This window comes from Rutidosis leptorrhynchoides, chromosome 10 (assembly GCF_046630445.1).
Source record: "Rutidosis leptorrhynchoides isolate AG116_Rl617_1_P2 chromosome 10, CSIRO_AGI_Rlap_v1, whole genome shotgun sequence".
Classification (NCBI taxonomy): domain Eukaryota; kingdom Viridiplantae; phylum Streptophyta; class Magnoliopsida; order Asterales; family Asteraceae; genus Rutidosis; species Rutidosis leptorrhynchoides.
Genome location: NC_092342.1, coordinates 189,697,593 through 189,985,950, shown reverse-complemented (window position 1 = coordinate 189,985,950; position 288,358 = coordinate 189,697,593).

Below are 288,358 nucleotides of genomic sequence, written 5' to 3'. Positions count from 1 at the left end.
AAGAAACTTTCTAAAAATAGAAACTTTATAAAAATAGTAACTTACTAGGAATAGAAACTTAGTAAAACAAACTATACTTAAACACATACTTAAACTTAAACATGGGCAAAACACTTAACTACTCTTAAATGTCAATAGGTTGACTTTCCTGCTCACTCGTTCAACTCTCTATTCCGAGGAATAACTCTCTCTACTTACTAAGGTGAATTTCATAGCCCCACTTTTTACTATTTCATTACTGTTTTGAAACTATGGGGTGAGACACATGCTTGCTTTTAAATTTTTAACATGCAATATTTTAATAACTGTTTTACAATATTTATATACGTGAATTCATAGCCCCACTTTTTACTGTTTCATAACTGTTTTATAACTTTTGTGGTGAGAATACATGCACAACTTTTATAACTGTTTTACACGTATTAACTATTAAACTGTGATATGTTGGGCTATGACCAGCAAGCCCCCAACCAATAAGTATAAACGATAACTTGTTACGGGGTAAACTTGAAAGTCTAGTCTAAATATCAGTACTTACACGTATCAACTATTAAACTGTAATATGTTGGGCTATGACCAGCAAGCCCCCAACCGACAAGTATAAACGATAACTTGACACGGGGTAAACTTGAAAGTCTAGTCTAAATATCAATACCAACTGTTAAAACTATGCTATACCCGGCTATGTCCGACTAAGTCCCTACAGTGATATTTTTAAGTGCTGCGGCATGCTTATTTATTGGGGGTAGCAGACACAACTTGTCATGGGGCAAACTTGAACGTTTAGTCTAAATATCACGCACTGGCATAACTTTTGGATCTGCGAGATCTACTTTTTGATCCTGCGGGAGATCAACTTTACAACTAAATCTTGTGGTCTAAAAACAACGATAACTACTTTTGTTAAACCTATGAACTTCACTCAACCTTTTTGGTTGACACTTTAGCATGTTTTGTCTCAGGTGCTGTTTGATTCAAGCTTTCTTATCTACTACTTATGTGATGCTACTTGGATTTAGGATCAAGAGATATCGCATTTATTACTTCTGCATATGAACAATTACTTTATCGTTATTTCCATTATTGTAACGACATTTCATTTTCCGCTGCGTACTCAATAAAGTTAAATTTTCTCATTTAGTATTGTTCTCGTATTATAATATGTTGGTTTATTTGATATTAGTAACATTTCTTCCAGACCCTATTGGGAGGACGTTACACATTGTATGTCGTCATCATCAATTAACCATGTAATCGGTTTATTAACTGGTGAAATAGATAATTGGTTCCTTAATTTCTCTTAATTTCTTCATCTCTCTTTTCATATCTTTGTACCTGCTTATGGTTTCGATGGTATGTAGGTGGATAGAAGGATATGGTGGTGTTTTGGGTGTAGTTTATAGCTGAAACAGAATTATGACAGTAGCAGTAGCAGATCGTTGCATATAGGATAAACAGGAACAGTGAATAGCAGCAACAACTACGGGGTGTTTGGCTTGATTAATACAGAAGAAACAGAAGAAAATATAACCACGGGTTTTGGGTGATCTTGGACAGAACGAAAAATAGGAGTAGGTTTGTGGTGGTTTAATGGTGATGATTCAGTGGTGATAGAATTCGAGGGTGTTGGTTACATGGTGACGGGTTGTGAAAACACATAGATGACAATTTGGTTGTGGGTTTTTCGAACAATAACAGTAACAAGGTTTGGGTCGAAGGATTGTTCGTAGGGTTTAGTGTTGATGGTATGTATCAAACCAAACAGGAAGAATAGAAACGGAATCGTTAGTAGCAAAGTGAAGGTTGTAATATGGAAATGGGTTTGTTGTGATGATGGCTGTTGATCAAATCAGTGAATCGAATGGTGAATTGTATCTATAGAATACACAGCAACAAAGGACGGTTGTGGTGGATTTTGCAGCTGAACAAACAGAAGAAAGCGTTATAGATTTCGAAGAGAAAGAGAAGAGATAGAGTGGTGATCGGTTGTGAAGAAGGAGGGAGTAAGGTGATGGTTGGTTGTTTGTGATTTTTTATTGGTGTTGGAATAGCACGCTGGTCATGGTGGGGAACCATAACCGAACCAAAGTAATAGCATACTCAGGGTTGCTTGTGGCTTGATTGTAACAGAAAAGAAGAGGGAGGAGGTGGTGTTCCGGTTGGTTGGGTTTCGTTTGAAGTAGAACCCAGAAGATGATTAAAAGGTAATCGTGTGTTGTTTGTTCTCGGTGGTCTTCATGACAATAACCTTAGATTTGAGTGAAGATCATAGAAGAAAAATAAGAATTGATGAGCTTGAAATCTTGTATTCTTGTGTTGATCTTGAAAGCGAATAGGGAGAAGTAACAATTGTATTTGTAAATGGTAGTGAATGCGAGTATAAAGATAGTTTTGGTGATGGGTTTCTATATGACAGAATGCAAAAGATAAAGTAAAATGATTTGGCAATCATAAGTTTGTCAAAGTTGTTTTGTAGCTTCAATTATAAATCGGAGAAAAAAAAATAATAATAAAAGTGACAAGGACATGGAACGGTTTTTAGATTGTAATGTTTAGCTGGAATCAATTTGTACAAAACAGGAGACATAAAGCAAATTATTAAATAGTTAGATATTGATAGGCAACTATTTTTTTTATTCATCCTATTTATAAGAATAATATTTCAAATAAATAATAAATAATAAATAATAATAATACATTTATTAATAATGAAAAAGAAATACTAATATTAATAATATCATATTATAATAATAATACTATTAAAAATCAAAATATATTACTAATAGAACAATACTAGGATTAATAACGATATATTGAAATAATACTAATAATTAGTAAATCTATTAATAATAATAATAATTATATTATTAATAATAAATAATGATACAATAATCATTATAATAATTTCATTATTACTGATAATAATGGATTTTATTGATTTAATAATAGTATCTTTAAATATAATAATAATGATATTAATAATAATAATTATATTAATAAAGGTAATAATAATAATTAATAATAATTACAATTTTAATCTTACTACCAATTATGAATAATAATATTAGTCATAATGAGATAACAAATCAATTGTATCAAATTTCATTTTATGTAACTTACATAATAATAATACTGATAATAATAATAATTATAAATATAATCATCTTAACGGTAAAGATACTAAATTAATAATAATAATGTTATCTAATAATAAGTTACATATTACCTATATCATGACATATAATAAAATATATTATCTTTTACTCTTACCGACAAATCTTATATCGAAACCAATTATGTTTATGTAAAGTATTATATCTAATACACATAAGTGTTCGTGAATCGTCGGGCATGGTCAAAGTGTAACTGATTATCCAAATATAGATTTCAAACTTTCTAGACTCAATATTAGGGTTTTTGCTTATCGTCTCGGAGACATATAGAGTTTAAGGTTTAAATTTGGTCGGAAATTTCCGGGTCGTTACAGTACCCACCTGTTAAAGAAATTTCGTCCCCGAAATTTGATAGAGGTTGTCATGGATAACAATAATAATATTTTCTTGACGAATATGGGGTAATAATGGAGTTTTATCATATTTGAGAAATATAGATAAAACAATTCGATCATGTGAAGCGTACGAGTGAAGCTGTCACAAGAGATTGAGATAGAGATTTAACTTTTGACGTAGTCACAGTGAATTTTCGGAATTTAAGGGATTTAAAAAGGAAATCTTGGAAATCTAAAAGATTTGATTCTTCGTCGAATAAGGAAATTGTAATCTCCTTTGATTTAATGTACCAATCTGTTTCGATTTCTATGTCGGTTATATCACTATAAATCCACCTCCTTTTCAACTAAGCATCTTTTGTTATGGTCCGGAATTCGTAGGTATGTAATTCAAAATGAACATAGCTAATGTTCTTAGAAGGAAATGGTAATGACACGATTCTGATCTGTCAAATTACCAGAATATCCAGGAAGATAGATCTATTAAGATGATTTGTTCTTAATACATTTCAGAATTGGATAGAATGTAAGAGCCGTGTAACATGGCACATGATGATGGTACTGTGAATCATCACATTCCATTAGAAACTCAACATGACTTACTGTAATATAATGAAGTTGATCAAGTTTCATTATATTATACTAATTCATGCATCAGTTCCAACATTGCTTCAGAACATTCCTATTTTAAACTTGAAGGTTTTAGAAGTTAGAAACTAATACAGTTTCTTTTATATTGTATCGCAGACGTTACGGAGAGATAAATGATTTCAGATAAGGATAGTTGTGAAAATATCTCCAGAGATATGGAGAATATGTATAACGGAAGATTTGAAGATATCTTATAATATCTAAGATAAGATGATGTTGAAGAATACCATTTGAGAAGGTTTAGAATAAGGGGTAGGGTTCTTACTAACGGTTTCAGCAGATACTGAATCGTTTGGATTCTTTGAGGGCAGGTTCAGTCCTTGTATTTGTTCTTTGTTTCCTTCACGGTTAGCTCAATCCATTTTTCAGTACCAAATTTTCTATCGAGAGTTCCTAACACTCCCTTCTTTATCATCAAACTTTTGGCCATTTAGGCCATCTACAATTTTACTGTTTCCTCTGCATTCAATGCAGCCATATCTAAATCGTCGATTATCAATCCGAGGTGTTTTCGGACGAATTGTGTTTTTAGATGATTAAACACTGATGCTAATATGATGGGATATAAAAGGTTCTCCAGTAACGACGGCGAAAGGATACGTATATATTGAGATTATAATAAAAGTAGTCTTACTGAGAAGTCGAAGTGGAGCTGTGACTAAATCAGCTTCTTGAAAAGGAATTGTGAGGTTGTTTTTGCTAATAAATGATAAGGAATTCGACGCGGATACATTTTAACTATAACTTTGGTTTTGAGAGTTTTTCAGGTGCATCTCTGTATGCATAAATCTTTCTTCCGTAGACGAGGTGTTGCTGGTTCAACTTCTCGATCGATGTGTTTTTATGAATCATGATAGGTTTGAATATGGATTGCAATTGTCAAGGTACAAATGAGGTTTACGATGAAATCAAGTGGCAAGTTTGAAGAATTGTTTAGCTTCATATGTTATAATCAACATTTTAATTCATTTTAATTGTCCAAAGTTAGCAGTCCAATAGTTCGATAGTCCAATAGTCCAATGAATTCATATATAAATTAAATATATAATATTCGAATTAATTAATACTTATCGTGACCCGTGTACCGGTCTCAGTGTCGATCACAACTCAAACCATATATATATTTTGGAATCAACTCCAACCCTGTATAGCCAACTCCCACCTTCACATATAGAGTGTCCATGGTTGTTCCGAAATATATATATAGATGGGTCGATATGATAAGTCGAAACCTTGTATACGTGTCCCGTTATTTAAAGTGCGTAAAATAAATAAATATATATCATGACCCATTATACAACGTGTTGTCTCAGAATTAATCCGACGTATTGTTGTACATGTGTCCCGACTTAAAAATGCATAAAAGTAAATAACAGAAATTAAATGACGATAAATAAAAGTGCGAGAATGTAAATTGCGATAAATTAAATGTTAATCTGTTAGCTGGGAATAGTTAGCCGGAACAGTTAGCGTGAAATCCTATCACAATTTCAATTAATTAAATCGTTTGTTTCTAACACTTTTTATTTTTGTCCAATGTTTTCTTCGTTTTGCCACTTGTTGGATTCGGATTGGTAAAATCCAAATATGAAATTTAAATGAAAATGGTTAATCTGGGGTGAACGGATACCTTTATTGGTGATTGTAAGTAGAATATTAGATGACCGTTGAATCAGATTTGAAGAATGTACAGTGTAACTTATTAATGTGAATTCTAAATATTCCTCGGGTACTACCCACCCGTTAAAATATTTTCATCATTAACAGTTTGTACGAATGAATTTTTAAATTACAACCTTTTTGAAAATATACTCGCATATATATTTTCGTCGGATGTAATCATGGATTTAATGAGTCAATAAGATATTAAACTCATTTGATTTATCACTAGCACTTGATTACATGATCTCTAAAACATTAGAGATTACATAATCATCATGTCGAACGAATATATATAAGGTAGGACGTTACGTAAAGCGATGATTATTCGATGTCAAGCGATGAAGATCATACTCGAAGTACAAATGGAGATATTGAGATGTGCGATGTTGATATCCGAGGTACAGGTTACGATGTTGAGGTTTACGACACGGTTGTGGTATAGGAGTGATAAGGGTACTATCGGTGTGGATGATGGTGATATGGATTATACTGCTGGTGCTGCTGCCGATGTTTGCAACCTTCGCTCCAGGTTCTCCAAAGCCGTCACACGAACGCGTAGTTTGTTAACTTCTTCTAGTACTACAGGATGATTGACGGTTGAAGCGAGCGAATGAATAAGATTCGAAATATGGGATAGTATGTAATCGTGATGAAATACTCGAAGAAAGGGGAGAGAAAATGGTTTCTCGAACAGGTTCGCCGGTAAGCGCTTCAGGTTGAAAAAGGCAATTTGGTGAATGGAAGAGATCTTCAATGTGAAATGATTTTTCGGATATAGGATGATATTCTAACTTCATAGAATATCTATATATAATACTAAAGATTTCGTAGCCTAAAGAGGAACCTACGGCATATGACAAGCAAGTCTACAGATGCGCTAAGATATGAATTTTTGTCTATACACTATCGATGCACTAAATGCAGTAAGACGTGTCTAGACTAAAGAATGATAGGTAGGCAATTTCCTAAGGATGATAAGCAGATGATTTCCGACTAAAAATGATAAGCAAAACTTTTGACAGGCCGACACGGTCAAAGTCCAGACTCACTAATGTATCCTAACAACTACCAGTTAGACACACTAATACAAGGCCTGGTTCGCTAAGACCAACGCTCTGATACCAACTGAAACGTCCGCGACTAATCCTCCCGGACGGAATCTTCAACAGTTGGTCCCATCGCGATGATCGAATCCAAGTAATGTCTTTAACATGAGTTTATGCACAGCGGAAAAACTTAATTCGTACCTGAGAATAACATGCTTAAAAATGTCAACATAAAGTTGGTGAGATATATAGGTTTGATGCTAGCAGCGTAATAACTATGGACCACAAGATTTCATATATAAAAATGTAATACACTCGCAAGTGTATGAAAAGCATTCCAAGCAATGGGCACCCGGTAACTAGCCTTAACAAGAGTGTGTACCCCTGAGTTATAATAATTTGTGCACCGAATCAAGTGCGTTCCGTTAACCTCGAAGTACTAAACACCCGTTCTTCTAGTTCAGTAGTGACTAGAACAACATCTGGGTGGGGGTGTAAAACCCGATAGATCTATCTTTAGGATTCGCGCCTACCAGTTCATAAACCAATAGTTAAAGTTACCAAGCTAGGGGATTTTTGATTCAAACCCATGTAGAACGTAATTTTAGTCACTTGTGTCCATAACGTAAATCATTTATAAAAATTACGCATGTATTCTCAGCCCAAAAATATTTAGAGTTTAAAAGGGACTATATACTCACCATACTGTATTTTGTAGTAAAAATACATATAACATCATTGATCAAGCATAAGGTTGGCCTCGGATTCACGAACCTATATTATTTATATATTCATTAACACCTTTAATCGTAATCGAACAAATTGATATATTATATCTTAAGTTATATATCTTATATATTTAATTTGTGTATATATTTAAAATGATTAATATTTATATAGTTATGTTATATGTAATGAATATAGTTTTATATAACTAATAGTTATTTGATAAAATAATGTTGATAGTAATAAATAAAAAGTTGTTACATCCTATAATAATAATAATAGTTATAATGATAATTTTTATAAAAATGATGTTTTTAATGATAATGAATACTGATAATAATAACATAAAAATAATGATTTTACTAATAATAATGATACTAATACTTGTATTAATAACTATAATAGTAATAATACTACAAATAATGATATTCATAATAATAATAATAATAATAATAATAATAATAATAATAATAATAATAATAATAATAATAATAATAATAATAATTATTATTATTAATAACAATAATAGAATAAAAGAGTTATACCTCACTAAAATAGGTCTTAAGCAAAAAGATGTCTCAGGCAAGACTCGAACCCGCGACCTCCCAGACACCCACAACATCCCTAACCAGTACGCTACCCACCCATTTCTGATTTAACTAGCTCGACATCAGCTTTTTAACTCGTACCACGGGACCAGAGTTGGGTCAGGCTCACGGCCCAACTATGACCAAACTTAGCCCAATCAGCAAAATAAATTTACGGCCCAAGACAACATGAAATAATTTAAGGAGCCCGTCGGTTAAATAAAAGGGATCTGTTTGTATAGGTTACAGCTGTAACCACACACGTCGACCCGTGTGTTCATCAACAACCCCCAACAACTTTAAACCTCATTTTTTTTTTATTCCTGATGAACCTGATCGTCGGCAGTAGCAGGATCAAGGACACGTTTATCATTTTAACAAATCAAGCAACAGGTTGTTGGTTCACGGCTCAGGTGGTGATGAGAATTCGATGTTTCAGAAGGATTCACGAATAGCAGGTGAGAGGGAACGAAATAAATAATATTAGGGTTTTCAGTTTATCTTCATATTCATTGTATGTCGTCATCATCAATTAATCATGTAATCGGTTTATTAACTGGTGAAATAGATAATTGGTTCCTTAATTTCTCTTAATTTCTTCATCTCTCTTTTCATATCTTTGTACCTGCTTATGGTTTCGATGGTATGTAGGTGGATAGCAGGATATGGTGGTGTTTTGGGTGTAGTTTATAGCTGAAACAGAATTATGACAGTAGCAGTAGCAGATCGTTGCATATAGGATAAACAGGAACAGTGAATAGCAGCAACAACTACGGGGTGTTTGGCTTGATTAATACAGAAGAAACAGAAGAAAATATAACCACGGGTTTTTGGTGATCTTGGACAGAACGAAAAATAGGAGTAGGTTTGTGGTGGTTTAATGGTGATGATTCAGTGGTGATAGAATTCGAGGGTGTTGGTTACATGGTGACGGGTGGTGAAAACACATAGATGACAATTTGGTTGTGGGTTTTTCGAACAATAACAGTAACAAGGTTTGGGTCGAAGGATTGTTCGTAGGGTTTAGTGTTGATGGTATGTATCAAACCAAACAGGAAGAATAGAAACGGAATCGTTAGTAAAGTGAAGGTTGTAATATGGAAATGGGTTTGTTGTGATGATGGCTGTTGATCAAATCAGTGAATCGAATGGTGAATTGTATCTATAGAATACACAGCAACAAAGGACGGTTGTGGTGGATTTTGCAGCTGAACAAACAGAAGAAAGCGTTATAGATTTCGAAGAGAAAGAGAAGAGATAGAGTGGTGATCGGTTGTGAAGAAGGAGGGAGTAAGGTGATGGTTGGTTGTTTGTGATTTTTTATTGGTGTTGGAATAGCACACTGGTCATGGTGGGGAACCATAACCGAACCAAAGTAATAGCATACTCAGGGTTGCTTGTGGCTTGATTGTAACAGAAAAGAAGAGGGAGGAGGTGGTGTTCCGGTTGGTTGGGTTTCGTTTGAAGTAGAACCCAGAAGATGATTAAAAGGTAATCGTGTGTTGTTTGTTCTCGGTGGTCTTCATGACAATAACCTTAGATTTGAGTGAAGATCATAGAAGAAAAATAAGAATTGATGAGCTTGTGATCTTGTATTCTTGTGTTGATCTTGAAAGCGAATAGGGAGAAGTAACAATTGTATTTGTAAATGGTAGTGAATGCGAGTATAAAGATAGTTTTGGTGATGGGTTTCTATATGACAGAATGCAAAAGATAAAGTAAAATGATTTGGCAATCATAAGTTTGTCAAAGTTGTTTTGTAGCTTCAATTATAAATCGGAGAAAAAAAAATAATAATAAAAGTGACAAGGACATGGAACGGTTTTTGGATTGTAATGTTTAGCTGGAATCAATTTGTACAAAACATGAGACATAAAGCAAATTATTAAATAGTTAGATATTGATAGGCAACTATTTTTTTTATTCATCCTATTTATAAGAATAATATTTCAATTAAATAATAAATAATAAATAATAATAATACATTTATTAATAATGAAAAAGAAATACTAATATTAATAATATCATATTATAATAATAATACTATTAAAAATCAAAATATATTACTAATAGAACAATACTAGGATTAATAACGATATATTGAAATAATACTAATAATTAGTAAATCTATTAATAATAATAATAATTATATTATTAATAATAAATAATGATACAATAATCATTATAATAATTTCATTATTACTGATAATAATGGATTTTATTGATTTAATAATAGTATCTATAAATATAATAATAATGATATTAATAATAATAATTATATTAATAAAGGTAATAATAATAATTAATAATAATTACAATTTTAATCTTACTACCAATTATGAATAATAATATTAGTCATAATGAGATAACAAATCAATTGTATCAAATTTCATTTTATGTAACTTACATAATAATAATAGTGATAATAATAATAATTATAAATATAATCATCTTAACGGTAAAGATACTAAATTAATAATAATAATGTTATCTAATAATAAGTTACATATTACATATATCATGACATATAATAAAATATATTATCTTTTACTCTTACCGACAAATCTTATATCGAAACCAATTATGTTTATGTAAAGTATTATATCTAATACACATAAGTGTTCGTGAATCGTCGGGCATGGTCAAAGTGTAACTGATTATCCAAATATAGATTTCAAACTTTCTAGACTCAATATTAGGGTTTTTGCTTATCGTCTCGGAGACATATAGAGTTTAAGGTTTAAATTTGGTCGAAAATTTCCGGGTCGTTACATGCAGACACGGTCGAAGTCCAGACTCACTAATGCATCATAACGACTATCAGTTAGACACACTAATGCAGACCTGGTTCGCTAAGACCACCGCCTGATACCAACTGAAAGGACCTGTTCATATACATTATAAACGATTCACAATAGTTGATTACATAGCGAGGTATTTGACCTCTATATGATACATTTTACAAACATTGCATTTGTTTTTAAAAGACAAACTTTCTTTACAACGAAAATTGACGGTATGCACACCATTTCATAATACATCCAACTATAATTGACTTAATAATAATCTTGATGAACTCAATGACTTGAATACAATGTCTTTCAAAATATGCCATGAATGACTCCAAGTAATATCCTTAAAATGAGCTAATGCACAGCGGAAGATTTCTTTAATACCTGAGAATAAACATGCTTTAAAGTGTCAACCGAAAGGTTGGTGAGTTCATAGGTTTATCATAACAATCATTTCAATATATTAATAGACCACAAGATTTTCGTTTATAAATATATGTACACTCGCAAGTGTATAAAAGTATTCTATAAGTTGTAGGCACCTGGTAACAAGCCTTAACGTTCATGTTTTACCCTCTGAAGTACACCAGATCAGGTGTGTTTAAAATAACCTCGAAGTACTAAAGCATCCCATAGTCAGGATGAGGTTTGTCAGGCCCAATAGATCTATCTTTAGGATTCGCGCCTACCGTACATAGACAAGTAGTTTAATGTTACCAAGCTAAGGGTATATTTCTGGTTTAAACCCACGTAGAATTAGTTTTAGTACGTGTGCCTATTTCGTAAAACATTTATAAAAACAGCGCATGTATTCTCAGTCCCAAAAATATATATAAAAGGGAGCAAATGAAACTCACAATACTGTATTTTGTAGTAAAAATACATATGAGGTCATTGAACAAGTGCAATGTTGGCCTTGGATTCACGAATGTATCAATATTGAGATTCAATATTGCAGGAAAAGTACGTAGACGCAACGGAGATGATAAACACTAGTTTGACTCATGAGCAATACTCCTGAACCATACCCATAACCTTCATAGCTTTAACCCATAATTTCCTTAGCTCTATCCCGCTCGAAAAACAATTTCGAAATCACTCGGACAGCACTCCGTCGTAATATTTTATGTATACTGATAATATCTTGAAATAATACGGAGTAAATATATATATATATATATGTAAATCGATTGAGAGAGTTTAGAGAAAATATTTTCAAGTTTCTATCAAATAATGAAACCTATTGAATTCTATTTATAATAGATTTTTAAATTATTAAAGTGAATTATTAAAGTATGAATTATTAAAGTGAATTATTAAAGTATGAATTATTAAAGTGAATTATTAAAGTATGAATTATTAAAGTGAATTATTAAAGTATGAATTATTAAATTGAATTATTAAAGTATGAATTATTAAAGTGAATTATTAAAGTATGAATTATTAAAGTGAATTATTAAAGTATGAATTATTAAAGTGAATTATTAAAGTATGAATTATTAAAGTGAATTATTAAAGTATAAATTATTAAAGTGAATTATTAAAGTATGAATTATTAAAGTTAAGGTAAAGTAAAAATAAAGTAAATGTAAAGTTTAAGTATAGTAAAAGTATAAAACTATGTACGTATAATACGCGTATAAATATATATAATATTAATTTAAATCGTTATATATATTTAATAAAATAAAATATAAATATCGTTATCTTTATCATACTGGTTAAGTAATGAGTTGTTAAAAGTGGTTCTAGATATTTATAAAAGTTATATACGTTTTAATAATAAAGTTCTTTTTAAACTGAAAACGTTTTTGTACGTTTGAAACTAAATCAAATAAATATGATAATTTTTTTTCCAAAACTAAATATATTTAAGAAACATTTTGTTTAAAGGTTAAAATAATGGAAATCGTTATATCATAAAACGTTTTAGAAAAGTAAAATCATATATTTTCATAATAGGTTTCAAGTTTTTAAATTACAGTCTGTTGGTGAAGCATGCGATAAAGTTCAAAGGTTAAATAAACGTATGAAATAATCTTAATGAAAAATGTCGAGTTATTTACACTCCACGTTCTTACTTATAAATCACTTTACCATTTTCCGAATGTCGTCAAAAATAATAGATTTCTTAAATCACAGTGGACCTTATAACATAGACCCGTAATCATATCACAATGTATCTGATAAATCAATCATTTGATATTATCTTCTAATTCCATCGATATACATATTGAAACAAATACGTTCATGTAAAGTATTATACGTTTAATACTTTATTAATATTTTTAAGTTATAATATATATATATACATATATATACATATTTATTTATATATAACGGTTCGTGAATCGTCAGAATTTGGTCGAGGTTATAATGAATGTATGAACACAATTTAAAATTCTTGAGATTTAACTTAACAAACTTTGCTTATCGTGTCGGAATAATATAAATATAAAGTTTAAATTTGGTCGGAAATTTCCGGATCGTCACAATAAACATACATGATATATAATTACATGTTTTCTATTTCTAATTTGATTAATAAACCCATAAACCATCGACTTACCTTACAACCGAGGACACCATCCACGCTACCGCCATCGCCGGCTGTCACCACCATAACACAACCAACCACCACTAAAAACACCCATCACAACCGGTCACAACCATCATGATCCACCAAGAACCACCACCCTAACTACCATCGATTACCTTCACCTTGGAACCACCTTCGGTCACTAAACAACCCGACCACCACGATCACCATTACATCACCGTAGCAACCATCTCCACCCTTCACCGCGAGCACCGTTTCCTCTCTCTCACTTGTTTTCTCTCTCTAGTTCCATGTTTTCTGGGACACTCACAATCACCATAGTGATGATACACTTGTTGTTTCTGTCTACTATAGCCATGACATTCACCACATCTAACCTTCTCAAATCATCATCCTCACTCGCGTCAATTCATGGCGGCTGCTACAGCAGGTCTTTTTTTTTAAAAACTGTAAATCGCTAACTTTATTCTCTTGCTATCTAGCTGTACGTTCCTGTTAAAAGAATGATGATTCAAATGTACATGTGGCTACTTTATTTCTGCTTCTATCGATTTCAAACAGCCATATAACTTTTAAACGGGCCGAGTTCATTTCTCTTTCCTTTCTTTGTTCCAGCCGTAAACCATCTCAAACCGCCACAATTTAGCTGTTATAAACCGTTATTAGTTGCTACTAATTTTCACTATAAATAACCAGACCCAACCTTCATTGAATCATGATTAATCATACCTGCAACCGTCGGATATCAAACTATTAAACCTTTCTTTTTTCTGTTTGAACTACAATTACAACCTAAGATCATCATCAACCTCAATTAGTCATTTTTTGTTTTGCTGCTCGTTTTCTATTTCACAACCATAATCGATCAGCCTGCAAACATTTTACAGCCTCCCCCACCACCGATTATTACCTCTCTCTCTATCATCTCCTATATTTTTTTCTGTTTCAAACGATTCACAACAAAACCCATATGATAGTGATGATGAACAGTGGAGCATAAAATGGTGAAGATCGAATATGTTGGACGATGACCTCGTATCTTCTGTTTACAATCCTATTGCCGACCGAATCAAAACTCAAATGAATCATGATGCAGCTGTTCTGTTATATATTTTTTTTCCTTTTCCTATCGACACTAAACCTAATACATATAGGCCGATCACTTAATACAACTATGGGTCAATTAATTTTTCAAAGTTGGGCTTTGGATGCTGGGCCGTGATTTTTATCTCAGTTGGGCCGAATATGAAGTTGGGCTGATGGCAAACAAGACATAGAATAAGAATTACGGTGTAAAAGAATTTGCGTATGAGATTTTGTCAGATAAAAAAGGGACGAACGAGTGGTCTAGGGCGCTGGCAGGTTAATGAGGGGTCTCGGGCAAGGACAGTTTTTTGTTGGAGATTAATACTTTAAAGGTAGTATTACTTTTATTATTATTATTATTAATATTAGTTAACTAATTAATTATTATTATATTAATGTTATATTATTAAATTTTAAGATTAAGTATAAGATTTAGAAGATGTTAATGTTATGAAAATAATATAAGAATTATGATCAAGTATGTTACAAATAAATATTATTATTATTATTATCATTTTTACCATTAATATTATCATTATTAATAAAGTTATTATTATTATTATTATTATTATTATTATTATTATTATTATTATTATTATTATTATTATTATTATTATTATTATTATTATTATTATTAGTAAATCATCATTTTCAAAACTATCATTTTAACAAATAAATACTTTGTATATAAATATACTTATTACATATACTATAACTATATTAATAATACATAAACATTATATATTAAACCTAATAACATAGTTTATATAAATAATTACATATAACAAAATTTTGATTTAACAATATAATACTAATTATATAGATATATATGCATTAGTATAACTATATGTATAAATATTAAGATACAAAATAAATATATATATATAACCTTTGAAATAACAAATATATTACTAAATGAAATAAGTAATATACATAAACTAGTTTGATTATTATTACATGTTAATTATATGTGTTAATAAATATACTTGATATAGGTTCGTGAATCCGAGGCCAACCTTGCATTGTTCAATATCGTCATATGTATTTTTACTACAAAATACATTATCGTGAGTTTCATTTGCTCCCTTTTTAAATGCTTTTGCAATATATATTTTTGGGACTGAGAATACATGCGCTGCTTTTAAAAATATATGACGAAATAGACACAAGTACTTAAAACTACATTCTATGGCTGGATTATTAAATCGAATATGCCCCTTTTTATTAAGTCTGGTAATCTAAGAATTAGGGAACAGACACCCTAATTGACGCGAACTCTAAAGATAGATCTATCGGGCCCAACAAGCCCCATCCAAAGTACCGGATACTTTAGTACTTCAAAATTTATATCATGTCCGAAGGAGGATCCCGGAATGATGGGGATATTCTTATATGCATATTGTGAATGTCGGTTACCAGGTGTTCAATCCATATGAATGATATTTTTGTCTCTATGCATGGGACGTATGTTTATGAGAAATGGAAATATGAAATCTTGTGGTCTATTAAAATTATGAAATGATTATTTATGTTAAACTAATGAACTCATCAACCTTTTGGTTGACACTTTAAAGCATGTTTATTCTCAGGTACCAAAGAAATCTTCCGCTGTGCATTTGCTCATCTTAGAGATATTATTTGGAGTCATTCATGACATATTTCAAAAAAAACGTTGCATTTGAGTAGTTGAGTTCATCAAGATTATTATTAAGTCAATTATAGTAAGATATATTACGAAATGGTATGCTTGTTGTCAACTTTCGATGTAATGAAAGATTGTCTTTTCAAAAACGAATGCAATGTTTGTAAAATGTATCATATAGAGGTCAAGTACCTCGCGATGTAATCAACTATTGTGAATCATTTATAATCGATATGGACTTCGTCCGGATGGATTAGGACGGGTTGTTACACAAACTACTTACTTACTTTTCCCGTGTCAACTTAACTACTTAACCACTGTGAGTTATATCATCCCTTTTTTTTTACTTTAACTATTTTGGGAACTGAGAATACATGCACATTTTACGTTTTACATACTAGGCACGAGTACTTAAACTTTATATATGTGTGGGTTATACAATGGCATAAATTTCCCCTTAGCTCAGTAACGTTTATGAAAGGACCCGTCCTAATCCATCTGGACAAAGTCCACATCGATTACAAACGATTCACAATAGTTGGTTACATCGCGAGGTATTTGACCTCTATATGATACATTTTACAAACATTGCATTCGTTTTGAAAAGACAATCTTTCATTACATCGCAAGTTGACGGCATGCATACCATTTCATAATATATCTATCTATAACTGACTTAATAATAATCTTGATGAACTCAACGACTTGAATGCAATGTCTTTTGAAATATGTCACGAATGACTCCAAGTAATATCTCTAAAAATGAACAAATGCACATCGGAAGATTTCTTTCGTACCTGAGAATAAACATGCTTTCAAGTGTCAACCAAAAGGTTGATGAGTTCATTACTTTATCATAAATAATCATTTCATAACTTTTAATAGACCACAAGATTTCATATTTCCATTTCTCATAAACATACGTCCCATACATAGAGACAAAAATATCATTCATATGGATTGAACACCTGATAACCGACATTCACAATTTGTATATAAGAATATCCCCATCATTCCGGGATCCTCCTTCGGACATGATATAAATTTCGAAGTACTAAAGCATCTGGTACTTTGGATGGGGCTTGTTGGGCCCGATAGATCTATCTTTAGAGTTTGCGTTAACTAGTGTGTCTGTTCCCTAATTCTTAGATTATCAGACTTAATAAAAAGGGCATATTCGATTAGATAATCCAACCATAGAATGTAGTTTCGATTACTTGTGTCTATTTCGTAAAGCATTTATAAAAGCAGCGCTTGTATTCTCAGTCCCAAAAATATATATTGTAAAAGCATTTAAAAAGGGATTAATGAAACTCACCTAATGTATTTTGTAGGAAAAATACATAAGACGACATCTAACAATGTAGGGTTGGCCTTGGATTCACAAACCTATATCATTTGTGTACTTATTAATATACTTAATTGAAATCAAACATGTTTATTTATATATTATTAGTTCAATTGCTATATTATATATTATCTAGATAAATTTATTATCCTTAATTTATATATCATATATATTTATTATTTATCATTCATCATAACAACATTTATATCAAGATTTATGTATGATAAAATATATATTTATATATTAGTTTATATATTTTACATATGACTTATTTATAACCATTTTAATAACAAAGATATAATGATATGTATTATTAATTAATGATAAGAATAATAATACTAATGATAGTAATAATAATAACAATAGTAGTGTTAATTTAATAATAATAAAGATAATAACTTTACTAATTTTGATAAAATGATATTTTTACTAAAAAATATAATAACTTTGAAAATTTGTTAATTATAATGATACTTCATTTTTAACCATAAAATGATAATAATAATAATAATAATAACATTGTCAATACTTATAGGTTTTATCATAAATTTCTAGTTGAACTTCAAACCTTATAACTACAGTTTCTATAACTAAGTTTCATAATCATATTCATAATTGTACAGTTATTAATATAATATATAACCAGTTGTCCAAGTTTTTCCTTAACATCTATTATCGCTAATCTCATAATATAGTTGTTTTTAATATGTTCTTAACCATAAGAAAATTGATAATAACAATAGTAATGAAAATAATAGTACTAATAATAATGAAGTTAATAATGTTTATGCTAATAATAATAATAATGATAATAAGTCATAATAATAAACATAATAAACATAATAATTAATAACAATGAAAACAATAATAATAATAATAATAATAATAATAATAATAATAATAATAATAATAATAATAATAATAATAATAATAATAATAATAATAATAATAATAATAATAATAATAATAATAATAAAGATAATAAACTACCTCATAAGCTCCTCATAAAAAGAAATGACCCAAGAAGGGTTTGAACCCGCGACCTCTCACTCGACCCATTGCACCGCATACCATTCATCCAATCTAGTTTTTCTGATTATTATTACGGCCCTTAAATATATAACCCGTCGTTTATAGTGTTCGTAAGCCCAACTAGGAATAAAAAAAATGAAACGGCCCAAGTTGAAACCACAGCCCACGTTTCATCAATTAGAAGGGTTTCTGTATACAGGTTTGTTACAAAGAAAACAGAAAAAAAGAAGAAAAAAAAACGACATCCATTATGACATCATCATTGTCTTGAACTTCATAGTTACCATTTTAATGATCATATAATCGTTATTTCTTCATCCTAATTCTAATCATCATAATCTTACCGCATCATCTCCGTTTCCTTTTTCATCATCATCCATTTTTATTTCGATCACCATTAATTATCATCAAGGTACTATTCATCATCTTCAACCTCCGTTATTTTATGTATCATCATCTATATAACACGTATCATACCATTTAACATCCTAACACAATCATTCGATCATACGGATCAAACATAATTATCCCCATCTTTATTCGTTTAATCACTGTAGCAGGAAGTGGGTTTCGAGTTTTGCATTTTATTGGAGCCAGAACATGAAGCGTAAACAGAAGTTGCAGCAACAACTTCGAATAGCAGAAGTTTTCTTAGCGTTTTTTAAACAGTAAAACAGAAACAAAACAAAAATAAAATCAGATGTGGTTCGTGGGTTTCGTTTGATCAGGAAGAAAAGAATTTAAGGATGATGATGATGGTTTCTTGGTGGTCATGATTTGTACAGTCGATAGATACCGAAAGAGAAGAAGACGAAATAAATAAGGTGATAGGTTGATGCAAGCCGGAGGTGGAGTGGATATGGTGGTGATGGAAGTGATCATGGTGAAGGCGGTTGTGGTTCACAATGGATTGGTTGTGGTGAACCAAGGTGGTAAACAAAAGAGTTTATATCTATATCTATTGTGTGCTTGTATATATTGAAATGTTTAAATGTAAAAAGAGATGGTCGAATGGAAGCAGAGAAACAGAAGCACAATTGTTTTTGTCTTGTGAGTGAAAGTAAGTGTATGCTTTATGTATATAATATCATAAAGTTTAATACTTTAATCAAACACAGTAAATCTAATTCATTCAATCATCTTGCATTATCTGTCTTTGATTTCTTGTGTAATAGTCATAAAGTAGAAAAACAAGTGGACTATGATTTGTGGTGATGTTTGCTATCTAACAGAATACATGTATATATATATATATATATATATATATATATATATATATATATATTACAACAAGTGGTTTGCTAGTGGATTATAAGAAACAAGCATAATAATCTTTAATTAATTATAGTAGATCTTAAACGTGCATCATAATAGAAGTCATTTACTATCGACATTTTAATACGGAATAGTGTATCGTGCTCCGTTGTTCACTCAGTGGCGAATAAAAAGTCTTCAGAAAAATCCCAAACTTTCACAGTAATTATCTTTATTTATTCTAATCATTATGGTATAAAATATGATCATTAACTGTTTAAAGTTATGAACTAAAAATTAACTTAATTATTAGCTCTCAACCCTAAGTAAAATATAAAATTTTTTAAAATTTAACAAATATCTTCTAATACATTTTTAATAAGCCTATAATTTATTTAACTTATTTTCGGATCACCGTTTATTTTAAAATCATATAAGTTTGAATTTAACTTACTTAATATTAATATCAAACGAGTATTACAATCATTTAATATTTATTTTTAATATATATTATTTATATATATAGATATATTTTAAATAATAATTATTATAATATTCTATTTTTATTTTATTAATATTTTTTTAATAACAACAACATATAATACTTCAAATTATTATTTATATACACACATATCTATATACACATAAATGTTCGTGAATCGTTGAGCCTAGTCAAAGGATAATTGATTACATGAATATAGGTTTCAAAACTTTCGAGACTCAACATTACAGATTTTGCTTATCTTGTCGGAAACATATAAAGATTAAAGTTTAAATTTGGTCGGAAATTTCCGGGTCACTACAGTTTAGTCATTGGTCTTTGAACCGGTGAACGCGAATCTTAGATATGGATCCATAAGGTTTGACATCCCCACTCGGGCTAGTAGCGCTAGCATTTAACGGCTGTTTAATACTTCGTAAACATACGCACTCGCCAAGTGTACTTTTAGGGGGTGATAAACGTTAAGTTAGTTACCAAGTGCCCACGATTATACATATACTTTTCATACTGTTTTGAAACGCTGTTGAAGCACTGAAATCTTGTGGCCTACCTTACATTACTGTTATACTTAAACTATAGCTCACCAACCTTTGTGTTGACGTTTTTAAGCATGTTTTTCTCAGGTGCTTAAGGTTTGCTTGCTTTCGCTGTACTAGTCATGCCTTGTAGACTCCGCTGCACTTTATTAGAGATGTCACCGCATGAAACATTTTATCTTGCATTCAAACTTTATTACTTTTGAACAATGATTTGTAACGACCATTGGGTCACGTACTATTATTACTTGCTTCCGTTCATAGAAGCATAATTTTGGTTGTAAAACATTTGACGTTGGTTAAAACGTCACCTTTATTCATGAATGCCAACTTATTTTGAAACAGCATATAGTGTTTGACCTTGTAATGATCCTGTTGTTGATGAATCGTACACGATGGTTTTGTACGGGGCATCACAAACCGTGTTTACCGTTATTGATACAACCTACTTATTTAGGTCAAGACTAGCACTCGTTCTTGCACACGTTACTTGTGAAGTACTTTATTTACTCGTGCACTCAAGGTGAGATCATAGTCCCACTTTTACTCTTTTAAACTTACATTTGGGATGAGAAAACAAAAACGTTTCATTTTACAAAGTGAACACAAGTACGAAAACAAACATTCTACATACGAGTTAGAACAAAATCCTCAATTCGATTATCATTAGTTTACTTGCCGGGTGTAAGCGATAACTTATGTTGTATGGCCATATGGGTTTGACAAACCCTCATTCGGACGGTTCGCTACCGTTATTCGGATGAAATATATTTTCGAGAAACAGTGTATCTTCTAACACTATTGTGATGGGGTTCTTGGTACGTTAAGTCTTGATAATTGGGTGCTCGTGATAACAAATTTTAGAATGGTTTACTATATTTCAATGATACAAATCTTGTGGTTTATTTGTACTTACTTACTTACTTACTTACTTACTTAAACCTATGATTTCACCAACGTTTTCGTTAACAGATTTCTATGTTTTTCTCAGGTCTTTGAACGATATGTGATACATGCTTCCGTTCATTATTTTGATACTTGCATTGGATGTCGAGTATATATGCATACATGGAGCGTCTTTTAGCTACTTTTAAATTGTGTCACATAGGTTTCACTTGTACTTATAACTTTGTAACGTAACTAATGGTTGAACCATTCTTGTAAACTTTAAACAACCTTTACATTTGAAATGAATGCGACATATTTTGGTCAAACGTTATTTTAAAGACTTATGACCACGTAACGTTACCTAAGTAGTCGGCGCCATCAATGACGATCTTGTCGGGTCGCTACAGATGGTATCAGAGCCAGGCCCCGGACCAAACGTGCACAGCGAGGACGCTGTGTCCCATTGGGGGGAGGATTGTAACATCCGTGTTACATCCGTCCCACATCGGTTGGAGAGGGGAACGAAGCATGCCTTATAAGGGTGTGTAGACCTTTCCTAGCATGATGCGTTTTGGGACCACAAGCGCAGCAGATCTCATGAGAACTCTTGTAACGACCCAAACCAAACCACGAACAACCCGCGTAAAAATAACAAATAATTTTTTTTTGCTAGAACAGCATATGTCGCGGCGCGCCATATGGCCGCGCGGCGCGCCAAACTGGTCTGTCCCAAAAGTCATGAAACACGAAAAAGATCGGCCACTTTCCGACATAATTAGACAAAACGCTTTTAACAACATATTCAAACATGTAAAACTAACACAATTCAATCATAAAATAAGTTTTACAAAGCGGGGCCCACTTTGGCCATTTTACGAGTTTAATACATAACGTGAGTTTCGACCACCCAAAAGTTTAAGTACCAAACGACACGATGAGCATGGTGTTTGGGATTAAACTACCCAAGTCATGGTCAAACTCCAAAAGCTAACACATCTAAAAGGCGTCCCCTAACAAGCGGGATCTCTAATCCAACCGTATGCCCTTACCCTTATCCACGCCGGAACCTATAAAATGGTAAACAACGAGAGGGTAAGCTAACGCTTAGTGAGTAGAATAATTATATACATGCATATAAAACTTACCTACTCGCATCCACAATATCATATAATGCATACAAACGCATAACGTCTCAATAAACAAGCTAGTATCGTCAGTTCGTACAACTAGCAACATCAATAGCATAATATTCATAATAATAATTAAATGCTAACGTCAACAACTATAAACCATGGTTAACCAAAATCTTCGCAAGGGAATGACTTCGCGAAACAAGTCATCGATGTTCTTAACAACCGTTAGCTCCCAAAAATGGCTATGGTATGCTAACTCCCGAGGTGTTCTAAAAACGGCTATGGCATCACCACCAAGTGTTCCTAAAAACGGCTATGGAAACACTTAATCAACGTGTGAGTAAAACACGGCTATTACTCACAGTCATGTACATAAACACGGCTATGTGCACAATAACTCGGATAATAACGTGGGAGTAAAACACGGCTATTACTCGCCACTATATGCACAAACACGGCTATGTGCATAAATATAAAACGTGGACAAAACGGCTATGTCTCACAACTATGGTCACAAAATGGCTATGTGACACCATTAATACGGCATATATACATACATATATACATTTTCCACTCACCTCAAAGTCTTGATGAGAGATAATCAAGCTCGGAAATCTTCAATGTAACGTACCTATTACATTATACATAATATCAATCACAAACTAAAGTTGGTCAACCAACTAAAACTCCATTCTAGTGTTATCTTGACCCATGGTGCAATTTCGACCCATTTACACCCTTAACCCTAATATTTGGGTTAACATCTCCAAAACCCTAATCATTAGCCAAGTTAGGTTTAAAACTCATTTCAACACAAGGTCTATGCATTGCACAACAACATTAACTAACTTAGGTCCATTTTGACCCATTTGACCAAATTAAGGTCAACACACCCATTTCGGGTCATCCACTAACCCACACAACGCCCATTTACTTATCTCTAGGTGTGCTAGTAATTTACTAACTAAATTAAGCTCATAAACATCAATTAATACTTTGAAAAACCCTAGTTAATCATCTTTAGGTCTACATGACCCAAATTCACCCAAAACACCCAATTTACTAACAAAGTGGGTTTTAAGTTCACCATTAACCCTAACACTAACCCTTTCACAAAATTAAATTAGGAAATCAAGATTAAAGCATACCACTACAATCAAAACGTAGCTAGAGGATAGATGAACAACTTTAAAGCTCGCACTTAGACCCGAAATCGGTTTCTTCTTCCTTGATTTGAGTTCTTTCACTCTAGAAAACCCTTTCTCTCACTAAATAAATTTAGAAGAGGTGAAGTAGATGAAAATGGAGTTAATGAGGCTCCAAAACTGATCTAGAGCCTTTAATTCGGGCCCCCATGTGTAATTACCAAAAAGCCCTAAAAATATCTAATTAAAAAGGAATCTGTCACAGAACAATGGCGCGGCGCGCCAAACGCCCAGACCAGTTTTCTGCATTATTTTTAATATGTACAACCAAAATCCCACTTCAAGTACATCAACTACACTTATGTACACTATAAATAAACGGGTCTTACAACTCTCCCCCACTTGAATCGGAGCGCGTCCTCGCGATCCACGCCACATGACAAGAAGGAAGATAAACCAACACAAACTCTTCGGGCTCCCAAGTAAACTCGGAACCTTTACTACGACGCCATTGAACTTTAAAAGTTCTCACCTCTTTATTTCTCAACATTTTCACCTTCTCATCAAGTATAGCAATCGGCTCTTCAACATATTCTAACTTATTGTTTAGCTCAATTTCGTCTAATGGCATCCATGAAGTATCATCCGCAAGACACTTACGGAGATGGGAAACATGAAATATATTATGAATCCCCGCAAGCTCTTCGGGCAATTCCAAACGATACGCGACTTCACCAACGCGAGCTAAAACCTTAAACGGTCCAATAAACCGAGGAGCTAACTTTCCCCGTTTTCGAAATCGAATAATACCTTTCCACGGCGAAACCTTAAGCATCACCATGTCACCTTCTTGAAATTTGATCGTTCGTCTACGCTTGTCGGCATACGACTTTTGTCTATCTTGAGCCTTTTTCAAATGCTCCCGAATCATAACAATCTTGCTTTTTTTGTTTCCAAAACCAAATCGGTGCTCCCAATTTCCTTTTGTCCCACTTCACCCCAACAAATCGGAGTTCGACACCTCCGCCCATAAAGCATCTCGTAAGGTGGCATCCCAATACTAGTGTGATAACTATTATTGTACGAGAATTCCACCAAAGGCAAGTGCTCATCCCAACTACCACCAAAATCAATAATACACGCTCATAACATATCCTTCAATGTTTGGTTCGTACGTTCGGTTTGACCGTTCGTTTGAGAATGATACGCCGTGCTCAATTTCAATTGCGTTCCCATATCTTCATGAAACTTTTCCCAAAACCGAGATGTAAAACGGGTATCTCAATCTGAAATAATAGATATAGGAACTCCGTGTCGAGAGACGACTTCCTTTATAAACAACTTAGTCAAAGTCTCTGACGATATCGCTTCCTTAATGGGAAGAAACAAAGCGCTTTTCGTCAATCGGTCAACTATCACCCAAATCGAATCAAATTGGGTTCTCGCCATTTTAGGTAACTTTGTGATGAAATCCATGGTAATGTGCTTCCATTTCCATTTTGGGATTTCTAAAGGTTGTAACTTACCATACGGCTTTTGGTGCTCGGCCTTAACTTGCAAACACGTGACGCATTGCTCACCATACTTCACAACATTACGTTTCATGCCCGGCCACCAATAATCTTTTCTTAAATCTAGATACATTTTCGTCGCGCCCGGATGAATGGAATACTTTGACTTATGTGCTTCATCAAGTAGCACTTGTCGATAATCACCCATCTTAGGCACCCACACTCTTCCTTGAAAAGACAACAAACCACGCGAGCCCATGCTAATGAACTCCGATTGCCCCATGATTTGTTCCGCATGCTTGTTGTGAACATAAGCCTCTATTTGAATCACACCAAGTTTTTCAAGAAAATCGTTAGTAATAATCATACGTAACAATCCCAATCGTAACGCCGGGTGATGACTCTTTCGACTTAACGCATCCGCGACCACATTCGCCTTGCCCGGAAGATAAAGTATTTCGCAATCATAATCTTTCACCACATCCATCCACCTACGTTGGCGATAATTCAAATCTCGTTGATTGAAGAGGTGTTTCAAACTCTTATGATCCGAATAAATCGTACTCTTGACACCATACAAGTAATGGCGCCAAATTTTTAACGCATGCACAACCGCCGCCAACTCAAGATCATGAGTCGGATATCTCGTTTCGTGTTCCTTTAGTTGTCAAGAGGCATAAGCGATGACTTTACCTCTTTGCATTAGAACACACCCGAGCCCATTTAACGAAGCATCACAATAAACCGTCATGTCTTCCACTCCTTCCGACAACACTAACACCGGAGCTTGACACAATTTCTCTTTTAGCAATTGAAAAGAAATTTCTTGCTCGTTCTCCCAAGTAAATCTCGCGTTCTTCCTCGTCAATTTCGTCAACGAAGAAGCGATCTTAGAAAACTCTTGGATAAACCGACGATAATAACCGACCAATCCGAGAAAACTTCGGACCTCCGTAGGCGTAGTCGGTTGTCTTCAACTCTTCACCGTCTCGATCTTCCCCGGATCTACTTGAATACCATCTTTGTTCACAACGTGGCCAAGGAATTGAACCTTCCTTAGCCAAAATTCACATTTGGCGAACTTAGCATACAACTTCTCCTTTCGTAAAGTCTTCAACACCTCACGCAAATGACGTTCATGTTCTTTCATACTTTTCGAGTAAACTAGTATGTCGTCAATGAACACAATCACCGACTTGTCCAACATAGGTTGGCACACTCGATTCATAAGGTCCATGAATGCCGCCGGTGCATTTGTAAGACCGAAAGGCATAAGTACAAACTCAAAATGCCCATAACGCGTTCGAAAAGCCGTTTTCTCGATATCTTTCCTCACGGACACGCATTTGGTGATAGCCGGACCGTAGGTCGATTTTAGAGAAAAACGTTGCACCTTAGAGTTGGTCAAACAAATCGTCAATCCGAGATAATGGATAACGATTCTTGATCGTCACTTTATTTAACTCCCGATAATCGATGCACATCCGCATACTTCCATCCTTCTTTTTCACGAATAACACCGGAGCGCCCCATGGCGAAGCACTCGGTCGAATAAAACCCTTCTCAAGCAACTCTTGGGTTTGATTTAACAACGCTTGCATTTCTGTCGGCACTAAATGATAAGGAGTTTTAGCAATGGGGGTAGCCCCCGGAACCAACTCAATGCGAAATTCAACTTATCTTTCTGCCGGAACACCCGGTAACTCGTCCGGAAAAACGTCTTCGAATTCACTAACCACCGAAATTTCACGAATGGGTGGTGACTCATCACGAGTATCAACAACATGGGCAAGAAAGGCCATGCCACCACTACCGAGGAGACGACGTGCTCGTGCAAAAGTGCATATCGGCACAAGTCTTCTACGCTTATCACCGTGAATAATTAACTCTCCCCCACTTGGGGCCTTTACACGAATAAATTTTTCAAGGCATGCAATATCGGCTCTATTATGATCGAGCCAATCCATACCAACAACGATATCGAAATCGCCCAAAGTCATCGGGATAAGATCAATCTAAAAGTTTTCGGCACCAAAAATGACATCACAATTTTTACACACATCAACCACTAGCACCATCTTGCCTTCCGCTATTTCGACTTCCACCGAGCAACTTAACTTAGCTAACGGTCTATTAAGTCTAGGCACAAATTTTGAAGATACAAACGACAAATTTGCACCGCTATCAAATAGGATCCTTGCCGGATTAGAGTTAACCATAAAAGTTCCTGAAACAATTTCGTTGGATTGCTTGGCCTCCTCATTTGTCATCAAATAGTTGCGACCCCTAGCCGTGCCCGCCGCCTTTTCTAACTTCTTGACATGATCATTATTCAAATCGGGACATTCCGGCCTCTTGTGCCCCTTCTTTCCACAATTAAAACACGTGACCGACTTGGTCAAACAATCACGGGCGTAATGACCCGACTTCCCACAACTATAACAAGTAGGCACAAAAGTATTTGAACCACCCTTCTTCACACTTCCGACGCTTTCGGACCCCTTCTTGTTCTTGTTTTTCTTGTTTGAAAAGTTAGAATGACTAGAACCTTCAAACTTTCTTTTGAAAAAAGCGAAATCACTCTTTCTTGGAACCTCCGGCTCAAAACCCCTAGCCAATTCGTACAAATCTTCAAAAGACTTAGCCATACCTCGGCTAATCTTACCCTTCAACTCGTCACTTAAAGTACGGTAAAAATCTAGCATCAACTTGTGATCATCGCCAACATACTCCGGACAAAAACGAGTCTTTTCCAAGAAGGTAGACTTGAGAGTATCCAAGTCCATTGAACCTTGTTGAAAATTGTGCAACTCGTCCCGGATTTTTTCAAGATCGGAAGAAGTTCGGTATTCTTGGAAAAATTCTTTCTTAAACTCCTCCCATGTCAAGCACATGCATTGCTCTTCACCATATAATTTGATTTTATCGTCCCACCACAACTTACCCTCTTCGCGCAACATGCTAGACCCATACCTCGTCTTCTTCTCGGGAGGACACTCCGCAGTACGGAACGCTCCCTCGATATTGGAAATCCAACAGGTGCTTTTCAATGGATCCCTCACCCCATTAAACATCGGAGGTTGAGTATCCTTGAAATTTTTGTAGTGGAAGTCCCGCCTTCCACCCCCACCATTACCTTCACCCCCTTCGCCTCAAGGATAAATTTTTCTAGCCTCTAAAGCCTCCTCTATTGCGGCTTTCATTCGATCATTGATCATTTCGGTCACTTGTCCATCGACCGACTCTTGGAAGACCTTTCAGACGTCGTCAAGAAAATCCTTCTTTAGCCTTTTAAAGATGGCCTCAACCTTGGCCGTGAGTTCAACGTCCTCACTCGTACTTCTGTCATTGGTGTCGTGTCCATTTCTCATCTTCATTCTATAAAATGAAGTAAATTAAGCAACAAAACGAAAAGGACTTAACACATATGTATATACATATACACCACACTACCCCATCTTGCTCAACAATCATCGTACATCGCTTGTTTGACACGATTTGAACCTGTAACAATTGTAGCTAATAATTGGAAACCGAACACGTCGCATTAACTCGCTAGTACAACGTCCATCTCGCTTGATGATTGCTAAACACAACACAAATAAATTTGAACAATGTTAGTTCACATAAATCAAGACACTAACAATTCCCGATTAGACCCAAAGTCCTACAAGTCCCGCATAAAGCGTACACACAATGAAGTCTAAGTCTAGGCACCTATCTCAAGTCGCCTAAATCCCTTAGACCATGCTCTGATACCACTTGTAACGACCCAAACCAAACCACGAACAACCCGCGTAAAAATAACAAATAATTTTTTTTTGCTGGAACAGGCGCCAAACTGGTCTGTCCCAAAAGTCATGAAACGCGAAAAAGATCGGCCACTTCCCGACATAATTAGACAAAACGCTTTTAGCAACATATTCAAACATGTAAAACTAACACAATTCAATCATAAAATAAGTTTTACAAAGCGGGGCCCACTTTGGCCGTTTTACGAGTTTAATACGTAACGTGAGTTTCGACCACCCAAAAGTTTAAGTACCAAACGACACGATGAGCATGGTGTTTGGGATTAAACTACCCAAGTCATGGTCAAACTCCAAAAGCTAACACATCCAAAAGGCGTCCCCTAACAAGCGGGATCTCTAATCCAACCGTATGCCCTTACCCTTATCCACGCCGGAACCTATAAAATGGTAAACAACGAGAGGGTAAGCTAACGCTTAGTGAGTAGAATAAATATATACATGCATATAAAAATTACCTACTCGCATCCACGATATCATATAATGCATACAAACGCATAACGTCTCAATAAACAAGCTAGTATCGTCAGTTCGTACAACTAGCAACATCAATAGCATAATATTCATAATAATAATTAAATGCTAACGTCAACAACTATAAACCATGGTTAACCAAAATCTTCGCAAGGGAATGACTTCGCGAAACAATTCATCGATGTTCTTAACAACCGTTAGCTCCCAAAAACGGCTATGGTATGCTAACCCCTGAGGTGTTCCAAAAACGGCTATGGCATCACCCACAAGTGTTCCCAAAAACGGCTACAGAATCACTTGATCAACGTGTGAGTAAAACACGGCTATTACTTACAGTCATGTACACAAACACGGCTATGTGCACAATAACTCGGATAATAACGTGGGAGTAAAACACGGCTATTACTCGCCACTATATGCACAAACACAGCTATGTGCATAAATATAAAACGTGGACAAAAGGGCTATGTCTCACAACTATGGTCATAAAATGGCTATGTGACACCATTAATACGGCACGTAAATCATATACATACATATATAGATTTTCCACTCACCTCAAACTCTTGATGAGAGATAATCAAGCTCGGAAATCTTCAATATAACGTACCTATTACATTATACGTAATATCAATCACAAACTCAAGTTGGTCACCCAACTAAACCTCCATTCTAGTGTTATCTTGACCCATGGTGCAATTTCGACCCATTTACACCCTTAACCCTAATATTTGGGTTAACATCCCCAAAACCCTAATCATTAGCCAAGTTAGGTTTAAAACGCATTTCAACACAAGGTCTATGCATTGCACAACAACATTAACTTACTTAGGTCCATTTTGACCCATTTGACCAAATTAAGGTCAACACACCCATTTCGGATCATCCACTAACCCACACAACGCCCATTTACTTATCTCTAGGTGTGCTAGTAATTTACTAACTAAATTAAGCTCATAAACATCAATTAATACTTTGAAAAACCCTAGTTAATCATCTTTAGGTCTACATGACCCAAATTCATCCAAAACACCCAATTTACTAACAAAGTGGGTTTTAATTTCACCATTAACCCTAACACTAACCCTTTCACAAAATTAAATTAGGAAATCAAGATTAGCGCATACCACTACAATCAAAACGTAGCTAGAGGATAGATGAACAACTTTAAAGCTCGCACTTAGACCCGAAATCGGCTTCTTCTTCCTTGATTTGAGTTCTCTCACTCTAGAAAATCCTTTCTCTCACTAAATAAATTTGGAAGAGGTGAAGTAGATGAAAATAGAGTTAATGAGGCTCCAAAACTGATCTAACACCTTTAATTCGGGCCCCCATGTGTAATTACCAAAAAGCCCTAAAAATATCTAATTAAAAAGGAATCTGTCACAGAACAATGGCGCGGCGCGCCAAACGCCCAGACCAGTTTTCTGCATTCTTTTTAATATGTACAACCAAAACCCCACTTCAAGTACAGCAACTACACTTATGTAGACTACAAATAAACGGGTCTTACAACTCTGCAGTTAAGCGTGCTCAGGCGAGAGCACTATCAGGATGGGTGACTTCCTGGGAAAGTGCTCGTCGTGTGTGGTTACCAAGAGAAATTCGTGCGTCTACGGGAAAAGCGGACAATATCATGCTACGGGGAACGTTTACCTGGGATGTTACATGTGATGACCCGGGAATTTCCGACCAAATTTAAACTTTAATCTTTATATGTTTCCGACACGATAAGCAAAGTCTGTATTGTTGAGTCTCGAAAGTTTTGAAATTTATATTCATGTAATCAAATGCCCTTTAACCATGCCTAACGATTCACGAACATTTATGTGTATATTGACATGTATATATAATATATACTTATTAGTTGAAAAGGTTAACAAGTATTAGATATATAATACTTCACATGAACGTATTTTCTTTCGATATAAGTTATTATAGTTATCGACGAGATTAAAGGATAATATCAAATGATTGATTTATCAGATACATTGAACTATGATTACGAGTCTCTGTTATGAGGTCCACATTGATTTGAGATATCGTTTCTTTTTAACGGTATTTGGAATAAGTGTTAAAGTGATTTTCAAATGAGAACAAAGTATCATTTAGCTAGTGTCAGACAAATGTTAACGGAGAATTGAATTTAATACTACCTGATTGATCTATTTTCAAACGTGCGAAAATGATGTTCGATATAAAATAACTTGATTATTGAATTGTCTTGTTTAAATAACATAAATTGATATTGGTTGTTAAAATAATTTGCAACGTGTATTTAAAACATGTTTATATATATATATATATATATATATATATATATATATATATATATATATATATATATATATATATATATATAAATTTATAAATGATAAATATTCAATCAAGGTAATCATATTATATATGAATGTTATTACATAATTAATGATATATATAATACAAGTTAAAATATAGTTGTCATATTAATATTAATAATTTTCATTATCATTATAAATATTAATATTAATATTAATATTAATATCAGTATTATTAATAATATTATGGAAGTTGATGCATTTGATATGTTTCATTATTATTAATATTATTGTTATCATTGCTAATATCTTTATTATTATTATTAATTATTATTATCAATACTAATAATATTATTAACATTGTTAGTATAATCAGTATTATTAAAATCAATAAACTATTATAATTATTGTATTATTATAATATAATTTATTATTATTATCAATAATATTATTAATATCATTATTAACAATATTGTTAATAATTAACATTATACTTGCTGTTAACATTATTATTGTTATTTTTATTATTATTGAAAGTATTATTATTAATAAAAGAACTAATTATAATATATAATTACTAAATTATATAAATACGGTTGTATAAATATACCTATATACATACAGATACGAATACATATTTATATACAGTTACAAATACAGGAGCATAACCAGTTTTCTTATGTCTTCTTTACCGTGTTTAATTGATCCTTTGAATCTATCTAGTACAAATCAAGATCCAAAACAAATGAATAATCCAAATTCTGTTATAAATCAGAATCAAGTTTTGTATTTTCTCTCTTGTTCTGTCCTTCCTTTTCTTATTCGTGATCTCTTTGTTGACTAATATCTTCACAACAATACACAACTTGATAGATTCCTGTTTCAGCAATTATAACCCACCACATACATCTAACTCATGTAAAATTACTGCAAAATTTTCGATCACCAATCACTTTATCTTCTCTCTATTTCTTCTTCGTGAATCACCACTAAATCACCACCCTAACGTCATCTTAGTGATCAACACCTTCAACCATAAATCACCATACGGATTCATAAACCAAGAACAAACCCACTTGCTTGTGGATCGACCACCATCAAACTTATCCAATCCGGTTTCCCTTCCTAAGCACACCACCACCATCATTCAACCATTGCTATCAACTGAAACTTCTATGCTTATTTTTCTGTTTATTGTCGACAAGAATCAAAGTAACACCACCACCTTTGCTAAAACCCATCAAATCACCCAATACTACAACTCCTTGCTAGTACCTTTGTTGCTCTCCTTACGGTGGTTTTAAAATGCCACCAATCAGACTGTGGCCATCGATGTAAACCGTTAATCAAACATCAATCTTCAGCTATCGATCATGGTTGTTAAAATAAGTGAGCAAGGTGTTTCCTTTCGGTTTAATTATATTGCAACATGAATGATTTTAATATTGTAAAGTGAATGGGATGTGGCCATTATTAAAGTGCCACTACTTATCCTTTTGGCCGAAAGTTTCCAAACAATTAACCCCACCATCTGATCTAATTGAAGTAGTACTCGATCAATCTAAAACCTTTTCCTTGCTTAAATATTCGGGCCTAAAGTAAAACCAAACAACCATCTTTTCTTTTGGACTTGTTAATTTCTAATAGACTTGTTTTATTCTGATGAGCTATTATTGGGCCAACTGAGACCCACGTCTGATCATTGTTACTGCCATAAACACTTTCTGTGAAACCGTAATCGACTTCCATATTGCAGCTGTAAATTTCTGTTTCTTTTATGTTCCTATTGTACAACGATGATGAGGATGCTTTGATAATGTTAGGGATGATAGATGATGATAGATGATGATGTTGGACGGTAATAATCATGAAACGATGAAGGTTGGCGATGAATATGATCATGATATATGATATTGTGAAGATGATGATGATGAGTTATATTTTTTTTTTAAAAACGATAATGGTAATATTTTTTTTAAAACCCGAATGATGATGATGTGATACATAAAATAACGAATGATGATGCGTTATTGAAGATGATTATGTGATAATGAAATCATGATAATAGAGTATGATGATGAAGATGTTAATGGGGTTTTGTTGTTAGAAGAAGAAATAGGAATAAATAGAAAACGAGTTATAATGTTTTTGGAAAGGGTATTAATCAGAAAAACACGCAGTAGCGTGATGGCTGGGTGTTGGTGTGGGTGTTCGAGAGGTTATGGGTTCGATTCTCGTCTCGGGCACTTTAATTCTTTTTAATGCTTCTAAGGTATTATTATTATTATTATTATTATTATTATTATTATTACTTATTACTAATATTATTGTTATTGTTATTAGTAATTATTATTATTATTATGTTATTAAAAATATAAATGTTAGTATCATTATTATTGTTGGTAAAATTATTATTTTCATAGTTATTAATATTAGTACTCATTATTATTAAAAATCATTATTTTATTAAATGTATCATTTTTATTTAAGTATCAATTCTAACTCTAGTATCATTATTATTATTTTTACCATTACTAATATTATTTTAATCTTATTATAATTTTAACAAACAAACGATATATATATGTATATACACCAAAATATATTTAATACATGTAACATAACAAAAGTAATATTTTTATATATAAAAAGGATATATGAAACATATAAGTTATTAATATGAAAATGATATAACTAATAAATAAATAAATAAATATATATATATATATATATATATATATATATATATATATATATATATATATATATATATATATATATATATATATATATATATATATATATATATATATTTGTACGATTACAATTATGTGTGTTAATATATACATAAATGATATAGGTTTGTGAATCCGAGGTTAACTCTACACTTGTTAAATGACGTCATATGTATTTTTACTACAAAATACAGTATGGTGAGTTTCATTTGCCCTTTTTACTCTTTACCTTTTTGGGCTGAGAATACATGCAAATGCTTTATTAAATATTTTACAATATTTATATGTGTGAGTTTCATTTGCTCCCTTTTTACTCATTACATTTTTGGGCTGAGAATACATGCAAATGCTTTATTACGGAGTAACTGTTTTATAATATTTATATGTGTGAGTTTCATTAATCCCTTTTTAAATGCTTTTGCAATATATATTTTTGGGACTGAGAATACATGCGCTGCTTTTATAACTGTTTTACGAAATAGACACAAGTAATCGAAACTACATTCTATGGTTGGAGTATTAAACCGAATATGCCCTTTTTATTAAGTCTGGTAATCTAAGAATTAGGGAACAGACACCCTAATTGACGCGAACTCTAAAGATAGATCTATCGGGCCCAACAAGCCCCATCCAAAGTACCGAATGCTTTAGTACTTCGAAATTTATATCATGTCCGAAGGAGGATCCCGGAATGATGGGGATATTCTTATATGCATATTGTGAATGTCGGTTACCAGGTGTTCAATCCATATGAATGATATTTTTGTCTCTATGCATGGGACGTATGTTTATGAGAAATTGAAATATGAAATCTTGTGGTCTATTAAAATTATCAAATGATTATTTATGTTAAACTAATGAACTCACCAACCTTTTGGTTGACACTTTAAAGCATGTTTATTCTCAGGTACGAAAGAAATCTTCCGCTGTGCATTTGTTCATCTTTGATATATTACTTGAAGTCATTCATGACATATTTCAAAAGACGTTGCATTCGAGTCGTTGAGTTCATCAAGAGTATTATTAAATCAATTATAGTTAGATATATTATGAAATGGTATGTATGCCATCAACTTTCGGTGTAATGAAAGATTGTCTTTTCAAAAACAAATGCAATGTTTGTAAAATGTATCATATAGAGGTCAAGTACCTCGCGATGTAATCAACTGTTGTGAATCGTTTATAATCGATATGGACTTCGTCCGGATGGATTAGGACGGGTCCTTTCAGTTGGTATCAGGGCGGTGGTCTTAGCGAACCATGTCTGCATTAGTGTGTCTAACTGATAAGTTGTTAGGATGCATTAGTGAGTCTGGACTTCGACCGTGTCTGCATGTCAAAAGTTTTGCTTATCATTTTTATCGGAAAACATCTTCTTATCATCCTTAGGAAATTACCTACTCATTATTCTTAGTCTAGACACATTTTACTGCATTGACTGCATGAATAGTGTATAGACAAAATTCATATCTTAGCGTATCTGACAATTCATATCTTAGTGTATCTGTTACTGTAGACCTTGCCTGATATCTCGTAAATTTCTCCTTAATTTAAGGGATCCTGGTACTATATATATCTATGCAAATTATGCATTGAGAATACCATCTAACTATCAATTGATGCCACTAAACTCCTCATACCAAAAATCTTTCCTGAGATCGTTTAAGATGGCCTCTACGAATCGACCAAGTTCCTCTGACTCCGAAGACAGCGTGACAGGAGCACACCAACCAATCAACTACCGTGATTACTGGAGAAAATGGGGATGGGTTCGCGACATACTCACCCTATGGAGAAAGGAAGAAGGTACTCCATATCATGAATCAAATCTACCACCTAACCTTGGAGTACTTGACCCGCTCACCGGCGAACCCGTTCGCAATACCGTTTATACCCTATTTGAAAGAATTTTTCGTCTTGAAACTACCATTAATGGAACTAGAGAAGATATCCGACCTCTACCTCACATTGATAAACAACTCGGGTTAGTAGAAGAAGTTAGAGAACTCCGAGCTCGAGTATTAACTTTAGAGAGCACGGTATATAATTTGCAATCATCAACAGTATCACTAACACCAGTAACATCACCAGCCTTAGCACCAATGGCACCAGTACCACCAACAACCCAAGTTTCAACAATCCATGCCTCAACATCTCATTCTGTACCTCGAGTATAATTATCGTTCCACAAATCATTCTACATCATTTATATTCGTTCGACATGATGATTATGTAAACTCTAATGTTTTAGAGATTATGTATCATAGTTATAATCGTAAATCTGATGAGTTTAATATCACATTGACTCATTAAATCCATAATTACATCTGAAGAAAATATATATGTAAATATATTTTCATAAAGATTGTGATTAAAAATTCTTTCGTACAAACTGTTAATGGTAAAAATATTTTAACGGGTAGGTAATACCCGAGAAATATTTAAGATTTCACATTAATAAGTTACATTGTACAGTCTTCGAATCTGATTCAACGGTCGATTACCATCCTACCTACATCTATCGATATACGAATCCGTTCACCACAGAATAACCATTTTCATTCAAATTCAATTTCATATTTGGATTTTTACTTACCAGAATCCAACAAGTGGCATAATGAAGAAATAATGGACACAATAAAAATTGATTAGAAACAGACTAATTAACAATATGGAATTTTGTTAAGAAACCATGCTAACTGTTCCAGATAACTGTTCCTAGCTAACTGATTACATTCTATTTATCGCATTTTATTTATTGCAATTTAATTATCGCAATTTACATTCCCGCAATTTTATTTATTGTCATCTAATTTCTGTTATTTACTTTATGCACTTTAGTTATCGTTATTTAATTCCTGTTATTTATTTTACGCACTTTAAATATCGGGACACGTATACAAGGTTTTGACATATCATATCGATGCATCTATATATATTATTTGGAATCACCATAGACACACTATATGCAGTAATGATCGAGTTCTCTATACAGGGTTGAGGTTGATTCTATAATAATATATATACTTTGAGTTGTGATCGAGTCTGAGACATGTACACGGGTCCCGATACGTATTAATTAATTCGGATATTATATATTAAGCTATATATGTATTATCGGACTGTTAATTGTGGACTATCAAATATGGACTGTCGACATTGGATAATTAAAATGAATTAAAATATTGATTATAACATATGAAACTAAACATATCTTCAAGTTTGCCACTTGATCTCATCTTAAACCTCATCTGTATCTTGACGATTGTAATCTGCGTTCAAACCTTTCATGATTCTTGAAAACACCTCAATTGATAGGATGAACCAACCGCGCTTCATCTACGGAAGAAAAAGATTGATGCATATAGTTATGCACCTGAAAACACTCGGAACCTGAGTAAACATTTAACACGTATCTGTACAAGCTCCTTTGACATTGTTATTACCGAAAATAACTTTGCAATTCTTTTTCAAATTAGACAATTTTGTCACAGCTCCAGCAAATCAACATCGATTTTTCATTCAAATGAGTCTTATTATAACTTTGATATATACGTTTGCCCCTTCGTCATCGTTACTGGAGAACCATTTATATCCCACCACATTAGCAGTAAATTTACCAGCAACTTCATTACTCACTGACTTAAATCTCTCCGAAAAACCATTATATCTGTCCATTAAAACCCTATCATATACTTATCCGCATCTTGTAAAAAAAAAAAATTTGCCATACCAATTATCGAGAATCAACAATCAGTATTTTGACATCTCCCAGTGGTTCTATATCAACAGTTATATGTATACATATAACATCTATCTCTTAGAATTATGATCTTCCATTCTGAAATTATGAAAAGTACCCAGTGAATGAATCAATACTCCAAATTCTGAAAAAGCTAAATGAAGCAACAGAAACTGTAGACAACCGTAAACGACCTTAATAGTCGAAAGTGATGATAAAAAATAGTATGTTGGCAAAGTTCAGAAAAGTTGGAACTGGAAAATGGATTGAGCTAACCACAAAGGAGACCAAGGACAAATACAAGGACCATACCTTATATTCAAAGAATCCAGGTAATTCTGGATCCGTTGAAATCTTTAGAGAATATCTTGTTCCGAAGTCATGTTAAAATCTTGCGGAAAATCTTTCTTCATCGACCATCGAACCTAGAAATTCCAAAATATCATCATAAATATCTTCGATATTTTTGAAGATATTTTCATAAATATTCTCGTCCAAAATTATTTATCTCTTCGTGATATCTACATTACCTCATAAAGGAAACTACTGTAGTGTTTTTTTTTTTTTTTTAAATTTCTTTAAAATTTGAGTTTGAATTATGAATGATTTTGAAGTAGTGTTGGAAATTGATGCATGAGTTAGTATAATATAATGACACTTGATCAACGTGATTATATTACAGTAAGTCATGCTGAGTTTCTAATGAAACATGATGATTCACAGACTATAACGTCATCATGTGCCATGTTATACGACTCTTACATTCTATCTAATTTTCAAACATATCGAGAATATATCTTCCTGATAGTTCTATCCTTTCTTTTGAATTCTGGTAATTCAGCTAATCAAGATCGTGCTATTACAATTTCTATCTTAGAACGTTAACTATGTTCATTCTGAAGTTAATATCTACAAATTCTGGACCATTACTCGATTTACTAGGAGTCGAGAAGAGAGTAAAAAGACAAAGAACTCTGAAACATAAGGAAAGATATAAAACTCGATAACAACACGGAAGTTACAAACCGTGGATATTAATACGAATAGCGATATAGAGACACGGTAGAATTAAGAATAGTATTACCCTAAGGTAATAGTAAAAGTAAACAGATTCTTCTGGTGGAAGATTGAAAAGAAGGATGACAGAAATGATAATTAGGAGAATATCAAGGATTAGAACTGTATTAAGCATTTTCACCATCTCTGGATGTATGAACTAAGAAGGAAAGTATAGGAATGGTGAGAATAATGGAACGGAAGAAGCTTAATTTATAATGAAATTACTTGATAGAGCAATCGAGGCAGATCATCAAATTTAATAAAAGAGATCCTAGTTTCCTCTTTTTCAGAAGAATCATATCTTATTTAGATTTCAAAGAATTTCTTTAAATCCCTTGAATTCCGGAATTCAAACCAGACTACGTCAAAACTTAAGACGCACCTTATTTTCTAAATTCAACCCTGACTCTGTCAAAAGTTAAGATGAATATTTACTTTCCTATTTCACTCTTTTGTAATAACTTCATTCGTACTCTTTGAATAATCGAATTATTTTTATCCATATTACTCAATGATAATAAAACTCAATTTATCAACTCATATTCGTCATGAAAACATTTTTATTGTTAGCCATGACCACCTCACTCAAATTTCGGGACGAAATTTCTTTAACAGGTAGGTACTGTGATGACCCGGGAATTTCCGACCAAATTTAAACTTTAATCTTTATATGTTTTCGACACGATAAGCAAAGTCTGTATTGTTGAGTCTCGAAAGTTTTGAAATTTATATTCATGTAATCAAATGCCCTTTAACCATGCCTAACGATTCACGAACATTTATGTGTATATTGATATGTATATATAATATATACTTATTAGTTGAAAAGGTTAACAAGTATTAGATATATAATACTTCACATGAACGTATTTTCTTTCGATATAAGTTATTATAGTTATCGACGAGATTAAAGGATAATATCAAATGATTGATTTATCAGATACATTGAACTATGATTACGAGTCTCTGTTATGAGGTCCACATTGATTTGAGATATCGTTTCATTTTAACGGTATTCGGAATAAGTGTTAAAGTGATTTTCAAATGAGAACAAAGTATCATTTAGCTAGTGTCAGACAAATGTTAATGGAGAATGGAATTTAATACTACTTGATTGATCTATTTTCAAACGTGCGAAAACGATGTTCGATATAAAATAACTTGATTATTGAATTGTCTTGTTTAAATAACATAAATTGATATTGGTTGTTAAAATAATTTGCAACGTGTATTTAAAACATGTTTATATATATATATATATATATATATATATATATATATATATATATATATATATATATATATATATATATATAAAATTTATAAATGATAAATATTCAATCAAGGTAATCATATTATATATGAATGTTATTACATAATTAATGATATATATAATACAAGTTAAAATATAGTTGTCATATTAATATTAATAATTTTCATTATCATTATAAATATTAATATTAATATTAATATTAATATCAGTATTATTAATAATATTATGGAAGTTGATGCATTTGATATGTTTCATTATTATTAATATTATTGTTATCATTACTAATATCTTTATTATTATTATTAATTATTATTATCAATACTAATAATATTATTAACATTGTTAGTATAATCAGTATTATTAAAATCAATAAACTATTATAATTATTGTATTATTATAATATAATTTATTATTATTATCAATAATATTATTAATATCATTATTAATAATATTGTTAATAATTAACATTATACTTGCAGTTAACATTATTATTGTTATTTTTATTATTATTGAAAGTATTATTATTAATAAAAGAACTAATTATAATATATAATTACTAAATTATATAAATACGGTTGTATAAATATACCTATATACATACAGATACGAATACATATTTATATACAGTTACAAATACAGGAGCGTAACCAGTTTTCTTATGTCTTCTTTACTGTGTTTAATTGATCCTTTGAATCTATCTAGTACAAATCAAGATCCAAAACAAATGAATAATCCAAATTCTGTTATAAATCAGAATGAAGTTTTGTATTTTCTCTCTTGTTCTGTCCTTCCTTTTCTTATTCGTGATCTCTTTGTCGACTAATATCTTCACAACAATACACGACTTGATAGATTCCTGTTTCAGCAATTATAACCCACTACATACATCTAACTCATGTAAAATTACTGCAAAATTTTCGATCACCAATCACTTTATCTTCTCTCTATTTCTTCTTCGTGAATCACCACTAAATCACCACCCTAACGTCATCTTAGTGATCAACACCTTCAACCATAAATCACCATACGAATTCATAAACCAAGAACAAACCCACTTGCTTGTGGATCGACCACCATCAAACTTATCCAATCCGGTTTCCCTTCCTAAGCACACCACCACCATCATTCAACCATTGCTATCAACTGAAACTTCTATGCTTATTTTTCTGTTTATTGTCGACAAGAATCAAAGTAACACCACCACCTTTGCTAAAACCCATCAAATCACCCAATACTACAACTCCTTGCTAGTACCTTTGTTGCTCTCCTTACGGTGGTTTTAAAACGCCACCAATCAGACTGTGGCTGTAGTGACCCGAACTTTTCCATGTTTATATATAATAATTGAGATTGATATTTACATGATTAAATGTTTCCAACATGTTAAGCAATCAAACTTGTTAAGACTTGATTAATTGAAATATGTTTCATATAGACAATTGACCACCCAAGTTGACCGGCGATTCACGAACGTTAAAACTTGTAAAAACGACATGACGATATATATATTGTCATAACCCGTCCTTAATCATAAGAACGAGTTAGATAACGTATGATTTCATTGCGAGGTATTGACCTCTATATGCGACATTTTTAAAAGAACAACTGCATTTATTTACATTACAAACCATAACTCTTATGTTAATACAAGCTTTAGACAATATAAAGATGATTATCGTTTAGCGATAATCTTAGACTTACAAACTTTAGATGTGATGATAACAATACGATTTCTAGCATATTTTACATTACAATTCCTCGGATATGCAGTTTTATTTTTGACACAAATATGCATACTCAAGATCTTGCTTAAATTCAACATGTTGCAGCGGAAGCTTTTAGTTATCACCTGAGAATAAACATGTTTAAAACGTCAACATAAAGTTGGTGAGATATAGGTTTAATGCCGGCAGCGATATAAATATAGACCACAAGATTTCATATGTAAACATTTTAATAAAAATATTCTAAGTGGTTGAGCACTTGGTAACCATACTTAACATTTAATCACGTCGCATATTCCCTTTATTATGAAATCTTACTACACCGTACCAAGTGTAGTCACGAAACGAAGTACTGTGCAACCGTTGAATACTGGTCGTCCAGTCCGGTTGGGGTTGTCAGGCCCGATAGATCTATCAACAGGATTCGCGTTTACAATACCGCTGTAAATAGTAGTTACCAAGCTACAGGGAAGTATGCCAGTGGTACAACTCAACGTAGAATATATTTTTCAGTTACTTGTGTCCATAACGTAAAACATAAAATACATGTATTCTCATCCCGAAATACTTAGAGTTTAAAAGTGGGACTATATACTCACTTTTGCCTTGAAGATATATATATTTTGACTTGGTCTCCGGTTGATATCACGAACCTATCCATATATAGTTTATCAATATATTTCCATTTTAAACAATCGTCACATATATATACTTATTATACTTTTAATAGTTTTAATAATTTCTTAGTCCGTAGTTAGCAGTCCGATGTTAGTAATTCAATTTTAATGGTTCATATTTAGGTGTTTAATAAATAAAACCCCCATCGAAATAAATAAAACCCCATCGTATTTGTATTGGTCGGGATTAATCTTGACCCACGGTACCGGTGTTGTCAAATGACGTGTTGCGTACATAAAGTACCGGTGTTGTCAAATGACGTGTTGCGTACAATCATGGGATCTTATGATTAATATTCTCGTATTGTTTACGGGTGGTCCTGAAATATATAAAATTAAATTATGAGTACATATATATAAAATATCATGTTATTTTAGAAAGATGTGATTCATTTAATTTTTCTCCAATTATTTTCGTGGCTAAACTAGTTTTGGATATCCGATCTTGTTTTGGTCATAGTTTCTTCGTTACAACTCCGTTTTCGTTGGTTCAACTTGCCACTTCCTTGGATCGAGTTCTTCTTTAAGACTATAAACTGTAAATACCTTAGTTTGTATTCAAAATCACAGGTCATAGGTCAAACTTTGGTTAAACTTATGAAGTTAATCATTTTTCATCATGTAAACAACCTTAAATAATTATTTTTCTAAAAATACTTATACTTTGAGTTAAATCATGAAATTTTTATGTGTTATCATATTCATAATAAATATCATTTTTCTAGAAAATAAACCTCCAATTCAAGGTTCAAGATAGTTTTTAATTATCCAACCCAAAACAGCCCCCGGTTGCACTCCGACGTCGTAAAAACAGTTTTTAAGGTGTTCTTTGAAAAACCAAGTTATACCTTGTTAAATTAGAATATATTTATGATATATTACAGGTCTTGAAGTATTTTAAAATTTAAGTTAGAAGGATCTATTTAGTTTGTAAACAAGTTTGAAAACATTCAAACTATGTTCTTGTTGTTAAAGTTTTATACCATAAAATAAGATAGTTATATATATATGAATCAAATAAGGTTATGAACAAAGTTACTACCTCAAGTTACTTGGACAAGATTGCTGTAAAAGAGAAGTAAAAACCTAGAACCAAAAGAGTGATGAAATTGGATGAAAGATTGGAAGCAACTTAAGACATAAACTTGAATTGAAAGTTGTATTTTTGTAGTGTTTTTGTTTGATCTTGTTATGGTGGTGTTTAAGGTGATTCTTGAGAGGATTTTTGCTGGAGTTCTTAGAGAGACATGAGGCTAGTAAGTGTGTGTGTTTAGCTAGAGAAATGATGATAGAAGTTGAACCAAAATGAGGTGAGAATACCCCCATTAAAAACGTGAATGGGGGGGGGGGGAACATGGACAAAATTTTAGGTTGTTCTTTTGTGCAATTTGTCATACTTGCTTCCAAATTCAATTACCTTATACCTAGGGCATGAATAAGGGCTGGTTGGTGGTGATTTGATGTGTATATACCAATAGTAAATACGTATAAAAGCTAGGTATGATACGGGTACATGTACTCTAGATATACGTATAGAAATCTTGTGAAAACGGAACGAGAATTCAAATATAGCTATCTTTTGTGAATACACTTATATTGTTTTATGTATTTAAGTCCTTAAAAAGTGATTAAATACATTACATATACGATATATGTATAAATATTATAGGTCATAAGTATTTATGTCAAATAACGTTACGTATGGTTATCGTTTTGAAAACTTAAGTTAGTAGTTTTAAAATATACTTTTAACTTATTGTTATTAATACAAAATGAGATATTACAACATTCTTAGATCATGTTAAATATGTATATATACATATATATACACAAACGTATAATTATCATATGTTATATAGTTCGTGATATCATCGGTCAACTAGACGGTCAAACGTTGTGTAAGACTCTTTTCAAAACATAATTCTCAACAATTTGGATTGCTTATCATGTTGGTAAGTTTAATTTATGTAAATGTTAATCTTATAAGTATAGAATGATCGGAAAAATGCGGGTCATTACAGTACCTACCCGTTAAATAAATTTCGTCCCGAAATTTTAAAATTGTACCTATTTTGCGTCATCGAGAAACAAGTGTGGATACTTTTGTTTCATCTGATCCTCTCGTTCCCAAGTAAACTCAGGACCTCTTCGAGCATTCCAACGAACCTTAACGATCGGTATGTTGCTCTGCTTGAGCTGTTTAACTTCACGGTCCATGATTTCGATTGGTTCTTCGATGAATTGTAGTTTCTCATCGACATGGATTTCTTCAAGAGGAATGGTGAGATCTTCCTTTGCAAGACACTTCTTAAGGTTCGAGACGTGAAATGTATTATGTACTCCGGCGAGTTGATGTGGTAACTCGAGTCGATAAGCTACCGGTCCAATGCGTTCGATAATCTTGAACGGGCCTACGTATCTTGGGTTCAGTTTACCCCTTTTTCCGAAACGTATTACACCTTTCCAAGGTGACACCTTTAGCATAACCATGTCACCGATCTGAAACTCTAATGGTTTCCTTCGAACATCGGCGTAGCTCTTTTGGCGACTACGGGCTGTTTTCAATCTCTCCTTAATTTGTACTATCTTTTCAGTAGTTTCATGTATGATCTCGGGACCAGTTAATTGTCGATCTCCTACTTCATTCCAACAGATAGGAGATCTACACTTCCTTCCATACAGTGCTTCGAATGGTGCATCTTTAATGCTCGCATGATAACTATTATTATACGAGAATTCTGCTAATGGTAGATATTTATCCCATCCGTTTCCAAAATCGATCACACATGCCCTGAGCATGTCTTCAAGAGTCTGAATTGTTCTTTCACTCTGCCCGTCGGTTTGCGGATGATATGCAGTACTCATATCCAAACGAGTTCCTAGTGCCTCTTGTAGTGATTGCCAGAACTTTGAGGTAAATCTACTATCACGATCAGATATAATGGAAATAGGTATTCCATGCCTTGAAACTATTTCCTTTATATATAATCGTAATAATTTCTCCATTCTATCCGTTTCCTTTATAGGCAAGAAATGTGCAGATTTGGTAAGACGATCAACAATTACCCAAATGGTGTCGTATCCCCAGGCAGTCTTTGGTAACTTCGTGATGAAATCCATGGTAATACCATCCCATTTCCATTCTGGGATTTCTGGTTGTTGAAGTAACCCTGACGGCTTCTGGTGTTCTGCTTTGACTTTGGAACAAGTTAAACACTCCCCAACATATGTTGCAACGTCTGTCTTTAAATTAGGCCACCAATAATGTGTCTTAAGATCTTGGTACATCTTTCCAACTCCAGGATGTATCGAGTATCTTGTCTTATGTGCCTCATTCAATATCAACTTCCTTAATCCACCCAACTTCGGTACCCAAATACGGTTTGCAAAATATCGAATTCCGTCTTCCCGTATAACGAGTTGCTTCTCATACTTCTTCATTATTTCATTTCTTATGTTTTCTTTAGTAAGTGCTTCTCGTTGAACTTCTTTGATTTGTGAGTTGAGATTCATGCGAATTTTTATATTCATTGCTCGTACTCGAATTGGTTCTCGTTCCTTTCTGCTTAGAGCATCGACCACTGATGATGTAGCGTGAGGGTACGAAATAGTATTATTTTTAATACAAAATACTACAAAATATGACACAAGTTTTATTAATTTACGGATGGGATATACCTAAACCTTGCTACAACACTATAGGCAGTGTACCTAATCGTAGAGTAGTGTAGTTTTTAGTAAGTCCGGTTCGTTCCACAGGGAGCTGGTGATACTTACTATATTTTTAACTATATTTATACAAAATATATATAATTATATAAGTAGTAATATTATTATAAAAGGGGGGTTTTACCGTTTAATGACCGGTTTGTCGATTCTATATTTTAAGCGTAAAGATAAATGACGATAATTAAAGTGCGTAAAATAATGACAATAAATAAAATGACAGTAAATAAAATTGCGAGTAATAAAATGACAGTAAATAAAGATACGATGAGAAATATAATAAAAGAATTATGCTTATTTAAACTTCCGTAATCATGATGTTTGACGTGTTGATTTTAATTTATTACCATGGGTTAATTGTCCTTTGTCCTGGTTTATTTGATACGTCTATCTGGTTTTTGTCCATAATAGTCCATCGGTCATAAAAATAAAGTGCGAGTATCCTCGTCAAATTACCCTTATACCCGAAGTCAAATATTCCAACTGATTAAGGATTTAAACTGTGACGCAGTTATCACTTCTGTCAACAATTACACCAGTTATCACTGTATGTAATCCACCCCTGTTTTAATTAGTTTATGAATATTAATTCATCCACTTGATCAGAATGAATAATCAATTACCCAACCCAATTGATTAATTAAATGATTATAACAGATTCCATATGAACATCACTAAATAGGACAACCATAATCATTATTAATTATTAGGTTAATTAATTTGAAGATAGGTTCGACAGACTCCAATGAGTTGTCACTCAATTAGACAATACCCCCCATCTATTAATAGTCAATAGTTCAATTTCCACAAGTGTCGGTCTTTTGCCCAAACCTTAATTATGGTCCAAAGTTCAATAACCCCTTCTTAATATTTTAGCCCAACATCACGATTACTTCGGCTCAAATAAGCATAATAATAACTTAGTTACGATACATTAATGTAAAAAGGTTGAACATAACTTACAATGATTAAAAATAGCGTAGCGTTACACGGACAGAATTTCGACTTACACACTCAAACGATCTCTATCATAAATCTTATTATTATCATAATTTAAAATTAAAATTAAGATTATTGTTATATCTTATTAAGTTAACATTATGATAGAGATATAGAATATAGATATTGATAATTGATATTGATAAATAAGAAAAAGATAGAAAAAGGTGTGTTTTTACATTACGATTACAAAGCCTTTTATAGGCGAATTTAGAAATTGAATTTTCACTTATGACCCCTGAACTATGCTCAATTAACAACTTTTTATTATTTAATATTATTCTTATTATGAATTATTTAAATATTATATTTTATTCTTGTGCATAGTTGACTCGTAATTTTTACACCGTTGCGTCGAGCGTTGAGAGTTGACTCTGGTCCCGGTTCCGGATTTTCGAACGTCCTTGCGTACAATTTTATATTTTGTACTTTGCGTTTTGTAACTTGTACTCTTGTCATTTTTAGACGTTCCTCATCAATAATTTGAACCTTTTTGATTGTATCTTGTACTTTTGAGCTTTTTGGACCTTTGTGTCTTCAATTCGTCGTTTTCGCCTTTTGTCTTCGCACTTATTTAAAATAAACGAATATTACTTGAAAATGGAACAATTGCAACTAAAATCTTGTCTTTCTTGGGGGATTTTGCTATGAAATATATGTTCCTTTTTAGCCTTATCAATATCCCCACACTTGAGCGTTGCTTGTCCTCAAGCAATACAGTCTTGAAATAATATAATACATCACACGAATCACTTCTTTATTCTTCACACTTTGTACATCAGTGATTTTGATAGAGCGGTATAAACAATGATAGTAACGATATGGTTAAAGGTGGGTGTGTCATCCACAGTTGCCTTGGATTTAGGACAACGACACTTGCAATCAAATAGCCGATTTACTTTCGGTTTCCAAAGCAAAGTGCACATTTGAAAGGCGGTTTACAGTCCCACATGACTATAAAAATTTAGATCCTTTAAGGAAATTGGATCTTTATGAAAACATTTGATCTTTTGAAAATTCAAGCTAGATTTTACCCTAGACAAGTTTTCTGATTTGATCCATCATCGGTGTTGCAAAATATATTTGTGGATCAATATTTTGGCTAAAACTTTTAGGTTCGTGTAATCCACTGCTATCCCGGTATCGGAAAGTACACATCCAGTTTACTTCTTCCGTATATTATCTTTCGGTAAACTACCGTCCGGTTGTAAAGGAAAGCGATGAACAAGAAACTGTTAAGGCAATGTCCCGTGACATGCAGATGATTATGGTCTTTTAACGTGTCGGATGCTAGAACTATCCTTGGTAGGAGCGATAGTAAAGATCATCCTATGATTTTTCGGTCTGGCACAAGGTCCTGTCTCCGACCATGCTATGCAACCACCGTTCTTACGGTTGACACCCGATTTGGTTCAGGTGACCTAATGAATTCCAGGTGAATTCCTAGGATTTTACGTTCAATGGTAATGAACGCATTGAAAATGGGTTTTCAGAAAACAAATCGGTTTGTATTTTTGATCAAAATATTTTCTCGTTCAAGCTCGAGTTTAGATATCATTGAATTCCATGAGTTTGAATTCTCAATCTTTAAGGTCAATCTCAAGGATTGAGTAATATCAGTCTTAAAAGCTGATTTTTAATCTTTAAGGAGATTATCCTTTCTGGGGATCTGATTCATTAGTCTTATCAAGCTAATTTGCACGGTGCCTCCCCATTGTACGAGATAAATCCTTCTCATGGTTAGGATAAATCTGACCACTTGGCGACCCTGTTTGATGCTGAGGTCCGTGGATTTCCTGCTGATTTTAGAGATGACTTTTCTAGATTTTTCGTCAACCTACAGCTGGTCTGGACGACAACTTCTTGACCTAAATCAAGAAGCGCGTGTCTTTTTCGGAAGACTTTACTTCCTTTTAATGATGGAATTGATTCATCGTGTAGATCCATCTTTCTTTCAAATATATTACAGTAAACCGGGTAAAATTGATTAGTATCATCCAAAACAAAAGTACCTGCAATAATCTTGTACAAAGATATGTGATAGATAATTTTTAATTGAATAACTTGGTACATTCTCCCCACACTTAGTTTCTTTCTTTGCCTTTTTATTCTCCTTTATTCCATTTTAAATGAATTCAAGCATTTTAGGTTGTTTCTCAATTTATGTCCTTTCCGAGGTAACGATAATTTCGGTATTAACACCTAGTTTTCATCGTTCATAAATATGTATAAACATGATTTTGAGTTCATTTAGTTGAAAATTTTTCAAATTTTCACAAAATTTGGCAAATAAACCAAGTATAAACCTGAGAGAATTTATAACCCTTCCCCACACTTAAGATCATGCAATGCCCTCATTTGCATGAAATCAGACTATAATTTAAATTCATGAGGGTGATTAGCGTAGAAAAGTGATTAAAAATACCGAGTTTGCAAACATATTGTTATTTCACATTTGATTTTTTTGCGTCTTGTCAAAATCAGTAGCTTTTGCTGAACTTCATGACAGTCTTTGAAAGTGCGCTGTTTTACCCTGTTTTGTACATAAGATAAAATACAAACATATATATATATATATATATATATTTTTGAAGTTTGGTTTATAACCCCACTTTTCAAAAATTTATAAAGTATAATATTTTTGGCATACTTTAAATCAATAAAATTAAAAATAATGATAACAAAATTTGTCGCCCCGCCCTCGGGTAAAGTAATTTCGGCTCAACGACCTAGTCTTCAACTCACGACGAATTTTAAAAATCATATTTTTAACTTAATGAAATAAAGTAAATTTTGTTTTTTAAAATCACAATAAAACATAAATTAAAATGCATATTAATTTCAAATAAAACCTAAAAAAAATAAAAATTCAGAATGGAGGGAGAAAACTAGTTCTTTAGTGTCTGCTAGCGGAAAAGACCAATCGGATTCCATTCTCGAAACTACACGAGAACAGAACAAATAACTTTAGACAGCATTATCTTTTTAGAACATTCGAATCTCCCCACACTTAGGTAGCTGTGGTGTTGAAATTGTGATTAACTTCATTGTCAATTTCTCTTGGTCCATAATCAACTTGCCTATCTGTGACTTTTTCTTTAAGCCAGTGCCCGGCTTCTTCCGTAATATCCCATAATTCAACTAGCTTCGCCCTTTCTTTAGGCGACAGATTGGATACTAACCGGTTACATAACTTAAAGTTCCCCTTACTTCTAGCATCGATAGCCCGTTTAAAAAGTTTCTTCATTGAACTGTTAATAACGGGGTCATTTAATTTCGTATCAACAACGGGGTTCTTTATTATCAAGTCATCATTAGGTTTTACTTCATTTTCCCCACACTTAGGCGTTTTATTATTGCTAAGCACTACCGTTGGAGTTGGTAAAACAACATGGTTATTACCAATCGTTTTTACTGGTTCAACGGTTTTAGTTGGTGGAGATTTAGACTTTCGAATCATAAAGGTGATTGATTTGTTACCACTTTTAAGTGTCATTCTTCCATTTCCTACATCAAATAACGCCCCGGTGGACGCAAAGAATGGTCGACCTAAAATTAGAGGAACGTTTGGGTCCTCTTCTATATCAATGACAATAAATTCGACTAGAAAGGTTAAATTACCTACTTGAACGGGTAGGTTGTCAGCAATTCCAACTGGGTGCTTAATGGTTTGATCAAAGAGTCGAACACTCATATCCGTTGGACTTAACTCACCTACACCTAATCTCTTATATAATGAAAGAGGCATAACACTCACACTTGCACCTAAATCTGCTAGTGCATCATACATGACACAATCACTAAGTAGACAAGGAACAATAAATTCACCCGGATCACCTACCCTAGGTGGAGGTTTTGGTGGAACTGTATTCACCGGGTTTATATTTACGGCTTTTGTTTCTTGCACTTTCTTATTCTTTTTCTTCTTCTTCTTTCCAGAGGTATCACAATCTTTATTACCTATCACTTGCTCATACTCAACTCCTTTTCTTGGAAACGGGATGGGTGGTTTATATGGTGCTACCACTGGCTTTACATACTCTGGTGGTGGTGGTGTAACTTCTTCATTTTTATTCTCATCTAAAACCTTCCCATCTTCCGGAGCTGGTTTTTCAGAATTTGTTGAAACCATATTAACATTCTCTTTCCGAGGATTTACTTCAGTATTACTCGGTAGCTTTCCTTGTTCCCTCTCACTCATCATGCTAGCAAGAGTACCTACGTGTTTTTCTAGATTCAAAATGGAAGCTTGTTGAGTTCTTAATGACTGATCAAACCTATCATTTGTTTGGGTTTGAGTTGTAATAAATTGTGTTTGAGATTCCATTAGCTTTGCCATCATTTCTTCTAGATTTGGCTTTTTCTCTTCGATTTGTTGTGGTGGTTTATACAAGCCATGTCTTTGTTGATTGAAAGTGTTGGTTTGAGTTGGTTGGTTATACGAGTTATTGTTGGGTCCATTTGGATTGTAAAGAATGTTTTGATTTCGATTGAAGTTCAGCTTTGGCGGTTGATAATTATTTTGATAATTATTTCCCGGCCTTTGGTTCATATAGGAAACATTCTCTCGTTGTTCCATGGTTGGTTCAATGTGACAATCTTTCAATAAGTGTGGTCCACCGCATAGCTCAAAACTGATTCGTATTGCGTGAATATCTTTATTCATCTTTTCCATTCGTCTTTCGAAAGCATCTGTTTTTGCTGAAACGGAATCAAAGTCACGGCTAGAATCGGCTCTAGCCACTTTAGATGAACGAAAAATATCTTTTTCTTGGTGCCACTCATGCGAGTGGGAGGCTGTGTTATCAATAATTTTGTAAGCTTCAGTTGCGGTTTTCTTCATAATGGAACCACCAGCTGTTATGTCGATGTCTTTTCGTGTAGCAACGTCTACGCCTTGGTAGAATATTTGTACTATTTGAAAAGTATCTAATCCGTGTTGAGGACATCCTCTCAACATCCTTCCGAATCTTGTCCACGCCTCATATAATGTTTCATTTGGCTTTTGCGCGAACGTAACAATTTCTCCTTGAAGTCTCACGGCTTTAGATGCCGGAAAGAATTGTTTAAGAAAATTTTCAACTAAAACATCCCATGTGTCAATCGCCCCTTCAGGTAACGATTCTAACCAATCTTTGGCTTCTCCCTTTAAAGTCCAGGGAAACAACATGAGATAGATCTGCTCATCTTCCACTTCTCGGATTTTGAATAGTGTACAAATTCTTTTAAACGTACGAAGGTGTTCGTTAGGATCTTCATTCGGTGCACCACTGAATTGGCATTGGTTAGTTACCATGTGTAGAATTTGTCCTTTGATTTCATAATCTGGCGCATTAACTTCTGGCTTAATAATGGCGTGACCTTGGCCCGTGCGTTTAGCCCTCATTCGATCTTCCATACTTAGAGGTTCTAGATTTTCCATGATTGGATTTGTTGTATCCGAATCAGTAGAGGATTCTGATTTAACGGTTTGGGGTTCAGGATCTTGGAATTGTCCTTGAATATCTTCCGGGTTCTTAGTTGTGAAATCGGGTTCAAAAGATGGATTATCGAAAATTTGAATTGGAGTACTTGGTCGACTAGATGACGATTCTAAAGAAAAATCAACGGCGGCGATATTTGTTAAACGATGTCTTGATCGAGTTACAGGTGGTGAACGTATGACCGGCGGCGAACGTCTTGCTCGGTGCATTCACTGAATATCCTATTAGTTTTTAAAAATGAAAGAAAAATTATAATAAGTTATCCAATTAATAGACTTTTCTGATTTTGCCCACGTTTCGAATAGCCAAAAGATGCAGCAGAGGGGCAGGATTCGTTTGGTCTCAATATAATTGAGTACTGTTTGGCTCCAATAACCCGGTCCACGTACAAATCCAACTATTACTACGAACCAGAAAATTTTGATGTCTATCAATTTAACCACTTAAAATAAATTTTCGTAATTTTAAGAAATTTAGAGAAGAAGTAGAAAAAAATCTAAATCCTAAAAACTAGAATGACGAGAAATAAGAGAGAAAAAGAGTGCGCGTCGAAAAGTGTCAAAAAATAAAAAGGTCGAAAAATAGGCGTCGAAAAATAAAAATAAGAAAGTAGTGCGAAATACGGCGTCGTAAAATTCTAAAGCACCTAAAACTTAGTCTAAGGAATAAGCACTTAAGGGATTTTACGGCAAAGCCTAAAAATTCTAGAAGTAAAAATAACTATGGCAAAACTAAACTTAATACTAAAAGTTGCGACTATAGTCTAAAAATCTAAAGGTAATAAAACTAAAAAAAACAATTTTTTTTTTATAGACAAAATCTTAAAAAAATATATATATATTTTTTTTTAAATATGTTTTTTTTTTTTACGTTTTTTTTTTTTTTACGTTTTTGATTTTTTTTTTTTTACGTTTTTGTTTTTTTTTTTACGTTTTTTTTTTTTACGTGTTTTTTTTTTTCCTTTTTTTTTTTTTTTAAAAACGATTTTTTTTTACAAATTAATAATTTTTTTATAATTATTATTTTTTTTCAAAACTTTTTTTTTAAGTCATTTACTATTCATGAATAGTAAATGAAAAGAAATTAATTAATTTACTATTCACATGAAAGCGATATGATAGAAATTATTAATTACAAGTTACATAATATACCCCTGAAGTATTTAATAAATACGACTTTTTAAAATTTTACGTATTGATTCTAAAATATTATTATATTATTATATTCTATTTCAATATTATTATATTATTATATTCTATTTCAATATTATTATATTATTATATTTTATTTCAATATTATTATAATTAAAAATATAGCGTTTTAGCGCTCCCCGGCAGCGGCGCCAAAAACTTGATGATGTAGCGTGAGGGTACGAAATAGTATTATTTTTAATACAAAATACTACAAAATATGACACAAGTTTTATTAATTTACGGATGGGATATACCTAAACCTTGCTACAACACTATAGGCAGTGTACCTAATCGTAGAGTAGTGTAGTTTTTAGTAAGTCCGGTTCGTTCCACAGGGAGCTGGTGATACTTACTATATTTTTAACTATATTTATACAAAATATATATAATTATATAAGTAGTAATATTATTATAAAAGGGGGGTTTTACCGTTTAATGACCGGTTTGTCGATTCTATATTTTAAGCGTAAAGATAAATGACGATAATTAAAGTGCGTAAAATAATGACAATAAATAAAATGACAGTAAATAAAATTGCGAGTAATAAAATGACAGTAAATAAAGATACGATGAGAAATATAATAAAAGAATTATGCTTATTTAAACTTCCGTAATCATGATGTTTGACGTGTTGATTTTAATTTATTACCATGGGTTAATTGTCCTTTGTCCTGGTTTATTTGATACGTCTATCTGGTTTTTGTCCATAATAGTCCATCGGTCATAAAAATAAAGTGCGAGTATCCTCGTCAAATTACCCTTATACCCGAAGTCAAATATTCCAACTGATTAAGGATTTAAACTGTGACGCAGTTATCACTTCTGTCAACAATTACACCAGTTATCACTGTATGTAATCCACCCCTGTTTTAATTAGTTTATGAATATTAATTCATCCACTTGATCAGAATGAATAATCAATTACCCAACCCAATTGATTAATTAAATGATTATAACAGATTCCATATGAACATCACTAAATAGGACAACCATAATCATTATTAATTATTAGGTTAATTAATTTGAAGATAGGTTCGACAGACTCCAATGAGTTGTCACTCAATTAGACAATACCCCCCATCTATTAATAGTCAATAGTTCAATTTCCACAAGTGTCGGTCTTTTGCCCAAACCTTAATTATGGTCCAAAGTTCAATAACCCCTTCTTAATATTTTAGCCCAACATCACGATTACTTCGGCTCAAATAAGCATAATAATAACTTAGTTACGATACATTAATATAAAAAGGTTGAACATAACTTACAATGATTAAAAATAGCGTAGCGTTACACGGACAGAATTTCGACTTACACACTCAAACGATCTCTATCATAAATCTTATTATTATCATAATTTAAAATTAAAATTAAGATTATTGTTATATCTTATTAAGTTAACATTATGATAGAGATATAGAATATAGATATTGATAATTGATATTGATAAATAAGAAAAAGATAGAAAAAGGTGTGTTTTTACATTACGATTACAAAGCCTTTTATAGGCGAATTTAGAAATTGAATTTTCACTTATGACCCCTGAACTATGCTCAATTAACAACTTTTTATTATTTAATATTATTCTTATTATGAATTATTTAAATATTATATTTTATTCTTGTGCATAGTTGACTCGTAATTTTTACACCGTTGCGTCGAGCGTTGAGAGTTGACTCTGGTCCCGGTTCCGGATTTTCGAACGTCCTTGCGTACAATTTTATATTTTGTACTTTGCGTTTTGTAACTTGTACTCTTGTCATTTTTAGACGTTCCTCATCAATAATTTGAACCTTTTTGATTGTATCTTGTACTTTTGAGCTTTTTGGACCTTTGTGTCTTCAATTCGTCGTTTTCGCCTTTTGTCTTCGCACTTATTTAAAATAAACGAATATTACTTGAAAATGGAACAATTGCAACTAAAATCTTGTCTTTCTTGGGGGATTTTGCTATGAAATATATGTTCCTTTTTAGCCTTATCAACCACCACGTTCGCCTTCCCGGGATGATAACGAATTTCACAATCATAGTCGTTTATCAGCTCGACCCACCTACGTTGCCTCATGTTCAGCTGTTTCTGATCAAAAATATGTTGAAGACTTTTATGATCAGTGAACACAGTACATTTAACCCCATACAAGTAGTGTCTCCATATCTTCAATGCAAACAGGACTGCTCCCAGTTCTAAATCATGCGTCGTATAATTCCGCTCGTGAATCTTCAATTGTCGGGATGCGTATGCAATAACTTTCTTCCGTTGCATAAGAACGCAACCAAAACCTTGTCGCGAAGCGTCACAATATATTTCAAAATCATCGTTCCCTCCTGGTAACGATAAAATAGGCGCCGTAGTTAACTTCTTCTTTAGTAATTGGAATGCACTCTTCTGCTCAGATGACCATTCATATTTCTTCCCTTTTTGCGTTAACGCTGTCAACGGCTTAGCTATTCGGGAAAAATCTTGAATAAACCTTCTATAATAACCGGCTAAACCCAAAAATTGGCGTATCTGCGTTGGTGTCTTAGGAGTCTCCCATTTTTCAATGGCTTCAATTTTTGCTGGATCAACCTGAATTCCTTTGCTACTAACAACGTGGCCAAGAAATTGCACTTCTTTCAACCAGAAAGCACATTTAGAAAATTTAGCATATAGCTGTTCTTTTCTTAACAACTCTAATATCAACCTTAAATGCTGCTCATGCTCTTGCTCACTCTTGGAATAGATAAGAATATCATCAATGAAAACGATAACAAACTTATCTAGATATGGACTACAAACTCGATTCATGAGGTCCATGAATACAGCTGGCGCATTCGTCAATCCAAACGGCATGACCAAAAATTCGTAATGACCGTAACGTGTCCGAAAAGCAGTTTTCGGTATATCTTCTTCTTTGACGCGTAATTGATGATAGCCCGATCTTAGGTCAATTTTCGAGTACACACATGATCCTTGGAGTTGATCAAATAAGTCGTCAATTCTCGGTAGTGGATACCGATTTTTGATAGTTAACTTATTTAATTCACGATAATCTATACACATCCTAAAAGATCCATCTTTCTTCTTAACAAACAAAATTGGAGCTCCCCACGGTGAAGTGCTTGGTCGTATGAATCCACGGTCCAGTAATTCTTTTAACTGACTTTGAAGTTCTTTTAACTCGGACGGTGCAAGTCTATATGGAGCACGAGCCACTGGTGCAGCTCCTGGTACTAAATCTATTTGAATTTCTACAGATCTAAATGGAGGTAATCCCGACAACTCTTCCGGAAAAACTTCAGGAAAATCTCTTGCCACAGGCACGTCGTTGATGCACTTCTCTTTTTCTTTCTTTTCGACTTTATTAACATGTGCTAGAATAGCATAACATCCCTTTTCTAAACACTTCTTGGCTTTCAAACAGCTAATGAGTTTTAGCTTTGAGTTACCCTTCTCTCCATAAATCATCACCGGCATTTTATCCTTACAAGGAATGCGAATTGCCTTCTTGGCACACACAACTTCAGCTCCTACTTTGGACATCCAGTCCATGCCGACTATTACATCAAAACTTCCTAATTCTACGGGTATCAAGTCAATTTTAAACGTTTCTCCGGCTAAATTTATTTTACAATCACGACAAATTTTATCGGCTTTAATTAGTTTACCATTAGCTAACTCAATCATGTACTTAGCATCTAGAGGTAATGATGAACAATTCAATTTAGCGTAAAAGCCTCTACTCACGTAACTTCTATCGGCACCAGTATCAAATATAATAGATGCGGATAAGTTATTAATGGTAAACGTACCCGTAACAAGCTCCGGGTCTTCACACGCCTCTCTAGCATTAATAATAAATGCTCTCCCACGTGCAGGTCCGATATTCTTCTCTGGATTCGGGCACTGGCTCTTATAGTGACCTTGTTTTCCACACCCAAAACAAGTAATGGTAGCCAAAGCAGTTCTATTTGCATTGGTGGCAGGAGTCTTGGTACCATTTGTATTTGTAACGAGAGCCCTACAATCTTCAGCAAGATGACCCTTTCGGTTACATTTGTTGCATACCACATTACAGTAGCCAGAGTGATGTTTGTGGCATCGGTTACATAAAGGATTTTGTCCTTTGTAACCAAAGCTTAAACCACTACCCGCACCTTGCGTGATTTCTTGTTTCTTAAAAGATTGTTGTTGGTTACCTCGATCATAATTTCCATTCCACTTTCTTTTGTTACCTGATACCTTCACATCAGTATTGGATACTTTCTTATCCATGATGACCTGATCCATTAGCTCGTTTGCCATGGTTATAGCTTCATGAATTGTCTTAGGTTTCGATGCTGTAACATTTGCCTTGACCTTTTTGGGCAAACCATCTTTGTACATTTCAATCTTCCGTTCTTCGGTTGGAACCAATTCAGGACATAGCAAAACTAATTCCATGAATCGCTGATTGTATTTGGTGATTTCAGTACCAACAACCTTCAGGCTTCGTAATTCATCTTCCAACTTCCTAACCTCGTTCCTTGGACAATACTCGTTGATTAACATTATTTTGAATTCTTCCCATGGGGTATCATAAGCTACATCTCCTCCTACAGCCTTCACATAATTTTTCCACCACGTGAGTGCACTATCTTGTAAAGTGCACGATGCATACTTGGTCATGTCCTTTTCAACACAACCACTGATTTTAAACACAGTCTCCATCTTTTCTATCTACCGGGTTAAACCGATCGGTCCTTCCGTTCCACTGAATGATGAGGGCTTGCAAGCTTGAAAAGTCTTGTAGGTACATCCTATACGAGGATTTGGGTTAATTGCAGCAGCTCTTGCAGCTTCGACCCATAACATTCTGTCGTTCACTCGCTGGTTGATGAATTCCTCGACTTCTTGTTCCGTCATTCGATTCAATCGCGCCATTTCCTAATGAAAGAAAATAATTATTCACATGGAATAATATAGATGTAGTGTGTATTTATAGTACATTATAGCTTGTTAACAATATGAACCAGGTATTATTATAAAAGCCTTTTCTTCTTATTAGCATTTTATAATTATATCTAGGGTAGTACCTACCCGTTAATGTTCATACTTAATAGCTTAGTACAGAACCAATTACTACAATCTAAATAATACTTAACCATGGAAAATTATTGCATTTCATACTTCACTATTTTACATATGCTTATCTTACATTGAACATTAAGCAAACCACACTAATAATATTATACAAAACATTATATGATCCCATGGTTTAATACGGCAGCGCATCGTTTGGTCTATTTTCTAGGACGTTTAGGTTCAAGGAATGGCCTAACGCTTATCCTAGCTGTCTGCCTATATTTTGGCTGTGGGGCTGAAGAACTAGATGCCGGGATAGAACGAATAGGAATAGCGGGAATAGGGGTGGTAGTGTCTAGTGGAGTTGGTGCCACATCATCCTTACTAAACTCAGGATTTGAATTTTCTAATTCATTAGCCTTTCGTTTCTTTCCTAGTTCGAACTTGTCTTTCGTAATTTCTTGTATTTCTTCCTCGGGTTCACTTTCCTCCTCGGGTTCACTTTCCTCCTCGGGTTCACTTTCCGGGTTCTTTATTGTTAGTTCATCCGGAATTTGTGAGTCTTCCCCAAAGATATTATTTTCGTCATCGGATAGGTTAATGACTGAAACACCATCTGAAGATTCTGATTCGGAGTCGCTGAATGTGATAATAAGTTTTGAGCCCAACATCTATCACACAACAACTAACCCATTAGTACTGCATAATATTTACATATAAATTTTAACCAACAATGATAAGCAGTGGTTGTTAAATCAGATCTGGTCAAAGTCCAGACTTACTAATGTATCCTAACGACTTATCAGTTAGACACACTAATGCAAACCTGGTTCGCTAAGACCGCCGCTCTGATACCACATGACATAACCCGTCCTTAATCATAAGAACGAGTTAGATAACGTATGATTTCATTGCGAGGTATTGACCTCTATATGCGACATTTTTAAAAGAACAACTGCATTTATTTACATTACAAACCATAACTCTTATGTTAATACAAGCTTTAGACAATATAAAGATGATTATCGTTTAGCGATAATCTTAGACTTACAAACTTTACATGTGATGATAACAATACGATTTCTAGCATATTTTACATTACAATTCCTCGGATATGCAGTTTTATTTTTGACACAAATATGCATACTCAAGATCTTGCTTAAATTCAACATGTTGCAGCGGAAGCTTTTAGTTATCACCTGAGAATAAACATGTTTAAAACGTCAACATAAAGTTGGTGAGATATAGGTTTAATGCCAGCAGCGATATAAATATAGACCACAAGATTTCATATGTAAACATTTTAATAAAAATATTCTAAGTGGTTGAGCACTTGGTAACCATACTTAACATTTAATCACGTCGCATATTCCCTTTATTATGAAATCTTACTACACCGTACCAAGTGTAGTCACGAAACGAAGTACTGTGCAACCGTTGAATACTGGTCGTCCAGTCCGGTTGGGGTTGTCAGGCCCGATAGATCTATCAACAGGATTCGCGTTTACAATACCGCTGTAAATAGTAGTTACCAAGCTACAGGGAAGTATGCCAGTGGTACAACTCAACGTAGAATATATTTTTCAGTTACTTGTGTCCATAACGTAAAACATAAAATACATGTATTCTCATCCCGAAATACTTAGAGTTTAAAAGTGGGACTATATACTCACTTTTGCCTTGAAGATATATATATTTTGACTTGGTCTCCAGTTGATATCACGAACCTATCCATATATAGTTTATCAATATATTTCCATTTTAAATAATCGTCACATATATATACTTATTATACTTTTAATAGTTTTAATAATTTCTTAGTCCGTAGTTAGCAGTCCGATGTTAGTAATTCAATTTTAATGGTTCATATTTAGGTGTTTAATAAATAAAACCCCCATCGAAATAAATAAAACCCCATCGTATTTGTATTGGTCGGGATTAATCTTGACCCACGGTACCGGTGTTGTCAAATGACGTGTTGCGTACATAAAGTACCGGTGTTGTCAAATGACGTGTTGCGTACAATCATGGGATCTTATGATTAATCTTCTCGTATTGTTTACGGGTGGTCCTGAAATATATAAAATTAAATTATGAGTACATATATATAAAATATCATGTTATTTTAGAAAGATGTGATTCATTTAATTTTTCTCCAATTATTTTCGTGGCTAAAGTAGTTTTGGATATCCGATCTTGTTTTGGTCATAGTTTCTTCGTTACAACTCCGTTTTCGTTGGTTCAACTTGCCACTTCCTTGGATCGAGTTCTTCTTTAAGACTATGAACTGTAAATACCTTAGTTTGTATTCAAAATCACAGGTCATAGGTCAAACTTTGGTGAAACTTATGAAGTTAATCATTTTCCATCATGTAAACAACCTTAAATAATTATTTTTCTAAAAATACTTATACTTTGAGTTAAATCATGAAATTTTTATGTGTTATCATATTCATAATAAATATCATTTTTCCAGAAAATAAACCTCCAATTCAAGGTTCAAGATAGTTTTTAATTATCCAACCCAAAACAGCCCCCGGTTGCACTCCGACGTCGTAAAAACAGTTTTAAGGTGTTCTTTGAAAAACCAAGTTATACCTTGTTAAATTAGAATATATTTATGATATATTACAGGTCTTGAAGTATTTTAAAAGTTAAGTTAGAAGGATCTATTTAGTTTGCAAACAAGTTTGAAAACATTCAAACTATGTTCTTGTTGTTAAAGTTTTATACCATAAAATAAGATAGCTATATATATATGAATCAAATAAGGTTATGAACAAAGTTACTACCTCAAGTTACTTGGACAAGATTGCTGTAAAAGAGAAGTAAAAACCTAGAACCAAAAGAGTGATGGAATTGGATGAAAGATTGGAAGCAACTTAAGACATAAACTTGAATTGAAAGTTGTATTTTTGTAGTGTTTTTGTTTGATCTTGTTATGGTGGTGTTTAAGGTGATTCTTGAGAGGATTTTTGCTGGAGTTCTTAGAGAGACATGAGGCTAGTAAGTGTGTGTGTTTAGCTAGAGAAATGATGATAGAAGTTGAACCAAAATGAGGTGAGAATACCCCCATTAAAAACGTGAATAGGGGGGGGGAACATGGACAAAATTTTAGGTTGTTCTTTTGTGCAATTTGTCATACTTGCTTCCAAATTCAATTACCTTATACCTAGGGCATGAACAAGGGCTGGTTGGTGGTGATTTGATGTGTATATACCAATAGTAAATACGTATAAAAGCTAGGTATGATACGGGTACATGTACTCTAGATATACGTATAGAAATCTTGTGAAAACGGAACGAGAATTCAAATATAGCTATCTTTTGTGAATACACTTATATTGTTTTATGTATTTAAGTCCTTAAAAAGTGATTAAATACATTACATATACGATATATGTATAAACATTATAGGTCATAAGTATTTATGTCAAATAACGTTACGTATGGTTATCGTTTTGAAAACTTAAGTTAGTAGTTTTAAAATATACTTTTAACTTATTGTTATTAATACAAAATGAGATATTACAACATTCTTAGATCATTTTAAATATGTATATATACATATATATATACAAACGTATAATTATCATATGTTATATAGTTCGTGATATCATCGGTCAACTAGGCGGTCAAACGTTGTGTAAGACTCTTTTCAAAACATAATTCTCAACAATTTGGATTTCTTATCATGTTGGTAAGTTTAATTTATGTAAATGTTAATCTTATAAGTATAGAATGATCGGAAAAATGCGGGTCATTACATATATGGATATACATATGGTTAACATGAGATTATGATAAGTAAGTATCTCCATAAGTATATTAACAATGAGTTATATACATATAAACAAGACTACTAACTTAGGGATTTCGAAACGAGACATATATGTAACGATTATCGTTGTAACGACATTTAAATGTATATATATCATATTAAGATATATTAATATATCATAATATCATGATAATATAATAATTTAACATCTCATTAGATATAATAAACAATGGGTTAACAACATTAATTGAGATCGTTAACTTAAAGGTTTCAAAACAACACTTACATGTAACGACTAACGATGACTTAACGACTCAGTTAAAATGTATATACATGTAGTGTATTTAGATGTATTAAAATACTTTTGGAATACTTCAATACATATATCAAAACACTCATACTTAACGAAAATGGTTACAGTTACTTTCCCATTCTTTTCTTTCATCAAGAATTCTAGTCGTATTCTTACCCGTATTATACACAACTTCAAAATGTACTTACTATGGGTATATACCAATAGGAACTAGCATGGGATTCCACTCTTGATTATGTCATGTATGACTAATCAATTTTAACTTCTACCATGAGCTAGTCAACTAACTAGAACTCCTTTTAACCCCACTCACCACTCACCAATTACCACTCATCATTCACTCCATTTCACTTCCAATTCTCTTTCTAATTCTCTCTCAACACACACACACTATTATGAACGTATTTTTCCAGTAGTTAATCATCATCTTCATCAAAAATCACTTCAAAAATCAAGCTATAATCATCATAGGAAGAACACTTCAAGAACACTTCAAAAATCCCTTCAAGTTTACTAATTTACTTCCAAGCTTTCTAATCCATTCCAAGTAATCATCTAAGATCAAGAAACCTTTGTTATATATAGTAGATTATCTTTCTTATTCAAGGTAATATTCATATTCAAACTTTGATTCAATTTCTATAATTATAAACTATCTTAATTCGAGTAAAAATCTTACTTGAACTTGTTTTTGTGTCATGATCCTACTTCAAGAACTTTCAAGCCATCCTAGATCCTTTGAAGCTAGATCATTTCTTGTCACTTCCAGTAGGTTTACCTACTAAACTTGAGGTAGTAATGATATTCATAACATCATTCGATTCATATATATAAAACTATCTTATTCGAAGGTTTAAACTCGTAATCACTAGAACATAGTTTAGTTAATTCTAAACTTGTTCGCAAACAAAAGTTAATCCTTCTAACTTGACTTTTAAAATCAACTAAACACATGTTCTATATCTATATGATATGCTAACTTAATGATTTAAAACCTGGAAACACGAAAAACACCGTAAAACCGGATTTACGCCGTCGTAGTAACACCGCGGGCTGTTTTGGGTTAGTTAATTAAAAACTATGATAAACTTTGATTTAAAAGTTGTTATTCTGAGAAAATAATTTTTATTATGAACATGAAACTATATCCAAAAATTATGGTTAAACTCAAAGTGAAAGTATGTTTTCTAAAATGGTCATCTAGACGTCGTTCTTTCGACTGAAATGACTACCTTTACAAAAATGACTTGTAACTTATTTTTCCGACTATAAAACTATACTTTTTCTATTTAGATTCATAAAATAGAGTTCAATATGAAACCATAGCAATTTGATTCACTCAAAACGGATTTAAAATGAAGAAGTTATGGGTAAAACAAGATTGGATAATTTTTCTCATTTTACCTACGTGAAAATTGGTAACAAATCTATTCCAACCATAACTTAATCAACTTGTATTGTATATTATGTAATCTTGAGATACCATAGACACGTATACAATGTTTCGACCTATCATGTCGACACATCTATATATATTTCGGAACAACCATAGACACTCTATATGTGAATGTTGGAGTTAGCTATACAGGATTGAGGTTGATCTCAAAATATATATAGTTTGAGTTGTGATCAATACTGAGATACGTATACACTGGGTCGTGGATTGATTCAAGATAATATTTATCGATTTATTTCTGTACATCTAACTGTGGACAACTAGTTGTAGGTTACTAACGAGGACAGCTGACTTAATAAACTTAAAACATCAAAATATATTAAAAGTGTTGTAAATATATTTTGAACATACTTTAATATATATATATATGTATATATTGTTATAGGTTCGTGAATCAATAGTGGCCAAGTCTTACTTCTCGACGAAGTAAAAATCTGTGAAAGTGAGTTATAGTCCCACTTTTAAAATCTAATATTTTTGGGATGAGAATACATGCAGGTTTTATAAATGATTTACAAAATAGACACAAGTACGTGAAACTACATTCTATGGTTGAATTATCGAAATCGAATATGCCCCTTTTTATTAAGTCTGGTAATCTAAGAATTAGGGAACAGACACCCTAATTGACGCGAATCCTAAAGATAGATCTATCGGGCCTAACAAACCCCATCCAAAGTACCGGATGCTTTAGTACTTCGAAATTTATATCATATCCGAAGGGTGTCCCGGAATGATGGGGATATTCTTATATATGCATCTTGTTAATGTCGGTTACCAGGTGTTCACCATATGAATGATTTTTATCTCTATGTATGGGATGTGTATTGAAATATGAAATCTTGTGGTCTATTGTTAAGATTTGATATATATAGGTTAAACCTATAACTCACCAACATTTTTGTTGACGTTTAAAGCATGTTTATTCTCAGGTGAATATTAAGAGCTTCCGCTGTTGCATACTAAAATAAGGACAAGATTTGGAGTCCATGTTTGTATGATATTGTGTAAAAACTGCATTCAAGAAACTGATTTCGATGTATCATATTTGTATTGTAAACCATTATGTAATGGTCGTGTGTAAACAGGATATTTTAGATTATCATTATTTGATAATCTACGTAAAGCTTTTTAAACCTTTATTTATGAAATAAAGGTTATGGTTTGTTTTAAAAATGAATGCAGTCTTTGAAAAACGTCTCATATAGAGGTAAAAACCTCGCAACGAAATCAATTAATATGGAACGTTTTTAATCAATAAGAACGGGACATTTCAGTTGGTATCAGAGCGTTGGTCTTAGAGAACCAGAATTTTGCATTAGTGTGTCTTATCGAGTTTGTTAGGACGCATTAGTGAGTCTGGACTTCGACCGTGTTTACTTGAAAAATGATTGCTTAACAAATTTTGTTGGAAACTATATATTTTTAACATGTGAATATTATGTGATATATTAATATCTTAACGCGTTTGATATTATGTGATAGATGTCTACCTCTAGAACAAGTCTCATTGACTCACCTAATAATAATGAAGAGTCAAATGTAAATTGGAATGATTCACAAGTTCCCGAAGAGGAACCGGAAGAAGAGTCGGTACCAGAAGAAGAATCGAAACCGAAAGAAGAATCGGAACCGGATGAAGAAATAGAACCGGTGGGGGAAATAATAAAACGGTTAAGTAAAAGAAAATCCTCAACCAACCGACCAAGGATAATTATGGTCAATGGTGTTTCCGCTAAGGAAGCAAAATATTGGGAGGATTACCAATTCTCCGATGAATTGGATTCCGACGAGAATTCCGATGATGTTATAGAAATTACCCCAACTGAATTTAAAAAGGCAAAAGAAAATAATAAGGGAAAGGGCATAAAAATAGAGAAATCTAATTCCAACCCCGATGAACTTTATATGTATCGTCAACCCCCGAAGTCCTTAAGTTGTAACAATGACCCGGGAACCTCTAAACCACCAGGTTTTTCTAAACCAATGTGGAAAACGACGGATCGTATTAGGGGAACATCATATATCCCTAGAAACTTGGCAAAACGAACCAAAACCGAAGAAGAAGAAACAAGCGAGTCGGAATAAGATAGTTGTATTCGTGTGGTGTAATATATGTAATATAGTGTGCTTATGCTTTATGATATATGTAAAAATTGCTTGTATTAATAAGTATTTTTTTTTCTAACTCTTGTCTATTTTACAGTATAAAAACACAAAATGGATAGACAACCCAATATTTAAAGAGACCTACCCGGAGACATGATTGATGAAATCTTGTCTAGAGTCGGTCAGAATTCTTCGGCACAACTATTTAAGGCGAGATCAGTTTGTAAGACATTCGAAGAACGTTCCAAGAATGCCTTGGTTTATAAAAGGCTTTCGTTTGAAAGATGGGGGATATCACATTGGGAAATCCATAAGTTACGATGTGTTTACTTTGACGCATATATTGCAGGGAACCCAAATGCTATTTTACGCAATGGGTTAAGAAATTATTTTGACTCAATATATCCGAATATTGGACTTCGTGATTTAGAAAAAGCGGCTAACATGCAACATAAAGAAGCATGTTATGCTTACGGATTAGTAATGTTCGCTTCTCACCAAAGTGAGAACAAGAACATCGGCCTACAACTATTAAACAAAACGTTCCCACAAGTGACGGAGTCGGTAATTGGGGTAAGAAATGAGGTTTTTAGATTGTTACGGGACTGTTGGACATTACGTAACCCTCGTCCCTTTGACGACGTTACAACACGTTGTCTTATCAACGGCCATAACGGTTATGTTCCACAAGACCAAGGATGGGAAGTAGTCCTAGTAAAACCAGAATGCATGACTTGTTTCTGGACGTATGAATTTCGTGTCTTTATTGCCTTTTCTGAACGACTTGTGTACTAGCTAGAATTATCTTCACAACTATCTTGTATCAAAGTTATTGTGTGCTATATTTCATGCTTTATGTAAAATAAGCGGTATTGTAAGTTTGTAAAATATTGTATAAAAGTTTGAACGCGAAATATTCTTATAATCAGTTTTTCATATAGAATTGTAGTAGTTGAATTGTATATTAGCTACTAAGTATGAACTTAACGGGTAGGTACTACCCGAATTTAAACTTATAAAATGCTAATATGAAGAAAAAGCTTTTATAAATGAGTTCATATTATGCTACGAAATACTATTAACTACTCTTAATATTCTGTATGATTAACTTGTTCCATTTGACTATTTTGAAGGAAATGGCACCGACTACTCGACACACCGTGAATATGAATGAAGAGGAATTCCGTACTTTTCTAGCTTCAAACATAGCCGCAGTACAGGCTGCGCTACATACCAACAATAACCTTGGATCTAGCAGTACAGGAAATCGTGTAGGATGCACCTACAAAGAATTCACTGCCTGCAAACCTTTGGAATTTGATGGAACTGAAGGACCAATCGGATTGAAACGGTGGACCGAGAAGGTCGAATCGGTGTTTTCCATAAGTAAGTGTACTGAAGAGGACAAAGTAAAGTACGCTACGCATACCTTCATAGGTTCTGCGTTAACATGGTGGAATACCTATCTAGAGCAAGTGGGACAAGACGATGCGTACGCACTACCGTGATCAGCATTCAAGCACTTGATGAACGAGAAGTACCGTCCCAGAACCGAGGTCAATAAGCTCAAGACAGAACTTAGAGGGTTACGAACCCAAGGATTTGATATTACCATGTACAAAAGACGATTCATAGAATTGTGCCTATTGTGTCCGGGAGCATTCGAAGATGAGGAAGAGAAGATCGACGTGTTTGTGAAAGGATTACCGGAAAGAATCCAAGAAGATATAAGTTCACACGAGCCTGCCTCCATACAACAGGCATGTAGAATGGCTCACAAACTTGTGAACCAAATTAAAGAAAGAATTAAAGAACAGACTGCTGAAGAGGCCAATGTGAAGCAAGTCAAAAGAAAGTGGGAGGAAAACGGTGATAAGAATCACCAATACAACAACAACAGCAATTACAACAATAATCGCAACAATTATCCCAACAATCGCAACATCAATCGCAACTACAACAAACGGCCCAACAACAATAACAACAACAACAACAACAACAACAACAACAACAACAACTACTACAACAATTATCCCAACAACAGTAATAACCGCAACAACAACAACAATCAGAAGCAGCTATGCCAAAGGTGTGAAAAGTATCACTCGGGGTTCTGCACCAAATTTTGAAACAAGTGTAAAAGAAATGGTCATAGCGCGGCGAAGTGTGAGGTCTACGGACCAGGGGTTAATAGAACGAAAGGAACAAATGGTGTCGGAACGAGTAATGGTGGAGCAAGTAGTGTCGGAGCAAGTTATGCCAATGTAGTTTGTTATAAATGTGGAAAACCGGGCCACATTATTAGAAATTGCCCGAACCAGGAGAACACGAATGGACAAGGCCGCGAAAGAGTTTTCAATATTAATGCGGCAGAGGCACAGGAAGACCCGGAGCTTGTTACGGGTACGTTTCTTATTGACAATAAATCTGCTTACGTTTTATTTGATTCGGGTGCGGATAGAAGCTATATGAGTAGAGATTTTTGTGCTAAATTAAGTTGTCCATTGACGCCTTTGGATAGTAAATTTTTACTCGAATTAGCAAATGGTAAATTAATTTCAGCTTATAATATATGTCGGAATCGAGAAATTAAACTGGTTAGCGAAACATTTAAGATTGACTTGATACCAGTAGAGTTAGGGAGTTTTGATGTGATAATCGGTATGGACTGGTTGAAAGAAGTGAAAGCAGAGATCGTTTGTTACAAAAATGCAATTCGCATTATATGAGAAAAAGGAAAACCCTTAATGGTGTACGGAGAAAAGGGCAACACGAAGCTACATCTTATTAGTAATTTGAAGGCACAAAAACTAATAAGAAAAGGTTGCTATGCTGTTCTAGCACACGTCGAGAAAGTACAAACTGAAGAAAAGAGCATCAATGATGTTCCCGTAGCAAAAGAATTTCCCGATGTATTTCCGAAAGAATTACCGGGATTACCCCCACATCGATCCGTTGAATTTCAAAATAGATCTTGTACCAGGAGCTGCACCAATAGCTCGTGCTCCTTACAGACTCGCACCCAGCGAGATGAAAGAACTGCAAAGCCAATTACAAGAACTTGTAGAGCATGGTTTCATTCGACCAAGCACATCACCGTGGGGAGCTCCTGTTTTGTTTGTCAAGAAGAAAGATGGTACATTCAGGTTGTGTATCGACTACCGAGAGTTGAACAAACTTACCATCAAGAACCGCTACCCACTACCGAGAATCGACGACTTATTTGATCAACTACAAGGCTCGTCTGTTTATTCAAAGATTGACTAACGTTACGGGTATCATCAAATGCGGGTGAAAGAAGATGATATTCCAAAGACTGCTTTCAGAACACGTTACGGCCATTACGAGTTTATGGTCATGCCATTTGGTTTAACTAATGCACCAGCTATGTTCATGGACCTTATGAACCGAGTGTGTGGACCATACCTTGACAAGTTTGTCATTGTTTTCATTGATGACATACTTATTTACTCAAAGAATGACCAAGAACACGGTAAACATTTGAGAAAGGTGTTAGAAGTATTGAGGAAGGAAAAATTGTACGCTAAATTTTCAAAGTGTGCATTTTGGTTGGAAGAAGTTCAATTCATCGGTCACATAGTGAACAAAAAAGGTATTAAGGTGGATCCGGCAAAGATAGAAACTGTTGAAAAGTGGGAAACCCCGAAAACTCCGAAACACATACGCCAGTTTTTAGGACTAGCTGGTTACTACAGAAGGTTCATCCAAGACTTTTCCAGAATAGCAAAACCCTTGACTGCATTAACGCATAAAGGGAAGAAATTTGAATGGAAGGATGAACAAGAGAAAGCGTTTCAGTTATTGAAGAAAAAGCTAACTACGGCACCTATATTGTCATTGCCTGAAGGGAATGATGATTTTGTGTGACGACCCGGAAATTTCCGACAAAATTTAAACCTAACCTTTATATGTTTCCGACACGATAAGCAGAATTTGTAATGTTGAATCTTAAAAAGTTTGGAACTACATTCATGTAATCAATTACCCCTGACCGCGTTTGACGATTCACGAACAATTATGTGTATATAGATATGTATATATAATATATAATAACTGAAAACATTAACAAAGTATTTGATATATATGATACTTTACATGAACGTATTTGTTTCGATATATTTATCGACAGAATTAAGAGATAATATCAAATGATTGAATTATCAGATACATTATGATATGATTACGGGCCAATGTTATGAGGTCCACTGTGATTTAAGAAATCTATTCTTTTTAACAATATTCGGAAAATGGTAAAGTGATCTATAAGTAAAAACGTGGAGTGTAAATAACTTAGATGTTGGATATCGACAAGTTAAGTAACTCGACATTTTTCATTAAGATGATTTCATACATTTATTAAACCTTTGGATTTTATCACATGCTTCACCAACAGACTGTAATTTAAAAACTTGAAACCTATTATGAATATATATAATTCTACTTTTCTAAAATGTTTTATGATATAACGATTTAAATTAATATTAAATATATTTATACGCGTATTATACGTACATAGTTTTATACTTTTACTATACTTTAACTTTACCTTTACTTTACTTTTACTTTACTTTTACTTTACTTTAACTTTAATAATTCACTTTAATAATTCACTTTAATAATTTACTTTAATAATTCATACTTTAATAATTCACTTTAATAATTCATACTTTAATAATTCACTTTAATAATTCATACTTTAATAATTCACTTTAATAATTTAAAAATCTATTATAAATAGAATTCAATAGGTTTTATTATTTCATAGAAACTTGAAAATATATTTCTCTAAACTCTATCAATCGAATTACATATATATATATATATATATATTTACTTAGTATTATTTCAAGATATTATTAGTATACATAAAATACTACGACGGAGTTATATTCAGACGATTTCAAAATAAGTTTTCAAACAGGATAGAGCTAAGGAAATTATGGGTTATAGCTATGGAGGTTATGGATATTGTTCGAGGGTATTGCTCGTGAGGTCAACCTAACTTTTATCATTTTCGTTGCGTCTACGTACTTTTCCGCAATATTGAATCACAATATTGATACGTGAGCATTTATATCTTATCTTTTATATATTAATAGTGTATCCCTGACTAGTGCTCGAGTATATATTATTATGCATGTTTGTATGCTTAGTTTCGTCGTTAATTAGTTTATGATAAATCACGAATTTGATACATATGCTACTGAGATAAGGTATATGATATGCATGTCATTGAAAAGCTAAAGAAAAATTAATAACTTTTCATTTAGAAATCGTGTGGGTTCGATGAACGGATTAAAAGATATGGTCAACTAAATTATTATTAATTTTAATATTATTATTAAAACGATTATTATAATTGTTATCAGTTGATGTTATTACTAAAATTATTTTTATTACTAAAAATTAATATTTTTATTGAAACTATCATTTTATTATTTTTATCATTATTATTATTATCAATATTATTTAATCAAATAAATATGCGTACAAAGATATTTTTACCACACGTAATATAATTACATTAATAATACATACCACTATATTTTTATGATATTAAGTGAATTTTATAAATTTTATTACTTGAGATATATAAAAGCATATTTTTATCATATATGAATTTAAATATAAATTTTTATTTATTAATAAATGACTTGTATTATTTAGTATAATAAGATCTGATAAATATATTTAAATATATAAAACGACTATATATAAGTTATATAATAAACATGTATAGATTTTGGAAGTCATTTTGGGTCAAGTTGACTTTTGTTGACTTTTGCATGTCGGTCTCGAGCATTAGGATTGTGATACACTACGACCTGACCTAAATTGTTAGACAGATATTGACCAACATATAAATATATATATACTTAATATAGGTTCATGAATCCGAGACAAACCCTGCACTTGTTCAGTGCCGTCATATACATAATTGCTACGAAATACAGTATTGTGAGTTTCATTTGCTCCCTTTTTAATTGCATTTGCAATATATATTTTTGGGCTGAGAATACATGCGCTGTTTTATAAATGTTTTACGAAATAGACACAAGTACTAAAACTAATTCTACGTGGGTTTAAACCAGAAATATACCCTTAGCTTGGTAACATTAAACTACTTGTCTATGTACGGTAGGCGCGAATCCTAAAGATAGATCTATTGGGCCTGACAAACCCTATCCTGACTATGGGATGCTTTAGTACTTCGAGGTTATTTTAAACACACCTGATCTGGTGTACTTCAGAGGGTAAAACATGAACGTTAAGGCTTGTTACCGGGTGCCTACAACTTATAGAATACTTTTATACACTTGCGAGTGTACATATATTTATAAACAGAAATCTTGTGGTCTATTACTATTACGAAAATGATTGATTATGATAAACTAATGAACTCACCAACCTTTTGGTTGACACTTTAAAGCATGTTTATTCTCAGGTATTAAAGAAATCTTCCGCTGTGCATTAGCTCATTTTAAGGATATTACTTGGAGTCATTCATGACATACTTTGAAAGACGTTGCATTCGATTCATTGAGTTCATCAAGATTAATATTAAGTCAATTATAGTTGGATGTAATATGAAATGGTATGCATGCCGTCAATTTTAGATGTAAAGAAAGTTTGTCTTTTAAAAACGAATGCAATGTTTGTAAAACGTATCTTATAGAGGTCAAATATCTCGCGATGTAATCAACTATTGTGAAACGTTTATAATGTATATGAACGGGTCCTTTCAGTTGGTATCAGAGCTGGTTTAATGCCGTTTATTAGCGGGTTAATCGTAGAGGGGGTTCTCACAGTGTTACCTGTGACGAAGCATTGGCTCTTACTCCTCGCGGTCCCTATTAGGGTTGGCTGTACTGCCGAGAGGCGGGCCGTAAAATCAGTGTCTGAGGTACGCTCAGTGGTCACAGGCGGTTAGCTGAGAAGGCACTGAGTGGGATGCGTCCCCAACTTTCAGTTAGTATCAGAGCGGTGGTCTTAGCGAACCAGGTCTTGCATTAGTGTGTCTAACTGATAGTTGTTAAGATGCATTAGTGAGTCTGGACTTCGACCGTGTCTGCATGTCAAAAGTTTTGTTTATCATTTTTAGTCGGAAATCATCTACTTACCATCCTTAGGAAATTACCTGCTTATCATTCCTAGTCTAGACACGTCTTGCTGCATTGATTGCATGAATAGTGTATAGACAAAATTCATATCTTAGCGTATCTGCTAAATCATATCTTATCGTATCTATTACCGTAAACTTTGCCTGACATATTCCGTAAATTTCTCCGTAATCTATGAAATCTTTTGATATATATATATATATAGATATTCTATGTAGTTAGAATACCATCCGATAGCCGGAAAATCATTTCGTATCCAAAAAATCCTTTATCAAATCGTACGAAATGGAATTCGTCATCAGTTCAAGTTCCTCGGATTCCGAAATGGAATCCCACTCAAGCTCCGAAAGCAGTGTGACTGGAATGGATCAACCAATCAGCCATTATCTATTCTGGATGAATTGGGGATGGGTTCGTAGCCTCCTTAATCATTGGAGACAAGAAGAAGGCGATCCTTTCCATCCACCACATTGCCCTCTTGGCAATGAACCTGAAGCACTTACCGGCGAACCTGTCCAAAACACCATTTTCTCTCTCATTTCCAGAGTATCTCGTCATGATTATATACTACACTAAATTCTAGATCTTATTTATCCGCTCGTCCGAACCGACAACGAGCTTCGCGCTCGGGTAGTGGCTTTGGAGAATATGGTGCAAAGGTTACAAACACCAGCAGCAGCACCAGCAGCATAACCAGTACCACCATCAACAACATCAACAGTACCATTACCACCACCAACAACAACCGCATCGCAAACCTCAACTTCACAATCTGTCCCATGAGCATCGACGTCATACGCCATGTAGATACCAAGGAATACCACAACGATGAAGTACTGATTCATAACTTCATTGGGAAAACATTCTACGACGATTATGCAATTTCTAAAGTTTAGAAATTATCTATGCTAGCCTTAACCATAAATCAAATGAGTTTAATTTAATATTAACTCATTAAATCTATATTATATCTGAAGAAATATACACATATATATTTCCATAAAGACTGTAATAAAATTCTTTTGTACAAAATATTAATTGTGAAATTTTTTTTAACGGGTAGGTAATACCCGAGAGATATATAAATTCACAATTAATATGTTACATTCTTCGAATCTGATTCAGCAAATCATCCATTATACTCCCTACTTTCACAACAATATACATTCTTTTATAGAAATCAAAACAACCATACTCATTCAAAATCTAATTACATATTCTGATTTTGAAATCTCAGAATTCGATTCAAGATATAACCGAAATCATCACTCTTAGATTTCTATGTCTTTCAAAACTATACTTTGACTTCAAAACTGTCCTAGAACCTCATTTCTATTCATGAAACTCACAAAAATATTTGTATCATTCAAAATCTTAGAACATCATATGTATATTAACAATTACAATATGTGTTCAAACACTTCAAAATTCTTAAAGACATGCGAGATGATGATCCAACCACACATTACCCACTGTCATGCACCTGAAAAGCTCTCGAAACCAAAGTTATAGTTTAACACGTACCCGTGTCAGATCCTTTGATATTTATTACCAAATATAATTTTTCAATCTCTTTCCAAAATAGACAATTTTGTCATAGCTTCAACAAATCACCTTCATTTGTTTATACGAATAAACTTTATTATAACAATTACCCCTTCATCATTGTTACCGGGGAACCTTTCATATCTCGCCACATTAGCAGTAAACTTATCAACAACTTCATTAACCTTCCACTTAAGCCTCTCCGAAAAGCCACTATACTTATTCATTAAAACCCCATCATGTACTTACCTACATCCTATAACAATAATTGTCACACCAACTACTGGGAATTAGCAATCAGTATTTTGAATTTCGCTACAATTTTACATCAAAAGTTATATGTATACATATAACGTCTATCTCCTAGACTTACATACTTCGAATGTGAATTTTCTAAAAAACATCCCAAACTATGAACTAATTCTCCGAAATTGGAAAAATGCTGATGAAGCAGCAAAAACTGTAAACGACTTTAACAGTCAAAAGTTTGATGATAAAGAATAGTATGGTGGTAAAGCTGAGAAAAAGAGAAGGTTTGAAACTGGAAAACAGATTGAGCAGACCATGAAGGAGGCTGTGGACAAATCACAAAGACTAAACCTACCTTCAAAGGATCTAAATGATTCAGTGTCTACTGAAATCGTTAGCAAACACCTTACTTCTTATTCTAAACCTTCACAGACAAATCTTCTTCATCATCCATCTATGTTAAGAATTCTAAGATATAATCGTATCTTTTATTATAAATATCTTCAATATTCCTGAAGATATTTTCACAACTATTCTTATCCGAAATCTTCTATCTATTCGCAATATTTGCGTTACAACATAAAAAGAAACTGTGTTAGTTTCTAAATTCTGAAGAAAAAAAATTTCGAATTTAAAATAGGAATGTTTTTGAAGTAGTGTTGGGAACTGAAACATGAGTTAGTATAATATAATGACACTTGATCAATGTGATTATATTACAGTAAGTCATACTGAGTTTCTAATGGAACGTGATGATTCACAGAACATACCGTCATCATGTACTATTTACACGACTCTTACATTCTACCCAATTTCCAAACATATTAAGAACATATCATCTTGATAGCTCTATATTTTCGGATATTCTGGTAATTTGCCAAGTCAAGATCGTGCCATTACGATTTTCTTCTTGGAACATTAACTATGTTCATCTAAAAATTCATATCTACAAATTGTGGACCATTATCCGCTTGGCTTAAGGTCGGGAAGAGAAAACGAAAGCATGAAGCTCCGAAATATAATGGAGAATATAAAGCCCGATAACAACCCCGAAATTATAAACCTTGTATATCAATGCGTATAGCAATATAAAGATACGGGAGAATGAAAAACACAATAACCCCAAGGTAATGGTAGAAGAAAATAACTTCCTCCGGTGGTAGATGAAAAAGAAGAATGACAGATATGAAAGTTAAGAGTATATCAAGAATCAATACTGGATGAAGCATATTAACGAATGCTTTAAAGTATGAATTGGGGAGAAAGACTAGAAGGTGTGAGCTGTGGAAATAAAGAAACGAAGGGGGTGGATTTATAGTAAAATATCAGACAGAGAAATCGAGACAGATTATCGCATTTAATCAAATAAGATCATGATTTCCTTAATCGCCGAAGAACCAAATCTTATAGCAAAGATTTTCCTTAAATTCCATGAATTTCGGAAATCAATCATAACTACGTCATCGGTTAAAACGAATATACGTTTACTCATTTCACTCTCTTGCGATAGCTTCACTTATACTATTCGCGTAATCAAATTGTTTTATCTATATTACTCAATGATGATAAAACTCTATTTATCAACTCATATTCGTCATGAAAACATTTTTAAAGTTAGCCATGACGACCTCGATCAAATTTCGGGACGAAATTTCTTTAAAGGGTAGGTACTGTGACGACCCGGAAATTTCCGACAAAATTTAAACCTAACCTTTATATGTTTCCGACACGATAAGCAGAATTTGTAATGTTGAATCTTAAAAAGTTTGGAACTACATTCATGTAATCAATTACCCTTGACCGTGTTTGACAATTCACGAACAATTATGTGTATATAGATATGTATATATAATATATAATAACTGAAAACATTAACAAAGTATTTGATATATATGATACTTTACATGAACGTATTTGTTTCGATATATTTATCGACAGAATTAAGAGATAATATCAAATGATTGAATTATCAGATACATTATGATATGATTACGGGCCAATGTTATGAGGTCCACTTTGATTTAAGAAATCTATTCTTTTTGACAATATTCGGAAAATGGTAAAGTGATCTATAAGTAAGAACGTGGAGTGTAAATAACTTAGATGTTGGATATCGACAAGTTAAGTAACTCGACATTTTTCATTAAGATGATTTCATACATTTATTAAACCTTTAGATTTTATCACATGCTTCACCAACAGACTGTAATTTAAAAACTTGAAACCTATTATGAATATATATAATTCTACTTTTCTAAAATTTTTTATGATATAATGATTTAAATTAATATTAAATATATTTATACGCGTATTATACGTACATAGTTTTATACTTTTACTATACTTTAACTTTACCTTTACTTTACTTTTACTTTACTTTAACTTTAATAATTCACTTTAATAATTCACTTTAATAATTTACTTTAATAATTCATACTTTAATAATTCACTTTAATAATTCATACTTTAATAATTCACTTTAATAATTCATACTTTAATAATTCACTTTAATAATTTAAAAATCTATTATAAATAGAATTCAATAGGTTTTATTATTTCATAGAAACTTGAAAATATATTTCTCTAAACTCTCTCAATCGAATTACATATATATATATTTACTTAGTATTATTTCAAGATATTATTAGTATACATAAAATACTACGACGGAGTTATATTCAGACGATTTCAAAATATGTTTTCAAACGGGATAGAGCTAAGGAAATTATGGGTTATAGCTATGGAGGTTATGGATATTGTTCGAGGGTATTGCTCGTGAGGTCAACCTAACTTTTATCATTTTCATTGCGTCTACGTACTTTTCTGCAATATTGAATCACAATATTGATACGTGAGCATTTATATCTTATCTTTTATATATTAATAGTGTATCCCTGACTAGTGCTCGAGTATATATGATTATGCATGTTTGTATGCTTAGTTTCGTCGTTAATTAGTTTATGATAAATCACGAATTTGATACATATGCTACTGAGATAAGGTATATGATATGCATGTCATTGAAAAGCTAAAGAAAAATTAATAACTTTTCATTTAGAAATCGTGTGGGTTCGATGAACGGATTAAAAGATATGGTCAACTGAATTATTATTAATTTTAATATTATTATTAAAACGATTATTATAATTGTTATCAGTTGATGTTATTACTAAAATTATTTTTATTACTAAAAATTAATATTTTTATTGAAACTATCATTTTATTATTTTTATCATTATTATTATTATCAATATTATTTAATCAAATAAATATGCGTACAAAGATATTTTTACCACACGTAATATAATTACATTAATAATACATACCACTATATTTTTATGATATTAAGTGAATTTTATAAATTTTATTACTTGAGATATATAAAAGTATATTTTTATCATATATGAATTTAAATATAAATTTTTATTTATTAATAAATGACTTGTATTATTTAGTATAATAAGATCTGATAAATATATTTAAATATATAAAACGACTATATATAAGTTATATAATAAACATGTATAGATTTTGGAAGTCATTTTGGGTCAAGTTGACTTTTGTTGACTTTTGCATGTCGGTCTCGAACATTAGGATTGTGATACACTACGACCTGACCTAAATTGTTAGACAGATATTGACCAACATATAAATATATATTTACTTAATATAGGTTCATGAATCCGAGACAAACCCTGCACTTGTTCAGTGCCGTCATATACATAATTGCTACGAAATACAGTATTGTGAGTTTCATTTGCTCCCTTTTTAATTGCATTTGCAATATATATTTTTGGGCTGAGAATACATGCGCTGTTTTATAAATGTTTTACGAAATAGACACAAGTACTAAAACTAATTCTACGTGGGTTTATGTCATAACCCGTCCTTAACCATAAGAACGTGTTAGATAACGTATGATTTCATTGCGAGGTATTGACCTCTATATGCGACATTTTTAAAAGAAAAACTGCATATATTATACATTACAAACCATGATTCTTATTTTTGATACAAGCTTTGGACGAAATAAAGATGATTATCGTTTAGCGATAATCTTCGACTTACAAACTTTACAAATGATGATAACAACACGATTTCTAGCATATTTTACAACACAAGTTCTTGGATATGCAGTCTTATTTTTGAAACAAATATGCGTACGCAAGATCCTGCTCAAATTCAACATAATGCAGCGGAAGCTTTTAGAAATCACCTGAGAATAGACATGTTTTAAAAGGTCAACATAAAGTTGGTGAGATATAGGTTTAGTGCCGGCAGCAATATATATATAGACCACAAGATTTCGTATATAAACAGTTTAATAAAAATATTCTAAGTGGTTGAGCACTTGGTAACCATACTTAACAATTAATCACGTCGCATATTCCCTTTAATATGAAATCTTACTACACTGTACCAAGTGTAGTCACGAAACGAAGTACTGTGCAACCGTTGAATACTGGTCGTCCAGTCCGGTTGGGGTTATCAGGCCCGATAGATCTATCAACAGGATTCGCGTTTACAATACCGCTGTAAATATTAGTTACCAAGCTACAGGGAAGTATGCCAGTGGTACAACTCAACGTAGAATATATTTTTCAGTTACTTGTGTCCATATTGTAAAACATAAAATACATGTATTCTCATCCCGAAATATTTAGAGTTTAAAAGTGGGACTATATACTCACTTTCGTCTTGAAGATATATATATATAATTTGACTTGGTCTCCGGTTGATATCACGAACCTATCCATATATAATATATCAATGCCTTTTCTTTTTAAACAAACGTCACATATATATACTTGTTATACTTTTAATACTTTGAATAATTCCTTAGTCCGTAGTTAGCAGTTCGTTGTTAGTAATTCAATTTTAATGGTTCATTTTTAGATGTTTAATATACCCGCAATGAAATAAATAAAACCCCCAACGAAATAAATAAAACCCCATCGTATATGTATTGGTCGAGATTAATCTTGACCCACGGTACCGGTGTTGTCAAATGACGTGTTGCGTACATAAAGTACCGGTGTTGTCAAATGACGTGTTGCGTACAATCATGGGATCTTATGGTTAATCTTCTCGTGTTGTTTACGGGTGATCCTGAACCATATAAAACGGATCTTAGAAAGATGTGATTTTATTTAATTTTTCCCAATTAATCCCGAAGTTAAACAAGTCTTGGATAACCAATTTTGTTTCGGTCATAGTTTCTTCGTTACAAATCCGTTTTCGTTGATTCAACTTGCCATCTCCTTGGATCGAGTCCCTCTTTAAGACTATGAACTGAAAATACCTTGGTTTGTATTCAAAATCACACGGCATAGGTGAAACTTTAGTGAAACTTATGAAGTTAAACATTTTCCTTTATGTAAACAACCTTAAATGATTATTTTTCTAAAAATACTTATACTTTGAATTAAATCATGGAATTTTTATGTGTTATCATATCCATAGTAAAAATCATTTTTCCAGAACATAAACCTCCAATTCAAAGTTTAAGATAGTTTTTAATTATCCAACCCAAAACAGTCCCCGGTGGCACTCCGACGTCGTAAAAACAGTTTTTAAGATAATCTTTGAAAAACCAAGTTATACCTTGTTAAATTAGCATATATTTAAGTTATATTACAGGTCTTGGAGTATTTTAAAAGTTAAGTTAGAAGGATCTATTTAGTTTGCAAACAAGTTTGAAAACATTCAAACTATGTTCTTGTTGTTAAAATTTTATACCACAAAATAAGATAGTTATATATACATGAATCAAATAAGGTTATGAACATAGATTCTACCTCAAGTTCCTTGGACAAGGTTGCTGTAAAAGAGGAGTAAGAACCTAGAACCAAAAGGGTGATGGAAGTGGATGAAAGATTGGAAGTAAGTTGGTGTTCTTGGAAGGTTTTCTTGAAGTATTTTTGTAAGGGTTTTCTTATGATGATTAAGTGATGTTTTGAAGCTAAAAACTTATGAGGACCTTGAAGAACACTTGAAGGTTGAAGATAAGAGAGTTTAGAAGATCATTTAACTTGAAAGAAAATTGTTATGAAAGTGTGCATATGTGTATATAGGCGTATATATGTATATGTATATATAGACTTTATTTTTTTGATTTTTAGCTCAAAAGTCCTCATATATGATCCCACATGTATTGACTAATCAAAGGCTGCTAAGATCATATAATTGAAGTCTAATAATTGGTATTTTTCAATAGTAAAACTTCTAGAAACTGCGTATTTATACGGGTACATATACCCTAAGTATACGTATAGAAATCTTGTGAAAACGGAACGAGGATTCAAATATAGCTATCTTTTGTGAATATACTTATATGGTTTTATGTATTTAAGTCCTTAAAAATGATTAAATACATTACTTATACGATATATGTATAAACATTATATGTCATAAGTATTTAAGTCAAATAACGTTACGTATGGTTATCGTTTTGAAAACTTAAGTTAGTAGTTTCAAAATATACTTATAACTTATTGTTATTAATACAAAATGAGGTATTAAAACATCCTTAAATCATGTTAAACATGTATATATACATATATATATACAAACGTATAATTATCATATATTGTATAGTTCGTGATATCATCGGTCAAACTAGACGGTCAAACGTTGTGTAAATCTCTTTTCGAAAAACATAAGTCTTGACAATTTGGATTGCTTATCATGTTGGTAAGGTTTAATTTATGTAAATATTAATCTTATAAGTATAGAATGATCGAAAAAGTGCGGGTCGTTACATTACCTCCCCGTTAAATAAATTTCGTCCCGAAATTTTAAAATTGTACCTATTTTGCGTCATCGGAAAACAAGTGTGGATATTTTTTGTTTCATTTGATCCTCTCGTTCCCAAGTAAACTCGGGACCCCTTCGAGCATTCCAACGAACCTTAACGATCGGTATGTTGCTCTGCTTGAGCCGTTTAACTTCACGATCCATGATTTCGATTGGTTCTTCGATGAATTGTAGTTTCTCGTCGACATGGATTTCTTCAAGAGGAATGGTGAGGTCTTCCTTTGCAAGACACTTCTTAAGGTTTGAGACGTGAAAAGTATTATGTACTCCGGCGAGTTGTTGCGGTAACTCGAGTCGATAAGCTACCGGTCCAATGCGTTCGATGATCTTGAACGGGCCTACATACCTTGGGTTTAGTTTACCCCTTTTTCCAAAATGTATTACACCTTTCCAAGGTGACACCTTTAGCATAACCATGTCACCGATTTGAAACTCTAATGGTTTCCTTCGGACATCGGCGTAGCTCTTTTGGCGACTACGGGCTGTTTTCAATCTCTCCTTAATTTGTACTATCTTCTCAGTCGTTTCGTGTATGATCTCGGGACCAGTTAATTGTCGATCTCCTACTTCATTCCAACAAATAGGAGATCTACACTTCCTTCCGTACAATGCTTCGAATGGCGCAACTTTAATGCTCGCATGATAACTATTATTATACGAGAATTCTGCTAATGGTAGATATTTATCCCATCCGTTTCCAAAATCGATCACACATGCCCTGAGCATGTCTTCAAGAGTCTGAATTGTTCTTTCACTCTGCCCGTCCGTTTGCGGATGATATGCGGTACTCATATCTAAACGAGTTCCTAGTGCCTCCTGTAGTGCTTGCCAGAACTTTGAGGTAAATCTACTATCACGATCAGATATAATGGAAATAGGTATTCCATGCCTTGAAACAACTTCCTTTATATACAATCGTAATAGTTTCTCCATTCTATCCGTTTCCTTTATAGGCAAGAAATGTGCAGACTTGGTGAGACGATCAACAATCACCCAAATGGTGTCGTAACCCCAGGCAGTCTTTGGTAACTTCGTGATGAAATCCATGGTAATACCATCCCATTTCCATTCTGGGATTTCTGGTTGTTGAAGTAACCCTGACGGCTTTTGGTGTTCTGCTTTGACCTTGGAACAAGTTAAACACTCCCCAACATATGTTGCTACGTCTGTCTTTAAATTAGGCCACCAATAACGTGTTTTAAGATCTTGGTACATCTTTCCAACTCCAGGATGTATCGAGTATCTTGTCTTATGTGCCTCATTCAATATCAACTTCCTTAATCCACCCAACTTCGGTACCCAAATACGGTTTGCAAAATATCGAATTCCATCTTCCCGTATAACGAGTTGCTTCTCATACTTCTTCATTATTTCATTTCCTATATTTTCTTTAGTAAGTGCTTCTCGTTGAACTTCTTTGATTTGTGAGTTGAGATTCATACGAATTTTTATGTTCTCGCTCGTACTCGAATTGGTTCTCGTTCCTTTCTGCTTAATGCGTCAGCCACCACATTCGCTTTCCCGGGATGATAACGAATTTCACAATCATAGTCGTTTATTAACTCGACCCACCTACGTTGCCTCATGTTCAGCTGTTTCTGATCAAAAATATGTTGAAGGCTTTTATGATCAGTAAACACAGTGCATTTAACTCCATACAAGTAGTGTCTCCACATCTTCAATGCAAACACGACTGCTCCCAATTCTAGATCATGCGTCGTATAATTTCGCTCGTGAATCTTCAATTGTCGGGATGCGTATGCAATAACTTTCTTCCGTTGCATAAGAACACAACCAAAACCTTGTCGCGAAGCGTCACAATATATTTCAAAATCATCGTTCCCTTCAGGTAACGATAAAATAGGCGCCGTAGTTAACTTCTTCTTCAGTAATTGAAATGCGTTCTCCTGTTCTGAGGTCCATTCGTATTTCTTCCCTTTTTGTGTTAATGCTGTCAATGGTTTAGCTATTCGGGAAAAATCTTGAATAAACCTTCTACAATAACCAGCTAAACCCAAAAATTGGCGTATCTGCATTGGTGTTTTAGGAGTCTCCCATTTTTCAATGGCCTCAATTTTAGCTGGATCAACCTGAATTCCTTTGCTACTAACAACGTGACCAAGAAATTGCACTTCTTTTAACCAGAAAGCACACTTAGAAAATTTAGCGTATAGCTGTTCTTTTCTCAACAACTCTAATATCAACCTTAAATGCTGTTCATGCTCTTGCTCACTCTTGGAATAGATAAGAATATCATCAATGAAAACGATAACAAACTTATCTAAATATGGACTACAAACTCGATTCATGAGGTCCATGAATACAGCTGGCGCATTCGTCAATCCAAACGGCATGACCAAAAATTCGTAATGACCATAACGTGTCCGAAAAGCAGTTTTCGGTATATCTTCTTCTTTGACACGTAATTGATGATAACCCGATCTTAGGTCAATTTTCGAGTACACACATGATCCTTGGAGTTGATCAAATAAGTCGTCAATTCTCGATAGTGGATACCGATTTTTGATAGTTAACTTATTTAATTCACGATAATCTATACACATCCTAAAAGATCCATCTTTCTTCTTAACAAACAAAATTGGAGCTCCCCACGGTGAAGTGCTTGGTCGTATGAATCCACGGTCTAGTAATTCTTTTAACTGACTTTGAAATTCTTTTAATTCGGACGGTGCAAGTCTATATGGAGCACGAGCCACTGGTGCAGCTCCTGGTACTAAATCTATTTGAAATTCTACAGATCTAAATGGAGGTAATCCCGGCAACACTTCCGGAAATACTTCAGGAAAATCTCTTGCCACAGGCACGTCATTGATGCACTTCTCTTTTTCTTTCTTTTCGACTTTATTAACATGTGCTAAAATAGCATAGCACCTTTTCTTCAAGCACTTTTGAGCTTTCAAATAACTAATGAGTTTTAGCTTTGAGTTACCCTTCTCTCCATAAATCATCACCGGCATTTTATCCTTACAAGGAATGCGAATTGCCTTCTTGGCGCACACAACTTCAGCTCCTATTTTGGACATCCAGTCCATGCCGATTATTACATCAAAACTTCCTAATTCTACGGGTATCAAATCAATCTTAAATGTTTCTCCGGCTAAATTTATTTTACAATCACGGCAAATTTTATCGGCTTTAATTAGTTTACCATTAGCTAACTCAATCATGTACTTAGCATCTAGAGGTAATGATGAACAATTCAATTTAGCGTGAAAGTCTCTACACACGTAACTTCTATCAGCACCAGTATCAAATATAATAGATGCGGATAAGTTATTAATGGTAAACGTACCCGTAACAAGCTCCGGGTCTTCACATGCCTCTCTAGCATTAATAACAAATGCTCTCCCACGTGCAGGTCCGATATTCTTCTCTGGATTCGGGCACTGGCTCTTATAGTGACCTTGTTTTCCACACCCAAAATAAGTAATGGTAGCCAAAGCAGTTCTATTTGCATTGGTGGCAGGAGTCTTGGTACCATTTGTATTTGTAACGAGAGCCCTACAATCTTCAGCAAGATGACCCTTTCGATTACATTTGTTACATACCACATTACAGTAACCAGAGTGATGTTTGTAGCATCGGTTGCATAAAGGATTTTGTCCTTTATAACCAAAGCTTAAACCACTACCCGCACCTTGCGTGTTTTCTTGTTTCTTAAAAGATTGATGTTGGTTACCTCGATCATAATTTCCATTCCACTTTCTTTTGTTACCTGATACCTTCACATCAGTATTGGATAATGATGACCTGATCCATTAGCTCGTTTGCCATGGTTATAGCTTCATGAATTGTCTTAGGTTTCGAGGCTGTAACATTTGCCTTGACCTTTTTGGGCAAACCATCTTTGTACATTTCAATCTTCCGTTCTTCGGTTGGATCCAATTCAGGACATAGCAAAACTAATTCCATGAATCGCTGATTGTAGTTGGTGATTTCAGTACCAACAACCTTCAGACTTCGTAATTCATCTTCCAACTTCCTAACCTCGTTCCTTGGACAATACTCGTTGATTAACATCGTTTTGAATTCTTCCCACGGAGTATCATAAGCTACATCTCCTCCTACAGGCTTCACATAATTTTTCCACCACGTGAGTGCACTATCTTGTAAAGTGCACGATGCATACTTGGTCATGTCCTTTTCAACACAACCACTTATTTTAAACACAGTCTCCATCTTTTCTATCCACCAGGTTAAACCGATCGGTCCTTCTGTTCCACTGAATGATGAGGGCTTGCAAGCTTGAAAAGTTTTGTAAGTGCACCCCACACGAGGATTTGGGTTAACTGCAGCACCTCTTGCAGCCTCGAACCATAACATTCTGTCGTTCACTCGCTGATTGATGAGTTCCTGGATTTCTTGTTCCGTCATTCGGTTCAATCGCGCCATATTCTTCTATAAGAATGAAAAGAAAATAATTATTCACATGGAATATTATAGATGTAGCGTATATTTACAGTACATTATAGCTTATTAATAATATGAACCAGGTATTATTATAAAAGCCTTTTCTTCTTATTAGCGTTTTATAATTATATCTAGGGTAGTACCTACCCGTTAATGTCCATACTTAATAGCTTAGTACAGAATCAATTACTACCATCTAAATAATACTTAACCATGGAAAATTATTGCATTTCACACTTCACTATTTTACATATGCTTATCTTACATCGAACATTAAACAAACCACACTAATAATATTATACAAAACATTATATGATCCCATGGTTTAATACGGCAGCGCATTGTTTGGTCTATTTTCTAGGACGTTTAGGTTCAAAGAATCGCTTAACGCTTATCCTGGCTGTCTGCCTATATTTTGGCTGTGGGACTGAAGAACTGGATGCCGGGATAGAACGAATAGGAATAGCGGGAATAGGGGTGGTAGTGTCTAGTGGAATTGGTGCCACATCATCCTTACTAAACTCGGGATTTGAATTTTCTAATTCATTAGCCTTTCGTTTCTTTCCTAGTTCGAACTCGTCTTTTGTAATTTCCTGTATTTCTTCCTCGGGTTCACTTTCCTCCTCGGGTTCACTTTCCTCCTCGGGTTCACTTTCCTCCTCGGGTTCACTTTCCTCCTCGGGTTCACTTTCCGGGTTCTCTATAGTCGGTTCATCCGGAATTTGTGAGTCTTCCCCAAAGATATTATTTTCGTCATCGGATAGGTTAATGACTGGAACACCATCTGAAGATTCTGGTTCGGAGTCGCTGAATGTGATAACAAGTTTTGAGCCCGACATCTATCACACAACAACTAACCCATTAGTACTACATAATATTTACATATAAATTTTAACCAACAATGATAAGCAATGGTTTTTAAATCAGACCCGGTCAAAGTCCAGACTTACTAATGTATCCTAACGACTTATCAGTTAGACACACTAATGCAAACCTGGTTCGCTAAGACCACCGCTCTGATACCACATGTCATAACCCGTCCTTAACCATAAGAACGTGTTAGATAACGTATGATTTCATTGCGAGGTATTGACCTCTATATGCGACATTTTTAAAAGAAAAACTGCATATATTATACATTACAAACCATGATTCTTATTTTTGATTCAAGCTTTGGACGAAATAAAGATGATTATCGTTTAGCGATAATCTTCGACTTACAAACTTTACAAATGATGATAACAACACGATTTCTAGCATATTTTACAACACAAGTTCTTGGATATGCAGTCTTATTTTTGACACAAATATGCGTACGCAAGATCCTGCTCAAATTCAACATAATGCAGCGGAAGCTTTTAGAAATCACCTGAGAATAGACATGTTTTAAAAGGTCAACATAAAGTTGGTGAGATATAGGTTTAGTGCCGGCAGCAATATATATATAGACCACAAGATTTCGTATATAAACAGTTTAATAAAAATATTCTAAGTGGTTGAGCACTTGGTAACCATACTTAACAATTAATCACGTCGCATATTCCCTTTAATATGAAATCTTACTACACTGTACCAAGTGTAGTCTCGAAACGAAGTACTGTGCAACCGTTGAATACTGGTCGTCCAGTCCGGTTGGGGTTGTCAGGCCCGATAGATCTATCAACAGGATTCGCGTTTACAATACCGCTGTAAATATTAGTTACCAAGCTACAGGGAAGTATGCCAGTGGTACAACTCAACGTAGAATATATTTTTCAGTTACTTGTGTCCATATTGTAAAACATAAAATACATGTATTCTCATCCCGAAATATTTAGAGTTTAAAAGTGGGACTATATACTCACTTTCGTCTTGAAGATATATATATATAATTTGACTTGGTCTCCGGTTGATATCACGAACCTATCCATATATAATATATCAATACCTTTTCTTTTTAAACAAACGTCACATATATATACTTGTTATACTTTTAATACTTTGAATAATTCCTTAGTCCGTAGTTAGCAGTTCGTTGTTAGTAATTCAATTTTAATGGTTCATTTTTAGATGTTTAATATACCCGCAATGAAATAAATAAAACCCCCAATGAAATAAATAAAACCCCATCGTATATGTATTGGTCGAGATTAATCTTGACCCACGGTACCGGTGTTGTCAAATGACGTGTTGCGTACATAAAGTACCGGTGTTGTCAAATGACGTGTTGCGTACAATCATGGGATCTTATGGTTAATCTTCTCGTGTTGTTTACGGGTGATCCTGAACCATATAAAATTGAATTATATAAAATATCATCTTATCTTAGAAAGATGTGATTTTATTTAATTTTTCCCAATTAATCCCGAAGTTAAACAAGTCTTGGATAACCAATTTTGTTTCGGTCATAGTTTCTTCGTTACAAATCCGTTTTCGTTGATTCAACTTGCCATCTCCTTGGATCGAGTCCCTCTTTAAGACTATGAACTGAAAATACCTTGGTTTGTATTCAAAATCACACGGCATAGGTGAAACTTTAGTGAAACTTATGAAGTTAAACATTTTCCTTTATGTAAACAACCTTAAATGATTATTTTTCTAAAAATATTTATATTTTGAATTAAATCATGGAATTTTTATGTGTTATCATATCCATAGTAAAAATCATTTTTCCATAACATAAACCTCCAATTCAAAGTTTAAGATAGTTTTTAATTATCCAACCCAAAACAGTCCCCGGTGGCACTCCGACGTCGTAAAAACAGTTTTTAAGATAATCTTTGAAAAACCAAGTTATACCTTGTTAAATTAGCATATATTTAAGTTATATTACAGGTCTTGGAGTATTTTAAAAGTTAAGTTAGAAGGATCTATTTAGTTTGCAAACAAGTTTGAAAACATTCAAACTATGTTCTTGTTGTTAAAATTTTATACCACAAAATAAGATAGTTATATATATATGAATCAAATAAGGTTATGAATATAGATTCTACCTCAAGTTCCTTGGACAAGGTTGCTGTAAAAGAGGAGTAAGAACCTAGAACCAAAAGGGTGATGGAAGTGGATGAAAGATTGGAAGTAAGTTGGTGTTCTTGGAAGGTTTTCTTGAAGTATTTTTGTAAGGGTTTTCTTATGATGATTAAGTGATGTTTTGAAGCTAAAAACTTATGAGGACCTTGAAGAACACTTGAAGGTTGAAGATAAGAGAGTTTAGAAGATCATTTAACTTGAAAGAAAATTGTTATGAAAGTGTGCATATGTGTATATAGGCGTATATATGTATATGTATATGTATATATAGACTTTATTTTTTTGATTTTTAGCTCAAAAGTCCTCATATATGATCCCACATGTATTGACTAATCAAAGGCTGCTAAGATCATATAATTGAAGTCTAATAATTGGTATTTTTCAATAGTAAAACTTCTAGAAACTGCGTATTTATACGGGTACATATACCCTAAGTATACGTATAGAAATCTTGTGAAAACGGAACGAGGATTCAAATATAGCTATCTTTTGTGAATATACTTATATGGTTTTATGTATTTAAGTCCTTAAAAATGATTAAATACATTACTTATACGATATATGTATAAACATTATATGTCATAAGTATTTAAGTCAAATAACGTTACGTATGGTTATCGTTTTGAAAACTTAAGTAAGTAGTTTCAAAATATACTTATAACTTATTGTTATTAATACAAAATGAGGTATTAAAACATCCTTAAATCATGTTAAACATGTATATATACATATATATATATATACAAACGTATAATTATCATATATTGTATAGTTCGTGATATCATCGGTCAAACTAGACGGTCAAACGTTGTGTAAATCTCTTTTCGAAAAACATAAGTCTCGACAATTTGGATTGCTTATCATGTTGGTAAGGTTTAATTTATGTAAATATTAATCTTATAAGTATAGAATGATCGAAAAAGTGCGGGTCGTTACAGTTTAAACCAGAAATATACCCTTAGCTTGGTAACATTAAACTACTTGTCTATGTACGGTAGGCGCGAATCCTAAAGATAGATCTATTGGGCCTGACAAACCCCATCCTGACTATGGGATGCTTTAGTACTTCGAGGTTATTTTAAACACACCTGATCTGGTGTACTTCATAGGGTAAAACATGAACGTTAAGGCTTGTTACCGGGTGCCTACAACTTATAGAATACTTTTATACACTTGCGAGTGTACATATATTTATAAACAGAAATCTTGTGGTCTATTACTATTACGAAAATGATTGATTATGATAAACTAATGAACTCACCAACCTTTTGGTTGACACTTTAAAGCATGTTTATTCTCAGGTATTAAAGAAATCTTCCGCTGTGCATTAGCTCATTTTAAGGATATTACTTGGAGTCATTCATGACATACTTTGAAAGACGTAGCATTCTAGTCATTGAGTTCATCAAGATTAATATTAAGTCAATTATAGTTGGATGTAATATGAAATGGTATGCATGCCGTCAATTTTAGATGTAAATAAAGTTTGTCTTTTAAAAACGAATGCAATGTTTGTAAAACGTATCATATAGAGGTCAAATATCTCGCGATGTAATCAACTATTGTGAATCGTTTATAATGTATATGAACGGGTCCTTTCATTTTGTGATTTATTGTGACGCATCAAAGCAAGGTCTCGGTTTTGTATTAATGCAACGAACTAAGGTGATTGCTTATGCGTCTAGACAATTAAAGATTCACGAGCAAAATTATACGACGCATGATTTGGAATTAGGCGCGGTTGTTTTTGCATTAAAGACTTGGAGGCACTACTTATATGGGGTCAAAAGTATTATATATACCGACCACAAAAGTCTTCAACACATATTTAATCAGAAACAACTGAATATGAGGCAGCGTAGGTGGATTGAATTGTTGAATGATTACGACTTTGAGATTCGTTACCACCCGGGGAAGGCAAATGTGGTAGCCGACGCCTTGAGCAGGAAGGACAGAGAACTCATTCGAGTAAAATCTATGAATATAATGATTCACAATAACCTTACTACTCAAATAAAGGAGGCGCAACAAGGAGTTTTAAAAGAGGGAAATTTAAAGGATGAAATACCCAAAGGATCGGAGCAGCATCTTAATATTCGGGAAGATGGAACCCGGTATAGGGCTGAAAGGATTTGGGTACCAAAATTTGGAGATATGAGAGAAATGGTACTTAGAGAAGCTCATAAAACCATATACTCAATACATCCTGGAACGGGGAAGATGTACAAGGATCTCAAGAAACATTTTTGGTGGCCGGGTATGAAAGCCGATGTTGCTAAATACGTAGGAGAATGTTTGACGTGTTCTAAGGTCAAAGCTGAGCATCAGAAACCATCAGGTCTACTTCAACAACCCGAAATCCCAGAATGGAAATGGGAAAACATTACCATGGATTTCATTACTAAATTGCCAAGGACTGCAAGTGGTTTTGATACTATTTGAGTAATAGTTGATCGTCTCACCAAATCAGCACACTTCCTGCCAATAAGAGAAGATGACAAGATGGAGAAGTTAGCAGGACTGTATTTGAAGGAATTCGTCTCCAGACATGGAATACCAATCTCTATTATCTCTGATAGGGATGGCAGATTTATTTCAAGATTCTGGCAGACATTACAGCAAGCATTAGGAACTCGTCTAGACATGAGTACTGCCTATCATCCACAAACTGATGGGCAGAGCGAAAGGATGATACAAACGCTTGAAGACATGCTACGAGCATGTGTTATTGATTTCGGAAACAGTTGGGATCGACATCTACCGTTAGCAGAATTTTCCTACAACAACAGCTACCATTCAAGCATTGAGATGGCGCCGTTTGAAGCACTTTATGGTAGAAAGTGCAGGTCTCCGATTTGTTGGAGTGAAGTGGGGGATAGACAGATTACGAGTCCGGAGATTATACAAGATACTACCGAGAAGATCATCCAAATTCAACAACGGTTGAAAACTGCCCAAAGTCGACAAAAGAGCTACGCTGACATTAAAAGAAAAGATATAGAATTTGAAATTGGAGAGATGGTCATGCTTAAAGTTGCACCTTGGAAAGGCGTTGTTCGATTTGGTAAATGAGGGAAATTAAATCCAAGGTATATTGGACCATTCAAGATTATTGATCGTGTCGGACCACTAGCTTACCGACTTGAGTTACCTCAACAACTCGCGGCTATACATAACACTTTCCACGTCTTGAATTTGAAGAAATGTTTTGCTAAAGAAGATCTCACTATTCCGTTAGATGAAATCCAAATCAACGAAAAACTCCAATTCATTGAAGAACCCGTCGAAATAATGGATTGTGAGGTTAAAAGACTTAAGCAAAACAAGATACCAATTGTTAAGGTTCGATGGAATGCTCGTACAGGACCCGAGTTCACCTGGGAGCGTGAAGATCAGATGAAGAAGAAATACCCGCATCTATTTCCAGAAGATTCGTCAACACCTTCAACAGCTTAAAATTTCGGGACGAAATTTATTTAACGGGTAGGTACTGTAGTGACCCGAACTTTTCCATGTTTATATATAATAATTGAGATTGATATTTACATAATTAAATGTTTCCAACATGTTAAGCGATCAAACTTGTTAAGACTTGATTAATTGAAATATGTTTCATATAGACAATTAACCACCCAAGTTGACCGGCGATTCACGAACGTTAAAACTTGTAAAAACGACATGACGATATATATATATATATGGATATACATATGGTTAACATGAGATTATGATAAGTAAGTATCTCCATAAGTATATTAATAATGAGTTATATACATATAAACAAGACTACTAACTTAGGGATTTCGAAACGAGACATATATGTAACGATTATCGTTGTAACGACATTTAAATGTATATATATCATATTAAGATATATTGATATATCATAATATCATGATAATATAATAATTTAACATCTCATTAGATATAATAAACAATGGGTTAACAACATTAATTGAGATCGTTAACTTAAAGGTTTCAAAACAACACTTACATGTAACGACTAACGATGACTTAACGACTCAGTTAAAATGTATATACATGTAGTGTATTTAGATGTATTAAAATACTTTTGGAAGACTTCAAGACATATATCAAAACACTCATACTTAACGAAAATGGTTACATTTACTTTCCCATTCTTTTCTTTCATCAAGAATTCTAGTCGTATTCTTACCCGTATTATACACAACTTCATAACGTACTTACTATGGGTATATACCAATAGGAACTAGCATGGGATTCCACTCTTGATTATGTCATGTATGACTAATCAATTTTAACTTCTACCATGAGCTAGTCAACTAACTAGAACTCCTTTTAACCCCACTCACCACTCACCAATTACCACTCATTATTCACTCCATTTTACTTCCAATTCTCTTTCTAATTCTCTCTCAACACACACACACTATTATGAATGTATTTTTCCAGTAGTTAATCATCATCTTCATCAAAAATCACTTCAAGAATCAAGCTATAATCATCATAGGAAGAACACTTCAAGAACACTTCAAAAATCCCTTCAAGTTTACTAATTTACTTCCAAGCTTTCTAATCCATTCCAAGTAATCATCTAAGATCAAGAAACCTTTGTTATATACAGTAGGTTATCTTTCTTATTCAAGGTAATATTCATATTCAAACTTTGATTCAATTTCTATAACTATAAACTATCTTAATTCGAGTAAAAATCTTACTTGAACTTGTTTTTGTGTCATGATCCTACTTCAAGAACTTTCAAGCCATCCAAGATCCTTTGAAGCTAGATCATTTCTTGTCACTTCCAGTAGATTTACCTACTAAACTTGAGGTAGTAATGATATTCATAACATCATTCGATTCATATATATAAAACTATCTTATTCGAAGGTTTAAACTCGTAATCACTAGAACATAGTTTAGTTAATTCTAAACTTGTTCGCAAACAAAAGTTAATCCTTCTAACTTGACTTTTAAAATCAAATAAACACATGTTCTATATCTATATGATATGCTAACTTAATGATTTAAAACCTGGAAACACGAAAAACACCGTAAAACCGGATTTACGCCGTCGTAGTAACACCGCGGGCTGTTTTGGGTTAGTTAATTAAAAACTATGATAAACTTTGATTTAAAAGTTGTTATTCTGAGAAAATGATTTTTATTATGAACATGAAACTATATCCAAAAATTATGGTTAAACTCAAAGTGGAAGTATGTTTTCTAAAATTGTCATCTAGACGTCGTTCTTTCGACTGAAATGACTACCTTTACAAAAATGACTTGTAACTTATTTTTCCGACTATAAACCTATACTTTTTCTATTTTGATTCATAAAATAGAGTTCAATATGAAACTATAGCAATTTGATTCACTCAAAACGGATTTAAAATGAAGAAGTTATGGGTAAAACAAGATTGGATAATTTTTCTCATTTTAGCTACGTGAAAATTGGTAACAAATCTATTCCAACCATAACTTAATCAACTTGTATTGTATATTATGTAATCTTGAGATACCATAGACACGTATACAATGTTTCGACCTATCATGTCGACACATCTATATATATTTCGGAACAACCATAGACACTCTATATGTGAATGTTGGAGTTAGCTATACAGGGTTGAGGTTGATTTCAAAATATATATAGTTTGAGTTGTGATCAATACTGAGATACGTATACACTGTGTCGTGGATTGATTCAAGATAATATTTATCGATTTATTTCTGTACATCTAACTGTGGACAACTAGTTGTAGGTTACTAACGAGGACAGCTGACTTAATAAACTTAAAACATCAAAATATATTAAAAGTGTTGTAAATATATTTTGAACATACTTTAATATATATATATATATGTATATATTGTTATAGGTTCGTGAATCAACAGTTGCCAAGTCTTACTTCTCGACGAAGTAAAAATCTGTGAAAGTGAGTTATAGTCCCACTTTTAAAATCTAATATTTTTGGGATGAGAATACATGCAGGTTTTATAAATGATTTACAAAATAGACACAAGTACGTGAAACTACATTCTATGGTTGAATTATCGAAATCGAATATGCCCCTTTTTATTAAGTCTGGTAATCTAAGAATTAGGGAACAGACACCCTAATTGACGCGAATCCTAAAGATAGATCTATTGGGCCTAACAAACCCCATCCAAAGTACCGGATGCTTTAGTACTTCGAAATTTATATCATATCCGAAGGGTGTCCCGGAATGATGGGGATATTCTTATATATGCATCTTGTTAATGTCGGTTACTAGGTGTTCACCATATGAATGATTTTTATCTCTATGTATGGGATGTATATTGAAATATGAAATCTTGTGGTCTATTGTTACGATTTGATATATATAGGTTAAACCTATAACTCACCAACATTTTTGTTGACGTTTAAAGCATGTTTATTCTCAGGTGAATATTAAGAGCTTCCGCTGTTGCATAATAAAATAAGGACAAGATTTGGAGTCCATGTTTGTATGATATTGTGTAAAAACTGCATTCAAGAAACTGATTTCGATGTATCATATTTGTATTGTAAACCATTATGTAATGGTCGTGTGTAAACAGGATATTTTAGATTATCATTATTTGATAATCTACGTAAAGCTTTTTAAACCTTTATTTATGAAATAAAGGTTATGGTTTATTTTAAAAATGAATGCAGTCTTTGAAAAACGTCTCATATAGAGGTCAAAACCTCGCAACGAAATCAATTAATATGGAACGTTTTTAATCAATAAGAACGGGACATTTCAGTGGCCATCGATGTAAACCGTCAATCAAACATCAATCTTCAGCTATCGATCATGGTTTTTAAAATAAGTGAGCAAGGTGTTTCCTTTCGGTTTAATTATATTGCAACATGAATGATTTTAATATTGTAAAGTGAATGGGATGTGGCCATTATTAAAGTGCCACTACTTATCCTTTTGGCCGAAAGTTTCCAAACAATTAACCCCACCATCTGATCTAATTGAAGTAGTACTCGATCAATCTAAAACCTTTTCCTTGCTTAAATATTCGGGCCTAAAGTAAAACCAAACAACCATCTTTTCTTTTGGACTTGTTAATTTCTAATAGACTTGTTTTATTCTGATGAGCTGTTATTGGGCCAACTGAGACCCACGTGTGATCATTGTTACTGCCATAAACCCTTTCTGTGAAACCGTAATCGACTTCCATATTGCAGCTGTAAATTTCTGTTTCTTTTATGTTCCTATTGTACAACGATGATGAGGATGCTTTGATAATGTTAGGGATGATAGATGATGATAGATGATGATGTTGGACGGTAATAATTATGAAACGATGAAGGTTGGCGATGAATATGATCATGATATATGATATTGTGAAGATGATGATGATAAGTTATATTTTTTTTTTAAAAACGATAATGGTAATATTTTTTTTAAAACCCGAATGATGATGATGTGATACATAAAATAACGAATGATGATGCGTTATTGAAGATGATTATGTAATAATGAAATCATGATAATAGAGTATGATGATGAAGATGTTAATGGGGTTTTGTTGTTAGAAGAAGAAATAGGAAGAAATAGAAAACGAGTTATAATGTTTTTGGAAAGGGTATTAATCAGAAAAACACGCAGTAGCGTGATGGCTGGGTGTTGGTGTGGGTGTTCGAGAGGTTATAGGTTCGATTCTCGTCTCGGGCAATTTAATTCTTTTTAATGCTTCTAAGGTATTATTATTATTATTATTATTACTTATTATTAATATTATTGTTATTGTTATTAGTAATTATTATTATTATGTTATTAAAAATATAAATGTTAGTATCATTATTATTATTGGTAAAATTATTATTTTCATAGTTATTAATATTAGTACTCATTATTATTAAAAATCATTATTTTATTAAATGTATCATTTTTATTTAAGTATCAATTCTAACTCTAGTATCATTATTATTATTTTTACCATTACTAATATTATTTTAATCTTATTATAATTTTAACAAACAAACGATATATATATGTATATACACCAAAATATATTTAATACATGTAACATAACAAAAGTAATATTTTTATATATAAAAAGGATATATGAAACATATAGGTTATTAATATGAAAATGATATAACTAATAAATATATATATATATATATATATATATATATATATATATATATATATATATATATATATATATATATATATATATATATATATATATATATATATATATATATATATATATATAAATTTGTACGATTACAATTATGTGTGTTAATATATACATAAATGATATAGGTTTGTGAATCCGAGGTTAACTCTACACTTGTTAAATGACGTCATATGTATTTTTACTACAAAATACAGTATGGTGAGTTTCATTTGCCCTTTTTACTCTTTACCTTTTTGGGCTGAGAATACATGCAAATGCTTTATTAAATATTTTACAATATTTATATGTGTGAGTTTCATTTGCTCCCTTTTTACTCATTACATTTTTGGGCTGAGAATACATGCAAATGCTTTATTACGGAGTAACTGTTTTATAATATTTATATGTGTGAGTTTCATTAATCCCTTTTTAAATGCTTTTGCAATATATATTTTTGGGACTGAGAATACTTGCGCTGCTTTTATAACTGTTTTACGAAATAGACACAAGTAATCGAAACTACATTCTATGGTTGGATTATTAAACCGAATATGCCCTTTTTATTAAGTCTGGTAATCTAAGAATTAGGGAACAGACACCCTAATTGACGCGAACTCTAAAGATAGATCTATCGGGACCAACAAGCCCCATCCAAAGTACCGGATGCTTTAGTACTTCGAAATTTATATCATGTCCGAAGGAGGATCCCGGAATGATGGGGATTTTCTTATATGCATATTGTGAATGTCGGTTACCAGGTGTTCAATCCATATGAATGATATTTTTGTCTCTATGCATGGGACGTATGTTTATGAGAAATTGAAATATGAAATCTTGTTGTCTATTAAAATTATCAAATGATTATTTATGTTAAACTAATGAACTCACCAACCTTTTGGTTGACACTTTAAAGCATGTTTATTCTCAGGTACGAAAGAAATCTTCCGCTGTGCATTTGTTCATCTTTGATATATTACTTGAAGTCATTCATGACATATTTCAAAAGACGTTGCATTCGAGTCATTGAGTTCATCAAAATTATTATTAAATCAATTATAGTTAGATATATTATGAAATGGTATGCATGCCGTCAACTTTCAGTGTAATGAAAGATTGTCTTTTCAAAAAGGAATGCAATGTTTGTAAAATGTATCATATAGAGGTCAAGTACCTCGCGATGTAATCAACTGTTGTGAATCGTTTATAATCGATATGGACTTCGTCCGGATAGATTAGGACGGGTCCTTTCATTACAGATGGTATCAGAGCGTTGGTTGTAGAGATTTAGAGTTAATTGGTGTCAACCCCGAATCATAGGGTACATTAGTGAGTTTAGACTACAACCGGCATATAGACTTGAAGTATGAATTACTTGACTACTTGTACATTTATACTCGAACGTTTCTACTCATATCTACTTTTATTTCATCTTAATCTCACGTTATTTAATTTGATTGACACGCCACCTTGACTATATGAAATAATGTCGAATGCACATATGAATCAGGGTAATATAATTTCCGGGATTATATTACGGTGACTCATATGAACGTTCCAAAATTATGACATAAAGAATTTAAGGCGAGTCAAGGAAAATTTTCTCTCTATCCTTATTCCATATCATGATTAGTATTATTGAAAATACTAATCAACGGTATTCTTGTGTTTTGAAGGAACAATTCCTCCTCGCCGTGTACCACGCCATGAAACACCCGAACAAGCTCTACAACGAATGATAGCCACCGCCGTGGATGCGGCCATGGCCGGTCACTCATCCAACAACAATACCAATAACAACAACCACAACAACAACAACAACAATGGAGCTGGAAATTCAAACGAGGGATGCTCCTATAAAGCTTTCATGGGGTGCAAACCTCACACTTTCGATGGAACCGGGGGACCGGTTGTGCTCACCCGATGGTTTGAGCAAACAAAAGCCGTCTTTAGCATAAGCAGTTGTCGGGACCAAGACAAGGTCAAATACTCCACTCACACTTTCGCCGGTGTCGCTCTCACTTGGTGGAACACTTATGTGCAATCGGTGGGTACCGATGAAGCTCACGCCCTCTCTTAGGCCGATTTAAGGGAAAAGATGATCGTCGTATATTTTCCTCGCGAAGAAACCCGAAGGCTTGAACAAAAGCTAAGAACTTTAAAAGCGGTCGAAAACGATCTCAAGGCCTATAATCAACGATTTTCCGAACTAGCCTTGATGTGCCCAAACCTTGTGAACCCCGAGTCTTTAAGGGTTGAACTTTACATGGATGGTCTTCCAAAGAGCATCAAACACAGAGTAATGTCATCCAAACCCACTAATCATCAATAAGCTTTGAATATGGCCCGTAAATTGATTGAAACGGTGGACGAAATTGTAGTGCCGGCACCTAAAGCCGAGGATAAGTCGGGTAACAACAAAAGAAAATGGGAAGCTCCCCAATCAAGCAACAAAAACTTTGCCAAGAAGCCTTTCACCTCCGACGGCAAGAAAGGTTATGCCGGAAACTTACCTCTTTGTAACAAATGCAACAAGCATCACTTTGGTGAATGTGGCAAGCTAATTTTCCATCGGTGCCAATGCATTGGTCATAAGGCCAACGAATGTAAAAGTGCCACCCCCGTCGCTCGAAAGGGGCCCAATGCACCAAAGACGGTCACTTGTTACGAATGTGGCCAAACGGGTCATTATAGAAATGCATGCCCAAAGAAGAAAGATAACCCCAATACGCGCGGCCGAGATTTCAACATTAACACCGAGGAAGCCCGAGATGACAATGAACTAGTCACGGGTACGTTTCTTCTCAACAACACTTATGTTACTTGTTTATTCGATTCGGGTGCCGATAAGAGTTTTGTATCCAAGACTTTGACTCATGGTTTTCACGCTCCACCACTTCCCCTAGATACTACTTATACTATTGAGGTGGCCAATGGGAAACTATTAAGTGCCGACACATATTATCGGGGGTGTACGTTAAACTTATTGGGTAAGGAAATTGAAATTGACTTGATACCTATGGAACTAGGGAGCTTCGATGTAATAATTGGTATGAATTGGTTAGCAAAAACAAAATCTCACATCTTTTATGATCTTAACGCAATCCGAATTCCTATCGAGAATGGTGAACCTTTGATTGTTTATGGCGATAAGAGTTGCACCGGACTCAACCTCGTTTCGTGCCTTAAAGTTAGAAAACTACTTCATAAGGGTTGTTCACGATCCTAGCTCACGTTATGAAAGTCGAGTCCGATGAGAAGCATATCGATGATGTGTCAATTGTTAGTGACTTTTTTGATGTATTTCCCGACGAATTGCCGGGCCTTCGACCTCATCGACCGATTGAATTCCAAATCTATTTATTCCGGGAGCCGCACTCGTAGCACGTGCACCGTATAGACTTGCTCCGTCCGAGATGCAAGAATTACAAAGTCAAATCCAAGAACTACTTGACCGTGGTTTTATCCAACCTAGCCATTCACCATGGGGCGCTCCGATTTTATTCGTTAAGAAGAAAGATGGATCCCTACAAAAGTGCATTGATTATCGTGAACTAAATAAATTGACGGTTAAGAACCGATATCCTCTTCCACGCATCGATGACCTCTTTGATCAACTACAAGGGTCTTGTGTATATTCGAAAATCGATCTCCGTTCGGGTTATCATCAACTAAGGGTTAAGGGGGAAGATGTCTCCAAAACCGCTTTTCGGACTCGTTATGGTAGTTATGAATTCCTTGTAATGCCATTTGGTCTCACTAACGCACCGGCGGTGTTCATGGATCTTATGAACCGCGTGTGCAAACCGTATCTCGATAAATTCATTATTGTGTTCATCGATGACATCTTGGTCTATTCTAAAAGTGAAGAAGAACACGAACAACACCTTCGACTTGTGCTCGAACTCTTGAGACAAGAACGACTCTATGCCAAATTCTCCAAGTGCGAATTTTGGTTGAAGGAAGTTCAATTTCTTGGTCATGTTGTAAGTTATCAAGGTATTTGAAATGTCCCGTTCTTATTGATTAAAAAAGTTCCATATTAATTGATTTCGTTGCGAGGTTTTGACCTCTATATGAGACGTTTTTCAAAGACTGCATTCATTTTTAAAACAAACCATAACCTTTATTTCATAAATAAAGGTTTAAAAAGCTTTACGTAGATTATCAAATAATGATAATCCAAAACATCTTGTTAACACACGACCATTACATAATGGTTTACAATACAAATATGTTACATCGAAATCAGTTTCTTGAATGCAGTTTTTACACAATATCATACAAACATAGACTCCAAATCTTGTCCTTATTTTAGTATGCAATAGCGGAAGCTCTTAGTATTCACCTGAGAATAAACATGCTTTAAACGTCAACAAAAAATGTCGGTGAGTCATAGGTTTAACCTATATATATCAAATCGTAACAATAGACCACAAGATTTCATATTTCAATACACATCCCATACATAGAGATAAAAATCATTCATATGGTGAACACCTGGTAACCGACATTAACAAGATGCATATATAAGAATATCCCCATCATTCCGGGACACCCTTCGGATATGATATAAATTTTGAAGTACTAAATCATTCGGTACTTTGGATGGGGTTTGTTAGGCCCAATAGATCTATCTTTAGGATTCGCGTCAATTAGGGTGTCTGTTCCCTAATTCTTAGATTACCAGACTTAATAAAAAAGGGCATATTCGATTTCGATAATTCAACCATAGAATGTAGTTTCATGTACTTGTGTCTATTTTGTAAATCATTTATAAAACCTGCATGTATTCTCATCCCAAAAATATTAGATTTTAAAAGTGGGACTATAACTCACTTTCACAGATTTTTACTTCGTCGGAAAGTAAGACTTGGCCACTGGTTGATTCACGAACCTATAACAATATATACATATATATCAAAGTATGTTCAAAATATATTTACAACACTTTTAATATATTTTGATATTTTAAGTTTATTAAGTCAGTTGTCCTCCTTAGTAACCTACAACTAGTTGTCCACAGTTAGATGTACAGAAATAAATCGATAAATATTATCTTGAATCAATCCACGACCCAGTGTATACGTATCTCAGTATTGATCACAACTCAAACTATATATATTTTGGAATCAACCTCAACCCTGTATAGCTAACTCCTACATTCACATATAGAGTGTCTATGGTTGTTCCGAAATATATATAGATGTGTCGACATGATAGGTCAAAACATTGTATACGTGTCTATGGTATCTCAAGATTACTTAATATACAATACAACTTGATTAAGTTATGGTTGGAATAGATTTGTTACCAATTTTCACGTAGCTAAAATGAGAAAAATTATCCAATCTTGTTTTACCCATAACTTCTTCATTTTAAATCCGTTTTGAGTGAATCAAATTGCTATGGTTTCATATTGAACTCTATTTTATGAATATAAATAGAAAAAGTATAGGTTTATAGTCGGAAAAATAAGTTACAAGTCGTTTTTGTAAAGGTAGTCATTTCAGTCGAAAGAACGACGTCTAGATGACCATTTTAGAAAACATACTTCCACTTTGAGTTTAACCATAATTTTTGGATATAATTTCATGTTCATAATAAAAATAATTTTCCCAGAATAACAACTTTTAAATCAAAGTTTATCATAGTTTTTAATTAACTAACCCAAAACAGCCCGCGGTGTTACTACGACGGCGTAAATCCGATTTTATGGTGTTTTTCGTGTTTCCAGGTTTTAAATCATTAAGTTAGCATATCATATAGATATAGAACATGTGTTTAGTTGATTTTAAAAGTCAAGTTAGAAGGATTAACTTTTATTTGCGAACAAGTTTAGAATTAACTAAACTATGTTCTAGTGATTACAAGTTTAAACCTTCGAATAAGATAGCTTTATATGTATGAATTGAATGATGTTATGAACATCATTACTACCTCAAGTTCCTTGGATAAACCTACTGGAAATGAGAAAAATAGATCTAGCTTCAAAGGATCCTTGGATGGCTTGAAAGTTCTTGAAGCAGAATCATGACACGAAAACAGTTCAAGTAAGATTTTCACTCGAAATAAGATTGTTATAGTTATAGAAATTGAATTAAAGTTTGAATATGATTATTACCTTGTATTATAAAGATAACCTACTGTAAGTAACAAAGGTTTCTTGATTTTGGATGATTACTTGGAATGGATTTAGAAAACTTGGAAGTAAACTTGCAATGTTGGAAGTATTCTTGATTTTATGAAACTAGAACTTTTGGAATTTATGAAGAACACTTAGAACTTGAAGATAGAACTTGAGAGAGATCAATTAGATGAAGAAAATTGAAGAATGAAAGTTTTTGTAGGTGTTTTTGGTCGTTGGTGTATGGATTAGATATAAAGGATATGTAATTTTGTTTTCATGTAAATAAGTCATGAATGATTACTCATATTTTTGTAATTTTTTGAGATATTTCATGCTAGTTGCCAAATGATGGTTCCCACATGTGTTAGGTGACTCACATAGGCTGCTAAGAGCTGATCATTGGAGTGTATATACCAATAGTACATACATCTAAAAGCTGTGTATTGTACGAGTACGAATACAGGTGCATACGAGTAGAATTGTTGATGAAACTGAACGAGGATGTAATTGTAAGCATTTTTGTTAAGTAGAAGTATTTTGATAAGTGTCTTGAAGTCTTTCAAAAGTGTGTGAATACATATTAAAACACTACATGTATATACATTTTAACTGAGTGGTTAAGTCATCGTTAGTCGTTACATGTAAGTGTTGTTTTGAAACCTTTAGGTTAACGATCTTGTTAAATGTTGTTAACCCAATGTATATAATATCAAATGAAATTTTAAATTATTATATTATCATGATATTATGATGCATGAATATCTCTTAATATGATATATATACATTAAATGTCGTTACAACGATAATCGTTACATATATGTCTCGTTTCAAAATCATTAAGTTAGTAGTCTTGTTTTTACATATGTAGTTCATTGTTAATATACTTAATGATATGTTTAATTATCATAATATCATGTTAATTATATATGTATCCATATATATGTCATCATATAGTTTTTACAAGTTTTAACGTTCGTGAATCACCGGTCAACTTGGGTGGTCAATTGTCTATATGAAACCTATTTCAATTAATCAAGTCTTAACAAGTTTGATTGCTTAACATGTTGGAAACACTTAATCATGTAAATAACAATTTCATTTAATATATGAAAGGACCCGTTCATATACATTATAAACGATTCACAATAGTTGATTACATCGCGAGGTATTTGACCTCTATATGATACATTTTACAAACATTGCATTCGTTTTTAAAAGACAAACTTTCTTTACAATGAAAGTTGACGGCATGCACACCATTTCATAATACATCCAACTATAATTGGCTTAATAATAATCTTGATGAACTCAATAACTCGAATGCAACGTCTTTCAAAATATGCCATGAATGACTCCAAGTAATATCCTTAAAATGAGCTAATGTACAGTGGAAGATTTCTTTAATACCTGAGAATAAACATGCTTTAAAGTGTCAACCAAAAGGTTGGTGGGTTCATAGGTTTATCATAACAATCATTTCAATATATTAATAGACCACAAGATTTCCGTTTATAAATATATGTACACTCGCAAGTGTATAAAAATATTCTATAAGTTGTAGGCACCTAGTAACAAGCCTTAACGTTCATGTTTTACCCTCTGAAGTACACCAGATCAGGTGTGTTTAAAATAACCTCGAAGTACTAAAGTATCCCATAGTCAGGATGGGGTTTGTCAGGCCCAATTGATCTATCTTTAGGATTCGCGCCTACCGTACATAGACAAGTAGTTTAATGTTACCAAGCTAAGGGTATATTTCTGGTTTAAACCCACGTAGAATTAGTTTTAGTACTTGTGCCTATTTCGTAAAACATTTATAAAAACAGCGCATGTATTCTCAGTCCCAAAAATATATATAAAATGGAGCAAATGAAACTCACAATACTGTATTTCGTAGTAAAAATACATATAACGTCATTTAACAAGTGCAAGGTTGGCCTCGGATTCACGAACGTATCAATATTGAGATTCAATATTGCAGGAAAGTACGTAGACGCAACGGAGATGATAAACACTAGATTGACCTCACGAGCATACCCATGAACCATACCCATTACCTCCATAGCTATAACCCATAATTTCCTTAGCTTAAACTCATTCAAAAAAACTATTTTGAAATCACTCGGACAGCACTCCGTCATAATATTTTATGTATACTAATAATATCTTGAAATAATACAGAGCATATATATATATATATATATATATATATATATATATATATATATATATATATATATACATAAATCGATTGATAGAGTTTAGAGAAATATATTTTCAAGTTTCTATGAAATAATGAAACCTATTGAATTCTATTTATAATAGATTTTTGAATTATTAAAGTATGAATTATTAATGTGAATTATTAAAGTATGAATTATTAAAGTGAATTATTAAAGTTAAAGTAAAGTAAAAGTAAAAATAAAGTAAAGGTATAGTTAAAGTATAGTAAAAGTATAAAAACTATGTATGTATAATACGCGTATAAATATATATAATATTAATTTAAATCGTTATATATATTTAATGAAATAAAATATAAATATCGTTATATTTATTATACTGGTTAAGTAATGAGTTGTCAAAAGTGATTCTAGATATTTATAAAAGTTATATACATTTTAATAATAAAGTTCTTTTTAAACTGAAAATGTCTTTGTACGTTTGAAAATAGATTAATAGAATATTATGGAAACCAATTCTCCACTAACTTTTGTCTAACTTTCGTAAATGACACTTTTTGTTTTTATTTATAAATAGCTTTACAAATTATTCTGAATATCGTTAAGAGGAATAGATTTTCTCAAATCATAGTGGACCTCTCAACAGAGACTTGTAATCATAATTCAATGTTGCTGATAATTCAATCATTTAATATATATTTTTTTTAATTTCGTGGAATATCATATTGAAACAAATATGTTCGTGTAAAGTATTATACGTTTAATACTTTATTAATATTCTCAAGTTATAATATATATATACATAACATATCTATTTATATATAACGGTTCGTGAATCGTCGAAATTTGGTCGAGGTTATAATGAATGTATGAACACAGTTTAAAATTCTTGAGATTTAACTTAACAAACTTTGCTTATCGTGTCGGAATAATATAAAGATTAAAGTTTAAATTTGGTCGGAAATTTCCGGGTCGTCACAGTACCTACCCGTTAAAGAAATTTCGTCCCCAAAATTTGATAGAGGTCGTCATGACTAACAATGAGAATGTTATTATAACGATTATAGAGTTTTATCATGTTCAAGAAGAATGGATAAAATAATTCGATTACTCGAAGCGTGTGAGTGAAGTTATCGTAAATGAATGAAATAAGATAATAGTGATTCGTTGTATCTTTTAACGTCATCACGATTGATCTCCGAAAAGAAAATCTTTGTAATCTATATTGGATTTGATTATTCGGCGATTAAGGAAATTATGATCCTCTTCGAATTAATGCGATAATCTATTTTGATTTCTCTGTCGGATATTTCACTATAAATCCACCTCATTTGTTTTCTTACAACTCACACCTTCTCAACTTATATTTTAAAGTATTTGTCAATATGCTTCATCCAGTGCGGATTCTTGATATACTCCTCACTTTCATATCTGTCGCTCTTCTTTTTCATCTGCCTCCGGAAGAATCTATTTACTTCTACTATACTCTTGGTTTTATAGTGTTTTTAGTTCTCCCGTGTCTTTATATTACTATATGCATTGATATATACGGTTTGTGATTTCTGGGTTGTTGTTGGGTTTTATATCTTCCCTTATATTTCAAAGTCCTTGCTTCTTCTATAATCATTGTCATCCACAGTTAATGCTCTCTTCTATTTGCTATGATTTATACTCCCATTTCTAGTTCGGAGCTTTGTCCTTTCGTTTCTTCTTCTTGCGATTAAGCATCGCTTGTAATGGTCCAGAATTCGCAGATATAAATTTCGGAATGAACATTGTTAATGTTCTAGGAAGGAAATTGTAATGACACGATCTTGACTTGTCAAATTACCAGAATACCTCAGAAAAGGCCGAATCATCAAGAAATATTCTCTTGATATTTAGAGATCAAAGAGAATACAAGAGTCGTGTAACATAGCACATGATGACGTTATGATCTGTGAATCATCATGTTTCAATTAGAAACTCATCATGAATTACTGTAATATAATCACGTTGATCAAGTGTCATTATATTATACTAACTCATGCTTCAGCTCCCAACACTTCTTCAAGAATATTCCTATTTTAAACTCGAATGTTTCAGAATTTAGAAACTAAAATAGTTTCTTTTATGATATAATACAGATAGCGCGAAGAGGTAAATGATTTCAGATAAGAATAATTATAAAAATATCTTCAAAAGTATGGATGATATTTATAATGAAAGATACGATGATATCTTAGAATGTCTAATATCAGAGGATGATAAAGGATATTGTTCGCAGGGATTTAGAGTCAGGAGCAAGGTATTCGTTAATGACTTCAGCAAGTACTGAATCATTTGGATTCTTTGAAGGCAGGTTCAGCCTTTGTGATTTGTCCACAGCCTCCTTCATACTTTGCTCAATCCGTTTTCCAGTTCCAAAGCTTCTCTTTTTCTGAGCTTTGCCAATATACTATCCTTTATCATCCAACTTTTTACTGTTAAGGTCGTTTACAGTTTTTGCTGCTTCATCATCATTTTTCAAAATTTCGAGAACTGGTTCGCAGTTTAGGGTCTTTTTCAGAAATTTCTCATTCAAAGAATGTAAGTCTTGGAGGTAGACGTTGTGTGTATATGTAATTGTTGATGTAGACATGCTGCGTGGTTTCAAAATACTGATTGCTGATTCTCAATAATTGGTATGGAAATTCTTGTTATAAGGTACGAATGAGTATATGATAGAGTTTCGATAATTATAATGATTTTTTTTTAAAGTCAAAGATCAGTGAAGTTGTTGGTAAGTTTATTGCTAAGTGGTGAATATAAACGATTCCCCGGTAACGTTGGCGAAAGGGCAACATATCTATTGAGGTTATAATAAGACTGTTTTGATTGAGAAGTCGAAGTTGACTTGCTGGAGATGTGACAAAACTGTCTATTTTGAAACGGAATTGAAAAGTTATTTTAGCTAGTAAATGCCAAAGGGTCTAACACGGATACGTGTCGAACTATGACTTGGGTTTTGAGAGTTTTTCATGTGTATAACTGTGGGTAACATGTGGTTGGATCATCATCTCGATTGTTCCTTAGTTGAAGTGTCTTCAGGAATTTCGAAGGGTTTGAGCACATATTGTAATCGTTAATACATATGATGTTCTAACACAGTTTTGAAGTCAAAGTATAGCTTTGAAAGATATAGGAATCTAAGAGTGATGATACTGGTTATATTTCGAATTGAATTATGCGATTTCAAAATCAGAATATGTAATTGAATTTGAATGAGTATGATTGTTTTGATTTATATGAAAGAATGGATATTGTTGTGAAAGTAGGGAGTATAGTTGATGATTGCTGAATCAGTTTCAAAAAATGTAATATATTAATTGTGAATTTATATATCTCTCGGGTATTACCTACCCGTTAAAAATTTTTCACAATTAATATTTTGTACAAAAGAAGTTTATTACAGTCTTTATGAAAATATATGTGTATATTTTCTTTAGATGTAATATAGATTTAATGAGTTAATATTAAATTAAACTCATTTGTTTTATGGTTGGAACTAGAATTGAGTAATCCCTAAAACTTTATAAATTTCATAAGTATTTCTTTAATAATATTGAAATTATGAATCATTAATTTGTTATTTGTTGGTTTTCGTGAAATTCTTGTGAACTTCGCAAGGTACGAATGATGTTATTTGAAAAGTTTCGAGTACATCGATGATGAAAGTGTAAAATCAAACATATATTCGAATAATACACTTGATTTATTATGAATTGGATTTTTATTGAATTGAGACAGAGATTGTAATTAACGATGGTTAAGTTGCGAACGAAGGACGTACATCATTGCATATTTGTAATATGAATTAACTGAGTAGTTAAGATTCACATATAATAGCTTAGTATGGGAAGATTTATTATGGTTTAAAAATTTATACATATAAAATATACATATAAATCTTTCGATTGGAAATGAGTTAATACTTCATAATGTAGTGACCCGAACTTTTTCATGTTTATATATATTAATTGAGATTGATATTTACATGATTAAATATTTCCAACATGTTAAGCAATCAAACTTGTTAAGACTTGATTAATTGAAATATGTTTCATATAGACAATTGACCACCCAAGTTGACCGGTGATTCACGAACGTTAAAACTTGTAAAAACTATACGATGACATATATATGGTTATATATATAGTTAACATGTTTTTATTATAAGTATGTATCTCATTAGGTATTTTAACAATGAGTTATATACATAAAAATGAGACTATTAATTTAAGAAACACAAAAACGATATATATAACGATTATCGTTATAACAACGTCTTACTAGGTACATATGAATCATATTAAGATATTGATACATTTGGTTAATTATTTTAAATGATAAGTAAATATATTATTAAGTGTATTAACAATGAAATACATATGTAAAAATAAGACTACTAACTTAATGATTTCGAAACGAGACATATATGTAACGATTATCGTTGTAACGACATTTAACTGTATATACATCATACTAAGATATATTATATATCATAATATCATAATAATATAACAATTTAACATCTCATTTGTTATAATAAACAATGGGTTAACAACATTCAACAAGATCGTTAACCTAAAGGTTTCAAAACAACATTTACATGTAACGACTAACTATGACTTAACGACTCAGTTAAAATGTATATACATGTAGTGTTTTAATATGTATTCATACCCTTTTGAAAGACTTCAATACACTTATCAAAATACTTCTACTTAACAAAAATGCTTACAATTACATCCTCGTTCAGTTTCAATAACAATTCTACTCGTATGCACCCGTATTCGTACTCGTACAATACACAGCTTTTAGATGTATGTACTATTGGTATATACACTCCAATGATCAGGTCTTAGCAGCCCATGTGAGTCACCTAACACATGTGGGAACCATCATTTGGAAACTAGCATGAAATATCTCATAAAATTACAAAAATATGAGTAATCATTCATGACTTATTTACATGAAAACAAAATTACATATCCTTTATATCTAATCCATACACCAACGACCAAAAACACCTACAAATACTTACATTCTTCAATTTTCTTCATCTAATTGATCTCTCTCAAGTTCTATCTTCAAGTTCTAAGTGTTCTTCATATATTCTATAAGTTCTAGTTACATAAAATCAAGAATACTTTCAAGTTTGCTAGCTCACTTCCAATCTTGTAAGGTGATCATCCAACCTCAAGAAATCTTTGTTTCTTACAGTAGGTTATTATTCTAATACAAGGTAATAATCATATTCAAACTTTGGTTCAATTTCTATAACTATAACAATCTTATTTCAAGTGATGATCTTACTTGAACTTGTTTTCATGTCATGATTCTACTTCAAGAACTTCGAGCCATCCAAGGATCCTTTGAAGCTAGATCCATTTTTCTCTTTTCTAGTAGGTTTATCCAAGGAACTTAAGGTAGTAATGATGTTCATAACATCATTCAATTCATACATATAAAGCTATCTTATTCGAAGGTTTAAACTTGTAATCACTAGAACATAGTTTAGTTAATTCTAAACTTTTTCACAAACAAAAGTTAATCCTTCTAACTTGACTTTTAAAATCAACTAAACACATGTTCTATATCTATATGATATGCTAACTTAATGATTTAAAACATGGAAACACGAAAAACACCGTAAAACTGGATTTACACCGTCATAGTAACACCGCGGGCTGTTTTGGGTTAGTTAATTAAAAACTATGATAAACTTTGATTTAAAAGTTGTTATTCTGAGAAAATGATTGTTATTATGAACATGAAACTATATCCAAAAATTATGGTTAAACTCAAAGTGGAAGTATGTTTTCTAAAATGGTCATCTAGACGTCGTTCTTTCGACTGAAATGACTACCTGTACAAAAACGACTTGTAACTTATTTTCCGACTATAAACCTATAACTTTTCTGTTTAGATTCATAAAATAGAGTTCAATATGAAACCATAGCAATCTGATTCACTCAAAACGGATTTAAAATGAAGAAGTTATGGGTAAAACAAGATTGGATAATTTTTCTCATTTTAGCTACGTGAAAATTGGTAACAAATCTATTCCAACCATAACTTAATCAACTTGTATTGTATATTATGTAATCTTGAGATACCATAGACACGTATACAATGTTTCGACCTATCACGTCGACACATCTATATATATTTCGGAACAACCATAGACACTCTATATGTGAATGTAGGAGTTAGCTATACAGGGTTGAGGTTGATTCCAAAATATATATAGTTTGAGTTGTGATCAATACTGAGATACGTATACACTGGGTCGTGGATTGATTCAAGATAATATTTATCGATTTATTTATGTACATCTAACTGTGGACAACTAGTTGTAGGTTACTAACGAGGACAGCTGACTTAATAAACTTAAAACATCAAAATATATTAAAAGTGTTGTAAATATATTTTGAACATACTTTGATATATATGTATATATTGTTATAGGTTCGTGAATCAACCAGTGGCCAAGTCTTACTTCCCGACGAAGTAAAAATCTGTGAAAGTGAGTTATAGTCCCACTTTTAAAATCTAATATTTTTGGGATGAGAATACATGCAGGTTTTATAAATGATTTACAAAATAGACACAAGTACGTGAAACTACATTCTATGGTTGAATTATCGAAATCGAATATGCCCCTTTTTATTAAGTCTGGTAATCTAAGAATTAGGAAACAGACACCCTAATTGACGCGAATCCTAAAGATAGATCTATTGGGCCTAACAAACCCCATCCAAAGTACCGGATGCTTTAGTACTTCGAAATTTATATCATATCCGAAGGGTGTCCCGGAATGATGGGGATATTCTTATATATGCATCTTGTTAATGTCAGTTACCAGATGTTCACCATATGAATGATTTTTATCTCTATGTATGGGATGTGTATTGAAATATGAAATCTTGTGGTCTATTATTATGATTTGATATATATAGGTTAAACCTATAACTCACCAAGATTTTTGTTGACGTTTTAAGCATGTTTATTCTCAGGTGATTATTAAGAGCTTCCGCTGTTGCATACTAAAATAAGGACAAGATTTGGAGTCCATGTTTGTATGATATTGTGTAAAAACTGCATTCAAGAAACTGATTTCGATGTAACATATTTGTATTGAAAACCATTATGTAATGGTCGTGTGTAAACAGGATATTTTAGATTATCATTATTTGATAATCTAGGTAAAGCTTTTTAAACCTTTATTTATGAAACAAAGGTTATGGTTTGTTTTAAAATGAATGCAGTCTTTGAAAAACGTCTCATATAGAGGTCAAAACCTCACAACGAAATCAATTAATATGGAACGTTTTTAATCAATAAGAACGGGACATTTCAGTTGGTATCCGAGCGTTGGTCTTAGAGAACCAGAATTTTGCATTAGTGTGTCTTATCGAGTTTGTTAGGATGCATTAGTGAGTCTGGACTTCGACCGTGTTTACTTGAAAAATTATTGCTTAACAAATTTTGTTGGAAACTATATATTTTTAACATGTGAATATTATGTGATATATTAATCTCTTAACATGTTTGATATTATGTGATAGATGTCTACCTCTAGAACAAGTCCCATTGACTCACCTAATAATAATGAAAAGTCAAATGTAAATTGGAATGATTCGTGGACTGATTCACAAGTTCCCGAAGAGGAACCGGAAGAAGAGTCGGAACCGGAAGAAGAATCAGAACCGGAAGAGGAGGAACCGGATGAAGAAATAGAACCGGTGGGGGAAATAATAAAACGGTTAAGTAAAAGAAAATCCTCAACCAACCGACCAAGGTTAATTATGGTCCATGGTGTTTCCGCCAAGGAAGCAAAATATTGGGAGGATTACCAATTCTCCGATGAATCGGATTCCGACGAGAATTCCGATGATGATATAGAAATTACCCCAACTGAATTTAAAAAGGCAAAAGAAAATAATAAGGGAAAGGGCATAAAAATAGAGAAATCTAATTCCAACCCCGATGAACTTTATATGTATCGTCAACCCCCGAAGTCCTTAAGTTGTAACAATGACCCGGGAACCTCTAAACCACCTGGTTTTTCTAAACCAATGTGGAAAATTACGGCTCGTATTAGGGGAACATCATATATCCCTAGAAACCTGGCAAAACGAACCAAAACCGAAGAAGAAGAAACAAGCGAGTCGGAATAAGATAGTTGTATTCGTGTGGTGTAATATATGTAATATAGTGTGCTTATGCTTTATGATATATGTAAAAATTGCTTGTATTAATAAGTATTTTTTTGTGAATCTAACTCTTGTCTATTTTACAGTTTAAAAACACAAAATGGATAGACAACCCAATATTTTAAGAGACCTACCCGGAGACATGATTGATGAAATCTTGTCTAGAGTCGGTCAGAATTCTTCGGCACAACTACTTAAGGCGAGATCAGTTTGTAAGACATTCGAAGAACGTTCCAAGAATGCCTTGGTTTATAAAAGGCTTTTGTTCGAAAGATGGGGGATTTCACATTGGGAAACCCATAAGTTACGATGTGTTTACTTTGACGCATATATTGCGGGGAACCCAAATGCTATTTTACGCAACGGGTTAAGAAATTATTTTGACTCAATATATCCGAATATTGGACTTCGTGATTTAGAAAAAGCGCCTAACATGCAACATAAAGAAGCATGTTATGCTTACGGATTAGTAATGTTCGCTTCTCACCAATGTGAGAACAAGAACATCGGGCTACAACTATTAAACAAAACGTTCCCACAAGTGACGGAGTCGGTAATTGGGGTAAGAAATGAGGTTTTTATATTGTTACGGGACTGTTGGACATTACGTAACCCTCGTCCCTTTGACGACGTTACAACACGCTGTCTTATCAACGGCCATAAAGGTTATGTTCCACAAGACCAAGGATGGGAAGTAATCCTAGTAAAACCAGAATGCATGACGTGTTTCTGGACGTATGAATTACGTGTCTTTATTGCCTTTGCTGAACGACTTGTGTACTAGCTAGAATTATCTTCACAACCATCTTGTATCAAATTTATTGTGTGCTATATTTCATGCTATATGTAAAATAAGCAGTATTGTAAGTTTGTAAAATATTGTGTAAAAGTTTGAATGCAAAATATTATTATAATCAGTTTTTCATATAGAATTGTAGTAGTTGAATTGTATATTAGCTACTAAGTATGAACTTTACGGGTAGGTACTACCCGAATTTAAACTTATAAAACGCTAATATGAAGAAAAAGCTTTTATAAATGAGTTCATATTATGCTACGAAATACTATTAACTACTCTTAATATTCTGTATGATTAACTTGTTCCATTTGACTATTTTGAAGGAATTGGCACCGACTACTCGACACACCGTGAATATGAATGAAGAGGAATTCCGTACTTTTCTAGCTTCAAACATAGCCGCAGTACATGCTGCGCTACATACCAACAATAATCTTGGATCTAGCAGTACAGGAAATCGTGTAGGATGCACCTACAAAGAATTCACTGCCTGCAAACCTTTGGAATTTGATGTAACCGAAGGACCGATCGGATTGAAACGGTGGACCGAGAAGGTCGAATCGGTGTTTGCCATAAGTAAGTGTACTGAAGAGGAGAAAGTGAAGTACGCTACGCATACCTTCACAGGTTCTGCGTTAACATGGTGGAATACCTATCTAGAGCAAGTGGGACAAGACGATGCGTACGCACTACCGTGGTCAGCATTCAAGCACTTGATGAACGAGAAGTACCGTCCCAAAACCGAGGTCAATAAACTCAAGACAGAACTTAGAGGGTTACGAACCCAAGGATTTGATATTACCACGTACGAAAGACGATTCACAGAATTGTGCCTATTGTGTCCGGGAGCATTCGAAGATGAGGAAGAGAAGATCGACGCGTTTGTGAAAGGATTACCGGAAAGAATCCAAGAAGATATAAGTTCACACGAGCCCGCCTCCATACAACAGGCATGTACAATGGCTCACAAACTAGTGAACCAGATTGAAGAAAGAATTAAAGAACAGACTACTGAAGAGGCCAATGTGAAGCAAGTCAAAAGAAAGTGGGAGGAAAATGGTGATAAGAATCACCAATACAACAACAACAGCAATTACAACAAAAATCGCAACAATTATCCCAACAATTTCAACATCAATCGCAACTATAATAAACGGCCCAACAACAACAACAACAACAACAACAACAGCAACTACAACAATCATCCCAACAACAATAATAACTGCAACAACAACAACAATCAGAAGCAGCTATGCCAAAGGTGTGAAAAGTATCACTCGGGGTTCTGCACTAAATTTTGCAACAAGTGTAAAAGAAATGGTCATAGCGCGGCGAAGTGTGAGGTCTACGGACCAGGGGTTAATAGAACGAAAGGAACAAATGGTGTCGGAACGAGTAATGGCGGAGCAAGTAGTGTCGGAGCAAGTTATGCCAATGTAGTTTGTTATAAATGTGGAAAACCGGGCCACATTATAAGAAATTGCCCGAACCAGGAGAACACGAATGGACAAGGCCGCGGAAGAGTTTTCAATATTAATGCGGCAGAGTCACAGGAAGACCCGGAGCTTGTTACGGGTACGTTTCTTATTGACAATAAATCTGCTTACGTTTTATTTGATTCGGGTGCGGATAGAAGCTATATGAATAGAGATTTTTGTGCTAAATTAAGTTGTCCATTGACGCCTTTGGATAGTAAATTTTTACTCGAATTAGCAAATGGTAAATTAATTTCAGCAGATAATATATGTCGGAATCGAGAAAATTAAACTGGCTAGCGAAACATTTAAGATTGATTTGATACCAGTAGAGTTAGGGAGTTTTGATGTGATAATCGGTATGGACTGGTTGAAAGAAGTGAAAGCAGAGATCGTTTGTTACAAAAATGCAATTCGCATTATACGAGAAAAAGGAAAACCCTTAATGGTGTACGGAGAAAAGGGCAACACGAAGCTACATATTATTAGTAATTTGAAGGCACAAAAACTAATAAGAAAAGGTTGCAATGCTGTTCTAGCACACGTCGAGAAAGTACAAACTGAAGAAAAGAGCATCAATGATGTTCCCATTGCAAAAGAATTTCCCGATGTATTTCCGAAAGAATTACTGGGATTACCCCCACAGCGATCCGTTGAATTTCAAATAGATCTTGTACCAGGAGCTGCACCAATAGCTCGTACTCCTTAGAGACTCGCACCCAGCGAGATGAAAGAACTGCAAAGCCAATTACAAGAACTTTTAGAGCGTGGTTTCATTCGACCAGGCACATCACCGTGGGGAGCTCCTGTTTTGTTTGTCAAGAAGAAAGATGGTACATTCAGGTTGTGTATCGACTACCGAGAGTTGAACAAACTTACCATCAAGAACCGCTACCCACTACCGAGAATCGATGACTTATTTGATCAACTACAAGGCTCGTCTGTTTATTCAAAGATTGACTTACGTTCCGGGTATCATCAAATGCGGGTGAAAGAAGATGATATTCCAAAGACTGCTTTCAGAACACGTTACGGTCATTACGAGTTTATGGTCATGCCGTTTGGTTTAACTAATGCACCAGCTGTGTTCATGGACCTTATGAACAGAGTGTGTGGACCATACCTTGACAAGTTTGTCATTGTTTTCATTGATGACATACTTATTTACTCAAAGAATGACCAAGAACACGGTGAACATTTGAGAAAGGTGTTAGAAGTATTGAGGAAGGAAGAATTGTACGCTAAGTTTTCAAAGTGTGCATTTTGGTTGGAAGAAGTTCAATTCCTCGGTCACATAGTGAACAAAGAAGGTATTAAGGTGGATCCGGCAAAGATAGAAACTGTTGAAAAGTGGGAAACCCCGAAAACTCCGCAACACATACGCCAGTTTTTAGGACTAGCTGGTTACTACAGAAGGTTCATCCAAGACTTTTCCAGAATAGCAAAACCCTTGACTGCATTAACGCATAAAGGGAAGAAATTTGAATGGAATGATGAACAAGAGAAAGCGTTTCAGTTATTGAAGAAAAAGCTAACTACGGCACCTATATTGTCATTGCCTGAAGGGAATGATGATTTTGTGATTTATTGTGACGCAATCAAAGCAAGGTCTCGGTTGTGTATTAATGCAACGAACGAAGGTGATTGCTTATGCGTCTAGACAATTGAAGATTCACGAACAAAATTATACGACACATGATTTGGAATTAGGCGCGGTTGTTTTTGCATTAAAGACTTGGAGGCACTACTTATATGGGGTCAAAAGTATTATCTATACCGACCACAAAAGTCTTCAACACATATTTAATCAGAAACAACTGAATATGAGGCAGCGTAGGTGGATTGAATTATTGAATGATTACGACTTTGAGATTCGTTACCACCCGGGGAAGGCAAATGTGGTAGCCGATGCCTTGAGCAGGAAGGACAGAGAACCCATTCGAGTAAAATCTATGAATATAATGATTCATAATAACCTTACTACTCAAATAAAGGAGGCGCAACAAGGAGTTTTAAAAGAGGGAAATTTAAAGGATGAAATACCCAAAGGATCGGAGAAGCATCTTAATATTCGGGAAGACGGAACCCGGTATAGGGATGAAAGGATTTGGGTACCAAAATTTGGAGATATGAGAGAAATAGTACTTAGAGAAGCTCATAAAACTAGATACTCAATACATCCTGGAACGGGGAAGATGTACAAGGATCTCAAGAAACATTTTTGGTGGCCGGGTATGAAAGCCGATGTTGCTAAATACGTAGGAGAATGTTTGACGTATTCTAAGGTCAAAGCTGAGCATCAGAAACCATCAGGTCTACTTCAACAACCCGAAATCCCAGAATGGAAATGGGAAAACATTACCATGGATTTCATCACTAAATTGCCAAGGACTGCAAGTGGTTTTAATACTATTTGGGTAATAGTTGATCGTCTCACCAAATCAGCACACTTCCTGCCAATAAGAGAAGATGACAAGATGGAGAAGTTAGCACGACTGTATTTGAAGGAAGTCGTCTCCAGACATGGAATACCAATCTCTATTATCTCAGATAGGGATGGCAGATTTATTTCAAGATTCTGGCAGACATTACAGCAAGCATTAGGAACTCGTATAGACATGAGTACTGCCTATCATCCGCAAACTGATGGGCAGAGCGAAAGGACGATACAAACGCTTGAAGACATGCTACGAGCATGTGTTATTGATTTCGGAAACAGTTGGGATCGACATCTACCATTAGCAGAATTTTTCTACAACAACAGCTACCATTCAAGCATTGAGATGGCGCCGTTTGAAGCACTTTATGGTAGAAAGTGCAGGTCTCCGATTTGTTGGAGTGAAGTGGGGGATAGACAGATTACGGGTCCGGAGATTATACAAGAAACTACAGAGAAGATCATCCAAATTCAACAACGGTTGAAAACCGCCCAAAGTCGACAAAAGAGCTACGCTGACATTAAAAGAACAGATATAGAATTTGAAATTGGAGAGATGGTCATGCTTAAAGTTGCACCTTGGAAAGGCGTTGTTCGATTTGGTAAACGAGGGAAATTAAATCCAAGGTATATTGGACCATTCAAGATTATTGATCGTGTCGGACCAGTAGCTTACCGACTTGAGTTACCTCAACAACCCGCGGCTGTACATAACACTTTCCACGTCTCGAATTTGAAGAAATGTTTTGCTAAAGAAGATCTCACTATTCCGTTAGATGAAATCGAAATCAATGAAAAACTTCAATTCATCGAAGAACCCGTTGAAATAATGGATCGTGAGGTTAAAAGACTTAAGCAAAACAAGATACCAATTGTTAAGGTTCGATGGAATGCTCGTAGAGGACCCGAGTTCACCTGGGAGCGTGAAGATCAGATGAAGAAGAAATACCCACATCTATTTCCAGAAGATTCGTCAACACCTTCAACAGCTTAAAATTTCGGGACGAAATTTATTTAACGGGTAGGTACTGTAGTGACCCGAAATTTTCCATGTTTATATATATTAATTGAGATTGATATTTACATGATTAAATGTTTCCAACATGTTAAGCAATGAAACTTGTTAAGACTTGATTAATTGAAATATGTTTCATATAGACAATTGACCACCCAAGTTGACCGGTGATTCACGAACGTTAAAACTTGTAAAAACTATATGATGACATATATATGGATATATATATATAGTTAACATGATACTATGATAAGTAAACATATCATTAAGTATATTAACAATGAACTACATATGTAAAAACAAGACTACTAACTTAATGATTTTTAAACGAGACATATATGTAACGATTATCGTTGTAAAGACATTTAATGTATATATATCATATTAAGAGATATTCATACATGATAATATCATGATAATATAATAATTTAAAATCTCATTTGATATTATAAACATTGAGTTAACAACATTTAACAAGATCGTTAACCTAAAGGTTTCAAAACAACACTTACATGTAACGACTAACGATGACTTAACGACTCAGTTAAAATGTATATACATGTAGTGTTTTAATATGTATTTATACACTTTTGAAAGACTTCAATACACTTATCAAAATACTTCTACTTAACAAAAATGCTTACAATTACATCCTCATTCAGTTTCATCAACAATTCTACTCGTATGCACCCGTATTCGTACTCGTACAATACACAGCTTTTAGATGTATGTACTATTGGTATATACACTCCAATGATCAGCTTTTAGCAGCCCATGTGAGTCACCTAACACATGTGGGAACCATCATTTGGCAACTAGCATGAAATATCTCATAAAATTACAAAAATATGAGTAATCATTCATGACTTATTTACATGAAAACAAAATTACATATCCTTTATATCTAATCCATACACTAACGACCAAAAACACCTACAAACACTTTCATTCTTCAATTTTCTTCATCTAATTGATCTCTCTCAAGTTCTATTTTCAAGTTCTAAGTGTTCTTCATAAATTCCAAAAGTTCTAGTTTCATAAAATCAAGAATACTTTCAAGTTTGCTAGCTCACTTCCAATCTTGTAAGGTGATCATCCAACCTCAAGAAATCTTTGTTTCTTACAGTAGGTTATCATTCTAATACAAGGTAATAATCATATTCAAACTTTGGTTCAATTTCTATAACTATAACAATCTTATTTCAAGTGATGATCTTACTTGAACTTGTTTTCGTGTCATGATTCTACTTCAAGAACTTCGAGCCATCCAAAGATCCATTGAAGCTAGATCCATTTTTCTCTTTTCCAGTAGGTTTATCCAAGGAACTTAAGGTAGTAATGATGTTCATAACATCATTCGATTCATACATATAAAGCTATCTTATTCGAAGGTTTAAACTTGTAATCACTAGAACATAGTTTAGTTAATTCTAAACTTGTTCGCAAACAAAAGTTAATCCTTCTAAATTGACTTTTAAAATCAACTAAACACATGTTCTATATCTATATTATATGCTAACTTAATGATTTAAAACCTGGAAACACGAAAAACACCGTAAAACCGGATTTACGCCGTCGTAGTAACACCGCGGGCTGTTTTGGGTTAGTTAATTAAAAACTATGATAAACTTTGATTTAAAAGTTGTTATCCTGAGAAAATGATTTTTATTATGAACATGAAACTATATCCAAAAATTATGGTTAAACTCAAAGTAGAAGTATGTTTTCTAAAATGGTCATCTAGACGTCGTTCTTTCGACTGAAATGACTACCTTTACAAAAACGACTTATAACTTATTTTTCCGACTATAAACCTATACTTTTCTGTTTAGATTCATAAAATAGAGTTCAATGTGAAACCATAGCAATTTGATTCACTCAAAACGGATTTAAAATGAAGAAGTTATGGGTAAAACAAGATTGGATAATTTTTCTCATTTTAGCTACGTGAAAATTGGTAACAAATCTATTCCAGCCATAACTTAATCAACTTGTATTGTATATTATGTAATATTGAGATACCATAGACACGTATACAATGTTTCGACCTATCATGTCGACACATCTATATATATTTCGGAACAACCATAGACACTCTATATGTGAATGTTGGAGTTAGCTATACAGGGTTGAGGTTGATTCCAAAATATATATAGTTTGAGTTGTGATCAATACTGAGATACGTATACACTGGGTCGTGGATTGATTCAAGATAATATTTATCGATTTATTTCTGTACATCTAACTGTGGACAACTAGTTGTAGGTTACTAACGAGGACAGCTGACTTAATAAACTTAAAACATCAAAATATATTAAAAGTGTTGTAAATATATTTTGAACATACTTTGATATATATGTATATATTGTTATAGGTTCGTGAATCAACCAGTGGCCAAGTCTTACTTCCCGACGAAGTAAAAATCTGTGAAAGTGAGTTATAGTCCCACTTTTAAAATCTAATATTTTTGGGATGAGAATACATGCAGGTTTTATAAATGATTTACAAAATAGACACAAGTACGTGAAACTACATTCTATGGTTGAATTATCGAAATCGAATATGCCCCTTTTTATTAAGTCTGGTAATCTAAGAATTAGGGAACAGACACCCTAATTGACGCGAATCCTAAAGATAGATCTATCGGGCCCAACAAGCCCCATCCAAAGTACCGGATGCTTTAGTACTTCGAAATTTATATCATATCCGAAGGGTGTCCCGGAATGATGGGGATATTCTTATATATGCATCTTGTTAATGTCGGTTACCAGGTGTTCACCATATGAATGATTTTTATCTCTATGTATGGGATGTATATTGAAATATGAAATCTTGTGGTCTATTATTATGATTTGATATATATAGGTTAAACCTATAACTCACCAACATTTTTATTGACGTTTTAAGCATGTTTATTCTCAGGTGATTATTAAGAGCTTCCGCTGTTGCATACTTAAATAAGGACGAGATTTGGAGTCCATGCTTGTATGATATTGTGTAAAAACTGCATTCAAGAAACTTATTTTATTGTAACATATTTGTATTGTAAACCATTATGTAATGGTTGTGTGTAAACAGGATATTTTAGATTATCATTCTTTGATAATCTACGTAAAGTTTTTTTTAAAACCTTTATTGATGAAATAAAGGTTATGTTTTGTTTTAAAATGAATGCAGTCTTTGAAAAACGTCTCATATAGAGGTCAAAACCTCTCAACGAAATCAATTAATATGGAACGTTTTTAATCAATAAGAACGGGACATTTCAAAGTGGGGGATAGACAGATTACGGGTCCGGAGATTATACAAGAAACTACCGAGAAGATCATCCAAATTCAACAACGGTTTAAAACCGCCCAAAGTCGACAAAAGAGCTACGCTGACATTAAAAGAAAAGATATAGAATTTGAAATTGGAGAGATGGTCATGCTTAAAGTTGCACCTTGGAAAGGTGTTGTTCGATTTGGTAAACGAGGGAAATTAAATCCAAGGTATATTGGACCATTCAAGATTATTGATCGTGTCGGACCAGTAGCTTACCGACTTGAGTTACCTCAACAACTCGCGGCTGTACATAACACTTTCCATGTCTCGAATTTGAAGAAATGTTTTGCTAAAGAAGATCTCACTATTCCGTTAGATGAAATCCAAATCAACAAAAAACTTCAATTCATCGAAGAACCCGTCGAAATAATGGATCGTGAGGTTAAAAGACTTAAGCAAAACAAGATACCAATTGTTAAGGTTCGATGGAATGCTCGTAGAGGACCCGAGTTCACCTGGGAGCGTGAAGATCAGATGAAGAAGAAATACCCGCATCTATTTCTAGAAGATTCGTCAACACCTTCAACAGCTTAAAATTTAGGGACGAAATTTATTTAACGGGTAGGTACTGTAGTGACCCGAACTTTTCCATGTTTATATATATTAATTGAGATTGATATTTACATGATTAAATGTTTCCAACATGTTAAGCAATCAAACTTGTTAAGACTTGATTAATTGAAATATGTTTCATATAGACAATTGACCACCCAAGTTGACCGGTGATTCACGAACGTTAAAACTTGTAAAAACTATACGATGACATATATATGGTTATATATATAGTTAACATGTTTTTATTATAAGTATGTATCTCATTAGTTATTTTAACAATGAGTTATATACATAAAAATGAGACTATTAATTTAAGAAACTCAAAAACGATATATATAACGATTATCGTTATAACAACGTCTTACTAGGTACATATGAATCATATTAAGATATTGATACACTTGGTTAATTATGTTAAATGATAAGTAAATATATTAGGAAGTGTATTAACAATGAAATACATATGTAAAAATAAGACTACTAACTTAATGATTTCGAAACGAGACATATATGTAACGATTATCGTTGTAACGACATTTAACTGTATATACATCATACTAAGATATATTATATATCATAATATCATGATAATATAACAATTTAACATCTCATTTTTTATAATAAACAATGGGTTAACAACATTCAACAAGATCGTTAACCTAAATGTTTCAAAACAACATTTACATGTAACGACTAACGATGACTTAACGACTCAGTTAAAATGTATATACATGTAGTGTTTTAATATGTATTCATACACTTTTGAAAGAATTCAATACACTTATCAAAATACTTCTACTTAACAAAAATGCTTACAATTACATCCTCGTTCAGTTTCAATAACAATTCTACTCGTATGCACCCGTATTCGTACTCGTACAATACACAGCTTTTAGATGTATGTACTATTGGTATATACACTCCAATGATCAGCTCTTAGCAGCCCATGTGAGTCACCTAACACATGTGGGAACCATCATTTGGCAACTAGCATGAAATATCTCATAAAATTACAAAAATATGAGTAATCATTCATGACTTATTTACATGAAAACAAAATTACATATCCTTTATATCTAATCCATACACCAACGACCAAAAACACCTAAAAACACTTTCATTCTTCAATTTTCTTCATCTAATTGATCTCTCTCAAGTTCTATCTTCAAGTTCTAAGTGTTCTTCATATATTCTACAAGTTCTAGTTACATAAAATCAAGAATACTTTCAAGTTTGCTAGCTCACTTCCAATCTTGTAAGGTGATCATCCAACTTCAAGAAATCTTTGTTTCTTATAGTAGGTTATCATTCTAATACAATGTAATAGTCATATTCAAACTTTGGTTCAATTTCTATAACTATAACAATCTGATTTCAAGTGATGATCTTACTTGAACTTGTTTTCGTGTCATGATTCTGCTTCAAGAACTTCGAGCCATCCAAGGATCCTTTTGATGATGTAGCGTGAGGATACGAAATAGTATTATTTTTACTAGGAAATACTACAAAATATGACACAAGTTTTATTAATTTACGGATGGGATATACCTAAACATTGCTACAACACTATAGGCAGTGTACCTAATCGTAGAGTAGTGTAGTTTTTAGTAAGTCCGGTTCGTTCCACAAGGAGCTAGTGATTACGTACTATATTTTTATAAAACTATATTTATATAAATATATATATATATAAGTAGTAATATTATTATAAAAGGGGGGGTTTTTACCGTTTAATGACCGGTTTGTCGATTTTATATTTTTAAGCGTAAAGATAAATGACAATAATTAAAGTGCGTAAAATAAATAAATGACGATAAATAAAATAACAATAAATAAAATTGCGATAGAATATGAAATAAAAGGATTATGCTTATTTAAACTTCCGTAATCATGATGTTTGACGTTTTGATTTTAATTAATTGTTACTCGGGTTAATTGTCCTTTGTCATGGTTTATTTGATACCTATCTGGTTTTTATCCATAATAGTCCATCGGTCATAAATATAAAGTGCGAGTGTCCTTGTCAAATTACCCTTATACCCGAAGTCAAATATTCCAACTAATTAAGGATTTAAACTGTGACGCAGTTATCACTTCTGTCAACAATTACACCAGTTATCACTGTATGTAATCTACCCCTATTTTGATTAGATATGAATATTAATTTACCCACTTGATCAGTTTGAATAATCAATTACCCAACCCGAATAATTAATTAAATGATTATAATAGATTCCATATGAACGTCACTAAATAGGACAACCATAATCATTATTAATTATTAGGATAATTAATTTGAAGATAGGTTCGACAGACTCCAATGAGTTGTCACTCAATTAGACAATACCCCCCATCTATTAATAGTCAATAGTCCAATTTCCACAAGTGTCGGTCTTTTGCCCAAACCTTAATTATGGTACAAAGCCCAATTACCCAATTTTAGTAATTAGCCCAACATCATGATTACTTCGTTTTAAATAAGCATAATAATAACTTAGCTACGAGACATTAATATAAAAAGGTTGAACATAACTTACAATGATTAAAAATAGCGTAGCGTTACACGGACAGAATTTCGACTTACACACTCAAACGATCTCTATCATAAATCTTATTATTATCATAATTTAAAATTAAAATTAAGATTATTGTTATATCTTATTACATTAACATTATGATAGAGAATTCTAAATATAGATATTGATATTTGATATAGAAAAGATAGATGGATCGATATATAGATCCCAATATGATATAAAAAGAGTGTCCTCCAATCTACGAACTACATTGCCTTATATATGCAAAAGTTGAAATTGAATTTTCATTTACGATCCCTGAACTATGCTCAATTAACAACTTTTTATTATTTAATATTATTCTTATTATGAATTATTTAAATATTATATTTTATTCTTGTGCATAGTTGACTCGTAATTTTTACACCGTTGCGTCGAGCGCTGAAAGTTGGTTCATGCCTCGGTTCCGGATTTTCGAACGCCCTTTCGTACAATTTTATATCGTGTACTTTGCGTTTTGTAACTTGTACTCTTGTCATTTTTAGACGTTTCTCATCAATAATTTGAACCTTTTTGATTGTATCTTGTACATTTGAGCTTTTTGGACCTTTTTGTCTTCAATTTGTCGAATCTGCCTTTTGTCTTCGCACTTATTTAATATAAACGAATATCACTTGAAAATGGAACAATTGCAACTAAAATCTTGTCTTTCTTAGGGGATAATGCTATGAAATATATGTTCCTTTTTAGCCTTATCAATATCCCCACACTTGAGCGTTGCTTGTCCTCAAGCAATATAGTCTTGAAATACTAGAATCACTTCTTTATTCTTCACACTTTGTACATCAGTGATTTTGATATGGCGGTATAAACAATGGTAGTAATGATATGGTTTACAGTCCCACATGACTATAAAAATTTAGATCCTATTAAGGAAATTGGATCTTTATGAAAACATTTGATCTTTTGAAAATTCATTCTAGCTTTTACCCTAGATAAGTTTTCTGATTTGATCCACCATTGGTGTTGCAAAATATATTTGTGGATCAATATTTTGGCTAAAAACATTTAGGTTCGTGTAATCCACTGCTATCCCGGTATCGGAAAGCACACATCCAGTTTACTTGTTCCGTATATTACCTTTCGGTAAACTACCGTCCGGTTGTAAAGGAAAGCGATGAACAAGAAACTGTTAAGGCAATGTCCCGTGACATGCAGATGATTATGGTCTTTTAACGTGTCGGATGCTAGAACTATCCTTGGTAGGAGCGATAGTAAAGATCATCCTATGATTTTTCGGTCTGGCACAAGGTCCTGTCTCTGACCATGCTATGCAACCACCGTTCTTACGGTTGACACCCGATTTGCTTCAGGTGACCTAATGAATTCCAGGTGAATTCCTAGGATTTTACGTTCAATGGTAATGAACGCATTGAAAATGGATTTTCAGAAAACAAATCGGTTTGCAATTTTGATCAAAATATTTTCTCGTTCAAGCTCGAGTTTAGATATCATTGAATTCCATGAGTTTGAATTCTCAATCTTTAAGGTCAATCTCTAGGATTGAGTATTATCAGTCTTAAAAGCTGATTTTTAATCTTTAAGGAGATTATCCTTTTCTGGGGATCTGATTCATTAGTCTTATCAAGCTAATTTGTACGGTGCCTCCCCATTGTACGAGATAAATCCTTCTCATGGTTAGGATAAATCTGACCACTTGGCGACCCTGTTTGATGCTGAGGTCCGTGGATTTCCTGCTGATTTTAGTGATGACTTTTCTAGATTTTTCGTCAACCTACAGCTGGTCTGGACGACAACTTCATGACCTAAATCAAGAAGCGCGTGTCTTTTTCGGAAGACTTTACTTCCGTTTAATGATAGAATTGATTCATCGTGTAGATCCATCTTTCTTTCAAATGTATTACAGTAAACCGGGTAAAACTGATTAGTATCGTCCAAAGCAAAAGTACCTGCAATAATCTTGTACAAAAATATGTGATATATGTTTTAAATTGAATAACTTGGTACATTCTTCCCACAATTAGTTTCTTTCTTTGCCTTTTTATTTTCTTCTATTCCATTTTAAATGAATTCAAGCATTTTAGGTTGTTTCTCAATTTATGTCCTTTCCGAGGTAACGATAATTTCGGTATTATCACCTAGTTTTCACCGTTCATAAATATGTATAAACATGATTTTCAGTTCATTTAATTGAAAAATTTTCAAATTTTCACAAAATTTGGCAAATAAACTAAGTGTAAACCCGAGAGAATTTATAACCCTTCCCCACACTTGAGATCATGCAATGCCCTCATTTGCATGAAATCAGACTATAATTATAAATTCATGAGGGTGATTAGTGTAGAAAAGTGATTAAAAATACCCAGTTTGTAAGCATATTATTTTACATCACATTTGATATTTTGCGCCTTGTCATCAAAATTAGTAGCTTTTTGTTGAACTTAATGACAGTCTTTGAAAGTGCACTGTTTTACCCTGTTGTGTACATAACATAAAATACAAACATATATACATATTTTTGAAGTTTGGTATATAACCCCTACGTTCAAAAATTAATATAATATTTTTATTTTTTTTTTGCATACTTTAGATCAACAAAATTAAATGATAACAAAATTTGTCGCCCCGCCCTCGCGTAAAGCAATTTCGGCTCAACGACCTAGTCTTTAACTCACGACGAATTTTAGAAATCATTTTTAAAACTTAATGAATTAAAGTAAATTTTGTTTTTAAAAACTTAAATTAAAATGCATATTAATTTCATAAAAAAACCTACAAAACAAAAATTCAGAATGGAGGGAGAAAACTAGTTCTTTAGTGTCTGCTAGCGGAAAAGACCAATCGGGTTCCATTCTCGGAACTACACGAGAACAAAACAACTAACTCTAGATAGCATTTTCTTTTTAGAACATTTGAATCTCCCCACACTTAGGTAGCCGTGGTGTCAAAATTGTGATTAACTTCATCGTTAATTTCTCTTGGTCCATAATCAACTTGCATATCCGTGACTTTTTCTTTAAGCCATTGGTCGGATTCCTGTGTAATATCCACAATTTCAACTAGTTTCTCCTTTTCTTTAGGTGATAGATTGGATACTAACCGGTTACATAACTTAAAGTTCCCCTTGGTTCTAGCATCGCGAATCCGTTTAATAAGTTTCTTCATTGAACTATTAATAACGGGATCATTTAATTTCGTATCAACAACAGGGTTCTTTGTTATCATGTCATCATTAGGTGTTACTTCATTTTCCCCACACTTAGGCGTTTCATTATTGCTAAGTATTACCGTTGGAGTTGGTAAAACAACATGGTTCTTACCAATCGTTTTTGCTGGTTCAGCGGTTTTGGTTGGTGGAGATTTAGTCTTTCGAATCATAAAGGTGATCGATTTGTCACCACTACTAAGTGTCATTCTACCGTTTCTTACATCAAAGAACGCCCCGGTGGACGCTAAGAATGGTCGACCTAAAATTAGAGGAATGTTTGGGTCCTCTTCTATGTCAATGACAATAAATTCGACTAGAAAGGTTAAATTACCTACTTGAACGGGTAGGTTGTCAGCAATTCCAACTGGGTGCTTAATGGTTTGATCAAAGAGTCGAACACTCATATCCGTTGGACTTAACTCACCTACACCTAATCTCTTATATAATGAAAGAGGCATAACACTCACACTTGCACCTAAATCTGCTAGTGCATCATACATGACACAATCGCTAAGTAGACAAGGAACAATAAATTCACCCGGATCACCTACTCTAGGTGGAGGTTTTGGTGGAACTGTATTCACCGGGTTTACTTCTACGGTTTTTGTTTCTTGTACTTTCTTATTCTTTTTCTTCTTCTTCTTTCCAGAGGTATCACAATCTTTATTACCTATTACTTGCTCATACTCAACTCCTTTTCTTGGAAACGAGATGGGTGGTTTGTATGGTGCCACCACTGGCTTTACATACTCGGGTGGTGGTGGTGTAACTTCTTCATTGTTACTCTCATCTAAAACCTTCCCATCTTCTGGTGCTGGTTTTTCAGAATTCGTTGAAACCATATTAACATTCTCATTCCGAAGATTTACTTCAGTATTACTCGGTAGCTTTCCTTGTTTCCTTTCACTCATCATGCTAGCAAGAGTACCTACGTGTTTTTCTAGATTCAAAATGGAAGCTTGTTGAGTTCTTAATGACTGATCAAACCTCTCATTCGTTTGGGTTTGAGATGTAATAAATTGTGTTTGAGATTCCATTAGCTTTGCCATCATTTCTTCTAGATTTGGCTTTTTCTCTTCGGTTTGATGTGGCGGTTTATACAAGCTAGGTCTTTGTTGATTGAAAGTGTTGTTTTGAGTTGGTTGGTTATTCGGACCTTGTTGGTTATACCAGTTATTTTCGGGTCCTTTTGGATTGTAAAGAATGTTTTGATTTCGATTGAAGTTTAGATTTGGCGGTTGATAATTATTTTGATAATTATTTCCAGGCCTTTGGTTCATATAGGAAACATTCTCTCGTTGTTCCAATGTTGGTTCAATGTGACAATCTTTCAATAAGTGTGGTCCACCGCATTGCTCACAACTGATTCGTATTGCGTGAATATCTTTATTCATCTTTTCCATTCGTCTTTCGAAAGCATCTATTTTTGCGAAAACGGAATCAAAGTCATGGCTAGAATCGGCACTAGCCACTTTAGATGAACGAAAAATATCTTTTTCTTGGTGCCACTCATGTGAGTGGGAAGCAGTGTTATCAATAATTTGTAAGCTTCGGTTGCGGTTTTCTTCATAATGGAACCACCGGCTGTTATGTCGATGTCTTTTCGTGTAGCAACGTTGACACCTTGGTAGAATATTTGTACTATTTGATAAGTGTCTAAACCGTGTTGAGGACATCCTCTCAACATCCTTCCGAATCTTGTCCACGCCTCATATAATGTTTCATTTGGCTTTTGCGCGAACGTAACAATTTCTCCTTGAAGTCTCACGGCTTTAGATGCTGGAAAGAATTGTTTAAGAAATTTTTCAACTAAAACATCCCATGTGTCAATCGCCCCTTCAGGTAACGATTCTAACCAATCTTTGGCTTCTCCCTTTAAAGTCCAGGGAAACAACATGAGATAGATCTGCTCATCTTCCACTTCTCGAATTTTGAATAGTGTACAAATTCTTTTAAACGTACGAAGGTGTTCGTTAGGATCTTCATTCGGTGCACCACTGAATTGGCATTGGTTAGTTACCATGTGTAGAATTTGTCCTTTGATTTCATAATCTGGCGCATTAACTTCTGGCTTAATAATGGCTTGACCTTGGCCCGTGCGTGTGGCTCTCATTCGATCTTCCATACTTAGAGGTTCCGTTACTTCCATAATTGAATTTGTTGAATACGAATCACTAGAGGATTCTGATTTAATGGTTTGTGGCTCAGGAGGAATAATTAGTGGTTCTGGATCTTGGAATTGTCCCTGAATATTCTCCGGATTCTCAATTGTGAGGTCGGGTTCAAAAGATGGATTATCGGAAATTTGAGTTGGAGTTCTTGGTCGACTAGATGATGATTCTAAAGAAAAATCAACGGCGACAATATTGGCTAGATGTCTTGATCGAATTATAGGTGGTGAACGTATGAAAGGTGGTGAACGTTTTACTCGGTGCATTCACTGAATATCCTATTAGTTTTTAAAAGGAAAGAAAAATTATATAAGTTATCCAATTAATAGACTTTTCTGATTTTGCCCACGTTTCGAATAGCCAAAAGATGCAGCAGAGGGGCAGGATTCGTTTGGTCTCAATATAATTGAGTACTGTTTGGCTCCAATAACCCGGTCCACGTACAAATCCAACTATTACTACGAACCAGAAAATTTTGATGTCTATCAATTTAACCACTTAAAATAAATTTTCGTAATTTTAAGAAATTTAGATAAGAAGTAGAATAAAAATCTTATCCTAAAACTAGAATAGCGAGAAATAAGAAAGAAAAAGATTGCGCGTCGAAAAAGGTCGAAAAATAAAAGGTCGAAAAATAGGCGTCGAAAAATAAAAATAAGAAAGTAGCGCGAAAAACGGCGTCGCAAAATTCTAAAGCACATAAATCTTAGTCTAAGGAATAAGCACTTAAGAGATTTTACGGCAAACCTAAAAATTCTAGAAATAAAAATAACTATGGCAAAACTAAACTTAATACTAAAAATTGTAACTAGAGTCTAAAAATCTAAAGGTAATAAAAAAAATAAATTTTTTTTTATTTCGTTTTTTAAGGATTTTAAATTTTTTTTTTTATTTTAAAAATTTTTTTTTTATATAAATTTTTTTTTTAAATTTTTTTTTTTTTTTTAAAAAACATTTTTTTTTAAAAAAACGATTTTTTTTTTTACAATTTTTTTTTAAACGAATTTTTTTTTTTAAAAAAAAACGATTTTTTTTTACACAAATTTTTTTTTTTTTTTAAAAAAACGAAATTTTTTTTTTCTTAAAAAAAAACGATTTTTTTTTTTTTTAAAACGATTTTTTTTTACAAATTAATAATTTTTTTATAATTATAATTTTTTTTTTCAAAACTTTTTTTTTAATTCATTTACTATTCATGAATAGTAAATGAAAAGAAATTAATTAATTTACTATTCACATGAAAGCAATATGATAGAAATTATTAATTACAAGTTACATAATATACCCCTGAAGTATTTAATAAATACGACTTTTTAAAACTTTACGTATCAAATTTTGATTCTAAAATATTATTATATTATTATATTCTATTTCAATATTATTATATTATTATATTCTATTTCAATATTATTATATTATTATATTTTATTTCAATATTATTATAATTAAAAATATAGCGTTTTAGCGCTCCCCGGCAGCGGCGCCAAAAACTTGATGATGTAGCGTGAGGGTACGAAATAGTATTATTTTTACTAGGAAATACTACAAAATATGACACAAGTTTTATTAATTTACGGATGGGATATACCTAAACCTTGCTACAACACTATAGGCAGTGTACCTAATCGTAGAGTAGTGTAGTTTTTAGTAAGTCCGGTTCGTTCCACAGGGAGCTAGTGATTACGTACTATATTTTTATAAAACTATATTTATATAAATATATATATATATATATAAGTAGTAATATTATTATAAAAGGGGGGTTTTTACCGTTTAATGACCGGTTTGTCGATTTTATATTTTTAAGCGTAAAGATAAATGACAATAATTAAAGTGCGTAAAATAAATAAATGACGATAAATAAAATAACAATAAATAAAATTGCGATAGAATATGAAATAAAAGGATTATGCTTATTTAAACTTCCGTAATCATGATGTTTGACGTTTTGATTTTAATTAATTGTTACTCGGGTTAATTGTCCTTTGTCATGGTTTATTTGATACCTATCTGGTTTTTATCCATAATAGTCCATCGGTCATAAATATAAAGTGCGAGTGTCCTTGTCAAATTACCCTTATACCCGAAGTCAAATATTCCAACTAATTAAGGATTTAAACTGTGACGCAGTTATCACTTCTGTCAACAATTACACCAGTTATCACTGTATGTAATCTACCCCTGTTTTGATTAGATATGAATATTAATTTACCCACTTGATCAGTTTGAATAATCAATTACCCAACCCGAATAATTAATTAAATGATTATAATAGATTCCATATGAACGTCACTAAATAGGACAACCATAATCATTATTAATTATTAGGATAATTAATTTGAAGATAGGTTCGACAGACTCCAATGAGTTGTCACTCAATTAGACAATACCCCCCATCTATTAATAGTCAATAGTCCAATTTCCACAAGTGTCGGTCTTTTGCCCAAACCTTAATTATGGTACAAAGCCCAATTACCCAATTTTAGTAATTAGCCCAACATCATGATTACTTCGTTTTAAATAAGCATAATAATAACTTAGCTACGAGACATTAATATAAAAAGGTTGAACATAACTTACAATGATTAAAAATAGCGTAGCGTTACACGGACAGAATTTCGACTTACACACTCAAACGATCTCTATCATAAATCTTATTATTATCATAATTTAAAATTAAAATTAAGATTATTGTTATATCTTATTACATTAACATTATGATAGAGAATTATAAATATAGATATTGATATTTGATATAGAAAAGATAGATGGATCGATATATAGATCCCAATATGATATAAAAAGAGTGTCCTCCAATCTACGAACTACATTGCCTTATATATGCAAAAGTTGAAATTGAATTTTCATTTACGATCCCTGAACTATGCTCAATTAACAACTTTTTATTATTTAATATTATTCTTATTATGAATTATTTAAATATTATATTTTATTCTTGTGCATAGTTGACTCGTAATTTTTACACCGTTGCGTCGAGCGCTGAAAGTTGGTTCATGCCTCGGTTCCGAATTTTCGAACGCCCTTTCGTACAATTTTATATCGTGTACTTTGCGTTTTGTAACTTGTACTCTTGTCATTTTTAGACGTTTCTCATCAATAATTTGAACCTTTTTGATTGTATCTTGCACATTTGAGCTTTTTGGACCTTTTTGTCTTCAATTTGTCGAATCTGCCTTTTGTCTTCGCACTTATTTAATATAAACGAATATCACTTGAAAATGGAACAATTGCAACTAAAATCTTGTCTTTCTTAGGGGATAATGCTATGAAATATATGTTCCTTTTTAGCCTTATCACCTTTGAAGCTAGATCCATTTTTCTCTTTTCCAGTAGGTTATCCAAGGAACTTAAGGTAGTAATGATGTTCATAACCTCATTCGATTCATACATATAAAACTATCTTATTCGAAGGTTTAAACTTGTAATCACTAGAACATAGTTTAGTTAATTCTAAACTTGTTCACAAACAAAAGTTAATCCTTCTAACTTGACTTTTAAAATCAACTAAACACATGTTCTATATCTATATGATATGCTAACTTAATGATTTAAAACCTGGAAACACGAAAAACACCGTAAAACCGGATTTACGCCGTCATAGTAACACCGCGGGCTGTTTTGGGTTAGTTAATTAAAAACTATGATAAACTTTGATTTAAAAGTTGTTATTCTGAGAAAATGATTGTTATTATGAACATGAAACTATATCCAAAAATTATGGTTAAACTCAAAGTGGAAGTATGTTTTCTAAAATGGTCATCTAGACGTCGTTCTTTCGACTGAAATGACTACCTTTACAAAAACGACTTGTAACTTATTTTCCGACTATAAACCTATACTTTTTCTGTTTAGATTCATAAAATAGAGTTCAATATGAAACCATAGCAATTTGATTCACTCAAAACGGATTTAAAATGAAGAAGTTATGGGTAAAACAAGATTGGATAATTTTTCTCATTTTAGCTACGTGAAAATTGGTAACAAATCTATTCCAACCATAACTTAATCAACTTGTATTGTATATTATGTAATCTTGAGATACCGTAGACACGTATACAATGTTTCGACCTATCACGTTGACACATCTATATATATTTCGGAACAACCATAGACACTCTATATGTGAATGTTGGAGTTAGCTATACAGGGTTGAGGTTGATTCCAAAATATATATAGTTTGAGTTGTGATCAATACTGAGATACGTATACACTGGGTCGTGGATTGATTCAAGATAATATTTATCGATTTATTTTCTGTACATCTAACTGTGGACAACTAGTTATAGGTTACTAACGAGGACAGCTGACTTAATAAACTTAAAACATCAAAATATATTAAAAGTGTTGTAAATATATTTTGAACATACTTTGATATATATGTATATATTGTTATAGGTTCGTGAATCAACCAGTGGCCAAGTCTTACTTCCCGACGAAGTAAAAATCTGTGAAAGTGAGTTATAGTCCCACTTTTAAAATCTAATATTTTTGGGATGAGAATACATGCAGGTTTTATAAATGATTTACAAAATAGACACAAGTACGTGAAACTACATTCTATGGTTGAATTATCGAAATCGAATATACACCTTTTTATTAAGTCTGGTAATCTAAGAATTAGGGAACAGACACCCTAATTGACGCGAATCCTAAAGATAGATCTATTGGGCCTAACAAACCCCATCCAAAGTACCGGATGCTTTAGTACTTCAAAATTTATATCATATCCAAAGGGTGTCCCGGAATGATGGGGATATTCTTATATATGCATCTTGTTAATGTCGGTTACCAGGTGTTCACCATATGAATGATTTTTATCTCTATGTATGGGATGTGTATTGAAATATGAAATCTTGTGGTCTATTATTATGATTTGATATATATAGGTTAAACCTATAACTCACCAACATTTTTGTTGACGTTTTAGGCATGTTTATTCTCAGGTGATTATTAAGAGCTTCCGCTGTTGCATACTAAAATAAGGACAAGATTTGGAGTCCATGTTTGTATGATATTGTGTAAAAACTGCATTCAAGAAACTGATTTCGATGTAACATATTTGTATTGAAAACCATTATGTAATGGTCGTGTGTAAACATGATATTTTAGATTATCATTATTTGATAATCTACGTAAAGCTTTTTAAACCTTTATTTATGAAATAAAGGTTATGGTTTGTTTTAAAATGAATGCAGTCTTTAAAAAACGTCTCATATAGAGGTCAAAACCTCGCAACGAAATCAATTAATATGGAACATTTTTAATCAATAAGAACGGGACATTTCACATAACTCGTTGATACAATATATTTGTTATTGATTCGTAATGATGTCCACAATGATTCTTGAACTGACAGAGTTTGTGATGTTACAGGTGCTGTTGATTCTGACGATACTGACGGCACTGACTGTGTTGATGATGCTACAGTCCTGTTGATGCTGTTGGTAAAAAAAATCTAGCTTGTAAGTCGTACACCATTTTCGATCAAAGTTTCTACTCTACAATCTCTGTTCACTCATCCGATTTACGGTCAGAATTAAATAATCTCTAAGATTTTGGAGATTACATAACTGCTGCAGAGATATCTCTTCAATGAAGTTTATGAATTAATACTTCATCGTTTGTTGTTGTTGATATTCCTGGATATTTACAGGGGGTATGATGTTGATGTTTGAGATACAGATTGTGATGTTGCGGTGTGGGATGTGGATGTTGTTATTGGTGGTGGTGATGGTACTGTTGGTGTTGCTGATGGTGGTACTATTTATGCTGCTGGTGTTTGTAACCTTTGCACCATATTGTCTAAAGCCACTACCCGAGCGCGAAGCTCGTTCACTTCTTCTATTACACCGGGGTGATAGTCGGTTCGGATGAGCGGATAAATAAAATCTAGAATTTGGTGTAGTATGTAATCGTGACGAGATACTCTAGAAATAAGAGAGAAAATGGTGTTTCGGATAGGTTCGCCGGTAAGTACTTCAGGTTCTTCGCCAAGAGGGCAATGTGGTGGATGGAAGGGATCACCTTCTTCTTGTCTCCAATGATTAAGGAGGCTACGAACCCATCCTTAATTCATCCAGAATAGATGATGACTAATTGGTTGATCCATTCCGGTCACACTGCTTTCGGAACTTGAGTGGGATTCCATTTCGGAATCCGAGGGAATTGAACTAATGACGAATTCCATTTCGTACGATTGAATAAAGAATTTTTTGATATGAAATGATTTTCCGGCTATCGGGTAGTATTCTAATTATAGAGAGCAAAAGGTTTCGTAGATTACGGAGGAATTTACGGAATATGTCAGGCAAAGTTTACAGTAACAGATACGCTAAGATATGAATTAGCAGATATGCTAAGATATGAATTTTATCTATACACTATTCATGCAATCAATGCAATAAGATGTGTCTAGACTAAGAATGATAAGCAGGTAATTTTCGACAAGAATGATGAGCAAAACTTTTGAAATGCAGACACGGTCGAAGTCCAGACTCACTAATGCATCCTAACGACTATTAGTTAGACACACTAATGCAGACCTGGTTCGCTAAGACCACCGCTCTGATACCAACTGAAAGGACCCGTTCATATACATTATAAACGATTCACAATAGTTGATTACATTGCGAGGTATTTGACCTCTATATGATACATTTTACAAACATTGCATTCGTTTTTAAAAGACAAACTTTCTTTACAACGAAAGTTGACGGCATGCACACCATTTCATAATACATCCAACTATAATTGGCTTAATAATAATCTTGATGAACTCAATAACTCGAATGCAACGTCTTTCAAAATATGCCATGAATGACTCCAAGTAATATCCTTAAAATGAGCTAATGCACAGCGGAAGATTTCTTTAATACCTGAGAATAAACATGCTTTAAAGTGTCAACCAAAAGGTTGGTGAGTTCATAGGTTTATCATAACAATCATTTCAATATATTAATAGACCACAAGATTTCCGTTTATAAATATATGTACACTCGCAAGTGTATAAAAGTATTCTATAAGTTGTAGGCACCCGGTAACAAGCCTTAACGTTCATGTTTTACCCTCTGAAGTACACCAGATCAGGTGTGTTTAAAATAACCTCGAAGTACTAAAGCATCCCATAGTCAGGATGGGGTTTGTTAGGCCCAATAGATCTATCTTTAGGATTCGCGCCTACCGTACATAGACAAGTAGTTTAATGTTACCAAGCTAAGGGTATATTTCTGGTTTAAACCAACGTAGAATTAGTTTTAGTACTTGTGCCTATTTCGTAAAACATTTATAAAAACAGCGCATGTATTCTCAGTCCCAAAAATATATATAAAAGGGAGCAAATGAAACTCACAATACTGTATTTCGTAGTAAAAATACATATAACGTCATTTAACAAGTGCAAGGTTGGCCTCGGATTCACGAACGTATCAATATTGAGATTCAATATTACAGGAAAGTACGTAGACGCAACGGAGATGATAAACACTAGATTGACCTCACGAGCATACCCATGAACCATACCCATCACCTCCATAGCTATAACCCATAATTTCCTTAGCTTCGACTCATTCAAAAAAACTATTTTGAAATCACTCGGACAGGACTCCGTCGTAATATTTTATGTATACTAATAATATCTTGAAATAATACAGAGCAAATATATATATATATATATATATATATATATATATATATATATATATATATATATATATATATATATATATATATATATATATATATATATATATATATATATATATATATATATATATACATAAATCGATTGATACAGTTTAGAGAAATATATTTTCAAGTTTCTATAAAATAATGAAACCTATTGAATTCTATTTATAATAGATTTTTGAATTATTAAAGTATGAATTATTAAAGTGAATTATTAAAGTATGAATTATTAAAGTGAATTATTAAAGTTAAAGTAAAGTAAAAGTAAAAGTAAAGTAAAGGTATAGTTAAAGTATAGTAAAAGTATAAAAACTATGTATGTATAATACGCGTATAAATATATATAATATTAATTTAAATCGTTATATATATTTAATGAAATAAAATATAAATATCGTTATATTTATTATACTGGTTAAGTAATGAGTTGTCAAAAGTGATTCTAGATATTTATAAAAGTTATATATGTTTTAATAATAAAGTTCTTTTTAAACTGAAAACGTCTTTGTACGTTTGAAAATAGATTAATAGAATATTATGGAAACCAATTCTCCACTAACTTTTGTCCAACTTTCGTAAATGACACTTTTGTTTTTATTTATAAATAGCTTTACAAATTATTCTGAATATCGTTAAGAGGAATAGATTTTCTCAAATCATAGTGGACCTCTCAACAGAGACTTGTAATCATAATTCAATGTTTCTGATAATTCAATCATTTAATATATATTTTTTAATTTCGTGGAAAATCATATTGAAACAAATACGTTCGTGTAAAGTATTATACATTTAATACTTTATTAATATTCTCAAGTTATAATATATATATATATATATAACATATCTATTTATATATAACGGTTCGTGAATCGTCGGAATTTGGTCGAGGTTATAATGAATATATGAACACAGTTTAAAATTCTTGAGATTTAACTTAACAAACTTTGCTTATCGTGTCGGAATAATATAAAGATTAAAGTTTAAATTTGGTCGGAAATTTCCGGGTCGTCACAATATATATATAAACATGGAAAAGTTCGGGTCACTACAGTACCTACCCGTTAAATAAATTTCGTCCCGAAATTTTAAGCAGTTGGAGGTGTTGACGTATCTTCTGGAAATAAATGCGGGTATTTCTTCTTCATCTGATCTTCTCGCTCCCAGGTGAACTCGGGTCCTCTACGAGCATTCCATCAAACCTTAACAATAGGTATCTTGTTTTGTTTAAGTCTCTTAACCTCACGATCCATTATTTCGACAGGTTCTTCAATGAATTGAAGTTTTTCATTGATTTGGAATTCGTCCAACGGAATAGTGAGATCTTCTTTAGCAAAACATTTCTTCAAATTTGAGACGTGGAAAGTGTTATGTACTGCCGCGAGTTGTTGAGGTAGCTCCAGTTGGTAAGCTACTGGTCCGACACGATCTATAATCTTGAATGGTCCAATGTACCTTGGATTTAGTTTCCCCCGTTTACCAAATCGAACAACGCCTTTCCAAGGTGAAACCTTAAGCATGACCATTTCTCCAATTTCAAACTCTATATCTTTTCTTTTACTGTCGGCGTAGCTCTTTTGTCGACTTTGGGCGGTTTTCAACCGTTGTTGAATTTGGATGATCTTCTCGGTAGTTTCTTGTATTATCTCCGAAACCCGTAATCTGTCTATCCCCCACTTCACTCTAACAAATCGGAGACCTGCACTTTCTACCATAAAGTGCTTCAAACGGCGCCATCTCAATGCTTGAATGATAGCTGTTGTTGTAGGAAAATTCTGCTAACGGTAGATGTCGATCCCAACTGTTTCCGAAATCAATAACACATGCTCGTAGCATGTCTTCAAGCGTTTGTATCGTCCTTTCGCTCTACCCATCAGTTTGTGGATGATAGGCAGTACTCATGTCTAGACGAGTTCCTAATGCTTGCTGTAATGTCTGCCAGAATCTTGAAATAAATCTGCCATTCCTATCAGAGATAATAGAGATTATTATTCCATGTCTGGAGACGACTTCCTTCAAATACAGTCGTGCTAACTTCTCCATCTTGTCATCTTCTCTTATTGGTAGGAAGTGTGCTGACATAGTGAGACGATCAACTATTACCCAAATAGTATCATAACCACTTGCAGTCCTTGGCAATTTAGTAATGAAATCCATGGTAATATTTTCCCATTTCCATTCCGGGATTTCAGGTTGTTGTAGTAGACCTGATGGTTTCTGATGTTCAGCTTTGACCTTAGAATATGTCAAACATTCTCCTACATATTTAGCAATATCGGCTTTCATACCTGGCCACCAAAAATGTTTCTTAAGATCCTTGTACATCTTCCCCGTTCCAGGATGTATTGAGTATCTGGTTTTATGAGCTTCTCTAAGTACCATTTCTCTCATATCTCCAAATTTTGGTACCCAAATTCTTTCAGCCCTATACCGGGTTCCGTCTTCCCGAATATTAAGATGCTTCTCCGATCCTTTGGGTATTTCATCCTTTAAATTTCCCTATTTTAAAACTCCTTGTTGCGCCTCCTTTATTTGAGTAGTAAGGTTAGTGTGAATCATTATATTCATAGATTTTACTCGAATGGGTTCTCTGTCCTTTCTGCTCAAGGCTTCGGCTACCACATTTGCCTTCCCCGGGTGGTAACGAATCTCAAAGTCATAATCATTCAACAATTCAATCCACCTACGCTGCCTCATATTCAGTTGTTTCTGATTAAATATGTGTTGAAGACTTTTGTGGTCGGTATATATAATACTTTTGACCCCATATAAGTAGTGCCTCCAAGTCTTTAATGCAAAAACAACCGCGCCTAATTCCAAATCATGCGTCGTATAATTTTGCTCGTGAATCTTCAATTGTCTAGATGCATAAGCAATCACCTTCGTCCGTTGCATTAATACACAACCGAGACCTTGCTTTGAGGCGTCACAATATATCACAAAATCATCATTCCCTTTAGGTAATGACAATATAGGTGCCGTAGTTAACTTTTTCTTCAATAACTGAAACGCTTTCTCTTGTTCATCCTTCCATTCAAATTTCTTCCCTTTATGCGTTAATGCATTCAAGGGTTTTGCTATTCTGGAAAAGACTTGGATGAACCTTCTGTAGTAACCAGCTAGTCCTAAAAATTGATGTATATGCTTCGGAGTTTTTGGGGTTTCTCACTTTTCAACGGTTTCGATCTTTGCCGGGTCCACCTGGATACCTTCTTCGTTCACTATGTGACCGAGGAATTGAACTTCTTCCAACCAAAATGCACACTTTGAAAACTTCGCGTACAGTTTTTCTTTCCTCAATACTTCTAGCACTTTTCTCAAATGTTCTTCGTGCTCTTGATCATTCTTTGAGTAAATAAGTATGTCATCGATGAAAACAATGACAAACTTGTCAAGATATGGCCCACACACTCGGTTCATAAGGTCCATGAACACAGCTGGTGCGTTAGTCAATCCAAACGGCATAACCATAAACTCGTAATGACCATAACGTGTCCTAAAAGTAGTTTTTGGAATATCATCCTCCTTTACTCGCATTTGAGGATATCCAGAACGTAAATCGATCTTCGAATAAACTGGCGAGCCTTGTAGTTGATCAAATAAGTCGTCAATTCTCGGCAGTGGATAATGGTTTTTGATGGTAAGTTTGTTCAACTCTCTGTAGTCAATACACAACCTAAATGTACCATCCTTCTTCTTGACAAACAAAACAAGAGCTCCCCATAGTGATGTGCTTGGTCGAATGAAACCACGTTCTAATAGTTCTTGCAGTTGGCTTTGCAGTTCTTTCATCTTGCTGGGTGAGAGTCTATAAGGAGCACGAGCTATTGGTGCAGCTCCTGGTACAAGATCTATTTGAAATTCAACAGATCGATGTGGAGGTAATCCGGGTAATTCTTTCGGAAATACATCGGGAAATTCTTTTGCGACGGGAACATCATTGATGCTATTTTCTTCAGTTTGTACTTTCTCGACGTGTGCTAGAACAGCATAGCAACCTTTTCTTATTAATTTTTGTGCCTTCAAATTACTAATAAGATGTAGCTTCGTGTTGCCCTTTTCTCCGTACACCATTAAGGGTTTTCCTTTTTCTCGTATAATGCGAATTGCACTTTTGTAACAAACGATCTCTGCTTTCACTTCTTTCAAGCAGTCCATACCGATTATCACATCAAAACTCCCTAATTCTACTGGTATCAAGTCAATCTTAAATGTTTCGCTAACCAGTTTAATTTCTCGATTTCGACATATATTATCTGCTTAAATTAATTTACTGTTTGCTAATTCGAGTAAAAATTTACTATCCAACGGCGTCAATGGACAACTTAATTTAGCACAAAAATCTCTACTCATATAGCTTCTATCCGCACCCGAATCAAATAAAACGTAAGCAGATTTATTGTCAATAAGAAACGTACCCGTAACAAGCTCCGGGTCTTCCTGTGCCTCTGCCGCATTAATATTGAAAACTCTTCCGCGGCCTTGTCCATTCGTGTTCTCCTGGTTCGGGAAATTTCTAATAATGTGGCCCGGTTTTCCACATTTATAACAAACTACATTGGCATAACTTGCTCCGACACTACTTGCTCCGCCATTACTCGTTCCGTCACCATTTTTTCCTTTCGTTCTATTAACCCCTGGTCCGTAGACCTCACACTTCGCCGCGCTATGACCATCTATTTTACACTTGTTGCAAAATTTGGTGCAGAACCCCGAGTGATACTTTTCACACCTTTGGCATAGCTGCTTCTGATTGTTGTTGTTGTTGCGGTTGTTATTGTTGTTGGGATGATTGGTGTAGTTGCTGCTATTGTTGTTGTTGTTGTTGTTGTTGTTGTTGTTATTGTTGGGCCGTTTGTTGTAGTTATGATTGATGTTGCGATTGTTGGGATAATTGTTGCGATTATTGTTGTAATTGCTATTGTTGTTGTATTGGTGATTCTTATCACCGTTTTCCTCCCACTTTCTTTTGACTTGCTTCACATTGGCCTCTTCAGCCGTCTGTTCTTTAATTCTTTCCTCAATCTGGTTCACTAGTTTGTGAGCCATTCTACATGCCTGTTGTATGGAGGCGGGTTCGTGTGCACTTATATCTTCTTGGATTCTTTCCGGTAATCCTTTCACAAACGCGTCGATCTTCTCTTCCTCATCTTCGAACGCTCCCGGACACAATAGGCATAATTCTGTGAATCGTCTTTCGTATGTGGTAATATCAAATCCTTTGGTTCGTAATCCTCTAAGTTCTGTCTTGAGCTTATTGACCTCGGTTCTGGGACGGTACTTCTCGTTCATCAAGTGCTTGAATTCTGACCACGGTAGTGCGTAAGCATCATCTTGTCCCACTTGCTCTAGATAGGTATTCCACCATGTTAACGCAGAACCTGTGAAGGTATGCATAGCGTACTTCACTTTGTCCTCTTCAGTACACTTACTTATGGCAAACACCGATTCGACCTTCTCGGTCCACCATTTCAATCCGATCGGTCCCTCGGTTCCATCAAATTCCAAAGGTTTGCAGGCAATGAATTATTTGTAGGTGCATCCTACACGATTTCCTGTACTGCTAGATCCAAGGTTATTTTTGGTATGTAGCGCAGCCTGTACTGCGGCTATGTTTGAAGCTAGAAAAGTACGGGATTCCTCTTCATTCATATTCACGGTGTGTCGAGTAGTCGGTGCCATTTCCTTCAAAATAGTCAAATGGAACAAGTTAATCAAACAGAATATTAAGAGTAGTTAATAGTATTTCGTAGCATAATATGAACTCATTTATAAAAGCTTTTTCTTCATATTAGCGTTTTATAAGTTTAAATTCGGGTAGTACCTACCCGTTAAGTTCATACTTAATAGCTAATATACAATTCAACTACTACAATTCTATATGAAAAACTGATTATAATAATATTTCGCGTTCAAACTTTTATACAATATTTTACAAAATTACAATACCGCTTATTTTACATAAAGCATGAAATATAGGACACAATAACTTTGATACAAGATAGTTGTGAAGATAATTCTAGCTATTACACAAGTCGTTCAGCAAAGGCAATAAAGACACGTAATTCATACGTCCAGAAACAAGTCATGCATTCTGGTTTTACTAGGACTACTTCCCATCCTTGGTCTTGTGGAACATAACCGTTATGGCCGTTGATAAGACAGCGTGTTGTAACGTCGTCAAAGGGACGAGGGTTACGTAATGACCAACAGTCTCGTAATAACCTAAAAACCTCATTTCTTACCCCAATTACCGACTCCGTCACTTGTGGAAACGTTTTGTTTAATAGTTGTAGCCCGATGTTCTTTTTCTCACTTTGGTGAGAAGCGAACATTACTAACCCGTAAGCATAGCATGCTTCTTTATGTTGCATGTTAGCCGCTTTTTCTAAATCATGAAGTCCTATATTCGGATACATTGAGTCAAAATAATTTCTTAACCCGTTGCGTAAAATAGCATTTGGGTTCCCCGCAATATATGCGTCAAAGTAAACACATCGTAACTTATGGGTTTTTCAATGTGATATCCCCTATCTTTCAAACGAAAGTCTCTTATAAACCAAGACATTCTTGGAACGTTCTTCGAATGTCTTACAAACTGATTTCGCCGTAAATAGTTGTGCCAAAGAATTCTGACCGACTCTAGACAAGATTTCATCAATCATGTCTCCGGGTAGGTCTCTTAAAATATTGGGTTGTCTATCCATTTTGTGTTTTTATACTGTAAAATAGACAAGAGTTAGATTCATAAAAAAAAAATTACTTATTAATACAAGCAATTTTTACATATATATTATATATCATAATATCATGATAATATAACAATTTAACATCTCATTTGTTATAATAAAAAATGGGTTAACAACATTCAACAAGATCGTTAACCTAAAGGTTTCAAAACAACATTTACATGTAACGACTAACGATGACTTAACGACTCAGTTAAAATGTATATACATGTAGTGTTTTAATATGTATTCATACACTTTTGAAAGACTTCAAAACACTTATCAAAATACTTCTACTTAACAAAAATGCTTACAATTACATCCTCGTTCAGTTTCATCAACAATTCTACTCGTATGCACCCGTATTCGTACTCGTACAATACACAGCTTTTAGATGTATGTACTATTGGTATATACACTCCAATGATCAGCTCTTAGTAGCCCATGTGAGTCATCTAACACATGTGGGAACCATCATTTGGCAACTAGCATGAAATATCTCATAAAATTACAAAAATATGAGTAATCATTCATGACTTATTTACATGAAAACAAAATTACATATCCTTTATATCTAATCCATACACCAACGACCAAAAACACCTACAAACACTTTCATTCTTCAATTTTCTTCATCTAATTGATCTCTCTCAAGTTCTATCTTCAAGTTCTAAGTGTTCTTCATAAATTCCAAAAGTTCTAGTTTCATAAAATCAAGAATACTTCCAAGATTGCAAGTTTACTTCCAAGTTTTCTAAATCCATTCCAAGTAATCATCCAAGATCAAGAAACCTTTGTTACTTACAGTAGGTTATCTTTCTAATACAAGGTAATAATCATATTCAAACTTTAATTCAATTTCTATAACTATAACAATCTTATTTCGAGTGGAAATCTTACTTGAAATTGTTTTCGTGTCATGATACTGCTTCAAGAACTTTCAAGCCATCCAAGGATCCTTTGAAGCTAGATCTATTTTTCTCATTTCCAGTACGTTTATCCAAGGAACTTGAGGAAGTAATTATGTTCATAACATCATTCGATTCATACATATAAAGCTATCTTATTCGAAGGTTTAAACTTGTAATCACTAGAACATAGTTTAGTTAATTCTAAACTTGTTCGCAAATAAAAGTTAATCCTTCTAACTTGACTTTTAAAATCAGATAAACACATGTTCTATATCTATATGATATGCTAACTTAATGATTTAAAACCTGGAAACACGAAAAACACCGTAAAACCGGATTTACGCCGTCGTAGTAACACCGCGGGCTGTTTTGGGTTAGTTAATTAAAAACTATGATAAACTTTGATTTAAAAGTTTTTATTCTGGGAAAATGATTTTTATTATGAACATGAAACTATATCCAAAAATTATGGTTAAACTCAAAGTGGAAGTATGTTTTCTAAAATGGTCATTTAGACGTCGTTCTTTCGACTGAAATGACTAACTTTACAAAAAATGACTTGTAACTTATTTTTCCGACTATAAACCTATACTTTTTCTGTTTAGATTCATAAAATAGACTTCAATATGAAACCATAGCAATTTGATTCACTCAAAACGGATTTAAAATGAAGAAGTTATGGGTAAAACAAGATTGGATAATTTTTCTCATTTTAGCTACGTGAAAATTGGTAACAAATCTATTCCAACCATAACTTAATCAACTTGTATTGTATATTATGTAATCTTGAGATACCATAGACACGTATACAACGTTTTGACCTATCATGTCGACACATCTATATATATTTCGGAACAACCATAGACACTCTATATGTGAATGTTGGAGTTAGCTATACAGGGTTGAGGTTGATTCCAAAATATATATAGTTTGAGTTGTGATCAATAATGAGATACGTATACACTGAGTCGTGGATTGATTCAAGATAATATTTATCGATTTATTTCTGTACATCTAACTGTGGACAACTAGTTGTAGGTTACTAACGAGGACAGCTAACTTAATAAACTTAAAACATCAAAATATATTAAAAGTGTTGTAAATATATTTTGAACATACTTTGATATATATGTATATATTGGTATAGGTTCGTGAATCAACCAGTGGCCAAGTCTTACTTCTCGACGAAGGAAAAATCTGTGAAAGTGAGTTATAGTCCCACTTTTAAAATCTAATATTTTTGGGATGAGAATACATGCAGGTTTTATAAATGATTTACAAAGTAGACACAAGTACGTGAAACTACATTCTATGGTTGAATTATCGAAATCGAATATGTCCCTTTTTATTAAGTCTGGTAATCTAAGAATTAGGGAACAGACACCCTAATTGACGCGAATCCTAAAGATAGATCTATTGGACCTAACAAACCCCATCCAAAGTACCAGATGTTTTAGTACTTCAAAATTTATATCATATCCGAAGGGTGTCCCGGAATGGTGGGGATATTCTTATATATGCATCTTGTTAATGTCGGTTACCAAGTGTTCACCATATGAATGATTTTTATCTTTATGTATGGGATGTGTATTGAAATATGAAATCTTGTGGTCTATTGTTACGATTTGATATATATAGGTTAAACCTATAACTCACCAACATTTTTGTTAACGTTTAAAGCATGTTTATTCTCAGGTGAATACTAAGAGCTTCCGCTGTTGCATACTAAAATAAGGACAAGATTTGGAGTCCATGTTTGTATGATATTGTGTAAAAACTGCATTCAAGAAACTGATTTCGATGTAACATATTTGTATTGTAAACCATTATGTAATGGTCGTGTGTAAACAGGATATTTTAGATTATCATTATTTGATAATCTACGTAAAGCTTTTTAAACCTTTATTTATGAAATAAAGGTTATGGTTTGTTTTAAAAATGAATGCAGTCTTTGAAAAACGTCTCATATAGAGGTCAAAACCTCTCAACAAAATCAATTAATATGGAACGTTTTTAATCAATTAGAACGGGACATTTCAGTTGGTATCCGAGCGTTGGTCTTAGAGAACCAGAAATTTGCATTAGTGTATCTTATCGAGTTTGTTAGGATACATTAGTGAGTCTGGACTTCGACCGTGTTTTCTTTAAAAATGATTGCTTAACATTTTTGTTGGAAACTATATATTATTAACATGTGTATATTATGTGATATATTAATCTCTTAACATGTTTGATATTGTGTGATAGATGTCTACCTCTAGCACAAATCCCATTGACTCACCTAATAATAACGAAGAGTCGAATATATATTGGACTGATTCACAAGTTCCCGAAGAAGAACCGGAAGAAGAATCAGAACCGGAAGAGGAGGAACCGGAGGAGGAAATAGAACCGGTGGGGAAAATAATAAAACGGTTAAGTAAAAGAAAATTCTCAACCAACCGACCAAGGTTAATTATGGTCAATGGTGTTTACGCCAAGGAAGCAAAATATTGGGAGGATTACCAATTCTCCGATGAATCGGATTCCGACGAGAATTCCGATGATGTTATAGAAATTACCCCAACTGAATTTAAAAAGGCAAAAGAAAATAATAAGGGAAAGGGCATAAAAATAGAGAAATCTAATTCTAACCCCGATGAACTTTATATGTATCGTCAACCCCCGAAGCCCTTAAATTGTAATAATGACCTGGGAACCTCTAAACCACCAGGTTTTTCTAAACCATTGTGGAAAACGACAGCTCGTATTAGGGGAACATCATATATCCTTAGAAACTTGGCAAAATGAACCAAAACCAAAGAAGAAGAAACGAGCGAGTCAGAATAAGATAGTTGTATTCGTGTGGTGTAATATTTGTAATATAGTGTGCTTATGCTTTATGATATATGTAAAAATTGCTTGTATTAATAAGTATTTTTTTTATGAATCTAACTCTTGTCTATTTTACAGTATAAAAACACAAAATGGATAGACAACCCAATATTTTAAGAGACCTACCCGGAGACATGATTGATGAAATCTTGTCTAGAGTCGGTCAGAATTCTTCGGCACAACTATTTACGGCGAAATCAGTTTGTAAGACATTTGAAGAACGTTCCAAGAATGTCTTGGTTTATAAGAGACTTTCGTTTGAAAGATGGGGGATATCACATTGGGAAACCCATAAGTTACGTTGTGTTTACTTTGACGCATATATTGCGGGGAACCCAAATGCTATTTTACGCAACGGGTTAAGAAATTATTTCGACTCAATGTATCCGAATATAGGACTTCATGATTTAGAAAAAGCGGCTAACATGCAACATAAAGAAGCATGCTATGCTTACGGGTTAGTAATGTTCGCTTCTCACCAAAGTGAGAAAAAGAATATCGGGCTACAACTATTAAACAAAACGTTCCCACAAGTGACGGAGTCGGTAATTGGTGTAAGAAATGAGGTTTTTAGGTTATTACGAGACTGTTGGTCATTACGTAACCCTCGTCCCTTTGATGACATTACAACACGCTGTCTTATCAAAGACCATAACGGTTATGTTCCACAAGACCAAGGATGGGAAGTAGTCCTAGTAAAACCAGAATGCATGACTTGTTTCTGGACGTATGAATTACGTGTCTTTATTGCCTTTGCTGAATGACTTGTGTACTAGCTAGAATTATCTTCACAACTATCTTGTATCAAAGTTATTGTGTGCTATATTTCATGCTTTATGTAAAATAAGCGGTATTGTAAGTTTGTAAAATATTGTATAAAAGTTTGAACGTGAAATATTATTATAATCAGTTTTTCATATAGAATTGTAGTAGTTGAATTGTATATTAGCTACTAAGTATGAACTTAACGGGTAGGTACTACCCGAATTTAAACTTATAAAATGCTAATATGAAGAAACAGCTTTTATAAATGAGTTCATATTATGCTACGAAATACTATTAACTACTCTTAATATTCTGTATGATTAACTTGTTCCATTTGACTATTTTGAAGGAAATGGCACCGACTACTCGACACACCGTGAATATGAATGAAGAGGAATTCCGTACTTTTCTAGCTTCAAACATAGCCGCAGTACAGGCTGCACTACATACCAACAATAACCTTGGATCTAGCAGTACAGGAAATCGTGTAGGATGCACCTACAGAGAATTCACTGCCTGCAAAGCTTTGGAATTTGATGGAACCGAAGGACCGATCGGATTGAAACGGTGGACCGAGAACGTCGAATCGGTGTTTGCCATAAGTAAGTGTACTGAAGAGGACAAAGTGAAGTACGCTACGCATACCTTCACAGGTTCTGCGTTAACATGGTGGAATACCTATCTAGAGCAAGTGGGACAAGATGATGCGTACGCACTACCGTGGTCAGCATTCAAGCACTTGATGAACGAGAAGTACCGTCCCAGAACCGAGGTCAATAAGCTCAAGACAGAACTTAGAGGGTTACGAACCCAAGGATTTGATATTACCACGTACGAAAGACGATTCACAGAATTGTGCCTATTGTGTCCGGGAGCATTCGAAGATGAGGAAGAGAAGATCGACGCGTTTGTGAAAGGATTACCGGAAAGAATCCAAGAAGATATTAGTTCACACGAGCCTGCCTCCATACAACAGGCATGTAGAATGGCTCACAAACTAGTGAACCAGATTGAGGAAAGAATTAAAGAACAGACGGCTGAAGAGGCCAATGTGAAGCAAGTCAAAAGAAAGTGGGAGGAAAACGGTGATAAGAATCACCAATACAACAACAACAGCAATTACAATAATAATCGCAACAATTATCCCAACAATCGCAACATCAATCGCAACTACAACAAACGGTCCAACAACAACAACAACAACAACAACAACAACAGCAACTACAACAATCTTCCCAACAACAATAACAACCGCAACAACAACAACAACAACAATCAGAAGCAGCTATGCCAAAGGTGTGAAAAGTATCACTCGGGGTTCTGCACCAAATTTTGCAACAAGTGTAAAAGAAATGGTCATAGTGCGGCGAAGTGTGAGGTCTACGGACCAGGGGTTAACAGAACGAAAGGAACAAATGGTGTCGGAACGAGTAATGGCGGAGCAAGTAGTGTCGGAGCAAGTTATGCCAATGTAGTTTGTTATAAATGTGGAAAACCGGGCCACATTATTAGAAATTGCCCGAACCAGGAGAACACGAATGGACAAGGCCGCGGAAGAGTTTTCAATATTAATGCGGCAGAGGCACAGGAAGACCCGGAGCTTGTTACAGGTACGTTTCTTATTGACAATAAATCTGCTTACGTTTTATTTGATTCGGGTACAGATAGAAGCTATATGAGTAGAGATTTTTGTGCTAAATTAAGTTGTCCATTGACGCCGTTGGATAGTAAATTTTTACTCGAATTAGCAAACAGTAAATTAATTTCAGCAGATAATATATGCCAGAATCGAGAAATTAAACTGGGTAGCGAAATATTTAAGATTGATTTGATACCAGTAGAGTTAGGGAGTTTTGATGTAATAGTTGGCATGGACTGGCTGAAGAAGGTGAAAGCAGAGATCATATGTTATAAAAATGCAATTCAGATTGTACGAGAAGAAGGAGAACCATTAATGGTGTACGAAGAAAAGGGCAACATGAAGCTACATCTTATTAGTAATTTGAAGGCACAAAAACTAATAAGAAAAGGTTGCTATGCTGTTCTAGCACACGTCGAGAAAGTACAAACTGAAGAAAAGAGCATCAATGATGTTCTCGTCACAAAAGAATTTCCCGATGTATTTCCGAAAGAATTACCGGGACTACCTCCACATCGATCTGTTGAATTTCAAATAGATCTTGTACCAGGAGCTGAACCAATAGCTCGTGCTCCTTATAGACTCGTACCCAGCGAGATGAAAGAACTGCAAAGCCAACTGCAAGAACTATTAGAACGTGGTTTCATTCGACCAAGCACATCACCATGGGGAGCTCCTGTTTTGTTTTTCAAGAAGAAGGATGGTACATTTTGGTTGTGTATTGACTACAGAGAGTTGAACAAACTTACCATCAAAAACCGTTATCCACTGCCGAGAATTGACGACTTATTTGATCAACTACAAGGCTCGTCGATTTATTTGAAGATCGATTTAGGTTCTGGATATCATCAAATGCAAGTAAAGGAGGATGATATTCTAAAAATTGCTTTTAGGACGCGTTATGGTCATTACGAGTTTATGGTTATGCCATTTGGATTGACAAACGCACCAGCCGTGTTCATGGACCTTATGAACTAAGTGTGTGGGCCATATCTTGACAAGTTTGTCATTGTTTTCATCGATGACATACTTATCTACTCAAAGAATGATCAAGAGCACGAAGAACATTTGAGAAAAGTGCTAGAAGTATTGAGGAAAGAAAAATTGTACGCTAAGTTTTCAAAGTGTGCATTTTGGTTGGAAGAAGTTCAATTCCTCGGTCACATAGTGAACAAAGAAGGTATCCAGGTGGACCCGACAAAGATCAAAACCGTTGAAAAGTGGGAAACCCCAAAAACTCCGAAGCATATACGTCAATTTTTAGGATTGGCTGGTTACTACAGAAGATTCATCCAAGATTTCTCCAAAATAGCAAAACCCTTGACTGCATTAACGCATAAAGGGAAGAAATTTGAATGGAAGGATGAACAAGAGAAGGCATTTCAATTATTGAAGAAAAAGCTAACTACGGCACCTATATTGTCATTCCTGAAGGGAATGATGATTTTTTGATTTATTGTGACGCATCAAAGCAAGGTCTCGGTTGTGTATTAATGCAACGGACGAAGGTGATTGCTTATGCGACTAGACAATTGAAGAGTCATGAGAAAAATTATACGACGCATGATTTGGAATTAGGCGCGGTTGTTTTTGCATTAAAGACTTGGAGGCACTACTTATATGGGGTCAAAAGTATTATATATACCGACCACAAAAGTCTTCAACACATATTTAATTAGAAACAACTGAATATGAGGCAGCGTAGGTGGATTGAATTGTTGAATGATTACGACTTTGAGATTCGTTACCACCCGGGGAAGGCAAATGTGGTAGCCGACGCCTTGAGTAGAAAGGACAGAGAACCCATTCGAGTAAAATCTATGAATATAATGATTCACACTAACCTTACTACTCAAATAAAGAAGGCGCAACAAGGAGTTTTAAAAGAGGGATATTCAAAGGATGAAATACCAAAGGATCGGAGAAGCATCTTAATATTCTGGAAGACGGAACCCGGTATAGGGCTGAAAGAATTTGGGTACCAAAATTTGGAGATATGAGAGAAATGGTACTTAGAGAAGCTCATAAAACCAGATACTCAATACATCCTGGAATGGGGAAGATGTACAAGGATCTTAAGAAACATTTTTGGTGGCCAGGTATGAAAGCCGATATTGCTAAATATGTAGGAGAATGTTTGACGTGTTCTAAGGTCAAAGCTGAACATCAGAAACCATCAAGTCTACTACAACAACCTGAAATCCCGGAATGGAAATGGGAAAACATTACCATGGATTTCATTACTAAATTGCCAAGGAGTGCAAGTGGTTATGATACTATTTGGGTAATAGTTGATCGTCTCACCAAGTCAGCACACTTCCTGCCAATAAGAGAAGATGACAAGATGGAGAAGTTAGCACGACTGTATTTGAAGGAAGTCGTCTCCAGACATGGAATACCAATCTCTATTATCTCTGATAGGGATGGCAGATTTATTTCAAGATTCTGGCAGACATTACAGAAAGCATTGGGAACTCGTCTAGACATGAGTACTGCCTATCATCCACAAACTGATGGGCAGAGCGAAAGGACGATACAAACACTTGAAGACATGCTACGAGTTTGTGTTATTGATTTCAGAAACAGTTGGGATCGACATCTACCGTTAGCAGAATTTTCCTACAACAACAGCTACCATTGAAGCATTGAGATGGCGCCGTTTGAAGCACTTTATGGTAGAAAGTGCAGGTCTCCAATTTGTTGGAGTGAAGTGGGGGATAGACAGATTACGGGTCCAGAGATAATACAAGAAACTACCGAGAAAATCATCCAAATTCAACAAAGATTGAAAACCGCCAGAGTCGACAAAAGAGCTACGCGGACAGTAAAAGAAAAGATATAGAGTTTGAAATTGGAGAAATGGTCATGCTTAAGGTTTCACCATGGAAAGGTGTTGTTCGATTTGGTAAACGGGGGAAACTAAATCCAAGGTACATTGGACCATTCAAGATTATAGATCGTGTCGGACCAGTAGCTTACCAACTGGAGCTACCTCAACAACTCGCGGCTGTACATAACACTTTCCGCGTCTCGAATTTGAAGAAATGTTTTGCTAAAGAAGATCTCACTATTCCGTTGGACGAAATCCAAATCAATGAAAAACTTCAATTCATTAAAGAACCCGTCGAAATAATGGATCGTGAGGTTAAGAGACTTAAACAAAACAAGATACCGATTGTTAAGGTTTGATGGAATGCTCGTAGAGGACCCGAGTTCACCTGGGAGCGTGAAGATCAGATGAAGAAGAAATACCCGCATTTATTTCCAGAAGATACGTCAACACCTCCAACTGCTTAAAATTTCGGGACGAAATTTATTTAACGGGTAGGTACTGTAGTGACCTGAACTTTTCCATGTTTATATATATATATTAAATGAAATTGTTATTTACATGATTAAGTGTTTCCAACATGTTAAGCAATCAAACTTGTTTAGACTTGATTAATTGAAATAGGTTTCATATAGACAATTGACCACCCAAGTTGACCGGTGATTCACGAACGTTAAAACTTGTAAAAACTATACGATGACATATATATGGTTATATATATAGTTAACATGATTTTATTATAATTATGTATCTCATTAGGTATTTTAACAATGAGTTATATACATAAAAATGAGACTATTAATTTAAGAAACTCGAAAACGATATATATAACGATTATCGTTATAACAACGTCTTACTAGGTACATATGAATCATATTAAGATATTGATATTCTTGGTTAATTATGTTAAATGGTAAGTAAATATATTATTAAGTGTATTAACAATGAAATACATATGTAAAAATAAGACTACTAACTTAATGATTTCGAAACGAGACATATATGTAACGATTATCGTTGTAACGACATTTAACTGTATATATATCATACTAAGATATATTATATATCATAATATAATGATAATATAACAATTTAACATCTCATTTGTTATAATAAACAATGGGTTAACAACATTCAACAAGATCGTTAACCTAAAGGTTTCAAAACAACATTTACATGTAACGACTAACGATGACTTAACGACTCAGTTAAAATGTATATACATGTAGTGTTTTAATATGTATTCATACACTTTTGAAAGACTTCAAAACACTTATCAAAATACTTCTACTTAACAAAAATGCTTACAATTACATCCTCGTTCAGTTTCATCAACAATTCTACTCGTATGCACCCGTATTCATACTCGTACAATACACAGCTTTTAGATGTATGTACTATTGGTATATACACTCCAATGATCAGCTCTTATCAGCCCATGTGAGTCACCTAATACATGTGGGAACCATCATTTGGCAACTAGCATGAAATATCTCATAAAATTACAAAAATATGAGTAATCATTCATGACTTATTTACATGAAAACAAAATTACATATCCTTTATATCTAATCCATACACCAACGACCAAAAACATATACAAACACTTTCATTCTTCAATTTTATTCATCTAATTGATCTCTCTCAAGTTCTATCTTCAAGTTCTAAGTGTTCTTCATAAATTCCAAAAGTTCTAGTTTCATAAAATCAAGAATACTTCCAAGATTGCAAGTTTACTTCCAAGTTTTCTAAATCCATTCCAAGTAATCATCCAAGATCAAGAAACCTTTGTTACTTACAGTAGGTTATCTTTCTAATACAAGGTAATAATCATATTCAAACTTTAATTCAATTTCTATAACTATAACAATCTTATTTCGAGTGGAAATCTTACTTGAAATTCTTTTCGTGTCATGATACTGCTTCAAGAACTTTCAAGCCATCCAAGGATCCTTTGAAGCTAGATCTATTTTTCTCATTTCTAGTAGGTTTATCCAAGGAACTTGAGGTAGTAATGATGTTCATAACATCATTCGATTCATACATATAAAGCTATCTTATTCGAAGGTTTAAACTTGTAATCACTAGAACATAGTTTAGTTAATTCTAAACTTGTTCGCAAATAAAAGTTAATCCTTCTAACTTAACTTTTAAAATCAACTAAACACATGTTCTATATCTATATGATATGCTAACTTAATGATTTAAAACCTGGAAACACGAAAAACACCGTAAAACCGGATTTACGCCGTCGTAGTAACACCGCGGGTTGTTTTGGGTTAGTTAATTAAAAACTATGATAAACTTTGATTTAAAAGTTGTTCTGGGAAAATGATTTTTATTATGAACATGAAACTATATCCAAAAATTATTGTTAAACTCAAAGTGGAAGTATGTTTTCTAAAATGGTCATCTAGACGTCGTTCTTTCGACTGAAATGACTACCTTTACAAAAAATTACTTGTAACTTATTTTTACGACTATAAACCTATACTTTTTCTGTTTAGATTCATAAAATAGAGTTCAATATGAAACCATAGCAATTTGATTCACTCAAAACGGATTTAAAATGAAGAAGTTATGGGTAAAACAAGATTGGATAATTTTTCTCATTTTAGCTACGTGAAAATTGGTATCAAATCTATTCCAACCATAACTTAATCAACTTGTATTGTATATTATGTAATCTTGAGATACCATAGACACGTATACAATGTTTCGACCTATCATTTCGACACATCTATATATATTTTGGAACAACCATAGACACTCTATATGTGAATGTTGGAGTTAGTTATACAGGGTTGAGGTTGATTCCAAAATATATATAGTTTGAGTTGTGATCAATACTGAGATACGTATACACTGGGTCGTGGATTGATTCAAGATAATATTTATCGATTTATTTCTGTACATCTAACTGTGGACAACTAGTTGTAGGTTACTAACGAGGACAGCTGACTTAATAAACTTAAAACATCAAAATGTATTAAAAGTATTGTAAATATATTTTGAACATACTTTGATATATATGTATATATTGTTATAGGTTCGTGAATCAACCAGTGGCCAAGTCTTACTTTCTGACGAAGTAAAAATCTGTGAAAGTGAGTTATAGTCCCACTTTTAAAATCTAATATTTTTGGGATGAGAATACATGCAGGTTTTATAAATGATTTACAAAATAGACACAAGTACGTGAAACTACATTCTATGGTTGAATTATTGAAATCGAATTTGCCCTTTTTTATTAAGTCTGGTAATCTAAGAATTAGGGAACAGACACCCTAATTGACGCGAATCCTAAAGATAGATCTATTGGGCCTAACAAACCCCATCCAAAGTACCGGATGCTTTAGTACTTCGAAATTTATATCATATCCGAAGGGTGTCCCGGAATGATGGGGATATTCTTATATATGCATCTTGTTAATGTCGGTTACCAGGTGTTCACCATATGAATGATTTTTATCTCTATGTATGTGTATTGAAATATGAAATTTTGTGGTCTATTGTTACGATTTGATATATATAGGTTAAACCTATAACTCACCAACATTTTTGTTGACGTTTAAAGCATGTTTATTCTCAGGTGAATACTAAGAGCTTCCGCTGTTGCATACTAAAATAAGGACAAGATTTGGAGTCCATGTTTGTATGATATTGTGTAAAAACTGCATTCAAGAAACTGATTTCGATGTAACATATTTGTATTGTAAACCATTATGTAATGGTCGTGTGTAAACAGGATATTTTAGATTATCATTATTTGATAATCTACGTAAAGCTTTTTAAACCTTTATTTATAAAATAAAGGTTATGGTTTGTTTTAAAAATGAATGCAGTCTTTGAAAAACGTCTCATATAGAGGTCAAAACCTCGTAACGAAATCAATTAATATGGAACGTTTTTAATCAATAAGAACGGGACATTTCATCGGCAATCATTATTATGTACCCTCTTGACGATCACGCCAATGGGTAGAGACATCACTCTCAATAGGCCTACTCACAATAATTAAGTTTGCAAAATTTTAATTCCAGCAATTAATGATATTATGGCGGGGATTTGCATGTAATAATAAATACATGTTTAATAAAAGTCTCACGAAATTGCATATCAAATAGTTTAGGTACTTGTGTCTAAATTGTAAATCATTTAAAAGCAAGCATGTGTCTCACCCCAAAAGTTCAAAATAAGTAATAGAAACAGTTAAAAAGTGGGGCTATGAAGTTCACCTTAATAGCAAGCAAGAAATTTCACGCAAGTAGTATGAACGGAGTGTGTAAACGGAGATCTCAACCTAGAGATATAATGTTTAATTAGTTAATGTCTAATAGACATAAAGTTTGTTTATTAATATAGCAAACTATATTAACAGTGACGGTTTTCGAGAAAAGTTCCTATTTCTCAAAAGTTTCTATATTTGGAAACCTACTATTTATGGAAAGCTTCCACTTATAGTAAGCTTCTAGTTTAAGACGTCCGAGTTATAATTCTTAACAAAGATGTTGTACAATCTCGCCCAAACTTCGTTGCTAACATGCAAGTCACTCGAATGATCTATTGTTACCGAGCGGCCCAGGATCTCTTGACCAGAATCTAAGTCTTGGCATCCGAGATCTACAAGCATCCCATAATGGTAACAAGGATCACCCTTATAACGACCCACATTTTCCCATTCTATATTTTTCCAATATTAAATGCCCAAACAATATAATTAAACATAGCGATTAAACTTTAATCAATAATTGTTAAGTATTAAAAATTATAAAACATATTAATTAACTTTGTGCAAAAATTGACAAGTTAATAAAAGATGAAAAATAAAAGCTAATTAACTTTCGTGAACAAAATATAATACTCTAAAACTTGTAGCATTTAAAAAAGTTAAATTAAACCTTTAATGAGCTATTTAAGCAAATCTAAAGTACAAGGTTTAAAACGAAAAATTTCCAAACTCCTCCCATGAAAACCCTAGCCGAATTTTTAATAAAAAAAGGGGGAAAAGACCATCCTACCCCTCAAAATTTCGGCCAAGATCACCTCCTCCCTAAACCCTAACTTATTTTCTAAGGAAACCTAACTAAACCCTAATTCTAGATCCTTCCTAGCTCAAGTATAAAAGGTGGTGCAAGGGTTTAGTTTTTCTCATCTCATTCATCACACAAAAACCCTAAATCTCTCCCCTTTCTCTCTTGGTTTCGGCCAAAACACCCCAACACCACCACCATCAAAATCTTCATCATCATCATCATCAAGATCTTCAAGTGATCTTCAAGTTTGTTCATCGCATTCTTCGTGTTCATCAAGATCTTCAAGGTATTCTTCGTTATTCAAGGGTTTTGATCTTCATCTTCAAGTCATCATCTTCAACTTTTCTTGTTAATCTTCATCACTGTTCATCAAGGTAAAAACCCTAGATCCAACTCTTTTAAATCCTACTTTCAATTCATGTTTTCATAATTGCATTCATGCATGATCTTAACATTTATATTATTCATGTAAAAAAAATATATAACATATACATACATAAACACCTACGGTTTTTATAATAATAAAAAAAGATTTTTGTTTGATCTTTAAGAACTCTAAAGATTTGTTAGAGATTTGTTAGTATTTAAAAAAAGGAAACAAATATATACTATATATATATGTACAAAAAAATATATTTTATATATATACATATATATATATGGTATATATAAAAAAAATAAATAAATTAAAAACTATATATATATATATATACATATACGATATACATACATATACATAAACATTAAATAAATAAAAACCTAATATTACTTAAACCCTAATTCATTAAACCCTAATTTATTACTTAACCCTAAACATTTATTATTAAACCCTAATAATCATTACCTAATCATTACTTCACTAAACCCTAAACCTAATAATACTATTAAACATTTATTACTTAAACCCTACTCATTAATTAATTAATAAACCCTAACTATTAATACTATTTAACTAATAAACCCTAATACTACTTATACTATATTACTAATATTACTTAACACCTATACACTTATACTACCACTAACACTTATAATATACTACTTATAGTATAACACACGATTACAATAGTCATTCACGATAACGTGAGGATTACTCGAACATCAACGTTACTTAAGGCCTAGGGTGATCCTTGGTACCACTATGGGACGCTTGTGGATTATGAATGCCAAACTTAAATTTTGGTCAAGAAATCCTGGGCCAATCGGTATCAACTGGTCATTCTGGTGACTCGGCGGTGGAATAGATGTTTGGGTATGATGCACAATGTCAAACCCGACTATAGTTATCATACACTTAGTTACTTTCATACTTAATAAGTGGTAGACTTATTAAAGACAACTCACTAGTGTTCAACACTAACTTACTAAAAATGGAAACTTACTATAAATGGAAACTTTCTAAAAATAGAAACCTACTAAAAGTAGAAACTTACTAAGAATAGAAACTTAGCAAGACGAACTACACTTAAGTACATACATACTTAAACTTAACTTAAACTTGGGCAAACATTTAACTACTCTTAAATGTCATTAGATTGACATTCGGCTCACGATCATCCAACTGATTTATCTTTCTCTTCCAAGGAATAACTCTCTCATCTACTTACTAAGGTGAACTCATAGCCCCACTCTTTATTGCATAAAACTTATTTAACTTTTTGGGGTGAGACACATGCTGCTTTTATTATTTACAATTTAGACACAAGTACCAACTGTTAAACTATGCTATACCCGGCTATGTCCGACTAAGTCCCTACAGTGATATTTTTAATTGCTCGTTGAACGCATTCTTAATTATTGGGGGTAGGACTATCGGGAGTAACGTCCCCGATACATTTGACCAAGTCATTGTATTACTTAATAATGAAATTAAACCGACAAGGACAGACACAACTTGTCATTGGGGCAAACTTTGAACGTTTAGTCTAAATATCACGAACTGGCATAACTTTTTTTGATCCCTGCGAGATCAACTTTTAAGATCTTTGTGATCTTCTTTGACAACTAAAGATCTGTGTGATCTACTTTTGAAAACAAAATCTTGTGATCTAAAAACAACGATAACTACTTTTGTTAAACCTATGATTTCACTCAACCTTTTTGGTTGACACTTTAGCATGTTTGTCTCAGGTGCTGATTGTTCAAACTTACTTACTTACTGCTTATGTGATACTACTTGGACTTAGGATCAAGAATTATCGCATTTATTATTGTTGCATTTAAAACAATTACATTATTGTAATTCTCATTATTGTTACGACATTTAATTTTCCGCTGCGTACTCAATAAAGTCTGTTCTTATCATTTAGTATTGTTCTCGTATATTATAATATGTTGGTTTAATTGATATTAGTGTTTCTTCCAGACCCTATCTGAAGGTCGTCACAGATTGGTATCAGAACAAAACCAGGCTGTTATAGAGAACCAGGATTGCATCTTTATGTGTGCCTTACTTGCTAGCTAGGGTGCCTTATCAATCTAGGAAACTATAACCTTTCATGCCTTAGACTTTAAAGCACTTAGGATTGCCTTGTAATCTTAAAACATATGCTTTACTATCTTATCTTAAAACTGATCGAAATCTCTTTCCTAAAGTTAGGATGCCTAACTCTCATCAAGCGAACAAAATAAATCTTTTCAAGCCAACCGAAAAAGGAGCTGAAAGGTCTTCCACTGAAAGACCAGTCCAAAGTCCACCTTATGGGATTGGTAGTCCTCCCTCACCAAATTATAGCTCGGATACTCTACCTACTTCTCCTGATTTTCTCCCGACTCAAGGATCTGAAAGCAAAGGAGAAAGCCCTGCTAATTCTGCTGACTCTGGCTCTTATCACTCACTGGTATATAATCCGATGAGTACTCCCGAATGGGATGCTCTTCAAGATCTCCCTAACTATGACAGTGACTTCTCAAATTATGAGCCGAAAGAAGAGCCTATTGAAGAATCATCTGAAAACTCAACTCTAAAGAGAAAGCAACCCGAACCCGCTACTACTGGTGGAACCAGTCCATCATTTTGCAATAACATGGAGCACGTAATGGTGAAGCGTGATATCATCAACCTTCAGAGTAGTTGTGAGAAGAATAGAGAGTATAGCAAATGCCATGTTGCTCGGATAGAAGTGCGTCTAAACAACCTAGAAAAAGAAAACAAAATCTTGAAGGAAATCATCAAAGAGTCCTTCGACTCTCAAACTGAAAGGCTAGAGAAACTTGTGAAGAATAACATGGACAAAGTGATGGAGAAAGTGACGGCTGAGAAAGATAACGAATGAAGCGTATCTTGTTCTTTGTTTTCCTATTTATTTATTTTCCATTTTCCCATCTATGTAAAGGCTATGCCTTAAATTATTGCCATTTCCAACTCGTGTAATAAAGGCTTATTTAATGCCTCATTCTTAATAATATAAAGTGTTTTGTTTATATCCTATTCATCTTCATCCCGCTTAAATTTTTTCAAACTTATGACCTATCGGATTTATCAAACTTCCATACACCCTTATGTATTGAAGAATCATGGTTCGTCCAACCGCACCAACTCTTACCACGACGTTACATAACTTTCTCGTTTGACCACGTCCATTTCATAACTTTCACAACTTCCATAACTTTCAAAGATATGAAAGTTGACCAAGTCAATAGAGACTGCAACTTAAAACTAGTCAACCATGACTCGACAAGTATGTAACTGTTTTCATGGATGACATTTCGATCTTCTCCAAGAGTAAGAAAGAACATGAGCAACATTTGCAAATTCATTCTTGAACTCTTAAGAAAAAGAACAACTCTACGTAAACTTCTCCAAGTACAAATCTTGGCTTAAAACCGACATGTTGTCGATCCAGCTAAGATTACTACTATCCTTAAGACACTATATTAGAATTCATCATTGATCACATATCCTGACCTTATGGAGTGACCTTAGAATGGAAATATAAGTTAGTGAAATATAATGACGGTGGCCAATGTGATTATATTACGGTAATTTATAGAAAAATTCCAATATCATGACGTATGGAATAGAAAATGAATCAAAGAAAACTCTCAAGTTATCTGTTCAAAAACCCAAATGCAAGGGCATGAAAGGAGATCAATGATCATCTTGATATTTTGTAGATACGAAGAACTCATTCTAATCAAACTATATATCTATCTCATACTCATTTAACAAACTTTCATGTACCATAAAGGTTGTAAACAATCGAATCTTGAAATTTTATGTTCGTTTATCCTAAATCATTGATACTTAATCTTCACTTGTTATATCCAAATCCTCTCTGTTATTACATTTTCGGTGTAAATTTTCATATGACTTACAAAAACCCATGTCATTTGAACCCTCGAACGTCAGTATTACAAATACCATGTCCAATATCACATTATCTATGTCGAGATGATAAATATCTCATATGCATAATCTTTTGAAGAATGGAACCTCCATACGTGCATCGTTTTGACTATCATAGTCAAGAAACTTCTGTACTCGTACATCTACTTATAATAGACTACTTGGCACTATGCAAGTAATGGTGTCATACTCAAACAGTAATCGATCGTTGTCAACTCGAAAATCAAAGGTGAAATACACTATCTCAAGTTGTGGCTTGAGCTAAACTCATCACATCTAAAAAATTGCTGTTGAAATGATTTCATTATACTTTAACGTATCCTCCTCTCAGACCAACTAAGGCTGAATTCAAACGATCATTACATAGTTGAAAGTCACTGCTTTAGCATTTACTTATACTTGTCTATACGACTGCCAGATTATTCATGCCGAGTTCTCGAACTCTCACTATCACTTGAATGATTCAAAGTTGCAAATCTTATTTGAAGTTCTTTCATACATAACTCTAAATCCGAGGGATTTACTCATTTGATGATAATCACATTATCTTCCTTCTTACTTTAATGTTAAACATTTTGAGTCCAAGAACTCATGCCCTGATAAAAGTCAATTCATTAGTTACACAATTATCCTAGGGAATTTTTAAAATCTTAAATCAATTTTTCCCAAACAAATAAACTCTTAAATACAAGTACCCCATTTTCCAAAGATTTCTTACACGAGTCTTTATTTTCAAACTATCTCGGAATTTATAAAAATGATTTTTCACTTATGCCATTTATAAAATCTTATACATAAATTTAACTTTACGTACTTTGACTAGTACATATCAAATTATATTTTCGCTTCTACAAATTTCCACTTTGATTAAATCGAAATTACTTTACAAATTTTACGTAACCCTAGTTTTACTATGAACATCATTTTTTCACCTCCTCTAAAATTACTTTCATTAATTATATAAATAATTTCGCATTTTTATCAATTTTCCTTTGTATTGTTCAAATTATTTCAAGTAAAATAATACGTGTTGTACGTAACTCAAGTTTTACTAATAGCTCCGCTTCGTTTATATTGTTATATCAAATGTCACAACTTTTCAAGAATTACTTTGGCCTATTATTAAAACTTTCGCATTGCTCTACAATGTGTTTGGATCACCTTTATTCTCATTCTCCGTGCAAGAACGAGACTTACCTCTTTACGTACATCATCTCTTCCTTGCTATGCTAATCGTTAAGAAGTTTCTACTTCCGGTATTTCACAGCTAAACCACAACGCTCTCGTAAACATCAATACTACGATCTTTCGAACAAGGAAGCAAAGGTTCCTTCATGGTAGAAACAATACCTTATAGACAATGATTCACATTTTCCTCATCCACATTTAAACTCGTAAGTAAATATTAGATCGACCCGCCATTTATGCAAAAATGACTTTCTTACTCTGAAGGAGTTACCTTTATGAAGATACTCTAAACATTTCTTCTTCAGGAATTGCAACTAGATGTTATTCTAGTCAAGTTTTAATCTATGATTCGACATGAAACTGAAATCATAAATCTTGAAGCTACATTCTGAAACTATTTCTAAAGATAAGTTCTCATGTATACTGAACGATGTCTTTCATTTAATCACTCATATTATCCCGAGGTCAATGAATCCTCAACTAACATCTCATTTTTCTATTAGACATCTCTTGAAAACTAAATGTATTATGGTTACCTTTCGCAACTTGAAGCTGGTACTATCCCTAACAAACACCAGCCATACATCAAACTACGTAACTAAAACCTTTACGTACTCTACTCTATTTTATCTGTCCTACTATTGTGGCATGAACACAAGACTTTAATGAGCTCAACGACACATTTAATGCTGGTATAGCATCATCTTTCCTTTTAAAGGAAAACTAGTCAAGCGACACTCTTGTTATTCCTTGGAAAATCTCCTCATTTAATGCACTTTGCAAATGACCTATTAAGGTTAAGGATCATGAGATCAAACGTGTAAACAAAATAATATACTTATTGTTAGCACTCATTGGAATTCACGTAAGGGCCCGATTGTACCAGGGAATGTGAAAATCAAACTCTATTGTTAAAATCCGTTGGGATTCGTGTAGGAGTCCCTAATATACATGGGAACGCGAAGACCAAATGATACGAAAATATTTCAATCTGTTCTCAACTGCTGAGGCAAACGAGAAATCTACCTAAAACTTCGGGACAAAGTTTCTAATAACGGGGAGGTACTATAACGACCTACATTTTCCCATTCAATATTTTTCCAATATTAAATGCCCAAACAATATAATTAAACTTAACGATTAAACTTTAATCAATAATTGTTAAGTATTAAAAATTATAAAACATATCAATTAACTTTGTGCAATAATTGACAAGTTAATAAAAGATGAAAAATAAAAGCTAATTAACTTTCTTGAACAAAATATAATACTCTAAAACTTGTAGCATTTAAAAAAATTAAATTAAACCGTTAATGAGCTATTTAAGCTAATCTAAAGTACAAGGTTTAAAACAAAAAATTTCCAAACTCCTCCCATGAACGTTTAGTCTAAATATCACGAACTGGCATAACTTTTTTTGATCCCTGCGAGTTCAACTTTTAAGATCTTTGTGATCTTCTTTGACAATTAAAGATCTGGGTGATCTACTTTTGAAAACAAAATTTTGTGATCTAAAAACAACGATAACTACTTCTGTTAAACCTATGATTTCACTCAACCTTTTTGGTTGACACTTTAGCATGTTTGTCTCAGGTGCTGATTGTTCAAGCTTACTTACTTACTGCTTATGTGATGCTACTTGGACTTAGGATCAAGAATTATCGCATTTATTATTCTTGCATTTGAAATAATTACATTATTGTAATTCTCATTATTGTAATGACATTTCATTTTTTGCTGCGTATACAATAAAGTTAGTGTAATTAAGTGTTACTATATAGTTAAGTGTATAAGTTATACTAATAATATTATTATTATTTAATTAATCAACTATTATGTTACATGTATGAATATACCTATACGATACATACATATATATTCTTTACTACTATCATACATGTTCATAACTTATATATTTATATATATATATATATATATATATATATATATATATATATTAGGTATATGTGTTACATTTATATAAGTGTAAGATGATACATATATATATATATATATATATATATATATATATATATATATATATATATATATATATACACTTATTACTTTTATTATTATATTTACTAACCTTATATAATACTTTCATAATACACATTCATACATACATACACACGTACATATACATACATATGTACACATACATCTACACGTATGTATATATACACATATATACATAAGCATATACTTACAATATATACATGTACATATGTACGTATGCATGCATGCATGCATATCTTTTTCATTATACGTTACTAATTATAATATCATAACCTATTTATCATATTCAAGACCTATTAACATTAACATAAAATCATAACTTTTTATCATAATAACTAATCATCTTATTAGCCATAATCAATTCATATTCATAATCTTTATCTATCCCATTAACCTTATTCATAACCTTTTTTTACATCATCATTAACTTTATTACTAATAATCATAATCATACAACTATTATTATTAACTAACTTATTAATCAATAACCCTAATCTTTCATAATCTATTCTCATTCATAATCTTTTCTAACCATCATCCTTATTACAAATTATTAATATGTCATAACCCTACTTAACCTTATTGTGACGATCCGGGAATTTACGACCAAATTTAAACTTAATCTTAATATGAAATCGACACGATAAGCAAAGTCTGTAATGTTGAGTCTCAATGACTTTGGAATTATATTCATGTAATCAATTACCCATTGACTATTTCTGACGATTCACGAACCTTTAATCGTAAATAGAAATATTTATATATAAATAACTATACATGTAAATAATAATGATATAAATTAAAATAGATTAATAAACTATTATGTGATTAGATATTATGAAAGAAAACTTAAAACACAATTAAATATGTAGTAGTTGAAATATATATATATATATGATTCTATGTATAAGTAAATATATATTGTAATATATAAAGTGTGTAAATATTCAATTATATATTATATAATTAGTAAACATTACATAAATAATAAATTGTAACATTAACATATTAGAAGTAGTTACAAGAAATAATATAGTTATTAATATTATTACTTTCATTATGATTAAAGATAAATGTTACCATTATTAGTATCATTATAAATTTAATTATTATTAGGGTTATTAAAAGTATTATTTAACTTGATTACTAAAATTGTCATTTTATTATAGTCATTATTCTTATTAGTATTATTATGATCTTAATATCATTAATATTATTATTTTCTCTAATTAATTATTATTATTACTAGTTTTGTTATTATTATTATTATTATTATTATTATTATTATTAATATTAATATTATATATTAAAGTTTGTATTATAAATAATAATATAGTTCCTGTAAAATACTGATTTAATTTAACTAAACAGATATATAGATATGTCATACATGTATATACAGATTTCATATATATAAATATATAAAACAAATATATTAATTATATAAATATATACGGGTATATAACAAATACTGTAAATACTAAATTTATACACAAAGAAAAACGCATTCTGTTTTAAATCCCTATCAACCTGTAGATGATTTCTTTTCTGTTCAAGTTAGTACAAATCATGACTATATGATCACAATAACAGCCAAAGTTTGTTAGCCATCTCCATCCCTTTTTATTTTATTTTTATATATTTTCTGTACCCGATGATTTTCCTATCGACCCCATCCAGCTACAAATCAAACGAGTACTACCCATTAATATCACACACATCCAATCTTTAATCTTCATTATCAGTCACAACAAACCAATTACTGAAATCAATTAAATTAATAATTTTTTTTAAGTTTGGCGATACCTCTGTTCTTGGATGATTTAGCCAAAATCTGAATTTGAGTTTTACTTCAAAATATATTAATGCAATTTTGTTAGTTTTCCTTTCCTCAAACTACCTGCAAAACTTCAAGTGCCAATTCTCAATATCAAGTTCCAATTACGAAGTCAAAGTTTTATTTTCAAAAAGTTAAACGAATGTTCTTTGATCAAATTCGAGATATCTTTTACAATTTAAGTTCAATTCATGATTGTTAAAGTTTCCATGAATGATTTCTAACCTAATTCATGTTGTAACATTTGTGTAAAACGTTCTACAACTCAAAATCAACAATTTTTTTTTTCAAACACCACGTCGAACAGCAACAGCTTCTTTCTTTCTGTTTTCTTTATTTTTTTTATGTTAACTTCTGTTAATCATCAATAGTTGTTTACGTGTTAGTTATTAAAACCAAAAATCAACTTGTAAATACTTTTAAGATTAAAAGGAGTAAAGAATCGATTGAGAATCTGCGAAGAAGAAGAGAGGGTTATTTAAATACGGGTTATAAATAAATGAGAGGGTTTTAAAATAGAAAAATGGGCAACAGACCCATGATTCAAGGTGTTAAGGGGTATTCGAGAGGTCGGGGGTTCGATCCCAGCTCGGGGCAGTTTATTTTTTTTAATGGCTTTAAAGGTAGTTCTTCAAATCATTATTATTATTATTATTATTATTATTATTATTATTATTATTATTATTATTATTATTATTATTATTATTATTATTATTATTATTATTATTATTATTATTATTATTATTATTATTATTATTATATTTATATTATTATTGTTGATACTAATTGTTATTATTATTATTGTTAATGTAATGATGAGTAGTGTTATTATTAACATTAATATTATGATTATCATTAACATAATTATTATTATCATTATCATTATTATTAGTATTATATTATTAGTATTATTATTACTAGGCTTATAAATATTATCATCATTAATAAAATTATCATTTTAGTATTGTCCTTAAGTATTATTGTTATTATCGTTATTAACATTATTATTAACTTTATCATATTATTATTATAAGTATTATTAATAATATTACTAAATTTACCAATTTAAGTATTATTATCACTATTATGATTATGATTATTATTATTATTATCATTTTATAAATATTAAAACTTTTATTATTAACATCAGTATATTATTAGTATTAGTATCATTTTATAATTAGTATTATTAATATTGACAGAAGTATTATTATTAATATTATCACTTTTATTAAAATGATTATCATTAACGAGTACTGTCATTAATAAAAGTAAATATAATCACTACTAAAAAGTATCATTACTTTAAATATGTATATTTTTTTTATTTAAAACTATTATTAATACTACCATTATTATTATTAATAAAATTATTATTTCTATCATTATACTTATTCTAGTATTATTATAACTATAATATGTAAACAAAAGATTGTTTATATAAAAAGATATATAATATAACACTTAACTATATTAAAATTATTATTTATTTAAATAGATAAAATAACATATAATTTATTAAAATAAAAATTATATCATTAATAATAATATATATAAATTTGTTTGATTACGATTATATGTTTTAATATAAATATGAATAATATAGGTTCGTGAATCCGAGGCCAACCTTGCATTGTTCAGTTGTTCAATGCCGTCATATGTATTTTTACTACAAAATACAGTATTGTGAGTTTCATTTGCTCCCTTTTTAAATGCTTTTGCAATATATGTTTTTGGGACTGAGAATACATGTGATGCTTTTATAAATGTTTTACGAAATAGACACAAGTAATCGAAACTATATTCTATGGTTGGATTATGAATACTGAATATCACCCTTTTAGCTTGGTAACCTAAGAATTAGGGAACAGACACCCTAATTGACGCGAATCCTAAAGGTAGATCTACGAGCACTAACTCCCCCCATACCTGAAAATGGTATGCTTTAGTACTTCAAGTTTATATTATACAGATGGATTTCTGTTTTAGGGATATTCTATATGCATTATGTTAACGTCGGTTACCAGGTGTTCAATCCATATGAATGATTTTTAAACACTTAAGAGTGTATGATTATTGAATAAAGGAAATCTTGTGGTCTATTAAAATAATGGAAATGCTTGTTATGATAAACTAATGAACTCACCAACCTTTTGGTTAACACTTGAAAGCATGTTTATTCTCAGGTACGAAAGAAATCTTCCGCTGTGCATTTGCTCATCTTAGAGATATTATTTGGAGTCATTCATGACATATTTCAAAAGACGTTGCATTCGAGTCATTGAGTTCATCAAGAATATTATCAAGTCATTTATAGTTTAGATATATTATGAAATGGTATGCATGTCTGTCAACTTACGATGAAATGAAAGTTTGTCTTTTAAAAACGAATGCAATGTTTGTAAAATGTTTCATATAGAGGTTAAGTACCCCGCGATGTAATCAACTATTGTGAATCGTTTATAATCGATATGAACGGGTCCTTTCAGTTGGTATCAGAGCGGTGGTCTTAGCGAACCAGGTCTTACATTAGTGTGTCTAACTGATAGTTGTTTAGATGCATTAGTGGGTCTGGACTTCGACCGTGTCTTCATGTCAAAAGTTTTGCTTATCATTTAGTGTCAAAAATTATTTGCTTATCATCCTTAAAGTCTAGACACGTCTTACTGCCTCTATTGCATAGACAGTGTATAGATAAATTCATATCTTAGCGTATCTGTTATTGTTACCTTTGCCTGACAGCTTCCGTAGATTCCTACGTAACTTATGGGATTTTAGTATTATATATGCATATGTAAATTATGTAATGTAGGGTACTAATCTACATCCTATAATCTATTTCTTATCAAAAATCCTTCATCTGATCGTACGAGATGAATCCCTCAACCAGTTCGAATTCCGACAGCTATTCCGATATGGAATTTCACCTAAGCTCCGAAAGTAGTGTCACCATAATGAATCAACTAATTCATCTGATGGGTTCATAGTCTACTTAATCATTGGAGACAAAAAGAAGGCGATCATTTCTATCAACCAAATTCACCTCTTGACGAAGAACCTGAAGCACTTACCGGTGAACCATTCCGAAATACTATTCTCACCCTCATTTCCCGAATATCTCGTCATGATTACATACTATCTCAGATTCTAAACCTTATTCATTCGCTCGTTCCGATCGACAATCATCTCAGAATAATACAAGAAGTCAACGAACTTCACGCTCGAGTAATCAATCTGGAGAATGTGGTGCAAAATTTACCAGCTTCAGTAACATCACTGACACCAACAGTACCATCAATAGCAGCACCAGTACCATCAACAATCCATGCCTCAACATCACATACTATACCTCGAGTATAATCATCGTTCTACATATTGTTCTACCTCATTTATCTTCATTCGACATAGCGATTAGGTAATCTCTAATGTTTTAGAGATTATGTATTCTAGTTCTAACGATAAATCAAATGAGATTAATATCATTTTGACTCATTAAATCCATAGTTACATCTGAAGAAAATATATATATATTTTCATAAAGATTGTAATTAAAAGTTCTTTCGTACAAACTGTTAATGGTAAAAATATTTTAACGGGTAGGTAATACCCGAGGAATATTTAGGTTTCACACTAATAAGTTACACTGTACATTCTTCAAATCTAATTCAACAGTCATTTACTATCCTACTTACATCCACGAGATATATGAATCCGTTCACCACAAAATAACCATTCTCATTCAATTTCATATTTGGATTTTGACTTACCAAAATCCAACGAGTGGCATAATGAAGAAAACATTTGGACAAAATAAAATTTGTTAGAAACTAAAAAATTAACTATGAGAAATTCTGTTAAGAATCCACGCTAACAAAGTCCTAGCGAACTGTTCCTAGCTAACTTATAATTCCTTATTACATTTATTTATCGCAATTTAAATTCTCGCAATTTTATTTATTGTCATTTAATTTCTGTTATTTATTTTCCGCACTTTAAATATCAGGACACGTATATAAGGTTTTGACATATCATATCGACGCATCTATATATATTATTTGGAATAACCATAGACACTCTATATGCAGTAATGTTCGAGTTAGCTATACAGGGTTGAGGTTGATTCTACAATAATATATATACTTTGAGTTGTGATCGAGTCTGAGACATGTATACAATGGGTCACGAATACGTATTAATTAATTCGAATATTATATATTAAACTATATATGAATTATTGGATTACTAATTGTGGACTACTAACTCTGGACTGTCAACATTGGACAATTAAAATGAATTAAAATATTGATTATAACATATGAAACTAAACAATTCTTTAAGTTTGCCACTTGATTTTATCTTAAACCTCATTTGTATCTTGACGATTACAATCTGCGATTCAAACCTTTTATAATTCTTGAAAACACTTCAATCGATAGGATGAACCAACCGCACTTCATCTACGGAAGAAGAGATTGATGCATATAGTTATGCACCTGAAAACACTCGGAACCTGAGTAAACGTTTAACACGTATCTGTGCTAGCTCCTTTGGCATTGTTACTACCGAAAATAACATTGCAACTCTTTTTCAAATTAGATAATTTTGTCACAGCTTCAGTAAATCAACTTCAAATTCCATTCGAATTAGCCTTATTATAACCTCGATATATAAGTTTTCCTGTCATCATCGTTACCGGAAAACCGTTTATATTCCACCACATTAGCAGCGAACTTACCAGCAACTTTATTATCATTGGCTTAAGTCTCTTTGAAGAACCATTATATTTGTTCGTTAAAATCTATTCATATGCTCATCCACATCTTATAACGAGAATTACCACATCAATTACCGAGAATTAGCAATCAGTATTTCGAACCTCGCAGCATGTCTACATTAACAGTTATATGTATACATATAACATTTATCTCTTAGAATTATGATCTTCCCTTCTAAAATTCTGAAAAGCACCTAGTCTACGAAACAATACACTGAATGTTGAAAAAGCTGAATGAAGCAGTAGAAACTGTAGACAACGGTAAACGACCTTAACAGTAAAAAGTTTCATGATAAGGAATAGTGTATGGGCAAGGCTCAGAAAAAGAGAAGTTTTAGAACTGGAAAACGGATTGTGCAAAGTATGAAGGAGGCTGTGGACAAATCACAAAGACTGAACCTACCTTCTCAAGAATCCAAATGATTCAGTATCTGCTGAAGTCATTAACGAATACCTTGCTTCTAACTCTAAACCTTTATGAACAAATCTTCTTCATCATCCATCGATATTAGAAATTCTAAGATATCATCGTATCTTTCATTATAAATATCCTCGATATTTCTGAAGATATTTTCATAACTATTCTTATCTGAAATCATTTATCTCTTCGTGATATCAGTGATACACCAGAGAGGAAACAATTTAGTTTCTAAATTCTGAAAAATTCGAATTTAAAATTTGAATGTTTTTGAAGTAATGTTAGGAACTGAAGCATGAGTTAGTATAATATAATGACACATGATCAACGTGATTATATTACAGTAAGTCATGCTGAGTTTCTAATGGAACGTGATAATTCACAGATCATAACGTCATCATGTGCCATGTTACATAACTCTTTCATTCTGCTTAACTTCTGAACATATCAAGAAAGTATATTCTTGATAGTTCTATTCTCAGATATTCTTGTAATTTGACAAATCAAATCGTGCTATTACAATTTCTTTCTTAGAACATTAACTATGTTCATTCCAAATTTCATATCTACAAATTCTGGGCCATTATTCCTTGATTTGAAGTCGGGAAGAGAAAACAAGAGCATGGAGCTCCGAAATATAAAAAGAATTATAAAGCTAAAAAAAATATACATAAATTACAAACCGTGTATATCAATGTTTATTGCAACATAAAGACACGGGAGAATTAAAAACACTATAACCCCAAGGGCGAAGTAGAAGATAACAGATTCCTCCGGTGGAAGTTGGAAAAGGAGAATGATTATGGCGATAGTCAGGATAAGGACAAGGATCAGAACTGGATTAAGCATTTTCACAATCTTTTGAATTTGGGAATTGAGTATAGGAATGGTAAAGGTAATGGAATGGAAGAAGTGAATTTATAGTGAAATATCCGGCAGAGAAATCAAGACAGATCATCGCAGTTAACCAAAGAGGATCTTAATTTCCTTATTTATCGATGAATCAAATCTTATTACGAAGATTTTCTCCAAATCCCTTGAACTCTGGAAATCAATACTATCTACATCAAAAGATATGACGAATCTACTTTTACTCATTTTACTCTATTCTTATAACTTCAGTCGTACTCTTCACATAAATGAATTGTTTTATCTATATTACTCAATGATGATAAAACTCTATTTATCAGCTCATATGAGTCATGAAAACATACTTATTGTCAGCCATGACCATCCCAATAAAATTTCGGGACGAAATTTCTTTAACGGGTAGGTACTGTGACGACCCGGGAATTTACGACCAAATTTAAACTTAATCTTAATATGAAATCGACACGATAAGCAAAGTCTGTAATGTTGAGTCTTAAAGACTTTGGAATTATATTCATGTAATCAATTACCCATTGACTATTTCCGACGATTCACGAACCTTTAATCGTAAATAGAAATGTTTATATATAAATAACTATACATGTAAATAATTATGATATAAATTAAAATAGATTATTAAACTATTTTGTGATTAGATAATATGAAAGAAAACTTAAAACACAATTAAATATGTAGTAGTTAAAATATATATATATATATATATATATATATATATATATATATATATATATATATATATATATATATATATATATATATATGATTCTTTGTATAAGTAAATATATATTGTAATATATAAAGTGTGTAAATATTCAATTATATATTATATAATTAGTAAACATTACATAAATAATAAATTGTAACATTAACATATTAGAAGTAGTTACAAGAAATAATATAGTTATTAATATTATTACTTTCATTATGATTAAAGATAAATGTTACCATTATTAGTATCATTATAAATTTAATTATTATTAGGGTTATTAAAAGTATTATTTAACTTGATTACTAAAATATTCATTTTATTATAGTCATTATTCTTATTAGTATTATTATGATCTTAATATCATAAATATATTTATTTTCTCTAATTAATTATTATTATTACTAGTTTTGCTATTAATATTAATATTAATATTAATATTATCTATTAAAGTTTGTATTATAAATAATAATATAGTTCCTGTAAAATACTGATTTAATTTAACTAAACAGATATATAGATATGTCATATAGGTATATACAGATTTCATATATATAAATATATAAAACAAATATATAAATTATATAAATATATACGGGTATATATATACAAATACTGTAAATACTAAATTTATACTAAAAGAAAAACGCATTCTGTTTTAAATCCCTATCAACCTGTAGATGATTTCTTTTCTGTTCAAGTTAGTACAAATCACGACTATATGATCACAATAACAGCCAAAGTTTGTTAGCCATCTCCATCCCTTTTTATTTTTTTATATATTTTCTGTACCCGATGATATTCCTGTCGACACCATCCAGCTACAAATCAAACGAGTACTACCCATTAATCTCACACACATCCAGTATTTAATCTTCATTATCAATCACAACAAACCAATTACTGAAATCAATTAAATTAATAATTTTTTTTAAGTTTGGCGATACCTCTGTTCTTGGATAATTTAGCCAAAATCCGAATTTGAGTTTTACTTCAAAATCTATTAATGCAATTTTGTTAGTTTTCCTTTCCTCAAACTACCTGCAAAACTTCAAGTGCCAATTCTCAATATCAAGTTCCAATTACGAAGTCAAAGTTTTATTTTCAAAAAGTCAAACGAATGTTCTTTGATCAAATTCGAGATATCTGTTACAATTTAAGTTCAATTCATGATTGTTAAAGTTTCCATGAATGATTTCTAACCTAATTCATGTTGTAACATTTGTGTAAAACATTCTACAACTCAAAATCAACATTTTTTTTCAAACACAACGTCGAACAGCAACAGCTTCTTTCTTTCTGTTTTATTTATTTTTTTTATGTTAACTTCTGTTAATCATAAATAGTTGTTTACATGTTAGTTATTAAAACCAAAAATCAACCTGTAAATACTTATAAGATTAAAAGGAGTAAAGAATCGATTAAGAATCTGCGAAGAAGAAGATGATGTTATTTAAATACGGGTTATAAATAAATGAGAGGGTTTTAAAATAGAAAAACGGGCAACAGCCCCATGGTTCAAGGGGTTAAGGGGTATTCGAGAGGTCGGGGGTTCAATCCCGGCTCGGGGCAGTTTATTTTTTTTATTGGCTTTAAAGGTAGTTCTTCAAATCATTTTTATTATTATTATTATTATTATTATTATTATTATTATTATTATTATTATTATTATTATTATTATTATTATTATTATTATTATTATTATTATTATTATTATTATTAATATTATTATTGTTGATACTAATTGTTATTATTATTATTGTTAATGTAATGATAAGTAGTGTTATTATTAACATTAATATTATGATTATCATTAACATAATTATTATTATCATTATCATTATTATTAGTATTATATTATTAGTATTATTTTTACTAGGCTTATAAATATTATCATCATTAATAAAATTATCATTTTAGTATTGTCCTTAAGTATTATTGTTATTATCGTTATTAACATTATTATTAACTTTATCATATTATTATTATAATTATTATTAATAATATTACCAAATTTACCAATTTAAGTATTATTATCACTATTATGATTATGATTATTATTATTATTATCATTTTATAAATATTAAAACTTTTATTATTAACATAAGTATATTATTAGTATTAGTATCATTTTATAATTAGTATTATTAACATTGACAGAAGTATTATTATTAATATTATCACTTTTATTAAAATGATTATCATTAACGAGTACTGTTATTAATAAAAGTTAATATAATCATTACTAAAAAGTATCATTAATTTAAATATGTATATTTTTTTATTTAAAACTATTATTAATACTACCATTATTATTATTAATAAAATTATTATTTCTATCATTATATGATGTTAAAGCAGAGGGGTACGAAATAGTTATATATTTACTACGAAATACTATTAAATACGATACAATTTTACACAAGTTATATATTTATTATTAGAGTGGATATACATAAACCTTGCTACAACACTATAGGCAGTGTAACTAATCGTAAAGTAGTGTAGTTTTTAGTAAGTCCGGTTCGTCTACAGGGAACTAGCCAAGTTTAACGCTATATTTTTAAAACTATATTTGTATACATATATATATATATATATATATATATATATATATATATATGTATATATGTATATATATATGTATATATATATATATATATATATATATATATATATATATATACATATATACATATATATATACATATATACATATATATATATATATATACATATATATATATATATATACATATATATATATATATATACATATATATATATATATATATATATATATATATATATATATATATATATATATACATATATACATATATATATACATATATATATATATATATATATACATATATATATATATATATATATACATATATATATATATATATATATATATATATATATATATATATATATATATATATATATATATATATATATAAGTAGTAATATTATTATAAAAGGGGGGTTTACCTTTTAATGACCGGTTTGTCGATTTTAAATAAAGCGTAAAGATAAATAACGATAATTAAAATGCGTAAAATAAATAACAATGACAAAATTTAAAATTGCGAATAATAAAATGACAGTAATTAAAAGTACGATGAGAAATACAATGAAAGAATTATGCTTATTTAAACTTCCGTAATCATGATGTTTGGCGTTTTGATTTTAATTAATTGTTACCCGGGTTAATTGTCCTTTATCCTGGTTTATTTGATACCTTATTATTATTAATCTTAAATTAAACTATATATATATATATATATATATATATATATATATATATATATATATATATATATATATATATATATATATATATATATATATATATATACAAATATATATGTTTCTTACAGAGAAGGAAAAGAAAAAAAGATGTGTTTCATTCGACAAAAAACATCGCCTTTTATAGCACTTGGCCAACTTTTCAGGGCCATGCGATCGCATGGATTTGATGCATTGTTACCATGCGATTTCATGGAAGGCAAATCCAGCTCACATTGCAATTAAAACATGGGCGGCTGCTGAATTATTATATAATTATATATATATTATATTATATTCTTGTGCATAGTAGACTTGTAATTTTAGGTCCGTCGTCTCGCGCGTTGATGCTCGGTTTATGTCTCTGTTCTGGATTTTCGAACGTCCTTTTGTATGCGTAAATATCTTGTACTTTGCATTTCGCAATTTGTAATTTGCATAAAAAATTATTTTCCTTAACTCCCAAAATCCGCGCAAGTATTTTAACTCAATTTTTAGGACTCTTTTGAGTGCACTATGGCTTTAAGGACCCTTTTCCAGTTTTAGTGGCACTTTTTCTTCAATTCTTTAATCTTCGTGCTTCGTCTTCACATTTATTTATTTAAACGATTACAACTTAAAAATAGAACAATTACAACTAAAAACTTTACATAATGGGATGATATTGCGACTAAATATATGTTCATTTAGAGAACTATCAAATATCCCCACACTTGAACGTTGCTTGTCCTCAAGCAATACAGAACTTGAAATTAAATCACACTTCACTCGAATCACTTTTTATTATCACACTTTATACATCAGTGATTTTGGTACGGCGGTATAAACAATGGTAGTAACGATGTGGCTTACAGTCTCACATGACTATAAAAATTTAGATCCTTTAAGGAAATTGGATCTTTATAAAAACATTTGATCTTTTGAAAATTCAATCTAGCTTTTACCCTAGATAAGTTTTCCGGAATAACCCTTCACCGGTGTTTGCAAAATGTTTTTATGGGTTGCGTGGGTTTCAGATTTGAAAATTTTAGTTCAAAACTTGCGATTTTGTGTCACCCACTTGCTAACCTTGTATTAGGAAAGCACACGTCTAGTATACTTTCTCCGTATATTACCTTTCGGTAAACTACCGTCCGGTTGTAAAGGAAAGCATTGAACAAGCAACTGTTAAGGCAATGTCCCGTGACATGCTGATAATTCTGGTCTATATCGTGTCGGATGCAATTACTATCCTTTGTAGGAGCAATAGTAACGATCACCCTATAGTTTGTCGGTCTGGCACAAGGTTCTGTCTTCGACCATGCTATGCAACCACCGTTCTTACGGTTGACACCCGATTTGGTTCAGGTGACCTAATGAAATTTGGTGAATTCTTAGGATTTTACGTTCAATGATAATGAACGCATTGAAAATGGGTTTTCAGAAAACAAATTGGCTTGTAATTTAATCAAAATATTTTCTCGTTCAAGCTCGAGTTTAGATATCATCGAATTCCATGAGTTTGTAATTCTCAATGTTTAATGTCAATCTCAGGGATTGAGTAATATCAGGCTTAAAAGCTGATTTTTGATCTTTAAGGATATTATCCTTTTCTGGGGGTCTGATTATTAGTCTTATCAAGCTAATTTGCACGGCGCCCTCCCTATTTTACGAGACAGATCCTCTCATGGTTAGGATAAGTCTGACAACTTGGCGACTCTGTTTGATGTTGAGGTCCGTGGATTTCCTGCTGATTTTAGAGATAACTTTTCTAGATTTTTCGTCAACCTACAGCTGGTCTGGACGACAACTTCCTAACCTAAATCAAGAAGCGCGTGTCTTTTTCGGAAGACTTTACTTCCTTTTAATGATAGAATTGATTCATCGTGCAGATCCATCTTTCTTTCAAATATATATTACAGTAAATTAGGTAAAACTGATTAAAATCGTCCAAAACAAAAGTACCTGTAATAATCTTGTACAAACATATGTGATATGTGTTTTAAATAACTTGGTAAATTCTTCCCACACTTAGCTTTTTTTTTTTTTTTCTTTGCCTTTTTATTCTCCTCTATTCCATTTTAAATGAATTCTAACATTTTGGGTTGTTTCTCCATTTATGTTCTCTCCGAGGTAACAATAATTTCGGTATTACAACCTAGTTTTGTCGTTCATAAATATGTATAAACATGATTTTGAATTCATTTAGTTGAAAATTTTTCAAATTTTCACAAAATTTGGCAATTAAACTAAGTGTAAACCCGAGAAAATTTATAACCCTTCCCCACACTTCAGATCATGCAATGCCCTAATTTGCATGAAATCAGACTATAATTATAAATTCATGAGGGTGATTAGTGTAGAAAAGTGATTAAAAATACCGAGTTTGCAAACATATTGTTTTATATCACATTTGATATTTTGCGTCTTGTCGTCAAAATTAGTAGCTTTTGCTGAACTTAATGTCAGTATTTGAAAGTGCGCTGTTTTACCCTGTTTTGTACATAAACTACAAACATAATATATATATATATATATATATATATATATATATATATATATATATATATATATATATATATATATATATATATATATATATATATATATATATATATATATATATATATATATATAGTGGACCAATCCATGGATAAGCACTAAATGGGCACAAACTGGATAAGTAAAATTTCATATTTAAAAAAAAAAAAAAAAGCGATTCTTTAATATGCAAATAGAAGAAAACGAAAAAATTTTAAAAAGTTTTTGAACAAAATCGTTCGAAAATCGATGATGAATGGTAAACATCGATGATGAATGGTAAAAATGGATGATGAATGGTAAAAATGGATGATGAATGGTAAAATTAACCATTCATCTGGTTAATTTATCATTCATTTTTTGTTCGCGATGAATGATAAAATTAATCAATGCTAAAAAAAGCAGATGAATGGTTAATTTAACCATTCATCTGTTTATGATGAATGATAAAAAAACAGATGAATGGTTAATTTAACCATTCATCTAGTTTTTTTTAGCATTGATTAATTTTATCATTAATCGTAAACAAGATGAATGATAAATTAACCCGATGAATGGTTAATTTTACAATTCATCATCGATTTTTGAAAGATTTTGGACTTTTTTTTTATAAAAAAATTGATTAGAGGTGCATTTTAATGCAGATTTATGAATGTAAAAAAAAATTTTATTTTGCTTATCCGGTTTGTACTCCTTTTAAGCTTATCCATGGATCATGACCCTATATATATATATATATATATATATATATATATATATATATATATATATTTATAAAACCTTTATTTATTAAAACAATTTAAATGAATAATTTTTTAAAATTTTGTTTACTTTTACTTTAGGTAGTTTCGGTATGTTTACCTAGTCCGTCCCTCGACAAAATTTAAAATTTTCCGTTAAAGCGATTGTTTTAAAAGCAAAGATTTTTGGGGTTTTTAAGTTTTTTTGGTATACTTTAGATCAATAAAATTAAAAATAATGATAACAAAATTTTTCGCCCCGCCCTCGGGTAAACAATTTTGGTTCCATGACCTAGTCTTCAACTTACGACAAATTTTAGAAATCATTTTTTTAAAAACTTAATGAAATAAAGTAATTTTTGTTTTTAAATTCACACAAAACTTAAATTTGAAAATGCAAATAAAATTCATATAAAACCTATAAAACAAAAAAAAAAATTAGAATGGGGGAAGAAAACTAGTTCTTTAGTGTCTGCTAGTGGAAAAGACCAATCGGATTCCATTCTCGGAACTACACAAGAACAGAACAACTAACTCTAGTCAGCATTTTCTTTTTAGAACATTTGAATCTCCCCACACTTAGGTAACTGTGGTGTCGAAATTGTGATTAACTTCATTGTCAATTTCTTTTGGACCATAATCAACTTGCATATCTGTGACTTTTGCTTTAAGCCATTGGTCGGATTCCTGTGTAATATCCACAAATTCAACTAGTTTCGCCTTTTCTTTAGGCGATAGATTGAATACTAACCGGTTATGTAACTTAAAGTTCCCCTTGGTTCTAGCATCGCGAATCCATTTAATAAGTTTCTTCATTGAACTATTAATAACGGGATCGTTTAATTCAGTATCAACAACGGGGTTCTTTGTTATCAGGTCATCATTAGGTATTACTTCATTTCCCCACACTTAGGCGTTTTATTATTGCTAAGCACAACCGTTGGAGTTGGTAAAACAATATGCTTTTCATCGATCATTTTTATCGGTTCAACGGTTTTGGTTGGTGAAGATTTAGACTTTTGAATCACAAAGGTGATCGATTTGTCACCATCACCAAGTGTCATTCTACCCTCTCTTACATCAAATAATGTCTCGGTGGATGCTAAGAATGGTCGACCTAAAATTAGAGGAATGTTTGGGTCCTCTTCCATGTCAATGACAATAAATTCAACTAGAAAGGTTAAATTACCTACTTGAACGGGTAGGTTGTCAGAAATTCTAACTGGGTGCCTAATGATTTGATCAAAGAGTCGAACACTCATTTCCGTTGGACTTAACTCACCTACTCCTAATCTCTTATATAATGAAAGAGGCATAACACTCACATTCGCACCTAAATCTGCTAGTGCATCATACATGACATAATCACTAAGTAGACAAGGAATAATAAATTCACCCGGATCACCCAACCTGGGTGGAGGTTTTGGTGGAACTGTCTTCACCAGGTTTACTTTTACGGTTTTTGTTTCTTGCACTTTCTTATTCTTCTTCTTCTTTCCAGAGGTATCACAAACTTTATTACCTATTACTTGCTCATACTCAACTCCTTTTCTTGGAAACGGGATGAGTGGTCTGTATGGTGCCACCACTGGCTTTACATAATCGGGTAGTGGTGGTGGCGTAACTTCTTCATTGTTACTCACTTATAAAACCTTCCCATCTTCTGATGCTAGTTTTTCAGGATTCGTTGATACCATATTAACATTCTCTTTTCGAGGATTTACTTCAGTATCACTCGGTAGCTTTCCTTGTTCCCTCTCACTCATCATGCTAGCAAGAGTACCTATATGTTTTTCTAAATTCAAAATGGAAGCTTGTTGAATTCTTAATGACAGATCAAACCTCTCATTCGTTTGGGTTTGAGATGTAATAAATTGTGTTTGAGATTCCATTATCTTTGCCATCATTTCTTCCAGATTTGGCTTTTTCTCTTCAGTTTATTGTGGTGGTTTATACAAGCCAGGTCTTTGTTGATTGAAAGTGTTTTTTTGAGTTGGTTGGTTATTCGGACCTTGTTGGTTGTACGAGTTATTGTTGGGTCCATTTGGATTGTAAAGAATGTTTTGATTTCGATTGAAGTTTAGCCTTGGCGGTTGATAATTATTTTGATAATTATTTCCCGGCCTTTGGTTCATGTAGGAAACATTCTCACGTTGTTCCATCGTTTGTTCAATGTGACAATCTTTCGTTAAATGTGGTCTACTGCATTGCTCACAACTGATTCGTATTGCGTGAATATCTTTATTCATCTTTTCCATTCGTCTCTCGAAAGCATCTATTTTTGCGGAATCGGAATCAAAGTCATGGCTAGAATCGGCTCTAGCCACTTTAGATGAACGAAAAATATCTTTTTCCTGGTGCCACTCATGAGAGTGGGAGGCTGTGTTATCAATAATTTTGTAAGCTTCTGTTGCGGTTTTCTTCATAATAGAACCACCAGCTGTTATTTCGATGTCTTTTCGTGTAGCAACGTCGCATCCTTGGTAGAATATTTGTACAATTTGATAAGTATCTAAACCATGTTGAGGACATCCTCTCAACAATTTTCCGAATCTTGTCCACGCCTCATATAGAGTTTCATTTGGCTTCTGCGTGAATGTAACAATTTCTCCTTGAAGTCTCACAGCTTTAGATGCCGAAAAGAATCTTTTAAGAAATTTCTCAATTAAAACATCCTAAGTGTCAATCGACCCTTCAGGTAACGATTCTAACCAATCTTTGGCTTCTCCCTTTAAAGTCCAGGGAAATAACATGAGATAGATCTGTTCATCCTCAACTTCTCTGATTTTAAATAGAGTACAAATCCTATTAAAGGTTCGAAGATGTTCGTTTGGATCTTCTTTTGGCATACCACTATATTGGCATTGATTAGTTACCATGTGTAGGATTTGTCCTTTGATTTCATAATCCGGTGCATTAATATCTGGCTTAATAATGGCGTGACCTTGGCCAGTGCGTGTGGCTCTCATTCGATCTTCCATACTTAGAGGTTCCGTTACTTCCATTTTTGAATTTGTTGAATACGAATCACTAGAGGATTCTGATTTAACAGTTTGTAATTCAGGAGGAATGATTAGTGGTTCAGGATCTTGGAATTCACCTTGAATATCCTCCGGGTTTTCAATTTTGAAGTCGGGTTCAAAAAATGGATTATCAGGATTTTGATTTGGAGTATTTGTTTGACTAGATAATGATTCTAAAGAAAAATCAATGGCGATAATATTGGCTAGATGTCTTGATCTGGTTACAGGTGGTGAACGTATGAAAGGTAGTGAACGTTTTGCTCGGTGCATTCACAGAATATCCTATTGGTTATAAAAGATAAAAATTATATAAGTTATCAAATTAATAGACTTTTCAGATTTTGCCCACGTTTCGAATAGCCAATAGATGCAGCAGGTAGCCAGGACCCTTTAAATCGGAAGCCCACAACTCGCCACTAACAAATCCAACTACTACTACGAACCAAAAAATTTTGGATGTCTATCAATTTAACCGCTTAAAATAATTTTTCGTTGTGAAATTTTAGATAAAAAATAGAAAATTCTATGTCCTAAAAACTAGAGCGTCGAGAAATAAGAAAGAAAAAGAGTGCGTCGTAAAACGTTGAAAAATAAAAATCGAAAATAAAAATAAGAAAGAAAAACGTCGAAACTTAAAAGTCTAAAAACTAAATCTAAAAAGTTGCACCTAAAGATATTGAAGCTTAAAAGGAATTCTATATCCAAAATGGCAATAACTTAATTACGCACTAAAATCTATTAAATACTAAAGCGATAAGCGACGTCGTAGAATTCTACATCACCTAAATCTTAGTCTAAAGAAAAAACACTTAAGGGATTTTACGGCAAAACTTAAAAACTAGAAATACTACGGCAAAATACTAAACTTAAAACTAATTACGAACGATAAATATTATGAATTACGAATTTAACGATAAATAAGAAAAATACAAAATACAAAAATAAACTAAGTTGATAAAAATACAATTTTACAAAAATATTATTTTTATATTATTATTTTATAAAAGTATTATTTTATATAGTTAATAAGAATATTAAAACTTAATAATACTAATTATAAATTAAAATTAAAATTAAAATAAAAAAAAAACTAATTAATTACCTAAACCCTAATTAGGGTTAAACAATAGTAATAATTAATAATACTCCGTAATTAATGCTGTACTACGATCAGACCAGGCATGTCAGAATAAGCCATGCGGTCGCATGGATTTATGCCTTCACTCTCATGCGATTGCATGGAGTGCAGGTTCAGATCAGGTGCAAGTCAAAAAATTACAGGTTCAGTTTTCTTTTTTATTTTTTTCTTTTACGTTTTACTTTTTTTTCTGTTTTATATTTTTGTAAAATATTTATATAAAACTTATAAATAAGAAAAATTTACTTATTAGTTTTTATAACTTTTCACAATAAATAGAAATATAAACTTTTTAAATTTAACTAAACTTAAAAATATAGATATATATTTTTCCTTTTCTTTTATATTTTTGATTATTATATAAAACATATTTTTATAAAAATGAATTAAAGCTTAATAAAAATCTTTTTTTATAGCGTTTCGCTTCGATGTTTAAGATGTTCCCCGGCAGCGGCACCAAAAATACTTGATGTTAAAGCAGAGGGGTACGAAATAGTTATATATTTACTACGAAATACTATTAAATACGATACAATTTTACACAAGTTATTTATTTATTATTAGAGTGGATATACATAAATCTTGCTACAACACTATATGCAGTGTACCTAATCGTAAAGTAGTGTAGTTTTTAGTAAGTCCAGTTCGTCCACAGGGAACTAGCCAAGTTTAACGCTATATTTTTAAAACTATATTTGTATATATATATATATATATATATATGTATGTATATATATATATATGTATGTATATATATATATATATATATATATATATATATATATATATATATATATATATATATATAAGTAGTAATATTATTATAAAAGGGGGGTTTACCGTTTAATGACCGGTTTGTCGATTTTAAATAAAGAGTAAAGATAAATAACGATAATTAAAATGCGTAAAATAAATAACAATGAAGAAATTTGAAATTGCGAATAATAAAATGACAGTAATTAAAAGTACGATGAGAAATACAATAAAAGAATTATGCTTATTTAAACTTCTGTAATCATGATGTTTGACGTTTTGATTTTAATTAATTGTTACCCGGGTTAATTGTCCTTTGTCCTGGTTTATTTGATACCTATCTGGTTTTTGTCCATGATAGTCCATCGGTCATAATTATAAAATGCTCGTCAAATTAATCCAAGGTTTTAATACTTTGTTAACAATTACACCAATTATCCTTGTATGTAATCCACCCATGTTTTAATGAGATATGAATATTAATTTACCCACTTGATCAGATGAATAATCAATTACCCAACCCGAATAATTAATTAAATGATGGTAAAAGATGTCGTATAAACGTCACTAAATAGAACATACATAATCATTTTAATAATTATTAGATTAACTAATTTGAAGATAGGTTCGGCGGGTTCCAATGAGTTGTCATTCGATTAGACAATACCCCCTATCTATTAATAGTCAATAGTCCAATGTCCATAAGTGTCGGTGTTTTGTCCAAACCTTAATTATGGTACAAAATCTAATAACCCCGTCATAATATTTAGTCTAACATCGTGATTACTTCGGCTCAAATAAGCATAATATTAACTTAGTTACGAGACATTAATTTAAAAAGGAAGAACATAGCTTACAGTGGTGATTAATCGCGTAGCGTTACACGGACAGAGTTCCGACTTACAAACTTACAACATTCGCTACCATAACCTTATTATTATTAAACTTAAATTAGACTTTAAATTATATATATATATATATATATATATATATATATATATATATATATATATATATATATATATATATATATATATATATATATATATATGTTTCTTACAGAGAAGGAAAAGAAAAAAAGATGTGTTTCATTCAACAGAAAATGTCGCCTTTTATAGCACTTGGCCAACTTTTCAGGGCCATACGATCGCATGGCTTTGATGCCTTGTTACCATGCAATCACATGGAAGGCAAATCCAGCTCACATTTTAATTAAAACATGGGCGACTGCTGAAATATTATATAATTATATATATATTATATTATATTCTTGTGCATAGTAGACTTGTAATTTTAGGTCCGTTGTCTTGCGCGTTGATGCTCGGTTTATGTCTCGGTTCCGGATTTTCGAACATCCTTTTGTATTAGTAAATATCTTGTACTTTGCGTTTCGCAATTTTTTAATTTGCACAAAAAATTATTTTCCTTAACTCCCAAAATCCGCGCAAGTCTTTTAACTCAATTTTTGAGACGCTTTTGAGTGCACTATGGCTTTTAGGACCCTTTTCCGGTTTTAGTGGCACTTTTTCTTCAATTCTTTAAACTTCGTGCTTCATCTTCGCATTTATTTATTTCAACGATTACAACTTAAAAATAGAACAATTACAACTAAAAACTTTACATATTGGGATGATATTGCGACTAAATATATGTTCATTTAGAGAACTATCATTATACTTATTCTAGTATTATTATAACTATAATATGTAAACAAAAGATTGCTTATATAAAAAGATATATAATATAACACTTAACTATATTAAAATTATTATTTATTTAAATAGATAAAATAACATATAATTATTAATATAAAAATTATATCATTAATAATAATATATATAAATTTGTTTGATTACGATTATATGTTTTAATATAAATATGAATAATATAGGTTCGTGAATCCGAGGCCAACCCAGCATTGTTCAGTTGTTCAATGCCGTCATATGTATTTTTACTACAAAATACAGTATTGTGAGTTTCATTTGCTCCCTTTTTAAATGCTTTTGCAATATATATTTTTGGGAGTGAGAATACATGCGCTGCTTTTATAAATGTTTTACGAAATAGACACAAATAATTGAAACTATATATTCTATGGTTGGATTATGAATACCGAATATCACCCTTTTAGCTTGGTAACCTAAGAATTAGGGAACAGACAACCTAATTGACACGAATCCTAAAGGTAGATCTACGGGCACTAACTCCCCCCATACTGGAAAATGGTATGCTTTAGTACTTCGAGTTTATATTATACAGATGGATTTCTGTTTTGGGGATATTCTATATGCATTATGTTAACGTCGGTTACCAGGTGTTCAATCCATATGAATGATTTTTAAACACTTGTGAGTGTATAATTATTGAATAAAGGAAATCTTGTGGTCTATTAAAATATTGGAAATGATTGTTATGATAAACTAATGAACTCACCAACCTTTTGGTTGACACTTGAAAGCATGTTTATTCTCAGGTACGAAAGAAATCTTCCGCTGTGCATTTGCTCATCTTAGAGATATTATTTGGAGTCATTCATGACATATTTCAAAAGACGTTGCATTCGAGTCATTGAGTTCATCAAGAATATTATCAAGTCATTTATAGTTTAGATATATTATGAAATGGTATGCATGCCTGTCAACTTACGATGAAATGAAAGTTTGTCTTTTAAAATTGAATGCAATGTTTGTAAAATGTTTCATATAGAGGTCAAGTACCTCGCGATGTAATCAACTATTGTGAATCGTTTATAATCGATATGAACGGGTCCTTTCACTTATTACTTTTAACTTAACAATTTTATTAATCCAACCATAACCATACATCTTTTATCATAATCATAATCTTATAATTATACTTTTAACTTTGATCATAACCATTATCATTATTCATTATCAACTTTAAACATAATTATTATTCATACCTACAACCTAATATGTTAAATCTTTTTAATCATAATCTTACGTACAATAATTCATAATATATACTTAGATACATATATATCATGTTTTTATACATATATAACGTATGCATGCATACATGCACACGTATACACATATATATATAATTTTTATATAAAACTCGCGTGTAAATGAAAGCCTGAGTAAGTAAGGATCGAGGGTTACCTTAGGGATGTTAAGAGCAAGATTAGGAGTAGGTTGTTGATGGAGATCGAACAGACCAGTAGCAGTAACGAATCGAAGCAAGAAAGTGGCAATATGGATCAGTTTTGGTGGGGTTTTGGGTCACGATCACAGCAGCAGCAACAGGGGCTGTTATCCTAGGGTTTTGCAGCAAATCGGAGGTGTTTTGTGGTGGTGTAGGTGTGATGCCCCGTACAAAACCATCGTGTACGAATCATCAACAACAGGATCATTACAAGGTTAAGTACTATATGCATTTTCAAAAAGAGTTTGCATTCAATAATAAAGTGATGTCTAAACCAACTTCGAATGTTTTATAATCCCAAAGTATGCTTCACTAAGTAGAAGCAAATAATAAGTGTATGTGACCACAATGGTCGTTACAAGTCAAAATTCAAAAGTACAAAGTTTGAATGCAAGTTAAAGTAGTTCATGCGATGAAAACTCTAAGCAGTTGGTGTCTACAGCACGACTAGTACACAGCGGAAGCTAACCTCAAGCACCTGAGAAAAACATGCTTAAAAATGTCAACACAAAGGTTGGTGAGCTATAGTTTAAGTATAACAGTATGTAAGGTAGGCCACGAGATTTCAGTGCTACAAAGAGCGTTTCAAAATAGTAAGATAAAGTATATATTAACCGTGGGCACTTGGTAACTAACTTAACGTTTATACCCCCTGAAAGTACACTTGGCAAGTGCGTATGTTTACGAAGTATTAAACACTCGTTAAATGCTAGCGCGACTAGCCCGAGTGGGGATGTCAAACCCTATGGATCCATATCTAAGATTCGCGTTCACGGTTCAAAAACCAATGATTAAACGTTACCGAGCTAAAGGGAATGTTTCTGCCGTTATATAACCCACACATATATAATTTTAAGTACTCGTGCCTAGTATGTAAAACGTAAAATCCGCATGTATTCTCAGTTCCCAAAATAAGTTAAAGTAAAAGGGGAATGCTATAACTCACAATGATAATGTAGTCGTAAAGTCGGTTCGGAAAAGGTGTGCAAGTAATCGGTCCGAAGGTCCTCAACCTAAGGCAAATAGTACTAAGTTAGTAAATCATCTTAATAGGTTTAAAAGTATGTAAATAAGGTCTTAAAGGTCATCATCATTCATCATTTAACAAAAAGGTGTAAAGAAGGTATCGTTCATGAAAGTAGTTTAAAACAAAAGCTGACTTCGATCAGTCACCACGGCCTCTACCCTTACTGAATTAAGGTTAGACCAGTGGCCTTGGCTCCATATATGAGTCCTTTAAGTGTGGTAAAATTTACAGAAGCAAACTCGTCTTTGTTTAACCGTGGTGACGGTTTAAGTGCGAGTAGGTCTGAAATTTCTGCACAACGTTAAAAGGACCTAGTGACGATCGGAGGGCCATAAATCCTAAACCGTAACTTGGATGAAGACGAGTATTAAATGAAAAGTTATCTACTCGAAAAGAGATATTTGAAAATCATAACCACAACAGCCCAGGTCTACTGGTATGTTATAGAATCACCAAAACCGTAGGTATAAGACAGAAAGCAGTAAAATAATGGGTTCGAGTGCTCGATGCTTATCACGGTTCTCATCCTTGATGCATATAGCTTCAAGTGTACAACTCGTTGATGTGTTTGCATCATCTTGACCAAGATTTGACCATCATAACCCAAGTGCAAGTCTAAGACATGAAGTACAACTCACTTAAGTGTTGCAAGTGTTTTGATGAACCAAAGTTACATCAAAGTCTTAGATCTAACACATACATGAACTTTAAGACTAATACTAAGTTACAAACTTGAAAGTAAACTAACTAATCAAGATCTTAAGATGTAGAACATAGTTCTTAGTTATATCTTGAAGATCCAAGACCCAAAAGTCTAGATCAAGCATAAGTATACGAAGTTATATTTAAAGAAAACTTATTTACATGTTCTTGAACTTTTAAGTTAACTTTTAGTTCCAAGAGAGCTGAGATCAAGACTAACTTGTAGTACTTGACCAACAACAACCAAAATCATAAAATTAAAGTGCAAGTAAAACTAAATAACAAGTAATTAGTTCATGGTTTGTTCATACTTTAAAGATTCAAACCAAAGTTTGATCTTTAAGAAAGTAAACTTGAAGTTTGCTTTATGAATCACAAGTATGATTTTAATCAACGCATGAACTTGCAATCTTTAAAGAAAGTATATGTAGAACCTAAACTAGAGAGTTTAGTTCTTGAATGTTCTTGTTAATACAAGATAAAGTGATGAACAAACTAGTGAGTTTGATTCATAATAACATGTAAGTAACTAACTAACAAAGACAAGTAACTAACAACAATGAACAACAAGTATCAAACAACAAATGATGATGATGATTAGAGGTGAATATAATTCGGTTTTCATTAAGTAAAAAGAGGAAGAACAAGTTGTTTAAACACTTACAAGAAGAGAGAAAAGTGAGAGAGAATGAGAGAAAAGAAGTTGCAAGAATGAGAGTGTTTGAAATTGTGAGAGAATGAGTGAATGAATGTAATGAAAAATGAATCAAGCAACCTCCTAAACACCCCTATAGGGCCACGGTTTCAGCTGCACAAAAGGGGGAAGGGAAAGGTTCCATGGTCAGTAGTATGTAAAGCTCATTAAAGTTGGATAATAAGGTGGTATGTGCATGGGGATGATGTTAACTAGATTCCTTCATGTATTAACTAACTAGTTACACTCCTAAGTGATACTTACACATGAAAGAGTGGGCTAGTCAAGTCCATTTAAAAGGTAGGGTGGGCTTGGAAGCCCAATAACATAAGTCCATTTACTTTAAACAAGCCCAAGTTCAATAATTCACAAGTTAAACCAATTAAAGCCCAAGTAACTAACTAGTCACCATAGTTAATTAAAATGATTAATAAAATTAATCATGAATGTAAATAATACTCTAAAAATATTATTCGTGAAAGTTCCGGGTGTCACAAAGACGTTTCGGGCAATTAAAGTCAAGTACGTTTAGTCATGGCAACATGTAAATGTAATAACATACATTCGTTTAAACAGGCGTATTAATAATAACAATTATTAATAAATAACGTTGGAAAATCCAGGGTCGTTACATTACCCACCTGTTAAAGAAAATTTCGTCCCGAAATTTAAGCTGAGGTAGATGGAGGAGTCGGGAAAAGGTGAGGATACTTCCGCATCATTTGATCCTCTCATTCCCAAGTAAACTCAGGTCCTCGTTTGGCAATCCATCACACTCGGACGATCGGAATCTTGTTGCGTTTCAATGTTTTGATCTCACGATCCATAATCTCAACAGGCTCTTCCACGAAGTGGAGTTTGTCATCAATCGTAAGTTCTTCAAGTGGTATGATAAGTTCAGGTGCAGCAAAACACTTCTTCAAGTTTGACACGTGGAAGGTAGGATGAACTGAGCTCAATTGTGCTGGTAGATCCAAACGATATGCAACGGGTCCAACACGTTCCAAGATTTCAAAAGGACCAATATATCGTGGGTTTAACTTTCCACGTTTTCCAAAGCGAATCACACCCTTCCAAGGTGCAACCTTCAACATAACACGATCACCAACGTTGAATTCAAAGTCTTTACATTTAAGATCAGCATAACTCTTTTGGCGATCACGGGCAGTCTTAATTCTAGCTTGAATCTGAGCAATCTTCTCCGTCATTTCGTGGACTACCTCGGGTCCGGTGATTTTCTTTTCGCCTACTTCAGCCCAACAAATAGGAGATCGGCACTTACGGCCATACAATGCTTCAAAAGGTGCAACATTAATGCTTGAGTGATAACTGTTGTTGTACGAAAATTCGGCTAATGGAAAATGTCTTTCCCAGGCCTTTCCAAAGTCGATGACACATGCACACAACATGTCCTCCAAGGTCTGAATCGTTCGTTCACTTTGTCCGTCAGTCTGTGGATGATAAGCAGTACTCATGTCAAGACGAGTTCCCATGGCTTCTTGCAAAGAACGCCAAAATCTAGAAGCAAAATGGGGATCGCGATCGGAGATGATCGATAAAGGTACACCATGACGAGATACAACCTATTTGATGTATAGATGAGCAAGTCTTTCCATTGTATCCGTTTCCTTCATCGCTAGAAAGTGTGCAGATTTGGTAAGGCGGTCAACAATAACCCAAATAGTATCATATCCGCCCACAGTCTTTGGTAGCATGGTAATGAAATCCATTGTGATCCTTTCCCACTTCCATTGTGGGATCTCCGGCTATTGAAGTAACCCAGAAGGACTCTGATGCTCGGCTTTAACCTTCGAGCAAGTCAAACACTTACCAACATAAGTCGCAACGTCCTTCTTAAGATTCGGCCACCAATACTGTTCTTTAAGATCGTGGTACCTCTTGCCTGCTCCAGGGTGAATTGAATATCTCGATTTGTGTGCTTCATCAAGTATGAGGTTCCGTAGATCTCCATATAGAGGTACCCAAATTCTTCCGGCATAACATCGGAGTCCAGATTCCCTAACTACGAATCGAGAGACAAGTATGTTCAAATGTTCGTGAGATATGTTCTCCTCCTTGAGAGCCTCATCTTGGGCTACTCTGATCTAACTGTTGAGATTCGAATGGATGGTGATGTTCAGAGCCCTAACACGAACAGGTGCCGTCCTCTCCTTTCGGCTTAAAGCGTCAGCTACAACATTGGCCTTGCCAGGGTGATAACGGAGTTCACAATCGTAGTCGTTGAGCATCTCGATCCATTGACGCTGTCTCATATTCAGTTGCTTCTGATTGAAGATGTGCTGGAGACTCTTGTGATCGGTGAAGATAGTGCTCTTAGTTCCATACAAATAGTGTCTCCACAATTTGAGCGCAAAGACAACGGCTCCAAGTTCAATATTGTGAGTAGTGTAGTTCCGCTCATGAATCTTCAATTGGCGGGAGGCATAGGCAATAACTTTTGATCGTTACATCAGTACACAACCAAAACCACTTTTCAACGCATTGCAATAAACAACGAAATCGTCACTGCCTTCGGGAAGCGATAGAATAGGTGCGGTGGTTAACTTCTTCTTCAAAGTTTGGAATGCTGATTCGTGTACGGGTTCCCAAATGAACTTCTTGCCCTTGTGAGTCAGCGCGGTCAAAGGACGCGCAATCAGAGAAAATCCTTCGATGAATCTTCGGTAATAACCGGCATGACCTAGGAATTGGCGAATATGCGTTAGAGTAGTGGGGGTCTCCCACTTGCTGATGGATTCAATCTTGGCGGGATCAACTTTGATACCCTGGTCGCTCACAACATGACCCAGAAACTGAACTTCCTTCAACCAAAATTCACACTTGGAGAATTTGGGGTAAAGTTGCTCTTATCTCAAGAGTTCAAGTACTAGTCGGAGGTGTTGCTCATGTTCTTCTTCGCTCTTAGAGTAGATGAGGATATCATCTATGAAGACGATAACAAACTTATCCAAGTACGGTTTGCAGACACGATTCATGAGGTCCATGAACACGGCAGGTGCATTTGTCAAACCGAATGGCATCACGAGAAACTCATAATGACCATAACGGGTTCTGAATGCAGTTTTCATTACGTCACTTTCCTTCACCCTCAACTGGTGATAACTGGATCGCAAATCAATCTTTGAGTAAACGCTCGATCCTTGTAGTTGGTCAAAAAGATCGTCAATTCGTGGAAGAGGATACCGATTATTGATAGTCAATTTGTTGAGTTCACAGTAGTCCCTACACATACGGAAGGATCCATCCTTCTTCTTCACAAACAACACAGGTGCGCCCCAAGGCGAGAAACTTGGTTGGATAAACCCTCGGTCTAGTAGTTCTTGTAGTTAACTCTGTAATTCTTGCATCTCGGAAGGTGCGAGTCTATAAGGTGCGCGAGCTACAGGTGCAGATCCTGGCACTAAATCAATCTGAAACTCTACGGCTCTCTGCGGCGGCAATCCAGGCAATTACTCTGGGAAGACATCGGAAAATTCGTTCACGATTCGAACGTCGTTCACTCTCTTCAACTCAGTTTCTACCGCTTTCACATGCACTAGGACAGCAAAGCATCCCTTCTTCATAATCTTTTGCGCTTTCACGCAACTAATGAGGTTCAACTTCGAGGTACATCTCTCTCCATAGATAACCAGTGGTTCGCCATCTCCTCGTGGTATGCGAAGTGCTTTATCTCCACAGATAATATCGGCCCTTATCTTGCTCAACCAATCCATACCGACGATCACGTAAAAACTTCCCAGTTTGATAGGTATCAAATCAATTTCGAAATCTGCACCAGCTATGTTGATAATAGCTCCACGACTAATATGGTCAACTTTCTCAAGTTTACCGTTGGCGACCTCGACAAGCATACTCTCTTTTAATGGGACTAATGACCAATTAATCTTATCGCAAAAATGTCTACATACATAACTTCTATCCGCACCAGTATCAAACAAGACAAAAGCTAAAAGATTGTTGATTTTGAATATACCTGTCACCAAGTCGAGGTTTTCGCGTGCGTCCCTTGCATTAACATTGAAAGCTCTAGCGCGAGGTGGTCCGCCATCTTTTCGCTTATTTAGGCACACATTTCTGAAATGGCCCGTCTGCCCGCATTCGTAGCACTTTTTAGGTCCATTGGTATTCAGCTTCCCATTCAAAGTGGTGACCTTGTAGTCTTTCCCGATATGCCCAGCCCGTTGACACTTCTCACAAACAACATTGCAATACCCAGTGTGGTGTTTGTAACACCTCTTGCATTGTGGTAAGGTTCCCTTGTAGTTCGGGTTGGAGTTGGTGTTGTTGTTGGGGTTGGGGTTTCCACCATTGTTGTGCCTCTTGGCGGGGGTCTGGTCATAGGTTCTCCCCCTGTTGTTGTGGTGGTTGTTGTTGTTGTTGTTGCTGTTATTATCCCACTTTCACTTTTCGCTACTACCAGCTTCAAACTTAGCCTTCTCCGGCTCATCAATAAGAATCTGATTCATGAGGGTGTGCGCCATGTGCATTACTTCGGGAACATTTGGTGGTTTGGACGATGTGACGTTTCCTTTGATAGACTTAGGGAGTCCCCAGAAGTATCTCTCCATACGCTTGAATTCCGGGGTGACCATTGTCGGACACATAAGAGCTAGTTCTAAAAATCTCCTGTTGTAACCATCAAGGTCGTTCCCAACGGCCTTTAGCTGCATGAATTCCATCTCCATCTTTTGTATTTCGGTTCTCGGACAATACTCATCAATCATTGCCGCTTTGAATTCCTCTCATGGCGTAGCATACGCCTCATCAATGCCTTTCGCTTGAGCTAACGTGTTCCACCACGTTAGCGCGCCGTCAGATAGCGTGCACGAAGCAAACTTGGTCTTGTTGTCCTCCGAACGGTTGCTAAGTCTGAATACTGATTCAAGTTTCTCGAACCATCTGGTGAGACCAACCGGTCCCTCGATTCCACTGAAGTTATGCGGTTTGCAGCTCTGGAATTCCTTGTAAGTACACCCATTTCGAACGGGTGGGATAACCAGTGGTGGTGGCGGTGGAGCTTGGAGGTTTCTTTCAGCTAGGGCTGCAGCTACGCGTTCTTGGATCATCTCTTCAATTTGAGCAGCAGTAGGCATGGATCGATCGTTAGCCATGTTGTTCTAAACAAAATTTTTGACTCAAGTCAAAATCCAGTATGCAAGTAGTAATAATACAGTATATAGTAACTAACATGGAATCAAAAACCTCACATGTTATTAAATAACGCATCTAGGTACAAATACCACAGAATCATCGTACAGTAATGTAAATAGAACGTCGTGCAAGAATTAAATAACGCAAAGTTCCATTAATAATAATAAGTGACATACATCTGAATAAGTCCGTACAATACATAAATAATACAAGAAGCTACAACTAGATTACATCATGAAATCTAATACAAAAGTCCTACGGTGAAGGTGGGTGAAGGATGTCTAAAACCTGAGCCAACTGCTCCCCGAGCTCAGTAACCCGAGCTCAGAGGGTTCCCACCTTCCTTGTCAATTCCTCGACAGTGGGAGATGGTGGGGCAGGTGGTGCTGGTGGGGCCGGTGGAGCGGATGGTGCTGGTGCTGCAGATGGTGCGGGTGGAGCAGCCCTCACGAAACGAGGTTCAGATGTCTCGGCTCTAGAAATAGTCAGCACGTAACGAGGTGCCTTACGTATCTGTGGGTCGGTAGGGTACGGCACAAGCCGGTTACTGGCAGTAACCCTCCGACGCCGACCAAAAGTGTCAGTGAAAGCACGACCTCCATTCACCCCTGGAATGACGATGCCGTCAGGACGGTACCGCTTCTTCGGCGGGGTGGAGGGTGCCTATATAGGTACGTCATCAAGGTTCTCTTCGTCGAAGTCACTGGAGTCATCTATAGAGGATTCATCAGATGAAGGATCATCAGAATCATGTGGTGGTGACACGGGTGGCTGAACTGGTAGTCCGAAGGCGGCCAACATCTCTTTGTGTCTGCCTGGCGGAATTGGCACTAAACGTCCATCGGGAGTGCGTCGGCAAGGCGTGCACATATGGTTACGAAATGGCCCTTCCCCGAACTCCGCAGGAATCTCAATCCCACCGATACGGGGCTGTGACCCCGAGGGTCCGGGAGCAGACGGAGCTGGAATCTCCGTAGGGCCTATGTGTCCATCGAAAGCAGCCACTGGGGCAGGTGTACTACTACTGGCTCCGGAAGTAGAAGCGCCGGGATCACTAATGGGTAGCGGGACCGGTGGATCGGCAACGATGGTAAGTGGAGTAGCTGAAGAGTCTAAACTGCCCAAAATGCTAGCAGGTGGTACATCCGACATCTGAACAAGGAAAATAAATTTTCCATGTCAGTAAGACATAAAGCAAGCACGTATTAGGCCAACAGTTTAAATCGTGTCAACAATAAGTAGCATGGCAATAACAGCAAATCGTACGAAGGTAGCATGCAATCAAAAGCAAGTAATAGCATGCAGTAGTGAAATCATGTAGTAGCATACGGCATATAGCAGTAACAGTAAGCAGCAGCATGCAGTAAGTTCAGCAGAAACAAGTAAACTAGCAAGTTGTAGATTAGTCCTATTAGTGAATCCTACTCGGGTCGGTCTTAGACTCACTAATGCAACCTAATTCCCTACAACCAATGCTCTGATACCAAATGTGATGCCCCATACAAAACCATCGTGTACGAATCATCAACAACAGGATCATTACAAGGTTAAGTACTATATGCATTTTCAAAAAGAGTTTGCATTCAATAATAAAGTGATGTCTAAACCAACATCGAATGTTTTATAATCCCAAAGCATGCTTCACTAAGTAGAAGCAAATAATAAGTGTATGTGACCACAATGGTCGTTACAAGTCAAAATTCAAAAGTATAAAAGTTTGAATGCAAGGTAAAGTAGTTCATACGATGACAACTCTAAGCAGCGGGTGTCTACAGCACGACTAGTACACAGCAGAAGCTAACCTCAAGCACCTGAGAAAAACATGCTTAAAAACGTCAACACAAAGGTTGGTGAGCTATAGTTTAAGTATAACAGTATGTAAGGTAGGCCACGAGATTTCAGTGCTACAAAGAGCGTTTCAAAATAGTAAGATAAAGTATATATTAACCGTGGGCACTTGGTAACTAACTTAACGTTTATACCCCCTGAAAGTACACTTGGAAAGTGCATATGTTTACGAAGTATTAAACACTCGTTAAATGCTAGCGCGACTAGCCCGAGTGGGGATGTCAAACCCTATGGATCCATATCTAAGATTCGCGTTCGCGGTTCAAAAACCAATGATTAAACGTTACCGAGCTAAAGGGAATGTTTCTGCCGTTATATAACCCACACATATATAAGTTTAAGTACTCGTGCCTAGTATGTAAAACGTAAAATCCGCATGTATTCTCAGTTCCCAAAATAAGTTAAAGTAAAAAGGGAATGCTATAACCCACAATGATAATGTAGTCGTAAAGTCGGTTCGGAAAAGGTGTGCAAGTAATCGGTCCGAAGGTCCTCAACCTAAGGCAAATAGTACTAAGTCAGTAAATCGTCTTAATAGGTTTAAAAGTATGTAAATAAGGTCTTAAGGGTCATCATCATTCATCATTTAACAAAAAGGTGTAAAGTAGGTATCGTTCATGAAAGTAGTTTAAAACAAAAGCTGACTTCGATCAGTCACCACAGCCTCTACCCTTACTGAATTAAGGTGAGACCAGTGGCCATGGCTCCGTATATGAGTCCTTTAAGTGTGGTAAAATTTACAGAAGCAAACTCATCTTTGTTTAACCGTGGTGACAGTTTAAGTGCGAGTAGGTCTGAAATTTCTGCACAACGTTAAAAGGACCTAGTGACGATCGGAGGGCCATAAATCCTAAACCGTAACTCGGATGAAGACGAGTCTTAAATGAAAAGTTATCTACTCAAAAATAGATATTTGAAAATAATAACCACAACAGCCCAGGTCTACTGGTCTGTTACAGAATAAACACAACAGTAGGTATAAGACAGAAAGCAGTAAAATAATGGGTTCCGGTGCTCGATGCTTATCACGGTTCTCATCCTTGATGCATATAGCTTCAAGTGTACAACTCGTTGACGTGTTTCCATCATCTTGACCAAGATTTGACCATCATAACCCAAGTTCAAGTCTAAGACATGAAGCACAACTCACTTAAGTGTTGCAAGTGTTTTGATGAACCAAAGTTACATCAAAGTATTAGATCTAACACATACATGAACTTTAAGACTAATAATAAGTTACAAACTTGAAAGTAAACTAACTAATCAAGATCTTAAGATGTAGAACATAGTTCTTAGTTAGATCTTGAAGATCCAAGACCCAAAAGTCTAGATCAAGCATAAGTATACAAAGTTATATTTAAAGAAAACTTATTTACATGTTCTTGAACTTTTAAGTTAACTTTTAGTTCCAAGAGATATGAGATCATGACTAACTTGTAGTGCTTGACCAACAACAACCAAAATCATAAAATTAAAGTGCAAGTAAAACTAAATAACCAGTAATTAGTTCATGGTTTGTTCATACTTTAAAGATTCAAACCAAAGTTTGATCTTTAAGAAAGTAAACTTGAAGTTTGCTTTATGAATCACAAGTATGATTTTAATCAACACATGAACTTGCAATCTTTAAAGAAAGTATATGTAGAACCTAAACTAGAGAGTTTATTTCTTGAATGTTCTTGTTAATACAAGATAAAGTGATGAACAAACTAGTGAGTTTGATTCATAATAACATGTAAGTAACTAACTAACAAAGACAAGTAACTAACAACAATGAACAACAAGTATCAAACAACAAATGATGATGATGATTAGAGGTGAATATAATTCGGTTTTCATTAAGTAAAAAGAGGAAGAACAAGTTGTTTAAACACTTACAAGAAGAGAGAAAAGTGAGAGAGAATGAGAGAAAAGAAGTTGCAAGAATGAGAGTGTTTGAAATTGTGAGAGAATGAGTGAATGAATGTAATGAAAAATGAATCAAGCAACCTCCTAAACACCCCTATAGGGCCACGGTTTCAGCTGCACAAAAGGGGGAAGGGAAAGGTTCCATGGTCACTAGTATGTAAAGCTCATTAAAGTTGGATAATAAGGTGGTATGTGCATGGGGATGATGTTAACTAGATTCCTTCATGTATTAACTAACTAGTTACACTCCTAAGTGATACTTACACATGAAAGAGTGGGCTAGTCATGTAGTGACCCGAACTTTTCCATGTTTATATATATTAATTGAGATTGATATTTACATGATTAAATGTTTCCAACATGTTAAGCAATCAAACTTGTTAAGACTTGATTAATTGAAATAGGTTTCATATAGACAATTGACCACCCAAGTTGACCGGTGATTCACGAACGTTAAAACTTGTAAAAACTATATGATGACATATATATGGTTATATATATAGTTAACATGATATTATGATAAGTAAACATATCATTAAGTATATTAACAATGAACTACATATGTAAAAACAAGACTACTAACTTAATGATTTTGAAACGAGACATATATGTAACGATTATCGTTGTAACGACATTTAATGTATATATATCATATTAAGAGATATTCGTACATCATAATATCATGATAATATAATAATTTAAAATCTCTTTTGATATTATAAACATTGGGTTAACAACATTTAACAAGATCGTTAACCTAAAGGTTTCAAAACAACATTTACATGTAACGACTAACGATGACTTAACGACTCAGTTAAAATGTATATACATGTAGTGTTTTAATATGTATTCATACACTTTTGAAAGACTTCAAGACACTTATCAAAATACTTCTACTTAACAAAAATGCTTACAATTACATCCTCGTTCAGTTTCATCAACAATTCTACTCGTATGCACCCGTATTCGTACTCGTACAATACACAGCTTTTAGATGTATGTACTATTGGTATATACACTTCAATGATCAGCTCTTAGCAGCCCATGTGAGTCACCTAACACATGTGGGAACCATCATTTGGCAACTAGCATGAAATATCTCATAAAATTACAAAAATATGAGTAATCATTCATGACTTATTTACATGAAAACAAAATTACATATCCTTTATATCTAATCCATACACCAACGACCAAAAACACCTACAAACACTTTCATTCTTCAATTTTCTTCATCTAATTGATCTCTCTCAAGTTCTATCTTCAAGTTCTAAGTGTTCTTCATAAATTTCAAAAGTTCTAGTTTCATAAAATCAAGAATACTTTCAAGTTTGCTAGCTCACTTCCAATCTTGTAAGGTGATCATCCAACCTCAAGAAATCTTTGTTTCTTACAGTAGGTTATCATTCTAATACAAGGTAATAATCATATTCAAACTTTGGTTCAATTTCTATAACTATAACAATCTTATTTCAAGTGATGATCTTACTTGAACTTGTTTTCGTGTCATGATTTTGCTTCAAGAACTTCGAGCCATCCAAGGATCCATTGAAGCTAGATCCATTTTTCTATTTTCCAGTAGGTTTATCCAAGGAACTTAAAGTAGTAATGATGTTCATAACATCATTCGATTCATACATATAAAGCTATCTTATTCGAAAGTTTAAACTTATAATCACTAGAACATAGTTTAGTTAATTCTAAACTTGTTCGCAAACAAAAGTTAATCCTTCTAACTTGACTTTTAAACTCAACTAAACACATGTTCTATATCTATATGATATGCTAACTTAATGATTTAAAACCTGGAAACACGAAAAACACCGTAAAACCGGATTTACGCCGTCGTAGTAACACCGCGGGCTGTTTTGGGTTAGTTAATTAAAAACTATGATAAACTTTGATTTAAAAGTTGTTATTCTGAGAAAATGATTTTTATTATGAACATGAAACTATATCCAAAAATTATGGTTAAACTCAAAGTGAAAGTATGTTTTCTAAAATGGTCATCTAGACGTCGTTCTTTCGACTGAAATGACTACCTTTACAAAAACGACTTGTAAGTTATTTTTCCGACTATAAACCTATACTTTTTCTGTTTAGATTCATAAAATAGAGTTAAATATGAAACCATAGCAAATTGATTCACTCAAAACGGATTTAAAATGAAGAAGTTATGGGTAAAACAAGATTGGATAATTTTTCTCATTTTAGCTACGTGAAAATTGGTAACAAATCTATTCCAACCAAAACTTAATCAACTTGTATTGTATATTATGTAATCTTGAGATACCATAGACACGTATACAATGTTTCGACCTATCATGTCGACACATCTATATATATTTCGGAACAACCATAGACACTCTATATGTGAATGTTGGAGTTAGCTATACAGGGTTGAGGTTGATTCCAAAATATATATAGTTTGAGTTGTGATCAATACTGAGATACGTATACACTGGGTCGTGGATTGATTCAAGATAATATTTATAGATTTATTTCTGTACATCTAACTGTGGACAACTAGTTGTAGGTTACTAACGAGGACAGCTGACTTAATAAACTTAAAACATCAAAATATATTAAAAGTGTTGTAAATATATTTTGAACATACTTTGATATTTATGTATATATTGTTATAGGTTCGTAAATCAACCAGTGGCCAAGTCTTACTTCCCGACGAAGTAAAAATCTGTGAAAGTGAGTTATAGTCCCACTTTTAAAATCTAATATTTTTGGGATGAGAATACATGCAGGTTTTATAAATGATTTACAAAATAGACACAAGTACGTGAAACTACATTCTATGGTTGAATTATCGAAATCGAATATGCCCCTTTTTATTAAGTCTGGTAATCTAAGAATTAGGGAACAGACACCCTAATTGACGCGAATCCTAAAGATAGATCTATTGGGCCTAACAAACCCCATCCAAAGTACCGGATGCTTTAGTACTTCGAAATTTATATCATATCCGAAGGGTGTCCCGGAATGATGGGGATATTCTTATATATGCATCTTGTTATTGTCGGTTACCAGGTGTTCACCATATGAATGATTTTTATCTCTATGTATGGGATGTGTATTGAAATATGAAATCTTGTGGTCTATTGTTACGATTTGATATATATAGGTTAAACCTATAACTCTCCAACATTTTTGTTGACGTTTAAAGCATGTTTATTCTCAGGTGAATATTAAGAGCTTCCGCTGTTGCATACTAAAATAAGGACAAGATTTGGAGTCCATGTTTGTATGATATTGTGTAAAAACTGCATTCAAGAAACTGATTTCGATGTAACATATTTGTATTGTAAACCATTATGTAATGGTCGTGTGTAAACAGGATATTTTAGATTATCATTATTTGATAATCTACGTAAAGCTTTTTAAACCTTTATTTATGAAATAAAGGTTATGGTTTGTTTTAAAAATGAATGCAGTCTTTGAAAAACGTCTCATATAGAGGTCAAAACCTCGCAACGAAATCAATTAATATGGAACGTTTTTAATCAATAAGAACGGGACATTTCAGTTGGTATCCGAGCGTTGGTCTTAGAGAATCAGAAAATTTGCATTAGTGTGTCTTATCGAGTTTGTTAGGATGCATTATGAAATGTCCTGTTCTTATTGATTAAAAACGTTCCATATTAATTGATTTCGTTGCGAGGTTTTGACCTCTATATGAGACGTTTTTCAAAGACTGCATTCATTTTAAAACAAACCATAACCTTTATTTCATCAATAAAGGTTTAAAAGTTTTACGTAGATTATCAAATAATGATAATCTAAAATATCCTGTTTACACACGACCATTACATAATGGTTTACAATACAAATATGTTACAACAAAATAAGTTTCTTGAATGCAGTTTTTACACAATATCATACAAGCATGGACTCCAAATCTCGTCCTTATTTAAGTATGCGACAGCGGAAGCTCTTAATAATCACCTGAGAATAAACATGCTTTAAAATGTCAACAAAAATGTTGGTGAGTTATAGGTTTAACCTATATATATCAAATCATAATAATAGACCACAAGATTTCATATTTCAATACATATCCCATACATAGAGATAAAAATCATTCATATGGTGAACACCTGGTAATCGACATTAACAAGATGCATATATAAGAATATCCCCATCATTCCGGGACACCCTTCGGATATGATATAAATTTCGAAGTACTAAAGCATCCGGTACTTTGGATGGGGTTTGTTAAGCCCAATAGATCTATCTTTAGGATTCGCGTCAATTAGGGTGTCTGTTCCCTAATTCTTAGATTACCAGACTTAATAAAAAGGGGCATATTCGATTTCGATAATTCAACCATAGAATGTAGTTTCACGTACTTGTGTCTATTTTGTAAATCATTTATAAAACCTGCATGTATTCTCATCCCAAAAATATTAGATTTTAAAAGTGGGACTATAACTCACTTTCACAGATTTTTACTTCGTCGAGAAGTAAGACTTGGCCACTGTTGATTCACGAACCTATAACAATATATACATATATATTAAAGTATGTTCAAAATATATTTACAACACTTTTAATATATTTTGATGTTTTAAGTTTATTAAGTCAGCTGTCCTCGTTAGTAACCTACAACTAGTTGTCCACAGTTAGATGTACAGAAATAAATCAATAAATATTATCTTGAATCAATCCACGACCCAGTGTATACGTATCTCAGTATTGATCACAACTCAAACTATATATATTTTGGAATCAACCTCAACCCTGTATAGCTAACTCCAACATTCACATATAGAGTGTCTATGGTTGTTCCGAAATATATATAGATGTGTCGACATGATAGGTCGAAACATTGTATACGTGTCTATGGTATCTCAAGATTACATAATATACAATACAAGTTGATTAAGTTATGGTTGGAATAGATTTGTTACCAATTTTCACGTAGCTAAAATGAGAAAAATTATCCAATCTTGTTTTACCCATAACTTCTTCATTTTAAATCCGTTTTGAATGAATCAAATTGCTATGGTTTCATATTGAACTGTATTTTATGAATCTAAACAGAAAAAGTATAGGTTTATAGTCGGAAAAATAAGTTACAAGTCGTTTTTGTAAAGGTAGTCATTTCAGTCGAAAGAACGACGTCTAGATGACCATTTTAGAAAACATACTTCCACTTTGAGTTTAACCATAATTTTTGGATATAGTTTCATGTTCATAATAAAAACCATTTTCTCAGAATAACAACTTTTAAATCAAAGTTTATCATAGTTTTTAATTAACTAACCCAAAACAGCCCGCGGTGTTACTACGACGGCGTAAATCCGGTTTTACGGTGTTTTTCGTGTTTCCAGGTTTTAAATCATTAAGTTAGCATATCATATAGATATAGAACATGTGTTTAGTTAATTTTAAAAGTCAAGTTAGAAGGATTAACTTTTGTTTGCGAACAAGTTTAGAATTAACTAAACTATGTTCTAGTGATTACGAGTTTAAACCTTCGAATAAGATAGTTTTATATATATGAATCGAATGATGTTATGAACATCATTACTACCTCAAGTTTAGTAGGTAAACCTACTGGAAGTGACAAGAAATGATCTAGCTTCAAAGGATCTTGGATGGCTTGAAAGTTCATGAAGTAGGATCATGACACAAAAACAAGTTCAAGTAAGATTTTTGCTCGAATTAAGATAGTTTATAGTTATAGAAATTGAATCAAAGTTTGAATATGAATATTACCTTGAATAAGAAAGATAACCTACTGTATATAACAAAGGTTTCTTGATCTTAGATGATTACTTGGAATGGATTAGAAAGCTTGGAAGTAAATTAGTAAACTTGAAGGGATTTTTGAAGTATTCTTGAAGTGTTCTTCCTATGATGATTATAGCTTGATTCTTGAAGTGATTTTTGATGAAGATGATGATTAACTACTGGAAAAATACGTTCATAATAGTGTGGGTGTGTTGAGAGAGAATTAGAAAGAGATTTGGAAGTGAAATGGAGTGAATGATGAGTGTTAATTGGTGAGTGGTGAGTGGGGTTAAAAGGAGTTCTAGTTAGTTGACTAGCTCATGGTAGAAGTTAAAATTGATTAGTCATACATGACATAATCAAGAGTGGAATCCCATGCTAGTTCCTATTGGTATATACCCATAGTAAGTACGTTTTGAAGCTGTGTATAATACGGGTAAGAATACGACTAGAATTCTTGATGAAAGAAAAGAATGGGAAAGTAACTGTAACCATTTTCGTTAAGTATGAGTGTTTTGATATATGTCTTGAAGTCTTCCAAAAGTATTTTAATACATCTAAATACACTACATGTATATACATTTTAACGGAGTCGTTAAGTCATCGTTAGTCGTTACATGTAAGTGTTGTTTTGAAACCTTTAAGTTAACGATCTCAATTAATGTTGTTAACCCATTGTTTATTATATCTAATGAGATGTTAAATTATTATATTATCATGATATTATGATATATTAATATATCTTAATATGATATATATACATTTAAATGTGGTTACAACGATAATCGTTACATATATGTCTCGTTTCGAAATCCTTAAGTTAGTAGTCTTGTTTATATGTATATAACTCATTGTTAATATACTTATGGAGATACTTACTTATCATAATCTCATGTTAACCATATGTATATCCATATATATATCGTCAAGTCGTTTTTACAAGTTTTAATGTTCGTGAATCGCCGGTCAACTTGGGTGGTCAATTGTCTATATGAAACATATTTCAATTAATCAAGTCTTAACAAGTTTGATTGCTTAACATGTTGGAAACATTTAATCATGTAAATATCAATCTCAATTAATATATATAAACATGGAAAAGTTCGGGTCACTACACATTAGTGAGTCTGGACTTCGACCGTGTTTTCTTTAAAAATGATTGCTTAACATTTTTGTTGGAAACTATATATTTTTAACATATGAATATTATGTGATATATTAATCTCTTAACGTGTTTGATATTATGTGATAGATGTCTACCTCTAGAACAAGTCCCATTGACTCACCTAATAATAATGAAGAGTCAAATGTAAATTGGAATGATTTGTGGACTGATTCACAAGTTCCCGAAGAGGAACCGGAAGAAGAGTCGGAACCGGAAGAAGAATCGGAACCGGAAGAAGAATCGGAACCGGATGAAGAAATAGAACCGGTGGAGGAAATAATAAAACGGTTAAGTAAAAGAAAATCCTCAACCAACCGACCAAAGTTAATTATGGTCAATGGTGTTTCCGCCAAGGAAGCAAAATATTGGGAGGATTACCAATTCTCCGATGAATCGGATTCCGACGAGAATTCCGATGATGTTATAGAAATTACCCCAACTGAATTTAAAAAGGCAAAAGAAAATAATAAGGGAAAGGGCATAAAAATAGAGAAATCTAATTCCAACCCCGATGAACTTTATATGTATCGTCAACCCCCGAAGTCCTTAAGTTGTAACAATGACCCGGGAACCTCTAAACCACCAGGTTTTTCTAAACCAATGTGGAAAATTACGGCTCGTATTAGGGGAACATCATATATCCCTAGAAACTTGGCAAAACGAACCAAAACCGAAGAAGAAGAAACAAGCGAGTCGGAATAAGATAGTTGTATTCGTGTGGTGTAATATATGTAATATAGTGTGCTTATGCTTTATGATATATGTAAAAATTGCTTGTATTAATAAGTATTTTTTTTTATGAATCTAACTCTTGTCTATTTTTCAGTTTAAAAATACAAAATGGATAGACAACCCAATATTTTAAGAGACCTACCCGGAGACATGATTGATGAAATCTTGTCTAGAGTCGGCCAGAATTCCTGGGCACAACTATTTAAGGCGAGATCAGTTTGTAAGACATTCGAAGAACGTTCCAAGAATGTCTTGGTTTATAAGAGACTTTCGTTTGAAAGATGGGGGATATCACATTGGGAAACCCATAAGTTACGATGTGTTTACTTTGACGCATATATTGCAGGGAACCCAAATGCTATTTTACGAAACGGGTTAAGAAATTATTTTGACTCAATATATCCGAATATTGGACTTCGTGATTTAGAAAAAGCGGCTAACATGCAACATAAAGAAGCATGTTATGCTTACGGATTAGTAATGTTCGCTTCTCACCAAAGTGAGAACAAGAACATCGGGCTACAACTATTAAACAAAACGTTTCCACAAGTGACGGAGTCGGTAATTGGGGTAAGAAATGAGGTTTTTAGATTATTACGGGACTGTTGGACATTACGTAACCCTCGTCCCTTTGACGACGCTACAACACGCTGTCTTATCAACGGCCATAACGGTTATGTTGCACAATACCAAGGATGGGAAGTAGTCCTAGTAAAACCAGAATGCATGACTTGTTTCTGGACGTATGAATTACGTGTCTTTATTGCCTTTGCTGAACGACTTGTGTACTAGCTAGAATTATCTTCACAACTATCTTGTATCAAAGTTATAGTGTGCTATATTTCATGCTTTATGTAAAATAAGCGGTATTGTAAGTTTGTAAAATATTGTATAAAAGTTTGAACGCGAAATATTATTATAATCAGTTTTTCATATAGAATTGTAGTAGTTGAATTGTATATTAGCTACTAAGTATGAACTTAACGGGTAGGTACTACCCGAATTTAAACTTATAAAACGCTAATATGAAGAAAAAGCTTTTATAAATGAGTTCATATTATGCTACGAAATACTATTAACTACTCTTAATATTCTGTATGATTAACTTGTTCCATTTAACTATTTTGAAGGAAATGGCACCGACTACTCGACACACCGTGAATATGAATGAAGAGGAATTCCGTACTTTTCTAGCTTCAAACATAGCCGCAGTACAGGCTGCGCTACATACCAACAATAACCTTGGATCTAGCAGTACAGGAAATCGTGTAGGATGCACCTACAAAGAATTCACTGCCTGCAAACCTTTGGAATTTGATGGAACCGAAGGACCGATCGGATTGAAACGGTGGACCGAGAAGGTTGAATCGGTGTTTGCCATAAGTAAGTGTACTGAAGAGGACAAAGTGAAGTACGCTACGCATACCTTCACAGGTTCTGCGTTAACATGGTGGAATACCTATCTAGAGCAAGTGGGACAAGATGATGCGTACGCACTACCGTGGTCAGCATTCAAGCACTTGATGAACGAGAAGTACCGTCCCAGAACCGAGGTCAATAAGCTCAAGACATAACTTAGAGGGTTACGAACCCAAGGATTTGATATTACCACGTACGAAAGACGATTCACAGAATTGTGCCTATTGTGTCCGGGAGCATTCGAAGATGAGGAAGAGAAGATCGACGCGTTTGTGAAAGGATTACCGGAAAGAATCCAAGAAGATATAAGTTCACACGAGCCCGCCTCCATACAACAGGCATGTAGAATGGCTCACAAACTAGTGAACCAGATTGAAGAAAGAATTAAAGAACAGACTGCTGAAGAGGCCAATGTGAAGCAAGTCAAAAGAAAGTGGGAGGAAAACGGTGATAAGAATCACCAATACAACAACAACAGCAATTACAACAATAATCGCAATAATTATCCCAACAATCGCAACATCAATCGCAACTACAACAAACGGCCCAACAACAACAACAACAACAACAACAACAACAACAACAGCAACTACAACAATCATCCCAACAACAATAATAACCGCAACAATAACAACAATCAGAAGCAACTATGCCAAAGGTGTGAAAAGAATCACTCGGGGTTCTGCACCAAATTTTGCAACAAGTGTAAAAGAAATGGTCATAGCGCGGCGAAGTGTGAGGTCTACGGACCAGGGGTTAATAGAACAAAAGGAACAAATGGTGTCGGAACGAGTAATGGCGGAGCAAGTAGTGTCGGAGCAAGTTATGCCAATGTAGTTTGTTATAAATGTGGAAAACCGGGCCACATTATTAGAAATTGCCCGAACCAGGAGAACACGAATGGACAAGGCCGTGGAAGAGTTTTCAATATTAATGCGGTAGAGGCACAGGAAGACCCGGAGCTTGTTACGGGTACGTTTCTTATTGACAATAAATCTGCTTACGTTTTATTTGATTCGGGTGCGGATAGAAGCTATATGAGTAGAGATTTTTGTGCTAAATTAAGTTGTCCATTGACGCCTTTGGATAGTAAATTTTTACTCGAATTAGCAAATGGTAAATTAATTTCAGCAGATAATATATGTCGGAATCGAGAAATTAAACTGGTTAGCGAAACATTTAAGATTGATTTGATACCAGTAGAGTTAGGGAGTTTTGATGTGATAATCGGTATGGACTGGTTGAAAGAAGTGAAAGCGGAGATCGTTTGTTACAAAAATGCAATTCGCATTATACGAGAAAAAGGAAAACCCTTAATGGTGTACGGAGAAAAGGGCAACACGAAGCTACATCTTATTAGTAATTTGAAGGCACAAAAACTAATAAGAAAAGGTTGCTATGCTGTTCTAGCACACGTCGAGAAAGTACAAACTGAAGAAAAGAGCATCAATGATGTTCCCATTGCAAAAGAATTTCCCGATGTATTTCCGAAAGAATTACCGGGATTACCCCCACATCGATCCGTTGAATTTCAAATAGATCTTGTACCAGGAGCTGCACCAATAGCTCGTGCTCCTTACAGACTCGCACCCAGCGAGATGAAAGAACTGCAAAGCCAATTACAAGAACTTTTAGAGCGTGGTTTCATTCGACCAAGCACATCACCGTGGGGAGCTCCTGTTTTGTTTGTCAAGAAGAAAGATGGTACATTCAGGTTGTGTATCGACTACCGAGAGTTGAACAAACTTACCATCAAGAACCGCTACCCACTACCGAGAATCGACGACTTATTTGATCAACTACAAGGCTCGTCTGTTTATTCAAAGATTGACTTACGTTCCGGGTATCATCAAATGCGGGTGAAAGAAGATGATATTCCAAAGACTGCTTTCAGAACACGTTACGGTCATTACGAGTTTATGGTCATGCCGTTTGGTTTAACTAATGCACCAGCTGTGTTCATGGACCTTATGAACCGAGTGTGTGGACCATACCTTGACAAGTTTGTCATTGTTTTCATTGATGACATACTTATTTACTCAAAGAATGACCAAGAACACGGTGAACATTTGAGAAAGGTGTTAGAAGTATTGAGGAAGGAAGAATTGTACGCTAAGTTTTCAAAGTGTGCATTTTGGTTGGAAGAAGTTCAATTCCTCGGTCACATAGTGAACAAAGAAGGTATTAAGGTGGATCCGGCAAAGATAGAAACTGTTGAAAAGTGGGAAACCCCGAAAACTCCAAAACACATACGCCAGTTTTTAGGACTAGCTGGTTACTACAGAAGGTTCATCCAAGACTTTTCCAGAATAGCAAAACCCTTGACTGCATTAACGCATAAAGGGAAGAAATTTGAATGGAATGATGAACAAGAGAAAGCGTTTCAGTTATTGAAGAAAAAGCTAACTACGGCACCTATATTGTCATTGCCTGAAGGGAATGATGATTTTGTGATTTATTGTGATGCATCAAAGCAAGGTCTCGGTTGTGTATTAATGCAACGAACGAAGGTGATTGCTTATGCGTCTAGACAATTGAAGATTCACGAACAAAATTATACGACGCATGATTTGGAATTAGGCGCGGTTGTTTTTGCATTAAAGACTTGGAGGCACTACTTATATGGGGTCAAAAGTATTATATATACCGACCACAAAAGTCTTCAACACATATTTAATCAGAAACAACTGAATATGAGGCAGCGTAGGTGGATTGAATTATTGAATGATTACGACTTTGAGATTCGTTACCACCCGGGGAAGGCAAATGTGGTAGCCGATGCCTTGAGCAGGAAGGACAGAGAACCCATTCGAGTAAAATCTATGAATATAATGATTCATAATAACATTACTACTCAAATAAAGGAGGCGCAACAAGGAGTTTTAAAAGAGGGAAATTTAAAGGATGAAATACCCAAAGGATCGGAGAAGCATCTTAATATTCAGGAACACGGAACCCGGTATAGGGCTGAAAGGATTTGGGTACCAAAATTTGGAGATATGAGAGAAATGGTACTTAGAGAAGCTCATAAAACCAGATACTCAATACATCCTGGAACGGGGAAGATGTACAAGGATCTCAAGAAACATTTTTGGTGGCCGGGTATGAAAGCCGATGTTGCTAAATACGTAGGAGAATGTTTGACGTGTTCTAAGGTCAAAGCTGGGCATCAGAAACCATCAGGTCTACTTCAACAACCCGAAATCCCGGAATGGAAATGGGAAAACATTACCATGGATTTCATCACTAAATTGCCAAGGACTGCAAGTGGTTTTGATACTATTTGGGTAATAGTTGATCGTCTCACCAAATCAGCACACTTCCTGCCAATAAGAGAAGATGACAAGATGGAGAAGTTAGCACGACTGTATTTGAAGGAAGTCATCTCCAGACATGGAATACCAATCTCTATTATCTCTGATAGGGATGGCAGATTTATTTCAAGATTCTGGCAGACATTACAGCAAGCATTAGGAACTCGTCTAGACATGAGTACTGCCTATCATCCACAAACTGATGGGCAGAGTGAAAGGACAATACAAACACTTGAAGACATGCTACGAGCATGTGTTATTGATTTCGGAAACAGTTGGGATCGACATCTACCGTTAGCAGAATTTTCCTACAACAACAGCTACCATTCAAGCATTGAGATGGCGCCGTTTGAAGCACTTTATGGTAGAAAGTGCAGGTCTCCGATTTGTTGGAGTGAAGTGGGGGATAGACAGATTACGGGTCCGGAGATTATACAAGAAACTACCGAGAAGATCATCCAAATTCAACAACGGTTGAAAACCGCCCAAAGTCGACAAAAGAGCTACGCTGACATTAAAAGAAAAGATATAGAATTTGAAATTGGAGAGATGGTCATGCTTAAAGTTGCACCTTGGAAAGGCGTTGTTCGATTTGGTAAACGAGGGAAATTAAATCCAAGGTATATTGGACCATTCAAGATTATTGATCGTGTCGGACCAGTAGCTTACCGACTAGAGTTACCTCAACAACTCGCGGCTGTACATAACACTTTCCACGTCTCGAATTTGAAGAAATGTTTTGCTAAAGAAGATCTCACTATTCCGTTAGATGAAATCCAAATCAACGAAAAACTTCAATTCATCGAAGAACCCGTCGAAATAATGGATCGTGAGGTTAAAAGACTTAAGCAAAATAAGATACCAATTGTTAAGGTTCGATGGAATGCTCGTAGAGGACCCGAGTTCACCTGGGAGCGTGAAGATCAGATGAAGAAGAAATACCCGCATCTATTTCCAGAAGATTCGTCAACACCTTCAACAGCTTAAAATTTCGGGACGAAATTTATTTAACGGGTAGGTACTGTAGTGACCCGAACTTTTCCATGTTTATATATATTAATTGAGATTGATATTTACATGACTAAATGTTTCCAACATGTTAAGCAATCAAACTTGTTAAGACTTGATTAATTGAAATAGGTTTCATATAGACAATTGACCACCCAAGTTGACCGGTGATTCACGAACGTTAAAACTTGTAAAAACTATATGATGACATATATATGGTTATATATATAGTTAACATGATATTATGATAAGTAAACATATCATTAAGTATATTAACAATGAACTACATATGTAAAAACAAGACTACTAACTTAATGATTTTGAAACGAGACATATATGTAACGATTATCGTTGTAACGACATTTAATGTATATATATCATATTAAGAGATATTCGTACATCATAATATCATGATAATATAATAATTTAAAATCTCTTTTGATATTATAAACATTGGGTTAACAACATTTAACAAGATCGTTAACCTAAAGGTTTCAAAACAACATTTACATGTAACGACTAACGATGACTTAGCGACTCAGTTAAAATGTATATACATGTAGTGTTTTAATATGTATTCATACACTTTTGAAAGACTTCAAGACACTTATCAAAATACTTCTACTTAACAAAAATGCTTACAATTACATCCTCATTCAGTTTCATCAACAATTCTACTCGTATGCACCCGTATTCGTACTCGTACAATACACAGCTTTTAGATGTATGTACTTTTGGTATATACACTTCAATGATCAGCTCTTAGCAGCCCATGTGAGTCACCTAACACATGTGGGAACCATCATTTGGCAACTAGCATGAAATATCTCATAAAATTACAAAAATATGAGTAATCATTCATGACTTATTTACATGAAAACAAAATTACATATCCTTTATATCTAATCCATACACCAACGACCAAAAACACCTACAAACACTTTCATTCTTCAATTTTCTTCATCTAATTGATCTCTCTCAAGTTCTATCTTCAAGTTCTAAGTGTTCTTCATAAATTTCAAAAGTTCTAGTTTCATAAAATCAAGAATACTTTCAAGTTTGCTAGCTCACTTCCAATCTTGTAAGGTGATCATCCAACCTCAAGAAATCTTTGTTTCTTACAGTAGGTTATCATTCTAATACAAGGTAATAATCATATTCAAACTTTGGTTCAATTTCTATAACTATAACAATCTTATTTCAAGTGATGATCTTACTTGAACTTGTTTTCGTGTCATGATTTTGCTTCAAGAACTTCGAGCCATCCAAGGATCCATTGAAGCTAGATCCATTTTTCTATTTTCCAGTAGGTTTATCCAAGGAACTTAAGGTAGTAATGATGTTCATAACATCATTCGATTCATACATATAAAGCTATCTTATTCGAAAGTTTAAACTTATAATCACTAGAACATAGTTTAGTTAATTCTAAACTTGTTCGCAAACAAAAGTTAATCCTTCTAACTTGACTTTTAAAATCAACTAAACACATGTTCTATATCTATATGATATGCTAACTTAATGATTTAAAACCTGGAAACACGAAAAACACCGTAAAACCGGATTTACGCCGTCGTAGTAACACCGCGGGCTGTTTTGGGTTAGTTAATTAAAAACTATGATAAACTTTGATTTAAAAGTTGTTATTCTGAGAAAATGATTTTTATTATGAACATGAAACTATATCCAATAATTATGGTTAAACTCAAAGTGAAAGTATGTTTTCTAAAATGGTCATCTAGACGTCGTTCTTTCGACTGAAATGACTACCTTTACAAAAACGACTTGTAAGTTATTTTTCCGACTATAAACCTATACTTTTTCTGTTTAGATTCATAAAATAGAGTTAAATATGAAACCATAGCAATTTGATTCACTCAAAACGGATTTAAAATGAAGAAGTTATGGGTAAAACAAGATTGGATAATTTTTCTCATTTTAGCTACGTGAAAATTGGTAACAAATCTATTCCAACCAAAACTTAATCAACTTGTATTGTATATTATGTAATCTTGAGATACCATAGACACGTATACAATGTTTTGACCTATCATGTCGACACATCTATATATATTTCGGAACAACCATAGATACTCTATATGTGAATGTTGGAGTTAGCTATACAGGGTTGAGGTTGATTCCAAAATATATATAGTTTGAGTTATGATCAATACTGAGATACGTATACACTGGGTCGTGGATTGATTCAAGATAATATTTATCGATTTATTTCTGTACATCTAACTGTGGACAACTAGTTGTAGGTTACTAACGAGGACAGCTGACTTAATAAACTTAAAACATCAAAATATATTAAAAGTGTTGTAAATATATTTTGAACATACTTTGATATTTATGTATATATTGTTATAGGTTCGTGAATCAACCAGTGGCCAAGTCTTACTTCCCGACGAAGTAAAAATCTGTGAAAGTGAGTTATAGTCCCACTTTTAAAATCTAATATTTTTGGGATGAGAATACATGCAGGTTTTATAAATGATTTACAAAATAGACACAAGTACGTGAAACTACATTCTATGGTTGAATTATCGAAATCGAATATGCCCCTTTTTATTAAGTCTGGTAATCTAAGAATTAGGGAACAGACACCCTAATTGACGCGAATCTTAAAGATAGATCTATTGGGCCTAACAAACCCCATCCAAAGTACCGGATGCTTTAGTACTTCGAAATTTATATCATATCCGAAGGGTGTCCCAGAATGATGGGGATATTCTTATATATGCATCTTGTTATTGTCGGTTACCAGGTGTTCACCATATGAATGATTTTTATCTCTATGTATGGGATGTGTATTGAAATATGAAATCTTGTGGTCTATTGTTACGATTTGATATATATAGGTTAAACCTATAACTCTCCAACATTTTTGTTGACGTTTAAAGCATGTTTATTCTCAGGTGAATATTAAGAGCTTCCGATGTTGCATACTAAAATAAGGACAAGATTTGGAGTCCATGTTTGTATGATATTGTGTAAAAACTGCATTCAAGAAACTGATTTCGATGTAACATATTTGTATTGTAAACCATTATGTAATGGTCGTGTGTAAACAGGATATTTTAGATTATCATTATTTGATAATCTACGTAAAGCTTTTTAAACCTTTATTTATGAAATAAAGGTTATGGTTTGTTTTAAAAATGAATGCAGTCTTTGAAAAACGTCTCATATAGAGGTCAAAACCTCGCAACGAAATCAATTAATATGGAACGTTTTTAATCAATAAGAACGGGACATTTCAAGTCAAGTCCATTTAAAAGGTAGGGTGGGCTTGGAAGCCTAATAACATAAGTCCATTTACTTTAAACAAGCCCAAGTTCAATAATTAACAAGTTAAACCAATTAAAGCCCAAGTAACTAACTAGTCACCATAGTTAATTAAAATGATTAATAAAATTAATCATGAATGTAAATAATAGTCTAAAAATATTATTCGTGAAAGTTCCGGGTGTCACAAAGACGTTTCGGGCAATTAAAGTCAAGTACGTTTAGTCATGGCAACATGTAAATGTAATAACATACATTCGTTTAAACACGCGTATTAATAATAACAATTATTAATAAATAACGTTGGAAAATCCAGGGTCGTTACAGTAGGGCTAAGATCATTGCAGCAAGTGGTGGTGATGTGGTTCGGTTGCCAAAAACCAAAAGTGGGAAGGGTGGTAGTGATGGGTTTCACGTAAAAGCAAGAGAGGGAGGGAGAGGATTTGATGTTTGATTTGTGAATGAAAGAACGAGCCTAGGGGGTTCTATTTATACTTGTATTTAGGAATCATTAACATATTAAGATTGCTAGATGATAGACTTGAAGATTAAGATTAACATGGAGAAAAAGATTAACTTGAGGATTAAGATGAAAGAATTTAGATTTAGTTTAGGAGTAGGAGATGAACTAGTCTTAGTCTTGATCTATCCCCTTTCCTTTTTTTTTTTTTTAAATTGGGCCGATTTTCTTTTAATCTATATATCTATTAATTTTTTTTTACGAATTATATATATATATTATATATACTTTATATATTTTTTACTATTAGGTTTACATTTTATTACATTTTATTTAATTATAATAATAACATTAATAATAATAATAGTTATTCGGGTTTGGGTTTAATATTTAATATTAAATGGTATTAGGGTTTAGTATTTAATGTATAGGGTTGGGTTTAGGGTTTTAATTAATATTAGGGTTTTAGTATTAATTACTCCATTTACTATATCAGGATAACAACCTTAGTGCTAATACTTAGAACATGACAATGAGTCCCTAAGGGCAATTTAGTAAATTCAGAATGAAAATGTGAGGGTTATTATACAAACTGAAAAGATTCGCGGCCAGTGGCCAAGGCTCCATATATGAGTCCTCTTTCTGCTGTCAAATTTTCAGATCCTAACTAGATGTCGTTTGACCGTGGCGACGGTTCAAGCGCTAGTAGGTTAGAAATTTCAGCACGTCGTTATAAAGGTGTAGTGATTTTCGAAAGGCTATAAATCCTAAACCGTATATCGGATTTAGCGAGTCTTAAACTAAAAGTCATCTACACGAACCGAACTATCCAGAAATCAACTTTCCAGAAGCCCCAGGAGTCTGATCAGGCGCTGAAAAACAGAAAACAAGTGCTCCAGAGGGTTTCTTGGGGCTTGATGCTTATCACGGTTCTCATCCTTGACGCGTATAAGCCTCAAGTGTACATCTCTTTGATGTTTTAGCATCACTTTGACCAAGTTTCAACCATCAACACACCATGCCAAGACTAAGGAGAAATACTGTAACGACCCGACAAAATCGTCATTGACGGCGCCGTTAACTTAGGTCCCGTTACGTGGTCATAGTCCCTAAATGAGACGCGTTTGACCAAAATTATGTCGCATTCATTTGAAAAGTGCGTGACTTGCAAAGTTTTAAGTTACCAAACGGTTCGACAACAAGTTCAGGTTTACAAAAGTTGTAAAGTATAAATGAAATAACTTGCGACATAATAAGTTGAAAATCACGGTTGCTATAAATAGCGTAAGTATGTAAACAATATGCTTGAATCCGAAGGTGCTATCACTAGGATATGCATGTTTGCTTGACCCCAAGAAAGTATTCAAAGTATGCGGAAGCATGTATCAAGTAGCCAAGTATGAACCTGAGAAAACATATAGAAAACTGTCAACGAAAAATGTTGGTGAAATCATAGGTGTATTTGTAAAGTATGTTTTTGAACCACATAGATGTTGTTTGTATCACGAGCACCCAATTACCAAAGCTTAATTGAATCTTACCTCTGCATAATAGTTTTAGAACCTACACTATATACCGAAAATATGTTTCATTCATCCGAATGAGGGTTCATCAAACCCGTATGGCCACACAACATAAGTTCTCGTTTACCCCCTACAAGTGTAAATAATGATAATTGGACTTGAGGATTTTTGTTCTAACTAGTATGTATCTTTGCTTTCGTATTTGTAATCAAAGTATAAAAGTATAAACCGTATATGTTTCTCATCCCATGTTTTAAAAGCATAAAAGTTGTAGAAAAGATGGGACTATGATCTCACCGTAGTTGCATGCAAAAGCACTTGTAATTAAACGCTGTGCAATGAAAGTTGCTTAGCCTTGACCTAAACAAATAAGTTGTATTAATTATGGGTTACGACAAAATGTCAGGAGAAATGTGTTCAATTAGTCCTATGGCTCGTTACGACTCGATTAATATAGCATTTAAATCAAGTTATCAAGTTTCATGCAAGATATAAGTGTAAAAGCACGTTAAAACGATTGTATAAGTGTTTGGTCAAGTTTGACTAAAAGTCAAACTTGGTCAAAGTCAAAGTCAACGGGGTCGGGTCGGGTATCCGACAATTTGTTTTCGATTAGTAATCATATATAAACATGTTGGCAAAGTTTCATGTTAATCGGAAGTGCGTATCATAGTTAGAATAAACGGTAAACGACCAATCAAAGTAGAAATCTGTAGTTCATTTGGACGGCATCCAAAATGGCTGGACAGCATCCAGCAATGAAGGCCTGGACGGCGTCCAAGGATTGGGATAGCGTCCAGATACAACTGATCTGCTGAAAGCTAAAATTTTGACAAGTCTCGAACCAAAACTCAAACAAACACACATTGTGAACCGAAAACATTTAAAACATGTATCTTATATCGTTGGAAAGGTAATTTGACAAGGAATATGAAGGTATTTCGTATGCCCGAGAGACATATTAAATTAACGTGGCTGACGTGTTATGATCCAAGTCGGGTCATACCCAATAACAAACTTACCGACACCTTATTCGTCTTCGATTTTAACGATTGGTTCGTTGATCAAATACGCGACACTTGAACTTTAAGAAAAATGGTTTTCTGAAATATTACTTGATGTGTATATATATATATAAATTATGGATTAATTTATATATATAACAAGAGTTTAAATTATTTATAGGTTAAATAATTTATTTTGTTATGTTACATTTTATAAAGTTTTGGTTTTATAAAAATAAATGTACATGACAATTATATATATATGGAAGTATTATAAAGAGTTTTATAAAATCTAATACTTTTATAAAACTTATTTTATAATATGAAAGAGAAGTGGCATAGGGAATGAGATGCACATGCTAGAGATTCCAATCTTTAGTTGCCCATGCTTTTCCATATATCTATAAACATGTTCCTTGACTCAAGGTTACACACACATGCAAGTACACATCAAAATAACAAGCAAAAAAACTGCATTTTTCTCTCTTCTTGTTGCTGTTAGGCCGTGGCCTTTGGAGGTCAAAATTTGGTTCATTTTCTTCCTTGCAAGCTTGTTATCAAGTGTCAATAAAATCCTAATCAAAGCTAAGGTGTTGGTGCATAAGTTTGGGGTATAATCTCTTGAGGTTTCATACATTTGAAGCTCCATTCAACATCATCATCTTCATCACTTTCAACTAGCTTGGAATAGGTATAACATCTTATTCTTGCTTGTAGTTTGTAAGCTTATTTCACAACTTGATCCTAATTGGGATTTAACTTTAAAAGGTTAAAGATTAACAAGTTCAATCGGTAATATTTTCATGCTTCCGCTTTAATTTGATTCTTAAAAGGTTTTAAGTATTATGCAACTTGTTAAATCCCAACAATGGTATCTAGAGCCGAAGTTGTTGAAATATGCTTCGAGATGGTTTTTGAACTCACCATAACTTTGCATTTTATGTACATGCATGATTGTAAAATGCAAAAATTTATGGTTTTGGGTGGGTGTGTATTTTGGGCCGAATTATAGGAGTCCCAAAATGGGTTTTGGGCTCTTTATTTGGTTCAAATTTTGGTTGCATGTTGTTCACAATCCTAGCCTTGACCTTGTGTATGGTTGCATGTATGTTTGGTTGATTTAATTCATTCTTATGGTTTGTAATAATATTTATTCAATTGGTTTGTAATAATATTCATTTGGTTATGTAATTTATTTTATATTTGGTATGTAAAATAGATTAGGTTGTATTTTCATTTTCTAGACAAAATGTATTAGGATATTTTTTGTAAAATGATGAAGATGATGAAGACTTGAAGAACACATGAAGAAGCATTTGGATGCAAGATTGAGTGGGAGATTTTGAAATCTCTTACTTTGTGTTATAACCCCTTAACCGGTGGCATTTGTTTTCGGCTAAACAAATGCCTACCAAAATGGCTAGATTGTGAACATCTTTGTTTTGCATGCGTGGTTGTTTTGTATGATTATGTGGATTGTATGTTTGTATGCTACAAGTTAATCACACAAGTTAACAACAAAATAAAATGGCAATTTAAATTGGTTAAAATTGACATTATTAACGACATGCAAAACGTCAATTTAAATGGTTAAATTAAAAACGGGTAAAAGCACATTAATAATCGGTTATTAAGAACATGATAAGGATCATACATATAAAATGGTTTATATCAAAGTAATAAAATTGGCTTTAACATGAAAATGGATTTTCAAATAAACCATACACTAAATGCATGTTGGTGTATGGTGCAAAAGTTTTCTCAAACTAGAATTAATGAAAACTTAAAATCCCTTATTAACAAGGCAAACAAGTTAAACGCCATCCTTTTGTGGAAACACTTAGACGTATTAGGAAACTCTTGATGGGATAAAGGTCACCTAACCATCATGAGCGAACTAATATGAATAAGGTACACTTCGCATACATGTGGGATAAAGGTCACCTAACCACTTGTATGTTAAGTCTACATGTTTACACAAGTAGGACGACTTGATTTGGGAATCATGAACTTAGGGTCACCGAAGCATGATGAACAAATAGGCGTTGATGGGATAAATATGCCATGCAAAAGGATTGCATGATCCCATAACTTAGAAGTTGCAAAAGGATTGCAATTGTCATATAATGACTACCTAGCTAAATCAAATAACGGGATAAAGGTCACCTAACCGAAATTTGATTTACCGTTGGATTCTAATATTTAATAAGTCAATTAAAATTTAAAAGGGTATTGAATGTTAAATTAAAATCGATACTTAAACGAACTTTGTTAATTTTGTAGATGGCCGCCAATAACAACAACAACATTCCAAACGCACCACTTAACCTAAACCACCTATCATTAAGGTCTCTCTTAGAGAAAGACAAACTCAACCATACCAACTTTATGGATTGGTTCCGCAATCTTCGGATTGTCCTCAAACAAGAGGATAAAATGTATGTGCTTGAGGACCCCATTCCCGATCAACCGGATGAGAATGATGTGGAGGCAATGGCCTCTTACGATAAGTATTGCCACGACTCCCTTCAAGTCTCATGCTTAATGCTTGGGACTATGATACCCGAACTCCAAAAGGATTTCGAGCACCATAGTGCATACGACATGATAACGCAATTGAAGGAGATGTTTCTCCAACAAGCGCGTGTCGAGCGCTTCGAAACGGTTCGGGCGCTACATGCTTGTCGTATGGACGATACCCAATCGGTTTCATCTTATGTACTCAAGATGAAAAGCCTTATCGATCGTGCTAACCGACTTAACCTAAACATATCCAATGAGTTAGCCACCGATCTTATCCTTAACTCCCTATCAAAAAGGTTTGATCAATTTGTAATTAATTACAATATGAATGGGATGGATAAGAGCATAGGTGAGCTTCACGGTATGCTTAGAACGGCGGAAACTAGCATGGGTAAAAGGGCTTTACCCGTGTTAGCAATCGATCAAGGTGGATCCAAAGGTAACACCTCTAAGCCAAAGGTGGCTAAGAGGAAAGGACCCGCCCATCAAGGCAAAGGGAAGGGGAAGATGGTTACCCCAACCAAGAACAAAGCTAAGAAGCAAAAGGTAGCCGAGAAGGCAAACCCCAAGGAAGACCCATGTTTCGGTTGCGGTGAGATGGGTCATTGGAAACGAAACTGTCCGATTTATCTTAAGGAGTTGAAGGACAAGAGGGATGCGGGGCAAACCTCAGGTAATATATATATGGTATATATAGAGCTTAGTATTACTTCTTCTAATACATGGGTATTAGACACTAGATGTGGGACTCATATTTGCAATTCTTTGCAGGGGTTCAAAAGAAGTAACAAGCAAACGGGAACATCAAGTCTCTTCATGGGGAATGGAGCTAAAGTGCAAGTGAAAGCTCAAGGAGACTTTGTGTTAAAACTTCCAAGTGGCTTGGAACTTATTTTGAATGATGTTTTGTATGCACCCGACTTATGTCGAAACATTATTTCTGTTTCCCGTTTGAAACAATGTGGTTTTAATCCTAATTTTGTTAATGATGATATCCACTTTTATTTAGATAATGTATTCTATTTCAAGGCTTCACCTTCAAATGGAATTTATGAATTGGTTCACGATGACACATTATCTAGTAGCTCAATGTACCATACAAGCACCAAGAAACTCAAAAGGGATTTGAGTGATTCCTACTTATGGCATTGTCGCCTTGGTCACATAAACAAGAACCGAATGCATACACTTCAAAAGAATGGACTTTTGAAATCAAATGAAATGGATTCGTTTGATGTATGTGAATCTTGTTTACAAGGCAAGATGACTAAAGCACCTTTCAAAGGGACTTATGAAAGGGCTAAAGATTTATTGGGATTAATACATTCGGATGTATGTGGACCCTTTAAACCCATGACTAGGAATGGTGAAAGATACTTTGTTACTTTCATTGATGACTTTAGTCGTTTCGGGTATGTCTACTTATTAAGACACAAGGACGAAACGTTTGAAGCATTCAAAGAATATCAAAACGAAGTACAAAATCAACTCAATAGGAAAATTAAGGTACTTCGTACTGATAGAGGAGGTGAATACCTAAGCGATGCCTTCCAAGATCATCTTAGGAGTTGTGGGATTATCTCACAACTTACTCCACCCGGAACACCCCAACTTAATGGAGTTTCCGAAAGGAGGAACCGAACCCTAATGGATATGGTTCGATCTATGATGGCAAGAAGCTCGTTGCCTCTATCATTTTGGGGTTATTGTCTAAGCTCCGCGGCTCGTATTTTAAATATGGCCCCAACCAAGAAAGTGGAATGAACTCCTCACGAGATGTGGTTTGGAAAACCTCCTTCTCTATCATACTTAAAAGTATGGGGATGTGAAGCTTATCCTAAGCGTTATATAGCTAATAAGCTACATGCTCGATCCACAAAGTGTATCTTCATAGGATATCCCAAAGATGACATGGGATATTACTTCTATGATCCATCCGAGCAAACCGTATTTGTTGCTCGAAAAGCGGAATTCCTAGAAACCAAGTTCCTTATGGAAGGTGATGGTGAAAGGAAGATAGATCTTGTAGAGGTACAAGATCAAGCCGATGATATACAATTGGTTGGCACTAGTACTCAACATGAGGATGTTGAAAATGATCAAGTGGATGATCAGGGTACACAAGACTTTCGAAGATCTAGTAGGATTAGTAATCCTCCCGAGAGATATGGGTTTCTCGTGGATGGTTGCTATACGGTTGATTTGGATGAACCGACAAACTACGAAGATGCTTTATCAAGGATTGATAAAGATAAATGGCAGGATGCCATGAACGCCGAGATGCAATCCATGTATGAAAACCAAGTGTGGGAACTTGTTGAGCAACCTCCTAGCTCTAAACTAGTTGATTGCAAATGGCTTTTCAAGAAGAAAACCGACATACATGGAAACTTGGATACATATAAAGCTAGACTTGTAGCAAAAGGTTTCACTCAAACTCAAGGGGTTGATTATGATGAAACTTTCTCGCCAGTGGCAATGCTAAAGTCTATTAGGATATTATTTGCCATTGCTGCTCACTACGACTATGAAATATGGCAAATGGATGTCAAAACCGCTTTCCTAAATGGATATCTTATGGAAGATGTCTATATGGTTCAGCCTGAAGGTTTTGTTGATCCAAAATATCCTAAAAGGGTATGCAAGTTAAAGAAGTCAATCTACGGATTGAAACAAGCATCTAGAATGTGGAATCATCGTTTTAATGAGGAAGCCGAGAAATTTGGCTTCATTAAAAATGGTGATGAAGCTTGTGTATATAAGAAAGCTAGTGGGAGCACTATCATGTTCCTTGTACTATATGTGGATGATATATTATTATTTGGGAATGATATTACCACAATGCAAGGAGTCAAAACTTGGCTAAAGAGTTGCTTCTCCATTAAGGATCTTGGAGATGCATAATACATATTGGGGATAGGGATCTATAGGAATAGATCCAAGAGATTGATAGGTTTAAGTCAAAGTACATACATTGATAAAATCTTGAAAAGGTTCAAGATGGAAAACTCTAAGAGAGGTTTGGTACCTATTCAAAAAGGAACCGTTCTCAGTTCATCTCAGTGTCCTGCCACGAAAGATGAACAAAAGAGAATGAAGAAAGTCCCATACGCATCTGCTATTGGGTCTATCATGTATTCAATGATATGTACTAGACCGGATGTGTCATGCGCTCTAAGCTTGACAAGTAGATACCAGAATAACCCAGGAAATAGTCATTGGATTGCTGTTAAAAGCATATTGAAATACCTTAGGAGGACTAAGGATATGTTTCTAATATATGGGTCTGGTGAGGAGGAACTCGCTGTAAAAGGTTACGTGGACGCGAGTTTCCAAACTGATCGAGATGACTCTCGATCACAATCCGGTTATGTCTTCATGTTAAATGGTGGTGCGGTCTCTTGGAAGAGTTCGAAACAGGAAGTTGTTGCGTTATCCACTACAGAGTCGGAGTACATTGCCGCCTCATTGGCAGCACAGGAAGCTGCATGGATGAAGAAATTCATCGACGACTTAGGAGTGGTCCCTTCCATTCAGGACCCTCTTGAGATCTTTTGTGACAACGAGGGTGCGATTGCTCAAATCAAGGAACCTCGTGCCCATCAAAAGACTCGTCACATTGAGCGGAGATTCAACTACATAAGGGATGAAGTTGAAAAAGGAAAGATATGTATTCGCAAAGTTCATACAGATCAAAATGTTGCGGATCCACTCACGAAGCTTTTACATGGGCCAAAACATGAGGGACATGTTTGTGCATTAGGGCTTCGATATTCTAGTGATTGGATATGATCTATTTTATGTATTGTACCGGAACGAAATTATTCAAACTCATTAATATAACTATGGTGTTAATTTATTTGAGTTATGTTCCTATTTTGCATATTTCATCCATGAATAAGCAATTATTCTAAATTTCCGTAGTCGATCACATTTGTGGGAACAAGTGTGAGGTTTAGACTATTATGAACTTGGATTGGTATACATTCATAGGTTGAATGTGGGGCAAGGTTGCAACCAAGGTTCATAGATATTTGTGGGAAACAAATATTGGAAGACCCGCTCTCAAGAATTACTGTATAGAGCCTTTGTGGTTGATCACATGTAATCTTGAGTAAAGGCGAATATCATTGTATCCTCTGACCTGAGATACATATTGGATTCGGATATTCACCAAGTACTGTGCCTTGATTCTTTCCTTCGCTATTCTGAAACATGGTAGTACATAAGGAAGAACTCAGGTATATTACAAAGTGTATATCTAGGACGTATGTAGTCAAGATGGAATTTGTCCCTCTTATTCGTTGAGAGTCAGATGTCTAAGGCCTGAAAAGTTAAATCTATAAGAGAGTGATCACTCTGTATCTCTTGGATTTAACATGACATCTAGGATGAAAGGAAATAATGAAAGATTCACCTATTCATATTCGAGATGGGAACTCGAAAGGGATGATGTTATTGAATGGCACAAAGTCATAACATATTAGGGGTGATGGACAGTGTGTTAGGCTGTATCCATCACTTGCATTAATTTCTTATGTTTCTCGTGCAAGTGGGAGATTGAAGGTATTTCGTATGCCCGAGAGACATATTAAATTAACGTGGCTGACGTGTTATGATCCAAGTCGGGTCATACCCAATAACAAACTTACCGACACCTTATTCGTCTTCGATTTTAACGATTGGTTCGTTGATCAAATACGCGACACTTGAACTTTAAGAAAAATGGTTTTCTGAAATATTACTTGATGTGTATATATATATATAAATTATGGATTAATTTATATATATAACAAGAGTTTAAATTATTTATAGGTTAAATAATTTATTTTGTTATGTTACATTTTATAAAGTTTTGGTTTTATAAAAATAAATGTACATGACAATTATATATATATGGAAGTATTATAAAGAGTTTTATAAAATCTAATACTTTTATAAAACTTATTTTATAATATGAAAGAGAAGTGGCATAGGGAATGAGATGCACATGCTAGAGATTCCAATCTTTAGTTGCCCATGCTTTTCCATATATCTATAAACATGTTCCTTGACTCAAGGTTACACACACATGCAAGTACACATCAAAATAACAAGCAAAAAAACTGCATTTTTCTCTCTTCTTGTTGCTGTTAGGCCGTGGCCTTTGGAGGTCAAAAGTGGGTTCATTTTCTTCCTTGCAAGCTTGTTATCAAGTGTCAATAAAATCCTAATCAAAGCTAAGGTGTTGGTGCATAAGTTTGGGGTATAATCTCTTGAGGTTTCATACATTTGAAGCTCCATTCAACATCATCATCTTCATCACTTTCAACTAGCTTGGAATAGGTATAACATCTTATTCTTGCTTGTAGTTTGTAAGCTTATTTCACAACTTGATCCTAATTGGGATTTAACTTTAAAAGGTTAAAGATTAACAAGTTCAATCGGTAATATTTTCATGCTTCCGCTTTAATTTGATTCTTAAAAGGTTTTAAGTATTATGCAACTTGTTAAATCCCAACAGAATACAACTAAACACATATCGTCAATCAAGTTAATCATTTACAACAACAAAAACCTCATCGAATGATCGTTAAAAGTTCATCATTCAAGTTTCAAGTTCGTAAAACTCATTTCATGTTTCGGGAACTAAATTTACACATACAATATGCCGTTTCGTAGGTAATTACGCATACAATACAACTAAACACTTACAAATAACATTGCAAAGCATTTAATGCATCAAAAGTTCATTTTAAGATCTATCAAACCCTAATCAAAGATCACAAAATCATTAATCATGTTAATGAAGTTTTTCCAAGTCAACCTACATACCAAAATGAAGCTAATGATGCTAGTAACACATTGAATACATGAGCTTTAACATCTAACAACATTAAATCACCCAAAACCAAAGATTAAACTAACCCATTTTTCATATTCAAGCTAGTTACTTAAAACAAATAAATCGAGCAAATCAAACACATATTCATGTAAGACTTGAGCCATAAACACTAACTAACACCATTTCAAGTTCATAAATCGAATTAGAGAAATCTAGAGTTTTTAGAAATCTTACCCCAAGTAGTGAAATTGGTACCAAATTGAAGAGGATGATGCAAGGATCACAAAAGTGCAATTCGTTTTGATGTTTGATTGCTAGATTGGAAATGGATGATGAATCTTTGTTTGAAGAAAATGAGAGAAAATGGAAGTAGTAAAGAGGTGGGAGGTGGAAGAAATGAATGAATGGTGGAGATGGTGGGTTGACTAGTTGACCTAGTCAACTAGTTTGCCCACTAGGCAACTTTGGTCCCTCGAGTTTAAAACGGGCACGTGAATTAACCAAACGAATTATTTTAAAAACGATAGAGTAAACAAGAGATGTTATAATTAAATAACGAAAATATTGGAAACACTTATTAACAGGGGATACGAATTTAGATAACGAAAGATATTATCTAAAAATTGGTGTTAAAATAAATTTAACGGAAAAAGGCGGGATGTTACATTACCTAAACCTTAAAAGAAATTTCGTCCCGAAATTTAGTTGGAAGTAGTAGTCGTTGTTTCTTCCTCGAAATCTTGCGTTGCCAATTCTACGAATGAGTGAAGGTACTTCCTTGGGCATTTCAACAAACTTTGACAGTCGGGATTTTATGTTGTTTAGAGTTTGGTTTCACGATTCATAGTTCCCCTAGGAAGTGATGGTTGTCGTCGATAGTAAGCTCATTGAAAAGGATAACAAGTTCTTGTTTTGCAAGAAACTTCTCCAAGTTTGATATACAGAATGTAGGATGAACGGAGCTCAATTGAGTCGGGAGACCTAAACGGCAAGCAACGGGTCCAATACGCTCCAAAATTTCAAAAGGATCAAAATATCGCGGATTTTGCTTTCTACGTTTTCCGAACCAGATTACACCTTTCCGAGGTGAGATTTTTAATATTACGCGGTCACCCACTAGGAATTCGAGAGGCTTATGTCTAACATCGGCATAGCAGCGATTACGGGCCGTCTTGGGTCTTTCTTGGATTTGAATGATCTTAACGGTTATTTCATGAATGAGTTCGGGTCCGGTGGTTTGCTTGTCACCTACTTCGGTCCAACGAATAGGAGAACTATATTTGAGGCTAAAAAATTTCGAAAGGGTGCGGCATTAATACTCGAATGATAACTATCATTGTAAGAGGAAATCAATTAAAGGCAACAATACAAGTTCGTGATATGTTTTCCCAAGGTTTGAATCGTATGTTTGCTTGGTCCGTCGATTTGTGGATGATACGCGGTACTCATGTTTAAACGTGTTCGCAAGGCTTCTTGTAAGGCACTCCGAAATTTAGAAGTGAAACGAGTATCTCAATCCGAAACAAATGACAAAGGCACAACGTGTCGAGATAGCATTCCTATAATGTATAATTGTACAAATTTTTCCCATCTTGCCGATTTCCGAAAAACATTTTTTAGGACAATTTGTAGTGACCCGAACTTTTCCATGTTTATATATATAATAAATGAAATTGTTATTTACATGATTAAGTGTTTCCAACATGTTAAGAAATCAAACTTGTTAAGACTTGATTAATTGAAATAGGTTTCATATAGACAATTGACCACCCAAGTTGACCGGTGATTCACGAACGTTAAAACTTGTAAAAACTATATGATGACATATATATGGATATATATATATATATTTAACATGATATTATGATAAGTAAACATATCATTAAGTATATTAACAATGAACTACATATGTAAAAGCAAGACTACTAACTTAATGATTTTGAAACGAGACATATATGTAACGATTATTGTTGTAACGACATTTAATGTATATATATCATATTAAGAGATATTCATACATCATAATATTATGATAATATAATAATTTAAAATCTCATTTGATATTATAAACATTGGGTTAACAACATTTAACAAGATCGTTAACCTAAAGGTTTCAAAACAACACTTACATGTAACGACTAACGATGACTTAACGACTCTGTTAAAATGTATATACATGTAGTGTTTTAATATGTATTCATACACTTTTGAAAGACTTTAAGACACTTATCAAAATACTTCTACTTAACAAAAATGCTTACAATTACATCCTCGTTCAGTTTCATCAACAATTCTACTCGTATGCACCCGTATTCGTACTCGTACAATACACAGCTTTTAGATATATGTACTATTGGTATATACACTCCAATGATCAGCTCTTAGCAGCCCATGTGAGTCACCTAACACATGTGGGAACCATCATTTGGCAACTAGCATGAAATATCTCATAAAATTACAAAAATATGAGTAATCATTCATGACTTATTTACATGAAAACAAAATTACATATCCTTTATATCTAATCCATACACCAACGATGAAAAACACCTACAAACACTTTCATTCTTCAATTTTCTTCATCTAATTGATCTCTCTCAAGTTCTATCTTCAAGTTCTAAGTGTTCTTCATAAATTCTACAAGTTCTAGTTTCATAAAATCAAGAATACTTCCAAGTTTGATAGCTTACTTCCAATCTTGTAGAGTGATCATCCAACCTCAAGAAATCTTTCTTATTTACAGAAATATATCTTTCTAATATAAGGTAATACTCATATTCAAACTTTTATTCAATTTCTATAACTATAACAATCTTATTTCGAGTGGAAAACTTACTTGAACTTGTTTTCGTGTCATGATTCTACTTCAAGAACTTTCAAGCCATCCAAGATCCTTTGAAGCTAGATCCGTTTGTCTGTTTTCTAGTAGGTTTATCCACAAAACTTGAGGTAGTAATGATGTTCATAACATCATTCAATTCATACATATAAAGCTATCTTATTCGAAGGTTTAAACTTGAAATCACTAGAACATAGTTTAGTTAATTCTAAACTTGTTCACAAACAAAAGTTAATCCTTCTAACTTGACTTTTAAAATAAACTAAACACATGTTCTATATCTATATGATATGCTAACTTAATGATTTAAAACCTGAAAACACGAAAAACACCATACTGGACATACGCCGTCGTAGTAACACCGCGGGCTGTTTTGGGTTTGATAATTAAAAACTATGATAAACTTTGATTTAAAAGTTGTTCTTCTGGAAAATGATTTTTATTATGAACATGAAACTATATCCAAAAATCATGGTTAAACTCAAAGTGGAAGTATGTTTTTCAAAATGGTCATCAAGACGTCGTTCTTTCTACTGAAATGACTACCTCTTACAAAAATGACTTGTAACTTATATTTCCAACTATAAACCTATAGTTTTTCTGTTTGATTCATAAAATAGAGTTCAATATGAAACCATAGCAATTTGATTCACTCAAAACGGATTTAAAATGAAAAAGTTATGGGTAAAACACGATTGGATATTTTTTGATTTTTGTAGCTGCGGGAAATATTAACAATTCTATACAAATCATATCCTAGCTAACTTATATTATATTATACAAGTATTCTAATATATTATGTAATCTTGGGATACCATAGACACGTATGCAAATGTTTTGACATATCATATCGACCCATGTATATATATTATTTGGAACAACCATAGACACTCTATATGCAGTAATGTTGGAGTTAGCTATACAGGGTTGAGCTTGATTCCAAAAATATATATACTTTGAGTTGTGATCTAGCCTGAGACGTGTATACACTGGGTCTTGGATTGATTCAAGATAATATATATCGATTTATTTCTGTACATCTAACTGTGGACAACTAGTTGTAGGTTACTAACGAGGATAGCTGACTTAATAAACTTAAAATATCAAAATGTATTAAAAGTGTTGTAAATATATTTTGAACATACTTTGATATATATGTACATATTTGTTATAGGTTCGTGAATCGACCAGTGGCCAAGTCTTACTTCCCGACGAAGTAAAAATCCGTGAAAGTGAGTTATAGTCCCACTTTTAAAATCTAATATTTTTGAGATGAGAATACATGCAGGTTTTATAAATGATTTACAAAATAGACACAAGTACGTGAAACTACATTCTATGGTTAAATTATCGAAATCGAATATGCCCCTTTTTATTAAGTCTGGTAATCTAAGAATTAGGGAACAGACACCCTAATTGACGCGAATCCTAAAGATAGATCTATTGGGCCTAACAAACCCCATCTAAAGTACCGGATGCTTTAGTACTTCGAAATTTATATCATATCCGAAGGGTGTCCTGAAAGGACCCGTTCATATACATTATAAACGATTCACAATAGTTGATTACATCGCGAGGTATTTGACCTCTATATGATACATTTTACAAACATTGCATTCCTTTTTAAAAGACAAACTTTCTTTACAACGAAAGTTGACGGCATGCACACCATTTCATAATACATCCAACTATAATTGGCTTAATAATAATCTTGATGAACTCAATGACTCGAATGCAACGTCTTTCAAAATATGCCATGAATGACTCCAAGTAATATCCTTAAAATGAGCTAATGCACGGCGGAAGATTTCTTTAATACCTGAGAATAAACATGCTTTAAAGTGTCAACCAAAAGGTTGGTGAGTTCATAGGTTTATCATAATAATCATTTCAATATATTAATAGATCACAAGATTTCCGTTTATAAATATATGTACACTCGCAAGTGTTTAGAAGTATTCTATAAGTTGTAGGCACCCGGTAACAAGCCTTAACGTTCTTGTTTTACCCTCTGAAATACACCAGATCAGGTGTGTTTAAAATAACCTCGAAGTACAAAAGCATCCCATAGTCAGGATGGGGTTTGTCAGGCCCAATAGATCTATCTTTAGGATTCGCGCCTACCGTACATAGACAGGTAGTTTAATGTTACCAAGCTAAGGGTATATTTCTGGTTTAAACCCACGTAGAATTAGTTTTAGTACTTGTGCCTATTTCGTAAAACATTTATAAAAACAGCGCATGTATTCTCAGTCCCAAAAAATATATATAAAAGGGAGCAAATGAAACTCACAATACTGTATTTCGTAGTAAAAATACATATAACATCATTTAACAAGTGCAAGGTTGGCCTCGGATTCACGAACGTATCAATATTGAGATTCAATATTGCAGGAAAGTACGTAGACGCAACAGAGATGATAAACACTAGATTGACCTCACGAGCATACCCATGAACCATACCCATCACCTCCATAGCTATAACCCATAATTTCCTTAGCTTCGACTCATTCAAAAAAACTATTTTGAAATCACTCGGACAGCACTCCGTCGTAATATTTTATGTATACTAATAATATCTTGAAATAATACAGAGCAAATATATATATATATATATATATATATATATATATATATATATATATATAAATCAATTGAGAGAGTTTAGAGAAATATATTTTCAAGTTTCTATGAAATAATGAAACCTATTGAATTCTATTTATAATAGATTTTTGAATTATTAAAGTGAATTATTAAAGTATGAATTATTAAAGTGAATTATTAAAGTATGAATTATTAAAGTATGAATTATTAAAGTAAATTATTAAAGTATGAATTATTAAAGTGAATTATTAAAGTATGAATTATTAAAGTGAATTATTAAAGTATGAATTATTAAAGTGAATTATTAAAGTATGAATTATTAAAGTGAATTATTAAAGTTAAAGTAAAGTAAAAGTAAAGTAAAGGTAAAGTTAAAGTATAATAAAAGTATAAAAACTATGTATGTATAATACGCGTATAAATATATATAATATTAATTTAAATCGTTATATATATTTAATGAAATAAAATATAAATATCGTTATATTTATTATACTGGTTAAGTAATGAGTTGTCAAAAGTGATTCTAGATATTTATAAAAGTTATATACGTTTTAATAATAAAGTTCTTTTTAAACTGAAAACGTCTTTGTACGTTTGAAAATAGATTAATAGAATATTATAAAAACCAAATCTCCACTAACTTTTGTCTAACTTTCGTAAATGACACTTTTTATTTTTATTTATAAATAGCTTTACAAATTATTCTGAATATCGTTAAGAGGAATAGATTTTCTCAAATCATAGTGGACCTCTCAACAGAGACTTGTAATCATAATTCAATATTTCTGATAATTCAATCATTTAATATATTTTTTTTTAATTTCGTCGAAACTCATATTGAAATAAATACGTTCGTGTAAAGTATTATACATTTAATACTTTATTAATATTCTCAAGTTATAATATATATATATACATATACATATCTATTTATATATAACGGTTCGTGAATCGTCGAAATTTGGTCGAGGTTATAATGAATGTATGAACACAGTTTAAAATTCTTGAGATTTAACTTAACAAACTTTGCTTATCGTGTCGGAATAATATAAAGATTAAAGTTAAAATTTGGTCGGAAATTTCCGGGTCGTCACAGTACCTACCCGTTAAAGAAATTTCGTGCCCGAAATTTGATAGAGGTCGTCATGACTAACAATGAGAATGTTATTATAACTATTATAGAGTTTTATCATGTTCAAGAAGCATAGATAAAATAATTCGATTACTCGAAGCGTGTGAGTGAAGTTATCGTAAATGAATGAAATAAGATAATAGTGATTCGTCGTATCTTTTGACGTCATCACGATTGATCTCCGAAAAGAAAATCTTTATAATCTATATTGGATTTGATTATTCGGCGATTAAGGAAATTATGATCATCTTCGAATTAATGCAATAATCCATTTTGATTTCTCTGTCGGATATTTCACTATAAATCCACCTCCTTTGTTTTCTTACAACTCACACATTCTCAACTCATATTTTAAAGTATTTGTCAATATGCTTCATCCAGTGCTGATTCTTGATATACTCCTCACTTTCATGTCTGTCGCTCTTCTTTTTCATCTGCCTCCGGAAGAATCTATTTACCTCTACTATACTCTTGGTTTTATAGTGTTTTTAGTTCTCTCCTGTCTTTATATTGCTATATGCATTGATATATACGGTTTGTGATTTCTGGGTTGTTGTTGGGTTTTATATCTTCCCTTATATTTCAAAGTCCTTGCTTCTTCTATAATCATTGTTATCCACAGTTAATGCTCTCTTCTATTTGCTATGATTTATACTCCCATTTCTAGTTCGGAGCTTTGTCCTTTCGTTTCTTCTTCTTGCGATTAAGCACCGATTGTAATGGTCTAGAATCCGCAGATATAAATTTTGAATGAACATTGTTAATGTTCTAGGAAGAAAATTGTAATGGCACGATCTTGACTTGTCAAATTACCAGAATACCTCGGAAAAGGCCGAATCATCAAGAAATATTTTCTTGATATTTAGAGATCAAAGAGAATACAAGAGTCGTGTAACATAGCACATGATGACGTTATGATCTGTGAATCATCATGTTCTATTTAGAAACTCAGCATGAATTACTGTAATATAATCACGTTGATCAAGTGTCATTATATTATACTAACTCATGCTTCAGCTCCCAACACTTCTTCAAGAATATTCTTATTTTAAACTCGAATGTTTCAGAATTTAGAAACTAAAATAGTTTCTTTTATGATATAATACAGATAGCGCGAAGAGGTAAATGATTTCAGATAAGAATAATTATAAAAATATCTTCAGAAGTATGGATGATATTTATAATGAAAGATACGATGATATCTTTGAATGTCTAATATCAGAGGATGATGAAGGATATTGTCTGCAGGGGTTTAGAGTCAGGAGCAAGGTATTCGTTAATGACTTCAGCAACTACTGAATCATTTGGATTCTTTGAAGGCAGGTTCAGCCTTTGTGATTTGTCCACAGCCTCCTTCATACTTTGCTCAATCCATTTTCCAGTTCCAAAGCTTCTCTTTTTCTGAGATTTGCCAATATACTATCCTTTATCATCCAACTTTTTACTGTTAAGGTCGTTTACAGTTTTTGCTGCTTCATCAGCATTTTTCAAAATTTCGAGAACTGGTTCGCAGTTTAGGGTGTTTTTCAGAAATTTCTCATTCAAAGAATGTAAGTCTTGGAGGTAGACGTTGTGTGTATATGTAATTGTTGATGTAGACATGCTGCGAGGTTTCAAAATACTGATTGCTGATTCTCAATAATTGGTATGACAATTCTTGTTATAAGGTACGAATGAGTATATGATAGGGTTTTGATAATTATAATGATTTTTTTTTTTGAAAAGTCAAAGATCAGTGAAGTTGTTGGTAAGTTTATTGCTAATGTGGTGAATATAAACGATTCCTCGGTAACGTTGGCGAAAGGGCAACGTATCTATCGAGGTTATAATAAGACTGTTTTGATTGAGAAGTCGAAGTTGACTTGCTGGAGCTGTGACAAAAATGTCTATTTTGAAACGGAATTGAAAAGTTATTTTAGCTAGTAAATGCCAAAGGGTCTAACACTGATACGTGTCGAACTATGACTTGGGTTTTGAGAGTTTTTTTTCAGGTGTATAACTGTGGGTAACATGTGGTTGGATCATCATCTCGATTGTTCCTTAGTTGAAGTGTCTTCAGGAATTCCGAAGGGTTTGAGCACATATTGTAATCGTTAATACATATGATGTTCTAACACAGTTTTGAAGTCAAAGTATAGCTTTGAAAGATATAGGAATCTAAGAGTGATGATACTTGTTATATTTCGAATTGAATTATGCGATTTTAAAATCAGAATATGTAATTGAATTTGAATGAGTATGATTATTTTGATTTATATGAAAGAATGGATATTGTTGTGAAAGTAGGGAGTATAGTTAATGATTGCTGAATCAGTTTCGAAAAATGTAATATATTAATTGTGAATTTATATATCTCTTGGGTATTACCTACCCGTTAAAATTTTTTTTTCACAATTAATATTTTGTACAAAAGAAGTTTATTACAGTCTTTATGAAAATATATGTGTATATTTTCTTTAGATGTAATATAGATTTAATGAGTTAATATTAAATTAAACTCATTTGTTTTATGGTTGGAACTAGAATTGAGGAATCCATAAAACTTTATAAATTGCATAAGTATTTCTTCAATAATATTGAAATTATGAATCATTACTTTGTTATTTGTTGGTTTTCGTGAAATTCTTATGAACTTCGCAAGGTATGAATGATGTTATTTGAAAAGTTTCGAGTACATCGATGATGAAAGTGTAAAATCAAACATATATTCGAATAATACACTTGATTTATTATGAATTGGAATTTTATTGAATTGAGACAGAGATTGTAATTAACGATGGTTAAGTTGTGGACGAAGGACGTACATCATTGCATATTTGTAATATGAATTAACTGAGTAGTTAAGATTCACACATAATAGCTTAGAACGGGAAGATTTATTATGGTTTAAAAATTTATACATATAAAATATACATATAAATCTTTCGATTGGAAATGAGTTAATACTTCATAACTCGTTGATACAATATATTTGTTGTTGATTCGTAATGATGTCCACAATGATTCTTGAACTGACAGAGTTTGTGATGTTACAGGTGCTGTTGATTCTGACGATACTGACGGCACTGACTGTGTTGATGATGCTACGGTCCTGTTGATGCTGTTGGTAAAACAATTCTAGCTTGTAAATCGTACACCATTTTCGATCAAAGTTTCTACTCTACCATCTCCGTTCACTCATCTGATTTACGGTCAGAATTAACTAATCTCTAAGATTTTGGAGATTACATAGCTGCCGCAGAGATATCTCTTCAATGAAGTTTATGAATTAATACTTCATCGTTTGTTGTTGTTGATATTCCTGGATATTTACAGGGCGTATGACGTTGATGTTTGAGATACAGATTGTGATGTTGCAGTGTGGGATGTGGATGTTGTTGTTGGTGGTGGTGATGGTACTGTTTATGTTGCTGGTGCTGCTGCTGGTGTTTGTAACATTTGCACCATATTCTCCAAAGCCACTACCCGAGCGCGAAGCTCGTTGACTTCTTCTATTGCACCGGGGTGATTGTCGGTTCGGACGAGCGGTTAAATAAAATCTAGAATTTGGTGTAGTATGTAATCGTGATGAGATACTCTAGAAATAAGAGAGAAAATGGTGTTTCGGATAGGTTCGCCGGTAAGTGCTTCAGGTTCTTCGCCAAGAGGGCAATGTGGTGGATAGAAGGGATCACCTTCTTCTTGTCTCCAATGATTAAGGAGGCTACGAACCCATCCCCAATTCATCCAGAATAGATGATGACTAATTGGTTGATCCATTCCGGTTACACTGCTTTCGGAACTTGAGTGGGATTCCATTTCAGAATCCGAGGGACTTGAACTAATGACGAATTCCATTTCGTACGATTGAATAAAGAATTTTTCGATATGAAATGATTTTCCGGCTATCGGGTAGTATTCTAATTATATAGAGCAAAAGGTTTCGTAGATTACGGAGGAATTTACGGAATATGTCAGTCAAAGTTTACAGTAACAGATACGCTAAGATATGAATTAGCAGATATGCTAAGATATGAATTTTATCTATACACTATTCATGCAATCAATGCAATAAGATGTGTCTAGACTAAGAATGATAAGCAGGTAATTTTCGACAAAAATGATAAGCAAAACTTTTGACATGCAGACACGGTCGAAGTCCAGACTCACTAATGCATCCTAACGACTATCAGTTAGACACACTAATGCAGACCTGGTTCGCTAAGACAACCGCTCTGAAACCAACTGAAAGGACCCGTTCATATACATTATAAACGATTCACAATAGTTGATTACATCACGAGGTATTTGACCTCTATATGATACATTTTACAAACATTGCATTCCTTTTTAAAAGACAAACTTTCTTTACAACGAAAGTTGACGGCATGCACACCATTTCATAATACATCCAACTATAATTGGCTTAATAATAATCTTGATGAACTCAATGACTCGAATGCAACGTCTTTCAAAATATGCCATGAATGACTCCAAGTAATATCCTTAAAATGAGCTAATGCACAGCGGAAGATTTCTTTAATACCTGAGAATAAACATGCTTTAAAGTGTCAACCAAAAGGTTGGTGAGTTCATAGGTTTATCATAACAATCATTTCAATATATTAATAGATCACAAGATTTCCGTTTATAAATATATGTACACTCGCAAGTGTTTAGAAGTATTCTATAAGTTGTAGGCACCCGGTAACAAGCCTTAACGTTCTTGTTTTACCCTCTGAAATACACCAGATCAGGTGTGTTTAAAATAACCTCGAAGTACTAAAGCATCCCATAGTCAGGATGGGGTTTGTCAGGCCCAATAGATCTATCTTTAGGATTCGCGCCTACCGTACATAGACAAGTAGTTTAATGTTACCAAGCTAAGGGTATATTTCTGGTTTAAACCCACGTAGAATTAGTTTTAGTACTTGTGCCTATTTCGTAAAACATTTATAAAAACAGCGCATGTATTCTCAGTCCCAAAAAAATATATATAAAAGGGAGCAAATGAAACTCACAATACTGTATTTCGTAGTAAAAATACATATAACGTCATTTAACAAGTGCAAGGTTGGCCTCGGATTCACGAACGTATCAATATTGAAATTCAATATAGCAGGAAAGTACGTAGACGCAACGGAGATGATAAACACTAGATTGACCTCACGAGCATACCCATGAACCATACCCATCACCTCCATAGCTATAACCCATAATTTCCTTAGCTTCGACTCATTCAAAAAAACTATTTTGAAATCACTCGGACAGCACTCCGTCGTAATATTTTATGTATACTAATAATATCTTGAAATAATACAGAGCAAATATATATATATATATATATATATATATATATATATATATATATATATATATATATATATATAAATCGATTGAGAGAGTTTAGAGAAATATATTTTCAAGTTTCTATGAAATAATGAAACCTATTGAATTCTATTTATAATAGATTTTTGAATTATTAAAGTGAATTATTAAAGTATGAATTATTAAAGTGAATTATTAAAGTATGAATTATTAAAGTAAATTATTAAAGTATGAATTATTAAAGTATGAATTATTAAAGTGAATTATTAAAGTATGAATTATTAAAGTGAATTATTAAAGTATGAATTATTAAAGTGAATTATTAAAGTTAAAGTAAAGTAAAAGTAAAGTAAAGGTAAAGTTAAAGTATAATAAAAGTATAAAAACTATGTATGTATAATACGCGTATAAATATATATAATATTAATTTAAATCGTTATATATATTTAATGAAATAAAATATAAATATCGTTATATTTATTATACTGGTTAAGTAATGAGTTGTCAAAAGTGATTCTAGATATTTATAAAAGTTATATACGTTTTAATAATAAAGTTCTTTTTAAACTGAAAACGTCTTTGTACGTTTGAAAATAGATTAATAGAATATTATGAAAACCAATTCTCCACTAACATTTGTCTAACTTTCGTAAATGACACTTTTTGTTTTTATTTATAAATAGCTTTACAAATTATTCTGAATATCGTTAAGAGGAATAGATTTTCTCAAATCATAGTGGACCTCTCAACAGAGACTTGTAATCATAATTCAATATTTCTGATAATTCAATCATTTAATATTTTTTTTTTAAATTTTGTCGAAACTCATATTGAAACAAATACGTTCGTGTAAAGTATTATACATTTAATACTTTATTAATATTCTCAAGTTATAATATATATATACATATACATATCTATTTATATATAACGGTTCGTGAATCGTCGGAATTTGGTCGAGGTTATAATGAATGTATGAACACAGTTTAAAATTCTTGAGATTTAACTTAACAAACTTTGCTTATCGTGTCGGAATAATATAAAGATTAAAGTTTAAATTTGGTCGGAAATTTCCGGGTCGTCACATGTCCCGGAATGATGGGGATATTCTTACATATGCATCTTGTTAATGTCGGTTACCAGGTGTTCACCAAATGAATAATTTTTATCTCTATGTATAGGATGTGTAGTGAAATATGAAATCTTGTGGTCTATTGTTACGATTTGATATATATAGGTTAAACCTATAACTCACTAACATTTTTGTTGACGTTTAAAGCATGTTTATTCTCAGGTGAATATTAAGAGCTTCCGCTGTTGCATACTAAAATAAGGACAAGATTTGAAGTCCATGTTTGTATGATATTGTGTAAAAACTGCATTCAAGAAACATATGTCGATGTAATATATTTCTATTGTAAACCATTATGTAATGGTCGTGTGTAATCAGTATATTTTAGATTACCATTATTTGATAATCTACGTAATGTTTTTTTTAAAAAAACCTTTATTGATAAAATAAAGGTTATGGTTGTTTTAAAAATGAATGCAGTCTTTGAAAAACGTCTCATATAGAGGTCAAAACCTCGCAACGACTTTAATTAATATGGAACGTTTATAATCAATATGAACGGGACATTTCAGTTGGTATCCGAGCGTTGGTCTTAGAGAACCAGAATTTTGCATTAGTGTGTCTTATCGAGTTTGTTAGGATGCATTAGTGAGTCTGGACTTCGACCGTGTTTACTTGAAAAATGATTGCTTAACAAATTTTGTTGGAAACTACATATTTTTAACATGTGAATATTATGTGATATATTAATCTCTTAACGCGTTTGATATTATGTGATAGATGTCTACCTCTAGAACAAGTCCCATTGACTCACCTAATAATAATGAAGAGTCAAATGTAAATTGGAATGATTCGTGGACTGATTCACAAGTTCCCGAAGAGGAACCGGAAGAAGAATCGGAACCGGAAGAAGAATCGGAACCGAAAGAAGAAATAGAACCAGTGGGGGAAATAATAAAACGGTTAAGTAGAAGAAAATCCTCAACCAACTGACCAAAGTTAATTATGGTCAATGGTGTTTCCGCCAAGGAAGCAAAGTATTGGGAGGATTACCAATTCTCCGATGAATCGGATCCCGACAAGGATTCCGATGATGTTATAGAAATTACCCCAACACAATTTAATAAGGCAAAAGAGAACAATAAGGGAAAGGGCATAAAAATAGAGAAATTTGATTCCAAACCCGATGAACTTTATATGTATCGTCAACACCCGTATTTCTTAAGTTGTGACAAAAACCCGGGAACCTCTAAACCACCAGGTTTTTCTAAACCAATGTGGAAAATGAAGGCTCGTATTAGGGGAACATCATATATCCCTAGAAACTTGGAAAAACGAACCAAAATCGAAGAAGAAGAAACGAGCGAGTCGGAACAAGATAGTTGTATTCGTGTGGTGTAATATATATAATATAGTGTGCTTATGCTTTATGATATATGTAAAAATTGCTTGTATTAATAAGTATTTTTTTTATGAACCTAACTCTTGTCTATTTTACAGTATAAAAACACAAAATGGATAGACAACCCAATATTTTAAGAGACCTACCCGGAGACATGATTGATGAAATCTTGTCTAGAGTCGGTTAGAATTCCTCGGCACAACTATTTAAGGCGAGATCAATTTGTAAGACATTCGAAGAACTTTCCAAGAATGCCTTGGTTTATAAAAGGCTTTCGTTCGAAAGATGGGGGATATCACATTGGGAAATCCATAAGTTACGATGTGTTTACTTTGACGCATATATTGCGGGGAACCCAAATGCTATTTTACGCAACTATTAAACAAAACGTTCCCACAAGTGACGGAGTCGGTAATTGGGGTAAGAAATGAGGTTTTTAGGTTATTACGAGACTGTTGGGCATTACGAAACCCTCGTCCTTTTGACGACATTACAACATGCTGCCTAGCTAATGGTCGTAACGGTTATTTTCCACAAGACCAAGGATGGGAAGTTGTCTTAGTAAAACTAGAATGCATGACTTGTTTCTGGACTTATGAATTACGTGTCTTTATTTCCTTTGCTGAACAACTTGCGTATTAACTAGTTTATCTTCAAAACTATCCTGTATCATAGTGTACTATATTTTATGTTATATGTAATATAGCGAAGTTGTAAGTTTGAAGAATATTTGTATGTGATATATTATTATAATCAGTTTTTCATATGGAATTGTAGTAGTTGAATTGTATATTAGCTACTAAGTATGAACTTAACGGGTAGGTAGTACCCGAATTTAAACTTATAAAACGCTAAGATGAAGAAAAAGCTTTTATAAATGAGTTCATATTATGCTACGAGATACTATTGACTACTCTTAATATTCTGTATGATTAAATTGTTTCATTTGACTATTTTGAAGGAAATGGCACCGACTACTCGACACACCTTGAATATGAGCGAAGAGGAATTTCGTGCCTTTCTTGCTTCAAACATAGCCGCAGTACAGGCCGCGCTACATACCAATAATAACTATGAATCTAGCAATACAGCTAAAGGCGCAAGAAATAGTGTCGGATGCTCCTACAAGGAATTCACTACCTGCAAACCTTCAGAATTTGATGGGACCGAAGTACCAATCGGATTGAAACGGTGGACCGAGAAAGTTGAATCGGTGTTTGCCATAAGTAAGTGTGCTGAAGGAGACAAAGTGAAGTACGCTACGTATACCTTCATAGGTAGTGCGTTAACATGGTGGAATACCTATCTAAAGCAATTGGGATAAGATGCTGCTTACGCGCTACCATGGTCAGCATTCAAGCACTTGATGAACGAGAAGTACCGTCCCAGAACCGAGGTCAATAAGCTCAAGTCAGAACTTAGAGGGTTACGAACACAGGGATTCGATATTACTTCGTACGAAAGACGATTCACAGAATTGTGCCTATTGTGTCCGACAGCGTTCGAAGATGAGGAAGAGAAGATCGACGCATTTGTGAAAGGGGTACCGGAGAGAATCCAAGAAGATATAAGTTCACACGAGCCTGCCTCCATACAAAAGGCATGTAGAATGGCTCACAAACTAGTGAACCAGATTGAGGGAAGAGTTAAAGAATAGGCGGCCGAAGAGGCCAACGTGAAGTTAGTCAAAAGAAAGTGGGAGGAAAATGGTGATAAGTGTCACCAAAACAACAACAACTATCCAAACAATCGCAACTACAACAAATGGCACAACAACAACAACAACAACTACAACAATCATCCCAATAACAATAACAACCGCAACAACAACAACAATCAGAAGCAGCTATACCAAAGGTGTGAAAAGTATCACTCGGGGTTCTGCACCAAATTTTGCAACAAGTGCAAAAGAAATGGTCATAGTGTGGCGAAGTGTGAGGTCTACGGACCAGGGGTTAATAGAACGAAAGGAACAAATGGTGTCAGAACGAGTAATGGCGAAGCAAGTAGTGTCGGAGCAAGTTATGCCAATGTAGTTTGTTATAAATGTGGAAAACCGGGTGATAATGCTAAAAACGAACATATATTTCATAACATTATTCCTCAAGAAAGACAAGCTTTTAGTTGCAAATGTTCTATTTACAAGAGATATTCGTTTAAATAATAAAAGGTGAAGACAAAAGACAGATTCGACGAATTGAAGACGCAAACGACCAAAAAGCTCAAAAGAACAAAAGACAATAAAAAAGGTTCCAATTATTGATAAGAAACGTCTCTAAATTACAAGAGTACAAGATTCAAAACGCAAAGTACAAAATATAAAATTGTACGCGAGGACGTTCGAAAATCCGGAACCGGGACCAGAGTCAACTCTTAACGCTCGACGCAACGGACTAAAAATTACAAGTTAACTATGTATATAAATATAATATAATATATAATTAATTATATTAATTATATATATATTATATATATATATTAAAAACCGTCGGCAGAGAAAACTCCAAGGACTGAGCTGTAATTTCTATCTCCGCGACTCGCGGAGTTTGGAGAGGCTTTTGCCGCGAGTCGCGGAGCCCCAAAATTCTACTCTGGCTATAAAGCAAACCGAATTCTGATCAAATTTCATATTCTATTTCAATCTCTCTCTCAATATATACGTAATATATATATATAATTTATATTTTAATTTTAATTTTAATTTTAAATCCTAATAATAAGGGTATGTTAGCGAATGTTGTAAGGGTGTAAGTCGAAATTCTGTCCGTGTAACGCTACGCTATTTTTAATCATTGTAAGTTATGTTCAACCTTTTTACATTAATGTCTCGTAGCTAAGTTATTATTATGCTTATTTAAAACGAAGTAATCATGATGTTGGGCTAATTACTAAAATTGGGTAATTGGGCTTTGTACCATAATTGGGGTTTGGACAAAAGACCGACACTTGTGGAAATTAGACTATGGGCTATTAATGGGCTTTATATTTGTTTAACTAAATGAAAGTTTGTTAATGTTAATATAAAGATTTACAATTGAGCGTCCCTATAAATTACCATATACACTCGATCGGACACGATGGGCGGGGTATTTATATGTACGAATAATTGTTCATTTAACCGGACACGGGAATGAATTAATAGCCACTAGAATAATTAAAACAGGGGTGAAATTACATTCAAGGGTAATTGGTGTAATTGTTAACAAAGTAGTAAAACCTTGGTTTACACGCAGTCGATAACCTGGTGTATTCATTAAACAAAGTATTAAAACCTTGTTACAATTCGAATCCCCAATTAGTTGGAATATTTAACTTCGGGTATAAGGATAATTTGACGAGGACACTCGCACTTTATATTTATGACTGATGGACTGTTATGGACAAAAACCAGACGGACATATTAAATAATCCAGGACAAAGGACAATTAACCCATGGGCATAAAACTAAAATCAACACGTCAAACATCATGATTACGGAAGTTTAAATAAGCATAATTCTTTTATTTCATATTTAATTTCCTTTATTTTATATTTAATTGCACTTCTAATTATCGCACTTTTATTTATTGTTATTTAATCGCACTTTTAATTATCGTACTTTTTAATTATCGCAATTTTATTTTATCGCATTTTTATTATTGGCAATTTCATTATCGTTATTTACTTTACGCTTTAATTTAAGTCTTGTATTTATTTAATATTTTACATTAGGTTTTAACTGCGACTAAAGTTTTAAAATCGACAAACCGGTCATTAAACGGTAAAAACCCCCCTTTATAATAATAATATTACTTATATATATATTTGTATTTTTATAAAAGTAAACTAATATAGCGTTGAGCTTTGTTTAAAGATTTCCCTGTGGAACGAACCGGACTTACTAAAAACTACACTACTGTACGATTAGGTACACTGCCTATAAGTGTTGTAGCAAGGTTTAAGTATATCCATTCTATAAATAAATAAATATCTTGTGTAAAATTGTATCGTATTTAATAGTATTTCCTGCTAAAATTTAATAGTATTTTATACCCCTTAGCTTTAACATCAAGTATTTTTTGGCGCCGCTGCCGGGGAACTATCTTAAAAGCCGGAAGCGCAACGCTAATAATAAGAAAAAAAAAAAGATTTTTTAGTTTACTTTTATTAAAATTCGCTTTTGTAAAAATACGTTTTAATTATTCAAAAATATAAAAAAGAAAAAACAAAAATATAAGCATTTTTAAGATTTTGTTAAATATTTAAGTTTTATAAGTTTCTTTATTTCTATTTTAGTTTATAAAAATATAAGTTTTATTTTAAAATCTTTTATTTATTTAAAAAACAGAAAACATAAAATAAAAAAAAAATAAAGAAAAACGCGTAAAAATTGAAAGCTGTCAACAGAATTTCTGAACCCCGCGACTCGCGGGGTTTTCTTCTTTAATTGCCGCAACTCGCGGAGATCATCTGACACGCGCACAGGAAGCCCTAATTCAGCATTAATTACGGTTTTTAATTAATTATTATTAATATTTAAACCTAATTATTATTATTATTATTATTAGTTTTATTTTTACTTTTACTTTTTATTTATATATTTTAGTTAAATTAGTTTTATTAAATTGTAAAATTAGTAGTTTTATTAAATAAATAATATAAAAATAATATTTTTATAAAAATTGTACTTTTTACAACTTTTTGTATATTTTTATATTTTGTCCCTTTTTAATCGTTGTAGCGTAATATTTGTATTTTTAGCTCATATTTAATTTCAAACTTAGTTTTTGCTATAGTTATTTTTACTCCTAGATTTTTAGGCTTTGCCGTAGAATTCCTTAAGTGCTTTTTCTTTAGACTAAGATTTAGGTGCTTTAGAATTTTGCGACGCCTTTTTAAGTTTTAGTTTCTTTTTAAGTTATTTCCATTTGGGATTTAGTTTTTCCTGTAAGCTTTAATATTTTTAGACCTTTTACTATGTACCAATTATCATTCCAATTAATAATTTTAATTTGCGATTATAATTTTAAGTTAGTTGTAGTAATAAGGTTAGGTTAGTTAAGTATTTTTAAGTTTTTATAAGTTTCTTTTATTTTTCCGTCACCTTTTATTTTTTTAAACCATTTTTTTCTTTTTCGACCTTTTTCGACGAACTCTTTTTCTCTCTTATTTCTCGCTATTCTAGTTTTAGGACATAGATTTTTATTCTACTTCTTATCTAAATTTCTTAAAATTACGAAAATTTATTTTAAGTGGTTAAATTGATAGACATCAAAATTTTCTGGTTCGTAGTAATAGTTGGATTTGTACGTGGACCGGGTTATTGGAGCCAAACAGTCCTCAATTATATTGAGACCAAACGAATCCTGCCCCTCTGCTGCATCTTTTGGCTATTCGAAACGTGGGCAAAATCAGAAAAGTCTATCGATTGGATAACTTATTATAATTTTTCTTTCCTTTTTAAAACTAATAGGATATTCAGTGAATGCACCGAGCAAGACGTTCATCACCTTTTGTACGTTCACCACCTGTAACTAGATCAAGACGTTTAACAAATATAACCGCCGTTGATTTTTCTTTAGAATCGTCATCCAGTCGACCAAGTACTTCAGTTCAAATTTCCGATAATCCATTTTTTGAACCCGACCTCACAATTGAGAATCCAGAAAATATTCAGGAATGGTTCATAGATCCTGAACCATTAAACTTTCCTCCGGAACCACCAATCATTCAAACAGAGATTGTTGAGGAACGAACCATTAAATCAGAATCATCTAGTGATACCGATTCAACAAATTCAATTATGGAGAATCTGGAACCTTTAAGTATGGAAGACCGAATGAGAGCTAAACGCACTGGCCAAGGTCACGCAATTACTCATCCAGACATTAATGCGCCAGATTATGAAATCAAAGGACAAATTCTACACATGGTGACTAATCAATGCCAATTTAGTGGTGCGCCGAAGGAAGATCCAAATGAACATCTACGTACCTTTAATAGGATCTGCACACTATTTAAAATCCGAGAAGTGGAGGATGAACAGATATATCTCATGTTATTTCCCTGGACTTTAAAGGGAGAAGCCAAAGATTGGTTGGAATCGTTACCTGAAGGGGCGATTGATACATGGGACGTTTTAATTGACAAATTTCTTAAACAATTCTTTCCTGCATCTAAAGCCGTAAGACTTCAAGCAGAAATTGTTACGTTCACACAGAAGCCAAATGAAACTCTATATGAGGCATGGACAAGATATGGAAAGTTGTTAAGAGGATGTCCGCAACATGGTTTAGACACCTGTCAAATAGTACAAATATTCTACCGAGGATGCGACATCACTACAAGGAAAGACATAGATATAGCAGCTGGTGGTTCTATTATGAAGAAAACCGAAACTGATGCTTACAAAATTATTGATAATACTGCTTCCCACTCACATGAGTGGCACCAAGAAAAAGACATCATTAGATCATCTAAAGCAGCTAGAGCCGATTCTAGCCATGACTTAGATTCCATTTCGGCAAAGATAGATGCTTTCGAGAGACGAATGGAAAAGATGACTAAGGATATTCACTCAATACGAATTAGTTGTGAGCAGTGTGGAGGACCACATTTGACAAAAGATTGTCTAAGTATTGAATTAACAATGGAACAAAGAGAGAATATTTCATACATAAACCAAAGGCCTGGAAATAATTATCAGAATAATTATCAACCGCCAAGACCGATTTACAATCAAAACCAGAATTATAACTGAAATATTCCATACAATAACCAACAAGGTCCTAGCAATCAACAAGTATCCAATAATACTTACAATCAGCAAAGACCAAATTTTCAAAACAAACCACCACAACAAACCGATGATAAAAAGCCGAATTTAGAAGATATGATGACAAAGCTAGTTGAAACTCAAACGCAGTTTTTCACATCTCAAAAACAAACCAATGAACAAAATGCTCAAGCATTTAGAAATCAACAAGCTTCTATTCAAAATCTGGAACAAGAAGTAAGTAACCTAGCAAGGTTAATAGGTGAAAGAAAACCGGGAAGTTTACCTAGTGATACAAATGCTAACCCCCGGAATGAAACAGCTAAAGCTATTACCACAAGAAGTGGTACAACACTTAAATCACCTGAAATACCTGTAACTTCTGATGAAACTATTCCTACTCCACAAGAACCACAACCTGATCAAGATAAGGAAAAAGAACCGGTAGTTGAAAAGGTTAATGAAGATAACACAGTTAAGGATAAACCTTATGTTAAACCATACCAACCACCACTTCCTTACCCGAGTAAAATGAAGAAAGAAAAACTTGAAGCAGAGCAATCCAAATTTTTGGATATGTTTAAACAGATAAATGTAAATCTTCCTTTCATTGATGTGATTTCAGGAATGCCTAGATATGCTAAATTCTTGAAAGATCTGATCACGAATAGAAAGAAAATGGAAGAACTTTCGGCTGTTACTATGAATGCTAATTGTTCAGCAGTGCTGTTGAATAAGATACCAGAAAAATTATCTGATCCAGGAAGTTTCACAATTCCATGTTTTCTGGGTAGTCTTAGTTCAATAGAAGCATTGGCAGACTTAGGTGCTAGTATAAATCTAATGCCGTATTCACTATACGCTAAACTAGACGTTGGAGAATTGAAACCAACCAGAATAAGCATACAACTAGCCGATAGATCAATAAAATATCCTAGAGGGATAATGGAGAACATGCTAGTTAAAGTTGGTACTTTAGTATTTCCAGTAGACTTTGTTGTTCTGGACATGGAAGAAGATTCTCAAGTTCCTCTCATATTAGGAAGACCATTCTTAAACACGGCTAAAGCAATGATAGACGTGTTCGGTAAGAAACTGACCCTAAGTATAGAGGATGAGAGTGTTACCTTTTCAGTTGATAGAGCAATGCAACAACCACAATCTGCAGATGATACATGTTATTATATTCAAACTATAGATGCACATGCAGAATTATTAGAAGAATTTCCAGAATTACAAGGAACAGGAGAATGTTCTTTAGGAGAAGGTAATGAACCAATTGATGAAGCTGAAATGTTAGCTACACTTATAGCTAATGGATATGAACCAACAACAGAAGAAATTCAAATGCTAAAAGAAGAAGACAGATATCGATATAAATCATCGATAGAAGAACCTCCGAAATTAGAGTTAAAGCCACTTCCAAACCATTTGGAATACGCTTATTTACATGGTGAATCTGAATTACCTGTAATAATATCGTCTTCTCTTACTAAAAATGAGAAATCACAACTCATTTCTGTGTTGAAAGCTCATAAACCAGCCATTGCATGGAAAATTCATGATATTAAAGGAATAAGTCCTTCGTATTGCACACATAAAATCCTTATGGAAGAAGGTCATAAAACGTATGTGCAACACCAACGAAGACTAAATCCTAATATGCAAGATGTAGTTAAAAAAGAGATTATTAAGCTGCTAGATGCAGGTTTGATATATCCAATTTCTGATAGTCCATGGGTAAGCCCAGTTCAATGCGTCCCTAAGAAGGGTGGTATGACTGTCATTATAAATGAGAAAAATGAGCTTATTCCTACTAGGACTGTAACAGGATGGCGTGTATGTATTGATTATAGAAAATTAAATGACGCCACCAGAAAAGATCACTTTCCCTTACCTTTCATAGATCAAATGTTGGAAAGATTAGCCGGAAATAGTTACTATTGTTTTCTAGATGGATTTTCCGGATATTTTCAAATTCCAATAGCACCCGAAGATCAAGAGAAAACCACATTCACGTGCCCTTATGGTACTTTTGCTTACAAACGCATGCCATTTGGACTTTGTAACGCCCCTGCAACCTTTCAAAGGTGTATGATGGCGATTTTTCATGACATGATAGAAGAATGCATGGAAGTATTCATGGATGACTTTTCAGTCTTCGGTGATACATTTAAATCATGTCTAGTTAATCTGGAACGAATGCTAATTAGATGCGAAAAATCAAATCTAGTACTTAATTGGGAGAAATGCCATTTCATGGTTAAAGAAGGCATCGTTCTTGGACATAAAATTTCAAAAGAAGGAATTGAAGTGGATAGAGCTAAAGTAGATGTAATTGCTAAACTTCCACATCCCACAAATGTTAGAGGAGTTAGGAGTTTTCTAGGGCATGCCGGTTTTTACCGACGTTTCATAAAAGATTTTTCTAAAATTGCCACTCCTATGAATAAACTCCTAGAAAAGGATGCGCCATTCATCTTTTCAGATGAGTGTATCAAATCTTTTAATATTCTTAAAGAAAAACTCACTAATGCACCGATCATGATAACACCAAATTGGAATCTACCATTTGAACTAATGTGCGATGCAAGTGATTTTGCAATGGGAGCCGTTTTAGGACAAAGGATTGAAAAACGATTTCAACCTATATATTATGCTAGTAAGACATTACAAGGAGCACAAACGAACTATACAACTACTGAAAAAGAACTCCTTGCTATTGTCTTTGCTTTTGACAAATTTCGATCATATCTCGTTCTAGCAAAAACGGTGGTCTATACCGACCATTCTGCTCTTAGATACCTATTTTCAAAACAAGATGCTAAACCAAGATTAATCCGTTGGATCTTACTCTTACAAGAGTTTGATATTGAAATCTGAGATAAAAGAGGAGCAGAAAATCTCGCCGCTGATCATCTTTCTCGTCTTGAAAATCCCGAATTAGAAGTTCTAAATGAATCGGCCATACAAGACAACTTTCCTGATGAATATCTATTGAAGATAGATTATAAAGAAATCCCATGGTTTGCAGACTATGCAAACTACTTAGTTTGTGGATTCCTTGAAAAAGGATTATCGTACCAAAGACGAAAGAAATTCTTCAGTGATATAAAACACTATTTCTGGGAAGATCCACATCTGTTTAAAAGTTGTCCCGATGGAATAATACGCCGATGTGTATTTGAAGATGAAGCTAGTAAAATATTAAACCATTGTCACACAGGACCAACAGGAGGGCATTATGGGCCTCAACTAACAGCAAGAAAAGTTTATGAAGCTGGATTCTATTGGCCTACAATTTACAAAGACGCACACCTTCTTTGCAAATCCTGTGATGCATGTCAAAGGACCGGAAAAATAAGTCAACGTGATGAAATGCCACAAAATGTCATCCAAGTATGTGAAGTATTTGACATTTGGGGTATTGACTTTATGGGTCCATTTCCAAAATCTCATAATAATCTATATATACTCGTAGCCATTGATTATGTATCTAAATGGGCGGAAGCACAAGCTCTCCCAACTAACGATGCACGAGTTGTAGTCAACTTTTTAAAACGTCTTTTTGCAAGGTTTGGAACACCGAAAGCTTTAATAAGTGATCGGGGTACTCATTTCTGTAATAATCAACTTGAGAAAGTTCTTAAAAGATATGGAGTAACTCATAAAATCTCCACCGCATATCATCCACAAACAAGTGGACAAGTTGAAAATACCAACCGAGCTTTAAAACGTATTCTAGAGAAAACCGTAGGATCAAATCCGAAGGAATGGTCCATTAAATTGGAGGATGCACTATGGGCTTTTAGAACAGCCTACAAAACTCCAATTGGAACCACACCTTTTAGACTTGTTTATGGAAAAGCATGTCATCTTCCAGTAGAAATTGAACACAAAGCATTTTGGGCTTTGAAGACATGTAATCTTGATTTACATGAAGCCGGACGTCTACGATTAAGTCAACTAAATGAATTAGAAGAATTAAGACATGAAGCATACGAAAATTCGTTAATCTATAAAGAAAGAACGAAGAAATGGCATGATAAAAGAATCAGAAGTTCAAAAGAATTTAAAGAAGGAGACAAAGTTCTTCTTTTCAATTCACGATTCAAGCTATTTCCTGGAAAATTGAAATCAAGATGGTCTGGACCATTCATAGTCAAAAGAGTTTTCCCATACGGAACGATAGAATTAATAAATTCAAATGGGATTGAATTTAAAGTTAATGGTCACAGAGTTAAACATTACATACATGGTCCGATGGAAGTCGACAACGAAGTTAATCACAATTTCGACACCACAGCTAACTAAGTGTGGGGAGAATCAAGTCTTTAAAGGATAATATATATTTCTGTTAGAATTAGATTGTCTGTTTTCGTGTAGTTCTCGAAAATGGAACACGTATGGTCTTTCCCTAGCAGACCCTAAAGAACTAGTCTTCTCCCCCCATTCTGAATTTTTATTTTTTTTAGGTTTTTACAAAATGAAGACTGCCTGTGAACTAAACCATGGTCTAATGCTACACGCTTTGATCACTAAACGTAATAATGACATACTACCGAGTAAATTAGTATCAGTAATCAGAGAAAGAATGGACGGAGTTAGAAAAGAATCCAGATGCGAAGATAATAAGTTACAATTTGGTAAAGGAAAATCAAAATCCGCAGCGAAAAGAAGAGCACGACACCTAGAAAGATGTCACAAATGCGGAAAATGGTCACATGGAGGTAAATGTTCAAATAATCAAACCTATTCAAATACCGAATTTGTTACTTTATGCAGAGACGGACCGTTCATATGTTTAGAAGAAAAGACACTGAATGCTCGAGGTTACGCCTATGCAGCCATGGAAAATCAATTAAACCGACTATCTTATGAATGGAATAGATCATCTAACTAAGAAATCTATTTCACAGGTATGTCTGTACAGTTTTTATTTTTATTTTTATTTTTAACCTTTTGATAATAAACGCTAATTTGTTCGCTAAAAAGTATTAAATTGGTATTAAATAAAATTAGGTTTGGCGACCGAAATTATTGATATCATTCAAAAATTTATTACATCACTGCGAAATTTAACGTTTATTCTTAAGGTATAAATATCTTTAATCAATCAACCCAAAAGATTTCAAAAATTCGTCATGAGTTAAATTAGGTCTTGGAACCGAAATTACTTTACCGAAAAGAGGGGCGCATATTTTTGATAATATTTGATTGATTAAAGTGGGATAAAAAGACAAAAAGATTTTTAATTTTATTTTTACCATGTTTTTAAAATTAATATTTAAATCCTAAATTAATATTGTAAACTTTGTAAAAACAATATATTTAAAATTGTAAATATTTGAAAAATTAATATAAGTTTGATATGAATTTATAAATTTTTAAATTAAGTTTGGTGTGAATTTTTAATTTTTAAAATATTAATTTTTAATTTTATGCATTTTAAATTTTGAGTTTGGTGTGAATTTTTAATATTAATTTTGAATTTTATATTTATGTTGTGTGAATTTAAAAACAAAAATTTACTTTGTCTCATTAAGTTAAGAATATGATTTTTAAAATTCGTCGTAAGTTGAAGACTAGGTCTTTGAACCGAAATTGCTTTACCCGAAGGAGGGACGAGAACTTTTATTATCATTATTTTTAATCTTATTGATTTAAAGTATGCCAAAAACATTGAAAAAACCTAAAAATCTTAGCTTTTAAAACAATCGCTACAAAAAGACAAATTTTAAAATTTTGTCGAAGGACGGACTAGGACATCGATCCGAAACGACCTCGTCCTAAATAACAAGGGAAACAAAATTTTAAAATTAATTACTAAATTGTTTTAATAAGTTAAAGATTAAAAAAAAAAAAAAAAAAAAAAAAAACCAAACTCCGCGAGTCGCGGAGTTTGGAGGGTAAATCCCCGCGACTCGCGGAGGGACTAAAACCCAGAAAAAAAAATAAAAGAGCTGCACGAACTGATCAGCTCCCACACACAAAAACAACTCGAAAACACTGCGAAAAACCCACGAAAAACCACCCAAAAACACCCCAAAAATCCCAATTTTTAACCGTTAATCACCAAATTTTTTGCTAAAATCATGTTGAGAAGGATGCTATCTAAGAATTATTCAAGAAAAACGGTAAATTTCTACACCTAAACACCATTAATTCGAAATTAGGTGTTCTTGAGCTATTTTTTCCCCAATTTGATTTTGATGCTTTTTAGTGTAATTAGACTTAAATTGTTTATGTATTATGCTTGTATAACCTAGATTGATGCTGTTTAACATGATTAGAAGCCTTAAACTTCAAATTTTGAATAATCTAGGGTTTGTGTTCTTGAGCAAATTTGGGGCTTTTTGATATAAACAGGTTATGGCCGATTTTTGTCATGAATTGTTGCTAAATTAAGTAGTGTAACATGTCTAGGTAGTTAAATGATCCAAACTTTGAGCCTAAACATGATTTTGAGAATTAAAGTAGACTTTTTCAAGTCCAAAATTCATGAACTTGATTTTTGAAAGATAATGCCATTTGAGACTTGTTTGATTGCTAGTAATGATTATTTTGACATGTTATTTGAGTTGAATGCTTATGAACTTGGCGAACATTTTCGTATATGCTTATTTGAAAAAGTGTAGATTTGATAAAAATATGAAAATGAGCTTAAGTTTGATATAAATTGATAATGTCATTGTAATTATTTTGATTGATGATTTTGCTGACACTAATGCATATTTGGATGCACAAAATTTGTGTTTGATGTGTTTTGCAGAATGAAAGGGGTGAATCTTCATCCCAAGCCCGCAATGCTCCTGCTGAGAAATTGGAACAACAGGAGGTAGATAACTACTACAAGCAGGATGTACCTCATCCAGTCATGACCTTTTCCGATATGCATTTGGAAGAGTTGCACCCGAACCTGCGATTTGACAGACTTTGGATAGATTATCCAAAATATCAACGGGGTTTGCATACTCTTCACTCTAAGGTTGTTGAGGTACCGAGGGTCATAGAATGGGGACCCTTAGAAGCTGTAGAATTGGCCGGGCCAATTAGGGAATTACTTGTACAGAGGTATGGTAATTCTTCTTTTAATGACTGGATATGTTTATTCACCATACGCAGACCTGTATATAAAGTATGGTGTGAAGAGTTGTTATGTAGTATAGAGTTGAATGATCGGGTAGCTAGTTTAACCGATCGTTCTTTTATTAGATTTTTGTTAGGCGGTTCGATGCGCCACATGTCTTTACTGGACATGGCTCAGGCTTTACGTATATATACGCCTGAGGAGTTAGCGTCTGCCGATTGTAGAGGATTTATACTAAACGGTAGAAAGATAGATGAAAATTTTGATACACACGGTGTGTGGAGTCAAATGACAAGCCATCACCGTTTCAAAGGGGGAAACTACTCTTATTTGGATATAGATAGAGCCGAATTAAGAGTAATACATAGGTTTTTAGCTAATTCGATTACACAAAGGGGTAAAAACAAAGAAAAGGTAAATGAACAAGATTTGTTTTACCATATGTGTATTCGAGACCCACAGAGCGCTGTAAGTATACCATATTGTGTGGGTTATTATTTATCAGCTATGGTTCGGGGGATGCGCCAACATAGCATAATAGGAGGTGGTATTTTTATTACTTTGATTGGTGAATATCTCGGTGTGGATATAAGTCGGGGGGGATTATTACTAGAAGAGCCGGAACCCCGCGACACTATAGGTTTAAATGTATACCATGGTGCGAAAGTTTTGAAGCGGCGAAATAACGCCGCAGTACGATACCATGGTAGACATCCACAGGTGGAGAGAAACCAGGAACAAGGTAATGTAGGAGGGGGGAATGAGATGCAAGAAATGCATAGGTTTATAGCTTCTCAGGAATACGAAAATGCTAGACAGAGAGCATTTGAAGATTGGCAAGTTCATCAGAACCAGATCATAGCGCATTGCCAACATATAGGTAGAAACTATATTCCTACACCGAAACCCGTCTTCCCTCCTTGGTCGATAGAGATGCAGCCACCATATCCTACGTATGACCCTGCCGAAGCATTCTATAGCACTTATGGTTATGCCTGGAACCCCTATTGGTACCAATATCATCCTTAGTTTACTTATTATTTTTTTTTATTATTTTGTAATTTGTAATTATTGATACATTTAATATTTTTGTTAATATTGTAATCATTTTTATAATTATCTAACTTTTATTCTTAAACTTTAATAATTTTTGAATGTGGGGTAATATACCAAACTTCAAAAATATGTATATATGTTTGCAGTTTATCTTATGTACACAACAGGGTAAAACAACGCATTTTCAAAGACTGGCATTAAGTTCAGCAAAAGCAACTAATTTTGACGACAAGATGCAAAATATATGTGAAATAACAACAAGACGGAATGAACAAATGATGTGCACCATTTATCATTCAGCAAACAAACGCCAATATATTTGGAAACTTTGGTAAAAATTTAATCATTTTCACACAAATCACCCTCAATAATTTAAATTGTTACTGATTTCTTGCAAATGAGGGCATTGCAAGATCTTAAGTGTGGGAAAGGGTTAAATTCTTTCGGATTTTAAAATTTTTATATTAAACACTTGGTTACCATTAAAAATACTAGTAAAGCAGTAGTTGTATTAGAATCTAGTGCTCTTTGATAAAAAAGAACAGCCCTAGTCTTATATACTGACTACCCAATTCTAGTAAAATTTTTCAATTAAATGAATTTAAAATCATGTTTATACATATTTATGAACGATAAAACTAGGTTTTAACACCGAAATTATTGTTACCTCGGAAAGGACATAAATTGAGAAACAAACTAAAATGTTAAAATTCATTTAAAATGGAATAGAGGACGATAAAAAGAAAAATAAAAAGCCAAGTGTGGGAAAATTTACCAAATTATTTTAAACATATGTCACATATATCTATAACAAATAACTGAAAATACTTTTGCTTTGGACTAAATTAACTGTTTTACCCGATTTACTGTAATATATTTGAAAGAAGAGATGGATCTACACGATGAATCAATTCCATCATTAAAAGGAAGTAAAGTCTTCCGAAAAAGAAACGCGCTTCTTGATTTAGGTCATGAAGTTGTCGTTCAGACCAGCTGTAGGTTGACGAAAAATCTAGAAAAGTCATCTCTAAAATCAGCAGGAAATCCACGGACCTCAGCATTAAACAGGGTCGCCAAGTGGTCAGATTTATCCTAACCATGAGAAGGATTTATCTCGTACAATGGGGGGGCACCATGCAAATTAGCTGGATAAGACTAATGAATCAGATCCCCAGAAAGGATAATCTCCTTAAAGATTAAAAATCAGCTTTTAAGACTGATATTATTCAATCCTAGAGATTGACCTTAAAGATTGAGAATTCAAACTCATGGAATTCAATGATATCTAAACTCGAGCTTAAACGAGAAAATATTTTGATCAAAATTATAAACCGATTTGTTTTCTGAAAACCCTATTTTCAATGCGTTCATTACCATTGAATGTAAAATCCTAGGAATTCACCTGGAATTCATTAGGTCACCTGAACTAAATCGGGTGTCAACCGTAAGAACGGTGGTTGCATAGTGGTCAAAGACAGGACCTTGTGCCAGACCGAAAAAAATTATAAGGGTGAGCTTTACTATTGCTCCTACCAAGGATAGTAATTGCGTCCGACACGTTATAGACCATAATCAAAAGCATGTCACGGGACATTGCCTTAACAGTTGCTTGTTCAACGCTTTCCTTTACAACCGGACGGTAGTTTGCCGAAAGGTAATATACGGAACAAGTAAACTGGACGTGTTGCTTTCCAAATACAAGGTTAGCAAGTGGGTGACACAAAACCGCAAGTTTTGAGCTAAAATTTTCAAATCTGAAACCCACCAAACCCACAAAAATATTTTGCAAACACCGGTAAAGGGTTATTCCGGAAAACTTATCTAGGGTAAAAAAACTAGATTTAATTTTCAAAAGATCAAATGTTTTCATAAAGATCCAATTTCCTTAATGGATCTAAATTTTTATAGTCATGTGGGACTGTAAACCATATCGTTACTACCATTGTTTATACCGCCGTATAGAAATCACTGATGTACAAAGTGTGAAGAATAAAGAAGTGATTCTAGTATTTCAAGACAATATTGCTTGAGGACAAGCAACGCTCAAGTGTGGGAATATTTGATAATGCTAAAAACGAACATATATTTCATAACATTATTCCTCAAGAAAGACAAGCTTTTAGTTGCAAATGTTCTATTTACAAGAGATATTCGTTTAAATAATAAAAGGTGAAGACAAAAGACAGATTCGACGAATTGAAGACGCAAACGACCAAAAAGCTCAAAAGAACAAAAGACAATCAAAAAGGTTCCAATTATTGATAAGAAACGTCTCGAAATTACAAGAGTACAAGATTCAAAACGCAAAGTACAAAATATAAAATTGTACGCGAGGACGTTCGAAAATCCGGAACCGGGACCAGAGTCAACTCTTAACGCTCGACGCAACGGACTAAAAATTACAAGTTAACTATGTATATAAATATAATATAATATATAATTAATTATATTAATTATATATATATTATATATATATATTAAAAACCGTCGGCAGAGAAAACTCCAAGGACTGAGCTGTAATTTCTATCTCCGCAACTCGCGGAGTTTGGAGAGGCTTTTGCCGCGAGTCGCGGAGCCCCAAAATTCTACTCTGGCTATAAAGCAAACCGAATTCTGATCAAATTTCATATTCTATTTCAATCTCTCTCTCAATATATACGTAATATATATATATAATTTATATTTTAATTTTAATTTTAATTTTAAATCCTAATAATAAGGGTATGTTAGCGAATGTTGTAAGGGTGTAAGTCGAAATTCTGTCCGTGTAACGCTACGCTATTTTTAATCATTGTAAGTTATGTTCAACCTTTTTACATTAATGTCTCGTAGCTAAGTTATTATTATGCTTATTTAAAACGAAGTAATCATGATGTTGGGCTAATTACTAAAATTGGGTAATTGGGCTTTGTACCATAATTGGGGTTTGGACAAAAGACCGACACTTGTGGAAATTAGACTATGGGCTATTAATGGGCTTTATATTTGTTTAACTAAATGAAAGTTTGTTAATGTTAATATAAAGATTTACAATTGAGCGTCCCTATAAATTACCATATACACTCGATCGGACACGATGGGCGGGGTATTTATATGTACGAATAATCGTTCATTTAACCGGACACGGGAATGAATTAATAGCCACTAGAATAATTAAAACAGGGGTGAAATTACATTCAAGGGTAATTGGTGTAATTGTTAACAAAGTAGTAAAACCTTGGTTTACACGCAGTCGATAACCTGGTGTATTCATTAAACAAAGTATTAAAACCTTGTTACAATTCGAATCCCCAATTAGTTGGAATATTTAACTTCGGGTATAAGGATAATTTGACGAGGACACTCGCACTTTATATTTATGACTGATGGACTGTTATGGACAAAAACCAGACGGACATATTAAATAATCCAGGACAAAGGACAATTAACCCATGGGCATAAAACTAAAATCAACACGTCAAACATCATGATTACGGAAGTTTAAATAAGCATAATTCTTTTATTTCATATTTAATTTCCTTTATTTTATATTTAATTGCACTTCTAATTATCGCACTTTTATTTATTGTTATTTAATCGCACTTTTAATTATCGTACTTTTTAATTATCGCAATTTTATTTTATCGCATTTTTATTATTGGCAATTTCATTATCGTTATTTACTTTACGCTTTAATTTAAGTCTTGTATTTATTTAATATTTTACATTAGGTTTTAACTGCGACTAAAGTTTTAAAATCGACAAACCGGTCATTAAACGGTAAAAACCCCCCTTTATAATAATAATATTACTTATATATATATTTGTATTTTTATAAAAGTAAACTAATATAGCGTTGAGCTTTGTTTAAAGATTTCCCTGTGGAACGAACCGGACTTACTAAAAACTACACTACTGTATGATTAGGTACACTGCCTATAAGTGTTGTAGCAAGGTTTAAGTATATCCATTCTATAAATAAATAAATATCTTGTGTAAAATTGTATCGTATTTAATAGTATTTCCTGCTAAAATTTAATAGTATTTTATACCCCTTAGCTTTAACATCACCGGGCCACATTATTAGAAATTTCCCGAACTAGGAGAACACGAATGGACAAGGCCGCGGAAGAGTTTTCAATATTAATGCGACAGAGGCACAGGAAGACCCGGAGCTTGTTACGGGTACGTTTCTTATTGACGATAAATCTGCTTATGTTTTATTTGATTCGGGTGCGGATAGAAGCTATATGAGTAGAGAATTTTGTGCTAAATTAAGTTGCCCATTGACGCCTTTGGATAGTAAATTTTTACTCGAATTAGCAAATGGTAAATTAATTTCAGCAGATAATATATGTCGGAATCGAGAAATTAAACTGGTTAGCGAAACATTTAAGATTGACTTGATACCAGTAGATTTAGGGAGTTTTGATGTGATAATCAGTATGGAATGGTTGAAAGAAGTGAAAGAAGAGAACGTTTGTTACAAAAATGCAATTCGCATTATACAAGAAAAAGGAAAACCCTTAATGGTGTACGGAGAAAAGAGCAACGCAAAGTTAAATCTTATTAGTAACCTGAAGGCACAAAAACTAATAAGAAAAGGTTGCTATGCTGTGCTAGCACACGTCGAGAAAGTCAATTCCGAAGAAAAGAACATCAATGATATTTCTGTCACAAAAGAATTTCCCGATGTATTTCTGAAAGAATTACCGGGACTACCTCCACACCGATCCGTTGAATTTCAAATAGACATTGTACCGGGAGCTGCACCAATAGCTCGTGCTCCATACAGACTCGCACCTAGCGAAATGAAGGAACTTCAGAGCCAATTACAAGAACTTTTAGAGCGTGGTTTCATTCGACCAAGCACATCACCGTGGGGAGCTCCTGTTTTATTTGTCAAGAAGAAAGATGGTACATTCAGGTTTTGTATCGACTACCGAGAGTTGAACAAACTTATTATCAAGAACCACTACCCACTACCGAGAATCGATGACTTATTTGATCAACTACAAGGCTCGTCTGTTTATTCAAAGATTGACTTACGTTCCGGGTATCATCAAATGCGAGTGAAAGAAGATGATATTCCAAAGACGACTTTCAGAACACGTTACGGTCATTACGAGTTTATGGTCATGTCGTTTGGTTTAACTAATGCACCAACTGTGTTCATGGACCTTATGAACCGAGTGTGTGGACCATACCTTGACAAGTTTGTTATTGTTGTCATTGATGACATACTTATTTACTCAAAGAATGACCAAGAACACGGTGAACATTTGAGAAAGGTGTTAGAAGTATTGAGGAAGGAATAATTGTACGCTAAGTTTTCAAAGTGTGCATTTTGGTTGGAAGAAGTTCAATTCCTCGGTCACATAGTGAACAAAGAAGGTATTAAGGTGGATCCGGCAAAGATAGAAACTGTTGAAAAGTGGGAAACCCCGAAAACTCCAAAACATATACGCCAGTTTTTAGGACTAGCTGGTTACTACAGAAGGTTCATCCAAGACTTTTCCAGAATAGCAAAACCCTTGACTGCATTAACGCATAAAGGGAAGAAATTTGAATGGAAGGATGAACAAGAGAAAACGTTTCAGTTATTGAAGAAAAAGTTAACTACGGCACTTATATTGTCATTACCTGAAGGGAATGATGATTTTGTGAAATATTGTGACGCCTCAAAGCAAGGTCTCGGTTGTGTATTAATGCAATGAACGAAAGTAATTGCTTATGCGTCTAGACAATTGAAGATTCACGAACAAAATTATACGACGCATGATTTGGAATTAGGCGCAGTTGTTTTTGCATTAAAGACTTGGAGGCACTACTTATATGGGGTCCAAAGTATTATATATACCGACCACAAAAGTCTTCAACACATATTTAATCAGAAACAACTGAATATGAGGCAGCGTAGGTGGATTGAATTGTTGAATGATTACGACTTTGAGATTCGTTACCACCCGGGGAAGGCAAATGTGGTAGCCGACGCCTTGAGCAGGAAGGACAGAGAACCCATTCGAGTAAAATCTATGAATATAATGATTCACAATAACCTTACTACTCAAATAAAGGAGGTGTAACAAGGAGTTTTAAAAGAGGGAAATTTAAAGGATGAAATACCCAAAGGATCGGAGAAGCATCTTAATATTCGGGAAGACGGAACCCGGTATAGGGCTGAAAGGATTTGGGTACCAAAATTTAGAGATATGAGAGAAATGGTACTTAGAGAAGCTCATAAAACCAGATACTCAATATATCCTGGAACGGGGAAGATGTACAAGGATCTCAAGAAACATTTTTGGTGGCCGGGTATAAAAGCCGATGTTGCTAAATACGTAGGAGAATGTTTGACGTGTTCTAAGGTCAAAGCTGAGCATCAGAAACCATCAGGTCTACTTCAACAACCCGAAATCCCGGAATGGAAATGGGAAAACATTACCATGGATTTCATCACTAAATTTCTAAGGACTGCAAGTGGTTTTGATACTATTTGGGTAATAGTTGATCGTCTCACCAAATCAGCACACTTCCTGCCAATAAGAGAAGATGACAAGATGGAGAAGTTAGCACGATTGTATTTGAAGGAAGTCGCCTCCAGACATGGAATACCAATCTCTATTATCTCTGATAGGGATGGCAGATTTATTTCAAGATTCTGGCAGACATTACAGCAAGCATTAGGAACTCGTCTAGACATGAGTACTGCCTATCATCCACAAACTGATGGGCAGAGCGAAAGGATGATACAAACGCTTGAAGACATGCTACGAGCATGTGTTATTGATTTCGGAAACAGTTGGGATCGACATCTACCGTTAGCATAATTTTTCTACAACAACAGCTACCATTCAAGCATTGAGATGGCGCCGTTTGAAGCACTTTATGGTAGAAAGTGCAGGTCTTCGATTTGTTGGAGTGAAGTGGGGGATAGACAGATTACGAGTCCGGAGATAATACAAGAAACTACCGAGAAGATCATCCAAATTCAACAACGGTTGAAAACCGCCCAAAGTCGACAAAAGAGCTACGCTGAAATTAAAAGAAAAGATATAGAATTTGAAATTGGAGAGATGGTCATGCTTAAAGTTGCACCTTGGAAAGGCGTTGTTCGATTTGGTAAACGAGGGAAATTAAATCCAAGGTATATTGGACCATTCAAGATTATTGATCGTGTCGGACCAGTAGCTTACCGACTTGAGTAACCTCAACAACTTGCGGCTGTACATAACACTTTCCACGTCTCGAATTTGAAGAAATGTTTTGCTAAAGAAGATCTCATTATTCCATTAGATGAAATCCAAATCAACGAAAAACTTCAATTCATCGAAGAACCCGTCGAAATAATGGATCGTGAGGTTAAAAGACTTAAGCAAAACAAGATACCAATTGTTAAGGTTCAATGGAATACTCGTAGAGGACCCAGGTTCACCTGGGAACGAGAAGATCAGATGAAGAAGAAATACCCGCATTTATTTCCCGAAGATATGTCAACACCTCCAACTGCTTAAAATTTCGAGACGAAATTTATTTAACGGGTAGGTAATGTAGTGACCCGAACGTTTCTATGTTTATATATATAATAAATGAAATTTTTATTTACATGATTAAGTGTGTCCAACATGTTAAGCAATCAAACTTGTTAAGATTTGATTAATTGAAATAGGTTTCATATAGACAATTGACCACCCAAGTTGACCGGTGATTCACGAACGTTAAAACTTGTAAAAACTATATGATGACATATATATGGTTATATATATAGTTAACATGATATTATGATAAGTAAACATATCATTAAGTATATTAATAATGAACTACATATGTAAAAACAAGACTACTAACTTAATGATTTTGAAACGAGACATATATGTAACGATTATCGTTGTAACGACATTTAATGTATATATATCATATTAAGAGATATTCATACATCATAATATCATGATAATATAATAATTTAAAATCTCATTTGATATTATAAACATTGGGTTAACAACATTTAACAAGATCGTTAACCTAAAGGTTTCAAAACAACACTTACATGTAACGACTAACGATGACTTAACGACTCAGTTAAAATGTATATACATGTAGTGTTTTAATATGTATTCATACACTTTTGAAAGACTTCAAGACACTTATCAAAATACTTCTACTTAACAAAAATGCTTACAATTACATCCTCGTTCAGTTTCATCAACAATTCTACTCGTATGCACCCGTATTCGTACTCGTACAATACACAGCTTTAAGATGTATGTACTATTGGTATATACACTCTAATGATTAGCTCTTAGCAGTCCATGTGAGTCACCTAACACATGTGGGAACCATCATTTGGCAACTAGCATGAAATATCTCATAAAATTACAAAAATATGAGTAATCATTCATGACTTATTTACATGAAAACAAAATTACATATCCTTTATATCTAATCCATACACCAAAGACCAAAAACACCTACAAATACTTTCATTCTTCAATTTTCTTCATCTAATTGATCTCTCTCAAGTTCTATCTTCAAGTTCTATGTGTTCTTCATAAATTCTACAAGTTCTAGTTTCATAAAATCAAGAATACTTCCAAGTTTGCTAGCTTACTTCCAATCTTGTAGAGTGATCATCCAACCTCAAGAAATCTTTCTTATTTACAGTAAGATATCTTTATAATATAAGGTAATACTCATATTCAAACTTTGAATCAATTTCTATAACTATAACAATCTTATTTCGAGTGGAAATCTTACTTGAACTTGTTTTCGTGTCATTATTCTACTTCAAGAACTTTCAAGCCATCCAAGATCCTTTGAAGCTAGATCCATTTGTCACTTTTCCAGTAATTTTATCCACAAAATTTGAGGTAGTAATGATGTTCATAACATCATTCGATTCATACATATAAAGCTATCTTATTCGAAGTTTTAAACTTGAAATCACTAGAACATAGTTTAGTTAATTCTAAACTTGTTCGCAAACAAAAGTTAATCCTTCTAACTTGACTTTTAAAATCAACTAAACACATGTTCTATATCTATATTATATGCTAACTTAATGATTTAAAACCTGAAAACATGAAAAACACCGTAAAACTGGACATACGCCGTCGTAGTAACACCGCGAGCTGTTTTGGGTTTGATAATTAAAAACTATGATAAACTTTGATTTAAAAGTTGTTCTTCTGTGAAAATGATTTTTCTTATGAACATGAAACTATATCCAAAAATCATGGTTAAACTCAAAGTGGAAGTATGTTTTTCAAAATGGTCATCAAGACGTCGTTCTTTCGACTGAAATGACTACCTCTTACAAAAACCACTTGTAACTTATATTTCTGACTATAAACCTATACTTTTTCTATTTAGATTCATAAAATAGAGTTCAATATGAAACCATAGTATTTGATTCACTCAAAACGGATTTAAAATGAAGAAGTTATGGGTAAAACAAGATTGGATATTTTTTGATTTTTGTTGCTACGGGAAATATTAACAATTCTATACAAATCATATCCTAGCTAACTTATATTGTATTATACATGTATTCTAATATATTATGTAATCTTGGGATACCATAGACACGTATGCAAATGTTTTGACATATCATATCGACCCATGTATATATATTATTTTGAACAACCATAGACACTATATATGCAGTAATGTTGGAGTTAGCTATACAGGGTTGAGGTTGATTCCAAAAATATATATACTTTGAGTTGTGATCTAGCCTGAGACGTGTATACACTGGGTCGTGGATTGATTCAAGATAATATATATCGATTTATTTCTGTACATCTAACTGTGGACAACTAGTTGTAGGTTATTAACGAGGACAGCTGACTTAATAAACTTAAAACATCAAAATGTATTAAAAGTGTTGTAAATATATTTAGAACATACTTTGATATATATGTACATATTTGTTATAGGTTCGTGAATCGACCAGTGGCCAAGTCTTACTTCCCGACGAAGTAAAAATCTATGAAAGTGAGTTATAGTCCCACTTTTAAAATCTAATATTTTTGGGATGAGAATACATGCAGGTTTTATAAATGATTTACAAAATAGACACAAGTACGTGAAACTCCATTCTATGGTTGAATTATCGAAATCGAATATGCCCCTTTTTATTATGTCTGGTAATCTAAGAATTAGGGAACAAACACCCTAATTGACGCGAATCCTAAAGATAGGTCTATTGGGCCTAACAAACCCCATCCAAAGTACCGGATGCTTTAGTACTTCGAAATTTATATCATATCCTAAGGGTGTCCCGGAATGATGGGGATATTCTTACATATGCATCTTGTTAATGTCGGTTACCAGGTGTTCACCATATGAATGATTTTTATCTCTATGTATGGGATATGTATTGAAATATGAAATCTTGTGGTCTATTGTTACGATTTTATATATATAGTTTAAACCTATAACTCACCAACATTTTTGTTGACGTTTAAAGCATGTTTATTCTCAGGTGAATATTAAGAGCTTTCGCTGTTGCATACTGTTAACACCTATTTCCTTATGAGGTAAGGCTTAGTGTGTCAACAACATACTAGAAGTAATCTAGCTTTAGGAGGGCGGAGAGTTGCCGATTGATTTTTACCCTCGGGAAATAACCCCTACAGACCCGGATCACAAGTGTAGAAACTTGTGGGGTGGCTTAATCAATCTGTCGTCCGTAGAGCGTAAAAGTGCTAGCCGGATGACTTCTAGTGAGAGAAAGTAGAGAGAGAAAGAGAAGTAAAGTCTTAGCTCTCAAAGTTGTCAGAATATCTGAACTCTGTAAAATGACGACCCAAGGGGTCTATTTATAGTGTCAGATCCACCAGGTTGTTTGGGGACACGTGTCAGACGATGATACGTTCTATTATTCGTGATCCAAAATTTATGCTGAAAGGGCCGTTCTCCGGCGAGGGCTTACATGCTAGGCGGCCTTCAGGGCTTACGCATGATGGAGCAGCCTGTGCAACGGAGAATGCTGGATGGTTAACTCCACAAAACTGTTTTGTCCAGCCTTCCTGATGCTACTTTTATACAACCATTATGCCTTTTATGCGTGTATTCGATAGGATACACCATTAAGTCCCCCCAGTTTAATGACTTAAGCATTTGAAAATTGATTAAGTTGTTAAACTTGGAATAACGCATGCCAACCAAGTCTTCATGTTTTCCTTTTGCATTGGGAAGCACATCACAGGCATTAAATGATAGGCGAATTTTACTGACATTGTGATGATTGCTTTTTGCATAGCTAAAATATCGCACGCGCCTCTAGCTGTAAAAGGACTTTTCGATGTACTCACCTTTTTATCTTGTCCTTACACGTGTATGGCTGAAAACAAAACCCCCAAAATCACCACTGATTACAGCTGTTATATCTTTTTGCTTTTTAACCACCATAAACCCTAACCGATCATTTACTTTTACAACTTCCTTCAACAGTATTCATCTTCTTCCATCAATACCTTCGTTACTTCCTGTTTCATTTAGAACATTAATGACAGCCATAAAGGATGTTGCAGCTATTCCCAGCAGAGTAAATGAGAGATATTTAAGCGAGCTACTGCAACATTTTCCTAGATTAGCTGGTGTTGAACCAGTGATTCCTGCAATTAATGCCAGAGCCTGCTCACCACCCCCTGGCAAGGTTGCTATTTATGGCGATTCAATCTTCAATTTTTGCTTACGTCTGCCATTTACACCATTCTTCTTAGAAGTTTGCAAGTTTTACGGTGTTGCTGTTGGTCAATTCGAACTAGCATCAATTCGAAAGATTTTGATTTTTGAAATGTATTGTCACCTAAGGAGCATTGAGCCATCCATTCGGATATTTTGCCATTTGGTACGTATAGCACGCCATGAAAATGGTTGGTTCACATTCAATAAAGTTCATGGGTTTTTGAAACCTGCACTTGATCATCCTGGCGATAACTGGTATGCTTCATTTATCTTTATTAATGAAGATGCAATTGATAAACAATACTCAGCTACTCGAGTATGGCGCAAATACTTGCATACCGTATCTGTTACCTTTCCAAAACTCGTCACCAAGGAAAACCTTTTTTTAAGAGGATTAAGGCTGAACAAATCAATGATATTAAATATGGGGAACACATGCTTTCGCTGACATCCGTAAGCCAAGATTGGGATATCTCACAAGGTTATGCCTGTGTTCTTGCTGGGAAAAAGAGTAAGCATTTACTTTTGCTACATATGCTTAAATAAAATGTTCTTCTTTATTTATCCATTTAATCACTGTGACTTTTTAATTTTTTGCAGAAATTACTCCGCTTACCGCCATGCGGTCATCGGTTTATTCGCAGCTTACCTTTACTACCGAGAAAATTATTGATGATACCCCTAAAACAGATGTAATGAGGGAGGATGAAGATGAAGACGAAGAAGAAGAATACATAGGTATGAATCGAGTTGCCTCTAGAGAACGTCGTACCTCAGGTAATGAAAATGACAACACTGAATTATGCAAAATTCCATACCAAAACCTGTACTTGTTTTCTTGCATACCCAGTACTGGTGGATTTTATAATCCAAACCCTTCCTTATACTTTATGCCACCTTTGAAATGTTGTGAAGCATATTGGAACTCTTTTATAAATAACAATTTCCCTTTATCTCCAACAGCTAGTGCAGCACATCAAGACACTATATTAACAACTCTTTCGCCTTTCGCCAAGAGGAGAAGAACTGGTCAAATTCCTCCGTCATCCGCTCAACAAGGAGCTGGCCCTAGTTCTTCTCAACAACAAATTACGCTTCCCAATCTTGACATAAACATGCTTTCCTCCCTTTTAAAAGGACCACCACATTCGTACGAAGATTTCATGACTTTTCTGAATGCCATGGTGTGCCCTTCACTAGCCCAATTCTTTAGCAATTTATCTGATGCAGATGCCAAGAAAGTTAAGGCACAAAGTATCATTCTGAACATTGCTTCTGGTCTAAATGACCTTCAACGCCTATCTGACTTGAAAAATAGTGAAGTCACTACAAATAAGGAGCTATCTGCTGAAAAGGAGAAAGTGGCCAAGACTGAACGAATAGCCACAGAGATAAAGAGGGAATACGAGACAATGAATAGACATTATGAGAATTACAACAATCAGAGGGCAGAATATAAGAAGCAAGTCAAAGAACTATCTTTCAGAGAAAAGCGGCATCTGAGCAAAATTGATGAACTAGTAAAGGAGAACGAAAAAATGCTTGAGCAAAATAACATGTTGAAAGAACAGCTTAAAGCCAAAGAGGAGAACAAAAGACGAATGATAACTGGCATTCCTGCGCTTGTTGAGCGTATCTTTAACTGTCAGGCACTATCTCACAGAATCTGTGAGTTTGTCCGCCTTGCCAAATCTGTTGAACGGTTAAAGTTTTTCAATTTTATGAAGAGGAAACTACCAGAACTTCCAAATCCTCTGCCTGAGGTAATCACATCAAAGATTAATGAAAATGCCAATTTAGAAGCTGATGCAGCCGGTGCCTCAATAGAAAATATGAGGTTTTCTGATCTTGAAAATCTTTGTAAAAGGCCAGATGTAATAGTAGATGATGTATTGAATTATACTCCACAAGATGAATGAAACACTATGTTGTTATACATCTGCTTTTACATAACACTTAATATTGCACTTGGTTATGTATATTAGAAATATATGCTGTAACTTAGTAAGATTGTTGTAATGAACAATGCTCAAGATATTGAGATTGTACTTTGCAATCATTATAGTTATGGATATCAAAATCATATTCTCCGTCATACGCCTTCCGTCATGAAACTCATGAGAAGAAATTATGAATTACTTGCGCCTTTATATATTTTGCTGGACACTATGATCCGTTTTTCGTTTTGCTCCGCATTTTGTGTATATAAGTTGTGTCATTACATTTTTTCTAGATTCGTTTCATCGCTTCGATGCTTTAGTGAGTTCTACATGTCTCACTATCGATACAACCATTTTGAGTATGATTGTACTTCTACCACCGAAAGGCTTTCTTTCTGCGGGTAGGGATGACACACAGCTATGTGACACCTGGGCTAAAAAAATCCATGGCCGGATAAAATTTATGAAAAATATTGCCATAAGAATAATTGCTATTATTCATATTCTTAAAGAAACTTTTACATTTATGACTATATCTCATGCATTTGACAGTTGATCAAGCTGTCCATGCATATAGTGCTACGCATAAAATTTCTTTAAATTCACTGCATTCCATGCTCTTTGATGTTGCTCGCCGGAAGGCGCAGCAAGCATGTATGATCCATTCTGATTTACTTTTGTGACCTTATAAGGACCTTCCCATTTTGGGGCTAGCTTTCCAAATTTGATTTGCCTGCTTGCCTCATTATCACGTAGTACTAAATCACCTACTTCAAACTGCACATGCTGCACTTTCTTGTTATAATATTTTGCCATTTTATGCTTGTTATCTACTTACCGGATGGCGGCCATCAACCTTCTTTCCTCCAACAAGTTGAGATTCTCCCTTAATGCCTCAGAATTAGCCTCAACATCAAATGCCATAATGCGTTGCGTTGGCACACATATTTCAGCCGGTATCACTGCCTCTATTCCATACACCAGACTGAAAGGTGTTTCCCCCGTGCTCCGCTTTGGCATCGTCCGGTGTGCCCAAAATACATTTGGCAGCTCATCCACCCATCCAGTTTGACTTAGACCCAACCGTACCTTAATGCCAGCAACGATTTCCTTGTTGGTAACCTCCACTTGTCCGTTCGCTTGAGGATGAGCAACAGATGTAAAATTTTTCTTTATGCCCAGCTCTTCACACCAACTCCGAAATGGATTTTCTGCAAATTGCTTGCCGTTATCACTGACTATTTCATTTGGCACCCCATAACGGCATACAATATCATGCCAAACAAACTTTTTGACATTTTCTCCTGTAATTTTTGCTAAAGCCTTTGCTTCAACCCATTTCGTGAAAAAATCGATCGCTACCACCAAGAACTTAGCATTACCAGTGCTCCTATTGAATGGCCCCACAATATCAATAGCCCATTTACAGAACGGCCAAGCGGATGACACCGGTATCAAATCATACTTTGGAAGACACTGAATTGTACCATGCCTCTGACAATTCTCACATTTTTTTATGATTTCTGCGACATCCCGATAAAGGGAAGGCCAAAAATACCCTTGTGGCATGATCCGTGATGCCACAGTACGAAAACCGGAGTGTTGAGAACAAACTCCTTCATGCATTTCTTTGACCACTTTTAACGCTTCATCATCGATTAAACATCTTAACAACAGACCATTGTATGACTTTCGATAAAGGACACCACTAACAATCTCATACATTGGTGCAGTCACTCTTATCCTTCTTGCTTCTGCCTTATCAACAGGTAACCATCCGTCATGCAAATATCTCAAATACGGAGTCATCCAAGTTTCCTTAGCCCCTTCAACTATTGCAATAATTGGTTTTCCATGTATTGATTTCTCCTTAAGATCTTCAACCAACACTCGTTTGTGTAAATGATCAAAGGTTAAAGTAGCTAACTTGCTCAAGACGTCAGCTTTTTTGTTCTTATTTTGAGGGATTTGCACGACTTCAAGGTTATCAAATTTCTTTGAAATTGCTTCCACCAACTTTACATATTGCCTCATGGATGTATCCCTTGCATCGAACGTTCCATTAACCTGCTGGGCGACAATTTGAGAATCAACATATGCTCATAAATTTGTTATCCCCATTTCTACCGCTATGCGGAGGCCGGAGAGTAATGCCTCATACTCTGCTGCATTGTTTGAAGCATAAAAACAGAATTTCAATGCATAATTATACTCTTCACCGTCTGGACTTGTTAAAACTAGCCCTGCACCTGTTCCCTCTTCACTGGATGCCCCATCAGTGTGCAACTCCCACTCATGCTGTGATGGTGCCATTTTGTTATCATACTCTACTTTTTCATTTGTCTCCAAGAGGAAATCTGCCAAAATTTGTCCTTTAACTGCACTTCGGGGAGTAAAATTGATCTCATACTCCCCCAACTCGATGGCCCATTTTGCTAAACGGCCGGATGATTCTAGACGTCGGAGTATTTGCTTCAACGGTTGATCTGTTAACACTAAGATAGGATGACCTTGAAAATATCTTCGTAAACGTCGTGCAGTATGCACAAGGGCATAAACCATACGGTGAAGTGGTTGATAATTTGTTTCACTAAGCTGCAACACCTTACTAATAAAATATATAGGCATTTGCACGCCGTTCCGTTCTGCGATTAGGACAGAACTTATTGCTTCCTTTGAGACAGCTAAGTATAAAATTAGGGTTTCCCCCTCTTTTGGTGCTGTTAATGTAGGTAATGTTTTTAACAACTGCTTGATCTCTTGGAATGAATTTTCGGCTTCCGCCGTCCACACAAAATCTTTTTTATTTAAACAGCCCTTTAACACCTTCATGAATGGAAGTGACTTTTCAGGTGCTCTGGACAAGAATCTTGTTAATGCTGCTAGACATCCATGTAACCGTTGAACATCCTTCTTGCTAGTTGGTGACTTCATATCTTCAATTGCTTGAATTTTCTTAGGATTAGCCTTAATTCCACGTTCTGTGACAATATAACCTAAGAATTTTCCCTCTTCCACACCGAACGTGCACTTCTTGGGATTTAATTTCATGTTAATTTTTCGCAGAGATGCAAAAGTTTCCTGTAGATCTCGTAACATCTTTTCTTCAGTATGACTTTTGATGACAATGTCATCAACATAAGCTTCTAAGTTTCGCTCAATTTGATCCTTAAATGCCATATCAATAAGTCGTTGATATGTTGCTCCTGCATTCTTCAAACCAAAAGGCATTTTCATGTAACAGAATATGCCCTCCGTCGTGTGAAAAGCCGTTTTGTCTTCATCTTTTAAAGCCATTGGGATTTGATGATATCCCTTAGCAGCATCTAGGAAACATTTGAATCGATATCCTGCCAATGATTCAACCTTCTAATCAATTTCAGGTAAAGGATAATTGTCCTTTGGACATGCTTTATTGATATCCGTGAAATCCACACACATCCGCCATGAGTTGTCCAGCTTCCTAACCATGACCGAATTGGCTACCCATATTTGATATTTGACCTCTCGCAAGATCCCAGCATCCACCAAACTTCGTACCTCATCACGGAGGAATTTGCTTCATTCTGGCTCCATGCCACGCTTTTTCTGACAAACAGGATGTATGTTGGGATTCACGTTTAGCCTATGCTCTGCAATTTCCCTTGGAACACCGGTCATATCAGACGGCTGCCATGCAAAAACGTCTAGATTTGTTGTCAAAATATTGTATAATTTATCTTTACATTCGGCGGACAACGTGTGCCCAATTATGATTTTTTGATCTGGAAATTTAAGATTTGGTGAAATTGACCCATCATCGTGTATGATTGGCTTAATTACTGCCTTTGTTACTTGGGAACACTCAATTGACTTCTACCGTTCTGCATATAACGTTGCTACTCTGCCTGGCGTTGGAAACTTCATCATACCATGTACAGTTGACGTTACAGCTCCAAACGTCATTAAAGCAGTTCTTCCCAAAATTATGTTGTATTATGAATTTGCTTTAACCACCAAGAACTCAATGTTGGCTGTGCATCTTAGGAGTGGCTTGCCCAAGGTTACTTCAAGCAAAATACTTCCTTCAGACTAGGACGGCTCACTTGTAAAACTTGCCAGCGGCACATATGTTTCCTTCATTTTTTCTTGTACATCTTTGGGTAGCTGTATGAAGCAATGTTCATACATAATGTCTGCTCCAGCTCCTGTGTCAGTGAAAATGTTGCGTATTAAGCAATTAGCAACTCACGCTTCCATAACTACTGGACCATCGGATGGATTTGTGTTACACATAGACGGAAATGATATTAATTGCTCTTCCCAATCTTCTAATACTTCTGCCTTCCTCCGTTGTCCAGCTTTCCATGGATGTATCATGCCCACTTCTATGGGTATGAATTCGTTATCTTCGCCGTCTTTATCAGTGTTGGTGAGATGATTCGTCTTAATAATGGATGGCGCCATTGTTAACTCCTATTTCCTTATGAGGTAAGGCTTAGTGTGTCAACAAGATACTAGAAGTAATCTAGCTTTAGGAGGGTGGAGAGTTGCCGATTGATTTTTACCCTCGGGAAATAACCCCTGCAGACCCGGATCACAAGTGTAGAAACTTGTGGGGTGGCTTAATCAATCTGTTGTCCGTAGAGCGTAAAAGTGCTAGCCGGATGACTTCTAGTGAGAGAAAGTAGAGAGAGAAAGAGAAGTAAAGTCTTAGCTCTCAAAGTTGTCAGAATATCTGAACTCTGTAAAATGACCTCCCAAGGGGTCTATTTATAGTGTCAGATCCACCAGATTGTTTGGGGACACGTGTCAGATGATGATACGTTCTGTTATTCGTGATCCGAAATTTATGCTGAAAGGGCCGTTCTCCGGCGAGGGCTTACACGCTAGGCGGCCTTCAGGGCTTACGCATGACGGAGCAGCCTGTGCAACGGAGAACGCTGGACGGTTAACTCCACAAAACTGTTGTTTCCAGCCTTCCTGATGCTACTTTTATGCAACCATTATGCCTTTTATGCGTGTATTCGATAGGATACACCATTACATACTAAAATAAGGACAAGATTTGAAGTCCATGTTTGTATGATATTGTGTAAAAACTGCATTGAAGAAACATATGTCGATGTAATATATTTCTATTGTAAACCATTATGTAATGGTCGTGTGTAATCAGTATATTTTAGATTATCATTATTTGATAATCTACGTAATGTTTTTTTAAAAAAAACCTTTATTGATAAAATAAAGGTTATGGTTGTTTTAAAAATGAATGCAGTCTTTGAAAAACGTCTCATATAGAGGTCAAAACATCGCAACGAAATCAATTAATATGGAACGTTTATAATCAATATGAACGGGACATTTCACTATTCACCCTCGTGGAGAATACTAGTATAATGTGAAGAGTCTCTCTCTCTCCATTGAGAATTTAGATAAAGGTTTTCCTTACACGGAAGTACGAGTGTAATGCGAGAGAAGTTTTCGCCTCGATGTGAGCATATCAAGCGTTTAGTAGTTCGTCGATAAAAGTGTGCGAAGACGAGATAGTATACATGTGTAATGTGACGACCCGAAAATTTCCGACCTAATTTAAATATTATCTTTATATTATTTCGACACAATAAGCAAAGTTTGTTAAGTTGAATCTCAAAAATTTTAAACTATGTTCATACATTCATTTAACCTTGACCAAACCTTGACAATTCACGAACCATTATAATTGGATAATAATATATATTATAATTATAACTTGAAAACGTTAATAAAGTATTAGATGTATAATACTTTACATGATCGAATTTGTTTCACTATATGGTTAACATATTTATTGACAGAATTAAATGATAAGTTGAATTATCACATTCATTGTGATATGATTAAGGTCTCTGTTGTGAGGTCCACTGTGATTTAAGAAATCTGTCATTTTATCAGTATTCGGAATATTTGGTAAAGTGAATTTACAAAAAATGTTATTATCAAGTGTTAGTCAAAAGTTAGTAAACATTCCCGTTTAATTTTCAAAAGCGTGTTTTATGATGATTGACTCGTGTCCCTTGGAAAATTAATTATTTAGTTTTCATATTATTTAAAACATTATTTGATATAATAATTTCTAGTATTAAGACGAGTTTAAATTATACAAAACGGACTTTGAAATATAAATAGTTTTGGAAAAACTAAATATTATATTATTAAATAAATATTTTGATTATATATAATATGTCTAAATTATATTTTTAAATAGAGATATATAGATAGATATATACATATGTATATAGTTATATATTCTACAAAATGATTAAATATAATATTAACTAGATACAAAATGTTTTGATTTATATTATCATATATATATATATATATATAACGAGACTTTGATTTAAAGAAGCTAATGACCATAACATTTATACGTTAAAGTTACATTTTTAGTGATATAGTTTATTGATAACTTAAGTCTATATTTTGACAAGAGTACGAGTCACGAAATGTAAAGCGCAAGTTTTCTACACATACGAAAGGACGTTTGTTAAACCGGAACCGGCACATAAGTCGAGCGTAAACGTTCGAGTTATCGGAACTAAAAGTACAAATTAACTATGCACGTGAATATAATATAATCTATAATTAATTTTATAAATTAAATAAATAAATATATATTATAATAATTAAAATAAGTGTCGGCAGGATCAAACAAAAACACGTGAGCTAGAATTAGGAGCCATGCGATCGCATGGCATCCCCTCACATTATCCATGCGATCGCATGGGGTGTTGATGGAGGAAAGATGCTATAAAATGACCGTTTTTGGTTCCAGTTGATCCATTCTCAATCTATCGATCTCTCTCTCTCTCTATTTATATTTTATAATAATAATTATTATTATAATAATAATTATTATTATTATTAATTCTAATATTACTATTAGTAGTATTAGTATTATAATTAGTAGTATACATAAAATACTACGACGAGTTTATGAGCGAGTTATTTCAAAATGGGTTTTACGAGTGGGACAAAGCTAAGGAAATTATGGGTTATAGCTATGGAGGTTATGAGTAATGTTCGGGGATATGCTCGTGAGGTCAAACTGGTGTTTATCATATCCGTTGCATCTACGTACTTTCCTGCAATATTGAATCACAATATTGATACGTGAGCACTCATAACTTAACTTTTATATATTAATAGTGTATCCCTGACTAGTGCTCGAGTATATATGATTATGCATGCTTGTACGCTTATTATTGTCGTTAGATAGTTTTGATGATTTATGAATTTAATACATTTGCGATTGAGATAAGGTATGTGATATGCATGTCGTTGGAAAGCTGGCAAAAAATTAATAACTTTTCATTTAGAAAGCGTATGGTTTCAATGAACGGATTAAAAGTTATAGTCAAATGAATTATCTATAATTTTAAAGTATTATTGTTAAAATGATTATCGTTATCGTTATCGTTATCGTCGTTATTATCGTTATTATTATTATTATCTAATAATCAATATTATTATTATTATTATTATTATTATTATTATTATTATTATTATTATTATTATTATTATTATTATTATTATTATTATTATTATTATTATTATTATTATTATTATGATTATTATTATTATTATTATTATTATTATTAATATTATTAAAATAATTAATATTTTTATCAAAACTATCATTTTTATTATTTTTATCATCATTATTATTATTAAAAGTATCATTAATATTAAAACCATTATTTTTATTAAAATTATCATTTTTAAATAGAAATATCACTGTTATTATAAAATATCATTATCATTTTAGTATTATTATTATTTAAAATTATCATTTTGAATAGAATTATTATTTTTATATAAAATATTATTATTATAGTTAATAATCATTAGTAAATATAAATATTGTTATTTTTATTAGTAGAATAATAATAATTATTATTATAAAATAATACAACTTTTACTTATTATTGTTATTATCGATATTATTTTATCATATAAATATGTGATACAAAGATATTTTACTACATGTAATATATTTACATTAATAATACCTATCATTATATTTTTATGATATTAAATGAACTTTATAAATTTTATTACTTAAGATATATAAAGGTATATTTTTTAATATATAAATTTTAATATAAATTTTTATTTATTAATAAATAATTTGTATTATCTATTTTAATAAAATCTGATAAATATATTTAAATATATAAAACGACTATGTTTTAAACATGTATAGATTTTGTAAGTTATTTTGGGTCAAGATGATTTCTGTGACTTTTGCATATCGATCTCGAGCATTAGGATTGTGATACACTATGACTTGAACTAAATTGTTAGACAGATATTGACCATCACATAAATATATATATACTTAATATAGGTTTGTGAATCTGAGGCCAACCTTGCACTTGTTCAATGCCATCATATGCATAATTACTACGAAATACAGTATTGTGAGTTCATTTGATTCCCTTTTACTCTTTACATTTTTAGGACTGAGAATACATGCGCTGTTTTTATAACTGTTTTATTAAATGCTTTTGAGATATATTTTTGAACTGAGAATAGATGGACTGCTTTTATAAATGTTTGACGAAATAGACACAAGTACTAAAAACTGCATTCTATGATAGAATTATTTGGATTCATAGGTTCGATTTCTATAAAGATTATCGACCATCGGTGAGAAATTTTTGCATTACACGATGCATTAGCTACCGAAATGGTTTGATTTATTAGCTACTATCTGTGAGAAATTTTTGCATTGCATTAGCTACCGTTTTAGCTATCCTCGGTGAGAAATTTTTGCATTGCACGATGCATTAACTATCGAAATGGTTCGATTTATTAGCTACTATCGGTGAGAAATTTTTGCAACGCACGATGCATTAGAAACCGTTTTAGCTATCCTCGGTGAGAAATTTTTGCATTGCACGATGCATTAGCTACCAAAATGGTTTGATTTATTAGCTACTATCGGTGAGAAATTTTTGCATTGCACGATTCATTAGCTACTGTTTTAGCTACCCTCGGTGAGAAATTTTTTCATTGCACGATGCATTAGCTACCGTTGGTGAGATTGTTTTGTAAATTTCCGGTGTTCTTCATATGAATGATTTTTACACCAGTGAGCAGACCTGCACAGATTGTTTTCGAAATATGAGTATCTTGTGGTCTAATTAAAACTATGGAAATGATTGTTGATGATAAACTAATGAACTCACCAACCTTTTGGTTGACACTTTAAAGCATGTTTATTCTCAGGTATTAAGGAAATCTTCCGCTATGCATTTTAAAGATATTACTTGGAGTCATTCATGACATATTTCAAAAGACGTTGCATTCGAGTCGTTGAGTTCATCAAGATTGATAATAAGTCATTCATAGTTGGATATATTATGAGATAGTATGCATGCCTGTCAACTTTTGTTGTAACGAAAGCTTGTCTTTTTAAAACGAATGCAATGTTTGTAAAATGTGTCATTTAGAGGTCAAATACCTCGCAATGTAATCATATGTTATTGTATTCGTCCTTATGGATTAGGACGGGTCATCTCATATGGTATCAGAGCGGTGGTCTTTGATGTGCGAAGCGTGGGTGTACGAAATACTATTATTGTTTATTACGAAATACGACGAAATTACACAACTTTTATTTCTTTATTTATGGGATATACCTAAACCTTGCTACAACACTATAGGCAGTGTACGTAATCGTAAAGTAGTGTAATTTTTAGTAAGTCCGGTTCATTCCACAGGGAGCTAGTGATTACGTACTATATTTTTAACAGCCATATTTATACAAATATATATAATTATATATATGAGTAGTAATATTATAAAAGGGGGTTTTACCGTTTAATGACCGGTTTGTCAATTTTATATTTTAAGCGTAAAGATAAATGACAATAATTAAAGTGCGTACAATAATTAAAAATACAAATAAAGCGTAAAAATAAATGACGATAAATAAAATGACAGTAAATAAAAGTACGATGAAAAATACAATAAAAGAATTATGCTTATTTAAACTTCCGTAATCATGATGTTTGACGTTTTCATTTTAATTTATTACCCTGGGTTAATTGTCCTTTGTCCTGGATTATTTGATACCTATTTGGTTTTTGTCCATAATAGTCCATTGGTCATAATTATAAAATGCTCGTCAAATTAACCTTATTCCCGAAGTCAAATATTCCAACTAATTAAGGATTTAAACTGTAACAAAGTTTTAATACTTTGTTAATAATTACACCAGGTTATCGACTACGTGTAATTCAAGCTTTTAATACTTTGATAACAATTACACCAATGACCCTTGTATGTAATCCACCCCTGTTTTAATTATTCCATGATATATTAATTTATCCACTTGGCCAGAATGAATAATCAATTACCCAACCCGAATAATTAATTAAATGATCGTAAAAGATGTCGTATAAACGTCACTAAATAGGACATGCATAATCATTTAATAATTATTGGTTTAACTAATTTGAAGATAGGTTCGACAGATTCCAATGAGTTGTCGCTCAATTAGACAATTCCCCCATCTATTAATAGTCATATTCCAATGTCCACAAGTGTCGGTCTTTTGTCCAAACCCTAATTATGGTATAAAATCCAATAACCCCGTCTTAATATTTAGTCCAACATCACGATTACTTCGGCTCAAATAAGCATAATAATAACTTAGTTACGAGACATTAATTTAAAAAGGAAGAACATAGCTTACAATGATTATTAATAGCGTAGCGTTACACGGACTGAACTCCGATTTAAAACTCGTAAAACATTTCTTACAACAACCCAATTATTATTAAACTTAAATTAAAATTAAAATTATAATATAAATATAAATTATAAATATAGAGAGAAAGAAAAGATTGAATTAATCAATCTGGTGTACGTTGATCGAGCAGAATTCGTTGGCTTTTATAGGCATTTTGAGACCAGGCATCTCCGCGATTGCGATGGTGTGACGACCCGGGAATTTCCGACCAAATTTAAACTTAATCTTTATATGTTTCCGACACGATAAGCAAAGTTTGTAATGTTGAGTCTCGAAAACTTTGGAACAGTTACATGAATGCATTTGCCCTTTTGATCATTCCCGATGATTCACGAACAATTAATTGTAAATAGATATGTGTGTATGTATATATAAATAATAATTTAAAATATAATTTGAAGTATTATATGTTGTTGTAATTAAAATTTAATAAAATAAAAATAGGATATTATAATAATTATTATTTAAAATATATCTCTATATATAAATAAAGTATATTAAATAAATATTAAATGATTGTAATACTCATTTGATGTCCCGATTGATATTAAGTAAGTTAAATTCAAACTTATATGATTTTAAAATAAACGGTGATTCAAAAATGAGTTCTATAAATTTTAGGCTTACTAAAAATGTATTTAGGATCTAGTTATCAAATTTTAATACTTTTTATATTTCACCCATAAATGAGAGGGACAATTAATGTAATTTTTATTTAATAGTTAATAATCGAAATTTATACCATAATGACCAAAATAATTAAATATATTTAATATAAAAATTTGGAATTTTTCTGAATAATTTTTATCCGCCACTGATTCACAATGGGGTACGAAATAGTAGTCCGTGAAAACTGTCGGTAGATGAAGTTAAAATATTGGCTGCTAAACTGTTTTTCTTTTCATTTTGCACGTTTAATAATATATCTATAACTAATTATTATTATTATTAAATTGCAAAGACTGTTTTTGTTTCTTCATACAATTATTCTATCTAATCTTAACATATTAAGATATATGTTTGAAATGCTGGAGAGAGAGAAACATAAGTAACCATCATCATCTCTCAATCTCTTCCTCTTATTCTTCGTAGAATCACCACTTCACACCGGTAATTTTGCTATGGCTTAAGACTGTGTTTGTTTTCCTATTGTCTATTTCATCCATATACAACTATCTTAAATTACCTTCCCACAACACCCATGTCTGTCTCCATGGAACACTACAAAACAACTATCCAACACCATTCCATTGTTGAACCCATTTAAATCAACATGAACCACCAACACGATCACCATAACCGGACACCACCTTTGAAACCCAAAACATCTTCGACCACCGGAGAACCACCATCACGCCAAACCACATCCTCAACACTTGTTCCATATATAATCCACCACTCTCGTGTTTCTTGTTTCTTCGTCAACCGTCATCACCCTTTATTCCATCACCACTCTACAGCCGATATTGTTATGATCAAACTCTAAACCGCCACCAAGAATCTTCCACCGTGAAACACAACCCATTAACCACCACTTAACCACCTTCATCAACTATTATACAATCACCACCACCGGTTAACCTAAAAACTAACCCATCACCATTAAAGGCTAATGAAAGGATCACATCGAAACACCATCTTGATTACCACAACCACCACAAAGCCGCCACCATCTTTAAACTATTCTTACTTCTAGTACATAGTATCAGGAAGTAATGAAGGAAAAGTTAATGATGAGGGAGAATACGATAGAAAATGATGGAGACGAACGAACCAAAGACCCTAGTACATGCGTAAGAATTTTCTTTGTTCCTGTTAATAATAGATGATTAATGATGATACAATAAAGAGGATATTTTAGTGGAAGAACCCAAGACCCCACCCTTTATATTCTGTCGGCATATTCAATTTACAAGCTGGGGAAAATTAAATCATTATGGAACTGAACGAGTTATTGGACTAAACTAGTTGGGCTTCTGATTAATTATGTTTGGCCAAGTCTAGGTGGGTTATTGTACTAGAGACATAAAACTCAAGTAATTGGGATTATGGAGTATTATTTTTTTTCGTTTGCTGGTGATCTGTATGATGAAGTTGGGTAAGATGTAATATTGATGATACGGCTTAGTGAGGGTTGTAAGGATTAGAGAGTGTTAAGAATGAAGATAATACCCATTACTGCGTTCTTGTTCCTTCTATTTTCAAACAAACAAGATGATGGTGATTTAATTAAATAATTATGATAATATATAATGGAACAAATACCCTACCTATTTCCTATTGTATTGGCGAGACACATACTGGATACAAAAATCAATTCGGACGGGATTTAAAGGGTTGTATTGGACTGCTATTTATATTGGGCTGTTTATGGGCCGTATTCCTATATGAGGCCCAGTTTATGTTCGTGAGAGCAGCAAATGTAAATGTGATGATTATGATAAATAGAAGATGAAGAAAGACACAGAAAAATAGATTAAATAGAATTAAGGTATGAATATAACATAAAAGTTGAGAATAGACGGATGGTTAGGAGGTGTTTTGGTTTAGCGAGAGGTCGCGGGTTCGAGTCTCGTCTGGGGCATTTTTTTTTAGAAAAATCTTGGAGAGGGTATACACTTTTATTTTATTTCTATCATTATTATTATTAGTTATTATTATGTTTATTATTATCATTATTATTGTTATTATTGTGATTATTATTGTTATTGTTATTACTAGTATTATAATTATTATTATAAGTATCATATTTGTATTTATTATTACTATCATAAAAATAAGTATTATATCTATTATTATTATTATTATGAGTATTACTTATGATATTATTATTTATTTTAAAACATTAATATTATTATCATTATGATGAAAAGGTTTATTATTATTATCATTATTATGAGATTTATTATAAAAACAATCATTAATATTATCATTTATAAAATTATTAATAAAGTTATTATTACTATCACTAGAAAAACATTAAAATCAAAACTATCATTTTTTTAACAAATACATATCTTGTACATAAAAACACACTTATTATATATACTATAATTATATTGAGATTCCACAAAACTATATGAAAAATATATTAACATTATATAAATACTACATTTAACAAATTAGGTATTTTAATATAATACT